Here is a 248,971-nt window from a genome sequence, read left to right as displayed (position 1 = left end):
AAGGTCACTCAACAATGGCAGAGTGAGGAAAAGAACCCAGATCTCCCAGGTGCTAATCCCATGCACTTGCTGTTCTGCTGCCATTCCCAAGTAATATGCAAACCAAATAATAATCTATGGAGAATAAAGTTATATGTTCCCTGGTTAGGAGGTCGCTGAATGTTTAGAATCAGGGAGTATGCAAAATAAATAAGGGATCACAGGCTAAAAGGCTCAAGACTAAACTTGGAAAGTATTGAGATAACATATATTAAAGGTAGATGTTAAACTGATGCAGTTGCTGGTCATGTGTGATGATAACAGATAATCACATCACTACAGAATAATGCAATTCTCTTATAAAGAAGATTTGCACACACTGTTCAAGGAACTAAAGCTCTCTCTCCCTGAGTGATGTGGTGATGACATAGAAATTATTTTCCATGAAGGAATAAAACTGGTAACATTTGATTTAAAGTGATAAGATCATTACCGTGTTTACAGAGATCACAGGGTAGCATGTGCTGTTCATTCGTTATTTTACTATACTTGGTTTTTCTACAGTATATTCTTCTTGCTCCTTTTGGCCAGTTCAATTAACAGCAGCTCAGACAGAAAGATTGCTGCATTTCTTACTTGTGCTAAGCCCTAAAAGCTCAAAGCTAAGAATATGTAAAAACAGGAAGAGAGAACAAGACAGGAACAGAACATTTGCTACCTCACATATTCATAAGAGGGAAGGGAGATACTTCTCCCAAATTAACACGATCACATATTGCTTAGCTGGAGCATCCCTGAAACAGCTGTTTAATTTCCTATTTTCAGCACCATGCATGTTGATTAAGGTCCTGATCTTGCTCCCAGTGGAGTTGAGGTCAAGCGCCTATGAATTTCAATAGGAGCAGGACTGGGCATTTATTCAGGATTTTGCACAGCATAAGTTCCTACACTGTGGCCTGATCCTTTATGAGGTACTCACAACTCCCAAACAGCCTGTTCCTGCTCTCACGGAAGGCAGTGGCAAAACTTCAGTGTGAGTCGGATGAGCTGCACTGAAGCCAAAGTCTTCACCTTGCAGGGGGCACCCCGCACTTTACAAGATCAGAGCTTTGGACTTCACCACATCTTCACAGAGTGGGCCTTCTCCACACAAATACCCGCTGGCTGTGCTCCAAGGAGTAGGGAATCCAGTGCCCAGGAACTGTGAGACTGCAGCTCCATTCTGGATGGGGGTTATGAAAAGGATTAACTCTGCATTCAGTTCCGATGTAATCACAATGGTATCAAGTTGTAACACATCACACAATTTTCACAACTCTAAAAATAAATGTAAGCAGTTTGTTAGAACCAGTTTAGCAGCCAAAGGGCTAATATATGAATAACGTTAGACTAACAATGGCACGGAACAATAACCAGGGAACAATGGCTTAACTCACTCCTGAAAATAGCCAAGTTTAAAAAAAACCACCTAATTTTTACAAGATCCAAGAACCAGCTGTGGCAGCCCTTTTTTGGTATCTCCAGAGATGTTAGCACTCCCCTCTACATTTCAGAGAGGATATGTCAGCCATTCCGAATTACTCCAGATTCACACCAGAGGTCAGAATGTGACTCATGGGCTTGAACGGGAGAATTCTCTGAGTAATAAGGGTTTGGATCCTGACTACAGTATTTTAACTTTCCTTGGCGCCGGATCTCTTTTTTATCTTGCTTCTTCTTTGCTCTGTTGTTATGTTTCACCTTCCCATTTAGTGTGCAGCGCCTCATTCTGCTCTTACTTAGACCCTGGGTGAATCAGGAATAATACCGGTCAGCAGAATGGGTTACACTAATGTGTAACAGGACTGATATCAGGACCAGTATCTTTGACTGTAGGCACACTATGTACCAACTCTTCAGTTAATTTTTAATAAAGCACCTTTCATCTATAGCTCTCAAAGCACTTTACAACGGAGGGCAGTACCATGATCCTCATTCCACAGATAGGGAAACTGAGGTGCAGACAGGTGAAGTGATTTGGTCATAGCTAGCCAGCAGAGACAAGAATATAACCTGAGTCTCCTGAGTCCCACTACAGAACTCTATCCACTGGGCAACACAGTCTCTCAGGTCGCTCATCTGGGGTTGTATCTTTGGACTTGATTCTGCTACCCTTACTCATACTGACTGATACCTCACTTTGAAAGCAGGTCCATTGATTTCTGCTGAACTTCCCAGAGTGTGGTCTTAGAGTGGCAGAAATAAGCCCAAGGAAACAAAGCTGGTTTTTCTCATCTGGTTGATAGTTGGGATTTAGCGTGTTTTACTCCCCAGGGCCACTTTGCCAAATCCCAGCCTATATATGTAAGTGGATAAAACTGAATTCATTCGTTACTGAAAGAGACAAAATTCAGCCGCCAGAGTACCAACCTGCAAAGATATTGTGCTCACGTGAGTGTGACTGAACTTAGTGGTCATTAGATGAAAGTATGAGACCGTAACAGATAGAATCACATTTTTTGTCAGACTAGTACATAATGGCAAATTTAAGACGACAATGCTGAGCCTGCAGACATAGTGACTAGGCCTGGGTGCATTTCACAAAGAACCTCCATTCTGTTTCTATGGTATGAACAGATGTTTCTCCAAAGGGCCAGATTTCCACCTCAATTACACCATGTAAGGCCTCAATTCTATTCCCATTGACCTCAATGGTGCAGGAATGGGCCCTAAATGTGGAGTAAGTCCACTAAAATTCACTGTAGAATAGACCAAAATCTGTCCCCAGACACTATGATTTGGGCCTGATTTTCAGAATCGCTGAGTAATCCCACCAGTCCAGAAGGGAAGGGGAACCAAAGCATTAACTAGCAACGATTAACCTTAGAAATAATGGTTTCCTTTTCAGACACAGAGCTGTGCCTCTCCTTAGTACAACGACCTCTGATCCAATTGCATCTATTAAAGACAATTCCTGGGGGAGACAGCTATATGTAACCAGATGTTTCAGCTGTGGAAACAGCAATCACGGGTACAGCGGTGTCATGGGCAGTTTAAATTCTTACCGTCTGAACAAGAAGTTACGTATATAAATAATGGGTGCGTTTGTGGGAGCAGCTGTCAATGGGGAAATCCCCTTATCCTACCATAATCCTACATTCCATAACCCCTGGCAATTAAACAAATGTTATTTACGCTGCTGCTTCCTCCATGGGGGACCTTCAGTCCGTGCAATCCTTCCTCAGGCTTTTCAAGTTTCAATCTCAAAATATGTTGCAAGTGTTCTCTATTTGGGAACTTGGAAGTGTGATGATGTTAAACCCTGGTTGATGAAGGGCATGAATTAGGGGATTTAACTCAACTAGGGTCTAACAAGAAATCAGCTCAGAGGTAGCAGGTGAGAATTTATTTGCACAGCAGAAATCTTGCATTGGCTCCAAGAGATTTAAGTGTCTGCTGAGAGGGGAGAGGTGTGCACAAGACGATCTTTGTACAATGCTTATTTGGCCTTTGTTACTGTAGTACCTGAGCACCTCATAAACTTTCATGTATTTATTCTCATCACATACACTGGGAGTCAGAAACTGCTATATTCTAAACCTGGCAGGACAATAATTCCCTGTGACCCCTGCCTCAATTTTCTCATCAGTAAAATGGGGATTTGGGCCCCGATCCAATTTCCATTGAAATCAGTGGTGAGAATCCCATTGATTTCAATGGAGTTGGATCGGACCCATAGCCCTTACGTACCAAATAAAGCCGCAATCTCACAGGCCATTCCATGCAATCAGCCCCCTGCGTCTGTTGAAGCCTATGGTGCTGTGCACTGACAGAAGGATTCACCCAGGCAAAACAATTTGCAGGATCGGGGCCAAAGATGAGGAAAAAAAAATAAAAATCTGGGTGCAGCCATGAACAAATGTTAAATGATAAAGGAAATATTATCCGGATCACTCCATCATATTTCACATGCAGATTTATGACGCACATTTCAGAGGCAGTAAGGAGACAGACTGCGTGGTCAGACCCTCCCAGCCTTTTCTCTCCATCTGTAAAAAGGGAGTATCCTACATGCTCAATGCTGCAGTTTAATATCATTGCCCCAAATCAACCAAGATATTAGTACTATTGGGCCAAAGTCACTCCTGGTGTCGCTGTACTGAAATCACTGTTAGTACAGGGATGGATTTGGTCCAGTATCCTTTGGATGGTGGAAAACAATACAAACTCTAAAAGTAAGAAAGTTTGTAGTTTATGCGTTTTTTATACTGCTGATGTGGTGCATCATGGGGAATTCTGAATGCTGGCTTTGTCCTCATAATCTTCATGTTGTTTCAGGGGAGCTGTATTGTTCTGTACTGAACGCAAAGGAAATAGTGCTCCATTCAGACATGAGGACTAATAATTTGGAAGCTGTTAGTCATCCCAGCCCTGATTCTGATCTCATTTACAGCCATACAATTTCATTTTGCAGCCATACAATTTCACTGGCTTCTGTGGAGTTATACCTAATGTACACCTCATGAAAGTAAAAACTATGGTCCTGATCTTGCAAATCCTTACTCACTGGAGTAATCCGTGCTCCCTTACTGGTGTCAACTACTCCTGTGTGCAAAGTTTACAGGACCTGGCCCTGAACCTCTGTTTTTTCCCCTTAATTCTATAGTCACAAAGAGGAGTCGGAAGCTTTAACATCCTCTGCGGTAATTCTAATGCTGGCTGCGACCTACCCTCGGTAACATAGTGGAGTGGAGCCCCTAAAATGTGCAGGCCTGTTGCTGCAGAGGTCAGACGTACTGGTGAGGAGATGAGATTATAAGTAGCCCCTTAGGGAGAACTAAAATATTCAGCATAATTGAAGCTTTGTTACACTCATACCAATTGGAACTTAAACTGGCATCTCGCTGGAGTTCAGGGCAGCAACTGCTGCCATTCAGCATGAAAAAAATATGTCCAAGCCTATGCAAAGCTGAGGAGGTCAAATTCCAGGGGCTCCCATGGCCTCGTGTGGTGCAAAAGCCGGAGAGATTACTTGTTGAATCGGAGGCTTATTTTGCCTCTCCAGCAGTTGCCATTGTGGTAACAGGAAAACAATACTGCTTCTTAGGAGACAGAGTGTTATTCATTTCATCGTTCTTTCCAGCTGCGTCACTGAACCAGAGCAGTTCCCTCCTGCAGAAAAACCCACAGGAAGGGAAACTCAGCAAGGTGAGCCTCAGAGAGGTTTCCTAGACCCATGCCCACTGGTGGGAGGGGTCTGGAGGGCTGAGGATTTGGTGGACCGACGCCCACAGATCTTGAGAGGTAGAGAGAGCAGGGAGCCTACCCCACTTTGTACTGAAATAAGATCTACCCTGCAAGGACAGCTCCCTTATTCCGGGCAACGCAACTCCAGCAGAAACTGTCTGTGCCACCATTGGCCAAGAGAGAGAAGACATTCTTCAGTTTTCATGGCTTGTCATCAGGGCTGGCTCCACAATCTATGCAGCAGCAGCACACTGCACCTTCCTCTTCCTTCTGTCACCTACACACTCCTCTGATCTGCCAGCCGCAGCTCTGTCCCTGAGCCCCTGTCCCGCCCGACTGCAGGGCCAGAAAATGAATCCCCCAACTGCTCTCCCCAGTCCTCATTTGGAAGGTTCCATGCCTGGATTTCCAGCAGATGGTCCAGAGCCTAGGAGTAAGGAAGAGAGGAGCATTCACCACTTCAGGTGAGGACTGCAGAGAAGAGGTAGCAGAAGGGATGGGAATTGTCCAGCCCGAGCCTACTCCTGAGCATTACTCAGATTTATGATGCACATTTCAGAGGCAGTAAGGAGACAGACTGTGTGGTCAGACCCTCCCAGCCTTTTCTCTCCATCTGTAAAAAGGGAGTATCCTACATGCTCAATGCTGCAGGCTCTCCCCAGGCATTACTGTGCATGGGTCCCCCAAATCCTTCTTTGTAGTTTGAGACCAGTCTGCTACCACTGCATTAGTACAATAGGAAACCATTATACTGCTTTAGAACAGTCATGTCAAACCTCTGTTTGTGCTTCATGAACACATCATCTAACAATCACATAGTGCCTTACCTCCAGAAGTATCCCAAAACACATTACAAATGACTGGCTATGGAGAGATCATCTCATTTAGTGAAATGCAGCCACTTCTGGGCCAGAACTCAGCACATAGCAACACTATACAGCAGGTTACCAATGGAATTCCTTTGGTATTTCAGGGAGAATTTGGGTGAGCAAAACATAATTATCCAAATCACAATCCTGCACTGGTATGGAAATGGCTGAGTCGTGCTTTTCTGTCTCTATAGTCTATGTCACTATGACACTGGAGTTTGTTTAGGAGACACCCACACACTGGCAAAACCAGTAAGGGAACCTTAATAAACACAATCATAATAATACCTAGCTAGCATTTTTCATCAGTAGCTCTCAAAGTGCTTTACAAAGGAGATCACTATCAACATTCTCATTTTACAGGGGAAACTAAGGCACAGGAAGATGAAGTGACTTGCCTCAGGTCACCCATCAAGGCAGTGGCAGAACCAGGAACAGAACACAGGTCTCCTAAGACCCTATGAAGTGCTCTGTCCATTAGGCCACACTGCCTCCTTCACAGATGTGATCAGGACCTCAATTTTGCATCTTATCTAAGACTGCCTCCAGCATCACACTGCCCCTAATAGAATGCTAGGCCATTGGCTACTTGCTGACAGAGAGGCACGAGTGCCATGTATTAATATCTATTAAAATGCTAATCCAGTAAGAATTGGGGCCTCATTTTGCTAAGCACTTCACATACCCTGCACAAAAAGATTGTCCCCCAAGAGCTGAATTATCATCATTACTTCCTGCAGCACCTTGGGTTTGTCCTAGGGCTGTCTCTTAGACTCAGTCAATGAAAAAGCAGCTATATCCCCCCCGAATATTTTTCTTTTCAGCAAAAAGTCTTTAACCTGAATTCTGACTTCTTCAATCACCTTTAAAAAAAAATTAAAATAAACCCCAAGCTTCTAAGGAATATTATTCCCAAACACATACTTGCGCCTCCAGCAGAACAAATCAAGTCATTTGAGTTTCTGCTCAGGCCTTCAGCATGCAGACAAAAACATTTTTTATTCATCAGCGGTAAAAGGCTATAGCCATTTGACTTTAAAACACAGACATGCTTAGTTCTGGGCTCTCTTCCAGGAAGTCTGTGTCACCCAGGCTGTAGATCGATATGTTTGTCTGCAAAGTCACCCTTTTGATCTGTAATTTTTCATTTTGACACAAGAAATGCCTCTTGGTCAAACTTCAGTTGGTCTATTAAATTCTAAATTATAATGGAAATGAGAATCACATTGCTGTAACCATGTGATGACTTCACAGTTTGGCATTTACTTATTCTTGTGTTATTTTGCTCGACAGTATATTTATGATTCCAGCAACACTGAAAATACTGTTCCCTGGCTTCATTTTGGACAGTTGCTTTTTGGGGGGGGGCCAGCAGTGGTCTGGCTTTCTCATAAACCAGCTGCTCCACTTTACAGAATAAATCATTCATTGAATTGCTTAAGCGACATGAAATGTTATCACAGTTTTTTATACTGTGCTACCTGGGCGTCACTTCAGCCAAGACCTTCCATTCATTGTTTATAAAGGTAGGTTCGAACCCAGAAGCCCCATGCTCTTTAGTCACCCCCCCTTCTCCTCCATTGGCTCTTACTCATATGAGCAGTCCTATTGGCTCCAGCAGCACTGCTCAAGCCAGGAGTATTGGCACCCATAAGCGTTTTCAGGATCAGACCCATGCATTTATATTTTTCTTCAGTTAATGAGTTCAAGATTTTCTCTAACAAAGACAGCTCGTATTACGTGTAGGGCAGTGCACAATTTGTGCCAGGGCTGAGCTCCGGCACCTCTAGGCTTGGCAATTCATAGCCATGGCACCTCTGGGCTTGTTGCGTAAGTTATGAAAGTAAAAACATTGCTCAAGCCCTGACACCACTTTCATTCAAATTAAGTACTGATGTAGGCAGGAGGCAAAATGGCTGCCTTTATTAACTGCACCAGCAGCGCTGATCAGGCTTTTGGAAACATCATGTTCACACTAGCCATCCACAAAAGCTTAACACAGGTTCTAGTAGTCACGCCACAGAATATTACATCATCAGTCTGACATAGCCACTCCCATGCTAACACAGTGCTTCTCAACTGGTGGGTTGCTACCCCTGGGGGGGCTCATGAAAGGTAATGGCGGGGGTGGTTCCCAAGGCACTGAGAATTTTTTTTACAATCTAAGCAAAGGAAACCTCACTTCCCAAATTCCTCCACACCTTGGCCCTTCAAGGTCAATATTTTCTGCCACCCTCTTGAAACACACTTACACAAATTAGTTACACCGACATCGTTTTTTATTTAAATCAACAATACATTTTTTACACTTACTTTTATAACAAATGTAAAGAGGTCGTGAAAACTGTTGACTGAATAAAAGCTGCCAATCTAAGTGGGATGAGAAACACATGGTCAAGATTTCAAGAGACCAGTAATTTTGAGTGTCTCCATTTTCGGGTGCTCAACCAAGACACCTTAAAGGGGCCATATTTTTGGCGGGTGCTCAGCACTTTCTGAACATCTGGCCCCTTTAAAGCAACTCACTAGGGGAAGGGATAGTTCAGTGGTTTGCACATTGGCCTACTAAACTCAAGAGTTGTGAGTTCAAGGGAGCCATTTAAGGATCAGGGGCAAAATCAATGTTTAGTCCTGCTAGTGAAGGCAAGGGGCTGGACTCAATGACCTTTCAGGGTCCCTTCCAGCTCTATGAGATAGGTATATCTCCATTCATTATTAAGGTCAGGCACTCAGAAAAAGAAATACCCAAAATCATCAGACACTTTTGAAAATCTTGCCTAGCCTTCCTGCTGACAGGATCAAAGCATGAGTCTCTTGATTACTTAAAGGGGAATTAAAAATTAGTTAATTCCTCAGATTTAGCTTGCGAAACAAAATTCAGACTTTAAAATCTAATAGATGAAAATTTCATTTTTTTTTTAATTCAATGAATTTTTGGGGTAGGGGAAAAGATGATGGGAGGGGCAAGGTGGGGGAGGACAGAGGAGCATGTGAATATATCCCAGCAGTGCTGTGAATTCAAAACATAAAAACAAAGTGCTAGTGCACCAGAACTAGAAAATGAAACTGACTAGAAACAAAAATGAAAGTGACCTATGCAGCATCATTCTTTAAAGGGAGTATAATGCAGTATAATGTAAAGAAGCAGCACCCATGATGAAAAGGAAGTGAGCTTGCCCAATCCTTCCAGCTATGTTTATCTGAAGTATTATTAGTAAAAGAAATTGCTTTTTTCTTTAAATGTGGAGCCTGGTCTCAGCTGGCGTAAGTCAAGTGAGCTACACTGATTTAAATGGAACTATATTAATTTACAGCAGTTGAGGACCTGGCCACGATTTTTTACTGCAGTTGTTACTCTAGACCTCTGTAACTTTGGAAATACGTGTTATACAATTCTGCTAATAGATCCACTATGTGTAATGTATCAGAGGGGTAGCCGTGTTAGTCTGGATCTGTAAAAGCAGCAAAGAGTCCTGTGGCACCTTATAGACTAACAGACATTTTGGAGCATGAACTTTCGTGGGTGAATACCCATGCATCCGACTAAGTGGGTATTCACCCACGAAAGCTCATGCTCCAAAACGTCTGTTAGTGTATAAGGTGCCACAGGACCCTTTGCTGCTTATGTGTAATGGTGACACGGTATCCCAGATACCTGCTACTCCTGATGGAAAGATACGTTCAAATACCTTAAACTCACCTTTGCCCCCTCTTCCCCCTGCTGGGGCTGTCAGTGCTACATCTCCTTGCAGGCCCAGCACAGAATCTCACTCCATGAGTCCTGATTCCAAAACCCCTGTGTTAACCACTAGACAAAACTTCATTCCCCAATAACAAGCTTGAGCACAGCATCAATCAAATCCTTTCAGGGTACAACAGATTTTCACTGACTGCTCAGCTGCAGAAACATGCCTACACAATGTTTAAAGCAGAGCCCCCCGGGATTAATCCATTGATAGGATTAAAATGATTTTGTTCAGAATTTGCTTGAGGTTTCATTTTGCCCAGCACGTGACATTGGGAGTTCTGGTTTTCAGTCTTCCTTGTTGTCCCTAGTCATCACACAGACCATGTCTGTGTCCATTCTACCACGCTATAAACACACAGTACACCTCTACTCCCATATAACGCTGTCCTTGGGGGCCAAATCTTACCGCGTTATATCAAACTTGCTTTGATCTGCCGGAGCATGCAGCCCCGCCCCCCTGGAGCACTGCTTTACTGCGTTATATCCGAATTTGTGTTATATCGGGTCATGTTATATTAGAGTAAAGGTGTATTACCAGGCACGTTGTTCACCTATTGTTAGGTTTGCAACAGCGGCTGATAAGAAAGCTTCCCACATTCAACCCACAGAAGGACTCCACAGAACACTGTTCTGTCCTATGTAGTGGGTCTGGAAATCACTTGCTGGAGCTAGCAGGGAGGTGGGCGCTTTCATTCAGTCTGATAGTATCATGCAACACAGCAGAGCTCTTTCATTGCATCTGACCTCCCAACACGAGAGGTGCGGTACCAGGGCTCAGGCCTGGCGCAGCTCCAATGCTAGGAAGAGTACAAGTACTTCCTTTTGCAGAGTCTGTCTGCTCAAAGGTCAGCAGGATGCATAATGAACACATCTACTCTTTTTATACCCTGACAGTCCCATCAGTAGCAAAATGCTAGGGACAAAGGCTCTCCACTGTCTGTCTTAACTGCCCAGTGGGGGAGAAAAATCAGATTCACCATCAATCATTTCTGAGTGGTTTTCTTGGAGAGTAAAAGAGTGTAACACGTAGGATCTGATCCTGTCCCCCTCTACTCATGCTGAGTGGCACTTTTGCAGGCACAGAGTCCTACTGTGTTCAATGTGGGTGAGTAAGTAAGTACTAAGGATGTCAGAATTAGGCCTTTAACAAGCATTTTTAAAAGTCTCTTGCATCGTAATTCAGTGTAGCTGCTCATTCGTTTGTCTTTCACCAATCCTGCTTAGGTTTCCTGACTTATTAAGAAATTGTATTGTTTATTATTTGCATTGTAATAATGTCAAAGGGCCCCCTCGTGGACCAGCGCTCCACTGTGCTAGGTGAGGTACAAACACATAACTAAAAGATGGTCCCTGCACTAAAAGGCTTACAATTGCCGGGGTTCAGGTTTCATAGAAGAGCTCTATGTAAAGAGTGGTGCTGGGAATGTACTTCGGCTCTGTAGGGAAAGTACTGGGATAAGAACCCTAGAGGATTGGCCTGGGGTCAATCAGAGCAGGGGAGTGGGTACAAAGCGCATTGTACATTAGCATTGTAGTAGGGCTTAGAAGACACTAGATTGGTTGGAAGACACTAGATAAGCACAAATATCATTAGTATTAATACTACAGGGGCTAAAAACTTGCATTCCAGTTGGTGTCGTTTCCCATACATACCCTCAAGAAATATAGCATCCCTCGCTCCTTTAACAGGGAACCCTTGTGACATAATCCTTGGAAGAAACGTACGTTTTGTTAATCTCTTAATTAAATTTGTAGGTTTTTAATTTTATCTAGTCCCATGTGCAGGACTGCATTTCTCTCTACCCTTCCCATATTAGAAATGCATTGAATACAGCCCAAGGGTCCAATTGTACGAGTCTGCTTGCAGGATCAGAGCCCAAGATTTTCACCTTACAGGCGAGCTACAAAGAAAACAGCAAATGCCAGGGAGGATCTGGCCAGCTGAGTCTGAACAAACACTGATGAAACTGGACCAGATTAATACAATAATCATAAACCCTCCATATGTGCTGAGTGTTTTCATCTTCCAAATCCCAGGCAAACATTCTGTTCCATTTCCCTGCCTATGCAGCTGTGAGTTAGAATGTATTATCCCCATTTTACAGCTGGTGAAACTAAGCAGCAAGTAATTGGCTTGTTAAGGCCACAGAGAAAGTCAGCCTCAGAGACAGAATTAGTACTGAAAATGCCTGGCTCTCAGTCTTATGGCTATGTCACACTTTTGTGCAAAAGCTGACTAATCCAATGTACAGGAATTGCATCCCCTGCCTTTTACATTGAGATTTAAATGACACTTTCTCTGGTTTGATAATATGGTGTCCTTCCGTAACACCTTTTATCCTAAGATTCTAAAGTGCTTCGAACACACGAATTCTTCCAACACGTATGTGGGGAAGATAAATGGCATAATACCCATTTAACCTGTGAGTAACTGTGAAGCACAAAACAATTAGGGACAGATTTTCCAAGAGCTCAGCTCTCCCCAAGGCACCAGAATAAGTAGCCTTCTCGTTACAAGACGTGACTCAAGTCTTCTGAAGTATCTAACCATTTGTGACTTTGTAATCAAGTAAGGCAGTGGCAGAATCCAGAACAGAGACTCCCAGGCCCAGATCCGCAAAGTTATTTAGGCTGCCTGATTTCCATGGATAGAAATGGAAGTTAGGAGCCTAAATACCTTTGAGGACTGAACCTCACTGCTCTACTCTAACCACTGGACAACAATGCCATAAAGTGGTGACTCTCAATTTCATCCATCTCAGACCCCCCACCTCAGAATTCTGAGTTGCAAATATGTGTGTTACACAAATCTGGTATAACTGCCCTTGCATAAATGTAGATGCAAAGAGTCCAGGGGCCAAATTCAGCACTGGTGTAAGCAGGGGCAACTCCAATGAACTCTATGCTGCCCCAAATTTACACAATTTGGCCTCCCAATACCATTTACAGGTGTTATGTGTCACAACAAACCAAAGCCCTTACACAAGGGTAAAAGCAAGAGGACTTCAGTGCTTCGTGCTTACCAAGCAATCCTCCACCTTTCATGCAGCACCAAATGTTTCTTTTATTGAAATATTTACACTCACATTAAGCAAAACACACTGCCTCTGGCCTCTTCTCAGATACAGTAGTACGACAAAAATCATTGCAATAAGTGGCATAAAGGTTTCCTTTCCATACTCTGCCCATCACAACATACTGCTGTGTATCAGGGAGGGGCCTGAGCTGTAGTTTGGATGAGGAACTGAACTTCCAGTATTTGGGATGTCTTAGATCCAGGGTTTAAATTCAGACCAATCTCTAGCATACATTAGGTGCTTTTGGGTTATAGTTGTTCATTAGCCATAAGGAATGTGCTATCAGCGTCTCTTATCTCTTTATTCAGCCTGGATTTGTGTCCACTGCTAACGGCGTGATGTGGGGCTCTGCAGTTGCCGCTCACCAGGCCTGGATGGCACAAAGGGATTGTTCCCGTTAACAGAAAGGAGTCACTGTTTCCCTGCAGCATCTTCAGTGGTAATCTGGGCTGAGAGCAAAGGAGCTGGAGAATTGGACCCCTAATGTCCTGAAGCTACAGTGAAAATCCCAGACGATCTATACATGCCCAGTGTTAAATAACCATGCTAGAGTTTCACACTTTCTAATCGCACAAACCTAAACACCCTTGCCCCGCCTCCTGCCCCACCACTTCCCTGAGGCCAGACCCCTACCCCACCCCTTCTTTGAGGCCCTGCCCCCGCTCACTCCTTCCCCCTCCCTCTGTCACTTGCTTTCCCCTGCCCTCACTCACTCGCTCATTTTCACTGGGCTGGAGCAGGGGGTTGGGCTGTGAGAGCTCCAGCTAGGGATGGGGCCAGAAATTAAGGGTTCAGGGTGTGGGAGGGGGCTCCAGGCTGGGGGTTGGGGTGAGGGGGGAGGTGAGGGCTCTGGCTGAGGGTGCGGGCTCTGAGGTGGGGCCAGTGATGAGGAATTTGGGGTGCAGCAGGGGGCTCTGGGCTGGGGCCGAGGGGTTCGGAGTGCAGGGGGGTGGGCTGGGAGGGGTGCAGACTCCAGAAAGGAATTTGAGTGCGGGAGGGGGCTCAGGGCTGGGGTGGGTGGGTCGAGGTCAGCAGTGGGTTAGGGTGTGGGCTCTGGGAGGGAGTTTGGGTGTGGGAGGGGGCTCAGGGCTGAGGCAGGAGGTTGGGGTGCGGGACGGGATGAGGGCTCCAGCTGGGGGTGCAGGCTCTGGGGTGGGACTGGGGATGTGAGGTTTGGTGTGCAGGAGGGGGCTCTGGGCTGGGGCCGAAGGTGCGGGAGGGGGCTCCAGACTGAAGCAGGAGATTGGGGTGCAGGAGGAGGTGTGGGCGGCGCTTACCTCAGGCAGCTTCCAGAAACAGCCAGCTTGTCCCTCAGCTTCTAGGCGGAGGCGCAGCCAGGCGGCTCTGCGTGCTGCCTCCACCCGCAGCTCCATGGCCAATGGGAGCTGCAAAGTCGGCACTTTGGGTAGGGGCAGTGCCTGGCACCCCCCAGCCGTCCCTCCGCCTACAGACCACAGGGACATGTTGCCATTTCTGGGGAGCCGTGTGGAGCCAGGTAGGGAGCCTGCCTGCCTTGCACCAACTGGACTTTTAACAGCCTGGTCAGCAGTGCTGACCAGAGCTGCCAGGATCCCTTTTCGACTGGGTGTTCCAGCTGAACACTGGACACCCGGAAACCCTACCACATGCATGTAACTACAATTCTGGTCAATTAGAAAGATTAGTAACTAAGAAAATTGGAGTGGGCACAACAATTTGTTTTAAATACATAGTTATTATTTGTTTAGTACTCAAGTGGTCTAAGGGCTTAAGCAATATCTTGAACTAAACCAGGGCAATGGGTTCTCCAATTTCAGTGGCAACCTGCTTCCCCCAAAGTGTGGTTGACAACCCTCCAGGATTGTCCTGGAGTCTCCAGGAATGATTTTTAATTAAAGATAATATCATGAGATGAAAGCTCCAGGAATACATCCAACCCAAACTAACAACCCTACCCCCAAAACAAAGCAGAAAACTGGCCACCTGCAATTTCCACATGCAATGAAACTGGGACTGCCCAGCTGTAACCCGGAACAATGCATGACAAATCAATGAGCCTGGCTGCATTCCCCGTGCAAAGACAACTGTCATTCCACCCCCGTCACACACAAACCTGTGCAATGCAGGAAAACCGGCTCCCCAGCTGCAATCCCTCCCCCCGTTGCAATGCAGGAAAACGGGCGGCCAGTCCCCTTTTCTTTCTCGCGGTCTCTCTCAAGCGCACCACACGCGAGCAATGCAGGAAAACGGTTTGCCCCCCGCTGCATCCCTCCCCCTTTGCAGCGCTGGAAAGCAGGCTCTTCTGCTGCAATTCTCCCCCCGCCCCTTTGCAATGCAATGCAGGAAAAGAGGCTGCCCGACTGCAGTCCTCCCGGTACAGTCTCGGCTCCGCTTTCATAGCCTAGGCTAGGGCCAGAAGTCGCTGCTCGGAGGGGTCTACAGAGCGCATGCAATCCCACCCCCTTGCAGCGCTCCTCCAGCGGTGGGTGCACGCCCGGCCCCGCAGTCTGCAGGGCCCATGCGGAGCGGTGCACGCTCCTTTGTGCGACGCCGCCAGAAGAAACCGCTGCGTGCAGTAGCACCTCCCCGGGGAGGAGCAGGGGGAGGTTACGTGGTCCCCTCGTCTCTGCAGCTCGGGCCCCCCTTTGTGTGTCTCAATAAACGGAGCAGACGCTGAAAAATAAAAAGAGGCTGTACAAGGCGGAGCCAGGCTCCCCTTCCCAAGCAGCCCGGGCGCTATATTTCCTTTTCAGGCACGGACGGGGTTCGAACCCGCGATCTTCGGTTTACGAGACCGACGCCTTACCACTTGGCCACCGCGCCTGACGGGCTAGCAGCAGGCGGAAGCAGCCAGTGGAAGGCAGCAGCCGGCGATCCCCGGCCTGCGTTCCAGCCGCGTGGCCCAACGTTCTATTTGCCCTGGTCGCGTTCCAGCCGCGTGGCCCAACGTTCTATTTGCCCTGGTCGCGTTCCAGCCAGCGTGGCCCAACGTTCTATCCGCCGCTGCCCGTGCGGAGCACAGCACACAGCTGCCAAACCCCCGCAGCTCCAAAGCAGCCACGGATAAACTTTCCGGCCTTATGCATGTAAAACAGCCTGTCGGAGGGGAGGGGTGGATTGTAATGCAATGCTGCACTCCTCCGCTCCTTCCATGCAGTTCCCCCAAGCACCAGCAGGACTCATGGGTGCAGTGTGTGAGGGAGGGTTGCAATACACCCCCCTTTCTCTCCTACAACTTCTTCCCCCTAGTGTAACTAAAGCAAAAGCCAGCAACTGCAAAGCGGCCACAGATGAACTTTCAGGTCTCCTGTGTGCAAACTGCACACGTCCTCCCGCGATTGCCATCCCAGGCACCTCAAAATCCTTCCAATGGACCCCTCAAATCCCTAGTAGCTATAAAGCTGCGAGGAGCAGTCCCGGCCTCAATGCACCTCGGAATTCATCAAACCAATTCTTGCCTGCTGTGCTTCACTTTGCTTCTCGCAGACAGCGAAAAACTCGCCAGAAGTTGCAAAGCGACCATGGACAAACTTTCAGGTGATATGAAGTCCTCCCCTGTGTGTAAGGGGCGAATGCACCCGTCCCTATCTCCCGTCTGCAGCCCTCGCCAATGAGAAAAGAGCACCGGCTGCAGCAAGATAGCCCCGTTTCCACGTTCATGCAAGTAGCGCTCTGCTCCCTCCAAGACAAGCGGTTGCAACCATGTAAATTAGGCTGCACGCTTCCGAGGCATCCATCGCCCCGTCCCCGAAAGGGGATTTCAAGGTAGCATGTTATATGGATGCACTTCCCCACCAGGATGTAAGACGCTCACTTCTCCCTCTTCCCAAGTAAGGAGTTGCCAAGCCAGGGACAAACTTCCACGACTCATGTAATGCAGCATGCACTTTAGGCCTCTTTCTAGAACGAGCTTTCACCCCTCAGATAAGTAACCGAGACAGGCCGCCCCCCATCTAAACAGAACGAGGGAAGAGGCAGACAGCCCCATCACGGCTTGGCTCTGAGGACATCAGCTGCCCTCAGAGCGGAGCTATCTTTTAGCCTTACCCAACCACCGTTGCCCTTTGCAGGGGCTGCGTTTAAATCTGGAAACTGGAGTAACAAATGCCTTGCTGAGGTCGGCTAGATTTGAACCTGCGACCTCGCGGTACAACGCTTTTTAACCCACAATCAACCCCCTAAGCCACGGAGCGCTTCGTGCAGACTGTTCACTCTGTTTCTATAGCGATGCACACTTTGGCGTAGCGGCAGTAGCCACACCACAAATCTGGCTCCAACGTCGGGCTGTTTCCCCAGCTACCAACTGGGACCTTTCACGAGTGCTAAACGCCCGTACAGCAAAGTGTTCCATGTCGCACACTTCGCATTACTAGCGCTGGTCCAGTCTAAACGTGAAATGCCCCAAGAAAGTGGATTTTCCTCACGTCCTTTGGGAGAACATCCTGCAGTCTAACATGTCTGCTCAGGACGTATTTCCTGACAGCCTGAACGTTCATGTTCGTAGTTTGATCATATTATTATTCATTATGTAATAAAATACAATAAATTCATACCAACATTAATATTAACTACCACTTGAGGAATGTTTTCTCCTTTAGGTTTACAGCCACTAAATCTCCAGTCTTCTGGCCAACGTGGGGTCAGACCCCACAAAGCGACTCAGTTGCGATTTCACCCCACCATATCTTGTTTTTAGGGGAGAATTTGGACTGTGTAGTTTTGACACCTAATGTAGCTTTGCACTAACATAACATTTTTGGCTTCCAGTTTTTAAATTGACATACCTTACTTGGCTTTTAGTGGCTGATGTCTTCCTCCTGAAAACAGTATAATTTGAGTGGTCTTCAAACCACAATTTGCGGGCTTCAATAACTCGGACATAGGTTAGGGGTTTGTTATAGAAGTGGATGGGTAGGGTTCTGTAGTCTGCTTTGTGCAGGAGGTCAGACTAGATGATCACATTGGTCCCTTCTGACCTCAAAGTCTATGAGTCTATGAATACTTATATTATTGAATCTAGCTAGCTTTCTATAATGTATCTGTCAGTTTGCATCCATGCATCTGTTCGGTTTTATTTGATTCATGGCATCCTAAAAAAAAGTACATGTATTCTGTTATCCTGACACTCCCACCACCCCCACTTTGGGTAATTAAGTAAAGACCAAGACTTTGTTTTAGGACTTCAGCCCAACAAATAGCTGGCTTGGAAAGTGAACAGTTGCTTTGCTAAGTACAAAAATTTGCTTTTCAAATTAAAAAAACATCAGAAATCACCTCCCAAGCAACCAACTGTACTTGCATTAGGTGTTCTTGTTTATCTAGCTACAGATGGGCATGTAAGGCGTAACTAATATACTGTCCACCAATTATAACCAAACCTGTAAGGAACAGGGCAGAAATACACAGTTTAGCACTGTTACAAGAGTTCAAAACTTTTCCAGAAAGCTAATAGACTCCACAAGATTTACACATTACAGTCAGGACGACTTTTATTCAGTAGCATTTTCTTTGTATGATTAATCGCCCTTGACATAATACTGTGTGTCACATACCCAAGGAGGTCTGCATCTGTTCAACGAGCGGTGTCACCCACCCTAACAACAAGCGTGTAGAGGCAGAAGTGCATCTTGCGGTGAATATATTAGAGGACTCTCGACAAGTTGCAGTTGGAAGATCAGCCTCAAGATGTTTGCAAACAGATGAGTGACCAGGATGAATCCTGCAGAAGCAGCAGCTCTGGGCCTAGCTGCAGACTTGGGGAAATGATCGCCTGGCAGAGAACAGGCTGAATGCTCCTATTTCCCAGAGCTGGCTGTGTTGCCTGGGAATAGTGCCATGATACCTAGGAGATATCGCCCCCGCCCCCAATATCTCTCACCCTCTGAATCTTCAAATTAATACAGCAACACAAATACAAATCAACCCCTTCAGTATACTGCACCATATCACCATGTGCTTGTAATAAGCAGCTCTCATACCAAGAAAGGTCAAAACCTGCTCAGTGGCAAATGAGCATTGTCTGCAGTAAAGGGACACAGTCCCTGCTCCCCTGCATGACTGTAGCTGGATTATAGGTACTACAGTTACAGTGTAGACATACAGAGAGTGACTATATGGTCCAGGCTACAGTTAGTTGGCTGCCTTGTTTTTCTCCTTTCTCTGACGCATCTGGCACAAGCTTTTGCTGGAGGCAGCAGTGTTTTAACAAGGTGATTGCTACATCCCAATACCAGATTTCAAATTCTCTGCCCCTCTTTCCACTCCTTTGTTCTTCCTCCCCCACTTCTTTTCTCGCTAAGGGGTTTTTTAAATGTACTAAAAAGACCTATAACGCCATCTGCTGGAATAATATTGAACTGCACATTAAAGTTTGATCTATTTTGTCTAACTTTTCCACCAGTGCTTCTGGAGCTCAGTTGCCTGCCTTCGTGACAGCCTTCCTATTTCCGGAGGTGTGGGAGTAAGGCCATGAATTTTAAGGGTAAATATTTAATGCCTGCATTTAAAAAACTTTTGGTGCACAAGGAAAGAAAACTGACCCGTTGGCTCTGACACTGAATAGCACGTTTCTCTGTCACAATTAACTATGTTGAGCCCTTTAAAATGGCTCATGCTTTGTTTGTAATGTGCTGATAGATCTTATCTACAAAAGTGTCACTTGGATAGAATTCAGTCCTAGGGTGTTTCACTGACACACTAGACAATTTCCTGAGGGGGATGTTTTGCTACTGACAGCATTCCAGGGTAGTGACCTTTAATGTCTAATGTTTGACCTTTAATGTTGTTTTTTTAATCACACCACATTTAGGACGGTCAAACAGTTCTAAAGGGATCAAAATATTTCATGACGCACATTGGGCAATTTATTGGCATAACCTACAAATGCAAAATGCAACAGGGTAAACACTGCACATCAATACAGATGTTCCGCTGCTATTGAATAATGTGTACAGAAGCCTAATTAACCACTCTAGCATTCTTAGCAGGGCTTTGGAGCAGAGCGCGGATCAGTAGGTTTTATGCCTGGAGCTGGAGTGGAGCCGGAGCGGAGCAATTCAAAAATTTGGTTGCTCCAAATCCCTGATTCTTAGGATGTTTATTTTGTCATCTGGCCATTGTGCCATTTTTCCCTGCACCAAAAATCTATCCCCAGCTTCATAAAAATGCTGTATCCCTGGGTCATAATGGTTGCAAGCTAAGTGTCATAGTCACATCATTATGGCAAAATTGTAATGCACGATGTCCACATGCCTGCTCATGATAGAACAGACTTTATCATCCCTACGCTTTTTTACAAGTGAGTGTTAACGAGACAGGTTATAGAATAATACATAATGGGCTTAATTCTGAAATACTCAAAACTCATGTTCTAAACCTTCTTTCTGCATCTGTTGATTCTAGGGCCAGCTGGTTCCAAACACAGGTCTACTCTGATTTCTGCTGGCTGGAATGGTACCTTCTGCATTTCTTAGGGCAAATAACATTCAGGGCCACTGAGAGTGGGTTTAGGCCCCGATGAAAAAAAAATTTGGGGGCCCCCCCGGCAAGGGCGGACTGGCTAAACAGGGCCAGGAAAGCAGAGCCCCAGGCCCCCTTCTGGACCACTGGGCCTCGGTAATTTGTACCGGCTTCCCCCCTGACTCGTCGGCCCTGATACATTTAAGGGAGGGATGTTATTAGATGGGCCAGCAAGCACAGAAGACAGCAGATCAAAGCAGCAGAAAGCAATCGCTCTTATGACACAAACACCACAGGGATGAGTGTAATAGGAATGCCAAGATAATACATACAGATTAGAGCCCTTCCTGCCAAACTGCAAGAACTGACCAGTGCGCTCACCTACTGGTACCATGTGTGGTGTATCTCCTTTTGTAAAAGATCTAGTTGCTGCCATCCAGGCTTACAGTCAAGACTCACAAGTTCTTTTCCCAGCTCTGCTACTGAAAGGCCCTTAACCTCTATCTTGCCTCAGTTTCTCGCTCTATGAAATGGAGTTAGATCAGGGGTTCTCACAACAAATTTTTTGGTGGCCTGAAAATGCGGCCACCACCTCTTGCTGGTGGCCACTCTGACAATTTTTCCTAAAATACTTAATTAACTTTAGGAAAAAACCAAATCAATATGGACATACACATGTTCAAATCATTGTAATTTACTTATACAGGGTTTTTTTCAGGCTCAGTAATAAAAATAATGCACAATTGTCTCTATTCTTTACTGGACCTAAACAGAATAGAAACACAAATAAGATGCTTTGCACATTCTTGTCTTTTTTGTTGTGGTTTCTTTTTTTTCTTTCTTTTTTTTTTTCCCAAACGTGCGAGCTAGTAAGCCTTCTGCTGTGAAAAGTTTTACTTGTATGTTAATGTCACTTTTCACAGCTTCCCAGCTAGTTACCAAGTCTGCTGTGAAAAGTGATGTTGACAAATATACAAATATCACTTTTCACAGCAGATTTACTCACTCCCGACAAGACCAGGGACAAATTAAGCTCTGGCTGGGGAGTGGGTAGGGGGGTAGCGGGGGCCAGGGGCAATAGGAGGGGCATGAGCAGAGGGGGTGCAAGGATGTTTCACACCCTAGGCGAAACTTCCACCTTGCACCCCCCCCCCTAGCTCTGTGGCAGCTCTGTGGCAGCTCTCCGCCCCCCCTCCACCCTGAGGCACCTCCCCTCTCCACAGCAGCTCCTCCCTCTGCCCTGAGGTGCCCCCCCCATGGCAGCTCCCCCCACCCCGGGGAGCTGTATGGCAGCTCCCCGTCCCAGCTCACCTCTGCCCTGCCTCCTCCCCGAGCACGCTGTCGCTGCTCCACTTCTCCCACCTCCCAGGCTTGCGGCGCCAATCAGCTGTTTGGCGCCGCAAGCCTGGGAGGGAGAGAAGCAGAGCAGGGCGGTGTGCTTAGGGGAGGAGACAGAGCAGAGATGAGCTGGGGCGGGGAGCGGTTCCCCTGCATGCCGCGTCCCCCCTTACTTGCTGCAGGCCACCCTCCCCGCACCCCCTGCCCCAGGTCCCTCCGCCTAAATGCCGACACCAACCAGGGCAGCCGAAGATCCGGCTGCCGCCGAAGGACCCAAAATGCCGCCCCCCAAATGCTAGTGCCCTAGGCGACCACCTAGGTCGCCTAATGGGTTTCACCGGCCCTGGGCATGAGCCCAGGGGCCAGAGCCTGGGGGCCCATGTCTAGGGGGCGAGAGCCTGCCACCATGCAGCCAGAGCTCAAAGCTCTGCAGCTTGAGCCTGCTGCCTGCCACCCCAGAGCTGAAGTCTGACCCCACCCCCTCCAGGAACTCAGCAGCTGCCTGCTCCTCCATTGCTTCCCCCAGCAATCACCGCCCAGTTTCTAACGTGAACAGAGGGGTTTGGCTTAAAGATCCTGTGCACAGCATAGTGAAGAAGTAGTATTTGTTATTCAAATATTGCAGATGTAGTGACACACTGAACTCACGCAGTTTCCACCAGAAGTAATAGCTGTTTGATTTTCCCAGCAAGTGATGTTTTTATACAGGCAAGTAATTAAGCTGGGAAGTGGGTCTCTGAAGCTTGTTAACCTGACCTGCTGTTGTGTTTTGGTAACAAAATCACCTCCGATCTCTTTTGTGAATTGAGTTTAGCATACACAGATGGGGGAGCAGGGCGTTTTCATTGAGCCTACTGTTATGAAGCTGTATATCCAAAATTTCATAGTACGGTGGACTTGGAAACATGGGAAGCCTCAGAAGATAATAGGTAGCTCGAGAGCTCTATGGGTTATTCATAAGCCAGTTTTGCTCTAGTTCTGAGCATGAATGTACTGGTAAGGAGAAACGCCATCATGCGTTGGAAGGAGCAGTATTATAAAAGGGTGCACGTTGTATTAAGAATCTGCCTGCAGTCTAGGTAGCAACACAAATCTTCAGAAAATAACCGTTTAAGCAACTTCAACCCCCCCAACTCTTGATTTTATGTGATCTGATCATTATAAAAGAGTTTCCTCCCCTCTCTCCCCAACTTGCAGCCATTTGGAGGCCAAGACTCTAGCCAGACAATCTGATACTTGAGAGGTGAATTAAAAGGTTAACGGATAGGTAAGAGGCCTGATTCTCCACTCCCCTGCCTGCCAGGTGGGCGTTTATACTAGAGTAAAGCAGGTGTAAAATGCTACCAAATCAGATCGGTAACATTCAACACCCACGTTGCACAGGTGCCAGTGACAGAAGGCGCAGGGCAGTACCAAATGAGGCCCAATGGCAGATTTTGAAGATGTGATACCCTTATCTGAAGCAAAACTTTGAGCTGCAAAGATTACTGGAGAAGGGCACATGGTGCAGCAGCAGCCTGGCCATCCTCCAGCTACATTAGTTAGTAAAATGCTCGCCGGAGTTAGCTTTTTATATTTATCCCATTGCAAATGTAAGACTAGGACTGTTGGTTTGCCCTGATCAGGTTATACTGCCGGCAATGTAAAATGCATGACAGTGAGTTAGCATGGCAAATGTGCTAACGGCAGGCATTGGTATAACATTGCTGGAGTACTTTTCCAGATAGCCATAGAGGTTTATATAAAGAATGAACTGAAAGTCTTGCTACTGCTTTTCATCACTTTTGGCTTCTCCATGTTTCCCTGGGTGCTGGTAATGTATGCTGTTACTACCCCTTAAATGCTCATATTCACGCAGCCTCATCTCATATGACGTGAATTACAAGTATCTCTGTTTTGGAATCTGTCGCAGTATGGAGGCAGGCCTCTGGGACTGGCTCATGGAAGGGCTAAATGGACAATATCTACTATCTGAATTAGAATTCTTTAAATAGTCCCAGAGAGAGACTGCCAGAACCCATCTGCAAGGGTGGTTTCTCTTTTCCTATTCTGAATCACCCAGCCCCTGACAGATCAGTCTTAAGTATTTTTACCTTTAGGATAATGAGTTGATGGAGTTTTCTTGGCACGGGAAGAGACTCCAGTGTTTGCAGCTAGCTGTGAGATGCCATTTTGGATCAGGTGGAGGGGCTGATGTGTCCAACATATTAGGGGTGGGGCTAAGGGACTATTAAACCTCCTACAGGCTTTATTCCAATGTGGGGGCTCAGGTTAGTGGGAAGTCTGTTCTAGCCTTGAAATGCTCATTTAAGTTTTGGAGTACAGCAAAGCTGAGATGTTCATTCAGGTTTAGAGATCCAATGTGATGCCAACTCCAGAATTTACTGTAGCTTTAGGAGCTTCCTCTAGTGCTCAGAGCTGGTAGATTTCACTTATTGGTAGGAAAGCTTTTCTTAATTACAGTATTTATAATGGCAAGTTTATTTCTTATTAAGCTACTACTAGAATACTGTGAGTTGAATTTCATGCTTCCTCTAAGATCTTAAACTAAAACTCTCTCTTCTGCTCATCTCCCCTTTCCTCTATATGTGAGCGTGACAACTACTATTTGTTGGTTCCTTCTGGGTATTGTAATACAGTCTTTGCAAACTTGAGAAGCTGTACTGAAGTTCTACCATAGTGCTTTTTCCTGCCAAGAGTTTTGCAAGAAGTGAGAATTCCTCTTGCAATGTCTTGGCAGGCTCCATCTCTGTAAAGTACTAAGTGACCTTTACACAGCAGCAAATATCTTCATTTGTATCTGACAGTCTCATTCTTCTACTGATTACAAAGGAGTGTCTACTGCTATCTGGAAGCAAAGATGAACTGCAGAGATAAGCAGAGGAACAGTGCATGGCGAATAAGCAGGCTAACAAATTCCAGTGCAGTAGAAATGACTGGATTCAAATCAGCAGCAGTAACAGAGGGAGATTGAAGGGGTGTTCCTGAGATACTCTGGAAGAGGTTTCTTGTTGCATCTGGTGCATCAGGCTCTGCTTGTGCTAATAACTGGATAAGGAAAATTACTCTCCGGATTGGTTAGGGAAGCGGGTGGTAGTATTGGGCCCTGTCCATACACTGACCATCTAACTGAGACTGTAACTAATTACTGGCACAGTTGGCTCTGTGCATGATTTGTGTCTAGACACCACATGGTTCTACTCAGTATTGGTAACCAGCTCTAAACCTAGGCAGGCACAGAGCTAGGTCAGTGGGCTGGTCTCTGCATAATGGGGAATCTGACTCCCCAGTGGGTCTTGCTTTATATGCTGCTGAGGCTGCTCTGGCTGCATGTCTCTCAGGAACTCCATCCCCTTGGGTCTCCGCTGGACAGAGATGCTCACGTTTCCCCAGAATGCAGTCATACAAACCGTGCTCTGATGGGAAAACAGCTGCTGTGCGGATGCAAGCTAAACATTTAAGAGTAGAAATGTGGCCAGAAGGGCTGACAGCAATAAAGACTTCCATTTGTTGCAAGGTAATGTGGATGGAGGTAAATATGCCTTAGCTGATATAGCCCATACATGTAGTAAACTACTGGCACAGCTAAATGACCTCCAGTTGGTCAATATTGGAGTTGAATAATGTGTCACCGAGTCAGAGAGCTGCCTGTGCAACTATCTAATATATGCACATGGCCCCATTTGAGGCCTTAGTTCTATTGTAATACCCAGAATTCCTAGTTACTGTAATTTGCTACTTATGAATTGTGCAGCTCCCTCCCCCAAATTAAGGAATCAAAACATGCACCAATTAACCACAAATGATCTATACTGGATCCAAATGCAGGAGCTGTGTCCTGATCCTGCAAACTGTCCACAGCTGGAGTTCCCCTGGACTGAAAAGAGGAGTGTTTGGAGGAATTAAAGGATCACTCCCATGAAGTAGTAACATTATGTATACTACAAACTCCTGGAATCTCAACATAAGTGTGTCAGGTAAAGAACATACTGGGCCAAATCTATCCCCCAACACCGGCCATCCAACAGTACTGAGGTTAATGGGGTTGGCATGGACGTAACTGAGGGCTCTTCCCCCCCTCTCTGAACTCAAAGCACAGAGTTAAAGGCTTTGAGTGATCTGAAATACGCAGTGTATAAGTGGGACTTGTGGCAAAGAAAAAGGTTTGGTTAGTCACCCCCAGTAAAGACATTGCCTTTTAGTCATGCAGGAAAAGCCAATAATTTATTTACACATCTATTTGTACAATGTTACAGCTACCTGTAATGATCAGCATTACCGAGAATAGCTTTTTTCCATAAAATATATCACAATACAGAGAAAGTGATCTGGTGACACACTGCAAGAACATTTATTTCACTTGTGTTGTAATTAACAGGATGAAATTAAAAATAATCGTGCTGTTTTCGTAGGCTATCCATTTCAGGTCTGTTTCAGTAACCAGGTGGTGGGTTTTGTTATGGTTCATACCAAGCAATCTTTGAAATTAAAAAATCATCCCCTCAAAGCAGTTTTACAATCCCGTGGTCTGTGAAGTGGGCAACAGATTCATTTCAATTTACTTCTGCTCTACAGGAATTGGAATGAGGTACTCACAAACCATAGCTTCTTGAGTTTTTTTGCAACATGCCATGTTGTGTTTTCACATTGTCTCTGAGAGCCGATGCTGTATACTGGGCACGGACAAACCACTAGAAAATATGGTGTAAGGCACAATTCGGGGGCCTGATCGTTTAAGATGAGCACCCTCAAATTCCAAATGGTCTTCAGCTCCCATCAATTTCATCTGGCGCAGTTCTGGGGACACTAAGCAATTTTCAAGCCAGGTCCCTGGCCGGCCAGAGATAGAGAGGATCCAGCCTCCTACTCTGGTTTCTGATTCCGTGGCTCAATGAGCAGGAACTATACCAAGAAGCCGGAGGCCTTGCTTCAGCTCCTGGCTCTGCTTTAACAGCTCAACATGAGACCTGCACCTTAGCTTCCCCCTCTGTAAAGTGCTTTGAAATCCTTGATGTATTGGTATGACTGTCATGCTTTAATGCAGCGGTTCTCAAACTGTGGGTTGGGGCCCCAAAGTGGGTCACAAGCCCATTTTTATGGGATCGTCAGGGCTGGCGTTAGACTGGCTGAAGCCCAAGCCCCACTGCCTGGGGCCAAAGCCCGAGGGCTCCTGCCCTGGGAGTCAAAAGGGAGTCGTGGTGTAATGAAGTTTGAGAACCCCTGCTCTAGTGTATTTAGGACCTGATCCAAAGCCAACAGGCGTCTGTTCCTTTATATTTTGGATTAAGCCCTCCGCTGAAGTCACTGGGCGTTTTACCATTGACCAAACCCACAGCCAGCACATGGCAGCTTTGTGGGCAACGTGAAAGCTCGGGGCGGGGAGACATTCTTCTGAAGAGGCCATAGAGGGGTTCACCATGCACTGCTCATTAGGACATTTCTGCACAACTTTTGTACCATTTTATCTGTATTGATGTAGAAATCACTATAATCAAATCATGCAACTGCACCTGCAGTGATCCTGGTCAAGGTAGAGCTTATTTCCAAAAACTAACCCAACATAAGCACCTTTTGTTTTTTTATACCAGCACAACTGTCCAGAACAGGGAACTGCTCTGATCAAGTATATAAACTGCCAGTTAAATCGGTACAAAAAGTATGTGTAGATCTTCCCTTCAGACAGCAAGTTACTTATTCCAGCCCCCTGCTGTATCATCACATTTATTTTCAAACTAACACCTTGCATCCCAAAGCCCATTCTTTGGAGGAATTCCCACTCAACATGAGAGAGTAGAGCCAAGAATCCCAGGATGAATTGCAAAGCATTTTAACTCTGGTACAGTGTGGGAATCGGTAGGTCCTCTGATTTCGCTTTTAGTTCAGCTGGCAAAATGAATTGCCAAAAATCTACTCCTTAAACTGAAATTGACCTGAAATGAGCTGCTTGTCTGAAAGAGATTTTTGTCTCCTGGTAATTTGAAGTAAAAGGAAACCGCTCGCTTCTACAGTGAATAAAAACCATACTTGTCAAATCAAGACCTAACTAAATGTAGGGGTTTAGTTATTTTGAACTCACTGATACGGACAAGATACAACTGGCCTTATAATAAATGACACTAGCACAATAGATTAGCACTTGCATGTGTGTGTGTGTGAGAGAGAGACACATCACTTTACAAAAGATACCATGCATCCGATGTGATGCTTCTAAAATAAAACAGAGAACTGCTAATTATTTTTAAATTTAATTTGCTAAGTAGGTTAGGACATGACATAGTGCTTCTAAGAAAAACCTGTACAAAATGAGTATTTTTTTTACATCCCATTGAGGCACATGAAATACAAATCTGGTCTATTTTACATATACACCTTTACAGTACATGAAACGCAGAGATGAAGATCAAATGGAAAAAAAATTATGTATGTGCCCAAAATAGATAAAATGGGGAAAAAAATCTGTAGCTTCATGGCAGACGAGTAAAGGCACAAGGACTAAAAATAATCATGCAATAAACAGAGGTACAGTCTGTGCAACGAAGCAAACTGAATGGCTCCCACGATAGAATTTACAGTAATTCTCAAAATATACCAGTATTTAAACATACTGTAAGTGCAACATTTACTGCTCTGTAGTATACTAAAGTCTTCATGTGGAGTGAAATTCTCCCTGCACCAAGCCCAGGGAAATGGGCTTTGGGCAGGGTAGAAGACAAGATGGGGTATACGTTGGGAAGACCGGGGTTACAGAACAGTCATGCATGGTCTGTTCCAGTCTGTAGGGTGGAATAGCTGCAATCCCTCTACAGGGTGGTTGCTGGACACTGGATCCATTTAAGTGCCAGCCTCCCACAAAGAGATCTCCTCTGTGGTGCATAGAGGGGACCCCTGCCCACACCTTTCTTCATAGGCTTGACCTGCAGCTTAAGTTGTCCAGAGGGCTTTATTCCACCTCCACAGACCACAATGAATTCACTCCACTAAGAATGATGCCAGGAAAGTCGACAGCTCTACTGTTACAGCTGTGACACTAACATCCAGTTAACAAATAAAATTGTGTGCAAGTTCAAAGTGGGTGCAGGAAATGGATCAAGGACGTCCAGTTTTATTAAATACATATTTTCCACTATGCTTCAAGTTTTCACCCAAAAAGAGAAAGAAAAAAAGGAACCTAAGGATTACTTTTACAGTTAAACAGCTGCAAGACTTTTAGTTTATTGTCCCTCCAAAACCCCAACGCCCCCAATTTAAGGAATGCAATGTAATATTTACAGTGGAATTTTTTGTATCACAGACTTGGCTGAAAAGTGCCCTTAACTACAGCAATCCATACATACGTATGATGATCTGCATCTGTCTATGAGGTACAGGGTGCTGGGCTAAGCTACATGGTGAGGCTCTGTCTTGCAAATATAGGTTTGAATCACGGCATTTAACTAGATTGCTATGCAGAGCAGAAGAGAAAAGCTAGAGGAATGTCTTAGTGCAGCCTCACTCTGGACTGGTTTAGGGCTGATCCACACTGCAGATTGAATTTACCAAAGCAACTGGCTGAAACATGGTGCATGTAACACAGAGTGGATCTTAATTGTCTTCAGTAACCATGTTATAGCTGTGGATAGCAATAGCCTGGTTACTGAATGTGATTAAAGTCCCAAGAATTTTAATATCTAAAAATTCCCTGATGTGAAGCATTTCAGGTGTATTCTCCTCCGTTTGTTTAAAATGGGCACCCTAAAACACTCCGATATCATGGTGGTGGGCACGGTATAAGCACCGAGACAGGCAGATGCTCTTCTGTGCAGCAGTGAAAAGGTTAAGTGATGCTCAAGGACATGGGTGTGGTAGAGGATGTGCTCTGGTGAGATCCAGTTAAAAAAAGTTCCTCCCCTGCTTACTGGAGCAACTGCCAGTAAATTATATAGCGCAATGGATTTTATTGACTCAAACTACAGATTAACGGCACATGCGTTGTGAAAGACCCATTAAGGGTTTATCAGTTCTAGGATTTAAAGATGCATTGTCTGATGGTGGTGACCAATTCGTTCTAAAAGCTGAGTGTAGAGAAGGCAGTGAATTCCCTTAACAGCAGCAATGTTGAACAGCTCAGCATGATTTAAGATTATACACGGCCTTGTCTGGACTTTTAGAACAGGTCAGTTAGCTGGCCCCTGCTACCACCATACCTTTAAATCCTAGTCAAGGTAAACCCTTAAAGGGCAACCTGGCTAGTTATTTGTGAGCCAAGTGATGGTAGCCAGCAAGTGTGAATTGGCATTTGGAAGCATGACTCTTCCTGCATGGAATCTTGTTATTTACTCTGAGCTCTGGACATGATCTGAAGTCCATTGAATAGATAAGCGCTGCACCTTATCTTTCCGGTGGCTGCCAAAAGTCACTTTAATATTATCCTCAACAATGCTTTACACTATTTAGCTCTCTCAGTGTGTATTTATATCTCAAAATCATGCAATAAAAGCAACTACCCTCCCAGTCTATTGGTATGAGCTTCTGATAACCAGGATGACTGCTTAATATTTGTTTCCTCTCAGCTCTCTAAAAATTCACATCATGGATCATGCCCAAGACAGGACTGCAGAATTGCACCCCAAATAGATTTGGGCTCTGCTTACATGTACAGCTTTTAGGTTTAGAAACCTTGCAAAGAAGGATTTATGCCTAAGAAATGAGAGGCTAGAGTTCTTGCGATTGAATGATGGGCATCAGCTCTAAGCAAAAGGGAACTAAATGCACAATCCCTAGTCTCTCTTGCATGAGAGCATGTACTACCCAAATCTATTTGGGAGCAAGTATCAAGCGTCTCTTGCTATTCTGGCAGTTCTTCCCATGTGCAACAGCAAGTGCTAAACATCCACATTATACTGATCATCAAAGCTATTAGCCTACATACTTTGTTACAGAGGTCCTCTTCACCCCAGTCAAAGAAATTAGGCTAACACCTCTGTATTAACCCAAAGCACAGTTCACTACAGAGCCACTAACTAGAACTGGTCACATTTCTTGAAACTGGTAAAATTTTGACCTTTGGAAAAATTCAGTAGAAATGTTGGCAAAATTCTGGATCTCCCTCAACACTTTTTTTTTTTTTTTTTTTTAAACCAGCTGTCCAGCGAACACACTTTCCTTGGTCAGTGTAAATAGGCCCATTAAGCCCTTATCTACAATAGGCTTTTTTCTCCTCTAAAACCTCCTCTCCTCTGTTGCTACTGCTGGCTCATCTCCATCAGTGACAGCAGCAGTGGGGCTCTAACAGAGACAAGCTACTGGGGTCAGCTTGTGTTTCAAGCACTGTATCATTTAAACCTGCTCTGAGCCGGGCAGGGCAGCATGATGGTTCAAACTCCAGCATCCAGTCTACATTAGTGTTCCTGTCGGTGCTATCACATGTCGCGCTAAGACAGTGGTAGGAACAGTGGGGGGAAATCCTACCAGATACCTCCAGAGACGTAAGACCCATCACACAAAAACCCACCACTGTATAGACTTGAATATTCAGTCGCCGTACTCTACCTTCTCAGCCCTGGAAACAGGTGCTCCGTATCCTGGCTGAGACAACTGGATAATGCAGGCAGCTTGAAGCACTGCTCCCCTGTAGCTTAAGGACGTAATCATGCATTCCTTGGACAGCCAAACCTCAAGTCAGTGGGAGTTTTGACTGCCCAAGGAATGCAGGATCAGTCCCCAAAGAGCAGATTCAAATCATTCTCATACCTTTCCTAAAATCTGTCATTCAGCACCAAAAAACCTCCTCAAACAGATTGCTATTAACATACTCAAGCTATCAATAATTTGCCTTGTTCTGTAGGTAAACAAATCTGGGCTACGGGCCCTTAACCTTCCATAGACTTGAATTTGCCCCGGTAAGTTTTTGATCAGATCTCTCTGATTTAGAAAATGGAATCACCACCAATTAGAGCTCCACTAGGCAAAACAGCATGATGTAATTCATTAGAGCAGGTAAAAGGGCCAGTTGTTTTTTTATGGGAAATTTGACCAAAAATGTTAATTTTTTAAAATTGCAAATTTAAATAGTTTGCTTCTCTCCTCTTTTTTATCCTTCTTTCCTGGTATCAGAATAGAAACAGGAAAAGGGCGGAGGAGAGAGTGGAAGAAATATTTCAAAACATTTTAAAGAAAAAAATACCATTTTTCTTCAAAGTGTCTGACTTTTTTTTTGACCAGCTCTAATAATCTAAGATAAGAACCCACAAACCCAGTTCAGCCAATGTGTGCGCCAACATTTGCTTAAGTTAAGTTACCAACGTGTTTCATTTGTAGGCGTTCAGTTGACTTCACAAAAGTACAAGAGGAAAAATAAAAGTCCCGCCAAAGAACCTGTAGAGACAGAACAAAACATTGTACCTCAAGGTTACAGAACGCAAACCTAATGCATCCTGTAACCCATATCAACCTCTACACACATACAAAGTTTCATTAACACCCCTCCGCCCTCCCCCAACTTGCTGTGCATCAAGTAACAAGCAGCTGTTGAGATCAATAATCCTCTATTTAAAAGTATTAAAACAATATGTACCACATAACAGGAATGAACCTGAAGCATTAACATTACAGTTTAGTTGTGTTACACTGTGACTGCCATGCCCTTTTGATGACTTTCTGGGAGCAGCTACCGTAATGACACTTGATACACAAATGACCAGTATTACTTACACTGAGCGATCTGCTCACAGAAAGTGTGATCCAACTCCTGCGGAATGCAACAGGCCGTTTTGCCATTGATGCAATGGGAGTTCGAACAGGCCCCCCGATTCAGGTTGTCTTGAAAACACTACACAAATGAGGGTTTCTTTTCCCCCTTGTTTAAAGGATGACAGACAACCTTGTATTTGCTGATATTTAAATCAGATAAGTTAATGTATTAATTTATTTTAAAATTCTAATATGCTTGACACTTATCCCAGGTTACTAGACCTAAGCCAGAGAGGACATTTAATACTGACTTTTCTTATTAATCCACTTCCCCAGCTGGGTCAGTGTGTTATTGCAGGGCACACTCATTTCTACATTAGATTTAGTGCCCTAAACTGCCAACATAAGTATAACAGGCCAAATTCTTTGCTGGTGTTGACTAGACAGGTCCATTAACTTAAACAGTACTACATCATTTTATACCAGCAGAAATTCAAACCTTCATCTCTCATTAGTGTCCTAAGTGGATTAATTAAACTATAGTAATTCTTCTGTAGAGCTGGTTGAAAAAACCTGAATTTACTTCCACCAGAAAAAAAACTGCCTTAGAGAAAGAAGTAAGCTTTTTAGTTGGACTTTTTTTTTCGTTCCCCCTCCTACAGATCTGCTCAGAAAAAAAAAAAAAGAAGTCAGGAGGTGGGCATGTGAAAGTTTGTCAATCAATGTCAATTTTTTAAAGTGAAAATTTCCAACCAGCTCAAGGGTTCTGTTTCAGAACTAATAAAACTGAAAAGATTCAAAATAATATATGAAACATTCTCTCTCCTTCCCTTGTCAGTACAAGTTAAAGTTTCTTGGCCAGAACCTCAGCTGGTATAAATCTGTGGCACTCCACTGAAATTAAAACTAAATATGCATCAGTTGAAGCACTGGCCCTCAACATGTAACTACTGACCGAAAGGATTTGAGGCTTGACTTCAGTGACTCTAAAAGAAATAAACAAACAAACCATGCTTTTCCCACAATAGTCTGTGTTTAGTACTTGAGTGCAACTTCTGGCAAGAAGTAAATTGTCTTTTTCCATTGCACAAAAACACCCCTTTGCATTTAGGTTGACCTCAGTGTTGCTTTAGCTTGAGGATCTGAAGCAGGGAGAACTTGCTTTATGTAAGAAGCAGATAAATACAGATATGGTATCTTGGACAGAATTTAGGCTGTCAGAGTCTAAAAGCTCACTTTCAGTATAGAAATGTTTGTTGTACTGGGGTATTATTAGAATGTGAAGGTACTGTAACATTAACAAACTGGATTGATTAATACTTTAATCTGAGTTTGAAATCATCTACCCAGCAAGATAAATCATTGCTCAGTAAATATGGCACAGATGACTGCACTGGCCCAGTCCTATGGATGCCAACATCAGTGACTTTCCTCTGGTGACGTTCAATGGGAACAGTCATTATCAGTGGTTACACACATGCTTGAATGTTTGCAGGCTCAGGCAGTGTGTGTAAAATACAGACTAGATCCTAGGTTCTGCCCCAGGCAGGCAGCAGAAACTGCTTGCATTTCCCCTGCTATGTGGTTGGGAGGGGAGTCAGAAAGCCAGCACAGCTGGGGGCCTCCTTCCCACTCTGCCAAAGTTGTTCTACAGGGCCAGAGTCTCTGCTGTGTCCAACTTCAGATGTTAATAGCAGGTTGTGTTCCCATAAGTCTCTGTCAAGGCAATGACTCCTCATTACTGATGTGACATTGCATCATATATAGGAAAAACTTCTTTTGTCCCAAGGCTTGTGTGCAACAGACAACTTGGTCTTACCCATGTCACTAGTTACTGCAGATCTAATATTAGACCTAAGTTGTCTGAACTACAGCTTTGTTTTTTAGAATAGTGACTCCTGAGAGAAAATAAATTTCTTCATTCAGAAAAAGGTAACATTAAAAATAAATATACAAACTATCATATCAAGTAATTCCCCTCAGGCATGGAGATGTAATTGCCTTTTATGCAATCAAAACCTATTTAAGGCAACTGTTTTAGAACACTATGGATTGAGGAACAGATTTTCAAGTTCTTAGCACCCAGCAGCTGCCCAGTCACCTGTTAAACACTTCTAAAAATCTAGCCATAAGCATGAAATTGACCTATGTGTACAGGTAGCTCAAATGCTATTGTGAGGATTTAAGTGAAACAGACTATTTACTGCTCAGATAAGTCCTCTGCACAGGGGGTGAGTTTGACCCTAATTATGTATGGCCCAATCCTGCATCCACTGAACTCCAGGGGAGTTTTGCTGTTTAGTTCAATGTGAGCAGGCTTTCAGCTGCTAAAACATCCAATTTAGTAATTTTCCATTAACCAAAACCTGAAACTCTTATTCACTCTTTACTCAAACCACCAATTGACCGGCCCCACCCTCATAAAGGCTTTTAAAGTGTTACATTACAAAATTCTGAATGTTGGATTTTGTTTATTTAAAAGAAAAATGTTTGAAAACCTGAGTATTTCCCCAAATATTTAAAGAAGGGAACAGTTTCCAATCTGAAACAGCAGTAGCTTCATCTACACTGGCAAATTTCATTGCTTTAGAATAGTAAAAATGCACTTTAGCACAGTTACAAACAAGGACCACTGGGTCTAGTATTATGTCTGCTGGTCATAGTTTACCCCAAGGGCCACCTAAACCTAGATCACATCTTAAGGTTAATTATGGACAGCTTACATGATTTTAAACACAGGATAGTCCATGTGTAGGCAGAAGGCCAGATCCATGGCACAGACTCAGAGGCAGCACAAAGCAGGTGGAAACTTCAGTGCTGAAGCACAGCGAAGCAGCACCGTAACAAGGGCGAGGCGAGTGAGATACTTGCCTCAGGCGCGCAAAGCGGAGGGGCGCACCTCTACCGTGATCAGCGGTGCTTTGGCGACAGCTCTACTGCCACTGCTTCTTTGGCAGCAGGTCCCCGAGTCCCTGTCGGAGGGAAGAACCTCCCGCCGAATTGCCACCGCCACTTCATTCATTCTTTGGCAGCAAGTCCCTCTCGGAGAGAAGGACCCGCTGCCAAATTGCAGTCAAAGAATGACTGAAATGGCGGTGGCAATTCGGCGGGAGGTTCTTCCCTCCGACAGGGACTGAGGGACCCTCCGCTGAAATGCCACCGAAGAGCCTGGAGCCGGCCCTTGCGTTGGCGCAAAAATTCCTTGTTACAGCTCTGCAGCGAAGGATCCTTCCACTAGAGGGAAATCCTTGGGTAGGATTAAGCTGGCACAGCCGTTTCAACCTCATCAGTTGCCCCATCAGTCCCCTTATAGGAGAAGCAAGGAGTGGGGGAGGGGATGATGCTCTGCCTGATCTCCTACGGTGGAACCAGTGCAGGACTGCCAGATCCCGTGTAATTTAGCATAGTTACTGTGGACTCAATTTTGCCCTCTGGCTGCTCCAAAATCAGGGGAGCAAAGGGGTGGCTTAGAGAGATCCCTTCTCCCTAATCTCCTCTGCTAAGAATCTATCCTTAAGCGTTTAATGTTAAACACCAAAATGACATTTTTCCAGTAGAGATGAGCCCTTATACAGTTCACCCAGGCCTGAAAGGACAATTAAATTTTCATCATTAGCCTTCTCCAGTCCCATGGCCCTACCTAGAGCTTAACAACTGATAGATTCAAATAAATAACTGAATTGGTTTTATGGTCTTGCCTTCAGGAAAGCCCATTTTCAGTGCTTCCCCACACCTGCCCGTTACTCCAATTAGATATCACTGAAGGCAAGAGTACAGCAGCTGCAGAAAAAAAATATATATATATATATTTACATCGGTAACAACACATGCTCTAAGTATTCAGATTACGGAAAAAATGCATTACATACAGAAACAAAAATACATAAAGACAATGGTAGGTGAGAGACAAACTGCCAACAGCAGCTATATACAGAAAATTAGTCACATCTACTGTAACAGTCCATTTTCAAGGAGTGTGTTAAAACAAACAAGAAAACATCTCTATGCCTGTAGGCAAAAGCCAGATATTTGATTACAGAGAAACAGACCAGAGAGTTTCCCTGCTTGTGCCAATTGGTATGAAACAAAGGGTGGATTTTTTCCTCCCCCACCCGTTTTTTAAGTTTAAAGCATGTAAATTTTTTAAATTTTTTTTTTAAACAGATGTTTAGTGCGTGGAATAAAATTTCACAGCATTTAACTTCTAGCTGATTTTACTTTTAGTTAAAAGGTCTTAATTCTACAGAAATGGACCCAATTCAGGAAGCACATAAATGGTGTTTATACCCATCCCTAGTCAGGACCGCACTTATGCAAGTGCTTAACTTTAAGCATATCCTTAACTCCAGTGGGATGGAAGTACAGTATATGCTCAAAGCTAAGCAAGTGCTTGTGTACTTTCCTGATTCAGAGCATATGAATGTGTGTGTATTCGGACAGGAGATACAGTATCTGGGATGGGAAATTTGGGTAGTGAATGCAGGCTCTTGTGCAGTGTGAAACAGTGGGGTTGGTGGTGGAACACATTACCTGTTACTGGTGTCTTAAGTGTGCTTTCTACTTTTAACCACTCCAAAGGTTAAATTAGTTTACATCAGGGATTAACCAACTGCAAAACTGTAGGAGGACCTCACCATTCTCCCCCACCCCCGCCCACCCCCAGAAGTGGAACCGCGTGCTTCGGTGGTGGGGAAGGGAAATAAGCTAGTTGTTTAAGTTAAAGTTTTTCTTTAAAATAATGAAGTGGATTTGCATGCAGGCCGTAACATTTAAAAGAAATAGAATGTGTTCCCTGGCTGAAGCCTTAAAATGCAGAGGAGTAGGATCCCAGAATTAATTTTAAAATGGCCCAGTGATAAACCCCTGAAAATAAGGGCATGCATTGCAATTCCTCAATGCTATAGAAACCTAGGCACAATATATACACATGCCCACACTAGACAACAGACTGGCAATCATCCTGATGTTGGATATGTGGCCTTCATATTAAAAGCACTTTTTGCTGACAGTGGCACACAAGTGGATGGTGTTTTTACATAGATAGTAACAATTCTGCAGTTTGATCTCCTCCCCCAATACAGATATTCCTCCCTTTTTTTTTTTTTTTTTTTTAAAGATACAGGTTTGACCAAATGTTTATTTTTACCTCTTTGTGGTTTCAGTAGTAAAGCTCTGGCAAAGCTAAATTCAACAGAGAGTGATGTAGTCAGCACCAGTCAGGAATCACACCTGGATATGTCCAATTTTTGGGAGTATCCTCATTCATTTGAAAGAATGAAAGAGTAATTCTTGTTCTTAAAGGGAGGGGTGACATCCATATGTTTCCATTGTATTTCACCCTTACAATCAGAGGTAGAGTCATTATGTCCAGTAGCTAAAACACCGTGATCCAGTTATATTGTTATTACATTAATATACAGTAGCGATCTTGTCAGATATTGAAAGTGCATGAAAAAAAATCAAGCCAATTTGATGACTCACAGATAAGTGTACCAGACATCATATAAAACATACCACACTCACACATAAGATATATATAGAATCATTTACAGTATCAGAGTGATGTTTAGATCCAGTGGCACGTGCAGAAATATCAGGCAATTGCTTTGTGTGTCCTTCAGTTTTTTATTTCCAGGATAGATGGGTTGTGGTCTAGGATGGCCAAAATAATCTTGTCCATATACTGTCGCAATCTGTAGTTTATTTCCTCCTGTTCTTTAAGAGCTTCCATGAGCTGAAACAAAGATTCCCAAGTTAAGTATCTAATGCAAAACGTCACTCCTACCTACAGCCCTGTGTAAACTAAGATTAGATAAGGCTTGGCCTCGGGTCACCTTTGTATGAAAAAAATTACTCATTGCCTCTAATGATTCTCTGCTCTACCCTCACCCCAAGTGATTGCAAAGTGAAGACCCGAAAAGGTAGATAAGTATTCCCATTATGCAGTTAGCTAACACGGGCACTTATGTCTGGGTAACTTATGTTGCTCAGGGGGGTGGTACAGTCATCCCTCTGAATGACATAAACTCTGCCGACATGAGCGCTGGTGTAGACAGTGCTAAGCCGCCGGAAGACCTTCTCTTGCTGACAGCTTCTGCCGCTTGTGGAGGTGGTTTTTTATACCAACAGGAGAGCTCTCTGTCAGCAGAGAGCGTCTTCACCAGATGCGCTGCAGCAGAGCAGTTGCAGCACTGTGTGTGTAGACATGCCTCTAAGTCCCGCTGAGCAAGTCACTTGAGTCAGGGGCAAAGCTGTAAATAGAATCCAGGGCTCCCAACCCAGAGTCCGGTGTTCTATCCACTAGCCCACACTGCCTGCTCCTGCATGAGTACATGTGTCTGTTTCCTCATCTTAGCGTGTATATTAATGAAACCTTTTTAAAGCATTCCTACATCTGTAGAAAAAAAGGTGCTGTAAATACAGAGTGTGAGAATTATAACATATATAATGTTTTGAGGCCACAGTTTTCTGTGGAAATAAAAAAGAATCTATTTGAAATCATCAATAATCCACCTTTGGTGCTATACTAACATGCAGGGAAAATGTATATTTTGTCCTTTCACCAAAGCTCTTAGGATCTGAGAGCATCTTTAGTTCGTTTCAAGACAAGTTGCTTTATATACACAGTATGTTTAGGCTGAGGTTTTCAAAGCTGTCTAAGAGATTTGGATCCCCAGTGCTCACTAAAATTAATGGGTTTGGGGCATCCAGTTCTATTAGATGGCCTTTAAAATCTTAAGCCAAAATTATTACGATAAAACACACTGATGAAATTTTTTTTTAAAACAGGTCTGAAATTTAATAAACATGGTCCACTAAGTTATGGTGACAGCAGGACGTTTGTCAAGCAAAGACACAAGATGCGTCTTTTTTGGGGAGGAAAACCAGAAATAAAGAGAGTTAGTTGGGGAAGCCTACGTGGAGTCTTTTAGTCAGACTAGAAGCAAAATCCCAGGCTGATATTGTGAGTAAGAAGAAGGTCTGAAGGCTCAGCTGTCTCTTTGAGAGATTAGCAGGGCAGGTTGTGATGCTGAGATGACAAAGAGTGGCCAAAGCTGTCCAGTGACAGAGATTCAGTGCCCAATTTAAGGCATGAGTTTTTTAAAAAGTCCTAAGGACCCACCCTCTGAAAAAATCAGTCTCCTGGATATCAGTTTCTGGTGTGTCTCTATTTATATCTAAAAATTGGGGTGCTCCAAAAAAAAAAAAAAAATCACTAGTCACTTTGGAAAATCTTGGCCAGCACCTCCAGGTCTCCAGCTGGATGGGAATGTAGGTTTATCATATATATTTCAACACAACAGTAGTTTGGCATTCCTGTTGAGATACACCTTCTTTATTCTCTCGAGCCAGAGGTTTGTTTTGTTTTTTTTAAAATGTGCTTCTTAGAGCTCATCTCTGTAGAGAATGCGTCTGATTCTTCCCCTCCTCCCCCGATGAAAATTGCATTATTTGAACAAACCATTGCAATTAACAAGGAGACAGGGGAATTGAGCAGGACCACTTTGGCAGCATGCTACACAGTATTATAAAGTGATCCAGAAGTTCTGCGTTAGTCCTGCTAAGATTAAAGACTGGATACAAGACTTATTTTGGTGGCAGCAAAAACGTAGTTTGTCTTACTCTGAGGCCAGGTCTATACCGCCACCTTACTTCGGTATAACTAATGTTGCTGAGGGGTGTGACTATACCACCCACTGACACAGCTATCACCTCTCACCGAGGTGGATTTATTCTGCCGATAGGAGAGCTCTCTCCTGCTGGCATAGAGCATCTTCACTGGACCCACTGCAGCAGCACCGCTGTAGTGCTTCTAGTGTAGACTAGCCCTGAGGAAAATTCCACCAGCTGACATCATACAACCATTCTCCACAAGTCCCTGGTTCAGCAAGGTACGTAAGCACTGGTTAGTTAAAGTATGCAGTATGGTTTAGGGCTTCTTAGCAACTTGGAGGTGTGCCGGGTTTTCACAAGCTGTGCCAGCTGAAAACGAGGAGCCAATGTGTAAACTCAGTTTGAAGCATGAGCAAAATTCTCTCTTGGTTATACAGGAGTAAATCCTAAGTCACACTTCTGAAGTTAATGGAGTTACTCTAGCTTGACAGTGGAATAAATCAGATCAGAAAATTTGGACCTGCACTTGAAGTGAGATACCATACGGCACGTGCTAAACAGGAAACAGTGTCTGTAACAGCGGTCAGTGCCTTAAATAGATAGGCTTTAGATTCAGTGCTGCCAACCTTTGAAACAAACCCCTGTTAAGATGGAATTTCTCTATTATTTTGATTATAATGAAACTAGTTGGATGATGCTAAAATAAGCATCTGAAAATATCACTAGATTTAGCTACACTCCTAATTCCTGGCAAAACAGGAATTATCTTGCTGATTTGTCTGTGTAAGAATTTTCACCTTGACGGTTAATCTGGTCTCACTTTTATATTTTGTGATTAGCATGGTTTTGCTCTCGGTTGCATTACCTCATCTCTTGATGCAGAGTCGATTTCAGCAGCCAGTGATTGGGCTTTTGTCTGTGTTGCAAAGAGATTCTTAGCTTCGTAAAGACTAAGACTTAGGATCTGTCCATTAAGGTCATCATTCTGGTCACGAAGTTTCTGATTCTCCTATTAGAATAGGAAAGAAAATGGAATGGAGTTTTCATGAAAAGAAAGAAAAACTGCTCAGATGACATGAAAGTGAACATCGCTTTTGTTTTGCATGTCACTTTCAACTGTTCTAAGATATGCCCTTTACCAAGATACCTCTAAGAATGGCCAAACACTGAAGGGTTTCAGAGAAAGACCTAAATTCCACACAATAATTCCACCTAATTGTGGAATGTTACAGAACATTCACAGAAGACGTTTCCTACTGATCCCAGCTGTGGATCAGCTTCCGTGCCAAGCATGATAAGCTTAAAAAACCCCACCCATGTGTATCTTCACTTTGTTCAGCCACTTAGTATAGTTTTCCATTTTCTATCATCCCTATCTTCATCTGTGTCTTCAAACATTATATTACTGTAAACCTTCCAATTTTGGGGACAGTCTTCAAGCAACTAGACTCCAGCCAGACTTCTTCTGATGACCCCGAGAACTCAATCATATTGAGGAGAAAAATACAGACACAGACAAAAGTGCCCCAACTTTAATCTCCAATTTGCCTTTATTATTTTGTATGCCCAAGTTGGCAAAACATCCTGTGTGCACAGATACCACGTTTACTTGTGCATGGATTGCTTTTAATGTCTAGTCCATATAGCGCCAGGGTCCCCAAACTGTGGGACACAATCCTGCCCCCACCTCTCAGCCATGACTCCGTTCCTGGCCCCCCACTAGGTCCAGCTGCAGCTTCTGCTCCTGACTCCAGCCTTTACTCCCGGCTACAGCTCTGCTCCCAGCCCCGGCCCCAGCCCCACCCTTGGCCGGGGTTCTGTTCTCGCTCCGGCCCCAGACCTGCCCCCAGCCTTGGCCCCCCTCCCCAGCAGCCGCAGCCCCACTCCTTGTCCCAGGGAAGGACCATGAAAAGTTTGGGGACCACTGATATAAAAGGACAGCAGCCTACTACTGATGCCAGCTAACAGTTACTTCCTTAGTAAAGTGACATGGCCTATGGATCTGAAAGTCTCCAGTTTGGATCTCATGGTCAACCCACGTGAGTCATTGCATAGGAGACACACACAAATGCATGAATATGCCTCCTGCACTATGCAGGCTGCATTTACAATCCTTTCAAAAAGCAAACAGCTTGGGAAGTCTTAAGAAATGCAAACACTATAAAGATCTTCCATTTCAGGTCAATGAACGTCTCTATTGGGAGTTTGTTGATAAAAGTTACAATTCAAGATATTTCTCCAGCATCTCTGCACTATTATCCAAACATCACCCCCATGAACATGAGAGGTCTGGAGGCCCCACCCCTCTCACCTGCTTTAGCCGTTTAATTTCATGCTCCATTTCCACTTCCCTCGTTCTTGCATTGAATTCACTCACACTAGACGAGGAGCTTCTCCCCCGGCCGGGGCGCTCACAGTCTAGTTTGTACAGCTGCAAATGCTCCAGTTCCTTTCGCAAGTCCTCAATGAGCTGCAAGGAGATGGAGAGAATGGTCCATTTCAATAAACAGCAACTGACCACCTGCACAAGAACTGATCAGCTCTTCAGGGCAGGGACTGCCTAGGTGTTTGCAGGATAACTGGTGCAGTGTATCTGTGATCCAGATCGGAACAGCTGGGCACTTCTGCAACACAGCCAGGACCTCAGCACCCGCTTTCGGAAAGTGCTGATCACACAGCCAGTTTATGAACTGCAAGGGTATCTAAGGAAGCTTGAAAGATACCTTCCTAGCTGCACATATTCAGAGGCACGGAGATCGTGAGAGACCAGCTCGAAAGTTTACAATTGTGGCAGGGACTGTCACTATGCGATTGTACAGTGCCTAGCACAATGGGGCTGCCCACCTGCTCAAGGCCTCTAGGCACTCCTGCAATACAAGGGTTAAACAATCGGTGCTCCTAGGGGAATTGCCACATCAACATTATCATTCCCAGGTCCTGCTGTGGCCGCCCTTGCACATGACAGTGCACCTGTTTTACTCACTCTTGCAAGGGAGGGCTGCTGGAGCAGGCTCTGCACCTCTGCTCATACCCACCTCCTGCGTAGCTTCCCTCTCCTTGTTAAACTCTAGTCTATTCTGTCGCAGTTTGTCCATCATCCTTTTGTACAAGTCCATCTCGTCCTTCAGCCGCAAACTGGTGTCTTCTAGCCTATCCGACATGCGTTGCCTCTCCTGAAACAAACCAGGAACTTCACAGCCAAGTTGGACTTCCCCAGCCCATCACGTTTCCATGTCATTGTTCTACGCCATGCTCGTCAGCCAACGCCATTCATCAGCACGGGTGCAGCTACTCTAGTGCCATGCTGCAACTAGAAGCTTAATCTCCCGGAGCTCAAGCCTTTCAGCTGTCTGCATGCAGAGCTGTATTCAATCAATGAAAGTTCTGAGTGTACTCGCACTTAGCTGGGTCGGGGCCACTATATAAACAAGCAGCCTCCAAGGATAACAAAAACAGGTATTTTATCGGTCAGTGACTATTCCAGAACTGTCCCGTCTGGCCATTTCTCTGCAGAGAGCCAGAGAAGTGAGATATTTCTGTATAGTTTAGGGAGATAATTTCTCAAAGCATAAAAGGTTAAACACAAACTTGCCATTTGAAGAAGACAGATAACTCTCTGCCTCATCCCCTGCCATCTTGCAAAACCTTTCAGTTTTCCACTAGTTTAGGAGAACGCAATTTATTTACCATCTGAAAGGAAAACTCATTATGCCCCTGATCTAATGCCTAATGAAGTCAACAGAAAGACACCCATTCATTTCAATGGGCCTTGGACAGGACTATAAAAGTCAGTCACTTTGAAGTTCACCTCAGAAATATTCCTTTAGGTGTGTTAAGTATCTCCCAAATCCATTTACATTATTTCTCTTATTTTGGGAATTGCCAATTAAAAAACCCTATCATTTAGTGACTGATTTTTTTGCCCTCACATCAACCACACAGTTGACTAGCAGTCACTCACTACACAGAAGTTTAATTACCTCATCTAGTTTCTCGGTTTGCGATTTCAGTCGTGTGACCGTGGTTTTGAGTTCACCATTTTCTTCTTCAAGCTGTTGAACCCTGTATAAAGACAGCGAGACCTACAGTAAACACAATCGGCAGGAAAAGTGTGGGGGATTGAGAGAAACATGCTCCCCAGAAAACCCCTTTCATCTTGTCTCTCTATTGAATGTAGGTGTTTAAAGACAAAGAACTTCTCCTAGTGGTTTTCAGCACAATCACTGACTTGGTTTAAGTGGCCAAAGATCCACATGCACATTTGGATGTGAGGGGGATGGACATGGCATAAGACCCCGAACAGAACCTAATAGAAAGGAACCAGGCCACAGAGAAGTTCCCGATACAGTTGGTCCCAGTTCATCCCTTGAATCACTAATTTTAGAAAGCCAAATACCTACTTATTTAAGCCGCTCATATGGACTTCTACATTAAATTGTTGCCGAGATAGCACTGATTCGTGTCAATATATGAAGCTGGTAATAAAAAAGGCAACTGAACTTTTACTGTCTTCTAAGCTTCTACTGGGCATCTCTTGCACAAAGACAGAATATGCAGGGCCTGACTTGCCACCCTGAACCTTCGGCAGTAATTTAACAGCATTCTAGTAGCTTTTTACACCCATTCTGCACAGGTGTAAGTAGCTTCCCAAGGACCAAGACAGCAGAGAATCAGTCTCACATCCTTCCTGTCCTGGTTGAAGATGGGGATAAAATAGACACCTGTATCTATGTAGAGGCAACAAGAATAGAGCCCTTGGCCTGAGTTCTAGTTTTATGGTTGTGCTTTATAGGCTTCTTGGGAATGCCCATAGGAGGCTCTCTCTTACAGATTTTGCTTCCTCACCGTATGCCAGGGCCACAGCTTGGCATCCTTCAGAGCCCAGTGCAAAGCCCTTGGCTGAATGTACATCTGGGAGAACATCTGGCAGCTGACTGCAGTTGGGTGGTTGTGTCAGTGGTGTGAGGGTAATTATTTTCCTCTTTGACTTGAGTGATGGTAGGTGCCCAGAAAGCCATTAGTGACATACATTTACATGCCACATTCATTCTTATGCCATAAAAGAGACACTGCCACAATGCAACTTGAGCAGGGAGTCAACAAATCTCAACTCAAGGGGAAATGCCAAGTGTATCCCATTCTCCCGTCCTTTTGGGGTATGTATAGTGTCTATCAAGTTGTTCTGCATGGGCAGACCTCTGCCAAGGGGGCTCTGAACAGGGATCAGCTGGGAGAATTGGGGTCTTGGTAATCGGTAAGTTCTTCGGGGCAGGGATCCTTTTTACACATGAAGAGCCTAACATGCTTTTGGGTATTAGGCAACTAAGTGTCTCTTCAATTATTTTAAGTATCTAACCCCTAACCATCTGCACACAAGGCAACACACAATCTAGGTTCATACACTATCGAAAAAGTGGATTACAAAAAGAACACATGAGGAAAACAGTCACCATCTGCTTCTATGTGGATCTAGACAACACATCACCCCAACTTGCCAGCCAGTATATTTTTACCTTGTATTTAGCAGTTCAATTTCAGTGCCCTTTTCTTTTTCATACTTGCTGTATGCTTCTCTGTGCCTTTTTATTTCTTCTTCCAGCGTTTGTTCAGCTGATGTCTCCTGGTCTTTCAACAGTTCTTCTAGTTCATTAACTCTAGGAAAGTCAGTCATTGTGGTAACAGTTTCAAACACTTGCCCACACACCACGTTCAAGAGCATCTCTCTCACTCACACACACACACACACACCCCCACCAACCCCTCTTTTATTCTATACTGATTTACCACTTCGATCTTTGTATGCATACTTCTCAGCAGCCAAAGTTAAGGAATATTTATTTCTCTATTATGGCCATTCTCTGTATTTTCTCTCTAGATGTAGGCCAGTTTTCTGCCGCAAGTATGTATACCATAAAAGACACGGGGGCATCCCCTTCATAGCATGATGTGAGATGACTCTCCCTGGACAGCCAGCTGCAAGCAAGTCAGATACTCTGCTTGGCAGGAGCATAACCACTACATTGCTAAGCTTGATTAAAGGACACAATTCACTGCACATGCAGCAAGGCTGTGCAGTTCCATTTTTTGGGCTTCCCAGATTAAAAGCTTTGAGGACACTTGCTCTGTGTATGACAGTGACATGCACAAAATTCAACTGAAAGTTCACACTTCATTCTGTCTGAGCAGCTGGGATCCAATATTGGATTTCCACTTTCCTTTTAGTCTCACTATAGCTCTGCTCCTGAAGGTACTGCAGTGACATGGCACAGAGGAAGCAGGCTGCATGTTTTATTACCTGTGAACTAGCTGTGTGTTCTCCTGTTTCAGTTTGCTCTTCAGGTCTCCATTTGTCATGTTATCATTCTCCAGTTCCGTCACCTTTTTTTCTAAATAAGTGACCTAGAAAGAGAAGAGGATTTGAGTCTCTTTCACACCCACCCAACCTCTTACATCTAAGCCACAACAGGGGGCAAAGCTGCACTGAGGTGCCAAAGGCAAAACTTAATACAAAAGGTCCACACTTCCAAGAGAGCAGGGGTGCTTCTCGTTCTGATCTTCCCTTAAGTTTGTGTCCCCAAAAACTGATCAATGCAAACGAACAATGAATTGACACATAGAAGTGCATATTTACTGGAATTAAATAGAGAGAAATTAAGCTACTTAGCATCACTGTGACAGACAGGCTGTCATTACTTCATTTGCATAAACAACACTCAGCTTCTTGCAACAACATAGTGCAATGAGATTTAGTGCTTATGAGGGTGAATCCTCCAAGGCGCTAGGCAGCCCTGGCTTCTACCAAAGTGACTCTCACAGGACCCCCTTGAAGGATGCTTGTAGGCACAGCCCGTTGGAGGGAAAGTGATGGACTGGGACAGGGTCCCCGGCTGGAAGGAAAAACCTGGGCTCTATACAGAGCTCTGCCATGGACTTGCTGCTGCAGCTTGGGCAGGTCACAGAGGCCAAGAGAGTGTCCTAATTTTAGAAGCCCAATTTGAGATGCCTTGAGCCTGAGTTTGGATTTGGGAGCGCTCACCTCCCAGAAAATCAAGCCCCTGTAAGGTGCCTCAGAAGTTGGGCTCAAAAAATGAGGCACCTAAAGGTTGGGTTTGCTTATGTAAATTCTGGACATCAACCCACTGGGCCTCAGCTTGGGAAACTGAGCTAAGTAGCAGCTACTTTGATAATGGAATTGACAGACTGACATATTGGGCCCAATCTCATTCACATTAAGGCTTCTTTATGCTGCTCTGGCAGCCCAGAGGGGCCATAAGTGGATGTACATGTCCTTCATACTGACCTGATTGGTTTATCAATTTTAAAGGCCCCTTTACACTGCCAGAGCCCGAGCCCGAGCCCCATTAAGGGCTTTGTTTAGACACAGAAGTTGTCCCACTATCACTATACCGGTGTAGTTAAAGCAGTACAACCACTTGGGGTAGACGCAGTTATACTGGCATAGCTATTCTCGGGTGGCGGGGAGAGAGAATAAACTATGCTGGCATAAAACACTTATGTTCTCTATAACTGTACCCATGCAGGAGTTTTACTGGGATAACTATTTTAGTTTTAAAAATCACACACCACACACATCTCATGTGCAACTGAAATACCAATACAAAAGCTACGTTTTGACCAGGCATTTGGTGGAAGTGAGAATCAGACCCATTGTTGCTTTTTCATTTTCTTGCTCAGTGAAAGGCGTACGTATTAATCAAGCTTAGACTTCATCATATTTCAATAAAGAATTCTTAGCTTGTACTTTCGTTCTCTTTTTGGTTAGGTTCTTCTACTTCTTCTGGGAGAGGAAGTGAACATTAACTTTGGGATATTCCATATTACTCACTTTTTGTCAGAGATCCTGACTGAGGTCACTTGCCCATATCTACTAGCCACCTCTGGTGGCTCTTTCTGGTAGACAGACATGTCTCCGGCTGCACCAACAATAGCTCTGCTGAATCTAGCAATCATGATGTGAAGGCTCCTCACCTTTTCAGTGATATCATTATCACACGAGTCTATGCTGTCTCTGAACAAGTCCTCTGTGCTGCCATTGCTGCTGCTGAAGTTACTGTTCTGGAAGAGTTGTCTGGAAGATTAGAAGGGTTATTTTATATTATGGGGGGTGGGGGGGAAGTCTTCCTATTTTGTGGACTGGCTATGCACCTTGAATGTCCCCAGCTAACATCTGTGCAATAGCTTCAATGTAACTTAACTATGTATAAGTCTGATTACACTTAACTTTGTAGTCCAATTTTAACCAATAACATTTGCATCATGGAATAAATGTAAGTCAAAGCTGCATGTAACATCATGTTCCGTAATATGCTAGATGCCAAATCTGGGAGAAGGTGAGACCTAAGTGATGTTGATAGGCATAGTTACACAGAAGCCTATCAGTTTTGCAGAACAAGTGGCACAAAAGTTCTATTTCTTTATGGGGACATGGGGGGGCAGGGTGACAGAAAAAAAACAACCCAAGGAGATTCCACTGTGTGACATTGCAATATGCAAGAATTAAGAATACTTAAAGACAGGTTTGAAACTACCTGTTCGGAAGCTATGTACAAGCTGCATGTTTGCAGATTCTCCTCACCGCATTCTGATACTTTAACTTTGAAAGGGATGATATGTCTATGATATGCCATGTACAAAGTCACTGCTTCCCAAAGAGGGCCAGCATTAAGATATTCTGGACCAGATCCAGGAAGAGTATTGCATTCCTCCCCCCACACGTCCGTGTACCTGGTCTTAACTTGGACCAGAATCTGGTATGACGCCCATTTTTAAACAGCTAGGCAATTCCCTTTGCCCTCTGGCAACAAAACTAGGTCAGGAAGGCAATAATAGTAATGCCTGCTGGGGCATAAGATGCAAACAGGTTAAAATAAATAAGAAAAAAGCAGCGCAGGATGGCATCTTTTCAAACGCCTAACAAGGGAACAACTTGCTGATTCACCTACTGGGCCAGCTTGTCCACTCCAAGAGCCTGGCACTGACTAGAATGGCTCTGATGAGTTTGTTCACCTGTGCAATATTGAAGGCTGCAGCTCTATAATCAGAGAAGTGATATTCTTCCTAAATCCAGCCCCCAAGTGGCTATGTTGATCTCTGGACAGAACAGATTTTATTACAACACTTTCAGCAACATGACGCTAACTTGGAATTCAGTTAGCTTAGCTTCCCACTCATGTGCAATGCCATGCCTAGATAGTCTCTCCTCCACATCGGTGGGTAGTTAATTCATGCCAGGAGGTGCTGGGAGAGTCTGTCCATTGAGACCTTACAGAATTAGACCTTAGTTGCTGACAAAGAACTACATTCAGTTGTAGAGAGCGTGGAATAAGGCTGCATAGAAATAAGTCAGCCAATCCGGTAAACAGGGGTTTGTCTTCTATTTTATAAGCTAACTCAGAAATAAATGTGCTATTTGATTGGGGAGGGAAGAGAGAAGGAGGAATCCTAACCTTAAGTGAGAAAAATCAGGGAGAAGATGTTCCATTTCTTCTGATGCAGCTATTTCCAACTTCAACCATATCAAACCTCCTCCCCTCCCCCACACTTCCTTCCCACCTAAAGCTTCTCTTCTGCATATCCTATGTGGTTTCCTTTGAGTACTTCATTCTTAGCATGAATTCGTGACATCAGCATGAATTCTGGTCACAAATGATTTCAAAGTACACAGAACGAGCTCAAGTGTCTTACCTTCCAAAAGCTGTGCTTGAGATTTTTCGGTTGGGGCTACACGGAGACAGAAGGAATAATGTAGTAAGTAAAACAGTTTATTTGGTTACTGTGCAATTCAGTAACAATCTCAATTTAGTTGCCAATTGAGTTCTGTACAGTATATACAGCTATCTTATTTTAGCTTTTAATTTGCTTCACCAAAAAAAAAAATATGCTCATACAATTTAATCATAAGCTACTCTAATAACTAATGGAACTCCTTGCCAGAGGATGTTGTGAAGACCAAGACTATAACAGGGTTCAAAAAAGGAACTAGATAAGTTCATGGAGAATAGGTCCATCAATAGCTATTAGCCAGGATGGGCAGGGATGATGTCCCTAGCTTCTGTTTTTCAGAAGCTGGGAATGGGCAACAGGGCATGGATCACTTGATCATTACCTGTTTTGTTCATTCCCTCTGGGACACCTGGCATTGGCCACTGTCAGAAGACAGGTTACTGGGCTAGATGGACCTTTGATCTGACCCAGTATGGCCGTTCTTATGTAACCTGAAGTTTGGTGTAGTGCCATAAGCTATTGTGATCACTAATCAAATGAATTTGGGAATACTATATTCAGAACAAAAAGCCTTGTCACATTTACACAGATTTTTGCCAGCTTGAGTCAAAATGAAACTGTAGTACAGCATCTGCTGCAGCTCACACACACCCACCCACTAGCTCTCCCTCCCCCACTATCCGAGATTGATTGCACATCTTTTGTTGAAGCAAAACACTACTCTGAATTCAGGATTGTCTGTTGCAATGACAATTGTTATGAAATTTGATAAAGATGCAACCATCATGTTCTACATTTTAGCAGGTTACCTACTGCTGTGACAGCAGCTGTAACTAACTGTTTCATAACATATACTATGCCATTGTTTTCTTATCAAGACTAGATGAAGTGCATTACGTTCTGGTTCCTGGGAACGTGAAACAAGGCAAGCTTTGTATTCAGTTTCTAGGGGGAGCTAAAGGTTCACAGATGAATTGCCACAATAAGCAAGGGATTTGTAGAAATATTTAGACTCCTTCAGAGTTTAAGGAAAATGCTTTGCAATTGTCTACCTACACATGGGTGGCAATACGGGGAATAGGGGTATAAAGGAAAAAGCTAGAACTCCTGAGGAGATACAAGAAGTCACCGTCATCTTGGTTACTGTTTTCCCAAATCTGGTTTCAGGTGAATAAAATCCTCAAGCCACTTGAATCAAGTGATCCTGGGGCAGATTCTCAGCTGGTGTAAACTGTCATAGCTCCACTGACATCAGTGACCACAGCAATGGAGCTATGACAATTTACACTAGTTGAGGATACATCCCAGAGACTCATTAGATCAACTTATCTCCCTCCGTGATAGAAACATGCTCCGGGAAAAAGTCTCAGCCAAGTAACAGTGTTTTATCCACGGGTGCTGGGCAGTAGGGCTTCCCACTTTCCTGGGGAGGTTGTTCCACAGGCAAATACCACCCACACTCTGCAATTCAAGATCTCATTGTTTAAGTATTTAAAATGAAGAGGACTTTAGTGCTCCAACTGAGAAATAGTTTCTTGATGGTAGGGGGAAGTTCTTGTTAAGATCAGACAAGGTAGCAAGGTTTGAATGTCCTTGTTGCAGAACAGCATAGTAGAACTGCCTGTTGCATTTGATGCTAGCTAGATATGATATATTGGATACAAGTCAACCAGAAAAAGGATGGGGGCATATTACTGCAGTTTCCCCTTCTCATTTAGTAGCTGTTGCTTTGACTGCTGGCTAACGCCATTTCAAAAAGGAACTACTGAGAACAGAGTGCTAGCTACTCACCTGTTTGCTTTCAAGTTTTTCAGCCTCGCTTCCAAGTCATTAAGCAGGTTTATTTTTTTGCAGCACTGTGAGCAGTAGACATCCAATAACTCGCTGTTATAAATGTGCCTCATTTTCCTTGGTGTTTGCCCAGCACTGTTTGTGGGAAAGGAGACATGTTACTGGCTACTGTTACTAATTCAAATTCATTTCCCTCTTGCTGGTATTTCATAAATAGTCATGTTGCAGTAAGTGGACTTGGGAGGCACTGCCACTCTCATCACAGCTGCTCAGTCAAGGCCAGCTACAGGAGCAGAGATGGGGATCCGAATGGGCTCTGTGCTGTTAATTACCACACTACCAAATCCCACTTGGAGGAGGGATTCTAAAAGAGCAAATGATTTCTGCTATGTCTACATCAGTGGTTTTCAAACTTTTTAGGCTGTGTACCCCTTTCTAAATAATGCAGTCTGCTGCATACCCCTATTTGAGATAGGGTCACAATATACCCATTATTAGATTGACAAGTCTAACTAAATAAAATGTGTTATCTGCTATTACACAATTTTTCTTGGGTACCCCCAGTGAGCTTGTGTCCTTCTATAGGGTTGAAAACCACTGGTCTATGCAGGGGCGGCTCTAGGCATTTTGCCGCCCCAAGCACAGCAGGCAGGCTGCCTTCGGCGGCTTGCCTGCGGCAGGTCTGCTGGTTCCGCAGCTTCGGCGGACCTCCAGCAGCCTGCCTGCTGCCCTCGCGGCAACCGGCAGAGGGCTCCCCCCCTGCGGCTTGCTGCCCCAAGCATGCGCTTGGCATGCTGATGCCTGGAGCAGCCCCTGGGTCCATGCTATCAGAACCACTGAGTCCAATTCTCTGATGTTCTGAGCCTAGGGTAATGGGAAAAAGACAGGATCAACTGATTGCAGTTCAGTTTCTCTCTCTCCAAGTACTAAAAGAGTGAGTACTTCCTGAAGAGATTGAACCTGAATGTCTTAAATCTGCTTATTTTTTTCCCAAAACAAGCTCATCCATCCTTACAAGACATGTCTTTTTGTAAGGTAATATTTGATACAAAAAGTGTTTGAATGCTAAAAAGGAAGGAGACTTTCATACTAGTCATCCCCAAACATTGCACAAGCACTAACATTGCTCAAGGTCTAACCGGATTTCCAGCTTTAAGTCAGTCAATTTCTAATAGTTGCAAAATCCAAAGTATTGCAATATATAAAGAAAATCAATCTAGGAGCAAAGCTAGTGGGCTTACTCCAGTGTGACCTGACATTATGGGCACTGGAAACAATGCAGTTGTTGCTATGGCTTTTACAAGACAGACATTTGCCAGTAGTGTTGTGGGCAGAAATTGAAATTCTAGTTTTAAAATAACTAGACAATCCCAAAGTTCTGGTACGGCCCCTGTACATGTGCTCAGAAGGAAACACTATCAAAATAAATAAGAATAAGTAGCAACCTGGAAGACACAGATGAGCCAAGGTCAGAGTAGGCGTTGGTTCTGGTCTCATCATCCGGGCATGGACTGCTGGGAGTATAATCCACATCGTCTCCTTCCCCATAGTCTTCAAATTGTTCCTCGTTACTGATCAGAGAGGCGGTGGAATAGGTGGAGAGGTCAGAGGCTGCAGAGGGGTTGTGAGGACTTGACCTGAAACAAGACATCACAATGGGTAGGCGGCCAGCCCTCCTCCTCAGACTGCCTTTTGCCCAAGGCAGCGTTTCTCAGCTGGCTTGGGTTGGGAACTCCTTATTCAAAGTCAAAAGCTTTCATGATCCACTTCCCATTTACTAAAAAACTATCCCCAATTACAACAATCAACCTGTAACAGTGGGTGTTTGTGTTTTGTGAGTTTGACAGGACAACTGACCTTGAAGGGCAGGGGATGTGGGAATCAGTGAAACAAGATTCTCTACTTTAGATTGTAATAATATTTTCAATGCCTCACGCTCACTTGCTGTTCACGAGCTTCCTCCTCTGGTGCGGAGGGTGTCCTACCACAAAGCTGACCGAAGGGTTCAGGAAGCACTTCAAAAAATTGGGGCGGAGAACAGGCTTAAATAAGGCTGACAGTCACATGACGAGTCAGTGGCAGAGCCGGAATGAAATGGGAGCCTGACTCAAGTGTCCTAGACAACACGGGTGTTTCTGTATCACTGCTGTTTTTACAATAAGCTAGACTCCTCTGCGTGAGAGTTCACAAGCAGGGCCCGTTACTTTGTAGCTGGTCTCTTCTGGAATCTAAAGTTTAAACAAAGCAACATTTTAAAATGAACGGTGGCTGGATGGCACAAGTGTCATTTTCACATCCTGCCCCCTACCAGTATTTCAGATGTAGGCTCTTGTTTTTCCCTCCATTGCTGAGATGCACTTGTAATTCATATGTCTATGGTCAGTAATTTACAATGCCAGAATTTAGGGCAACTCAAGTCTTTCATGGGACAAGAGGACATTTGGGACCATACACATAGGCAGGCTTATATTCTGCTAAAGGAGATTTATCATCAGATTATTACTCCCTGAAGAGGGGACAGATTAGTAACTAGTCAGCGAAGTATTTTAACACTTTCTGTTCTTAAAGGTTGCAGTAAGGATTGTGCATGGAAGGGTTCCGGGGACCAAAATTCGCATAGACACAACAGCTGCAGTTACTGTCTTAGATACTCACCTGGTCCCCCATTACCATAGCTTCTGAGCAGCTCAGTCTTTACCCTCAGATCCCCATTTCAAGGTAGGGCAGGGCTATTATACTCATTTTACAGAGGGGGAACTGAGGCACCAGGAGACTAAGTAACTTGCCAAAGGTCACTCAGGATGTCTATGGTGGATCAGGGATTTGAACCCAGGTGCTCCAAGCTAGCACCCTGGGGTCATCCTACTTCTCCAGGCCCACTGCTCCCCAGAGCCACAATTGACTGGAGTCCTAGACCTCGCTCTTCTTCTGTTATCTAGACCTACAACTCCTGAAATATTTCAGTGGTTGGGACCGTCCAAACCCCATCCCTCCCACAGTCTATGGTTGGCAGATGTGCAGTGAATGAGGTATGGATTACAGGAAGGGAAAGGAGGGTCATGATTAAGGCAGTTGATTGCTGCCCTGGAGAGTTGGATTCTATCCCTGCCTCTGCCACTGAGGTTCTACACTATGCTGGGCAAGTCATTTACCCCAAACGTTTCACAGGTGGTCACTAATTGCCTGATCCTCCTTTTGTGCATGCCTGAAATGACTTTTTAACATCGCAAGCCTGGGCCTGCAACGCCCCAGCTGCCAACAAACTGAACGGTGCCTCCTGACGTCAGTGGGAATCCAGCACACAGGATGGCAACGCAACGCTCCTCACCGACACCTGCAAAGCCTGTTCAGCCCGGCCCTCGCATCCTTTGAGCATGATGGAAGAGTAACTAAGGCTGAAGAAGGACCTGCAAGCTCTGCTGCTCTGTGGTGGATTCACACTGAAGTCCTCATGCAAATGGACTCCAGGAGATAGGAAGGTGAAAAAGGAAAATCCACCCGTTTTTGGCAATTAGTGCAGTGATCAAACTCCATCAGCACTATCACTATAAAACGTGACTCTATCCCATCCGAGGTGCCACGGACACGCGTTAACTCACTGGAGCCAGGCGAACAAGCCAGAAGACACAAGGATAGAGATTCCCATGGCTACGAGGGAAGATGGATGACCAAATCCCATTCATTTTAAATAGAGGGATCTGGACACCTATTTCCAGGTGTCTGAGAACCTCAGCCCAGACAGGCCTCAAACAAGAGCGATCAGCTGGTTTAACCTCCCCTCCCCCGCATAAGACTCATGTCTTGACAAGCACCTCACCACTCACTTGTCTACAGGCAGAAAGAGTCCACTGAGCACGCTGTCCTTCTCTTCACTGCCACACACGTCAGATGCCTCAGAGCTCTGCGCGCTCTCAATGGCACTGTCCATGTCGGACTCATGGTGGACCTCTTGCTGGGCTAGGGTCATCGTGTCTTCATCAGGAAACAGCTCTGACTCACTGTACACACTTTCACCGTCCAAATAGGCACCGTCCTGGATTTCGCTACCCTGCCCATGGAAGGGAAAGACCAGTCAGGAGACATACAAGTTTGTTGCAAGATTTGCAGAGTAAATGGAAGCAGCAGCCATATCCCTCTCCTGGAAACACCATCGGCATGCTGGTATTTGCATCAGAGTTGCATTTAAAGGGTTACTTTTGGGAGGCCCGATCCTGCAGATACTCAATGCACAGAGCTTCTCCTAAAGCATAAAATATTGCACACCTCTAACCAGCGTTACATAGAGTTACAGAGAGCCAGCTGTAGGAACACTTGTCTGGAACCACAACCTGCCTTCGACAGCAAGTGTCAACTAGGGCAGAACTGACTCCTGTTCACAACTGGGCCCCATCTTGCGCAACTGGAAATCTCTAGTCTCCAATATTCATCTATCTGCAATGTTCTTTTCCCATAGTGTCCTTTACCAAGAAAGGTAGGTAAGGAACAGATTTTCAATGGTCAGATAGTAATATAACCTCTCAGTAGAAATGCAGGGCCCAGTAGTAGCTATTTGCTTATTTGTTGAAAGGAAGAAGAATTTTGGGCCCAAATCTCCCCTCCAACATACAAGTCATTAGCCAGATACATTTTTGTATGGTTTCCAGTTTTGTTGTTATCCAGACATCTCTTCCAGCACACAGCAGTGCTGGTATACGCGTTTGCATATACCGGGAGCTGTGGTCTATCCTTGTGGATGCTTAGTTATTTTCTCTATGCTTTGAAAACAAAAGAACCAGTCACATGCCGAAGATTAATCTTCGCTTGTAAAATTAAAGAAGTCCCTTACTAAGAGGACATTATATAGGAGCAGCAAATGTCCCAGATGAGACAAGTGTGGTTTTGACTAACAGCTTTGTCACCCAGCTGAAGCAACAAGGAACTACTCTTGACCAGAAGAAAACTTCAATGTCTTAAAAACAGCCATTTGTAATAATCGTTACTAGAAATTCAGGTCTTATCTACCCTGGAAGACTGACATCGGAGGAACTAGCAGGATTACGATGTTACAGAGACCAAATTTGTGAGCCCTGATTATATGAAAAACAAAACTGATTTTTTATTCAGACTTTCAAACTTAGTGTTTTAAGGAACTATTTAACTCCAATAACTTAAAAACAGTTGGGTGGAAAGCTCAGTGTAAGCTAACACTTCAAACCCCGCCCCCCCACCAATTCACTTAAGGACACCCACTCCAATTCCCTGGGCCCTCCAAAAGTTGTCCAGCCAAAATAGGGGTGCGGGGCCAGCTGTAGTCTGGGACTACAGTACACATGCTCAAATCTTTGCAGGGTAGGGGGCCTAAGTTTGACTTTGAAACTGAACCAAGATGCCAGTTACTTGTATTCATGGAATGCCACCACTGACAGCAAGTGAAGAAATAAATTTATATATAAAATGAAGAACTGCTCTCTGTTATACTTCACTGTTGGGCATGCCATCACTGACCTTCATATCTGTAGACTAAGGGCTTGTCTACATCAGAAAGTTGCAGCGCTGGTGAGGGAGTTACAGCGCTGCAACTTAGGAGGTGTACACATCTGCAGGGCACCACCAGCGCTGCAACTCCCTGCTTGCAGCGCTGGCCGTACTCCCGTTTTGTCTCGGGTGTAGAGGATCCAGCGCTGGTGATCCAGCGCTTGGTAATCAAGTATAGACACTTACCAGCGCTTTTCTTGACCTCCGTGGAATAAGCAGGTATCCCAGCATACCTGAGGAAGCCTCTGGTAATCAAGCTGGTCTCCTTCCCCGGCTTGCTCTCGCGTTCCCCGAACCCCGAGCAAGCAGGTCTCCTTCCCTGAGGTTTGCTGGGTGGTTCCGGGAACGCGAGAGCAAACCGCGGCGAAGCTGGTCTCCTTCCCCGGTTTGCTCTCTCGTACCCCGAACCCCCGTGCAAGCAGGTCTCCTTCCCTGAGGTTTGCTGGGTGGTTCGGGGAACGCGAGAGCAAACCGCAGCGAAGCTGGTCTCCTTCCCCGGTTTGCTCTCGCGTTCCCCGAACCCCGAACAAGCAGGTCTCCTTCCCTGAGGTTTGCTGGGTGGTTCCGGGAACGCGAGAGCAAACCGCGGCGAAGCTGGTCTCCTTTCCCGGTTTGCTCTCTCGTTCCCCGAACCCCCGAACAAGCAGGTTTCCTTCCCTGCGGTTTGCAGGGTGGTTCGGGGAACGCGAGAGCAAACCGCGGCGAAGCTGGTCTCCTTTCCCGGTTTGCTCTCTCGTTCCCCGAACCCCCGAACAAGCAGGTTTCCTTCCCTGCGGTTTGCAGGGTGGTTCGGGGAACGCGAGAGCAAACCGCGGCGAAGCTGGTCTCCTTTCCCGGTTTGCTCTCTCGTTCCCCGAACCCCCGAACAAGCAGGTCTCCTTCCCTGCGGTTTGCAGGGTGGTTCGGGGAACGCGAGAGCAAACCGCAGCGAAGCTGGTCTCCTTTCCCGGTTTGCTCTCTCGTTCCCCGAACCCCCGAACAAGCAGGTCTCCTTCCCTGCGGTTTGCAGGGTGGTTCGGGGAACGCGAGAGCAAACCGCGGCGAAGCTGGTCTCCTTTCCCGGTTTGCTCTCTCGTTCCTCGAACCCCCGAGGAAGCAGGTCTCCTTCCCTGCGGTTTGCAGGGTGGTTCAGGGAACGCGAGAGCAAACCGGGAAAGGAGACCAGCTTCGCCGCGGTTTGCTCTCGCGTTCCCCGAACAAGCAGGTCTCCTTCCCTGCGGTTTGCAGGGTGGTTCGGGGAACGCGAGAGCAAACCGCGGCGAAGCTGGTCTCCTTTCCCGGTTTGCTCTCGCGTTCCCCCAACCCCCCTTGAAGCCGCCCAACAGCGCTGCAGTGTGGCCACATCTAACACCACTTGCAGCGCTGGTTGCTGTAAGTGTGGCCACTCTGCAGCGCTGGCCCTATACAGCTGTACTAATACAGCTGTAACAACCAGCGCTGCAAATTTTTAGATGTAGACATGGCCTAAGACAAGTTGTTTCCACAAGCAGTTAACTCCCTGCTGGTTCCTCTCACAGCTCTACATCAGGTATGCTTTTGCAAAGGAACATCCTTTATGCAAATCACTGTAGAGCCCTACTGATACTGCAGAACTTTGGACTCATCTGTTTCTAGGAAGTGATTTCCTCCTCAACATATACTATGAATGCTCACTGATGTTACATAGGAATTATATACCCAGGCTAAAGGCCAGTGTATTTAAAGGGCACTTTAATACAGATCTTTTCCGTGTTAGTCATATTAAATAGTGACTTTGGTCTAGGGGTACCATTTTCAAAAGTGCCTAAGTGACTTTTGAAAATGGGACTTAACCACTTTTGAAAATTTTACCTGAGATCTACACATCACAACATTAGTCATAGGGGAGGTAGTGCTGCCTAGTGGCTAGATCATTGCACTGGACTCCCAGAGACTTGGGTTCTATTCCTGGTTCTTCTGCTGGATGAACTTGGGCACTTTTTCTGCCTCAGTTTCTTTATCTGTAAAACAAGGATAACCATTCTTCATCTCCTTTATAAGATGCCTTAAAGACATGCGAATATATATTTACATACAAAAATTGTACTGCTTATTTGTAACATCTTTAGATAGCTACAACAATTGGACAGCCACCGGCCCAGAATGGGCATGAGTCACCGTGGATGTTTGTTGCAGCATGGTAACCCACATGGCCTCAGAGTTGCCACATTTCTTAAGAGTTTAATGCAATTAAACACTATCTACCGTTACAGAAACATCCGGAGCTGTTAAAATTCTGCAATCCAAGAGAAGGTGGCACTCTGGAAGTCTTACTGAAAAATGTATTGTTTAAGTAAATCTTTACACAGCAGGTAAATCTCACTAGTATTAAAACAAATTAATATGAGAAACTGAAGGTCAACAGCAGCATAACAGACTCTCATTCCAAATCCTGCAGGTAATAGCTTATGTTTTGTTCTCTAATAATAGGAACCCAGACTCTCTGAAAAGGTCCATTAGCAATTAAATATACAGTCACTCTCTCCAGAGTGCTAGGTGCTCCTTTGCCTTCTCCCTACCAATTTGCGACAGGCTAATAAGCCACATTTGTATTACAATGTATATTTATAATAAGTCACAGCACACACTGTACCTAGCTCTTTTGTGTCAGCATCACGTATTATCGTTCCCAATTATAATTATTCCTCTACTCTTTAAGATCTCCACTTCAAACCCCTTCTACGGTACCGGTGTTGGGAAACCATCACCTTCCAGTCAGAGCTTAAATTCTCAGTATTTTCCAGAGCCCTGGGGCGTTAGCCCGGTGGGACATGCCAGGGCTTGGAGCTTCACAGCCCTGCGGGTTTGAAAATATTTACTGGAACTCTGCTCCGGGCAGTTCCGGCTGAATTTAAGCCCTGCCCCTGGTAGCCAGTTTACTGCTAAAACGTGTGCACAACTCCTCAGAAACTTGCTTTATACCCAGAGGAAGCTAATTGTTATACAGCCAGACATAACAGCCGCTTCCAGAAAAGGAGTCGATTGGCTCACCTGACAAGAGTTGCTTCCCATGAACTATGAGGAACTCCTCCTGTTAGAGACTTGACTTCAGCACAGTGCAGGCCATACATGCAGCCAGCCTATCAAGCAAACTGATGGCTTGTTATGCTCTAGAGCTTTGCCACCAGATGGAAGACAATCTAGCCTTTGTATCAGACAATTTCTCCCCCACCACGGAGCACTATAAAAGTTCTCAGCACAAGCTGAATAACATGCCTGTCGTCCTTATAATAGAAGCACTACCTTCTTAAACAATACAGGGGGGGTGAGGGCAGCTGTGTGAAACTGCTTGGGGTTTTGGAAATGTCAGGAATGCCAGAGGGCAGTCAAAGGTGCATGGTAAAATGAGTTAATCACATCTACATATATAGGGTGCATGAATGCATACAGAGTCAAACTTTAGAAGACTTTTCTAGGAATTCTGTAACTTAAGGCCTATCTTCATTACAAATACAACCCTGCCAGGAGACTTGATGCTAGCACATTTAGTCTTGCTTTGTTGATGGGATTTTGGTGTTTTAACCACATCTCCAAACTGCGGTAAGGCAGCACACCACTTGTGGAAGTCAAGGTTCAAATATGTTAAAGCCAGCTGTATTACTGAAGGCCATACAAGTTCTGTTAGTCAATGGCAAACATGTGAAACAACCCTTCCTAGTGCTTTGAAACAAAACTGCAGATGCTCCAAGCTCAGCTTGGCTTCTTATGATCTTTCAGTGGTCAAGCTCTGAGATCTGTTAGCTGAAGAGTCATTGCTAGAGAACACACACTTTTATCAAAGATTTATCTTTATAAGTGGAAAGAGTATATCTAAATGATGCTTAAGGCATATGAGGTTATAAACTTCCAAGGACTAGTCACAGAATTCAATTTTAATTTTTTTTTGTAATTGACAGAGAATATCAATTTTTTTTTAGCATTTTTCTATTTTTATCTATTTAAATTTTCACAATTGCACAAAATGATAGGGAAGGGCTCAACGTTACATGTGAAAATATACAAAGTAAATATCCTTAAAATCAAATTCTGGTAAGTGCTCAAGCAGCATTTTTCTTACTTTGCCTATCTGTAAGTGTCAATCACTGATGGAAATATTTTTTCAGCAGTTTGTGTACATACACAGTGAAATTGATGTTTACAGATATACATAGAATCCTTCCAAGCCTAAATATTCACAAATGGAGCTGCAATAGGTCACAGGAAATGACAAAGAAAATACCCATGACATGTACAGCGGAAAAAATAAACCGCCACAAAAACCACTACTAGAGAGATTAAAGCTGGAGTTAGTGAATACCATTACTAAGCAACACGCTTTGCAAGTGTACATTACTAGCTAAAGCTATCAAAATATATAAATCTTTAAGCATTAATATCAGTAATCTCAGCTTCATACAATACTGTCAGTGGTGAAAGTACATTTAGCACAAAAAGCTTATATACCCACTTCTACAAGATGACACAAACTTTTTTTTTTAAAATGAGTACATGTTGAAAGTTAAATCTCATGTTTTCCCTACATTGCCTAGAAATAAAGCATTCCTGTACAAAATAAGAGATTGATTGGCACACATGCTTTTCAGCTTTTCTTTTTAAAAAAACCTGGTATTCAGGTAGGGTGTAAGATGCATAGAACATTGCAACCCCAAGTTATTTATTGTTTAAAAAAAATCCACACATAAGCTTACAGAGGGAATAGAAAGGCAACGATACAACCGGAAAATGAATTATATACCTGGATTCTTACTAAAGTCTGCTCCCTATTTTTCTTGGTATAGTCAAGACAATAAAATTGTGACTAGTGGTTTTGGAAGGTTCCTATATAGCAGACAGTACAGCATGTCAAACAATACTAAACAGCTTGGGATTAAGAGAAGCAACGCTCACGTTATTATCTAATCAAGTACTCAAGGTATCCCAAAGTGCTTTACATGCCAGTGAGATAGATAATTCTGCAGCAAGTGCTTAATATACAGCAATATTTTGCTCTGCAGTAACACCTGCTGTCTGTGGATCTCAGAACACTTAGCAAAAATTAATGAATTCCCTTCCTCGAGGGGCAAAAATGGAGGCTTAAGTCTTATCCACATTTAACACAGATGAATAAACTGGGGCACAGTGGTTAGTGACTTTTAGACGATCACAGCAAGTTCGAAGGAGAGCCAAGAACAGAACCCAGAGATCTGTGCTCTATTAGAACTCACTGTCTTCCTTTGAGCCCCATGTAGGCAATCACAGCAGCCATTTTGAAGTTCAATGACTAGATGGTTCGAAGAAATGCAATTTCAGAGGTCTGACCCTAAAGGTTAGTAGGCTGAACTGGCCCCAGGTTGGAAGTGTCAGAGATAGTTATTAAAATGCTTTAATACTTTAACTTTCTAGACACTAAAAAAAATTATGGACTGAAAAGAGACATTGGATTTATGGCTTATTACAACAATCTATAACCTACTAACAACTCACCCTGCTGCTTCCCCCACCTTCCCAGGTGTTAATGCACCGCTCCACCTTGAATGGTCTCATGAAATATGCGTTAACTGCTTATGCAAAACCATCTGCCCTATCTTGTATTTAGCTGTGACACTCTGAGTAAGACTGCGTCTACAATAGCACTTCTGTTTATGTCACTCAGGGGTGTGAAAACAAACCTCACCCCTGTGAGTGACGCAAGTTACACGGTTAGAAGCACCAGTGTGGACACTAACCATGGGAGAGTGTCTCTGCTTGTTGGGGGTGGTTTAATTATGTCGATGGGGAGAGCTCTCGCTCATCAGCATAGAGCGGCTACACGTGTGATCATACTGTGGCACAGCTGCACTGATTCAGCTGTAAGCTAGCTAGTGTAGACATGACCTAAGTTTCCCAGACCTGAAGAAGAGCTCCGTGTAAGCGTGTAACCTTGTCTCTCTCACCAGCAGAAGTTGGTCCAATAGAAGATATTACCTCACCCATCTTGTGTCTTTATATCCTGGGACCAAGATGGCTGCAACGACACTATGTACATTCAAATACTGACAGTTATCATTTGAAAATTGGCATCTATCTGCCAACAAGCAGTTGGAACCAATGGATATGCCCACACGAATCCTTTCAGATCTAAGGGCTTGTTTACACTGGCAATTAACAGCGAAGCAACTTTCTCACTCAGGGGTGTGAAAAAACACCCCCCTGAGCGCAGCAAAGCACCAGTGTAAACCGTGCCCCAGCGCTGAGAGCTATGCTCCTTGTTGAGGTGTTTTTTTTTTTTTTGTTGTTTTTTTTTTTAAGAGCACTGGGAGAGCTCTCTCCCAGCGCTGCGCCACGACCACATAAGACACATTAAAGTGCTGCCCATGTAAACTAGCCCTAAAAGGAGGTACATACAGTTGCTTGCAAGTACTATCCAGCTATCTGGCCTCTATATCCATAGCATCTGATGACCTCACAAGTATTGAAGTTTATCCTACCAACATCCAATAGGGTGTTGTGAAGTATAAAAATCAGAAGCAGATTTCACCCCGAATTACAACAGTTTAACTGTCTTGTTAGTTAAGACTGGGATTTCCGAGCATATAATTGACAATAGTCTTGATCAAGTGACCGCCGCCAGGACGCCTGCACTCAATTCAACCAATTCCCTCAGAGTGGTCTTCCTGCTTTCATTGAATCTGCCAGTCTGATCCTAATTAGTAACAGTATGTCAGAGTTGTCCTTCCATCCCAGTCTAAACACCAGAAAAAGAGTCACCTCAGCACAATGGGAGGGGAACAGGTGCCATAGAGAGATACGCAAGACTTGGCAGCCTCCCATCTAAATACTGTTTAGCATCACAAACCTACTAGAAAAATAGGCTCTTGTCCCAGCTGCAAAAAGCCTATTGAATTTGAAGGCCAACATCTCACACTATTTAGTATGGGGGGAGGTTCTGCTAGAAGACTTCCAGACACCCTGTGCTTTCTGCAAATTAAGTGTATTTAAACCAACAGTTACATCCACGTTTTAAATAGGTATGTAATTTTTCCTTCAGTTCTCAGAAGGATGTAAAGAGCAGGTGATTCACTCACCAGTTGTTTGAATGAAAGTGGCAGAAGTCCTGCATCTGGCGAGACAAGCGCAGAATAAAGTGCTCAGCTAAGCAGTTAATAAATCGTGCTTCTACATTTCAGTTCACTGAGAAGTTTTAGAACTTCCTATCAGCAGGCAAGTCTCACCTACACAGCTGTAGTCGGTAGGCAACCATATGAACAAATGCCTTCAATTAAGCGGTCAGAAACAGGTAGAGGGGAACAGTAGCCTTGCCTAGCCCTCTGGTCTAGCAAGAAGGGACGACAGCAGGAATTCCAAAGCAGCTGGTGTTTAAAATAAATCTTTGAAAAGAGTCAGAGATCAGTATGTGGAGAATTACTATTCTATTGAGCTATTCAAAATGAGAAGCTATTTTAAGGCTACAAATTACAGTTTGTTCAGTGCAGTCACTCTGCGGGACTGTTTAGTTACTTGGGTCTAACATTTAAAGTTCAATTTTAGAGTTAACCTGACACAAAGCTGGAGTGTGCTGAGAAGGGTTTCTAGGAGAGGGTATTCTTTAGAATCAGTCTATCATTAAATGCTGGACAGCATCCCATAAAGCTGGTAAGAATCGAGGTACAGTGCAAGAGCCTGACTAGAGTCTAGCGTGCTGTCAGTCATCTGCATGTAGAAGATAATATTACTGGCTCACACAGTGGTGCAATTCAGGGCCAGTGTGTTGACTAAAGGTACGTCTACACAACGGGATTATTCCGATTTTACAGAAACCGTTTTTTAAAAACAGATTGTATAAAGTCGAGTGCATGCGGCCACACTAAGCACGTTAATTCGGCGGTGTGCATCCATGTACTGAGGGTAGCGTCGATTTCCAGAGCATTGCACTGTGGGTAGTTATCCTGTAGCTATCCCATAATTCCAATGGGTGGGGGAGACTGCGGGAACTCGGGGTTGAGATCCCAGTGCGTTATGGTGCAAAAACAGTGTCGCGGGCGGTTCTGGGTAAATGTCATCACTCAATCCTTCCTCCGTGAAAGCAACAGCAGACAATCATTTCACACCCTTTTTCCCTCTAGATTGCCTGGGCAGACGCCATAGCACGGCAACCATGGAGCATGTTTTGCCTTTTGTCACTGTCATCGTACGCGTACTAGATGCTGCTGACGGAGGCAGTACTGCAGTGCTACACAGCACCATTCATTTGCCTTTGCAAGGTAGCAGAGACGATTACCATCTCTATTGCACCGTCTGCCATTGTAAATTGGTGATGAGATGATGGTTATCAATCATTTTGCACCACTTGCATTTGGAAATTGGCGATGACGGTTATCAATCCTTTTGTACTGTCTGCTGCTGTCATGGGTGCTCCTGGCTGACCTCGCTGAGGTTGACCGGGGACGCACGGACAAAAATGGGAATGACTCCCCGGGTCATTCCCTTCTTTATGTTTTGTCTAAAAATAGAGTCAGTCCTGCCTAGAATATGGGGCAAATGTACTAGAGAGCCAGAGAGCACAGCCACTCCGTGTCAGAGCCCCAGAGATCCCGCAGAAATGATGAGCTGCATGCCATTCTAGGGGGTGCCCCTGCAGCAACCCCACCGTTGCTTCCCTCCTCCCCTAACCCTCCTGGGCTACCGTGGCAGTGTCCCTCCATTTGTGTGATGAAGTAATAAGGAATGCAGGAACAAGAAACACTGACTTTTTAGTGAGATAAAATGAGGGGGAGGCAGCCTCCAGCTGCTATGATAGTGCAGGTAGCACATTAAATGGGGGCGGAGAAGAGGAGCACAGCTTCCCACTGCTATGATAGTCCAGGGAGTACAGAATCTTTTCTTTAGATATAAAAGGGCGGGGGGTGGCTGATGGAGCTCAGACTCCAGCTGCTATGATGAGGACAGTTTTCAATCCTTTTGCACCGTCTACCAGGAATGACCAGGAGTCATTCCCATCGTTGCCCAGGCGCCCCCAGCCGACCTCACTGAGGCCAGCCAGGAGCACTCACAGGATGAGGAGGACGGTTTTCCACCATTTTGTACTGTCTGCCATCAGGAAAGGAAGGGGAGGGGATGCTGCTGTTCAGCGCCGCAGCACCACGTCTGCCAGCAACATGCAATAGACATACGGTGACATTGAAAAATGGCGAGAAACGATTTTTTCCCCTTTTTTTTCATGGGGGGAGGGGGAGTAAACTGACGAGATATACCCTGAACCACCCCAGACAATGCTTTTGACCCTTCAGGCATTGGGAGCTCAGCCAAGAATGTAAATGCTTTTCGGAGACTGCGGGATAGCTGGAGTCCTCAGTCCCCCCTCCCTGAGCGTCCATTTGATTCTTTGGCTTTCCATTATGCTTGTCACGCAGCACTGTGCTGAGTCCCTGCTGTGGCCTCTGTCTATCATAGCCTGGAGATTTTTTCAAATGCTTTGTCATTTCGTCTTCTGTAACGGAGCTCTGATAGAACAGATTTGTCTCCCCATACAGCGATCAGATCCAGTATCTCCCGTATGGTCCGTGCTGGTGCTCATTTTGGATTTGGGACTGCATTGCTACCTGTGCTGATCAGAGCTCCACGCTGGGCAACCAGGAAATGAAATTCAGAAGTTCGTGGGGCTTTTCCTGTTAACCTGGCCAGTGCATCTGAGTTCAGATTACTTTCCAGAGCAGTCACAATGGTGCACTGTGGGACACCGCCCGGAGGCCAATACCGTCAAACTGCGACCACACTAACCCTAATCTGACACAGCAATACCAATTTCAGCGCTACTCCCCTCATCGGGGAGGAGTACAGAAATTGGTTTAAAGAGCCCTTTCTATCGATATAAAGGGCTTCGTTGTATGGACGGGTGCAGGGTTAATTCAGTTTAACGCTGCTAAATTTGGTTTAAACGCGTAGTGTAGACCAGGCCTAAAACACAAAACTTCTACTTCTGTGCCCTTCACACTTAACTATGTGAGCACAAGGCAAAGCCAGGGCTTTTCAACAGTTGCTTTGTGCTCTTTTTTAAGCAAGTGTAAACTAACCCTCAGTTTCCAGTGCTAATGAAAATAATTAAGCAATCAATTTGCAAAGACCTAGAAAATAATAAGGTGATAAGTAACAGTCAGCTTGGATTTGTCAAAAACAAATTAGTGTTAAAGCAACCTCAGAGCTTTCTTTGACAGGGTAACAAGTCTTGTGGATGGGGGAAGCGGTAGACGTGGTGTATTTTGACTTTAGTAAAGCTCTTGAGATGGTCTCGCATGACCTTCTCATAAACAAACTAGGGAAATACAATCTAGATGGAGCTACTATAAGGTGGGTGCAAAACTGGTTGGAAAACCATTTCCAGCGAGTAGTTATCAGTGGTTCACAGTCATGCTGGAAGGGCATAATGAGTTGGGTCCTGCGGGGATTCGTCCTGGGTCTGTTCAATATCTTCAACAATGATTTAGATAGTAGCATAGATAGTACAGTTATAGTTTGTGAAGATACCAAGCTGGGAGGGGTTGCAAGTGCTTTGGAAGGTAGGATTAAAATTAAAAATGATCTGGACAAACGGTCTGAAGTAAATAGGAAGAAATTAAATAAAGGCAAATGCAAAGTACTCCATTTAGGAAGGAACAATCAGTTGCACACATACAAAATTGGAAATAACTGCCTAGAAAGGAGTACTGTGGAAAGGAATCTGGGGGTCATAGTGGACCACAAGCTAAATGAGTCAACAGTGTAACACTGTTGCAAAAAAGTGAACATCATTCTGGGCTGTATTAGCAGCAGTGTTGTAAGAAAGACACGAGAAGTAATACTTCCACTTTGATTAGGCCTCAACTGGAGTATTTTGTCCAGTTCTGGGCACCACATTTCAGGAAGGATGTGAACAAATTGGAGAGAGTCCAGAGAAGAGCAATAAAAATGATTAAAGGTCTAGAAAACATGACCTATGAGGGAAGATTGGAAAAAAATGGGGTTTGTTTAGTCTGGAGAAGAGAAGACTGAGAGGGGACATGACAACAGTTTTCAAGTATGTAAAAAGGTTGGTACAATTAGGAGGAAGAAAAATTGTTGTTCTTAACCTCTGAGGACAGAACAAGAAGCAATGGGTTTAAATTGCAGCAACGGAGATTTAAGTTGAACATAAGGAAAAACTTCCTGTCAGAGTGCTTAAGCACTGGAACAAATTGCCTAGGGAGGTGGTGGAATCTCCATTACTGGAGACTTAAGAGCAGGTTGGACAAACACCTGTCAGGGATGGTCTAGATAATTAGTCCTGCCACAGGTGCAGGGGACTGGACTAGATGACCTCTCGAGCTCCCTTCCAGTTCTATGATTACTATGCCTGAAAATGGTTTGCAGACTGGAGCCAGCCCAGGAATTGCAGGAGTCAGAACTGTTTGCACTACACCACCTGTCACTGTAATTGGTGGTAACAGAAGTGCCAGACTTTTAATATCAGGGTCCAGTTTGAAGCCCTGCTTTTCAATGTGCATTGTTTTTCAGGGAAGTTCTGACATTAGTGATTTTAGCAGAGAACTAATTGGAGCAGCTAAAAAAGTTGCCTTCCTTGTAGAGATTAAAAGATAGCATTGATTGCCAGACTCACTTAGCTGCCACTATTGGTTGAATGCAACACAAGCAATAATGCTCTAAGCTGTAGATAGGGCATGTCTCTGGGAAGGGAGAACAGGCTGGGTTTGTGAAGGTCAGCACCCCAGCATTAGCAACTGTGGAATATTTTCTCCCAGTTTCCACAGTGCAGACAGAACCAGTGGCAGAAAACCTAAGTGCCTGACTCATTCTCTTTCCAGCACTGCACAGCACGTCTTTTCTTTTGAAATGCAAGACATTTTCCATCCTGACTTATATAGCTTATTTAAAAAAAAAAACAACAGCAGCAAAGTGTTACAAATGTCACTTTAAGATTAAGGTGACCATTGTTAGCAGGAGATGGAGGAGCCCAATTAATATTGACATTTTAGATAACGGTTCACCGTGTTTACACAATGTGAAACTCTTCTCATCATGCAAGCTTCTAGATTGCTGACCTGAGCAAAAACAGAGTCACAGCCCTCTTTCAGCATTACAAGTTTATGGCCGATAACCCTCTTTGTTGGCTTATCTTGGAGTCAGGAGGGGGAGGGTGCTCCAACCTGCCTCCACATTCATCTGCAGAGGGAACAGCAATCCTCATGGCTCTTCACTGAAGGTCTCGCCCTCAAGATAGAAGTGTTAAGCACGTGCTGAAAAGCAAGTTAGGGTGAGCTGTGTCCCAGCTGCAGGGTACATGCTAAGAGAGTGTCTCTGCTTTATAAAGCCTGGGTAACACTTAAATACAGTCAGTTTACATATGGCACTTGCCAAAAATAAGTTCTTAGCACCACATGGTAAACTTGGCATAATTAACACTCATGAGTAATCTTTGCTTTAAGTCACAGCAATCTCCTTCCTCTGTACAGCCCAAGAGCAGCTTGAGGATGGGGATGTGGGAGAGAGGCATGTCTGTCAATCTCTCATTTGGGGATCACTTCCTCCGACTTTTCTTCTCTCTGAGCCTTGACTAAATAAACATTTGTACCCTTTCCTTGCAATGGTGCATGAGCATTTATCACCATTGTACCGTAAGCAATTTCACCACGGTGTCATCTTGGTGAGGAGACTGCAAACACCGCTGTGCCCAGGGCTCCATCTAGCTAACCCCAGCCAGCTGTCACATTAGCCACAACAATCCTGATGCACACCAAAGCTAAGTCATGATTCATTTTGTGCTAGTTAACACATGCTCATTCCATAATACAGACAAGCCCTAAGATACCGTTCAGCTAAAAATCTGCTCTGAAATGATATTACTGCTTCCCGAGTGCAATGTTACACCATGCAATGAAGCAGACAGGTGTGTTGGAGAGAAGCACTTACGGTATTTTCTCTCTCTATTCACAAATGGCTTCTCAATCCAATTCTGCAACTAACTCTAGTGTATAAAGTACAAGATGTTCATTCTAACTAGCATTTTCTGCTCAGAAGATCGCTGAGCTCAGGCACACACAAACTGTAGCATTTCTTTTCCTTGAGAAGCCTCAAGGGCAAAGACTTGGATACACAGTAACTGAGAGAGAAGTCTTGCTGGGGGTGCACTAGGCATATGGATAAAGCTACTCTAGCAGTCTTATTGCAAATTTGAGTGGCTGTGGGGGGGAAAAATCTGGGTGCAAGAAGCAGCCAAAAATTCCCTAGAATGAAGGAAATCAGTTCGACTGCATCAGTGATGTGCTTTGTCCGGCAGGAGGGAAAGACGTTCATTGGCATAGTGTTGGAAAAGGGGATGGATGGACGGACATGGAAAACGGAAATCAAAAGCCGTGTACTGTGAAATAAGGGATTGCACAAGAACTGTGGGGAAATCATATTTAAGTAGGAAGTAACGTGTTCCTTGCCTTTGAAAGTGAATTCAGAAGGAAAGGGTACTGTTGGAGCTGAACAAAGAGCAAAAGATATTTTAAAAAATTATCCTATCACTATCCAGTGCCTGGGCAACAGAGAATGGGAAGTTCTTCCAACTCCCTCTGCCACAGAGGGCAGGGTCATTTTTGTTAGGTTCTGCAAAATTCTTCACAGCTGGCCGGGTCCAGGCGTGATTTTTCCATTTATTGTACCCAAAAAGATTTTTATTTTTTTGATCTGGAAGACAAAAACACACCACCACCACCAAAAAGCCCCCCTTCCCCCTCTGGTAAATCCAGAGCAGATTAAGTCAAATTTCCTGAAAACTGCAAAATAAAATAAACTTCTGGGCTAAGCCCAAGGCTGGGAAGTTCCAGCACTGATTAGAAATCTCTCATTCTAATACTCATTTATAGCTCTTCTCATCAGGAAGTCTGAATACACTTTAGAAAGGGGGATAAGGATACAGAAGGGAAAACAGAGGCACAGAAAGGTTAAGGGTTACATCAGTGGTTCTCAAACTGAGGTCGGGACCCCTCGGGTGGGGGGTTGCAAATGGTCAACCTCCACCCCAAACCCCACTTGCCTCCAGCATTTATAATAGTGTTAAATATATTAAAAAGGATGTTTAATTTATTAAGGGGTTCGCATTCAGAGGCTTGCGATGTGAAAGGGGTCACCAGTAAAAAAAAGCTTGAGATTCACTGGGTTACATTTTCAAGCACCTGATTTCCATGTTCAAAAGTGACTTGGCCTATGGGAGTTGGGCACGTAAGTCTCAGGGGCACTTCTAAGTGCCAAGTCACTTTTGAAAATGGGACTCAGGGTAAGAATTTTCAGAAGCGATTAAGTGATTTAGATATGGTCTATACGTAAGACAGCACAGCTAGTGCTGTGAAAAAACTACACCTCTAGCGACACAGCTATTCTGACAAAAACTCCATATAGATGCACCTTTGTTGACAAAAGAGGCTTTCTGTCAGCTGAACTAATGTTCAGGAAAGTTGTGTTCCTACACTGGCAAAAAAAAACCCTTCTGTCGGCCAGGCTGTGCCAACGCAAGCTTAATGTCACACAGCAAGTAAGAGTCAAAGAGATCCAGAACTCTACTGGTTACAAGCCAGTGAAAAGAGGGGATTCATTTTTAGTGGAAGCCTGAACGAAGCCTTAACTAGAACTTTCATTCACAACAAAGCCTGTAACATATACTCCCAAGAAGAAAAATACACTAAGGGGGCTCAACTCATATGTTAGCTATTTAGGTTTCAGTTTAATCACGTTAAGACACTACAGCTTTTTATTAAGCTGAAAACATAGAAAGCAGTGTAAGAATCAATTACAATATGGAATTTGAGCCAGCAAGACCAGTTCAGCTACTCATGTGCCTGAAAATACCATTTGGTGTTTCCCCCAAACTGATCCAATGAGTCAACAGTCTGCATGCAGAGGGCAATGTACCCAAGACCTACATGAGGGTTCACTGTACACATGTGTTTTCTGCAAACAAATATTGGTCAGAGAGCAACTGCAATGAATTTGTGCCCTTGGGAAAGCCAGCTCTCAAAGGCAGCTGAGAGCCCAAGCTGTGTGGAGAAGAGGGTGAGTGTCTGTGTGGGAAGCAGTTATTCTTTTCTGATGTATCTCCAATTATTATAAGTGGAGATCACAGACCAATCTCCTAAAACTGGAAGGGACCTCGAAGGGTCATTGAGTCCAGCCCCCTGCCTTCACTAGCAGGACCAAGTACTGATTTTTGCCCCAGATCCCTAAGTGGCCCCCTCAAGGATTGAACTTACAAACCTGGATTTAGCAGGCCAATGCTCAAACCACTGAGCTATCCCTCCCCCAACTTTCTTTAGTAAGGTGTAAATATGCCTTTGTTGGGGTATTTTGTTGTTGTAGTAGGGGTTTTTTTTGCACACAAAGGAACACAACTACAGCAGAATTCTAAAGCTCAAAGTAGCATTCAATATAAGACAGTTATGCAACTAATAAGCCCTTCTAGGCATTCTATCACAGAATACAGCTATTTTAGCCTCTTACAAGCAGAATCTTTACCTTTCTTGTTACACCACAGTTTGTGTGAACACTTGCAGAGCTGCCTTTAGAAAGAGTAATGGGGGGAAAGGGGGTGTTACTTTTTAAAGTTACGATTACTATTTATTTTATCTTCAGATCATACAACAATACAAAACAAGTCACTACTTCTGTACCGCAGGGCTGAGAACACAGAAGAGAATTTTAAAAACACCAACGTTCTACCTAATATTGCAAAAGAGCAAAACGCGTTCCTAACACAACAAAACGACGCTGCTGTCAGAATGTTGTTCTTCCCCATTTTCTTCTTATGTTTGTTACACCTGCTTATTTTAAGCTTGGCCCCAATCCTGCAAGCTGTTCCATCTAGATGGACCATTACACCCGAGCCTAGGTCATATGCACGATCATGGAGGAGTGGTCTATGTGGCCTGGCATGTAGAATTGGGGACATAGATTACTGGGCTCCTTTATGATAGGGTTTTAACCACCAGGGTTATTACAACAACATAGCGGCTCTACTGTAAAACCTATTGTAGACACTGCTCCAGTATAAGACACAGTTTGCAGGAGGTTAAACTGTGCCAATGCAGCACATCAACACTGGAAATCTGCAGTGGTGCAGCAGCTAAACTGTTAGTTTCACACATGCATTAAGAGTAGATTTATACTACCATGCCCTGTGCAAACATTGTTTAACTGGAGCTTTACCACCATTCATAGCCTGACATAATGCAGCCTTCACTTTTATTTATTATTGATGGTAGTGACTAGAGGCTCTGATAAGGCCCCCATAATTAGAAGATAGTCCCTGCCCTTAAGACCTTGCATTTTATAATAGTTGCCTATTCTCTTCTACACCATTGCTATACTAGGTCATACAGCAAGTCTGCCACGGACTCCAGCAAAGAGGGAAACTGAAGCTGTATACTCCTGAGATGCTGTATACTCCTGGATGGATTATGTGACACTGCACTCACTAAAGAGGAAACAGATCTGGGGAAGATGAACAGTTTCAAATCCAGTGTTTGGTGAGAGAGAATCCCCCCAATTTCCATAGCACAAGGGGAAAATCTTGCCTTGGGAAACAAATAGGCTGCTCACCAATGTTGGTGAGGGCAGGGCAAGCAAGATTAAGGATGCATTTTTGGTTGGGGCTATAGCTTGGGCGTATCTACACATGGACCCTCAGGAAAGTTAATCTGAATGACCTGTTAAAGTGGATTAGTTAAACTACATTAGAAGACTGCATCCAGACAGGGATTTAATCTGGTTTAACTAAATCAGTTTAAATGCACCCTTTTAGTTGATTTGGATTAATTTCCCTTGAGTGTCCTGTGTAGACAAACCTAGTTTACCTCACATTAGAGATCAAAGAGTCCCATCTAAACTCTGATACCTCTTTAAGGAGGGAGTAAACTCTCTGGGTATGTCTACACTGTCTGCTGATCCGGCGGGCAGCAATGGATCCAGCAGGGATCGATTTATCACATCCAGTCTAGATGCAATAAATTGACCCCTGAGCTCTCTCCTGTTGACTCTTGTACTCCAGCACCCCGAGAGGTGCAAACAGAGTTGACAGGGGAGCAGCAGCAGTCGACCTCTCTGTAGGTGTAATTACAACTACTACTTCTTTCAGAAGCTATGCAGAGAAGACAGTGTCTACTTCACCAGCCCACTTATAGAAGGTAAATACAACCATGGCTATGATTGTGCTAATAAAACAGTTTTAAAAAGAAGTTATATGGAAATCCCATTGGTTTGCCAATAACAGGAGATGCCTGTGATACATCCCTGAAATTCAGGCTACAATTCTGATCCAAGTCTGTGGCCTTGATTCTAAATATACACAATGACTTTTTCAGCTTTAAACCTCAGACTCAGCAGCCCATACCCCAAAATGACAGAGATTCACATTATGTTTTGGGGCGCTGTGCGATACTGATATTGACTGTCTAGCAATGCGAAACCCAGGCACATGCCTTCATTGCTGCCCCCAGTTTATCATTTTTGAATGCTGACAGAACGCTCTACTGCTTTATGATTTTCCCAGTTTAAAGTATTCTTGGACTGCAGCAGTAGTAGCCTACTGAAACATTTATATTAGCTAAGGTAGGGTGACCAGATGTCCTGATTTTATAGCGACAGTTCTGATATTTGGGGCTTTTTTAAAATACGGGCTCCTATCACACCCCCCACCTCCTGTCCTGATTTTTCACACTTGCTATCTGCTCATCATAAGTTAAGGTCACCCTCTATTACTGGGGTGGGTTATATGGGTGTGATTATTATTACACTTTCCAAATTCACATATTTAAAGCAGTGGCGGGGAGGGGAACAAGAAAAGTATGTATCTAAGCAGGCTAACAGTTTACATTTTAAAATTTTATTGCCTGGATTACTACCACTTCAAAAGACACGATACAAGCAACAAAACAAATAACAGCAATCAGAAAAAGCATGGAACAGAGAGCTGCTTGCCCGTTGCAAAAATAGTAAGAAGCAGTGATCCTGTGTAGACCAAAAATAAAAATCTGTAGAAATTACATAATCTACTTCCAGGCTGCAACATGCTCATTGGTGTATTTATCACTAGCCACACAGCAGCAAACTGACCAGTCCTGACAGAGCTCAACCCCCTCTCGAATTTCGCTTGCAAGCCCCAGACTCCTAAGAACAGGTAAGTGCACTCCCCTCTGCGCTGAAGGGAGCAAACTCTTCTCCACAGCCCGGGGGGGAGGGCTGCCAGCCTGGCAAGCGGGGAAGGGGACGGACGGAATGAAGAGGAGGCAGGTGAATGAAAGCCCAGCTCCTGCTCTCTCAGTGCCTTGGGGAACCAGCCCAAGTCTTCTCGGTCTCTCTGAGCTGTTGTTCTCTCTGAACAAGAAAGCTCCGCTTAGGCAGCCTTACCCCGGAGCAGATACCCCCCGACTCCAGGCACAGGGAGAGACACAACTTTCGGCGTGTCACTCGCCAAACTTCCGCCTTGGTGTCCCTCCGGAGGGAGGTGACTGACTGCAACAACCTTCTCTCTGGCCCCTGTCGCGCTCTCTGCCCTTCCCGGAGCCCCTTTCTTCCTCTCGCCCCCCGGCTTACCTGGCGGGATTCGCGCCCCACTTCCAGCCGGGGGGAAGGGGCCGGGAGAAGCAGCCGTCGCCCTGAGAGCCCCGGCCAGCAGGGAACACCCGCTCCTGGCTCAGCCGCAGCAGCACTCGCCAGTCTTCTCTCTCCCCACCTTAGGCAACAGTTAGGCAGCACCGAAGCCACGCCCCCGCTGGCGGTTGCTAGGAGAGCCGGGGTTTCATTGTATCCGCTCGGTATCAGTGCCGTGACATCACAATGCTGGGTGTATGAAGATTCCAAAAAGGAGGGGCGGGGGAGGTAATTCACTGCTCAAACTCAAGGCAACAGTTCGGAGCCTGGGGGCAGCTCCCAGGCTGGGCAGGGCGAGTCCGTGGGGAGCTTTCAGTCCAGGATCAAAGGAGATTTCAAACACTCAGCAAAACCCCCTCTCCGGAGAGAGCGACACTGAACCACAGTAAATTAATCCCAGATGGGGCATCTCGCACTGTGTGAGTTAGCCTGAGAACAGGTCTGTGTGTGGGCGTCTCCCACCCTGTGGGGGAGACGCCGAACAGGCTTTTGTGGGGAGTGTTTGGTTCAGCCTTGCAAAGCTAGCAGGACAAGTTAGCAAAGCAGGCGCCAAATTCACTCAGCCTGCCTGACCTTGGTGAACGGATTCATTTGTTAATGGGCCATCATCATTCGAGTTCGGAGTGCAGGGACCAAACAGAACAACCTTACCTCCCCTCCCGTCACACACACACTTTCATCATGGTCTAGGCTCCTAAAGCTGGCAGGTTTGGAGGGAAATGCTTTCATGTCGAGACTACATTTTAGGCAGTTTTTACAGTCTACCACTCTTATGAAAGGACAACAAGGAGTCCAGTGGCACCTTAAAGACTAACAGATTTATTTGGGCATAAGCTTTTATGGGTAAAAAACCACTTCTTCAGATGCACCTTATGAAAGGAACACTTTTTACAATTTGTTTTGATGAAACTTTCAAAAACTCCCTTGTCAATTTTATTTGTAAATCTCCATCGGTGCTTCTCACTTGATCTGAAAATATTTTAAATAAAAATGTTAAAATGTGCAGCTGCTTTGGCTGCCTGAGCATTTAGATTTGGCTTTAAAAATAAAATTTAAAAGCCTGGATCTCTCATGCATTAGTGTGGAGAGTGGCAAGAACTGAAACTTTGCACTGAGGTCCAGGGAAAAGATCTTTAGATCACAGGGCAGAGTGCAATGGAGCAAGTACTGGATGGCTACTGACACCCCACAGAATGGTACAGTGGCTTAGCCAGCCGAATCCAGCCACAGGCCACTCTGTAATTGCCAAAGACAGTGATACCTGTTTCTTCTTTTAGTGGAAGCAATTGCCTTTTCAGAAATCTCTTTTCCATTTTTTTTACCCTGGTTTCTGATTATATTCATTTATTTATGTTCCCAAACAAATCACAGAACACCAATGGATTTAGAAGCAGCCCATGACTGTGGAGTGTGTTCAGACTCCAGAGGCTGGGGAAAATGAAGATCATCTCGTAAACAGAATAGTGGTAAGAAGGGACAAGTCAAGGAACAGCTCTCCTAGATTGGGTAGGAGGCTTAGGTGGAAGGATTTCAATTTACCCTGCTTGTGTCATGTCATGGCATATCTCATCAGTCATTCATCTGAAAACTATTACATTCTTAAAGGGAAACATTTGAAACAAGGAAGGACAAAGGAATGTTTACAGGTGAGTTTCAGGTTCCCCGTGCTGATCAGGAAAACTTGGTAAAATTAATTGGCTACTATGGCCCTAGCCTTACAATATGTACACACATGCTGAACTTCCATGGGAATAGTTCCATTGAAGTCAAGTGCATGTTTGATGGATCAGGGCTAGGGGTGGCATTAGTAGCTCTACTGAAATCAATTGGACCCTTTAGAGGAGCAAGGCTCTGCAGGATCAAGACCCGAATAGAACCTCAAGTGGCACGTTACACATTCATTTTAGATTTATTTGAGAATAAGATGAAACAAAAACTTTCCATTGTGAATGTTATGCAACACTATTCTGTATCATTTTAAAAATTGCCAGTAGGATATAAAGCAAAAGATTTATGGATGTATGGCTTATTACAACAATCTATAACCCACTAACCCCCTCTTTTTGTCCTATGGCTGCCAAGGTGTGAATGGGCCACACTACCTTGAATGGTCCCTTACAATATGTGCTAACTACTTATACTAAACAATCTGTTCCACCTGGCATTTTGCTGTGGCCTGGGGGAGTTCTGGATCGGAAGAAGAGCTCTGTTTGGGTCAAAAGCTTGTCTATCTCACCAGCAGAAGCTGGTCCAATAAAATACATTAACTCACCCACCTTGTCTCACAAATCAAAAGAAATATGCTTAGGACACTTAATGTATTGTGTTCTTCCATTTCATTGTGAGAAATGCGAGCAGCAGGAGAAAAGCAACAATACAAAAAGGGATCAAAACATTACAGAAGTTTTCATCTTGAATTCACTATAGTTTTTTGAAGTTGTGCAACTTCCTTTTTCACAATGTCTCACCACAGTTGCACGCTAGCGAATAATGGGCCAAAATCAAGAAATGAAAACAAAAACATTTAAAAAAACCCTGTTTCTGTGAGTTTGCATTGGATGACTCAAGCCCAGACAATAGTAGCAACTGATCTATAAAATTCCAGTCATCAGACCAAATTCTGTCCTTAGACACATACACACCATGCTGAAGTGTATCATATGGCAGAATGTGGCCCAAAGGAAGTTGAAAACAGCAATAAGAATTAAGAAGTTGAACAAGAAAAGACTGATCCAGTACACAATTATTGCACCTGTACGCTGCCACATTCTGAAACCTGCTGTCAGTCCCCCACCCGCCCCCCAGTTAACTGAGGCCATTTTAAAACAGTTGTGAAGTCTTGCTGCTATTACCACTGAAACAGCCACTACAGTATTTTTAACTCTAGTTCTTTGCTATAGACCCCAATTAAACAAAGCATTAAATGCTTTAGATTTACATGCTAAAGTCCCTATAGTAACACCTAGAGGCCCAACCAAGATCTGGGCCCCATTGTTCTAGGCATGGTACCCACACCATAAGAGGCTGTAAACCCTTTGGGGCAGACTGTCTATGCAGACAAGCCAGACAAAGGGTGGGAGTGAAACAGAAGTACAGAAAAGGGAAGTGACTTGCCTGAGGTCACACAGCAGATTCATGCCAGAGGCAGGAATACAACCCACATCTACAGAGTCCAGTCCATTGGCCAGTTCACTAGATGTATTGAATCAAGGCCATTGGGAATTCTGAAAGATTTCAAGGATTCACACAATGGAGGGTTCTGGTTCAGGGAATCATGCAGGGAATTCTGGTTATTCAGAAATTTCTCTCTTTCCCCTCTTACTTCACCATCTTTTCCAGTTTTTTGTTGTTTGTTTATTTCTAAATTCATGTATGTTTTACTCAAACCATGACATCCTTTCTATTGGTTTTTTTCCCCTCAGTCCATTAAAGCTTCCAAAGCCTCATTCAGGGAAAAGAATGAATGGAAACCCAAAACTTCTAAGAGCTCTTAACACACTACAAATGGAGTTTATAATGGAGTATATCACTGAAGCTGGACTATACTGATGTCTGTTTGCCATGCAAACCCATTCACTGTCTGAAAGTTGCATGCTCCAGATGCTGCCTGAATCTGTCCTTGTTTTCATAATAGAGGATGACTCTTATAAATTAAAAATTATTCTAATTCAAAAGAAAGAAAAGAAATTCATTCGCCTCAATCCTTTTGTGAAAAGCCTAAAGTAATTAGCAGAACTAGCTTCTTCTGAAACTGTGGAACCAGTTTAACAAAAGCCTGAAAATACATCCTTTTCTGATGGGGGATGGGAGACTACTTCAGGCCTAATCTGAAGTTTAATTTAATGAAGGATACTAATATTGCCAGAAGGAAACATGCACATCAAGCCAATATACACGGGATGGTTCACATATATACAACCAAGCTGCCTATTAGGCCCCACTCCTGCACTAAGAACTCCATGCTCAGATCCTTGCATTCACAGTGAGCCCTCACGGGGATGTCTAACACTGCAGCTGGCAGCAAGTGTCCCAGCACAGATTAACAGACTCGTATACGCAAAATAGCAATGTGTGGCTGGTGCTCAGGCTCTCAAGATCACCCGACCCCCTATGCTTGAGAGCCTAAGCTCCAGAGCTGGAACATGCACATTGCAAACCTGCAGAACATAGCCTTTTTCCTTAGAGTGGCATTTCAACACACATGGGCCTTATTCTGATCTCACTTACACTGGTGCAACTGAACTGGCTTTGAGTAATGGAGTTGCTCAGTTTTTAAGGCCCTGGCTGGGATGATTTAGTTGGCGTTGGTCCTGCTTGGAGCAGGGGGTTGGACTAGATGACCTCCTGAGGTCCCTTCCAACCTTGATCTTCTATGATTCTACTCTCAATAAACAATGGTGTAACGAAGAGCAGAAATTTGCCCACATATCTTTTTCCATTTGCTGATCTAAAATAATGGTAGAGCACTTTTTATGTAACAGGTTTGGAAGGAGTTGACACTCTCATTCCTTATTAAACAGAAAACTTCTCAAACCTCTTTGCCTTACAGGGCTCAATTTGAAAGAGATGATTGTATGTTATAGACATTCCAGAATAAATAACAGTCATAAATAAAACAACTACCTGCACCGTGCATTTTTTCTAGCTACCCCACAGATATATGTAGGAAATGTCTTTGTTGTTATTACTGATTATATCCAGTATCACTTTAAGGTACACAGTGCAATGTATTTGTATGTATTTGTAAAATTATTACTAGCTGCAGCTATATTCTTTAATAACTTGTGTTGACTGATGTGCACAAGGAATAAATGTTTAACAGATGATAAGATGAAGCCAATTGAGAAGGGTATTACTTTAAGAGATGAAAGTTAAGACAATGTACACTAATGTTTAACATATGAATTCAATTTACTATGAAGTACGCTACCCAGGGCTGTGTAATGTATTACATAGCAATAATTAAGAATTTATAAGTGTCTTGTTGATATAAAGTGTTACTGAACAAAATTCCTATAAAATATATGACTCTAAACCATTCACTGCATACTAAGGCATGGCTGCATAAAAACATTATTAAGCAATAAATATAACCATCAGATAGGCCCATCTCTCTCTCTTATTAAAGTTAATTCTGATTAAGTGGTGGTTATTATGCTCTGTCTTCCTTCTCCACTGAGATGAAAGTTCAGTTCCTGCCTATTTCACAATTACATAAATATGTAGTGTTAATATTTTGTTGGGTTGTGTTTTTTGTCCCTTAGGGAGAGGAATGCAGTGCAAACAGTACTGGATGAGCACTGCTGCCTTCTCCTGGAAGGAAGCAGAACTCCGTAAGTGTGTGTCATAGACCCTTTATTGCTAACATCTAATAGCAAGATGGCAGCCATGCACCAGGGAGGGAACGGGTAAGAAGCGCCCACTTGCATGGCCTGTGTAAAGCTACCTAGAATAGCAACAGCTGCACTTGGGGAATGCAAGGGCTGCTACCAAATTGTTCTCTGCTTCTACTGGACAGCGAGTAGCAGACGATGGGTCCAGCCCAGTTCCCTAATGTGTTCCTCCCCTAGAAAGAGGTTTCACAACCTACTCTCCCATTGGTGCAACAGGGGAGATCCAGGAGAATGCCTCTCAGTGCCCCCTCCCCCCACGCGGATGGGTGTTGTGTCTCCCTCAGTGCTGCCCCTTACAATGGCCTTACAGGCACAATGGAGCTCTATTGGACTTTCTCCTTTAGCCCAAAAAGTAGGGGTCTGTGTTTCTGATTTCTGTCCCTTGTCACTGTGAAGTTCCAAGTAGCCATTGTATTGTGCAGCTTATTGATGATCATGGGGTCTCAGATAGGCACAGATTTGCAGCAATACGTTGCAAGCTGCATGGTACCAGAATAGCTGGCTCATAGGTCCTTACATTTACTTGTATTGGCAAGTGATTGAATAGTTCCCAGGAGTGAAATCCCACGCATGAAAATTGACAGTTACCAACTCTTTGGCACTCAGGTGACATCCTGGCAAAGGGGCTTGGTTAAAAGCTCTTGAATCAAAGTAGCATTGATGCTCAAAAGTACCGTGCTATTTTATTCTTATCTAGTTACCGACATGGTCCTCACCCACCTAATATCTGAGTGTCGAGGGCAATCTACCCTTCTGCAGAGGGTTGTTGGTATGTAATAAGCCAAGCAGGATGTCCCGATTAGTACTCTATTGACTTACCCTGTAGCTGATGAGGAGGCTGTGTGTGCGCACGCACATGCTTGTGCATATAGACTTTTAGATATATAAATGATACTTTTTTCATTATCATAAGTTGAATCACCTTTTTTCTGCTTTTTAAAACAAGCTGTACAATGACAACGCATGCCTGTGCTGTGCCTAGCTGTAAGGCACTCACTCTCCTCTCTAAAAACACTGCCAACAGGGATAGGTTAGCCTCCCTCTTCACTCCGTTTGGGTCCTTTTCTCAATTCAGCCTGCCAAACGTGCTGCATTCAGAGTGCTGTGTACTTTGAATCCTGTCCAGTACCCATTGCGAGTTGAGCAGAGGAGCCAAGGTTAATTTATGACAATGCCATTTGTCTTGCTGTTCATACACACTGGTCTCCCGGAGCGGCCCGCAGTGGTTTGCATTACTCAGCATTTCATACTCTGCACCAGACATTGTGCTAGAATCTCACTCTATCCTGGGGGGATTCCTGCAACGGCAGGATTTTAGCACTGTTTGGGTGGGCGACTTCACACCATGCCTAGGAGGTGAGAAAATATCATTATCCTTACATCACAGAAAAGAAAAGTGAAGCACCCTCACTCCTGTTGACTTGGATAGGAGTGGAGAGCCCTCAGTACTTCACAGGATGTGCTCATCAGAGTCCTGAGAAATTAAAGGGCAAAACTTTCAAATTTGGGTGCTTAGAATGAGGCAGCTAAATCTAAACGTAGGGGCCTAAATAAACCTGACTTCACTTTTAGAGGCGTTGACCCATTTCATCTCCCACTGACTTCCAGATCTCTTGCCTGGTAAATATTTCACAGAATAAGATTGTTGCAAGGTTTACTGTATGATGCCTTGCAGATCTCATACAAAGCCATGAAACGGCTTTGCTAACCTCTTGCGTTAAGGCTGGTGCCTCCTTCCCTATCACCCCCTTAACAGAGCCCTATACCGGAGTGAGATGGAGAACTGTTTCTCTGAAGTCCACCAGCAAGACTTTCATTATCAGCTAGTTGTGATAATGACAAGAAACCGGAGCTGAAACATGAGGAGCAGAACCTAATTAATAATGAAGATAATGAGATCATTGGATTGTATAGGCCAAAGACATATCTTAATTATCTTCTGAAAACTGGCAACCCCATTCATGCTTCAAGCGCCTTTAATCAATCTCTCTGTGCCTGAATATGTGTGATTACTTAGCACATATACTTATGTAACAATATCCTTTTGTTTTTTAATTTCCCTCACTGCTCTTCAAATCACTAATGTAGATAACTGCCCTGCTTAAAAGAGCATGTAATGTTCCAGACCACTAGTTACACTTGCCCTGAATTCTGATCTTATTTCCACCCATGTAAAGCAGGAGCTACTCCTTTGAAGCAATGGAATGTGATGGTTGTAAATTATTATTGTTGTTAACGTTCTGCATGGTTGTGCCTAAGAACCAGTCAAGAGTGGGGCTCCATTGCGCTAGGCATTGTGTGCACACAGAGTAATTAGTGGTCCCTGCCCCTACGAGCTTGCAATCTAAATAGACAAGACAGACCCAGTGTGGAGGAAAGGGATGTAACACAAGCAGAGTGAACAAGGGGATGGCAGTAAACACCATACTAGTTCCAAAAAAATTTGGGGTGGGAAGGTTAGTTAGGAAGGGACAAGCTAAACAGAAAGAAAAATGCAGGGCAAGGGGACATTGACGGGAAGGGGTGAGGGGAACAGGGCAGGGGAGAAGAGGGTAGGTGAGGAATGAAGAGACTCTGAGGAAGGGATTTCTAAGGGCCAGCATGGCCACTGGCACAGGCTTTGCTGCTAAGGAGGGTGTCACGTTGGTGGTCTGTCACCTCTTGTGGCAGTGAGTTCCACAGCCTCTCATTTCATTCCTGAGCCTCCTTCAATTTCATTGCTCTGATGAAACACAGATGTTAGGTCATGGTCAAAAAGGAAGAGTGGGTCTCTATGGCCCAGATCTTCGAAAGTATTTAGCTGCCTAACTCCCATTGATTTATTTGGGAGTTAGGTGCCTAAATACCTTTGAAGATCTGGGCCTAAGGGTTTGATCCAATGTGTAGTGCAGACAATGGAAAGTCTTCTACTGATTTCAATGGATTTGGGCTCAGGTGCTAAGACAGCGAGGGCCATTCCCATGGAAGGCTTTGAATATGGAGGACAGGGACTTGGACCTGGACTTTGTATTCCATGGCAAGTCAATGTGCAGGTGGGAGCACTGGTGTGGTGGCTAAGCAGACATGCTGCAGCATTTTGTATCAGATGGAGCTTTTCCAGACCTTTCTGCAGTTCTCTCCACTCCCCTACGCCTCTTTGCATCTCCCAGGACACGGTGAGGAGTTCAGCTCTGCAATCCAGTGAGCGACAGTATCATCAAACACGGGAATGTCTCCCATGGAACGCTGAGGCTGTTAAAAAAACAACCACCAAGCATCTGCAGAGAGACTTATTTTAGCAGCTGATGCTCCAATTTAGTTTTTTACCCCGTGGGGGCCTACTCTCCCTTCGATTCCCATTACCATTAATAAGAGCAGAGTGCTTGCTTGCATACTGTCCTTGGGAATAAAGCTGACAATATGGCAAATCAATGAGCATGTTCCAAATAAAAGCTTTTCAATAGACTTTCCCTGTAAAGGCAACAGTAGTGGGGTGGGGAGGGGCATCAGTATCAGGTCCTCAGATCTATATAAAAATTGGCCCAAACTATAGACTGTCCAATTATATTTTACAGCTATTTCAAGGAACTGAGGCCTAACATCTCTAGGAATTAAGGGGTTCACAACCTCTTTGCTGCCAGCAGGTTACATTTTACTTGCCTAATGAGACTGTATTTGGAGAATGTCTGTGTTCCTCTTCAGAAGCTTGGGCAGGCGGGGGTTGGGTCGAGGCATCAATACAAATGATTCCAAAGGCCAGATTATGGAACGAAGACAGTCAGCCCCTTCTGACAAGCAGCTGATTTGTACTTTTCATTGCATCTGCAGACCCGGGTCACAAAGGCTTTTCATTTCAGTGTTTGAAGTGGGACTCTTAACAGTCGCTGTCAGTCCGGGGCTAAAGAGCCTTTTGCAAAATCATCGTGAAAATTCACCAGCTCAAGCAGAAAATCTATTTCATCCACCATTTGCCAAGATGGTAAAGAACTGCCCCAAACAAAAGCAAACAAATGCTGTTTTGTCCATTGCGGGAAAAACCGAAAAACACTCAGACAAACAAACAAAAGTACTTGCCCCGTGTGAACGGGCCAGCAGGATTTTGCAAGGCTGGACTGGAGTATAACTGGGGGGGGGGGGGACTTTAAAAGAAAGGGATCTGATTCTATAGGGATTTTAAAAAAAGCAATTCTTCTTCTTTGTGAACTACAGAGCCAGATTGTGCCTGGGCCTTGTGTGGGTGTGGCAAGGGGAAGGATACAAAGAGCCAAGCTTCACTTGTGCCCACCTCCACCAGGACTAGATATGACTCCAAACACTCTGCTCTCCTGAGCACTGTCACTCCAGGACCTTCACCCCAAAGGGGGCAGAGAGAGGTGGCGCCATGGTTCTACCACTTGCACCAGCTGGTGAGCTGACCAGATGCACCTCTGTACAGGTCGGTGCAGTATGTGCACTTTCCTTGCATGCTGAGGAGCTCCTGGGATAATTGTGTCCCATGATGCCATTTGGGACCCAAGGCAGTAATCCTTAAAGAGGCAAAACCACCACTGACTTGAAAGAGAACTTCGTCAGCCGACGGCGCATGAGATCGGGCCTTTGCTGGAAGTCGCGGGTTTCTGTATGTATTTTTGCAGATGCAACACAAACACACAAGATGAACCCAGGGTGGAAATCTAGCACTGACCCTGAAGCTGGGAAGGGGGTGGGGTTGTGTTTGGGGAGCAGAAGCTGCAACTGAACATCTCAATGGAGGAGGCAAAGCAGCACTGGTTAGACAAGAGATGGAGGCGTAGTCAAGAGTAGTCACGCCAATATGCTGCTTTGTGTCTGGCAGCATTTACCATTAGTGCTCTCTGGCAACTGACACGGTAATCTGAATTAGGGGAGATTTTGCGGCTATCAAGGAGCCCGTTGAAGGCAGTGCATCTGGGCTGTCCCGCTGTCCTGCCCCAGCGAGTGCAGTCAGGCAAGGTGCGTGAGGGCCATAGAGAAGAGGCAGAGACAAAAGTCAGCCTCAGATCTAGTGGTCCCATTGTTTCTCGGGGGACAGGGTCATTATAGGGATAAGCGATTACAATGGAGCACTCACGCTGAGTAATTCACTTTTTGTTTTAAATCAGAGATGACACGGCAGTGCAACGTGCGCTGAGGACCACCTGCAAGAGACAACCCCCATCTTCAAGGACCATTTTAAGCAACTCCAAGACTTCCAGTACAATTTAATTGGAGACAACATACCAGATCAACCCAAACCGGCACCGGGTCTTGCAGAAGCTAGCATGTTCCGGGGGTGATATTCTAAGAGGGACATAGAACGAAGGTTGCAGCTGATGGGGAGTGAGAGATAAGGTGGCTTTAAGATACCTTTGCACCTTCCCCATGGTGGGCTGCAGAGACCTCTGGCATAACTCACGTTGCAGGGCTGTGTAAGTTACAGTAGATCTCTCTAGGCTGCCCTGTGGGCCACAGCACTGCTGCCCTACCACACCACCTATGCCAGGACTTTCTAAGGATCCTTTATGGCTCTCTTCTGCAATGCCTCCCTGGCTGGAAATGAGGCTGTTGGAGCTTTTACCAACCATAAAGGGGCCAGAGAGGGGTGACCCTGGAGTATATCAACTCCTATTTCTAAAGGGCACTTGGTTTTGCTGGTCCCTTGGGTGGTTCACTTAAGCCAGGTTGTGCTGTTCTGTATGTTTCTACATTTCATTTGAACCATAAAGAACAAACTGCCCATTGTAGGATGTATCAATGACACATGTTTATGTGTATATAAAATTGGTGTCAAATTTGTACAACTGTGATCTAACCTATTAGTAATGGAAAGAAAAAAGGAAACAGAGAGTGAGGACAGGAATAATTTACTATCTGTTGATAAGTAATATAACAAACCATCAAAATGGCCAGAGGCCACAGAGTTCTGCAGTCCACCAGTAGCTACAATCAATACGAGGGTAAGATGAAAAGAGCATGGGCCAAATTAATGCCTTGTGTTACTCAGTCAAAGTTATGGTATATCAGGTGTATAAACTAGTCCCTACTGCATGAGGACTTGATCCTGTGAAGTGCTGAGGACCTTTGAGTCCCTCTCGGCACACAATCAGGCCCTGAATTTGTACTCACTGGTTTCGTGAAAGGATTGTGATTGTTCGTGTTCGCTGTATATACAGAAGTCTGTCTGGCATCAACAAAACGGAGGCCACTGCTTTCCAGGGACAATGCTCTGGTGAGCTTTGGTATTGTAAATATGGGGCAGGAGCATGGTGTGGTGGTCTGGAGATTTGGGTCACCTAGTCTAAAGGGATTCTTTCTGCTTCTGCGTGTATCATTATTTCACTGGTGCCTCTGTATACTGCTTTGCTTCAGAGGGAGTGAGCCTGTACCTAGAGAAGCTGGGAGGGTTTTTTTTAAATAGAGAAAAACAAATCTACAGAAGGATCTAAAAAAATACACATTCTCTGAAGGCCACATCTCCATAATGATGCAATAGAATAGCACTATGGGCCAGATCTTGGTGCTGCTGAACCCCCTCAACTCCCATTGATGTCAGTGGGAACTGAGCACACGGCACCGTGATGGAGGTACTTGGAACCTTGTGGGATTGAATCCTAACTCCTTCCATTTGGGGGGACAGTCTGCATTGCTTGCTCAACCAAAACTCGTTGGAATCATTGGAGTTTTGGCTGCATAAGAAATGCGGAATTAGACGCTTGGTTAAGAATGCAGGAATTGGCCCCCTACCATAATTCCATGAGGATCTAGGGCTCTGAGACAGGCATGGGGCTTTTATTTCAGGATTACTGCCAACATCAGGAATAATCCAGCCATGCTGAAACATCCCATGTGAATACAAATAATTTTATGATCCTTTGCTGAGGCAGTAAAATCTAGCTTGAAAAAAAAAATCAAATATGTATTTTTTCCCCATTTTATGGCTGGGGATGGGGGATAAATCCTGGGCACTGCTGAACAATGTCGAAATCAGAGGGCCTTGCAGGTCCTCCACACCTCTCGGATCTGGCCCATTAAGTGTGTAACACCCAAAACGCTTGGAGTTTACAAGACCACCTCGGGAAGCAAGGTTTCCGTTTTATTAATGTGCTAAAAGCATCCATAGATCAAATGTGCAAGCCTCTTTTTAGGCCAGGAAATGCCACCAGGGACTCTCAGGACTCATCTCTTCAGATGCTGATACTTCCTTGTCCGTTTTAATAAAAGGCAGCAACAGAAAAAAAGTGTGCCATGTGGTCTCAATAAAACAGACAGCATAGCAATCAATAACAGAAACAATCTGCACTTACTTGCTTATAGAATTTGCCTTTAGCAGCAGCAGCAGCATCTATAAAACCAAACCACTTGAGACCTCCCTTCACCGCTTTGTTTCTCCTGGGACAATGAACCCACTGTACCCAAGCTCATCTGTGTATTTTGTAATTTCCCCTCTGTTTAGACTGACACCTTGACCATAAATCACACAATGATAATGATCAGATGGTTGATCCTGACTCTATCATTTATTGTAACTGGACTGTCTGCCACGCCGCAGACTAGTTTCTGATGACAATGGGTATTTTGTTGTATGGAACATGGACATTATTTTCTCTCAAGCTCAATGATCTTTCATATATATATATATATATATATATATATATATATATATATATATATATATATATATATATACACATATATGTAATTTGTTCCCATGTTAGCTGATTAAAATAATATTAAAAATACCTGTGAAGACAAATATTTTGAAACCAGAAAGCACCACACATCATGCACAATTCCAAATATATATCAGTACAGTAGTTATTTAAAATATTTCTGTGGAGGACACCCAAAAACTCTTTCTCCCCCACAAAAATGTTATCCCCCTTTGTAAATTTTGAAGAAGGGTGTATTTTCCTCACCCCTTAGTATTTTTCTCAAACAGAACTTTTGTCAATATGGGGAGCTACATCGTATACTGTTAAATACTTGGTTTCTGATGGGCGACCATGTACGTACATTGTGTGGAAACTGAATTGAGGTCAGGGCTTAAGGGAGCAAAAATATGAGTATAGTTCATTCATTCATTATTGCCTCCAGAAAACTGATCCATGTCCAAAGCAAAGTTCTCTCTTCTCTTCAGTTAAATCTCCATATATATATCTCAGAAGCCTGGCAATATGTAATTCTGATCAATTAAATTACACTGTACATCAAAGTTTTATTTCTGTGGAAAGTTGCAGCAGAGATGTAATAAAATATACAATACGTTCCCAGGGTCTATGAGACTTCAGATCATCTAGAAAATGCGTATTATTTTGTTTAAATAATCTTGATAAACAATATATATCCAGGAAAAGAAATATATGAGAAATATGTCACTGATCAATGAACTTATACAACTGTTCACACCACATACCCTGTAAATTCAGACAGAACATACTGATGCTATTACTATCAACCATAGCATCTCTTTTGCACTCTCTTTTAGCACAGACATGCCTGCCGGTAACTCTGTGTGTTTGTGGATCCCTGACTTCTGAGGATAGAGGAAGGTTGGCAGGTAAGGCACAGGACAGGGACTCACTCTGATCTTAGGGGAATCTCTTGATTGCCATGTGCCTTCGTTTCCCATCCCTAGAATAGTGATAATAGTATTTGCTTACCCCAGAGGATTGTTGTGAGGACTAACTGAATGTTTGTGAGGTACAGTGTTCGCATGGCATGTTCAGGCATCTCTCTAAAAATGAACCACCACCAAACTATTAATATATGGAGAAAAAACCTGTTATATCTGAATAGTGTCTGCTAGATATTTCATAATGATTTTCAGGTCCACAGCTATATAGTGGGATAATACTAAACAAGCATAGTTTAAAATTAATATATATACAGTGTTATCATCAGGCACATGAAGAGGATTCTAGCCTGACCTCCTCGAGGCTATGTCTACACTACCGGTAAGTCGAGCTAAGCTACGCAACTCCAGCTAGGTGAATAACGTAACTGGAGTCGACGTAGCTTAGGTCGATTTACCGCGAGGCCCACACTACACTGGGTCAACTTACCTTACTCTTGTTCAGGGTAGAGTACCGGGGTCAACTGGAGAGAGATCTGTGGTCGATTTGGTGGGTCTTCATTAGACCCGCTAAACTGACCCTGGTGCATTGATCCCTGGAGGGTTGATCCGGGGGGTAGTGTAGACATAGCCTCATGTACAAACCACGCATTCTGGATGGTTGTAATCCACAGCGCATTCCCTTACCTCTCAGATTTAGTGGTCCCTATCTCGCAATTTGTATTCTCATTAAAAGCTGGTAAGCTGGCTATTTCCATCAGCTTTACACAGTGCAAGTAAATCAGTCTGCTGCAACTATATACAGGCAGCCATACAGGATGACTAGTCAATACTTTCCATGACACTTCATTTGGCCAAACTCTGATCTCCTGTTCAGAACTTTTGTTTTCATAAGCAGAGAGCAGCTGCCAGTGCATGATGATAAGATTCATGCCAGGCCACAGATGCACAGTAAAAGAAGAAGAGAAAGGAAATAAAAAAGGAAAAAAGAAAACGTAAATACAATTCTTTGCCTGATAATCATAAGAAGGAGCTTTGGCCACCACAATTTCCAGAAAGAAGAGGAAAAAAGGAAAGGAAAAGAGGAGGGTCTCTTGGCTAGATCCTCACTAAATGGAATCATGGCACACCATTCAACAGATTCTTCTTTGTACGTTAGATTCTGACATCTGTCAGTGGCCACAGTGATGTAGAGGCGAGCTAGAATGTATCGCTGCCAGCTGTATGAAAAACCAAAAACTAAGCAGTTTACTGGGGCATGCACAAGGGAGGGAAAGCAGGGGCCTGGGCCCCCCAGTAATCAGCAGTGAAACTCCTCCGGCCCTGGGGCTGTGGCAGGGCACAGAATGTGCCCCTCCAAAAGCGGTCAAATTTAAATTCCTGTGTGCACCCCTCTTCAGTTATTGGCAGGATGAAATAAATGAAAGCCACAACAATGGGATAGAGAATGGAGGGGACGGGACTATACTGGGAAATTATATTGCTTTATTTGTAACATCTCTTAATAAATGGTTCTTTTCCTAACCGTTCCTAGCCATTTTCTGGTTAACCACTTGTTCCAGACATCTGTGAAGCACTTGTGTTAGCCATTTTGTGACATAGTGTTGCACTGAGAATTTTGGGGTTAAAAAGATTTTACTCCTTGTACAGATCTGCCAGGTGTATATGCCCAAACATAACTGTCCCACGTACCATGCCAGTAGAACTGTGGCACTTAAAAGCCATGTTTCTGTGGCCCACAGAGGACTCTAAAGGTCACAGTGGATATCAGCAGCAAAGACCTTATTTGATAAAGCAGGTAATTTAAAAGCCCTATAGAGATCTGTTCTCATCTCTCTCTTCACCCTCCCTCAGTAACAGCATCTTGGAGTTTTGTATAAATGGTGATTTCGTGAAGTCTCTGATTTGACTGATCTCAAATGATACCCTACACAATCAGAGGGCTTCAGTAACTCAGCCAGAGGTTCCAAGCCTATTACAAGAATGGGTGAGTGAGGTTCTGTGGCCTACAATGTGCAGGAGGTCAGACAAAATCTGTGCTTCTCAAGCTATGGGGCGGGCATCCCAAGGGAGGCGTGGGAATGTGTCAAGGGAGGCCCGAGTTGTATGCTTTTTTTCTTTTTTTGTGGGAAGAGCTGTAGCTGTCAGACCCATATGGCTGTGGCTTGTGCAGAAGGGCTGTGCACAACCTGGAAGTGGGGATAAAGGGGACAGCCAGAGCCCCACCACCCAGGCTCTCCCCACCCCCAGTCCCTGACCTGGAGGTGGTGGGGCTCCAGCTGTCAGCCTCAGGGTAGCAGCAGCAGCGCAGAAATACAGGTGGCAATGGGGCACTAAATCTACTGTGAAAAGTGATGACAAATACCACTTTTCACATTGTCTTCTTTACTTCTGTGCTGCTGCTGGTGTGGCGCTGCCTTCAGAGCTGGGTGCCTGGCCAGCAGCCACTGCTCTCTGCTCTGCCTTCGGAGCTGGGTGGCAGGATATGTGTTTGTGTAGGGGTGGGGGTGCGTAAGTGACTACAGACACAAATAAGAAGGGCCTAATCAAATAGATCTGAGAACCTCTGAACTAGATGATCATGATGGTCCCTTCCGGCCTTAATGTATAAGAGTCTATGGATTCTAACCAGAGAATTTAGCGCTTGTGTTTAAAATACAAGCTCTGTTCTGTCAACAGTTAGTGGGAGAGTTTTTATCGCTATCAGTGTTTCAGCTCGTACGCAACATTCTTACACATCTTACCGATGAGAATCTCAAAAAGCAAAGCGAGTCACCTCTTAGTATATAATCTCCCATGAGGATTGCCTCAGCTCCTTGCATCCAATGAATATGGAGGACTGCTTTTATATACGGTATTCTCATTCCCTGTGGTGCATGGTAAATGAGGCAGTGCCAAGTCTATGATTCTTCTGTGCAGAAGTTTATTTTGTGCAAGAAAATGTGTCAAGTCAGACAAAACCAGAAAATGCCTTTAAAAGTCCTCCAAGCCATTATACCAATCCGGGCTCCGTTGTGCAAGGCACTATCCAGAGACTCAAAGACTGTCCCTCTCGCACAGAGCCTGAAAAATAGCCAGGCTTGGAAGGATTCGATTTCTACCAGTAAATGGTGGTAAACATTGATTTCATGCAAACTGACCAAAAAATATCCATCAGGAATCATTAAAATGGACAGCTAGGCAAAGTAAGAAAAATGCTGCCTGAGAACTTATTAGGATTTGATTTAAGGATATTTCATTTGTATATTTTGACATGTGATGTTGACAATTTGTGTTTTAATGACTATAAAGCTTTAATTTTTTGAATCTTGATATCTACTGTCATTAAGTAATTATTGTCTGGACCCTCCTTGATTTCCCATAACTGTGAAAATTCAAATAGATAAAAATAGGAAAAAGTGCCAAAAATAAACACCAATATTTCTGTTGAAATTATTAAAAAAAAGAAAATCGAATTCTGTCAAGCCTGAAAGTAGAAAAGACAAATAAAGCATGGGAAGGAAACACCAGTACAGAGTGTCTTGGATCCTCAGGGGTATTTAAGCGTCTAACTCCTGTTGAAATTAAAGGACAGTTAGGTTCATAAAGGTCGGGGAGGATCGGGGCCAAAGAGACTTGTCCAAGGCCATACAGCAGATCAGTGGCAAAGCCCATAATAAAAATCAGGTCTCGTGAGTCCTTGGCCAGTGCCTTAGGGAAAATGAAACCTAGCAAATGCCTTTCCAGAGAAAACCTTGCTAAATAAAATGCTGCTGCTTCTCTTAAAGCCTCTGCTAGTCGCTTTCTCTTTTGAGAACCCACAGTGAGGCTTTTAGGGTTGCAGAGACAGTCCAGACACCCAAGGAGGAACAACACCTTCCTATTAGTCCAGACCAATTAGATCCCTTATAAAACTGGGCCCCACACTCAGTTCTTGCTACCTCATCCCATTGCCAAAACACAAGATACAGTGACCAGAAGAGAGGAAGAACCCATCCTACAGGCTGGATTGTTGCTCTATCACAGCGATGAGATTCAGTACTTTACTACTGCTCGTTATGATGCGCTGACAACAAGACTGGAGCTGCACAAGATACTAAAAAAGTCCCTGTCCCAAAGAGGTCATGATCTGAAAGACAGTTGCTGAGAAGGCAAAACACACTATGAGACTTGAGGCAGAGAGTTAATTTAAGATTTAATTACTATGGGCCCAATTCAGCCAAGCACGGAAGGGTGTTTTTAAATATAAGCAGGTACTTAAATACATGGTTATCTTTAAACCATTGGCACTTATGTGCTTTGTTGAACTAGTGCCCATGGCCCAGATCCTCAAAGGTAATGATTTCAATGGGACTTAGACCCTAAATACCTTTGAGGATCTGTACCTATGTAGTTAACTTCCTTCATACCCAGTGTAACATGAGGGTGGCGAGGGAGTTTGACATGAGGTAGTGCAGAGTTAGTGACAGCATGGACGGACCGTCCTCTTCCCTGCGGATGGTTCTCCCCCTGCCCCCCGAATCACTTTTCTAAACGGAGCAACATTTTAATATTTGCCTTGGGCAGGCCTAGCTCGAGACAGACCCTCCTGGGACACGAAGAATCCACTCTCCCAGACTAGAAGAAATGAAAAGTAAAAACATTCCTGAGCATTGACTGCCTACTCACAACAACCTCATTATCACAGCTGTCAATCAACAGAGCAAGTCAGTCACTTTCATGAGGAATGATTGATAGGAGGTGCCCATCAGCAAAATGCATTAGTTGCCTGTGACAATACAAGAAGTGATGGCAGCTTTAATATTGCAGCAGATTCTTCTAAAACGGGATGCTCTTCTGGGCTCCTCACTGTAACATGCAAGAAGAGGATAAGCGAGTCAAGTGGAAAGAGAGGTTTGCAATCAATCTGTGTCACACTCCAGGGGTTGTGATGACCCTAAACTCTGCATGGGAATATCACTCTTAAGGAGGTGATTGTTTAACAACCAGATAAATGCACTGTCATCTGGATTTACGTGTCACAATGGTGATATCCTGTGACCAGTGGGAAAAATCCTAGGCCTTTCTATCTTGTAGATTTCCCAGTGCATAAATCTAGTATCCAGCGGCTAGTCCTATTTACAAGTGGCAATCCAAAAATCGAGTATTATTAATCACTCACGTTGTATGCAACCTCTCAATGCTGCATGATGTTGGTGTATATCTGCAATAACTTCACTGGGTGTGATTCTGATCTCATGCTAGCTTTACACTCCTGTAAATCCACTGACTTCAGTGGAGTTACTGCTGATTTACATTGGCTTAACCAACAGGAGAATCTGACCCAGGATTTACTGACCTGAACATTTAAGAGATTTGGAAGTCTAAGCTTCAGAAAAATTCTACAGTCATTTTCAAAGAATTGCTTGAAACATCTTTACAAATAAGGTAGAGATTGTCGCAAACCTCTCAAAAGTCCTGAACATTCAGTACTTGAGTCAGAAATGTTAACAGATGGATTTGGATGGTTCTTTAAAAAATATTAGCTATTAATAAGCATGGGAGTTTGCAATGAAAAATCGAATATATTTTTAGTCTATACTGGAATATTTAGCCACATCTAAACTGAGATTTTTGTCAAATTCTCTCTGGGACAAAAGAGGACTATATTCCAGTCATATTCACAGTATCCTTCTAAATACCCACTCATGCAATTAAAAACTCCCTAATACCTCTTATTTCAGTTTCAAGGTAAAACATTAACATTAAGCCTGATGACTGCATGAAAAATTTGTCTGAAATACACTTAACATTGATCCTTCTTGTTCTATGCCTCACCAAGTATCCATGATTTTGCCTCATCTCCCCTTTTAAACTTTCATTGGAGGAATGAAACAAAAGCCGTGTGGCTGATCTCCGGGGAGCTGTCTGTCCAGCTAATGCTTTTGCAAAGGGCTGAATTAAATTGTTTAGGCATTCTGTAACCTTAATTAAAATATGCACCAGAGCCTCCTACGGTGACTTCAGATTTCAGATTCCACTCTGAAGCATTTTTCTAATGCACACTGTTGGGATGCTAGAGAGCTGCATTCAAGAGTGCAGTTTCTCTGTCATAGCTACAGAACTTCATTTATAAATAAAAAAATTAAAAATCCAATATGATGCTGGCAAACCAGGTGCCAGCTCATGTCAAGGCCCAGGGCCTCACTGGACACTGACAAATGCATAGCTGGACACCAGCCTGGCTTACCTGTGGGTTAGTATAGTTACAATAAATATCTGAGTTGTAAGAACGTGTTTAGTGTCCGGACCTTATGACTAGTGTAGGACACTGCATGCAGTAATCTCAAGTATATCCTCTGTAGCCCATGGTATAAAGTTATACTGAGGGTACGTCTACACTATGGGATTATTCTGATTTTACATAAACCGGTTTTGTAAAACAGATTGTATAAAGTCGAGTGCATGCAGCCACACTAAGCACATTAATTCGGTGGTCTGCGTCCATGGTCCGAGGCTAGCGTCAATTTCTGGAGCATTGCACTGTGGGTAGCTATTCTGTAGCTATCCCATAGTTCCCGCAGTCTCCCCCGCCCCTTGGAATTCTGGGTTGAGATCCCAGTGCCTGATAGGGCAAAAATCATTGTGGCGGGTGGTTCTGGGTAAATGTCGTCACTCAATCCTTCCTCCGGGAAAGCAAGGTCAGACAATCATTTCGCGCCCTTTTTCCCTGGATTGCCCTGGCAGACGCCATAGCACGGCAACCATGGAGCCCGTTCAGCTTTTTTTTTACTATCACCGTATGTGTACTGGATGCCGCTGACAGAGGCAATACTCCAGCGCTACACAGCAGCATTCATTTGCCTTTGCATGACAGCAGAGATGGTTATCAGTCGTTCTGTACCGTCAGCTGTGCCATTGTAAATTGGCAATGAGATGATGGTTATCTGTCATTCTGTACCATCTGCTGCTGTCATGAGTGCCGCTGGCTGAGGTCGGTCAGGGGCGTAAAGACAAAAATGGGAATGACTCCCCGAGTCAATCTCTCCTTTATGGTATCTAAAAATAGAGTCAGTCCTGTCTAGAATATGGGGCAAGTGTACTAGAGAACCAGTGTATCAGAGAGCACAGCCACTCCGTGTCAGATCCCGCAGAAATGATGAGCTGCATGCCATTCTAGGGGGTGTCCCTGCAACAACCCCACCCGTTGCTTCCCTCCTCCCCAAATCTTCCTGGGCTACTGTGGCAGTGTCCCCCCATTTGTGTGATGAAGTAATAAAGAATGCAGGAATAAGAAACACTGACTTGTTAGTGAGATAAAATGAGGGGGAGGCAGCCTCCAGCTGCTATGACAGTCCAGGCAGGACATTAAGCGGTGCGGGGGAGAGGAGCCCAGCATCCCGCTGCTATGATAGTCCAGGCAGTACAGAATCTTTTCTTTACACATGAAAGGGAGGAGCCTGATGGAGCTCAGCTCCCAGTTGCTATGATGAGGACGGTTACCAGCCATTCTGTACCATCTACTGGGAATGACCGGGAATCATTCCTATTTTTACCCAGGCACTCCCGGCCGGCCTCACCTGAGGCCAGCCAAGAGCACTCAGAGGCTCATGACCAGGACGACTGTACCGTCTGCCACCGGGGAGAGGAGGAGAGAGGATGCTACTGTTTACTGCTGCAGCACCGTGTCTACCAGCAGCATGCAGTAGAGATAGGGTGACATATAAAAAAGTCAAGAATGATTTTTTCCCCCTTTTCTATCACGGAGGGGGAGGAGTGGTAAATTGACGAGATAGACCCTGAACCACCCCGGACAATGTGTTTGACCCTACAGGCATTGGGAGCTCAGCCAAGAATGCAAATGATTTTTGGAGACTGCGGGGACTGTGGGATAGCTAGAGTCCTCGGTACCCCCTCCCTCCCTCCATGAGCATCCATTTGATTCTTTGGCTTTCTGTTACGCATGTTACGCAGCACTGTGCTGTGGACTCTGTACCATAGCCTGGAGATTTTTTTCAAATGCTTTGGCATTTCGTCTTCTGGAACGGAGCTGTGATAGAACAGATTTGTCTCCCCATACAGCGATCAGATCCAGTATCTCCCGTACAGTCCATGCTGGAGCTCTTTTTGGATTTGGGACTGCATCGCCACCCGTGCTGATCAGAGCTCCACGCTGGACAAACAGGAAATGAAATTCAAAAGTTCGCGGGGCTTTTCCTGTCTACCTGGTGGCTGCATCCAAGTCCAGATTGCTGTCCAGAGCGGTCACAGTGGAACACTGTGGGATACCACCCGGAGGCCAATACCGTCGATTTGCAGCCACACTAACCCTAATCCGATATGGTAATACCGATTTTAGCACTACACCTCTCGTTGGGGAGGAGTACAGAAACCAATTTAAAGAGCTATAAAGGGCCTCGTTGTGTGGACGGGTACAGCGTTAAATCGGTTTAACACTGCTAAAATCGGTTTAAACGAGTAGTGTAGACCAGGCCAAAGTGTTTGTATGAGTAAACCTCTATAACTGTGTAACTTACCAAACAGGAAGAGAAGCACTAATTAAGATAAAAAGCTTGCCTTGCATACAAGACGGCCCATTGAAAGCAAATGAGGCATTGTGTATAGGGTTGACAACTTTCTAGAACCCTGTTGCCACGCCCTCAGCCCTGCCCCTTCTCCGAGGCCCTGGCTCACTCACTCCATCTCCTCTCCCTCAGTCGTTTACTCTCCCCCACTCTCGCTCATTTTCACTGGGCTGGGACAGGGAGTTGGGGTGCAGGAGGAGGTTAAGGCTCTGGCTGGGGGTGTGGGCTCTGGGGTGGGGCTGTGGATGAAGGATTTGGGGTGCTGGACGGGGCTCCAGGCTGTGGGTTGGGGTATAGGGGGTGAGGGTTCCAGCTGGAGGTGTGGGCTCGGGGTGGGGCTGTGGATGAGGGATTTGGGGTGCTGGAGGGGGCTCCAGGCTGTGGGTTGGGGTATAGGGGGTGAGGGTTCCAGCTGGGGGTGTGGGCTCTGGGGTGGGGCTAGGGATGAAGGGTTTGGGGTGAAGGCTGAGGGGTTCGGAGGGCAAGAGGGGGCTCAGGATTGGGGCAGGGGTTGGGGCATGGGTGGAAGAGAGGGGTGCAAGCTTCAGGCGCCGCCCCTGCAGCTCCCATTGGTCACCGTTCCTGGCCAATGGGAGCTGTAAAGTGGTGCTTGGGGCAGGGGCAGGGCACAGAGCCCTTTGGCTGCCCCTATGCCTAGGACCCTGAGGGGGGGACATGTCGCTGCTTCCGTCTGTGACTCCATGGTAAGACTGTTATAATGCTTTAGGAGTTCACACTTGCTACTGGCTTGGTGAAATCTAATTATAGAACATAGCACCAGTTTGGGGTTTCTGCCCTGCTTTTTGACTGTCTGCCCTAAGACTGGCATTCACGGTTGTGACCCGCTCCAGACAGCGTGTCATCCAACAGCATACTTTATTAGTGGAACACGAGAAATTGTGCCACTGGGGTCTAAATGCTCAGAGACTGATTTCCATGGCACTCCAGGGTTACTGAGAGCATTTACTGATTTTCCCCCCAAAAAAGGTCCAAGAATAGCCACTATCAAGCAGTATAATGAGAATTCTTAATACAGTATTGGAGTTAATTATTATTTATTATTTGAAGCCTAGTCATGGACCCGGGCCCCATTGTGTTAGGTGCTGTACAAACACAGATCAAATAGACAGTCCCTGACCCCAGGAGTTTACAATCTAAGACTATGGACCAGAATCTGGTTTCATTTACACTGGTGTAAATCCACAGTAATGCCATGGAGAACAGAACTGGGCCATAAAAATTAAAACAAACAGGAAACTCGCACATCTTTAGTACAAATGATTCTTCTGAAGTAAATTTCCTGTGGTTAAACATGGGAACTATACAGGGTTAACTGCGGCACTGCATCAGGAGAGCTGGTTTGAGGGTTAGTCCTGTCTCAGGCTTCAGGAACCGGGGAGAGTGGACTGGGAGAATGGCAGCCACGCACAGCACAAAGAAAGAAAAAATATTCTGGCTAAGGTCATAGGCAAAGCCCTCATTCAGGGGCTGCTCTAGACATTTCGCCGCCCCAAGCACAGCGTCATGCCGCAGGGGGCGCTCTGCTGCTTGCTGGTCCCGCGGCTCCGGTGGACCTCCTGCAGGCGTCCCTGCGGAGGGTCCACTGGTCCCACAGCTTCGCTGGAGCCGCAGGACCAGCGGACCCTCCGCAGGCATGCCTGCGGGAGGTCCACTGGAGCCACGGGACCAGCGGACCCTCTGCAGGCATGTCATCGAAGACACCCTGCCTGCCGCCCTTCCGGAGATCGGCAGAGCGCCCCCCACGGCATGCCGCCCAAGCATGCGCTTGGTGTGCTGGGGCCTGGAGCCGCCCCTGCCCTCACTGAAAAGCTCCATGAGATCTTTAATGTCCAGACAGCAGAGAAATCCAGAGCAGAACCCCACCAAACTGGTGCTCCACTGACACTGGTGACAGGAAGGAGGAGACAGATAGACCTCAATGTTTCTACCTTTGACCATTGAAGGCTTGAGCTGACTATGCCATGGTTTGGACCTGTGGTTCCAAGGAATCCAAACAGTTCAAGCCTGCTGCTTCGGCCCATCGTGCCATCTCTTGCATGTATTCTTAATGATTCCAGTGGAATGTTGTGGTAAGTGCAAACCCCGGTAACTCCTCAATAAATGTCAATTGATTACAGATGGGCCTGGTGTCTGTATTTAATTGGCACTGGGCAGGATTTTGTATATCTGCAGTTCATAGGTTCCCTATGGTGTGCTAGTTTCTATGTATCACGCAGGTTTCTTATTCTAAGAAAAGCTTGTTCTTTTATCCATACATTGACACAGAATTTCCATCAAAAAAGTTGCAGGCAACAGCTGCAAGACCCTGCCAGAGCTTTGACAGCACTGGATGTCAATTTTAAAAGCCCCACAGCACTCCCTGCATGATGAGGTTTTTTGGCTAAAAAGCATGATCTGGAAATCTTCTTTTGTTGCTTTAAGGAGACAGTGTAGATTAGACCTGCAGAAGACACTTGTCTTGTCTAGAAATGGATTTAAGGTGCAATAACCTGTGTTGGGCAGCTAACGTGGTTTAACCGGGCACACAGCCTTTAACAGGGGCTAAGTTGGTTAACCAGCTGTTTTTTCCATGTAAAGTGAAGCCGGTTTGGCAGTGAACTCAGAACTAGGAAGCAGTCAGTCCTCAAGGTATCAGATCATAAACAGAGACAGCAATGGGTAAAGACAGACATTCAGTACTACTCACTATTCTACCCTTTAATAACTTTGCAGGAACAACCAATGAAGAAAACTATTTTGTTTTTCACCACCAAGGTCATGTACTTGAAATTCTGGGAGACAGCAGGAGGTTTCTGCACTGCATGCTTAATCCTCCATGCCCACAACTCTTGAGGCTGGAACTTTGGCTGTATCAACAGACACACACAAAGCTAGGTTACAGTTTTACAGCAATTCATTGACGTTATTTACATTTTGACTCAGCGGGCACCAGCATTCAACGCTGCTGACAAAGGTACTAATGTAGGGCCAAAAGGGGAGGAGGGTGCAGTCTGTGCTGTCATTTTGGACAAGGGCCAGGCCACTCAGCCCGTTGAGGGATGAAGCATTAAAGCACACGTGCTCAAATACCTTGCTGAAGCAGGGACCTGCTGAATAGAGATGGACGTACATATATGTTCAAGTGTTTTGCTGAGTGGTGACCTAAGAGTCTAGCTCCAGAGAGGGGAGAGTCATCAAATTCTGTGATATAAGGTGACTGTACATGCTGATGAAGTTGCAAATATTTTAGATGTGTAGGAGATAAGCACCTGCTGTAGGCTGGGTGTAAAAGCCCCCAGAGGAGCAGCCGTTACGTCATCTAAGCTAAACGGAATGTAGGTCAAAGTAAGACAGGTGATATCCGGAAGTAATGTTTGTCCAGTGTTGTGCCTGGGCACTGAACCTGGGATTATCTCGGTTTGCAAATACCGCCAGAGAAGGCAAAGCTACATTTCTACCAGGCTGTCAACAGGACTTTGCACCTTTTCTTAATCACTCCACAACCCATACCTAACTTCTCACCTAAGAAGCTCTTCTACACAAACAGCTGACCAAACTCATGGAATTGCACGTGACAGAAGTTTTGCAAACGGTAGTCAGTAACTGCGAGCCTTCAGGGGAGCTGTTTGTCGTCCCTGAGGAAAATCTGGGGGAACGGGGCAGGGATGCTTTCATGACAACTCACAGGTGCCAAACTTTACTATAATACTTTGCAGTTTAAAAGGGCCATCCAAAGCACTGTACAAACATCAACCCGTTTAACTTCACAACACCCTTCTGACTTTAGAGAGAATCGTTACTGTCATTTCTCTGCTGGTGAAACTGAGGCACAGCGCAGTTCAGTGACTTGTTCATACTCACACAAGAAGACTGTAGCAGAGCTTGGTCTAGAATCCAGATTTCTGGATGCCTAGTCCTGTATTTTAGCTTCCAAAAACAACTTTTCCCCCTTTTCTTCCTATTGAGTTGGTGTTTGCTGTTTAGACTCATGTGACAGCTGCCATCTTGACTGACACCCTGAGGTTTGAGATACAGCTCCCAGCTACTGAGCCTGCCTCACAGACCCATCTGCTCGGTGGACTGGACACAGATGGGGACGTGCAACATGGCTGGCAGTGGTGGGTAACACTCACACAGAGCATCTTTCACCCACGTCTTTGATTAAGTGCTACGCCATGGTGGTTCTTGAACGATCACCCATATTGGCCAAGAAAGGATTTTCCCCACAATGCACTGGCAAAAAACCATGTGTGTTTCCCCTCCTCTCCTAATACCTTCTTAAGGAGCACTGAGCAGGGATCAGCTCTTTAGATAAGGTATCAGAGATGATTAATTTCCTGCTATTGAATGGAGGGTGGATTTGATGAATCTCAGACTCCGGCACTCAGACCAAACAACTGACATATGGGCAGTGATCTGAAGCGACTGAGCACAGCAGTTATTGGGAGCATGGCCAATGGGGGTGTGGCAGGAGGAAAACCCAGATCAATTGTCTTTCCTCCCCAAATGACGTTAGCTTTTTATTATTAAATCATGGCTAACATCAAGGCCTAAATTTTTCTCAGAGCTTGAAGAATATACATTATGGAGCTTCTCAGCTGAAACCAATTTTCATCTCACTGTATGTGGTTTCCTGGAAAAGCCACTGTTCTTTGGATTGCCAATGTGCACTTAACTAAAGCAAGCTGGTTTCCAGATATGTGAATCCCACCGAACAAACTGACGAGCTTTAGCATTCCCACCAGGGCCTGATCAAAAAGCCCCCTGAAGTCAAGGGGAATCCTTCTTTTGACTTCAGTGGACCTTGGATTTGGCCCTAAGGTCCAGAGCCTCAAAGATATTAGGCACCCAACTCATGTTGAATAGTATCTTCGCTCCCTAAGTAGCCCCTTTGGGGCTTACATTCTCACGCTAACCACAGCTGCTGCCCGTATCTGGTGACCAGGGCTGACCTTATGATTTGCAACCCTTTGAGCTTCCAGCGGGTAACTGGAGTGAGATTCTGAATTTGGTCCTGTCCAGTGATAGGTGGGAGGGTATTCCAGGGGGATGACCCCTTTTTATCATTCTTCCACTAAACTCAAGGGATGATGGAATCATTTCCCTGTTTCGATGGAGTTGCCCCCTGCAACCTCCTGGATGTAGCTAATCCTGGCCAGAGATGACTTTTATCCTGTCAAGTATTTCTGAAGGGTATTCTGATGCATTTTTAAATGTATATAATAGCACTCAGGTACCACGGGATGGTGGATGCCTTAGAAATATGTATAATAATTTCGCTAATAGCATTTGCATGCACAATTACCCATATCGCATGCACAAATGCAGAATGTGGGATCTGTAAATATTGTGGATACAGCTTAGGAGGAAGTTTTAAAAATTGGTCCAGAGACTGATATCAAAGCTTATGCAGCTTACTGGACTCATGAGGGTTCATTCAACAGGAGAGTCTCCATTCATTCCAGAGAGGAAACGTCCCTTGCTTTATTTCAGACACAGGGGAGAATACAGTGAAGGCCTTGAGGCCTAACATTTAGACCTCATTTCAAGCCAACTCCATTTATGCCACTGCCAGCTTTGCTGAACTCCCCTGCTGCCCTGCACATATGTCTTCCACACTTTGTCACCGTTCCCACACTTTAAATTGTTTCTGTTTCACATGCGGGTGATCAAAGCTTAAGAGAAACCACTGAAAAGGCTTTGCCAGATCACAGTAATACGGTAGGTGGTCCCTCCTAAAGCAACCGCACTTCCTACAATTAGACAAGAGGAAATGGAAGGAAATAATTGTAAAGTCTATATAAAGCAACTGCTGTCGATTCTCCATGCCGACTGTAGGGTCATGCTCCCTTTCTCGATGCTTGGTACAAAACTTAGGCTAGACAAGGACGCAGACTACTAGCAAAGAAGGGAATACTTTACTGTCAGTCCCTAATACCTGGGGTCCTGCTGTCACTCAGGGACAGATTGGGTCTATTACATACAGGCCCACTTTGGAGGCAGTGGGAGAAATACACTGCCTCAGCGGGCACTATGAAGGGCTCATGAGTGGGCCAACCTCTTAGGCTTGTTCAGTATATGCCCCTCTTCATACCTGGTGAGATGTGCAGGCTGTTGCAGACCAGGGCAGGGCCATGGTCTCACCTTCTACCCCCTTTTAGAGTGACATGCTCCAGGGCACTAGAAAGAAGCAGTTACTGTGCTCAGGAGAATGGAGATGGTAAAAATTGAGACTGATCAATCCCAGTGCAGGGGGTGTGAGTACCCTTCCTCATCTGTACCAGCACAAGGGACAGCTTTCTACCAAAACTCCTCTTTCTACCTCATTGTCTGCTAGGAAGTGTTCTCTTCACACCATGTCTGCTATCCCCACTGCATCCAGTCATGATGCTCACTACCGCCTGCTCCAGGCCACACTTCTCAGTGTCCTTAGGTTGCAGCCTCGTCCTTCAGCCCTTGGCTTCAATGAGTACAGGATGCAGGACTAGGGTCCTTAATTAGGCCCTTCTCCTGGACAGCACAATGCACATAACTCAGCGGGCCAAATTCATCAGTGGAGTTACACTGGGGATGCATTTGGCCTGTTGCCTCCAAGCTCTGTAACAAAATACAGTGTTTGCTAGGATCCTCCTCCACAACTAGGGGTGTCCACGTAGCATTAGTCATATCAACTCACAACGCACATTGTGCCTGAAGGGCAAATATAATTTGTACCCTAGTAGTTAGCAGGAGAAGAGAAGAAGGCAGTGGGGTAGGAAGGCAGAGGGAACCTGAACGGCATGATTGTTCCTCTGCTACGATGGCAGCTTCTGATGCAAATACAGCGTAAACCTGGCTTGAAATGAGTGTCTCCTTTGTTCATCCTGAGACAGTCAGAACGCAAATGGGATGCAATGAGCTGGTTTTGCCTCACTTAGGGTGAAATTCACACTTGTGCAGGGGGCCAGGGCAAGAGCTGAAAGCTTGAGACCGAAGGGATGCAGAGACAATAGGCCTTGTGCTGGCTTTCTGCACAGGAGTGATGTCCACCATTAGGGCCTGATCCTGCCATTGCTGCAGTGTAGGTTAACACTCCCATTTACTTCAGTGGTGCAGGATCAAGCCCCAACAGCCAGATCCTAAGTTTTCACTCAGACCCTCCTCGGGGAAACTGCCACTGAAGTCAATGGGAGTTTAGATGAGGGATTTTAGATGATTTTAGACTGCTTGGGCATTTGGCCAGAAAGCAGGACATTGTAGATTTCAGAGCCTCCCAAGTGGTCTCCACAGATTAGCCAAATCCCTGTATTTCTCCCTCAGCCACCAGGACCACTGTAGTTTATGCAGGAGTTACAAAACAGGCTTGCTTTGGCCCTTCTCTCTATTTCTGCAATGGGCTGTCATGCTGGATGAGTCAGAGGAGAATCAGGCCACGGGGCTCTTCATTTCTAGATATTACCGCCCTTTCTCCTTTAGGTTCCTCTAGGCCAGAGTCTGCCATTCCCAGCTGATGGGAACTCACTCCCCGTGGAAAGTGAACCGCATGCTGCTCCGATTAAAGATTTCACTTCAGCAGCTTCACATCAGTTTCAGGTCTGAAAGAGTCTGTTTAATCAGCTGGTAATCTGACACTTTCTCATGTAAAGATCTGGGGTCTGCTCCTGCTGATCTTGGTGCTTCCACAGGAACAGAGTGGGCCTCTGATGGACTGCGGAATCACTAAGGATGTGGCAACTAATTAAAAAACAGGATGGCTGTTATTTCTAGCGGAGTTCAACATTATGCAGAACCTCTGGAATGGCACCAGTGTTGCAAGCTGACCAAAGCTCAAAATAAGGGCTGATCCTACAATCCTTGACTTGCTCAAACTCCCATTGTGTTTAATAGGAGTTTTGGCTAATTAAGGAGGGAGGGTTAAATTTCTATTTTTTTTTTTAAAAGAACCTCACAAAATATGAACCAAACATGAGTCCAAGGTGAAATTCACCCCTATGCAAAGCCTTGGCATAAGGCCTACGGACCACTGATGTTTCGAGGATTTCTGTGGCATATAAGTGGGTGGCCCCTCTGGATGGGGCTGATCAGCTCCCTCCTCTCAACTTGCCTTGCTCCACTTTCTGGGCTTGCTTTGATTTTCTCATTCATTTTTCATTTCTCTGGGGGCTTTAAATTCTCCACAGAGCCACAGGTTTAGCAAGTTACAGAGAAAAATAAAATAAAAAAGCAAGGTAGCTCCCCAGTTGCCCAAGGAGATTTCTCAAGTTGCGGAGTGCCACAGAGCACCCTGGCCTGTGCTTCTGATCCCTGCGTACCATGCTTAACACTTATCCCCTCATGATTAAAGCTAGGAACTCACTTATGCATTGTAGCAGCTGGATGCTTTGATACCATGCCTGCCGCTAAGATCAAACACCACAGGTCAGCATCTTGTTGAACAAATCCAAAGCCCAGCCTGCCCTGTCATTTGTACACAGCTGATCCAAAAATAAATAAAACAAACAAGTATCAGAGGGGTAGCCGTGTTAGTCTGGATCTGTAAAAGCAGCAAAGAATCCTGTGGCACCTTATAGACTAACAGACGTTTTGGAGCATGAGCTTTCGTGGGTGAATACCCACTTCGTCAGATGCATGTAGTGGAAATTTCCAGGGGCAGGTATATATATGCAGGCAAGCTAGAGATAATGAGGTAGTTCAATCACGGAGGATGAGGCCCTGTTCTAGCAGTTGAGGTGTGAAAACCAAGGGAGGAGAAACTGGTTTTGTAGTTGGCAAGCCATTCACAGTCTTTGTTTAATCCTGAGCTGATGGTGTCAAATTTGCAGATGAACTGAAGCTCAGCAGTTTCTCTTTGAAGTCTGGTCCTGAAGTTTTTTTGCTGCAGGATGGCCACCTTAAGGTCTGCTATAGTGTGGCCAGGGAGGTTGAAGTGTTCTCCTACAGGTTTTTGTATATTGCCATTCCTAATATCTGATTTGTGTCCATTTATCCTTTTTCGTAACGACTGTCCAGTTTGGCCGATGTACATAGCAGAGGGGCATTGCTGGCATATGCTGTGGGCAAGGACAGGCAACCTGCCAACCTGAAACATATTCTCACCAGCAACTGCACACTGCACCATACTAACTCTAGCTCAGGAACCAATCCATGCAACAAACCTCGATGCCAACTCTGCCCACATATCTACACCAGCGACACCATCACAGGACCCAACCAGATCAGCCACACCATCACCGGTTCATTCACCTGCACCTCCACCAATGTAATATACGCCATCTCCACACCGGGGGGGGGGAAATCGATCTTAGATACGCAACTTCAGCTACATGAATAACGTAGCTGAAGTCGAATATCTAAGATCGGATTATTCACCCGTCCAGACGGCGCGGGATCGATGTTCGCGGCTCTCTGTGTCGATTCCGGAACTCCGTTGGGGTTGATGGAGTTCCGGAATCGATATAAGCGCGCTCGGGGATCGATATATCGCGTCTAGATTAGACGCGATATATCGATCCCCGAGCAATCGATTTTAACCTGCCGATACGGCGGGTAGTCTGGACGTACCCTCAGAAAGGATTCTGGCTTCAGGTGACGAACAATAGCAGCAGCTTTTAGAATGCTGAGCCACAGAATCCTCATCTCCCGCACATATTCCTGCTAATGAACAGCTAGGAAAGGCAGAATCAGAAAAGCAGAATTCTCTCTAAGTACAGTGTTTCTCTGGGATCTCCCTGAGGAGTCAGTAGCAGCTTGCTATGGAGCTAACATTTCTTTGACAACCTCAACCACGTGAATAAGTAATATTTCAGTGTTCAAAACCAACAAGAGAACCATATATCAGCAAAGCCAGAGAAGCAGAACAAGTGACTTGAGTAACAAAAACAGCTCCTGAAAAACCTCCTGAAAGGTTTTCAGTCTGAAACAATCAGTGACCTAATTAGGTGGCACTCTCGCTGGAGAATAGGAGGAAGAAAAGAAGAAAGGAAGAAAGACAGCAGGGTAGGAAGAGAGAGGCCTAAATATTCAGCAGACTGGTCCAAGCTGGAGCTGACCAAGGGGGGATGCTTTATTTCAGAAGCATGAGCATGTTCACTGAGGCATGACGTTAACAACAGAAAGTCAGAGGTGCCGAGTGCCTTGTGCACATTCTTCTCGGAGAGCCCTTTTAAATATTAAAGGGAAGGGGGAAAAATAAAAATGAAACACTAAAGCAGCCTACAGTTAGTACATGCTTGAAACAAACAAGCCAGCACCCCCCATCCCCCCGCCACCTCCCTTTTTGCTAAAGAGGCATCATGTTATTCCCTAAACAGACTTGCAGGAAGCTGAGATTTGGAACAATTGTGCCCGGATGGAAGAGGGAGGCAGTTTATTCTTCTGAGGGTTTTCCAGAGCTAGTCACTATTAATCACCACAGGGGGACAATTCATCAGTGACCAACATCTATCAGCCATAAACAACACAGTTTACATCTACAGATTACTTGGGTTAAACTTCATATACCCCGCCAATGGGAAATGGATCATGGCCACTGAGCTGTTCTGCAGCCTTCCAGGCTGCTCCTTGGATTGAGAATTGTAATTGACTTGAGGTGTGAGCATGCTGGACTTGATGGAGGACATAAGGCAAGTTGGGCTGTTAGAGAAGTTGCCCCCAGGGAATGACAAAAAGTGGAAGATGATAAACATGCAATAGGTTTGTGCTCCTTGAGTCTGTGTGCTAGTTGCCGGCTGTCAGCCTGTCTCATGGGAGTTGTCCTCTGCCGGTTGACATTCAGATGAGAGTCCTGTGGATGCTGGTGCCAAGCAACTCAGCAGGATGGCTCAAAAGAACAATTTTAACTTGGGTGTTAAGAAAAAAAGGAAACCTTGCCTAAGTGCCCATCCTAAAAGCCACTGACATCAAAGGACAGAGTCCCAGGGACTGAAGGTTTTGGATCAGGCCCTAACAGCATGAGAATAAGTGGGCAGTGGAAGTTTGCCTGTTGGAGTAGCTAGAGGAAATGCAGAGGCACTCAAATGGACGCGAGATAAGGCTATGAAGAGCAGAGCACAGAACTCTTTCTCCTTGATGAGAGCTTGGATCAGAAGGCCCAGATGGTCCCATCTCATACAATCATCTGTGTGTGTCACTCAAGGAATCCCCCTGAACTAGGGATACAGAACTCAGCTCACTACTTACGGGAACAAATTAAAACAGCTGTTATTAGGCAAAGGTGTTCTGCGCTCTGTTTAAAAAAGAAAGGGCCCAGTCCTCAGCTGCTATACACAGGCCCAGCACAACTGCCTTCACTGGAGCTGTGCAGACTTACACCAGCGAAACACCGGGCCCAAAATGGCATCAACAGTGGACATGTGTGTGGTCAGTTTGTGTCCTTGTCACCTCTTGACGGGAAAGATTATAGAGTGCTCGGTACTGGGAATACACAACTCTGCAAAGGGGCCATCCACAGAAGGCATCACTAATCAATGGGTCTCATTTCCTTGTGCTCTAGCAGTTATTCAGGGACTATAGATCCCAGCAGGCACTACAGATCCATTAGACCAGTAACAAAAAAAGCCAGAGTCTGAGCCAGCAATATCTCTATCCCCTTTTATAACCTTCTACTAGAATCAGAGGTTTATTCTTCTCTGGATTCATGTGCATAAGTCTCTTTAATACAAATGGGAAAGATGACCTACCCCTCTCTCCTCCTTCCCCTGCCCAAAAGGCATTTTAAGACCTACAGATCAAAGTGCCAGGCTGCACCAATACAGCGAGTCCCAACTTCACTCTCTTCTAATGCAATGTTGGACACAGCCTAATGGCCGGATTCTGACTCCCTTAATCACACTCAATAGTCTTTCACCGGGCGAGTAACTCCATTTATTCCAACACGTCTAGTTGCAGAATAAAGTATGATTCACCATGCGTAAGGGTGGCATTAAATGGCCCCCGCACATCAGAGAATCCAAAGTAAATAGACTTGTCTTTCAGAGAGCTGAATGAGCATAATCCCATATGAAACCCGAGCAACACTCTCTTTCTGCCTTGTGGCACAGCTGCCCCGATAAGGAGGCAGTTTTGGGCAACCGAACTGTAAAAGAACCACAGCACATACAACACAAATCACCGACTGATAATGCTAATGCATTCAGTGTTCAAATGGAGTGCGATTAACTCGCCGATGGAAGCTAGTGGGCACAGATCGTTACTATGTCTTCGCTTCAAATACCCAGTTTAACATCAATACATGTCAGATACAAGTATATTACTTTACAGAATATGCCATGCGTGCTCCACGTGTCTCATGCATGCATCGTTTAAAATTAGCACTAATTACAACTAATAGTTTGTATTATCGCAGCAGCTGGAGATCCCAACAGAACTCAGGTCCCCATTTTACTAGGCACTGTAAAGACCTATAGTAAGAAACAGTCTGTAGATCAGAAAATCTCTATAGACAGGACAGACAAATGGTGGGAGAAAGGATGTGTTATACTTACTGTGCAGATAGAGGACTGAGGCATAGAGATTAGATGCCCTGCTCGTGATCACAGAGGAAGGCTGTGGCAGAGCCAGGAATTAAACCCAGATCTCCTGAATCTTAGCCCAGATCCTAAGCTATGCTAGCACCCTTCCACTCTTTTCCGTGAGCAGGGGCAGCTCCAGGCACCAGCACGCCAAGCTGGGAGGGGGGTGGCTCCAGGCACCGGGGGCAGCAAGCCACAGGGGGAGCTCTGCCGGTTGCTGCGAGGGCAGTAGGCAGGTTGCCTTCGGCGGCATGCCTGCGGAGGGTCCACTGGTCCCGCGGCTTTGGCGGATCTCCCGCAGGCATGCCGAGGAATCCACGGGACCGGGGACCTCCTGCAGGCAAGCCGCTGAAGGCAGCCTGCCTGCCGCGCTTGGGGCAGCAAAATACCTAGAGCTGCCCCTGTCTGTGAGTACTATACATCGCTTACATTAAAACAATCACTTTTTACTCTATGAAAAGGGTTAGAAAAGCAAAGAATGTAGAAAATCATTGAAGTTTTCAGAGATTGCTGTGTATATCCTGTTTCCTCATTATTTTACGGTCAGAAAACATGAACACTTTTGCTATAAAATAAACACCCCCCTAAATCAGTATCCCAGATTCATAACACACTTCTTTATTATGCCTTCCATATTTGGCACACATGCAATGGAAATGTCTCATTGGCTGTCTCAGTGCTAAGCCACCCTGTTGCTTCAGAAGTACAAGGAGCAGATTCTTCACAAGCAACTCACAAAGGGAGTTCAAAACTTCACGGAGATTGTTCAGGTCCCAATCACGCTTATGCTGAAACGCTTTGATGGAGGTGGCACTGAATCTACAATGCAACTAGCTCCATTTTCTTTGAAAGGGAAAGGTTGACAAACTCTGTGTGTGTGTGTTGGAGGAGAGAACAGAGAGAAAGAGAGACAGATCTGCGCTTTTTGTTGTAGAAAGGTTTTTTGTAAGATTCATCCATTTCAGTCTGGGTGGTTCTGCAAAGCTCACACACAGATAAACACTGAAAACCATGCTTCTTGTGTTTAAATCATCACACACAGCACTGATTTAAAGTAGACCTGATCTACAATTTATACAAACACAACACAACAGAGTTTCTGGGGAAGAAAATATGCCCCATCTTAACTTAAACCTTAAAAGTTGCACTTACCTAGTAAAGAATGCACAGGGTTCTTTAATGAACTGCAAATTCCCTGAAAGGTGTCGTCCTTCTTATTAGCAGATAAGTTTTCTTTCTTGGCTAACAACAAATAGGGTCTGAAATCTGACCTGGGACATGCTCTGTATCTATCTGTGCTGATGAGGGCTCTCAACTGTGCATTGTTGCCAAGAAACCAAGGGCAGAATCTAAGTGTTCAGATTCTTAGCCTGGTCAAGGCATTCTTAATCAAATGCCCTTTCGAACAGGACGACAGGATGAGTTCTAAACCTCAGAAAAGGTATCACATGGAGAGTTATCAACTGGGTAACTTTCTTTGATTCAGGTAAAGCAAACTCGTGCATTGCTTTTGCCAGTTTGAAGCATTTATGCAGCGCTTTTTCTCTGGAATTATATCATGGTCTCCACTTTCTGTTCTTCAGTGTTTACATATGAAACAAGTGGATTTTATCTATGTACCCTCTATCCATCACTGCTTAGGGATAGATCACAAAGGTGGTGGTATCAGGGTCTGAATCCACATTAGGTTTCATGGCTCAGGTCTGAGATAGAATCAGGTCTAGGCTAAGAATCAACGGTGCCAACATTTCATGAGCTGTTCTTATTTGTTGCATCACAGTTTCTGAAGGTTGGTGCATTTCCAGCACTGGAAAGAGAAATCATCTGTTTTGCCATAAGGTAGTTAACATTCAGCCAACAGCCTGTAGCAGTGTAAGCTCCCCACTGGTGCACATGCCATTAGGCAAATGAGGCACACAGTTCAGACCTAGCTAATCCAGGGGCTCAACAGAAACACATTTTTCATGCAGCTGACTTGTATTTCACTGATCTTCCAGGGTGCTGATGGGGAAAGTTGCTTCAAAATACTTCAACAACAGTGGATGCTTGGCTTTTATCAGTGCTGCAGAGAGTTTCATTTATATGCATATCAGCAAATAATATTCCATAGTGAAGCCTTTGCTTATAGTCCCAATTAGCTATGTACATCAGTGTCTGCTGAAACTCACCCTTACTGGCCAAATGATGTGGATAGAGGAGGCTTGAACACCTGAATCTTGTCTATGCTAGGAAAAGTAAGATCTATAATTCACCAGGTGTGCAGCTTACCCCATAATAGCAATGGTGGGGACACAAGGGTTAAAGGGTAGAGAGGGATCACTCATTTTTACCACCCTATTATTTAGATCTGCTCCGAACAGGTTATGACATGATGGTAAACATATCCAAGCCTACACTACAGCCTCCGATGTTGCTACTGCTTGTAGAGTTACCACAATGGTGAATTACGGGTCTTAATTTTGCCAGTGAAGGTGTTGCCCAGAAACTGGACGGAGGCAGGTCATCAAACACAAACACATTTATTTGGGCATAAGCTTTCGTGGGCTAAAACCCACTTCATCAGATGCTTGCCTTCAGAGTGGTAAATTCTCAGAATGGAGAGGGGTAACTAGTGGTGTTCCCCAAGGGTCAGTCCTAGGATCAATCCTATTCAACTTATTCATAAATGATCTGGAGAAAGGGGTAAACAGTGAGGTGGCAAAGTTTGCAGATGATACTAAACTGCTCAAGATAGTTAAGACCAAATCAGACTGTGAAGAACTTCAAAAAGACCTCACAAAACTAAGTGATTGGGCAACAAAATGGCAAATGAAATTTAATGTGGATAAATGTAAACTGGAAAAAATAACCCCATCTATACATATAATACGATGGGGGCTAATTTAGCTACAACAAACCAGGAAAAAGATCTCGGAGCCATCATGGATAGTTCTCTGAAGATGTCCACGCAGTGTGGAGAGACAGTCAAAAAAGCAAACAGGGTGTTAGGAATCATTAAAAAGGGGATAGAGAATAAGAAGGAGAATATCTTATTGACCTTTTATAAATCGATGGTACGCCCACATCTTGAATACTGCGTACAGATGTGGTCTTCTCATCTCAAAAAAGATACACTGGCACTAGAAAAGGTTCAGAGAAGGGCAACTAAAATGATTAGGGGTTTGGAACGGGTCCCATATGAGGAGAGATTAAAGAGGCTAGGACTTTTCAGCTTGGAAAAGAGGAGACTAAGGGGGGATATGATAGAGGTATATAAAATCATGAGTGATGAGAAGTAGATAAGGAACAGTTATTTACTTATTCCCATAATACAAGAACTAGGGGTCACCAAATGAAATTAATGGGCAGCAGGTTTAAAACAAATAAAAGGAAGTTCTTCTTCACACAGCGCACAGCCAACTTGTGGAACTCCTTACCTGAGGAGGTTGTGAAGGCTAGGACTATAACAGCGTTTAAAAGAGAACTGGATAAATTCATGGAGGTTAAGTCCATTAATGGCTATTAGCCAGGATGGGTAAGGAATGGTGTCCCTAGACTCTGTTTGTCAGAGGGTGGAGATGGATGGCAGGAGAGAGATCACTTGATCATTACCTGTTAGGTTCACTCCCTCTGGGGAACCAGGCATTGGCCACTGTCGATAGACAGGATACTGGGCTAGATGGACCTTTGGTCTGACCCAGTATGGCTGTTCTCATGTTCTTATGGTAGCTGTGTCAGTCTGTATCACCAAAAAGAATGAGGAGTACTTGTGCCACCTTAGAGACTAACAAATTTATTTGGGCATAAGCTTTTGTGGGCTAAAACTCACAGCCCACGAAAGCTTATACCCAAATAAATTAGTTAGTCTCTAAGGTGCCACAAGTACTCCTTGTTCTTTTTGCTGATACAGACTAACAGGGCTACCACTCCGAAACATTTCACAGATTAGTGTTTTCATGGCAGATATTCATCTGATTCTCTTGTTAGTGCTAGAGTGATCTCTACGACGCAGGATACAGCAGCAGATATTTTAAAATGAATTCCTGGAGTAAGGCTTAAATACCAAAGAGTATGAACATGCTTTTTCTCTCCATGTCATTTAAAGGGAGCACAAAATCTAGGATCTAAACACTTTTTCCCAGCAGAGACTCAATTCCTGAGTTTTTAATAAAAGTATTATTCATTTAATACTTGAGTTCGGAAAAAAAATGATGCACTCCCTTAAGGAGTGATATAGAAGGCCATCGGTTCCAGGAAACGCAGGGCATAAGGGTGTGATCCCACCAGTTTTGTAGTGCTGATTTTTACAAATTTCATACGCTTCCTGTAGAATCTTTACAGAAACAAGGGAGTACTCCACTTTTCTCGGCCTGTTTTGAGTACTGTTCACTGAATACTATGTAATTTATTGCATTTACAGTGAGGTTGAGCCCTTGGTTGATTAAAGTTTAATCAGCCTCATAACTTACACCAAAATACATTAAGTGCACGAATACCTCTCAAAACCAACTTCATTCATTATTTTTCCGTCCCTTACCCTCTATTATCAAGGAAGTCCCGATCCTGTAAACACTTACACATGTACTCAACTTTACTCCCATGAGTAGTTCCATTGACTTTAGTGGACTACTTATGATCAAGGATCCTAAGTTTTCCATGATAACGCCCCCAAAATTCGCTGATATCCCCCCTCATAAAAATCTGTTTTTCTGTGATTAAAATGAAACACTGAACTTCAGTTTCCTAACCAGAATATAAATAGGTATCAGTTGAACACAATGCTTTACTGATACACAGTAGAACCCTCACAGAATCATAGAATATCAGGGTTGGAAGGGACCTCAGGAGGTCATCTAGTCCAACCCCCTGCACAAAACAGGACCAATTCCCAACTAAATCATCCCAGCCAGGGCTTTGTCCAGCCTGACCTTAAAAGCCTCTAAGGAAGGAGATTCCACCACCTCTCTAGATAACCCATTCCAGTGCTTCACCACCTTCCTAGTGAAAAAGCTTTTCCTAATATCCAACCTAAACCTCACCCACTGAAACTGGAGACCATTACTCCTTGTTCTGTCATCTGGTCTGTTTATCCAAGCCTCTATTATCTGGCTCTCCGTATTAACTGAACCATCAGCCCTGACGGTGGCAGGGCATGGGCTGTCAGCCCCTGGAGCGGCTGGGGCTCGGGCTGTCAGCTCCAGGTCCTCTCCTACAGGAGGTCTCTCTGGTTATTCATCCCCTTTCCCTCGCACAGGAGTTCTATCATCAGAGGACTCACTCTCTGGTGGGGCAGGTGGAATGAATGACTTTTGCCAACACTGTTGTTCATGCCACCCGAGTTCATTTTACTGGTGGGAAGATAATCATGCTGTCTTCCAGCTGGCACTTCCTCAATCAAGTCGAAGAGTGCCATCTTCAAGAGCCAAGTCTCTCTCCGCCATCCTGATGACCTGCTCTGTTCTAAATTTCTCACAGCGGCACGCCAAAACATGATCGCGTAGTAGGGAAATGTCCTGCACCACAGAAGTGTGCATGTTAAGTGAGTCAAGAGTAGAGCTGGCCAAGAAACAGAATTTCTGCCCTGTGAAAACACTTGAGATTTCTGGAATTTTTTTCATTCCAAATGGGAATACACAGCCAAAACGTGGACATTTTTCACCAAACTGAAATCCTGCAGTATTTCATTTGAGAAACACTGAACCAGTCCCGGGAACGTTTTGGTGTTTCCAAAATGAAATGTGTCCCCTGGACTTCCAGGCAGGTTGGGGGCAACCAGAGAGGCTGACAGCCTGGGTAAAGCCTGGGAGCCTAGTAGTCCCCCAGATGGGCTTCTGTCAAAAGTTTCAACCAAGTAGAGATGTTCTCCCAGAACATTTCAAATTAGTTGAATCAGCTTTTTCTGGAGGAAAACTGTTCCACTAGAAAAATTTTGATCAGTCCTCCTTAAAAACTTCCTTAGCATCTATTGTCCCTTCCCAATTCTGCAATTTTCTTATTATTAAAAAATTTATTTTGTAGTAATGCCTAAAGGCCACAACCAGTTCAAGTCCCTGTTGTGCTAGGCCCTGTACAAACACATAATGAATGACAGTCCCTGTCCCAAAGAGCTTGTAGTGCAGTTGTGGTTACGGCATTGACTGCCTTGTGTGTCTCAGGAGATAGAGTCAACTCCCAGCTCTGTCACAGACTTCCTGTACGACCTTCGGCAAATCACCGAATCCCTCTGTGCCTCAGTTCATCGTCTGTAAAATGGGGACTGTAGCAGGGCGGTCACCTGCTCCTGGCCTGAAAGAGTTAAAAACAGCCCTGGGAGAGGGCTGTGGCAGGAGGTTAAAAATCAGCCCTTGGAGAGGGCCGGGGCTGAGAGAGAAAACCCTAGGCTGATTGAGGAAACAGCGCAGCTGGGCCACACCTCAATCAGGCTGCAGCTGGCCCTATAAAGGGGCTGCTAGGCTGAAGCTCAGCCAGTCTCCTCTAGCTGTAGAGAGAGACAGGCCTGGCTGCAGGGAGCTAGAGAGGGTACCTGGAGTGGTGCAGGGCTGGGGGAAGGCGAAGGGAACTGGGGAGCTCCGGCCTGGAAACCCCCCAGGCTGCAGCCTAGCAGAAAGCCAAACAGGTCCTGGGGTTGCTGGGGACAGCCCAAGGCTAGGCAGAGGCAGCAGGTCTAAACCCAGCCTTGCCTGTGATGAGTGGCTTATACTGCAGTCTGCCCCAGGGAGCGGGGACTAGTTGGTGACAGTCAGTAGCCTGTGAATGAGGTGAAGTGGGGATAAGGGGTGGGGGTTCCCTGGAGAGGGGAGACCCTGAGAGTGAGGGGTTACTGTCAGGGGGCAGCACCTCAGATAATGGGGCACCAAGTCCAGGGAGGGACACGGGGGGCCAGTGGCAGTGGGACACTGGCCTGCAGAGGGTGCTCCAGAGCCTGGAAAAGAGCTAATTCCCCGAGAGACCAGCAGGAGGTGCCACAGGAGTGATTCCCGCACCATTACAGGGACCATAATTCTTCCTTAATCTATATAGATTGTAAACTCTTGGAGACAAGGAGTGCTCTGACTATGCTGTTGTATGGAGAGGGCACAATGGGACCCCGATCTCAGCTGGGGATTCTAGGTGGTACTCCAATATAAGTAAATATTACAGCTTAATAACTCAGTAATCTGGAAGCTTGCTACAGAGGCAGGATCAGACTGAGATTATACTTTTATAAACTGAGCTTGATTGAAAATGTAACTCTCAAAGTCATAATTTTCATGAATCTTTCAGAAGCTCTGAGAAGGTAAACTAGCTCCTCATCTCCTCTTTTTTTTTAAAAAAAACCCCTGAATCTTTGGAATAGCATCAACATGCAGCAATCTTTTAGCCTTGCACAGGGAAATTTGCCTAACAAAACAGTATGGTTTTATCAAGCCATTTCCTTCTGTTTCCTTGCTGGCAGATAATGGCAGCTACAACCACCTCTTAGCTGTGACATTTCTAACCTAAAAAAAGAATAACTGTAGTTGGCGGTAACATTTCCAAATGATGTGCCTGTATGATTTGAAATGTTATGGCTTTTTCACGTTTCCCTAAATAATACCTAACTCTTACAAAGCTCTTTTCTCTGTCGCTCTCAAAGTGCTTTACAAAGGAGGGTAGTATCATTATCCCCATTTTACAGATGGGAAAACTGAGGCATCGGAAGGTGAAGTGACTTCCCCAAGGTTGCCCAGCAGCAGAGCTGGGAATAGAACTCAGGTCTCCAGCATCCCCGAACAGAGTGCTATCCTTGACCACCTAAATAGCTAGCAGAGAAGCCTCATCATTGGTTTTTCATCACCATCCTGCATGTGCCTGTAGAATGAGAGGAGAGAGGGGATTCTAAACATTTTACTAATTATTGCGCACGTTATATTACTAAAAAAGCTGTTTGCTCAAGAGCTGCCCATCCTCCAGCCTATCTCAGCACCTCCATCCTTTCCATTAAGCAGAGGTGCTACCACGTTAAAAAAAGAAAGAAAAGGCTGGAGGGTTCCTGGTGTACAAATGTGAGTGCTGAGCTGGACCTCAACAGGGATAGTAAAGAGACCATAATAAGGGTCTGACATACAGGAGTGTTGGAATGAAGCAGATTCCCCTCCCGCAGTCACAAGACCGGAGTCTAGGTTCCAAAGCAAAATATCCCATCACTTGACAGGGGCAGTATCCCCTGACTCCAGGGGTTAATGTTACAAAGTGGTACCATCTAGCCCTTAGATGTTTTGGGGAATATGCAGGGGCCAGACCTTATAATTTGTTGCAACCTAAACTGTTTGTGAGACAGGATCAGTTTCAACACATTTCCTAATTCACACATTTTTGAATAAAATGCTTTGAACTTGTCAGAACATCCCTTTTTGACACTTTCAAATCAATGTTTTGTTTTTCAATTCAAAACAAGTTTTTGTTTTTGAAATTTTAGTTAAACTTACACTTTAGGAAGTTAAAAAATAAAGTTTGAAATTGCAAACATACATACATTTTACAATGACCAAAACAAAATATTTTGATCTAATTTTTTTTTCTTTAGATGATCAGTTGGAGAAAATTTTCAAGTTTTTGAATTTCCATGCTGGTTCAGGACAGGAAAAATTTTGAATTCTCACAAACTTTTGTAGGAAGGGAAAACCATTTCCCACTCAACTCTACTTCCAGCTACTTTCACTTGGAATATTTCTGCAGAAAGCCACACTAGCGACACTAGCCACACCCAGAAAGGAGAGATGTGTGAGGATTTCTTGGGGATCCAAATGGGAATCTTAAAGCAAACTTGTTGGTGCTGGTTCTCTTTCAGTCATTACAAACAGAACTGCAAGAGTCAGTTTGCAAATTCTCATACATGCCCCAGGACTAGCAGCGCAAAGGGGCCTTACAATGGATGAAAATGTCATTTGCTTTTACGTGGCAGTGTATAAGAGGGATAGCATAAATGAGAATGAAACCCTGCAGGGTTTGCAGAGTTAGCCTAACTGGGCTAGCGAGGTCTTGAATTTGCATAATTGGTGTCTGAGGTAGCGTTGCCAACTCTGTGATTTTACTGAGTCTCATTTTGTGTTTTTTATAAAGCTCCAGCTCTTGGAAGCTTGTGATTAAATGAGAAACTCACTTTAAACAAACAAATTAGACAAACAAAACTAAGTTTCTAGTCTTCATGGTTGCAGACAAAAGCTTGAAACTGTTCATTCTACAGGCTCAAAAAGCAGAGGTAATTAAGAAGAACCTAACATGTATTTCTTTATTTTTTTGTAATCTCTCATGATTTTTTAAGCCAATCTCATGATTTTTGGGGGCAGGACTCTTGCTTTTTGAATGCTTGAGGTTGCAATATTGCTGATGGACCTTAGTGTATGTTTTTTAATCCCTGCACAATTCCCTAATGCTATTTCTACATATTCTTGTTTGTACATAGTATTATATAGGCACGCATTGCTTTGATACGATTTCAGTAACAACAAAAAACTAGTGAGTTTGCTATGTACTACCGAGTCACTGTGAACCATCTGCAATCAGCTACTTTAGTCTAGCAGGGCCAATTCAGTGTAATGCTCCTTTTGTAGACTTACATTGTATTGCAAAAAGACTTCAATCTGGCTACTCAATGGCTGTCAGAAAGCACTATAGCTGTTTCTTCTAGTGCTACATTAAAGCCATGCTATTTAACAGGATATCTTACTCCCAGAGTTTACTCCTTCCCAGTCTGAGATATAAAGGCACACAAAAGGCAATTAAATCAAACACAATAGATTGCGTTAACTACTTGTAAATAAAAAGCCATCTTGATCTCTTTGCACATCTAAGTTAGTGGGCCACATGAAACTGAGGTCTCAGCTCACAAAGAGTTTTCAATTTGCGATTAAACATGGTGCATTGCAAATAGCTAAAACAACCCATAGCAGCGGATTATAGTTTACAAATAGGGGGAAATGAATAGCATAAAGACGACAGTGAATACCACTAGGACAAAGATTTAGGGGTAAAATATTATTGTATAAAGAGATTTAAAAAAAAAAAAAGCATTAGCCAACTTTTCAAAAATGTCTGTGCAGCCTGGTTCCATCCTGGACTGGGAGCAGAATGGCTGTTCTCGTAAGGTCTGGTTCTGTTCTCAATGAAGCCCCCCACAAAACGAGGACTGAACCTGCAGTGTTGGAAGTCCAGGTGAAACTTCGAAGAAATCTTGTCCTTGTGTCTGATCCAACACCTAGTGAAATCAACTGGGATCTTCCAATTGACTCTGATGATTTTGGACTGGGCTCTTACGTTGGTTTGCAACCCCACTCATTGCTGAAGAAGTCTGGATAGGCAAATATGGGGAACCTTTTGAAGTCTGCCCGTCACTGCAAATTAGCACTGGTCTGAGTCTGCAGATTTTCAAATGAAGATTATCTTTGTCTCCCATGTGTGCGGATTCAGAGACTCCAAATCTTGCTTTGAAGTTAGACTCCACTCAACCCTGATGAGTCACACCTGTACATTTTGACAGCTTTTGACACAGACCCATAAACTGGCCACAGTTCCCTCATAAAAGGACCCATGTTTGCTTTACAAGCTTGTGAATCCCAACAACCTCTGCAATGAACCTGTGTGAGTTTTGCAATGAAACCCAAACCCAGAAGAGATTTGCACGTACTTCACGTTGGCTTTAAAAATTACCGTAGTGTCCAATATATCACAAATCATGGCTTCTTATTTTCAGCACTTATTAGCAGAAACTATTGCTGGGTCTTTTCCTGCCAATTAAAGTTTATCCAGAATTAGGCTGATTTTCTTTTTCTCACTGCATGCTCTTGATGGCCCTTCATAATTTGTACCACCTCCATCTCACTGCTCCTCACTTCTAGGCGCAGAAACACTGCAAAGCTAACTGCTGACAGTGGAAGTTGAAAAATATTTCTTCCTTTTGTGGCTTAAACACAAAGAAGCCACTCAGAACACTTTCCCAGTCAATAGTTTGAGCCCTTTATCACTTCAGAGATGGATAATGGAGACAGGCAAGTTGAGGAAAGCCAAATACACTCCAGCTCCTTTTACTGTTTACAAGGTCATGCTAGTCCTGTATTGTGGTGGAGGGTCTGAACTGTGGGAGCCAGACATGTATTCTGAGCCAGATTCAGAGACCTGTAGACCGGGTCTACACAGTTTTTATACCAGGTGATCTTTTTTACTAATGTAGTTATACTGATAGAGCCCCCAGCATGGATTTCTACTACTATAAAGCTGTGTTATACTGGTATAGCTATTCCCTTTCCCATACGGGAAAAGCCCATCTGTTGTAAAGAACCTTTATACGGAATCATTGCATCCAGCCTTGGAGGTTGTATCGTTTTAACTATGCCGGAGTAGTTAAAGCAATACAACTTTCTAGGGTAGACAAGGCTTAATCCTATGCTAATTTGGCCCTGTTTAAGTAGTGCTCTCCCAGAAAACAACATGGTGGTGGAGGAGGTGCTGGGTGGAAAATTTTCTAATTCATTCGGGAAAAAATAGAAGCAAAATCAGCCAGATGAAGGAATGAAAATGGACTTGCATTTGGGACCAGCTCTTCAGTGGCTGTCCCGGCTGCCGATGGAGAATCTTTACTCATGTCGTTTTTGTTAATTGCTATTGTTGCAGCCTCTGAGGTTACAAACAAAAGACTCAACATGCTCTGATATATAACTTTGACTGCTAGGAGCATCTCGTAGACTGATCTGCTAAGTGTAGCCCATGATTGTTAAATCTCACAATCTCTTAGTGAAGAATCCTCAAAGGGCTCATTGGCCTTGGCTACATTGGCGCTTTACAGCGCTGCAACTTTCTGGCTCAGGGGTGTGAAAAACACCCTCCCCCCAAGCACTGCAAGATACAGCGCTGTAAAGCTGCAAGCTAAACCCCATGAAGATGTGGAGTACGCGCAGCTGCAACCACACTCGCACTTCAAAGCGCTGCCACGGCAGCGCTTTGAGGTTTCAAGTGTAGCCATACCCACTAAGATGGCTTTCTGGGATTTGCCTTGTGTATTCATCTTATACACTATTTCCCCACTGCTAGTGGAAAGTACCATTAGCACGTCTTACAGCCGCTTCCTCTCTTAGGGCCTGATCCTGTGACGCTCTAAAGGCCTCCCACAGGATGCTGGGCGTTCATCATCTCTCAGGGTATGCTCAGCACTTTGCAGGATCAAGTCCTTAACGTATGGTGTTGAACTTTGCCCCTGCAGTCATCCATTAGCGAGATGACTTTCCAATTAGCAATTGCATCTCTAACTGGCCACCTTGAGAAAGTATTTTCAAATACAACTGCTGTGGAAAAAAATATATAAGTAGGTCACAAGGATTATGCAGGAAGACTAACACTAGTACACACAGGGATGAGACAAGAAGTTTCAGAGATGCATAATAATCTGTCCTCGTCTGACCTCTACTTCTGTTTACACTTTCAGAATTGATGAGTGCCACAACTTGCCCATTAGCCAGAAAGCTTGGATGCCTGCCATTATCAATTTCACTGGAGCAATCAAAACTTTGCAGAGTTCACAATTACATTTCACTTAGTTCCTCAAAAGGTGAGCAACAGTGACGCAGTTTCATTCCTTGTTTTACCACTGAGCACTTTACCTCATTTCAGGGTAGATTCAAGATGGGACATAAGTATTTTTATTTGTCTGAGGGTAGCATCGAGGCTCCATCAACAGAGATCTGCTGGGTACTATACAAACACACGGTAAGGCTGGGTCTACACTACAAAGCTTTGTTGGCACAGCTAAGTCGATCAAGGGTGTGAAAAGACCACACCCTCCTCACCAGCATCACTCTGCTGGCAAAACTCCTGGTGTAGACATAACTATGTTGACAGAAGCGTGCTGCTATGTGCCTAAATAGTGTTGTTCAGGGTGGTGGTTTAGCTAAAAACTTCTTGATGCCAGACAGAGCGTCTACACTAGGAGTCTTTGCTGGTATAGCTATACCAGCAAAGCATTTGTAGGGTAGCCAAGGCCTAAGAGAAAACCCCTGCGCTGGAGAGCTTAAAATCTAAAGAGGCGAGACAAAGGAAGTATTACCAACCCCATTTTACAGAGGGGGGACTAAGGTACAGACTAAATGACCTGCCCAGAGTCACATGGGAAGTCTGTGACAACAAGGAATTAAATTCAGCTCCCCTGACTCCTACTGCCCTTACTTATCCACAAACCTGTCATTCCTCTCTAAGTGCATCTGATTCTCTTACATTAGTGTAACAGACTGAATTTTTTCCACCAGTCGATCAATAATCGTCTGCAATTCAGTTATTTTCAGTTGCTGTTTCTTGACTCAGAAATACAGTCACTTTGACTGCTATGGAAAGCAGCAGCGTAAATAAACTAGCAATGGCCGATGCCCATTATTAGAGGAATTTCATGAACAGGCAGAGTTGCAGGGAACAGGGTACCATTCATTATACTCATACGGACACAATAATATAAAAACCCTTGACATGTGCAGATATCGCGAGCCAAATCTCTGGTTCAGTTTCGAAGTGAACGAAGTTTGGAAGAGTAGTTTAGTACTGAATGGCCGGAGGCCAGCAAGAATATATGGACAGCTGGCAACTTGTCAAGGCCCAGATGCGTAAACGTTAGAATGAATGTCAAGGCCCCCAAATGAGGAGGCAGCAAAGAAGAGCAGATGAGGATGTTTGAAAAGACGTGGGACAGATGAGGATGTTTGAAAAGACGTGGGATTCACTTGAAGTTGCACAACATTTTTAGGCGACTCATTTTCAAGATGCAGCCTCCCAGGTGCCATGATCTACAGGCACAGATAGACGACACCAGCTTTATGAGACTCAGGTAAGTCTGAGTCTACAATAAATGACATGCTTACTAATGATAGAGCCTATAAACATGAAGATTAGTAAGAATCACAATTATTGGTTGATTTTCTTACTGCTTTAAGGGTGAAATTTACCCCTGTGAAGAGGGTCAGCAGAAGGCCCACTTCAGTGTCATGCAGCCCTCAAAATAAGGATGAATTTCACCATTAGAGAATTTAGCCTATGTCTATGCTTAAAACGCCACAGTGGCAGAGCTGTAGCATTCCTCCATCCACCCAGCGCTGTCTACACGGAGATTTAGGTCAGTTTAACCATGTCAGACCCCTGAGCAACGTAGCTGGGTTGATCTAATTTTCTAGCGCAGACCAGCCCTTAGCGTAGCTGAAAGGAGCTAGATTGAGAGCCACAGGAAATGAAGTCCTCTGTGGGTATGTGTACACTGCAGCTGCAAGCAAGCCAGCCTCCCAGGCCCCAGATAGACTCACGCTACCAGGACTTGAAGTACTGTGCTACAAATAGTGCAGTTGAGGCTTTCAAGCCTAGCGGGTTGGGTGGGCTGGAGAGCCTGAGCCACCATGTCCACAGCGCTATTTTTAACGTGCTAGCCAGCCTGATCCCCGCTAGCACAAGTCTCTCCACCCAGGCTGGGAAACTCGCTCTCAGCTGCGCTGTAGAGACTTACCCGATGTGGCTCACGACACAGGGAACATTTTCCAGCATTGCCCCACCGATGTACCTGAACCCTGGCCTATTGGGGGAAAGGGGTCCAGGTTCCGTAGCTTATTCAGTAAGACACTACACAGAATTTAACTGAGAAGAGATTTTGCCCTGTGTTTGTTCTCTGAAATCAAGCGCAGAGAAGAGAATTTTTGCACAAACTGCTTGATTTAGCAAAACAGGCTAGAACGTCTCTTAAAAAAAAAAATCTGCCTGAGCCAGCAGATTGATTACTTTATAAATCAATTCCTTCCCTGCGTGCAAAATCTTTGATTGCTCTCCCTCTTTGTCTTTCATTCTAATTAAAATAGTGATGTCGCGTAATCAGCCATATTGTCAATGGCCCTGTTGCTGCCCGGACATTTCTGAATGTACATTATTAGACGAAAATGAAGCCAATGAAGGATCTCTCTCCTCTCCCCTCAGCAGCTGCAGAAAGATTAGTGGCAGCAGGTCTGAAACACTGATAGGGAAGAAAAGGCTGGGAGCTGCACAGACCCTGGCTGAGCCAACACAGCAGGGTACGTTCATGACTCGAATCTCGATGAGCCTCAATTTGAAGAAAGAAAGAAAAATAAAACTGGTTTAAAGAGTAACACTGGCAGCAAAAAGAGGAGAGCATTGTTCCATGGGTCTTTTATGGTAGGAATTTCAAAGCCTAAAGGATCTGGATGCCCAATTCCCATTAATTCCTAATGGGAAGTGGGCATCCCAGTCCCCACGGTGACTTTGTAAATGGCCACAGAGATGTGAGCAGACATAGGTTCAGATTCTGCAAGCCTTGTTCACATGGAGTAGGACTGTACTTCACTGGGGTGACTCCTGGAGCACTGTGCTACTCAATGGGAGTACGGGGAGAAGACATCAGTCCAGTTGTTAAGGCATCAGGAGACCCAGGTTCAATTCCTGGCTCTGCCTTGTGTGAACTTGGGCAAGTCACTTAGGGTCAAATTTTTAAAGGTATTTAGGTGCCTAAAGATGCAGATAGGCACCTATTGGGAGTTTCAAAACACTTAGGCCCATAACTCCCATTGAAATCAATAGCATTTAGGTATCCAGGTGCTTCTGAAATCCCAGTAGGCACCTACCTGCATCTTTAGGTGCCTAAATACCTTCAGAAGACTGGCTCTTAGCCTCTCTGTGCCTCAGTTCCCCATCTGTAAAATGGGCATAACATTACCTTATCTCACAGGCGGTGAGGATAAATACATTACGGGCTGTGAGGCGCTCAGAGGCTGTGATAACGGCCATATAAGAGCACTAGATAGATATGGTGGCAGAATATGGTCCACAAACTACTTCCATGCTCTCTAATGGGAAATTATACTACAGCCACACACAAGAACAGCAGCAGCACTTTCACCTGAGGGTCTCAAAGAGCTTCCCAAAAAGCACAGTGAAATTCAGCACGAGGCCTAGGCCCTCCTGCTCGGGCGCGGGCTCCACTCTGAGCTAGGGGTATGCTTCCCAGCTCTCTCAGACACACTCATGCTAGCTCTCGTGGAGCCAGCACGCTAAGAATAGCAGTGTAGCTGTGGTAGTGCAGCAGTGGTGAGCGGCAGCGTGGGCTACCCATGATGAGTACAAACCCGCCTGAACCCCAAGGGGATGTACTTGGCATGAGTAGCCTGTGCTGCTGCCCAGCTATGCTACTCATTTTAGCGCACAAGCTTGATGAGAGCTAGCATGAGTGTGTCTGTGTGAGCCAGGAACCACATCCTCAGCTCCAAATGTAGACATGCCCTTTAACTGGTACACAGAAAGGATTTTTACTCTCGAACAAACACACACAGCATCCAGGGGAGTATTGATATTCTCATGTTGTGACAGGGAGGCCAAGGCCCACATTTTGAGTCATGGATGCCTAACCTTAGACCTTTAAATCCATCTTTAGGCATCTAAATATGGCTTCCTTTGCAGAGGTGCGGCACACCCTCAGCTCCCATTAGCCTCTGGGGAGTTTCTGACGCTTTACGTCAAATTCTGAGAGCAGAATTTGGCCCTTGATGCTCATTCTCCTCCCACACTTATTTTACACCCAGGTAATTTCACGGAGTCACTTCTGACTTGATTGGTTTATTACGATAACATACATATTAAGTGCGCATACTGCCATGCGCTGGGAACCCCTGACAATATTTAAAGCCACACAATAATCAGCAGATGAACTGATCTGCTAAATCTGCCTGCCTTTCACCTGTGTAATCACCTCTTTCTCACTTCAGATCTTCCTTGTACCTCAATTACCAAATCTCCCCAGGACAGCCTCACCTTTATGGGAAAGGGTCCCCATCTTGTGAGGCACTGAACAAACTTAGCATCCGAGACAGTCTCTGCCCTAGAGAACTTCCAATCTCAATAGACAAGACAGACACAAGGGAGAGGCACCGGAGAGAACTTACAAGCAGAGTGAATGATGCTATGGCTGCAAACTAATACGCCATGTTAGTGCTGTAATATTTTTAGTTTTGTCTTGTTATTTAATTCCTCTCAGTGGGGTTATTTTAGGAGGAGATTAGCTACATAGAAAGACAAAGGAAGGAAAGAGGAGGGGCGGGGGCTGCACATTGTGAAGCTAGAGGTGGGAAGGGTCAAAGTAAACAGCCAATCAGCACAGGAGAGTGAATGCTCACAGCGAAAGCAACTTGAATGAAGCAACTTGCTTTTCTGATAGAGAATTGTTTTTAAATGGAAATTTCCACAGGAAATATCTATTTTCAACCTAATTTTTTTTGGGAGGGGGGGTCATTAGAAAGAAATGAAACTGGGCACATTTTGAGGTTTTCAGCCAAAATGTGCTATTTTCAGCCTTTTTGATGAAAACAAGAAAAAAGTGTCGACAAATATTAACTTCTTCAAAACCAAACCCATTTCTGACCAGCTGTAATAATGATGCTAAAGGGAGTGGTCCAGGATTATCCTACTTTAAGAATTTTGATTGAGAAATCACATAAATTCAGTCAATACTGGTACATTCCAATGGCAGAATATTGCTTGCAGACAGGTTTTTGTGAGTCAAGGATACAAGTCATCCCATAGGGCAGGTTCTGTGGTGCTCTGCAGATGAACTCTACATCCTTCACCATTTCCTACAAGATGGGATGACCTTGTCTTCTTATAAATGTCTCCTGATAACACAGGCTTGTATCAGTATGTATCAGTGCAGAGATTTGAACTGGCATTACTCAGGATCCCTTGACAGGCAGGGAAATACAGCAGTCAACAGGTGAAAACCCTTTTGAATTCAGTGCCAAGGAGCTGAACGCACATGACAAAGCTTCCTGCTCAGAATAATTTCCAAAAACCTCTTACAATTGGTTTTGCAATTCAAATATCTGCAATGAAAGAAATGTCAAGAACAAGATATTTGAAAATATTGGTGAAATAAAACCACGTTGATTTACTTGTCTGCCCACCCATTGACAGGTTCACAAGCAACGAAAGCCCTGGGAATTCCTAGAGAAGCTTTATAAGCTCTGTAAAGACTGCATCGTAAAGTAACTTGTCATTGATCTGCACTTATCTTTGTGTTCAACTGAGCTGAGGCAAACAAATATTTTATGGAAAGCAATAGTTATTCTTAGAAACTACTGTGAGTTACTCACCCGCTAGGAATTGATCTCAGCAAAGACATGTTGAGATACAAGCTTTGTTAATTATTTAGCTCTCTTCCCTAAATTTTCACAGAATTCTCGTATAATTAATAGTTAGTTAAGTTAGTATTGAGTTATAATTCTCTCTCTGTAAGCATTTGCCCAACTGTGAAAGCTCATTTTTTAAAAAGGCAAGAATTTAAAGGGACAAACACTGAAATACTCTAAGGTGAGATTTTCAAAGAAATTTAAGAGTTAGGTGACATAATCCCACTAAAGTTCAGTAGAAGCTGAGTGCCTTATTTCCATCGGATCTTTGGAAACTCTAGCCTTAGGTGTGCATATAAAACAAGTGCCCTGTCTTAAAACTGCTGGCATCTGAGCGTCTGAGGCAGAATATTAATAAGATTCTAAATGGCTATTTCTTGAAAAGAAGCCTTGACACACTCATAGAAATAACAAGCAAACACAAGCAATGGCCACTGTATACAACTTAGATAGTACATGAATACTTGTTGTACACATAGTTTTGCACACACAATCAAGTCGGCCATCAGGCAGAAACTGCATGCACAAAATTGTAAGTGCATTGTGATGCTTGTAGATCAGATGCCAGTTCACGTCAAGTCCCCTGGGCCTCGCTGAACACTGACATATGCACAGCTGGACACCAGACTGTTCACCTGTGTGTTAGTATTGTTAAAAAAGACATTAGAATGATAAGAATGTGTTCAGTGTTAAGACTTTATGAAATGCTTGTAGGATGCTGCATATATTAATCTTACGTACAATGTCTGCATCTCACGTTATAAGGTAATATTTAAGGGTTTGCTCTATAAAACTATATAACTATAAAAATGTTTGCTAAGGCTGTAAGCCCCCACAGTCAGGGGAGAAGCATTACCAAGTGTGAAATACTACTTTCTCCAACAAAAGAAGGTCTATAGACACCAGACAAGCCACTGTGGAATATCAGTGGACAAAAGACTTTTTTGATTGCTTCCCCCATATCCTAGAAGAGGGTATGTGCACAAATCTGCTTGAACACTACGGGGTAGGAAATAAAAGTCACTGTTAAGGAGAAACTGTATCCCTATCCTGCTTGAACTCTGAGGGGTGAAGATTTCTAAGCATAAATAAAGGGTCCCCAGCTGTTTATCATGGGTTAACCCTAAAGCTTGCCCATTATAGTAGATACTGTCGTCTTTTGAAACCTAAGACTTTTTTGTGTGTGTATGTTTACCTGCTTTAAAAGTGTAAATAATTATAATTTCTTTTTCTTAAATTATACATCTTTAGTTAGTTTATTACAGAATTGGCTACAAGTGTGGCCTTTAGTTTGAAATCTAAGGTACAACTGATCTGGAGTAAGTGACTGATCCTTTGGGACTAGGAGTAACTTGAATATTGGTGCAAGGGATCATCTATCACAAATGTAGGCTTGCCTGGTTGGCAAGACAGGCTGGAATGCCCACCAGGACTATCTCTGGCTCCATGTGAAGGGCATTACAGTGCTTGAGGAGTTCACGCCTTTTTCTTGGTTGGTGAAATCTAATTTTAGAACACCCAACCAATTTGGGGTTTGTGCCCTGGTTTGTGGCAGTCTGCTCTGAGCTTGACACCTCTGTTCGTGAGTGACTCTAGACAGCATGGCAGGCATAACTGTAGAGACAGGATTGAGGCCCACAGTTTTTCAAAACAACGAAGTGACCGGAAGAAGCAGAAGTTAGATGTCAAAATTCTACACTGTTCAGGATCATCAGTTCACAAACAGGAAGTAAACGATCCAGGCTCATTGTGGCGTCTGCTGTGTAAAAACAGGTGAGACTATCAGTGTCTGTTACAGGTCACATTATTTCGGGGCGCAGACCATCGCAACCAAGAGCAGAATGTGAACACTGATTTTCCACTATAGCCGCTGGCTTCATACACATTGGATCAAATTCTGAAGTTCTCAGTCTTTATTGGAGTTTTGCCAGAGTGAGAACTTTACAAATTGTGGGCCAAATTCTGAAGTGCTTTGGGATATGTGTTACCACTGATAATAAATTTAAACACGTGCCAGGCAAGGGTGAGGCCATCTGCAGAACACAGCACCAACACAACCCACACCCATTTATCCACATACAGCAGGCCAGGAAAGGAAGATCCATCCTAATTAAGATGCAGGTTTCTCTTAACTGCTCATCCTTTTATCTCACACTCTCTTTTCATTTATACTTTTTTCCCCTCTGTGCCCTGTTTTCCTTGCTTTTAATAATTTTTGGTGACCTTAAATTTTCTTTCCTGAGGTTTTGGAGACTTTTCCCCAATACCATTATCTCTGTGTATATATTTTAAAATGAGCTTCCTCCTGTAGATGATTTCAACACTCAGGACTTTGAATATACACTAAGTACAGGCACAACTGTCTACTATAAAAGGACAAAGGACATTATGTGCATAAGGGAAAGTAGGTCATTAGTTCTCAGTTCAGTCTCTGGATGAATACTTGATGTCAGCTCTCTGTGTGATGCACTGAGATGAAATTCAGTTGAACACGTTGCAAGAATTATGAGCCAGCAGGCCAAAGAGCAGAAGAAAAATATCCAAAAACCCTGATGAACATTATCTACAAAATATTTTGCGCAACACAAAGACTCTTGAAGAGCTAATCCCATGAGACAAGCTTGTCTAAAATGCAGATTATGGCAATAGGCCGTTTTTGGAGATCTAAATAGCGCAGGCCATTTTGCTTTAGAAATTAATTTTTAGTTGTACAAGGCAATGAATCTCTTGCAGGGGATGAAGCTATAAGGTTTAAAATTAGGGATCATGGGAAAAACAATGGTTAACAATTACAGAGGCTTATAAAGTGGAAACGAAAGTTAAACAGAAACACAGGTTCAGCTCCTTACTGAAACTAGTCTGATTTAGGCTGGTTGAGGATCTGACCCACAGTTCTTAATGGATCCTTAAAAATGTTCACTCTCAAGGTTCACCTCTTCCATCTATTAGACTCGTCCAGAATGCTGGAGGGTCTCTTACCATATCTTTCTCCTCCTGATGATACAGCTCATGTCCCACTCACCTCACAGGATCTTCCTTATTGACCTCAGCCTTCAAGGACACAGCAATGAAATACTCAAGTGGAGTGGCAAGAAGCAATAATTTCTGAAGGCATGCACACTGCCAATAAATAGTTAAATACAACAACCAATAACCAGCTAATACTAATACAACCTCCCTCTGGTCAAGGATATATAAAAATACACAGAGGTTCTATTTACTCCTCTGCATGCCTAGAACATCTACACACATACCTTCCATTAATGCTAATGAGAGCAGAAAGCGTACACTAAATTCCACATGTATCAGTGGAATAATTCCTCCGGGTTACCTTAAATGAGCCTATTTTTGCACAGTCAGAGGAACAGACCCCCCCACCACATGGATAGGAAAGCTTACCTAAATATTACATCTTTATTTAAAATGTCCTGATCCTTAGAGAGTGTAGGGAAAGATTACTCCTAAGTTTGTATTATCATTTCTACTGAAGAAGAATCTGGAGCCTCAAGTCAGTCTGAAGGCTCCATTGTTCTAGGTGCTGTACAAACGCATACTGAGAGAAATTTTCTGCCCTGAGGCGCTTGCAGTCTGAACAGTGATTTCTGCAGCAAGGCATTGAACTAGAATGATTTGAAACAGGACAGGTCTCCTTGCTGGCTGGCTCCACTCTAGGCATCTGCTTGATTTTATTTCAGAAGTGTCTAAGCGATTTGGGCATTAAAATTAATGGGAACTGGCCAACTCTGAAAGTTTCGGCCTATATATTTCTGTGTGGATACAGATATTTGCCAGTGCTATCACCTACACTAGCCGAGGGCTAGCTTTCCCTTTGCTGTTACAGGGTTACTCAGGACAGCAAAGCTTTCCCTGAGCTCAACTGCCACCACATAGGACCTTCCTTGAAGTATAAGCTTGGGGAACAAGTAGAGGCAGCTTGTCTGATACTGCTCCCTGGAAGCATGCGGGCAAGGAGTAGGTGGTGTCATGGCTCAGACACCCCCGGCACTGGCCAGAATCGGAAGGGACTATGCTGTGTCTTGTAAGAGGCTGCCACAGCATACTCACCACCCCAATGGAAAAGGGGGCTCTCTACAGGAATGGTGCCTTGAAGGTGCCTTGAAGGTGCCTTGAGTGGTGTCTGTGGCCGCAGGGCTGAGGTTGAATGCTTAATCTAGCCCTGAACACGTATGTTGTTAAATACAGTGATGTGATGGAATGGTTCACTGTTCAACGTGTAGCATTACATGTCAAGACAACAAATGACAGGTTATATTGTAAATAATGCCTTGCTAACCATCGCCAAACCCGTCACAAATTTACAGACACACAAACACACCCATAATGCAGTCAATATCACAAAGAGTCAGCTCTTTTACGGAGAAAAACAATTTAAGAGAAGTGAGGGGAGTTGTTCTAACCTTTGCTTATTAGCAGACACCCTCGTACTGGCTTGATCTGTGATAGCGCTGTTGTAGGCAGTTTAAATAAACACTCTTCTAAGGCAGCAGGTCAGGATTCAGTGGCTGGGAGCACAGTGTGCTATCTGCACAATGGAATGATTGCATGAGCTGGCTTTTGGTTGAGGTTGGTGCTGCTGGTCTCACTGTTAAAAACAGCTGATCATTCTTTTCAAGAATATACAGGCCTCTCCTTTTGGCTCAGGTGCCATTAGAAACACAACCATTTGAGTGACAGCTGGGCCATAATTCTATGCAATCCGCCCGTGCTCACTTATGGCAATGTACACAAATACTACGTAATGATAAAAAATGGTCAGAAAGAGGAGGCGATGTCTGTTGATCATACACTAAGCCTCACAAGAGCAAGTAACTCGAGGGACCCACTTGGGACCAATCCAATACCCACGGAAGTCAATGGAAAGATCTCCATGGATTTCAATCGGAGTTACTAAATCTGTAAAGATCATTGGGCAGTATCTTGAAAGCGAAGACTGGGATTTGCGAGTGGCTTATTATTGCCTCTAATTAAAAGCCTCATTTTAATTATAGGACTTTTTGTTACGATGAATATGAAAAGGCTATGGCAAGTTATACTCATTTATTTTCAATGGTTAATATAACACTACCTAAGCCGTCAGGAGAGATCTAGCTTCTGACTGACACACTTCCAAGTATCCTTCTTGGCTAGTTCTTCCTTGTCCCAGGAATGTTGCTGACATACTGGAATAAAAAAGGGAGGAATAATCCAGACTATGAACTAGGACTTTAAGATCAGACTTGGCCTGGGACTGGAGCTCAGCTTTCTCAGGCTGGGGATCCTGAGTTTTGCTTCAGGGCCTTCTCTAAATGAGAACAGGGTTTGAATCAGGGTAGGAGAGCAGTGAAATGGATTTAGAACCTGGGTGGTCTAATGGCTGGAGCACTAGAGTGGGACTGAGGAGATCTGGATTCCATTCCCAGCTCTGCCAATGACCTGCTGAGTGCCCTTGGGCAAGTCACTTTGCCATCTCATCTTCTACCCCTTGTCTATAGACTGTAAGCAGATTGTCTCTCACTATGCATTTGAACAGAGCCTACCACAATGCCCCCCCTCCATCTCACTTGGGGCTTCTGGGCACTACCAACATAACTCAAAAACAATAGCCATTCTTGGCTCATTTCTGCCAGTCAGTCAGGGTTCTGAAAGTGACCCATGCTACACAGAAGAAAAGCAGCTTCCTTCCTTCAGTCAGCTGAGTTTAAAACCAGCTTTTCCAAAAAAGCCATTCATTGGCACTAAAAGTCCTGGCAGAGGAAGAAACATTTCTCTCGTGCTCTTACTTCTAGGCAGGGTTTTTCTCCATCTCTGATTAAAAGAAGGTCAAATAACCTGTATCTCTTTAATTTTTAATAGCAATTTCATGCTGTTATTTCAGCCGCTGCACCACACAAATCCCTCAAGACTGCTTCCTAAATCTTCCCTTCGACGCTGGCCTATTTTTTTTTCCAGTTAGAAATTGGTTGGCTTAGCCAAAGTGTGTGCTGGAATTGGAGGAGTTCTCCTCCTAACAAGCTGAGCACCTCTCCTTGCTCTCCATTTCATTGTCTCTTCAAGATTTCTAATAATAGAACAGATAATCAAGGTCTGATTTACAGCTCTGCTGAGCCAGCTGAATATTATATCTAATTTAAAACTGAGTGTCATTTGCTTTAATATTAAAACAGGATAACAGAACAACACTTTGCTTTTCATCTGTACATCTCTAGGCTCTTCCCAATGGAAGGTAAGTATCATTATCCCTATTTTACAGACATGAGAAACTGAGGCATAGGGCTGTGAAGTGACTTGCCAAAGGTCACACAGTGCTCCGCAGAAGATCTAGGAATAGAACTCGGGTCTCCTGACTCCCACTCTGATGCTCCACCCTCCCATATAAGTCACTTAAGCATCTAGCATAGCCATTTCAGTTAGGTGCTGGGAGGACTATAGAAAAGGAAATCAAATTACATCGGGATGTGATGGGCATGGGGTCATGCAGCTGGAATAGAAACCGTTTTGGCTCCCTTATTGGGAAGGGTGCTGCATAGCGAATGGAGATGTGGAACTCATAATGCAACCCCCGCAGAAGTAACCTTTCATAGAAAAGGGAAAGGCACGGCACATGCTCTCTCCTCAGTAGGATGATCACAACTGTGTTATTAAACTAAGGGCCGGGGGACTGCAGCCAGCAAAGGGTGAGTAGCCTTATTCAGCACCCTTTGAAATCAATGGGAGTCTTTCCATTAACTGCAGTGGGGGGTGGACTGGGCCCTTCAAAGGCTGGGACTAGAACATGACAAATGGGACATGTGAGAAGTTCACAGCTGAACTGAAACTCTCTGGATCAGGAGGCAGGTGGGGCGATGAGTTGGTTAACCTGAGAACATTGTGTGGATAACTTTGGTGGGACCCGCAGAAGGCTATTGTATTTGACTATTTCTGACCCAAAGCATTTCAGTGAGTATCTAGGTGGCTGTATAATAAACTCATCCCCATCAGATTCAGCAGCATCTCAGGATGAATTGGCTTATCCAAGTGGGAAGTCTCCCTGCACTATACACAGGGTTTTTTTCTTTCTAAGACAGAGATAAGCTTCCCTTGATAACATCTATTTCTTTCTCAGTTTGATCAGGGAAGGTAAAAGGGAACAAAGAGGCAGCAAATTCATTCCTGTGGGTGTGCAATGAGGGATTTAGAGTTTTGTTCAGCTAGAGCATCTTTTCTCAGTTATCTTCCTTTGCAGTTTTTTTTTAAATAACCTGAATTCTTGGCTTTATCAAGCAGCTTTTGAATTGTCTGTACAGAGCTATTTTCCCCGTTAAAAAGGATAAGCCTGCTTAAACCCAGGTTTTTTCTCCAGAAAGCCTATATTTCAGTTTTGCATCCTTTCCAATGAATACCCTTTGAAAAAATGATGTTCTGGCATTGATAACTAAGGAAATGAACAACATATGAATTAAAGGAGAGAAAAAGACGGGAAAAAGCCAAGATCTCGGCTCTACAAGACTACAGGACACAAAGAAATCCCAGTGTAGTGACATATAAACATGTACAGACATGCATATAAATTGCCTATTATTCTGCTTCTTTTATTATTGGTATTTTGGTAGCATCTAAAGCAGTGGTGGGCAATCTGCAGCCTGTCAGGGTAATCTGCTGGCGGTCTGCGAGACAGTTTGTTTTCATTGACCATTCGCAGGCACGGCCATACACAGCCCCCAGTGGCCGTGGTTTGCTGTTCCTGGCCAATGGGAGCTGCGGGAAGTGGCGCTGGCCACAGGGACATTTCTGGAAATAACCTAGCCCACTGGGGGTGCTCCCACAATATTACTAATTATTTGCATGAATATTATTAATAAATGTCATTTGCAAGGCATCTTGGATTTGATTTATAAATATTTTTATTTTTAAGCAGAGGACTTTGTCTCAATACAGAAGATAGAAACTTGAAAGCAAAACAGAGTGAAAAAGTGATTTAGACACAAAACAGCACTTACCTGAAGGATTACGAAATCAATATGTTGTCGCTTCCTTAATTAAAAGCAATCAATTGCCAGTTCTTGCTCATTTCAGCCTCCTTCCAAAAAGCGATCCACAGCACTTTGACTGTTCTAAATTGGTTTATCTATGGGGAAATAAGGAGTGAAGGATTGCTTCACCATGGCAACAAACACCTCCATCTTCTTCAAAAAACGCCAAACGCTGAGCACCAACCAAAATCAGCCCAGATTCTGAGATCTTAAATTCTTCAGAAAGGAAAAATAGGGATGAAGCAGAGAATGTCCCTTGAAAATGGAGGCTCTGACTTCCTTATGCTAAAGAAAAATAATGACATCTTGTGTGACGTCCAAGGAACTAGCTGTGAAGAAAACCATAATGAACATCCACAAGATAACAGCCAAAGGAGAAAAACAATGAAAAAAAGCCCAACTAGATTTCTGAGCATGCTCTTGTGGTGAACAACAGGAAAGATGTTTGGGTTATAGTTTCATCTTAAGTAATGGGCACCCACTAAGGATGGGTCAACAGAGCGGAACCACAGGTGGAAAGCTGAGTTGGCCAAAAAGTGGTCTGCCAAACTCAGCCCCGACATTAAGAGCTCACCAGGCTGAGTGATCGTGGTTTAGACTTGTCTACCAAGCAGGGACTTAGTGACATTGCTGGCTGACACCGTGATTTTCAAAAGAGTTGAATGGGAGTTTACTGCTACTGAGTCAGTGGCAAGAGTTAGGCCAGTACTGAGTGCTTTGGAAAACCCCACTCATGCTTCCCGGGGATGGACCCTCCCAATTCCTGATCACAGCTTTGGAATAACCATAGAGGCGGCTGTTCCAAAAGAGTCCATTCTGCTTGATGTGCTGAGCCCTGTTCAGGCCTGCGCAGGGTTCAGTTAGTAATGAGCAGATACCCTGGCAGGGTAGACATGTTCAGTAAAGCTTTTAGTTGCTCACTTCAGTACTGAGACTGAATAGCTTAATTCAAGCAACTCCCAAGAACGTGGGATCCTGCAGAGCTGCGTACTAGACATCCCCATCCTTGAGGTGTGAGTGGTCCATCAGCAAGGGGAAGCAGCCAGCCAAGAAGAGCTTGTGCTCTAGCAACCTACGCCCAGTGCCGGGGGAGGAGCAGAGGGTTGGTCACATCCTCACAACTGGCCTAGAAGAAAGAGTACTCCAGATGCCTGGCCGTAAGAAAATGTTTGGATTTGTGTTCACCAGACACTCTGGTCAACAGCAGATCCAGAAGGCAAAGCTCCCCTGGTTCAATGCACCCTGAGATGTATGCGTGTGACTTCTATTAGCAATGGGTCAGATATATTGGTGTAAAAAACACCCAGACTAGATCCTAAAGAGGGAAACAAGTCAAAATCTCAGAAGCAAAGACCTTCTAAAAAACATTAAAATGTATTACTGGCATTAAAGTGAATAAATGAAGACTTGGCACACCACTTCTGAAAGGTTGTCAACCCCTGAGCTAATGCATCTTTCGTTCAGCTGCTCCAGAAAACTGGTAAAAATAAAAAGAGGTTTAAAAATGACAGGTATGCTGATCAATTTCACCCCTTCCAAAAGCCACTTTGGCCCCTGTTGATGGTTTTGATGTAACGAAAACTCCCAAAACAATGGATCACAGCAATTTTCTCTTCTGCACGATACATGTGACATTGATGAGGATTTTTTTTCCATCCTCATAAAATAAAACCATATAAAAATTCAGTGGCCTCATAAGACGTCCTTACAGCCATCTCCCTCCTGGGCTGGATCATTAAAGTAATGCGAACATTAAGTAAAGTACTAATGCTTACTTATGTCAGAACGTTCACTTTCCAGCAGCAACACCATGACTTACTGCACTGCTCCTCTATGCCATTGCTCAGTCCTGGGGCTGAGCCAGACGCAGCAGGAGACGGGGTACAACCTGTCAAGGAAGGCATGCTACAAGTTTCTCCTTAATTGCTCCTGCCATTGTCTTGTTTCCTGACTTCTCTGTCCTCCCCCCTCGCTTGTTTAGTTTTTACCTGTCTTTATTTGTTGTTTCCATCGTTTGCTTTCATTTTGTAGGGGTTAATTTAGTTGTGATTGGTTTTATTCTATTCCAGTGTGAGTACTTCATTTGGCCAAGAAACTATGTTAGTAGAGATATTGGATCTCAGTTCAGAGTGGACTTTCTCCAGATTCAGTGTGTGTTCAAATCGAGTATTTTGGTTCAGTCCATGATAGAGATAAGGGTCCGTTGGGAACAGGGGCGTCAGGGTGCCTCCTGAGGCTTGCTGCCCCAGGCACACACTTGGAGCACTGGTGCCTGGAGCTGCCGCTGGTTGGAAAGGCAGATCCAGATCTAGATTCAAAGGGCTAGATCCTGGCACTCCTACTCCTGTTGAGTGGCACCTTACTCACTAGGTAACCACACTGAAGTTAGGGTGACCAGACAGCAAATGTGAAAAATCAGGACAGAGGGTGGGAGGTAATAGGACTCTATATAAGAAAAAGACCCAAAAACTGGAACTGTCCCTATAAAATCAGAACATCTGGTCACTCGAACTGAACTCAACATGACTATTCGCAGAGTACCATACTGCTCAACCTGGGTCAGATGCCAGGATCTGCACCAGAGTTTCCCAACTTTCTGAGGGAATGGGAGAGGTGGGGTAGAGTTTGGGTGCAAGGGTCTGGCTTGGGCTCATGCTGTGATTTCACCTTTTGTTTTCTGGCTTCCATTTAAGGTTGTGCTGTGCTGGGAAGCCAGGCGGCTGAATCACTTTACAAATAAAGCTCTGTTACAAGTCATTTCTCCCCTTGCATGTGGCTCTGAAAAGGCTTGTCATTTCGCACACTCCTGCACATCTCTCCACCCCCTCTCCCCCACAGCCACAGAACAACAAACACCGCAGAACAGCGCTTGCTTTCCCAGGCTGGTTTTCTGGACTCCCTTAATCAGTGATACTGAATGTAATACAAAGTGCTCATCAAGGCACCATCTATTTATAGCAGCTGTTACTGACTCCTTTCCCTTGTCTCCTTCCCCGAGATCGCCTGTTGAAGGCAATGAGCAATGCAGATTGGAAAGAGGTGATGTAGCAATGAGAATTCAAGGAACCACAAGCTTCCCTTCATCCCCATCTTGTGCACGGGCTTGTTTCACTTTCATTATGCAAAGCACTGTTTCTCATGAACAAGAAGAGCTTTATGTTTATGGCAAAATAGCACCACAGGAGATGCAAAAACTTTAAAAAATGCAAATCCCCCACAGAGGCATGGGTAGGAGTGAGAGAGGGCAGGGGAAGAGAGACTGGTTTGCATCTTCTTCTTCTCATGGAACAACCTGGCCGGGCCATCCACAAGTTGGTCCTTAATATTCATGCTCAGTAATCAATGCTAGGATTTGGTCTGGACAAGTCTTGAGTGGAGAGAAAACCTCCTATTTTCCCCACCTCCACTGACATAAGCCTTCGCTACAAGAGGCCGGCAGGTCACCTGTTGTTGCAGGTAGAAATGCATGGAATCAAGTGTTTAGTCATCTCAGTGGTATGACTTGTGCTCACAATTAATTGGTGATGCAAAAAAATGCAGGCATAAAAAAGGAAGCTCAGCTGAGTCCTGGCTGAAAATGAGGCCCTCATGTTTGGGAAAAATATAACAGCTCCCCTGCATCTTGGGCCCAATCCTGCTGCCATTGAAGGCAATAGGATCAAATTCTACAGCAGCAGGATCAGCTCTCCAATATGTACTGGATAGAGCTAGATGGGAAATGATTTTCTTGCCCTGTGAAAATTTTGGCGATTTAAAATCTCCCATCCCGAATCAGGACGAAAAGTCAACCTCGTCCATTTCCGTGAATCAAAAATCTGAAAAAAGAAAAAATTGGATAAGGTCAAAATGTTTCGTGTTTAGATGATTTCAAAACATTTTAACTGACCCCTTTTTTAAGCAATACATTTAATTTATTTTTACACCAAAACCCATTTCTGCCCCCAAATGGAGCCTTTTCATTTTGAAAATATCAAAACAGGGTGTTTTGACAAGTTCTAAACTTACTTTTATTTTGAAATGGGACATTCGTCAAAACTGACCCTGTCCCACAGTTTCAATTTTAACAAACTGGAATTTACTCACGACAGACGGTTTTGTTGGAAAATTCCCAGCCCACTGCAATTGTTGTTTTGAGCAAGTTCTTTGTGGAAGCTTCTCCCTCCCTTCCCCTTTATGTAAGCAGCAAGGGAGCCGGATTATTTTTTATGCAGGTGTTTTATACAAAGGACATGGATTCCTGTATGTAGCCACAAACATTAAAAATATAATTCAGAATGTTGTCAGGTGAAAGTAGGCAATTTCCATGGAAATTAGCCCTGAATGGCGGGCACGCTGCGCTCCCTGCTGCTCTGGGTAATTGTTCACCAGAGGCTTCTTGGTAGTTGTCATCAATGCGCTTTCGGAAGCTTGGGAAAAATAGGCGCGATAAATTGCTGAAAGCGTTGCCTTCAGAGGGTGCCATAAACGTCTAGTTGGGGGAGAAAGTGGACTGTATGCCTGTTGGCACCGCCGTACGAGTGTAAATAAGATTATGGCTGAGCTTTATGAGCTTCCCGACGATGCTCAGGCTATGAATCCCTGTGAGGAGAGTCAGGTAACAAGCAGGTGTAGCAGGAAAGTCTGGTGACCAGCTGGCCTCGTGGTCAGCTCATGGCCTTACAGGTTCTGCTGGTCTAGTTGTCCCAGAGGAGGGGCCCGGCTGCAGCCTCAGTCACCCCCTGAAGCTCCCATTTCTCTCCCAGAGCTCATCATTACAAAGGAGCAGGGAGGTCAGGCAGGGAGATCTGGGCCATCCACTTCACTGGGTCCCGACCCAGAGCCCTAGGGAGTCTCTCCACATAGCCAGCCCAGTTACTGAGCACCCCAAATTATGTTACCCCCTTGGTCATTTCCTATTAGCCTGCAGCTCCTCCGTTTGGGCTGTGGCGACTGGCTTAGCAGAGACCCTCCTCAGTCTCTTAGCGCCTGGGTCAGTCGATCAATCTCTCCCCAAGCTTTCAACTCCCAAAGGAGTGGGGGGGGACCCCAAGTTCCGGATGCTAGAGCAGCCTTCACCAAGTGGTTGTCATTCCCTGCATAGCTCTCAGCACCTGCCTGGCTTCCTGGCACCACATGGAGCTCATGCCCCCTCCCCTAGACTACCTGTGTCCTTTAATATGCTTTGCACCTGTTGAGGCTGGGGGCCTCCCTAGCCCGGTATTGTTCCCTGCTTCAGTGTGGGGCCTGTAGACCCCATCGCACCTCGTCTGAAACAAACCAAAAGCAACTGAGGGCCAAACCTAACTCCCACAGTCAATGGAGTCTGTCTATCACCTTCGCCAGGAGTTGGAATGAGCCCCAAGGGCTCAATCCTGCAAGATGCTGAACAGTCCTGTGAGGTGCTGAGTACCCTCAAATCCCTTTAAAGTCAGTGGGCGTTGAGGGCAATGAACATCTTGCAGGCCTGGGCCCCTAAGGGTACATCTACACTGGGATAAAAGACCAGTCGCATAGCTACGGCTTGCCCAGGTCAGCTGACTGAGGCTGCGGGGCTATAAAACTGCAGTGAAGAGATGCTCTAAGAGAGCAGCAGTAATAGTAATACAGAGCAGAATCACAGGAGTCGCCTGCCTCCTCTTGAAATATACCGAGCAACGGCGAGAAGGGCCCAGTCCGGATCTGATCTTCAGCAAACTTTGGGAGCATTCAGATCCCAGATTTTGCCACAGCCTATAGCAAGAAATCAAGTCAACAAAGATGAGCCCTTCCCCATCACCCTAGTGTCTTTGGACAGAGGTTTGATTCACTGTAGGTTTCCTCCTAGGGCCAACCAGCCCTGGTCTCCGGAATCCTCACTCTCATGGGGTTGCAGGCTGTGACTGTGTATTACTCCTGCAAAAGTCACATGAGGACATCCTCACCTCTCTTGCACACCCACTCAGGGGCACAGCACAATCCAGCCCAGAGTGAATGAGTCAGGCAGGCCGTTGATGTTGCATCAAGTGGATTATATATTCCAACCTTCATTTCTCTACCCACCCACCTGCGAGCAACTGAATGTGTCAGATGCTACATGCTTCATTTTCACTGGCAAATCTGCAGACCTTGCATTGCAGCGAGGTGTCATTTAAGTCCATGGAGAGAAGGGGCTCACACCCCTGTGCATTACTAGAGGCAGTGTGCTTAACTTCAGCTGTAGGCAGGGATGGAGAAATGCCTGGAATTCAAGGGATGGCAGTAAAACACAGAGGGTGTTGGATCAGTTCCTATGTGTCCACATCACAGGAGCCAACACCGGAGTTGGCACCCTGCCTTCCTGAGTAACAGTCTGAAAGGCAATGATGCATTACTCCTTATTATAGGCTAGATCACAAACTGACATTCTATCCCTAACTCTCCTCCAAGCTCCACAGTATGAAGGTGACATGCATCTGACGAAGCAGGTATTCACCTACGAAAGCTCATGCTCCAAAACCTCTGTTAGTCTATAAGGTGCCACAGGATTCTTTGCTGCTTTTAGTATGAAGGTGGACGGACATATGAGCAGGCTGGTAGGAAAGCAATTGTCTTTGGGCTCAAAAACATATGCCGCATGGATTGCAGTGTACTGTAAACACTGTGAGAATCTTGGGCCAAGGAAGGAACAGGGGACTTCAGATGTGATGCTTAAATGCCGTACATCTGCTAAGCTGGAAACATAATCTAAGCTAAAAAACAAACCAGCAAAGGAAAGAGTGGGGGTGGTGGAAAAGTGGAGCCTGATCAGGACAGACAGGACTAGAAAAAATAAATCTCTGACTTGTTATGTTTAATGTAGCTTCTCTATTTCTTATCTCCGGTGTTTTTCTCCCAGTTCCTTGGAAAGGTATTTCCACTGATAGCAGAGGCAGAGCAACTAAAATGGTACAAGATGGGGTGTCTCTGGCAGTACATTCCAGGAAGGCAGGAGATAGGAGCGGTCTCAAATTAAGAGCTGGGCAACAACTGGGCTTAATGTAAAACAACAATAGGTTAAGTAGTTTTGCCTATAAACCCAGTAGCTCAATGGCCTAAACTAGCCAAGATGGTAAAGACGTTTCTTATCAGAGGGCACATCTACTCTGCAATGGGGCCGTGTGGCTGCAGCATGCATAGACATACCCAAGCTAGCTTTAATCTAGCTAGCAGTACAGGCTATATAAGCCCAGGACATGGGGTACTTGGGCAGCTAGCACACATTGCTGTGGCTTCATTGCTATTGCTACCCGTGCTGCAATCAGACCTCCAAGCATAGACACATCTGTAGAAAGTAAGGGGTTGAGTGCAAGATAGCCGATAACCAATGGATCAGATCCGATATCCTTTGACTTCAACTGGCTTTGAATCAGGCCTGTCAGAAGGAAGAGGAGTTTAATATGGCTAGGACAAAGGAGGTCCAGTACAACTGTTATCAGTAGCTACTGTAACTGTGTGAGAAAAAGCCCAGATATTATTAGACGCATAGCCCTGTTAAGCCAGATCTATTAAGGTAAAATGTAGTAATGGACAAGTCTCAAAGGTACACGAGCTTTGTGAAAGCATCCAGGGTTTGGAAGCATGTGTCCTTTGGACAAGATTTCAGGGCTGATTTCTCGTGCAAATAGGACTTGCTAAAGATTTGCTGTACTCCCTGATTTCAGTTTGGTCACACATTAGTCACGAGTTACCTTCCTCACGGCAGGCTGGCTCCTGCCAAAACCAGGAGAGCAGAGATCTATGAAATAGTAAGTGAAGTTACCGGTGATTTTTCCGAAGTGCAGGAGGACTCAATTTGAGCTTTGGGTAGTAATAAATGTCTCTCTTAGCTGACCTCTCTCTATTAAAATGATCCACTGATATTTTCAGATCATGCACGACTTGGTATTTCCCCTATTCTGGACCTGTCTCTGAAGTAGTGATGGGCCATTGCTGGGCCATTCAGAATAGGGGCTCCAGGTGGTGGAGGCTGCCAGACGGTTGCTTTGGATTCAGCTCTGGATTTAGTTTAGGACAAAGCATTTGAAAAAGGAAATAGGAAGGATTTGGAGTGGTACTGACCCCTGTGCAGACACTGTGCTGTCTCTTTGCACTGTTTAAGTTCCACGTCTGAGTGCAGCTGGGTGAGATTTTTCTGATGGATAGTTTACTTGCCCCAAAATGTAGTTTTGGGTCAACCAAAATTATTTTCATATTCAGGTCAAACTCGGCAAATAGGTTCAGTAAAAGGAAAACAATCTGAAAAAGTCAAACAACACATTTTGCCTTTTCATTTCAGGAGGACATTTCGTTTTGAAACTTAGCTAGATTTAAATTGTAAAAAAATTTTAAAAAACCCACCTGAAAATGAAACGAAACATTTTATTGGACCGAAAACATTCGCTTTGTTCTTTTCTTTCAGGTGAGAAAAACAAAAACAAATATTCCATTTTGGTTTGACCTGAAACAAAAGGTTTTTTTCCACCAAACCAAAAAAAAAAAAAAAATCAATTATTTACTCAGCTCTACTTCTGTGGGCGTATGGGGGATTTTAGTACTGTACAGATTTCTGTACAGGAGTGAATTTCCCCCCTTACTGAGTAAGATCTGCATAACAATTCAATTAACATGTAGCCAAAAACAAGCACTCTGGATTCCAGAGTGAGCCTCAGATGAGCTGGGAGGTGAAGCCTTTGCCAATCAGAGATGGGATGTTGGGTTCCAACATCCTGGCTGACCAACAACAGACCAGAGGTAGAACTAATGGCAACACTTCCAGGCCTGGTTCCCTGTCCAAGAGAAAGGTGCTGGAAACCCCAAGCGAAATGCAAATAGGAAGGGACATGAAAACGTCCTGGCAAGGGACTCAAGACATCAAAAGATGATGATTTTACCCACTTTCCAAAGCTGGCAGATATTTAAAACATCCAACTTGGCAGCACACCTCGTGATTACTGGGATAAACTGCTAGTGTAGACACCCCCTGAAGAAGAAAGAGCTTCACTCAAGAAAGGCGGAGGATAATAAAAACGGAAGGACATGTTGGATACACTGGAAGCCTGAAGAGTGAGTCCAATAGAATATTCAACTCTTTCCCGTTTCCCCCTTTTCAATAAATAGAGAAAGGCAGCCCAGTCTGTGCAAATGGACACCCACACTCTTCTCATTCCAGCTGTGCCTCAAAGTGCTACATTTGTTCCCCCTATGGACCACTGGAAAAAAAAAAAACCATCTAGACCCTAATCTCTTTCCAGCACATATGGTTCCTCTCTCTCTCGAGCTGGGTGTCAGCAAATGCCCATCAGGCAGCCATTTCCAGCTTCAGAAATCAGTGGGGAACCTCTAATTGCTACTGAAAATATTTTCCAAGAAGCAAATCAACTGGTATGCCAAGCTCCATCCCAGAGGCAAACACAATTTACTTGTCATGTTTCAACAATTTTTCTACTGTTCGTACTGTATAATTAGTCACTTGGCAAGCTGGTGATTACACTCTGGACTGAAAAGACGGCTCATTCTTTGGACACACAACAATCAGCCCATACCTTGTTAAGAGGCGGATTGACTATTGTATTTACAGACTAGAGCAGTAAGGAAATAGCCAACACATTAAATCCAGCACTGTAAATAATAGAACAAATAGAGCCCACCGCACTGCCCCATTTAATAGTATTTAAAATAGAAACGGTATTGCTGCCATATCTTGCCTTTCCCCAAGAAAGTATAGGTTCAGATACAGTATGTATGTATTGATTCTGGATGAGACGACAACTGCTCACTTATTTTCATATTGAGTCTTCTCTCTCTTCTCAAGAAGCTTTTCAGATGTTTCCACCAAAGCCTGATGTCAGTGGTAACTAGACATAGAACCTTCTATCCAACTCCTTCTCCTGCTAGGAATGTTGGTTACCTGGATAATATGGAAGCTGGAGCCAAACCCCCTCTGTTTTTCAAAACCCAAATATGACTGTCAATATTTTGCAAAAATCAAAAACACTTTGGTTTTTCCATTGCAAGGACATGACAAAGCCCAAGACTTGTATCTCAACACCTCTCCCCCAAAGGTTTGGTGGGTTTGATAAAATGGATCCAAGTCATCCCCCGTTTGGATTTGAAAAACTTGGCCAATGAGTTTCTACAAAACAAAAGCTAAACCACAGCTCTCTTGTTGCATTTTTAGCAGTGGGCTCTCCCTTTTCAAATGTCCACCAATGAAAAGAGGACCTATGGCTTTGAGCCCCTAGTGGATGCTCACCATGGCCAAATTCTGCAGTCCTTACTCAAGACATTTCTCACTGACTTCAAATTTGAATAAGGATGGCAGGTTCTGAACCCACAGCCACACATAAACACTGGGAAAGAAACTGAAGGACAGATGACCTAAATTCTAGCAAACTCTCAGAGCATTTACATTCTGTTCTTATATGCAGATTTCTGCTAATAATAATACTTAACACTTCTAGTGCTTCAGATGTTCACAGCACAGTACAAACTTCAATTAAGCTAATGCACTCCTAATTCACACACCACTGTATCAAGGGCATAGTTTTACCTGAAAGCCCTGGAGCTGCTTGGGGAAGAGAGGGTCTCTATTATTTTTGAATGGAGTGGTGTACCAAAAATCAATACCTACTGACTTCCTGTTTTCCTTCTGGGTTAAAAATATGTAGACTTGAATTCTCAGTTACACTAAGACCTCAACACACAGTCAACCTGTGGAACTCATTGCCAGGGGATATTGTAAGGCCCAAGAGTATAACTGGGTTCAAAAAGAATTAGAAAAGTTCCTGGAAGATAGGTCCATCAATGGCTATTAGCCAAGATGTCAAAGCTTCTGATTGCCAGAAGCTGGGACTGGGCGACAGGGAATGGATCACTTGATGACTGCCTGTTCTGTTCATTTTCTTTGAAGCATCTGTCATTGGCCACTGCCAGAAGACAGGATACTGGGCTAGATGGACCACTGGTCTGACCCAACAGGGCTGTTCTTATGCTCTCTACATCTCTCTGGCAGTGTAAATAGACTTTAAAGTGGGTGTCAATGTAAATGTAATGGGGTCTTAGCATATGTGAGAATCAGACTCATAGTACTTCACTCCAGCACATACAAAAAGCTCAGTTTCCTTATCTATGCATCTAATTTTCTTAGGTACTTACATGACCCCTAACACCATCGGATCTGAGCGCCACACCATCTAACGTATTTATTCTCAACATCCCTGTGAGGCAGGACTGTGCTATTATCTCCATTTTACAGATGGGGAACTAAAGCACAGAGACACTATGGCCTGGTCTACACGGTGTGTGTGTGTGTGTGCGGGGGTCGATCTAAGGCACGCAACTTTGGCTACGAGAATAGCGTAGCTGAAGTTGACGTATCATAGGTCAACTTACCTCACGTCCTGACGACATGGGGTCGACTGCTGCTGCTCCCCCATCAACTCCGCTTCCGCCTCTCATCGTGGTGGAGTACAGAGGTCGACAGCAGAGCAATCAGAGATCGATTTATCGTGTTTACACTAGACGCGATAAATCGATCCCCAATAGATCGATCACTACCAGCTGATCTGGCGGGTAGTGTAGACGTACCCTAAGTTACTTGCCCAAGGTCCCACAGGAAGTATGTGGTGCAGTAGGGAACTGAACTCTGCACTTTCCAGTCTAGTATTCTAAGCACTGGCCCGCCCTTTCTCTCTCTTCCTTGGAAAAGCTTCATCTACAACAGCTAACAACAGGAAACCACTGTATCTTCATGGGAATAACTCACTCCTTCAGGGCCTGACCCAAAGCTCTCTGAAGTCAATGGGACCAAGCTCTTAGGGTGGAGTACAATAGCTAGTTGTAACCCATCATAACTCTACTGCAGACAATACACCATCCTGGAATCAGATATTGCTTAATTGTATTTAGTCAAAAGAAACCTCTTGTGTTATGGTAACCGCAACATAACCTACCCCAAATCTCCAACACCAGGACAAGTACCAACACCAATCACTGTTCTCTGAACTCCTCCTCTTCCCTTACATAGAGACTTCAGTGGTTCTGTCCTTATGACAATCAAATGTTGTTAATGGCTAATGAGTGAGACATAGAAAACAGGACTGGGTCTACTACCGGAAGACAGAGGTTTTTTTGCATGAAATGTCACACATCCTCCCAATCAAGGCCATTTCATGACTACATGGTGAAAAAGTCCCATGAAATGGTCATTTGTACTTTGAAAGATGCTATGTCTAAAATTGCACATTTGCACATGAAACACAATTTGTAAAAGTTCTAAAATTTCACATATTTTGTTTTGTTTTCACTCAAAAAAATGACCCGGTTTCCTCAGGCAAATCCTGTTAAAGTTGTCATTGTTAATGTAAAAAGGGACCATTTTAGAAGGTGTAAAATGAACAGCAATAAAACCCTTGCTATCTGGAGATTTTAAGTATCAGGTCACATTAATTGCACCCGATTGACTGAGATTAAAGGCTGGATGCTCAGCAGTTTCTTCCACCCTGTCTGTCTCAACCTGTGCACACAGCTGGTTCAGTGCATATCTCAAGCTCCTGCATATGCCACCCTACTTAGCGCTGCCTCTAATTCGTCTCATATGTCCTCCTTTGCGCTGAAGCTGAGCATCTCTGTGCAGAGTGGGCACTTGGGAGGAGAGGGCAAGGCAACACCCTAGTAGCATTTGAGAAGGGAACTTGTGAAACAAGGGTATTATTTTTCCTCCTTCCTCCCCCAAACTAGACCTTTAAACACCTGAGTCAGTATCACAACAAAGAAGCAAGTTGAACACCAGGGTTAGCGTACGTGCAACTCTCTGGGCGGAATAAAGGGGACATGTCTCATGCCCCAACTTCTTACTATCCTGTTTCTGGTCCCCCTCAATGCAGCGGCAGAGCTCATGCATCCTGCCTCTTGGCACCTTTCCCTAGCTGCACCCCTGAGTGTTAGAAGTGGGATGCAAATAGGAGGGTGCAAAGAAAATGAGATGGGCAACTCTCAACTGAAGCAGTGAGAGGTACTTGTATAATAGCCTGCGTCACCGAGATTTTGCATTTACTAAGGAACCCAGGAAACCTGTCAGGAGCCAGAACATTTTCCTAGGGAGCTGGGCATGAAACTCTTGCTATTGCTGATAGGCCTGGATCTCTGTGCACATCAAAAGTAACTTGTTTTCTCTTCTCTTCTTTGGGGGACTGAAAGCCCCAATAGCAGCAGCTGGGTGTCATGACAGGAGTGGAGGAAGCAGAGGTGCTTGCTCACTGGCCTTTCTTCAGCTTTATGCTGACATCTAGTGAATATTTTCAAAACTGCACTTACAAAGCGCAGTTCCAAGAGTGCTTCAAACTAATCTCTCTTCTTCTGCCCCGCTGGACAGGGCTCTGCCAGCGGAGTCCTCTGACAGATTGGGGGTGACAAGCAGCTTGTGTCATGATGTCCTTTTCCCATATGGACTTTCCATCATGTGGGGTTAGGGGGGAGAGGCAGGCACTTGGATTCTGCTGAAGGTGAATCTAGCCCACTGCCTATGCAACAGGTGTTTGGGAACCACTCTGGGCTCTCCCAGTACTGCCAGCAAAGTATCCGTAACAGTATTACAAAAAACAGCCCACTTTGAACCTGGTGAGTGCTTTTTTTCCCAGTCCAGGTGCAGCCTGTCCACACTAAGGTCTGAATCAAGGCTCTAAGTACAGCATCTTTGCCACTTGAGCTCCAAGAAGACTTCTCAGTTGCTACCAGTGTTAGCAGCAAAGATAACTTTCTTCCCGGGTCTCTTCCAGTTGCTAGGTTGGAGGAATGTTACATTTTGCAGCTGATCCTGAGTATCAGGACTGCAGTCTTCTAGAAGGCTGAGAAATCCCTTTTCACCAGTGCTCTGAATGGAGTACGTCACAGTAGCCCTCTGGCAGTCCTAAGGCTGAGAATGCAATGCTGAAAGAGCACTTCACTTGCCTTTAGATGTCCCCATGGCAGTGGTAGAGGTCTGAGGAAGCCCCCTGCTTTTCATTTCTGAGTTGTCCTTTCATAGTGTTTACCCAGCATCTGTCTCAACACAAGGAATCTGGCTTAGGATACCAGATCAGGTCACCATCAATCTCATCAGTTACAAAACCAAGGAGCTTGAGAAGCAAGGAAATTAAGAGGTAAGGACGTCCTCACTCTTACGCTGCCCACATAGGAAATGAACCGTTGTTCTTATTCGGCATAAAGAAACAATAACACAAATAAGTCCCAACAACTCCACCCTATTCTAACCAACATTATGGCTCAAATCCTGCCCCCATGTCCGCAGTCGTGGGGGGGCCCTGGGCAAATGACTCAGGACAGTTCCCCTGCACAAGGGAAGATGGAGGTGGGGTCAATCCCTTCTTCACAAACAGCAGAGGTGGTCTGTGCAGCACCGCAAACGGGGTGGCCCATGCATTCATCTCTCCAAGGAAGGACGCAGCCTTTGTGACCCAGCATCAGGTGATGGCAACCAAGTGGAGGATTTGGGCCCAACAGTGTAGGGGTTGTCTCTGGTTTAGATAAAACTCAGAAGTGCTATGATTAAGCTTGTACTCGGCTTTGCACTGCGAGCCCCTGAGCCCTGCAGTGTCCTCCCATTCTTCAGAGCCCTGTGCAGATGCTGCTTTGGGCTGTTACACGAACCACCAAGGGAAAATTCCTGCATAATGAAAATCCTTGCTAATCAACCAACCTCAACAGCTCATTAAACGGAAGAAAACAATCTCATCTCGGTCAGCCTGGGACGTATTGATTTCTGCTGTAGAAAAGATGAAAGCAAGGGAACCTTGGAACTAGGCTCTTCGCAGAAGCAATGCAGATTACTAACGGGGAGGGAAACACACTGTGCTCTGCCTTCTCTGTCCAGATAGGAACGGATCCCAAACCTGCAGAAGGCAGTGAAAAGACTCCCAGGGTGAGATTTTGTGCTGTATCTCTAAGAACTTCCTACAGGCTCCAATCCTAACCCTAACAAAGAACCTTTTACCAACCCCTGCCCTAGCCCAGGGCCACCTGGCTGCTCTAACCCTAATCCCAGCTCCAGGCCTAACACTAGCCCAAGGCCACCTGATTGCTCTAACCCTAATCCTAGCTTGGCTCCACCTACTGGCTCCAGCCCTAACACTAGCCCAAGGCCACGTACCACAGTAATGCTAACTGTAGACCAGAGTCACCTTCAGCCTCTAAGCCCAGCCTGCTGCAACCCTAAGTGACTGAAACTAGTATCTGGTACGTTTAATGGCTCCAACTCTAACCTAACCCCAGTACCTTCCAATGGCCCCAACCTTAAACATAGCCTTGGTGCTCCCTATGTGACTAAACCCTAATCCATCCACCTACAGGCTCTAGTGTAACCAGCTTAGGGATCACCCTAACCTTACCCTGTTCCAGCCCCAGCCCTAACCTAGGGAAACTAACCAGCCTGAACCCTAACCCTTGCTAGGGCTGTCAACTCCCTCCAATCCTAACCCTCCTAGTACTAGTCACCCCAATTCACAAGAATATTGCAGAATAAGATGGTGTTGAGAGAAGGGTAATGAGAATGATTAAGGGCATGCAAACCTCACATATATAGAACAATTGAAAAGACTGGGAATGTTTACTTTAGAGATGAGATGAATTAGAGGGGACATGAATTAGAGTGTACAAAATAATGCACGCTACAGAGAAGGTAAATCAGGGCTTTCTATTATCCGTGTCTCATAACACAAGAGCAAGGGGATAGTCAATGAAATTGAAAAGCGGCAACTTCAAAACTGACAAAACAAAGAACGTTTTCATACAATGCTTAATTAGACTGTGAAACTCATTGCAACCGGATGTCCTTGACGCCAAGAACTTGGTAAGTGGCAAAGAGGGATGGGCTATTTATATGGATAACAAACATGTCTAGAGTTATAATGATAAATACTAAAAAAAGAAAAATGTAAAGAAAAGAGTTTTGGAAGGGATACAAAACCTCATAGTTCAGGGTTTAAGCCCACCGCTAAGTAACATGGTTAGGATGATATTCCTCCGAGGGGGGGGGCAGATCATCCTATGCCTGCCCACTGAGAATTTCTCTGCACCTTCTTCTGAAGCATCAGGTGCTGGCCACTGTCAGAGACAGGATACTGGACTAGACGGATCATAGGTCTGGTCCACGCTCGCTGTTAAGCACACAAGGACAGAAGAGATCACTTAACAGATGTGTCATAGTCACAGCAATTAGGGTTGCCAATTTTGGTTGGACATATTCCTGGAGGCTTCATCACATATTAATCTTTAATTAAAGATTAGGTCCTTTAATTCCTGGTAACTCCAGGAGGGTTGGCAACCCTAACAGCAACAGGTCTCATCTCTGCCATGGGGAAATTATATTGTTCTCATGGGAACAAAGGTAATCAGGGTGATTTCAACAATTACACCTTACAGACCCCCGTGCACAACATGTTTGCCTATTTCTTATCAACATACCCCATGCCTAAGTTGCGAGTCTTTCACAGAGGTCATGGATTCCTCTGTAACTTCTGCAGCTCTGCCATGGGCTGCCCCCTGTCTGGAGGAGCGGTGGTGGGGCCACAGGCTGCCCCTTGCTCGGAGTGGTGGCAGCAGGACCATGGGCTGTCCCCCTGCCCGGAGCATTTCCGACACATGCTAAAAATTACAGGAGTACTATAGAGATAATATGATCCCACAGAGCACTGTATATCTAGGGGAGTGTGGCCCCACTGGCAAACAGATGATGCTCACTGATAACAGCACTGATGGCAATTGCTTCTCGGCAGCTGAGAAATCCTGGTGTAGCACCTGAAATGAGCTCTACCAAGGACCTGTGAGCACACAGAATTCAGCTGCTTTAACTAACTCAGTTACCTGTAACCGAGTCAGTTATTTAGGTGCAAGTCTGCATGTGGACCAGGTTTTATGCCCAGATCCATTCCTCCCTCACACTTCTGTAGTTCAGCAGCGCTTGCACGGCACAGCTTTTTCGCTACTAGCTCCTTTCCACAAGTCACTTGCTGCACACATGGTGTGCCAGCTGGTTTATATATGGCACCCTCTAGTGTGCAAGGGAGCACTGACATTAGAAACCGGTTACGGGTGAGAACAGAGCTAGATGAAGCTGCACACCACAAAACTGAGGGCTACCCTGGATTTAGATCACTAATCCTCAGGCATGGCTAAAGCAGTATCAAAGATGAAATTCTCCTCGTTTTTATTCTGTAAAGGAAAAGGCAACAGGCCAGGTGTAAAGCAAGAGGACTTACTGTGACCCTTCTATAAATCATCCAGAAAGCTCCCTCAGTCCACCAGCATCAGTCAGAATCAATGAATCTCTTACCTGGTAGTAGTAATCCACGTACTGTGGCTCATAGTGCTGACACCCTGGGTTTTCGACAGCCAGCACATCCTTCAGTAACTCTTCACAGCCTGGCAACAGAAGCAAAAACAAACATTCAGCTCATTCCACGTCCGTTCCCATTACAGTATTCACACAGGCATGTGCAAGCCTCAGACAGCGGGGAGACTGAGGGCCTGTCCATAGAGGGGATATTTGTTTCAGTGTTGAAGCAACTTGCATGACACTTGGAGGAAGGAGCACAGTTTGCAGGATGGTAGAGTGTGAAGGAAGCACCAGAAAGTCAGTCTGTGTGCACATGGCTTGAATGCTAGCTGCAGTTGCAGCACTTCTGTAAATAGTTCTTTTAATAAAGAGCCAGTTTCATTTTATAAGCACAGAGTCCTCTTGCATTCTTAGCCAGCACGCTGTTCATGAAACAGGCGTAGCTAACACCAGTTGAAACCCTCAGCATAGATAGACTTACCATATGTCGGGTTTTCCTGGACATTTCCTCTCTTTTGATCCTCTGCCCTTTGTCTGGGTGAATTTTTCAAAGAAGAGGCAATGTCTGGGATTTTTGTGGTGCAGATGTTGCAGCTCAGAATCACATGGCTCTGCATCCCAATTGATCCCTCCGCTGCAGCCACCAGATCCCAGTCCTGGGGAGGTGGCGAGGCAGGAGGAGGTGCTGACGGATGACTGGAACTATGTCTCGGGCCTGCCCCAGCTGCCCTGCCACCTTGACAGGGAGTGATGCTGCCTCCCACTTCAAGAGTGAGGACCACAGCTCCTTCTAGGTACTCCCCCCAGTACACACACCTCTCCTGCACCCCCCAATTGTACCTCCTCCCAGTTCCCCCTCCCCCCAGCAGTGTCCTGCTTTTGAGAAGTTGAAGGATGGTAACCCTACAATAGATGCCCTACACTGCTGTGCAATGGGGCTTGCCCAAGTGTGGATTGCTTCAGTCCCAAACCAAAATGCGGCCTGGTCCAGTCAATCTAGCGCTAGACCCACCCCACTAAGCACGAGGGGGAAAAGAGATGGACCAAACTCCAAACCCCTATACTCAAACTCTGGATACAGTTCGGTATTTCACGGGTCTGCATCAGACTTTATGCCGGTTTTACACTAGTTTAACTCCACTGATGCCACCAGAGTCACTCCTGATTTACACTGAAGTAAGTTAGAGACGATGAAGCAACCTAGTGGTCACATCAGAGGAGTCTGAATTCACCTGGTTCCAGTACGAACTTTTTGCCTGGCTATTGTCCGTGATTCTCCTGGCATGGCACCGTACCACGCAGAAATGGATTTTTTCCTGGGGGTAACTAGATGTTACACAGAGCTTTCTGCAGGAAACTCCAACATCTTCTTAAAATACGTCTCACACTAGGAGCATATGGTCCTATGTGAGCAAACACCTACATGCTTACTTCACATTCAGAACTACTGCTGCATTTGCTTTGTTCTTAATAAACATGTTAGTGGCTGGAAAATCAAGGTCTGCATTTCTTTTAATCTCTCTCATCTGAGAGCCCAAGACAAATATAGAAAGCCTTTGGAGCTGCCAAATTCCTCAGTCCCCATTAAATACCAATGATTGTTCTCTGTGTATTGAGCTGTAGAAAGAGGTAACAACAGGCCAGGTTGTTCTAACCAGCTCATTACAGATGGGCAGCCTAAAATGTGTTGTCACATTTTATATGGTATTTTACTGGGAGGCTCCAATTATCCAATGGTATTTCTCTTTCTACCTCATCACTAATGTGGTATGTCTGGCTGTGACATAACACATTGCTATTCACCCACAAGGCAGGTGAGCCAGAAGAAGAACGTCACGAAGGGTGAATCATATGAAATTAGGCTGCTAGCAGAATATTCACTCCTATTATCAAAAGGAAGGAATAATAGCTTTAGGGGAGAATTACAGGAAGAAGACATCCTCTGCTTATGGAGATAGAATCCCTTAACAAAGGAAAGGCACGCTCAGAAAGAGCAGGACAGCACCACCAAATTGTAAGGGATCTAATATGTGGGATCAATATCTCCACCTCCTCCCCACACACCGGCATATGATGAGAGTGACACACGGACATGGCAGATAAAGAAGCTGTCAAGTGAATTATGATCCAAAGAGCAGCGCATGGACGACAGGTAGCCTCATTTCTCCTCTGCCATAAGAGATGATCAGGAGAAAGGGAGGACAACTGGTATTTTTAAAAGACGAAGTGGAAATTCTAGCTGCACAGGAAAAGAAGAAATTCAAGATAATGAAAGAAAACGCAGCATAGCTCAATGAACTGTGGAAGAAAGGCCTCTATAAGGACTTGAACTTTAGTCATTGCTAAGAATCACTAGCACTAAGTCACAGCTGCAATGAAGGAAAGTGCTTAATAGAATGAAGGGAGTTTGGCAATAATGAACATGATCCTCAGCAAACTAGAGGGCACTAAGAAGGTGGCATGAAGACACATATTGACAGCTGCACTAATTGAAATTCTAGTTCTACACGTGGCCAATGTCCAGGTGAAAATATGCCTGTGTATAAGGAAGGGAAGGTATGCAGCCACAACACTGAATAACAGCAGAGGAGGCCAGAAAACCAATATTTTCCCGTGTGAAATTTTGAATGAAAAATTATCTCTTGAAATTTTTCAACCAAACATGTGGGTTTTCCCAGGGGAAATTCTGAATCAATTCAGAATAAAAATGTTTGACTCGACATTGCCAGAGGACTCTGGGATATGCCTCCTGAAGTCCTAGCAGCGCACACAGGTGAGTGCAGCACCAAAGAGGATGCAGCATCTCAAGGGTGGCTTTACAGTGTGGTCACGCGCACACAGCTGAGGCTAATTCAGGTGCTGATCACCTGAGTTAACTCTGCAGTGAAGACATACCCTCAGGCTTTGTTTACACTGGGGTCATAGCCATCTTTGTAGCTAAAATCCCTACTGTATATGCAGTGCATGGGGTAAACCATGAGTTGCAATGGTGCACCAGGGATCTTACTCCCTGGTGTACCAGGTATATGGTAGGGATTTGCACCTGTGACTAACACCAGTGTTAGCTAATACATACTAATTAACATGTTGTTAAACACCACATTGTACCTAGTACAGACAAATTCAGCAGTGTTGTATTAGCCAGTCATGGTTAACCCTAGATATTGACCAATGGGAGCAGAATCCCTAGAATTGGCTATGACTAGCCAACATGTTTTTAAAAAATACTTTCTTTGTCCACAACAGGTCCTAAGTGGTGTTTAAAAACATGTTAAGCGACACATTTACTAAATACCCCTCTTTTTCTCAGTACAAAGAAGGTCAAAGGTGTTTCACAGAGTCACTTCCAGAGTAGAACCACCTGTAAAGTGCTTATCTTATGTGGACCATCTGACCATTACTGAGTTTATTAGCTCTACCTTATTCCTATCTTAACATGTATTTTTACCTCTCATTTTAGCCTTTTAAGTCACATTACACATACACAGACATAGCTAAAATACTGCTGGTCATTAACTGGAGCCTGTCCCTTTGTTGTATTGCTTGGGAACATTTAAAACTTATTAAAAATCTTCATTAACACAAAGGAATATGATCCCGAGTATTAAGTCCCTGAGATTGCCTTGCTAATGTGATTCCTGTGGGACCAGCACTCCAAAAAGCAGTTTCTTGTATGATGTACGTAAAGATAAACTTTGTTTACCCCGTGAGGAAATTTCCTTCTGTAGATCGCTCTGTCTTGGATCATCACCCATCAATATCCCTTTGTTCCCAGTGGCTGTGACCACAACATGTGCTGGTCTGTGCTCTGCGTAGGTTCCTCCATAGTCCTGTTCCAGGGGATAATTTAATTGTCTATTTGCCCCTTTTGCCATTAATAACGAAAGCTTATTAGTCACGGAGCTGTCTACTGCCCATGTGTGTCATGGGAGTCATTAAGGCACAACCGAACTGCTTGCACTGCCAAGCTCTCTGTGTGAGACACTGGGCACATATTCATTAGAGTGAGTTATCTGCAGAAACCAGGCACCATTCTGTAATGCATGCAGGCAGAGGTAATGGAGGAGATGTGTTTACACAGCTGTAAAACTTCCCCTCAACAATATCGCCAGTCATAATTTCAACCCACGTTTCCCTCCTGCATTAATAACCACCACAGCACTGGGCTAATAGCACAGCAATTCCAGCCAAGGGCCTATAAATGATCCAACACATTAATTAAAACCTCACAACATTCCTGTGAGGCAAGGTCAAGATTTTTACCTCCCATTTCTCTGACGGGGAAACTGAGGCACGGAGGCTGGTGATTTCAGTGGCGCCTTAGGGAATTAGATGCTCAAATTAAGGGGAGTTTGATATCTGATTCCCTTGGGCCCCTCTGAAACTAACCTGTGAGGTTAGTCTATGACAGCGCTGAGGACAGAACCCAGCTCCTCCAGGTCCCAATCCTGTGTTTTACCCACAAGAACATCTTTCCCCTCTTGGCATTTTGGCTTTCATCACACTCTTAGGTTTTTCCAGCAGGTGACTCTATACTGAGGACACCATGTCATGGCCAAACCCATTTAAACTCAGGATGATGATGCCACACCAGGACAAAAATATGGGAAAAGTAATTGCCCCACTCTGGACCTAAACTCCCTGGGGGCTGCCCTGGTCACTGTATTAATGGTAGGTGGATGGGGCCTTTCCAGATTGGGACTCTTGTGTCCCACCTGCCCAATCCAGAACCCAAAGAAACCCATGTGGCATTTGATACTGACTTCAATGGAAGCAGAATTAGACATCATCTAGCATCATATATTAAAAAATTCAAAATGAGTCAAATCTTGGTCCCATGGGAGTCCATGGCAAAATGCCCACTGGCTTCAATGGGATCAGGATTTGACCCCATAGAAAACACAGTCTCCTTCTGCAAAGGTGACACCTTGCCTGCCTGAACATCACTGAATAGTGAGAGTCTCCGTATCCAGCAGCCAGCATTGCCCATGGTAACAGCTCCACTGTCACGCAGGTTGGCACAGCGACATTCATGCTGCTCATCATGCTGGGAAGAAATTGCATGCCACACTGCACTGACACTAAAAAGTCAGAGGGGCAGGAAATGCTGCCACTGAGAGGGGATTTCCCCTATGTGATTGCTTAAAGACAACACTGCAGCCATCTAGGGCCTGATCCAAAGTCCAATAAATAAATGGAAAGGTTCCGATTAACGGGCTTTGGTTTGCTTCTTGGTAAGACACATATTTCAGTAACAAAATCTCTGTCAGTGATTCATCACACTGATCACCTCCCGGTACAAACCAGATCTTCTTCCCAACACAGCGTTCTCCCTATGCATGGTCACTTTGGAAGATCAGCTACTACTGGTCCCTATATCATCTCTGAATATAATTCCAAGCCATGTGTTTAAAGAGCTGATCATTGCTTTCCCCTCTCTGGGCCCATACCCATGAGGGGTACGGCTGCACTGCAGCAGAGAACATGCTTCCCAAACAGACTTGGGCTCACTCTGCTCCAGCTAGTATGCTAAAAAGGGCAGTGTAGCTGTTATGGCCTGGACAGCTGCTCATGTTAGTCACCTGAACTTGGACCCTGGGGTGGCTAGCCCATGTCGCCAAGTCCACATTGCTACTTTTAGCTCGCTAGCTCACGTGGAGCTAGTGAGAGCCTGTTAGGGTGACCAGACGTTCCGATTTTATAGGGACAGTCCCAATTTTGGGGGCTTTTTCTTATATAGGCACCTATTACCCCCACCCCATCCCGATTTTTCACACTTGCTGTCTGGTCACCCTAGTGCCTGTCTGCCTGGGTTGGGAGGCACGTATTTAGACATCTAGACATACCCTTAGTGAGTGTCTGTTAGCTTCTCTGGGCCTTGCATCAGGCCCTTTCTTTTCAGAGAGGAAAGTCCCTGACATGTTTACATGGAAACCGATTAGCTGTTGTATCCAGTATTGTTCTCCTTATGACGAATGCTTATGCACGAAAATCATGTCTTTTATTTATTTTATTTTAGTGCTAATTTGAATTTTACAGGTGCCCTGGGAGGGCACATTACAAATGGATGACTGAGTTAACACATGGCTCTGCAGACACGTATACCTGTGTCATCCTACCACAAGCATCCATTTTGGCTGGCAGCCTAGAAAAAGCCAGCGTGCTAAATTGAAATATCACAATCCACACAGGATGTAATGAAAAATCAAGGTTTATTCTGGCGTATCTCCTTACTGATTAGGGCAAACATTATGGCTTCTGATGGGGATTTTTACAATGCTGCATTCTGATCTGGCATGCCTGGGACTTATTGCCACTGGTACCCTGTCTTGAGGAAAAAGTACCCTCTCGTCCATGCTTGCTAACCTGCCATTACCAGTTTTTCAAGTTGTGCAGCAATGCACACTCAAGGCCAGAACCTGTCCTTAAAACACTATCACAAGAGAGCTAACAAACATCTCCTGGCTACTTTAAGATCCTCCTGCATTAAGACATTTCATTATTTCTATAATTTCATTTTCCAGAAAGCAGCACCACTGAAAGCCACTTATACGGCTGATTGGAGCCATTTCATTTGGACATCTAATTGTATAACAAGGCCTAACCATGGTCGGAGCTATGGAAAGAAAGACAAATTGAGATTGACTTAGACAACTATTTGTTTTTCTAAGCATGGGCAATACATTTCCTGCTAGCTGCCAGTGATTATTTCCCCCCCCTCCCTGGCTGAGGTTAGAAATCTACAATCATATTCATTTTAGGATACCATTTTTGGCAAGTGAGACTTATTGCATTTGGAACATGTAGTGCAACAGGGGACAGGAAGGAAGGATTTTAATCATGGATTGTTGCCAGCCCTTGGGTACTCCAGAGCCAGAAGCTAAAGAGCAATGCATGAGGTAAACCTGCTCCTTCCTGGGTAACGGAGCCTCACAAATAAAAGTCCAGTGTCCTTATATTAAGTCTCTGGGCCTAACTCTTGGCCTTCTGCTCCTTGCACCCCCTTGCCCAACGGCTTCCACTCACTTCATCCCCGTATATTAGATGGCTTCATGACACCTTCTCTGGAGGCTGGTAAGGGGGTACCCAGGCCCTCCTACTACACCTGGTTCCAGCCTGGGGACCCTGTAACTGGCAGCAAAGGTCTGCTCCATACAACTCCTTGCTGCCACCTCCCTGAGCTACTTCCTACCCTGCCTTTCTCAGGCCTTCTCTCCACACAATCTCTCTAGGTTAACCCTTCTTGCAGAGCCAGGACTCTCAGGGTCCTCGCCTGGAAGCCCCTAACAAAATTCCAAATGTAATGAGTAAACTTAACCTAACTTCTGTCGTCCTCAGGCTTGCCCTTTAAGGGCTCTTACATTCCTCCTGCTTCGTTCCTTAACTGAACACCTCCCAGGGCTCGCTCCCCTTCTGGAAGTCTAGAACCTGCCCTTCTGTCAGGTCTTAGCAATAAAGCCTGTTCCACTCTCAGTAACCATTTGTCTCCTTCTCTACTCAGACTACGATCTCAGGGCATAATCTCCCCATGAGCTTCCTCCTCACACCCTCCCTATTCCCACAGAGTGACTGCAGCCTCTCGCTCCACGGCTTCTTTCTTGACTGAATAGTTGCTAGTCGCCACCAGCTAAATACTTAGCGGTTTATATTCTCTCACTCTGCTGTGTCCTTCAGGTAATGTAACAACTCCTTTTTAATACTACCCTATTTCCATTAATAATGTAATGTAACTTTTGATATCTTAAGGTATTTGAACTCCTCAGAAAGCTTTTCCCTTTCATTATCGAAGCCCTCACAGACCCCATACAAGGTGATCAGTTGTTTCTTCCACCTTACAGAGCACAGATAGGCCATCTTTGTGTCTGTCTATTTAAAAAAGTTAATTGGTTAAGCCACAATGGCCAATTAGTTCTCTGAACAAAATCATTTTATTTTTCCTATCCAGGCTCTGAAGTATGCCATTATCCTCAGCTCTAGGGCACAATTCAAAAAATCTTCCTCTTTTTTCATTAATCCAATTTTGTTACTATTCCTCTTACATTTCCCTATACTGGGATTTTAACTTCCTGTTTACTCAAGGGTATTTCTATGTCAATCTTTCCATTTCTTACAGTCTTTTTAGCTGCTTTGTCCACCATTTCTTTCCTTGTTATCCTGAAAAAGCCTTCCTTCTATAGCATATTATACACCTTTTCAATATCTAGAAAGGCAGTTATCATGAAACCTTTGTGCCTCATGCTTTTTTGTATTTCAGTTTCTAATTTAAAAATGTGATCAGCTCCTTTCTGCTACAAATCTCCTCTCTTTATATTAACAAGCCTGCTCTTCATACTAGCCTGGAACGTTATTTGGCCACTGAGGCCCACATTAGCCCATTCACGGCCTGTGTGGGGTACACACCCCACTACAGATCCCCATTACAATAGTAGCCCAGCACCTCACAATCTTTAATGTGTTTGTCCTCTCAATACGTCTATATGGTAGGCAATATAGTTTAAGAAAGTTATTTATTTACCTGCAGTTATCAAGAAATGGAGGCATCAAATCAATCCTGAGCCAGAGGACCCAATTCTGATCTCTTTTAGGCCACTGACATCAGTTGGGATCTTCACCCATCTAACAGAGATCAGAATCTGTCCTCTACATTCTTTCATATGCATGCATCACAAAGCCAAAGTGAAATCTATTCTCTCCTAGTGTCTATGCAGGTCCTGCAGTATCTGAGCGCCTTCTAGCAGTGCACTGAGCAACGTGACTACACATCTGGCCCATGTTTGTTCTCTCCCCCTCTCCTCAGAGGGAGAAGAGTGTGTAGTAGGGTGTCTTTTTTCTTTTATTTTTTAAATATACATATTACTATGTATTTATGTTGGAGAAGGCAAGAGAAACTCAGTGCAGCAGGGAGGTAAACTTCCTTGGAGTTAGTACTTTCCACACTACAATCCCCAGCACAGCAACCCCCACTCGGCACTCCTCTCCACAGTCGCAACCCCAAACCCCTGTCATTAGCAACAATCCCCACATCCCACCCAACGATCCCCACACCACCACCAGCATTCCCATCTCCCCCACACCCTGTAGCATACATCCTACACCCTCCCAGCCAGTACTTCCCCACATACTAGCACTCAATCTATGTATTTATTTTTATTGTAGCTTCTGAACTGTATGTAACTGAGAGGAGCCCTTCCATTGCTGAAGGTTAATTTTAATTGTAGCTGTTACCATGGTACCTATAAGATTGTGTGTTCCTACTTATACACTATTTTATTCTTATTCACTTGTAATTTCATAAAGGCATATACCATGTTGGTTTTGTGTTAATGGTTCTATGGGAAGAGTAATACTTTCATCCAGAATGAGTGTGGAAAAGGGCACTGGGTAAGCTTTGTGGTAAAGTCCAAAGCACTCTTTGACATGACCAGCATTAGAGTCTAACAAGTAGTTTTATGCCTCTGCACAGGGATTGATACAGCCATATTGATTATGGGCTGGATCCTCAGTGGAGGCAGATTTGTGCAGCTCCGTTGACTTCAGTGATGTAAAAGAGCTGCGCAATCTGTACCATCTGAGGATGTGGCTTCAAAACGAGAGGAATTGTATATTGGAGTAAAATAACACCCACAAAAACAAGAACATTAAAAATTGAGGCTAAAATTGTGAGCCTGACTCTGATCTGGTGTAATTGTGTTGACTTCAGTTTATTTACTCCTGATTTACATCAGGGTAAGTGCCTTTAATCCAGTTTGCCCTGGAGGCCACAGATCTCTCTCAATTCTCAATGATTTTGTGTGCTCAACAGTTCTGTAGAGCAAAGGTGCAGTGCTTTTCAAACCCTACTGAATGATCAACTGCAAACAGCCGCTTTAAAGGAAAGTAAACACAATCACAAAGCAATTTCCTACAAATGCTCCAAGAAGGAAATTTAATCCATCCTGAGTCATGTAATTTTCATGGGCAATTAAGCAGTTTTAATACTATAGGAAATCAAATCCGGTTACTTAATTGGATGTACTTGGTTCTTGGCACATGTCCTAGGAGCAGTAGCTTTTCTCTTATCTACTCTTGGATCTTTAATGGTGTATTAGGCTCATTTATGGCTTCTGGCTATATTAAGCAAAAATTTAGTTGAGCCTTAAAGTAGTTTGAAGAGGAATTAACCCCACTTCATTAAATAGCTAGAGTGTTACTTATTAGCTAAGGCCCCAGTCCTACTCAAGCAATTTGTTCCACTGAAGTCCAAAGGAGTAAGAAGCACTCTGAGAGCAAGAATTTGCTGGGTCAAACCTACCGTGTAAGTGACACAGCTAATACTAGTTTGAAAAGGTTCATACCAGATTTTTAGTTTTTCTTTGGTGCCCTATTGCGGTTCTTGCACTCACATGGCTCAGTCCTGATCTTGGGTATAAGGGCACGAGCCACAGACATTGATTTTAAGTCCATCACGGCACACATCTGTAACCCTCTCTTCCAGCTGTGCAGTCTACATCTCCCATTCTGTGGCTGATCCACAGCGAGAGTTGTCTCATACTTCTCCCAGCTAACGGATTTGGAGTTGGATTTCTCAAAGTGCCTATGCACCTAATTCCCAGGCACCTAAACACCTGTGAGGATCAAGGCCTAGGCACCTACCTGCATCTTTAGGCACCTATGTAACTTTAAAGGCAACTTCAAAAGTCATGCCCAGGACTTCAGTGGGACCACATAAAGAATAAACAACTGCTCCAGGTGAAAGCAGCAAAGAATCCTGTGGCACCTTATAGACTAACAGACGTTTTGGAGCATGAGCTTTCGTGGGTGAATACCCACTTCGTCAGATGCATGTAGTCCAGATGAGAAGAGGGATTAGAATCTGGTTCTCAAGAGGCAGTGTTTGTAATTTGGCATTATTATAGCTTGATTGTTTCATCACAATACCATCTATGTAACCCTGATCAATATATCTCACATGAAAGACATTATACAGTAATTACTATACAGTTGGTGGTGTTGTTTCCATGGTGTAATAGCCTCTTGAAAGTCTGAATGTATTTTTCCCTGTTACTTTCTACTTCAAAATATGAATATATATTCGTGTTTCCAATGCAAGAGAATCTATGACAACTGTCGTTTCCTGTTCCTTTAATGTAATCTGAAGTCATACTTTTTAGTTACTGCAGCTACAGGGCCGGTAGGGGGAGCTCACCCTTTATTTGTTTGGTGGTTTTGTTTTTTTTATATAGAATAGGTTTTTTGTCAAAAAAAGAAGAGAAAACACTACCAGAACAGAAATAGAGGTACTTAAATAGAACAAACAGGTCAAATGTACTTACTTAAACCTTACTAACCAGACTAAGGGCATCATTGTGCAAACACTCGGAGCATAATGCTTACTACCCTGACTAACTCACTGTCATCAATACGACTTCTTAAGCCAGTATGCACTACGATTGGTAGCAACCGTTGGCAGGATCAGGCCCTCAATCAGTACAATCACAATGATCACAGTGGACAAATGTAACAGATGAAATCCTGGCCCCACTGAAGTCAATGAGAATTCTGCCACTGATGTAACCGGGGCCACGATTTCAAAGGTGTATTTGCACCGAGCCAATACCTGATGGCAGTAACTCTCCTGACTGGTGATCGTTAATTGAACGGATGGCATGAAGCGAGCAGCTGGAAAGTGCAGATACACCAGGAGCTAAACTTTGTTCTTTTGATGTTCCAGCAAAAAAGCTTTACAGCCTTTATCTTGATGATAAACCAGTCCCGGTTTGCAGCAGAGCCTAATTATGCTAGGAAAGTGGCCCCAACAGCAGAGTTACTCCTCAAGTTCTGAAGCAAGACATTTACTGGATAACCCACCTCTACAAAGAAGAAAGAACAGAGGCTTTCCTTAAAGAGATAGGTTGCCCTCCAGCCTAGAGTTTCATCAGAATGATACACAACGGGTATGTCTAAACTGCAATAAAACACCCACGGTTGGCCCACGTCAGCTGAGTCGGGCTCACGGGGCTCAGGCTGCAGCGCTAATAGATTGCAGTGTAGACGTTCGGGTTCCAGGTTCTACAGCCTGGGCACCAGCATAAGCCCAAACATCTACACTGCAATTTGATAGCCCCACACAGCCTAAGCCATGGGAGCCCAAGTCAGCTGACATGGGCCAGCCATGGCGATTTATTTCAGTGTAGACAAATCCAATGAGACTAATCTCCTCCAACCCATTATATCCCCCATTGCTGCTCCTTCAGATTGTCTAAATCCTCCATCCCAGGGAATCAGGGGCATACTGTCAATGCACACCAAAGAGCAGACTGCTAGAGGCTTGAGAAAGCTTAATTTTGTTTCTACTTGCAATCTCAGAAGCAGCTGCAGAAGTGTATGAATCACAGGTCAAGGGCCATGTGGCCATGTCCAGCTCACAGATGCTGGGAATGGGGGGAAACCTTTGCAAACAACAAGGTCTTCCTTCATAAAGAGCCAGGAGATTTTTCACACACACGCAGAGCAGGCAGTGCCTTGGATTCAGCAGAGGTAGGACCACGCCACTGATTTTAGATCCCAAAGTTGAAAAGTGTTTTAATTCAGCTCTTTATGGATACAGGAGCTATTTGCAAACTAAAGATCTGGATTTCAAACATGCCAATGTTTGGGGAGTGTTTAGTTCTGGAGTTTTGGACCAGATCTAAATCTGGTTTCAAGACCTCATCTAAGAGATTCAATCAAAATTCTAAACTTCATAGAACTCAATTTTTCTCCCTCCAGGTTGATTCTCTGCTGCTGAGATGTGAATCCAGGATTCCAGAGAACTCAGATGTTTTAAGCCCAATGTTTAAACACAAATTCACGACACAGGCAACTCCCAGATAGGAACACAGAAGTATTTCACTTCTGCTAGGCAAAAAGTTATCCTTCATCCCGGACTATCAAGGGAACTATCCCAAAGAGCTCAGCTCTGTGATGAGACAATTTAATCTGAAGTCTCATAAATAAGAAATATGGCAAGGAATTAGGGTAGCACATTTTTTAATGTAAATGTTTGGCTTCAGTCACTAAAAAGAACACAGATTCATACTCAGTTAGAACAAAGCCTCGGGATTTATCAGAGTGTCTCATTTTGCTAAATTAATCTGATTATTATACACAATCCAACTAGGGTGGGATGTCGAAGGGCCATATTTAAAATCGGCTGCAGCCTAGTTGGATTGATTGCTTTTGTCGGAGAATGAGACCACTGCTATTCTTGGGACATGAAGCTCTGTTGAAAAATGAGAGATAATAACATGGTGGAGTCTAGATTTTTGGAAGGTGAGCATACATTTTCTCAACTTTAAGAGGACCAATTCGTTTTAAAGAAAGAAAAATGTCTCTGCTGGCTGAAGACCAATAAAACCTTCATCGGGTGAGGCAAGTGATGGATCTAGTTCCTTATTAAGAGCTGCAGTAAAATATATACATAATGGGATGTCTTTTATTAAAATAGCTATAAATACTCTTTGATTTGAGAAAGGTCTTTCTAGTATATATCCTTGTTACTGATTTAATTGTATTTGCTATAAAGATTTACATAATGCAGGAAAATGTTGGCACTATTGGTGGTTTATAATATAACCTGTGCGTGTGTGTGGATAAATACATATACAGATCTCCATAAATACATTTAGGGAGCCAATCCACAAGATACACCTCATGAATCCTTTGAAGCCTTAGGCCCCAATCTTGCAAAAAAACCTTACCTTTAAGCACATTGTTATTATTATTATTTGTATTACTGCAGCGCCTAGGAGTCTTAGCCCTGGATCAAGACCTCATTGTGTTACATAATAGTATATGGAGATATACCCAGTTCAGAGAACAGGAAGGGACCCTGAAAGGTCATCAAGCCCAGCCCCCTGCCTTCACTAACAGGACCAAGTACTGATTTTGCCCCAGATCCCTAAGTGACCCCCTCAAGGAATGAACTCACAACTCTGGGTTTGGCAGGCCAATGCTCAAACCACGGAGCTATGTCTCCCCCTACATTCAATGGAAACACTATGTTAAGCACATGTGCAGGACTGGGGGTTTAGCCTGTAACCCATTCAGGACAAAGACTGTGTCTTAGCCTTCAACTAGAACCCAGGAATCCAAACCACTGGCGCAATCACTAGATAACTTCATCTCTTAGGTTCTTATTGTGCTCACACCAATCTCTTGTACTAGCTTCCCCTACTAGCTTCCCATTTTCCCCATGTCAAGTCACCTTGTAGATGCACTCTAAAGGTTTAATCGAGAGCATTTTCCCAGTGCAATCTCATATTGCTACACTGCTGTCCTTTGCTGCCACAAACTTTAAATTAAAACCACTGTGGCACTGCAGTCTTGCCACCTGCTGGCTTCATAATAGTCTCATTGTAAGAGACTCTCCATAGGCACCTCCTGGAATCACGCTGAGATCCGTCTGAGAGTCACCCTGTGTCTAGGCCATGCCAGAATACTGGTGCGTCAGTAAGGACCAGGTGCTCAGAGAAGCACAGGTGGAATGTTTTGCCCTAAGAACCTGATAGACTGATCAGCAGTGACGATGTTGAGCTGTCTCCTTGTTGATTTTGCTTTGCCTTTGGCAAAGCTCAAATGTAACGTAATAGTTTCTGCCTTTTAGCAGAGGACTCTATCCTTCCCTGGAAAGGAAATGGGCTTGATGGTATGCATTTGATTCCTTTCTAGCTACCAAGACCCCTGTCACGCACATCACATAATTAACCCTTTCATAGCTCTGGCACTTTCCATCCAAAGGGCTCACAGTGCTTTACGAACATGAATTGACTAAACCCTGCAGCATCCTTGAGAAAAGTAAAATTATCCTAATTTTACAAGTAGGGAACCTGAGACCCAGAGCAGCTCCAGCTCACCTAAGGGTCTACCAGCAAGTCAGGAGCAGAACTGGGTCTAGAAATCTCAGGCCCCAATACCTATCTCTGCACCTAAAACATTACTCAGTGCTTCCTTCCGTTTCTTTTTCCCCCCTTAGTCCACTACTTTTTTCGGCCAGGAAATAATATGAAAAGCTACAGCCTCTCTGAATGCAGCTGTATCATTTCTGCTCCATTGCCAGGCAATACCAGAAACAAAAGTTAACTAACCAGTCATATTCCCTCAACGAGGCTAATGCAGTTGAAAATAATAAAGGAAGTAAACCCAGTATGGCCATGTTGTTTTATAACCCATAAAACCACATTGAGCTAAACTTAGATCAGGTGTAAACAGCTGCTGCACCACTGATTTCAGCAGAGTGAGACTCAGTTATCCCAGATCTGTATTTGGCCCGTTTTTTGCAAGGCCCTGATCCCACAGAGATTTAGGCACATTTGGCTTTGGGCATGGGAATAGTCCCATTGATTTCAAAGGAACTTTTCCTGTGTGTAATGTGGAGCAAGTGCATAAGGTGGAGCATCTCCATAAATCTTTACAAGATCAGGCCCTGAGTTTTTATCACAGCCAGTAATAATGTTCCCTGGGATTAGGCCTGCTGAAATCAATTCTACTTGCATAGTAAAGTATCCACTCATTGTCAGTGAGGCAATGAGAATCTGGCTCGAAGTATTAAAAAGTATGTGACAGGAAGGCAGTGTGGCGTAGTGGTTCCATCACTGGATGAGAATTCAGGAGATCTGGGTTGTAGTCCCAGCTCAGTCACTGACCTGCTGGATGAACTTGGGTAAGTCACTTTGCTTTTCTGTGCCTCAGTTTCCCTATCTATAAAATGGGATATTTTGCTCCTTTGCAAAGTGCTTTGAGATCTATGGGTGATCAGAGCTAGATATTATTATTAATAATAATCTGCCCCTGAGTTCAAATGCTAAGATCAATGAAAAGACCAGAGGACTAGATTCCAGAGTTATTTCAGAGCTACTCAAAGGGCTGAGCAGTCACTAGTACTGGACATCGAAAGAATACTCCTGCATACTCCAACTACTCAACCCTTGATTGATTTTGTGTATCGAGCACTCAAATGACTTTCAGATCAGGGTAACACTTCTGTTAGATACAAAGGATTTGACCCCTGATGGATTTTGAAGTAAAGGGAACACTTTATGCAAAAGTGTTGTAGAACATTTGTTTTTTAACGGTGTGCTAAGGAAACACACTTTCTGTTGAAGTCTACATGGAATTACTGCGCTTAGCATAGCCACTTTTCCTAGTCACCAGCCATATTTGCAATATATTTTTCTTTATTAATGAAATGAAGGGCAGTAGCTATATAGGGGCGTGCACGGTACAGTATGTTCTCCTAAGTACATGGAGAACTAATGAGGTAAATCAAAAGCAGCTCCCTTTTTAACAGGGACATTTCGTACAGCTCCCTGTTGCTCAGGTGTATCACAGGCATAATAAAAAAGGCCCAGATAAGCAACAACACTTCAGGGTTGATGGTGATGCCAGGGATCCATATATGAAAGATAATGGGCAGGTCAAGACAATGGACATTTTCCTCCTCTGCTGTATCCCTTTTGCACGCTCCTAAATCAACAGAATTTTAAGCTGCATCCGGGACATGCAGCAGCAGGGACGCCCCCAAAATAGGAGGAGCCCTACACTACAGCTAGCATTCCATGCCATCGGAGTAATGAAGATAGATCCGAAGATAAGACAGAGAGTTTTTAACAGAGATTCACATCACAACAAAGAGAAAAAATAGGCAAAATGTGATTTCTCCTTTTTATGTGTTGCTCTGAATGCTCAAATGAGCCCATTTTACTTAAACAAACAAAACCACAAAACAAAATACCAGTTCTCCCCAAAACCAATTTTTGTCTGTGCTAAAAATGTCTCCTTTTTCATTACAACAATGGGATCACTTTGAACAAAAAGGTGGCTCTGGAATTCAAAATTCAACCTAAGAAATGTCTATGTTTGCTGATTTTGAATTTTGCAGATTTTCTGTTCATTTAAAAAAATTATATAAAAGTGAAATCTATGGATTAGCACAAAATCACCCCAAATAGCATCAAACATTCTGTAAAATTTCACAGAAAAGTGTTCACTCCCTTCACACAGATCTATGAATTTTTCCCAAAGCCTCCACACCTCTTTTGCCTGGGAAAACTGTCTGTGGAATGTAGAGAACTTAAATATAATTCGAATATAAGTATCTATAGATGTTAGTTGAGAACATGTCTCTTACGCTGGAGAAACTGTATAGGAAAAGTCCATTCATGAATAACGGTTATTAACCCAGTGTAGACTGAAGGGAAAATTCCCAGTGACCTTGATAACCCGATACTTTTCGGGTATAGTCAAAATTTTCCACATATGCATTCATTCATGTTTAGACCAACCCCTTTATCCCATGTCCTGTCTAAATATACAGGTGGTTTAAAGAAATAAGGTCCCAGTCTTACGAAGATTCATGCACATAATTTGATGTGAGCAATCTGGTTGACTTTAATGGGACTAGTCACATGCTTTAAGTTAAGCATGTGCCTAACTCTTTGCAGGATCAGCATCTTATTGATTATACTACAGTGAGACAGAAGAGCAAAGTAGAATTCATCAGCATCTATTCTCGTGAATATCAAATCTTCTGATGGCCCATGCCCTAAGAAAACATGCTTGAATTAAACTTTTATATTATATTTTATAATTCTATAATTTTTATAAAAGCTGCATTACTTACCTTTGATAGCAAAAACTCCATGACAGAAATCCTTGAAGTTGATTCTTCCCAGGTCATTTGGGTCCAAGTATTTAGCCAATTTTTCCACCTAGAAAAGAATATGCAAAGATTACTATGTGATGCTTCTACCTTGGTCAAGCTTTTATGGAGAAAACACCAGTTTAAAAAATATCTGCAGTATACATCTGAAATTAACACAAGGTAAAAATACTTATCTACATAGATAGAAAACCAAAACTTTGTAACTTTCCATGGCATAAAATATAGGAGAGACTGTATATGAGAGATCCAAGAACATTAAAAGTGAAAGACGCTTAATATGACATGAGATTAATTTGTTTAGTGCAGTATTATTTTCTATAATCTCAGTTTCGTGGTTTAGCATTTCTGATGTAAATTATCACCCACCAAAGGGGATCACACGGGGCATATTGCAGTAAATTTGCATCTATATTGAGGGAGATATTTCACATTAAGGAAGAGCTGAAGGATTTTTCAGGAGAGATTTGCAGAAGAAGCGGGAGGGAATTTGGTGAATCTTCGTGGTGAAACGAAAGAAGGCACAAAACCAAGAGTGGGAAAAGAAAGCAAAGAAGCAGTTAAGTGGGGGGAGGGGAAGAGAGCAAAGCAGAGGTGTTGGAACAATTTGTATAGTGAGGGTCCTCAGAATCATTGAGCCAAACTATAAACTCTGTATATGATGGAAACTGCTTCAAGCTAGGGGGCGCTGCGTGCCCTTAGTTCTAGCACCTATGGACCAAAGGCAGAGACAGTGTTGTCCAGTGGATAAAGCACTGGAGTGGGAGTCAGAGGACTCTTCTATTCTATTCTTGGCTCTGCCACTGACCTGGTTAGTGACCGTAGGCAAAAGTCACTTCACCTCTCTGTGCCTGTTTACCCTTTGCCTGTCTTGTCTATTTAGACTGTAAACTCTGTGGGGCAAGAGCTGTATCTCATTATGTGCAGGCACACAGTGCCTAATACAATGGGGGTCTGGCTTTGGTGTGATCCTCTAGGTGCTACTACAATATAAATATGACCAATTATTACATCAGCATATACCGGTGGTTCCCAAACTGGGGTTCGTGAACCCCTGGGGGTTCACGATATGTTACAGGGGGTTCTTGGGGAAAAAATCCCTAATGGTGGACAGAGCTGTCCCTAGGGACCCTGGGACTTCCAAGAGCTAAGCAGATCAAAGCAAGCATATCTATCATACTGAGGAGATTTAAACTTCAAGACTCCTTATAAGAAATGGAAAGGGAGGTGAACATTTTTCGCTATTTTTAAAATTAAATTATTATGAAGAACAAGTTTAAGTTTTGTTGTAACATGCGTTGTTTGCCTGGACTGCTCGAGACCTGAATGCCTGTGTAGGAGGAACTCTTTGAGTTGGCTTCTTAAATACCTTCATGATGTTTCAAATCTGATACTCCTTCATGAAACACAGGAGCCTTGTCTTATAACAGGCTTACTCAAAGTGATACAAGCTACGAAAGTGAGATTTTGGAAGAGTGTTGCAGTTTTCATAATGTAATTAAAAAACTGTAATGATAAATAATAATTAATAATAAACAGTGGGTAATAAGCATGTCATAAAAACAAATTTTATATTTCCAAGATCACTGCTTTTATAATTTATATTCGGGTAAAGGAGAAAATCCCTGGAAATATTCATTTTTAGGAGGGGGTTCACAAGACTTGACATTTTAGTGACAGGGGTTCACAGGTTGTTAAAGTTTGGGAATCACTGATATATACTATATTTTATATTAAGATTTATGATAACATTGTAAGGAGCAGTGAGAGCAGGAATTCAGCATATTACAATATTTGGAAGGACGGAATGCAAGCTTAAACATGCTAGTCTGAACAGCAATCAAAGCCCAGCTGAAAATATACACAGCGAATGAATGAATCCTGGTGACCCAGTTTCTTGATTTTCTGGTTTCTCACGTGCTAGTGAAACCCTACTGAATGCTTAAAGGCCCTCTAGAGATTGAACTAACATCCTTACTTCTATTCTATCCATCCAATACACCCAGACCATTTGGTTTAGATGGGTTATGATCAATGGGAATATTCTCTATCCTAATGAAAGCCTGGCAATGCTGCAAAACCAACAGGGTCTCAGCATTTCAATCCCCTGCTGAAGCTGTCCAGTTTGCCAGTGTATCCTATACACAAAATATAGTTTTTGAAATCATAATGCCGGGGTGCACATGCTGTTAGTTTCCAAGGACCACTGGAACAGCACAATAAAACATAAGGAAGAAGTAGCCTGTGGAAGTGTGTGTACAGGGCAATGTTCTCATGAACCACACATCCAGCTGGGACCCAGATGGATCAGCTAGAGCCGAAACACCAGCTGACAGCTCAAGATGATTTCTCCACTCAGCATCCTTGTAATAAATGCGACGGGTTCCTCCAATAATGTCTTATTTAGAATAGTGAAATCTAATTAAGGTGCTTAGATAAGCAATAGGTAAAACTTTGATGAATCGCCCCTTTCCGCTCCGAGAACTCAGTCTTATGCCCTGGCATTCACTATGCACTTCCAATCAGCCTGAAGACTCAGCAGCGGTGCATACAACAGCACCTAGGCCCTAGTTCAGTGAAGTGCAAAAGCACTTGTTTAATTTTAAGCAGGTGCTTAAGAACTTGGCTGACTCAGACCCTTAGATACTACCCTGAATCGTGCAAAATTTCTTGGCTTGACAGATTAAGTTAGATGTTAGACAGACAGTTAGGTGAACAGGTTTTGTACTGTTTTAAACAAACTTGAGTAAAAATGTAGTAATGATAGATGTGTTAGACCTGTTCTGTGTACTATATCTATACAAGCCATACAGTCTCAGTTAATTGCATTTAAAGAAACCCTGCAATTATATCAAATATATAAACACCTTTTACACACATTATTTAAAATCTTTAAACCCACCCCCTCAGAACTCTATTTATATCTGCTGCATATTTGCTATAACAATACTTAGCACACATACAATCCCCAGTCACCACGTGCTTTACAAAGCATTATCCCCATTCTGCAGATGGTGAATATGAGGCACAGAGAGGTTAAGTGACTTGCCCATAGTTTCACTGCAAATCTGTTGCAGAACGTGGAACAAAAACCAGAACTTCCTGCTGGCTTATGGAGAAAAGGTACATAAGATACTGTGGTGATGCATGCCATAGAATTGCTTATTACTGTATAAAATACTGACTTAACTGGGGTAAGGGTATTTTCCTATGGATTAGATACATTATTTTGAGAAGGTCAAATGGATCAACCATGAATGAATCTGGGAAAACAGCAATGTGGATTTAAGAATCTATTCATGGTGCAAAATGCTTGGTGTTGACTAGGGGAGAATGGAGCAATTTGATCTATAGGTTAAATCCTTCCCGTCCCCCTCCCTCTTTTTTAAAAAAAAATCACCTGCAGCTCCCCTCATGCAGACATGGCAGGTAAAGAGCTGTAGGATGAATTCTGCAGCATGTAGTGATTTTAGGGAGAAATCTTACAGCAGTTCTCTTATTGTGAAACCCTTTGCAGAGCTGTTAAGGATGTGCTGTCAGTCTGATGGCAAAATGCAACATTTGGCCAGAACCATGGACAGCACACATTAAGGGTGATGCTGCTAGAGGAATTCATCTTTACACAAACCTCTTTGATATTACATTACAGGAGGCAGAGTAGCCTTGTGGTTACAACTGCTCTCTGGGATTCAGGACTCCTGGATGCTGGTCCCAGTGGATGATCTCTATGTAACCTCACTAACCTTTTCATGCCTCATTTTACGCCCCCACCCCCCTGTAAAAGGGGGACACATAATAACAATCTCCTACCTCAGTGCGATGGTGCAGGGATTAACTAACTGAGGGTATGAACTGCTCTGAGATTACCAGATAAAAAGTGCTACAGAAAAACAAAGACTGCATGGGCTAATGGACAGGTTGCCCAACTGGCACTCAGAAGACCTGGGCTCTATTTCCAGCTCTGACTTGCTGTGTGAACTCATTTACTCTCCCTGTGCCTTGGTTTCCCTGTCAAATGGAAATCGTAACGATACATCCACACTTTGAGATCAAGGGATAGAAAACACGATCCAAGAGCTAAGTAACAGTAGCATTCCAAAAGCAAATAATTAAACAAAGAACAATAAGATTACAACGAAGTCAAAATGAATGTTACTTACAAACAAGGCCCAATAGAAACACCAAGGAACTCAAATAAATGCATGGAAGTAAACTTTCCCGATGTCCTAATTTCTCTGTATTCTGATTGCGTATGCTAGTGATTTATGGGGACAGAGCCACCAATGCAGTTACTCTCCGGTGTGTGTGGGATGGCAGTAAACTGAGGTGGAAAACAGCATTCCTTCCAAATCTCTGCACGAGTGATTTTACTCAACCCCCTGATGTGTGACTTTGATTTCTCTTCAGATACAGATTTCAGGTATCATCCATTCCCACCTGTGATCTCTCCTCATGTTTTATTCTGGACCGTTGAAAGACAGGACTCATGTTGTATATTCTAAGAGCTGTGGGACTTCTTCCCCCCAGAACTGCTGGTTAATACATAGCTGGCTGCTCAGATTATATATCCATCCAAGACAAAGAACAAATCCTGTGTGGCTGGCCCAGGTTGTCCAATGGCTCTAGCTGGGAATGGGGATTTATGTGTAGTAGTTCACAGAAATCACATACCATACGTGTATGAAATACAGCTCTTGGCGCACGAGACATATAAACAAGAGGCAATATTTTGTTCAACCTCCTATGGCTACATACTGTCGAGCAGGAGACACATCCGTCCCTTTGTAATTGGCATCACGCACACATCTCTGCTCTAACGAGCTTGTCACAGATCAGCTTGTCGAAGGAAACCATATGCATTATGCTGACATAAATCAGATCAGATTTACTGCTGAATGGCATGAAGCTGCCTGATACGACGGAATGTTCTGTCCCCAGACCGATATAATTTACAGCTTTGGTGTGCCTCCTTCACAGCCAGTGAGGCTAAGTTTTATCTATGAAAAGAAGAGGGGGCACCATGAGGAACACAAGCAACAGAATGTTTTTACATTACCAGGTACTTTGGTAGCATAGATCCAGCAAGATATAAACCCATCATGCACTCGCACGCAAAGGAAATAGAATGCTACACACTGCAGGCCTGACCAGCAGGACAGTCAATGTATAATCGTGCACAGAGCACTGTGGCAAGAGGTAGATGCAGATAAGGAGTAAAATTTTCAAAAACACTCCACTGACTCAGGAGCAAACGTCTCATTTGCAAAAGAGGCTTGGGGACTTCGGTACTTTTAAAATTTTTATCATTCGTCTTAATCGCTGATGGCAAGCAGGGTCTTTTGCTTGAGGCAAAGGATGGGAGTCAGCAGACCTGGGCTCTGTTATTCCACAGATGTCCTCCATGACCATGGGACCTAGTCTCTTTAGTGAATGGCCTAGGTTCCAACCAATTAAATAGCAGGAAAGCTGCAAACCCCTTCTCCTTTCTTGACTCAGCATGGGATCTGGAGCATGGTGGCTTCTGGCTAGCTGAGAAATTCTGTTCCACGTCCAAATCATTTTAAAACATGGATGTGTTTTAGAGGTTGGGCAGGCAGAAGTCTGAATGTGTGGGGTGTCACTCAAAGTACATGTGAATGTACAATCCCCTGTGAAGATGACTTCAAAGGGGCTGCCCTTGCTGATGGCCTGTGCCAAATTAGCACATTCTGTTTCAGCACCATTCCATTTTCAGTGGAGTGATGGAGAAGCTAGCATTTATGAACCAGTGAGCCTCCCAAAGACAGTGGAGACTCCTTCAAGAGCAATGATAGCCCCTGGGCATGCCACTGTCATATTATCTATACTCTGGACTCAGAGAACAGCCTTTTCATTGCTCCACTGGTCTACTGAGACTTGTCAGCTATGACTGCATCCCTATCAATGAGTATCTCAAGAGAAGTCTTGGAAATTTTTACCTTGTGCTTCCCATATCATTTCTACTAATGCATGTTCCATTGCTCAGATCCACTCCAGTCCATAGGTCAGATCCTCAGCTGGTGTCAGTCAGTGGCAGCAACATTGCAGTGCACTATTCCAAACCCTACATGGTCAGAACTCACAAGTCAGGTCCCCCAGAATAAGGAGATTGTCCTAAAAATCACAAGAGTTCTCAAAAACAATCAATTTTGAGGGTTTTTTTTTAACATCTGGATTTTGGTTTATGTTTTCATGCTTTCTCCCACAACCATGAGGACTAGAAACATTTTTTAATGAAAGCAAAGATTTGCACAGAGCAATGAGACTCTGGGAGTGAGCCTTTAAGAAAATGATCAAATACTGTAAGATTCACAATAAAATCACTAGAGCTGGGAACACTGGAAGTCAACGTAGCTATGCTGATTTACACCCGCTAAGAATCTGACCCTATAGCCACAAAACATATGCCTACTTTCAATGGAAATACAGCTTTAATAAAGTAGGAGACTGGTTAGAATTCCTTCCTGAGACTTATTAAATACAAACTACCATCAACAGAAGAAAACAACTGGGTCATGGTCAGAGAATGTCATAGACGTTACAGAAAGCTAAAGAAAATGGAGCATCAAACCTATTCTTCAGGCTCTGTTTCTGGATATATTTAAAGCGATGTAATCAGACTCAACTAGGCCATCAGGGGTCATGGCATCAAAACTGTAATGCCTCCTGTTCAATGAAGTAGTACAAATCTGCGGTTGGATCTTCAACTGATGTCAATCAGCATAGCTCCATTGACTTCAAGGGAATTACACTGATGTACACCCACTGAGCATCTGGCCTGATGCATACAGGAGACAAATATCTAGTCAGACATTAGGCTTTAAGGTTATAAGACTGGTATATGGCTTTCCCTGACAAACAGCAAACCCACAGCATTGCAATATAAGTAAACACTATTTCAAATGCACACAGGGTCAGTTAGGCAAATTCCATTTCCTTTTGGGTGTCTTGCTAAAAGGAAGGAAATCGTGTTCTTGGTTTTAACTTACCAATTCCTACAACCAGATGGGATGCTTGTGCCCAGTTTAATAATAACAATAATCTGATTGTGGTCCCTGAATAACACTAGCAACACTAGCACCATATGTTTATTCCTGAAAGCCTCTCAATGATCCAATGGTTTTAATTGCCACTCTGTTGACAACATCTTATTACATTTCTGAATCAAATCACGTATGAATGTGTTAAGCCCAGGTGTGTGCATTGTGACTGGCTACAAAAGTGCATTTACTATGAAGCAACGCTTTAACAGGAAATGGAATTATCCCCAAGCTCTGGGACACGGAGGATCTGGTCGAACTCCTGATCCTATAAACCTCACCCACCCCATGTGACTTTGGACAAGCCAGTTCATATCTCTCTGCCTCAGTCTCCCAACTATAAAATAGGGATAATGCCACACTTTCATTTGCCCACCATTTCTATATGGGGTCTATTTAGATTAGAAGCTCTCTGGTGCAGAGACTGTCCCCTCCTGTGAGTTTTTAGAGTGCCTTGCACCTCTGTGCGCTGCTGCATAATACACTCATGGATGGATGATTGAGGGGGGAGGGCCTCGGTGTGCATTAGTTTTTAATGAATACAATTCATATTCCTATTACTTTCAGACTGAAAAAAGGTTGGTGTTACTGAGATTGTAGCTGAACAGCGAGCCAGTACCATCAAAATGAATTGTGCTACCAAAACTAACCCAGCTGCTCTCTGCTGTGTAAACCATGTTAAACTTTCTCCTGCCTAGCTTTGTAGAGAAACAGTCTCCTAGCCCCTTTCTCCTCTGAGAGCATACTGCCAGCAATTAATCAGTCTCTCTGAAACCGCAAAAGGTTGTTGAGGCTACAATAATTATTTATTACCCTTGAAAAGGTTAAGGGCCTGTCAGCCCAATAACCAGGCTGCATAACGTTGTATCGCTTTTGTTCCTGACTACACTCTCTATTCGTTCCAATGCCTGGCCACACTGATAACTCATACCTGGGCTTTAAGGCTCTGCTGCCCCTGAGACTGCAGCTGTGTGTCAGAAAGTGAACTATCCCCCGGAGGATGGAGGAACAAACACATCCCTCTTGGATTCCCAGGCAGAGCAGCAGATTGTGATTAATTCCCTCCTCCCCATACAAGCTGGAATCTGCCTTTGATCGGTGACCTGCTGTGTTTCTAATGCTGTCTGGGTTCCGGTTAGTCACAGGTTCCCTCAGATCAGATTTAGGAGCTCTGGTGGGGAATCTGGTTTAGGGCCAGACTTTGCCACAGGCACATTCATGGAGCCCTCTGTGCTCAGTCTGGGCTTCACTGCTGCAGAGACCACTCAGAATGAGGAGTGTGGCTGTGACAGGCAGCATTTACCAGAGGTATTGTGTAGTGGTTAGGTACCTGGGTCACAACTCTCCCTCTGTCTCCAGCACCCTGACGGTGGTCCCAAGAGAGAAAGCTCCCCGCTATCTCTCACGAGGGTCTCCTCCCTGCTCCTTCATCTGGGGCCTGTGTAGCTGTCCTTTGCAAGCCCCTTCCTTGCAGTAAGGACTTCTGCTGTGCCCTTGCTCAGGAGCTCTTAAGGCAGGTCTGTCCTCCTATCCGGTCTGGCTCTCTTTTAAGCTCCTTCTCCAGCTGGAGTAGGTGCTGCAGGTGTGGCATCCCCTGGGCCCAGATCTGCTTCTTAACCCCGTGTATCCCAGTGTGAGGCTTATATTCTCATCACAGGGGCCTACCATTAGTAGCAGCTATGTTGTGCCTATGTGGTGGGACTCGGAGTCTGCCTCAGCTGCTGTGTGTGGCAGCCCCAGGACTGGGGATGGTGTGAGCTCAGGGGGAACTTCTCTGATGGCCCAGGGAGTGCCTGCCCTGCTTGCTGACAGACAGGGAGACTGAATGGACCTGGGCCGGGGAGGGAGGCAGAGATAGCTCTTGGCTAGTAGATACCTCTGAAGCATGCCTGTAAGCCAGCCTGTAAGATGTAAAGAACCCATCCATCGTCAGGACAGCTGAAGTGGGGGAGGGAGAGGAGAACGAGCCCCTAAGACCTCCCCTCGGTTTAAATATGTGCTTAAGGACTCACAGCATCCCCTCTTTCCCCCTAGCAGGAGTTGTGCAAGGGATGCCATTCACTCTTCAGATCTGCAGTCATTTCTGTCGCCCAAGCCATGGGAGGGTGAGGCTCCGTATTGCATACCTCGGGGAGGCAAGGAGCTGATCTGTGGGAGAACCAGCTCTGTGGCTCCCTGCTGAAGAACAGGAACTGAGCCCCTCACTTCTTCAACAGACCCAGCAAAGAGCCTGCTTACTGCAGTGTCAACACCGATCAGGGCTTGGCTTTGAGGGTGAGGGAGGAGGTTTTGTTAAATCAATGTCCTAGGCCATGATGCTTGCTAGCAAAAGCTGCACAACTCCAGAACATCTGTCTATTTGTGTTAACATCCTGCCTCCCCCTGCAGGTCAAGGTTAAGTGCCAGTGTTACAGCCACCATTTTAGCTAACATTGGGGATTGAACTGAGGATCTCCAGGGCTAAAATCACGAGCTGGCATGGTCTGTGCTAAAGAGCCAGCCCCCTCTTGCTGGGGCTGCAACAGACTTGTACTTTCTGTGAATTGCGCGCACGCTCACCAGTCTAGCACCAGGAAGAGAAGGAAGAGAGCAGAAAAATTCAGCCCCAGGTTTTGTAGTCCACGCTAGTCCACGAGTTGCAAGGATCTATCTGGTGAATAAACTCTACAGTAGAGGCCCATGTTCTCAGACAAAGGACATCAATCTTTTCCACTTTGAAACAACTGGAGAAAATGAAAGTTCTTTCCTTAATGCTTCACTTACTTGGGTGGATGGGTGATTATCCTCCCAATACAAATTTTGTACTCGGTTGTAATAATATTTCACCTTAGCCAACACATGCTACTTTATTGTGCATCTTAGCAAGACTGATGGCTCTATAGACACAAAGTGATATTTGCCACATGCTGCTTTTTGAAATGTAAGAGCAGCATGGAAGCATACGGAGGGGTACTTACAGCAATGGAAAGGCTGTAACGAAAGAAAAGATGAAGAAGAAAAAAAAACATCCCAACTCAGTGCACAGGAGAGGTGTTCTGCGATGAAAAACAACACATACAGTGAGGTATGTTACTGAGCAGAGATTAGTAACAAAACTAGTGCAACCTACAATGAGTCTGCATATCTTTATAGAACATAATGCTCTGGGTCAAACTGAGGTTGATGCGGGAATCAGTGGATACAGTTCTCCGGCTTGTGCTATGCAGGAGATCAGACTAGATCATCACAATGGTTCCGTCTTGCCTTAAAACATATGAGACTAAAGCCAAGAATTCTCAACCCCTTATTCACTGTAGTGGGGAAAACTCACAAGAGTACTCATATGAAAAGTCACGATTGTTAGTACAGGCTTCACAATCCAGCCCTGCATATGAATTTAATGTATGAGAAATCTCCTAACTAAATCCCCCCACCTATAGAAAGCAGCAGCAAATAACAGAATGGGGAATGGATGACTCAAAAGACTTGATATTTGGAGCCTTTTGCCTCGAGGTTGCTGCTCATGTTAATACTGACCAAAAGTTGTTTCCATCAGAAGGCTGATGGCTTATGTGGATTGAATTGTTTCATTCCATTGTTCATGTTCCAACCCCTCCACCATAGTTGGAACCTTTTGGCATCCTTGTTGACCGCCTTCGCAGAAAAGCATGGGTGAAATCCAGGCCCCACTGAATTGAGTGGAGAAACTCCCAATGACATCAGTGGGACCAGGATTTCACCCGTGCATTTACATTGTTCTTAAACCTAATAAACATTTGGCCACTTTTAAATATGGTTAAAATTGTTCTCCCTTGTCCCTTTGCATCAGCTGTTAAGTCACCCTGAATTCTCAGGCTGTCTTCAGAACCACTAGACCTTGTACTGCAATTCAAGGTAGCCTCAAAAAATTGGGAAGGCAGAAGCCATTTTGGTTTTGGACTAGCCCGTGTCATTTTAACTTTTCCAAATAGGTTTTCTAGCAAAGCAGGAAAAAATGCCACCGACATCGTAGAGACTTCTTGAAAAGGGATGAACTTTTTGTTCTCTTACGCATCTATTTTAGGTATTCTATATGGTGCTAGACAAAGGTCTGACCTCTAACAAAGACATACAAAATGGCATCTGTGGAATTTGTCTGTTCCATATAGGTAGCCTACAGTTTCTGGGCCAGGTCCTCAACTAGCAAGGTGAGTCTTTATCTCCATGGTGGCTTTGTAGAAGATCTTGTGTTTAAGGAATTGGACTGGGAGAAGTGAGTTTTCTTCCCACCTCTGCTACAGACTTTCTATGTGAGGTTGATAAGACCTTTGATCTTTCTTTGCCTCAGTTTTCCCAGCTGTAAAATGGGGATGATATGACTTCACATTAATATTTATAAAGAGCTTTGAGAGGTGTCTTGGGTACTGAGTGACCTTGTCCACTCTGAATGGAAGGACCTCTAGGAGATCAAAGTGTTACCACTTCTCTCATTGTACTGACTTTTATCCTGACACTGAAGAAAAAATTCAACATGTTTAATGATGACACCTCAGCATAATTGCTTAATGACCCACAAGAATCAACATCCCATTGATTCAACAAGGGCTTGACTCAGCTTTTTCAGTGCTAATGTGTCCCTGCCAGGGGACTGGTGCGGGAGGCTCAACTCAGTATTGCCCAGAGATGCTGGGCAATAGGGAAAGCTTTCACTCGCCGACTCTGGGTCCAGGGCCAGCACAGTCTGCTCATTTCACCTATGCACAAACAGGCTGTCTCACTCACTCTCACTCTGCCTGGGAATCCAAGAGGAATGTGTTTGTTCCTCCATCCTCCAGGGGATAGTTCACTTTCTGGCACACGGCTTCAGTCTCAGAGGCAGCAGAGCCTTAAAGCCCAGCTATGAGTTATCAGTGTGGCCAGGCATTGGAACAAATAGATGGTGTGGTCGGGAACAAAAAGACTACAACGTTATGCAGCCTGGTTATTGCACTGACAGGGGAGCCTGTGACTGAGCTGCATGGATCTCAGGCCGTGGAGGTGGCCACCAAACACAGACTGCTAAATAAGGGCCAGATCACGGGCTTCTGATTTCCAATGCAGAGCACGTACGCAAGTAAACTCAGTGAAGTCAATGGAACTACTCCTGGGAGCAACTTCTCCCCCATATGAGGAAAGTGTTCATTATCTGCCCCCAGATAAATCAATAAACATTACTTGCATTGTGGTCACACCTAGAGATGCCTGCCTTTTAGTTATGAGTTTGTGCAGCGCCTACCGCAAAGAAGGCTGCTGCCTTGACTAACTTGATTAGTAGCTCCTCCAGGTACAACTCAAGCTGACGGACCTGCTCTCTCAGTCCACTGTCTCCTCTTGTTGTTGTCGTCATGTCCCTCTGACAGCCCCTGCTGTATGTTCCCCAGAGCAGAGCTACAGTGGGGAGAGAACCTCGGTTCTGGAAGCTGGCTCTCTCCTGTGGCTTCAGAGTCTTCCTTTTGAGATGTTTATGAAGTAAGATGCTTGTTCCCTCTGGCTGCCTCTTCTCACAGCCTTAGGGCCCAGAGGTATTTGTCCCGGCAGTGGCTGGGATGGTACCATTTCTCTGATCGTTGCCTGTACAACAAGATAGGTCACCACTTTGAAATTGAAAGCACAGAGCAGTTCAATTACCAGCTTAAGCCACACATAGCGTCTACTGCCCAGCCACAAGCCCATCCTTCTGTATCCGCTTCCTGTTTATCTCCAAAGTCAGATTTGCACATTTTAATCACCAAATAGGATTTTCTCTTGTCAATACTGCACATCCAATACAGCCCGGTGCATGGGAAAACGATACGCTATCTTGCAGGCAGCAAAATCACCAGCGGGGCTCAGATCCCTGAGCTGTTGTTACTGCTGGTTGTTGTGAAGGTGGACAGTAGGAAGCAGAAAGGACATAGCTTGGTTTCCAGACAACAGATGCTGGCCTGGTGGTAATCAGAAAAGTCTCCTTTGAGGCCTGTATAAAACTGATCCTATTTGAAATGGGAAACACTGAAGATGCTATTTTAACAGTCCCCGTCCTGATCATAAGAGCCCTGTAACAAGGCAGAGCCTGTTCCCAGCTTGCAAAGGATCCACGACCAGGCCCACAGTCTTTTAGGCAGTTTTATTTCTCAAACAGAGGCAAAACATACACCCCCCTCTTCCCCTGCCGCAGTTCTTAACTCTTCGGCCCTGGGCCATAACTCCCAGGGCTTTTTTTCCCCTTTTGCATCTCAGGCTCTCACTGCCTTTCCTCCCAGGGGATTCTAGTCCTTCTTTCTGGCTTGACTCACCAAGTCTTCCTCACTGGGTCTCACTTTCTTTCCCTGACCCTGACCCTCTTTTTAAGCCTAATATGGGTCAGCTGATGTGGCATAAGTGCACTGGCCCTGCTCCCTCTTAAAGGGCCAGTGTCACCCTGTGACATATCTTTATAGCCTCACTTGCCCTTCCAGTAGAATGATCTAAAGAGAATTCTTGACCTCCTTTCATTTAATGAAAAAATATCACCATCGGATATTGACCCACCAAGGTTACAGTGTTTAATTCAGTGATGATTTTCTGACTGAGGCCCTGATCTTGCAATTGTATCCAGGGAAACAAACTCCCAGAGCCCCACGCACAGCAAATGATCGCCTTAAAAACAGGGCATGGGAGGTTTTGTTAAGAAGGTCTGTTAGATTTGGCAGCAACTGATTTGACTTCCATTAGCGAAGTTCCATGCAGGCTCAGGAATCCATCTGCTCACCAGCAGTTGTAGGATCTGGGCTGTAGTCACAAGATGCTACCCAAAATAAGTCATTAAAACCTTGGCAATGTCACCCTCTATGCAGCAGGCATCTGTGAATGTGTCTCACTCCTATAATGTTGACTGAGAACACTTATGAGCCACAAGAAAGGAAAACAAACCTTCCCACTAAAGGTCAAGCTATTCCACAGGTGATTCCATGAACATGCGGACAGGATCTCCGGCATCTGGAGTATTTGTGACCAAGTCTAAAAATGCTATGAAATAACATTAAATGTGTAAATACTGTGGGATAGAGTTAGAATAGTCTTGCATTATTTATAAAAGAGAATTTCAGAATTATGTTCTCTTAAATTTGAACAGACTGGCCTTTCTCTCTATTGGTGCAAAGCCCATAGATTACTTAAAACATTAGCTGTTTGAAATGCAGTAACAAAATTTGGATGAGATTAGAATCCAGGCTGTGCAAAGCCAGATAAAATGGCTGCTTAGATATAATTTGTGTCAATAAGTTATCTGATTAAATTAGAATTTCTTGTACCTTTCACTTTTTTCCCCTCGTTTCAAAGCCACAAGGCAGGAAAATTGAATGCACTGTTGATTATGATTTTGCTACCTGAAAATAACCTTGTTCTCTAGAGTTTGTCTACCTAAAGCAGTGGAGCTGTCAGCTAACATTCTGTCTATAGAAGCTCTACCTTTGTTTTGCTATAGGGATCCTGCCAGGTTGTATTTTTAACTCATTTTCTCTAACTGCCTCCAACTTTTTCCTCTAAACTAAACACTCACGAATATTTCGCCCAAAGCCAGTTCAAAACAATCAGGGGTTTCTACCAAGCTGTTTGGTTGCAAGGCCCAAGATTCAGTGTGTGACCTCTGGTTCCCCACCACCACTCTCCACAATCCTCTCCCAGTCTTGGGAAGAAGAGTTTGAGGGGTGACAGCGTGTGTGCATATGATCATATGGTGAACGCAAAGCGCATATCTTTGGAGAACATTAAGGAAGAATAGACAGAAGGTTTCCAAGAGAAGGGAAAACTGGTGACATGCCCCAATCACAACTGAAGAAAAAAAGAATAAATGATCTAAAGCACAAGCTATGGAAATCTGGGGAACAAGTGTAGCATTAGGTCTCAACACAGGTGCTTGTGAAGAGGTATAAGATGCCCAGATGATATAACCAGGCCCCCAGATCTTCACTGCATGTGTGCACTCGCAATGCCACACTGTGTTTGGCATCATAAGGCCTGGGCACACTTCCACATCCCAGCAATAAGCGCCAGGGATGCTACTGGAATCTCCAATATCCACTTGCACTCTTGAGAGCCGGAGGAATCAGGATGAATCTGCAGGTGAGACCTTGACATTTTGCCCACATTGGAAACTGTGTACTGTAAATGATGTGATTTTTGTCACTGCAAACTGTATCATGAATTTGTCACCTGCTAAGGTCAGGCATATAGCACCACTGATAACTAGTAGGTTGCTTTGAATTTCAAATTCAAGCATCGGTATTCTCTCAGCACTGTAGCAGCAGGCTTTACACTTCAAAGTTGGCTTGTTTGTAGGAGCTCTGCGACGGAAAACTACTATGTTAATTTCAATCTTAATGGGATACTGACACACTATACCCCGTATTCTTCATAAATATTGCTATGAGATGAGTATGGCATAAGTATGATGTATTTTGTGCAAGATAAGGCATGTGGGATATCACTGGAAAGGTTATGATTTACTGAATATGATTATCATATTTGTAATGCATGTATAATTTTCACATCTGAAGTTAGGAATATTGACTATGTATCAATTACAAGTGTGTTTACACCTGGGGAATGCCCACCAGACAGAATGCAATCAATCTAGATGGCTCGCTGTGAGGAAGAAACATTAGAGAGAACAATAGGTCTCAGAAGATGTTTATCACCCACAGAGAAGTCTTCCTGGGGATGCTGCAAACAAGCTCTGAGTTATGGCCACAGAGGCATGTGACTAAATCACCTGGTACTGGACTCCATCTGGGAATACCAGTGCTTTTCCACTGACTGGCTGGGAACTAGGTTTGGAAACAAAAGGTTCTTGTCATATGCAAAAGCTATTTAAGGCAGGGGAGTGACATTTTCTAGGTTCCTTCATTCTTCACTGGATCCCTGACCAAGACGACTGCTATAAGCAGCTAAGAAACAAAGACTGAACGAGGGGAGAAAGACTGAGCCCAGGCTGGAAAGTTGTCTAGCCTGTGAATGAAATATCTGAAGTTTTAAGCTGCAGGCAAGTGCAGTTGGCCTTCAAGAATCTCTGCAATCTGCCTAAGACAACATTTAGGGTGAGAAATTACTACTTGTAACCAGTTTCTTTAGTATCTGAAGCTTAGATTGCATGTTTGTTTTATTTGCTTGGTAATCTGCTTTGATCTGTTTGCTATCCCTTATAATAACTTAAAATCTATCTCCTGCAGTTAATAAACTTGGTTTTGTTTGGTCTAAAACCCAGTGTGCGGAATTCATAACTGGGGGGGTAAAACGCTGTTGCATCTCTCTCTCCACATTGAGGGAGGGGGCATATTTAATAAGCTTACGTTGTACAGTTCTCTGTGCAGCGCAAGACAGTACAATTTTGGGTTTATCCTCTGGAGAGGGGTATGCACTTTGAATACTGGGCAATTCCTTAGTTGAATCATCCCAGACAGAGCTGATCGCAGCATGCGTGTGTAAAGCTGCGGCTGGGTGTGTCCCTACCTGTATGTGTGCTGGTAACGTCAGTGTGAAGCCCGAGGGAGGGCCTGGCTGGCTTGCCTCAGCAGTACAATGTGAAGGGAGCCCAGGCTGGTGGGTCAGGCAAGCTCAGTGGTACCCCAGATCCAAGTGGCACCCCGGGAGAAACCCAACACAGAGACATTCTGAATAACCTGCTGGAAGCCAAACCTTGGTACTGGGTTCTAATACAGTTAAGCTACTTGACCTCCACAGACCAACTTCATTGCTGGTGTAAGTGACAATCCATTAAGGGCCTCACCCAAAACCCCATGCAGGCAATGAGAATTCTTTCCTTGACTCCAGTGGGCTTTGGATCAAGTCCTGACAGCAAATGGAGATGCAGCTGCTTAAAATAATGGCAAAATTGACCCTCTGTGCCTCAATCCAGATGGGGGAAAAGCCCAAAGGAAAAGCAGACTTTGCTGCATTAGAGCTGAGCTAATGAAATGTACCAGTGAAATACGTAGCTACAGAAATGAAGAAGTGGGTTCGGAGGTATGGTAGATGGTAAATGCATCTGAAAGAAAGGGGAAGCTGTTGGTGCTCATGTGTTATTGATGCCCTGTGAAAATATGACCTGATCTCAGCTGGGCAACAGATGGAGAATGCAGCTGAATTGTGGAAACAGGAATTAGGAAGCACTGTAGAAATTCAGCACACCAGGCACAAGGTCAGTTGCTAACCTTCTGAAATGCAATGATAGTCAAGTGCTTTAAGTATTCTGAGTCGCTCTGTATCCCATTCAGAGAGCAACTCTCTGCAGCACTTTCTAGTTGGAATCTGAGAGACTGCAGACTATTTTTTTTTTTTTTTTAAACACACACCAAAGGAGAAGGCAGGGTCTGGAACTACTGAATACACGTTTCAGAGTAGCAGCTGTGTTAGACTGTATCCGCAAAAAGAACAGGAGTACTTGTGGCACCTTAGAGAACATGTTTAAGGCTCATAACATGAATACATGTTATGACTTCTGATATGGAGAGTGGGGAACAAAACTAACCCCACTAGGGGGAGAGAGCACCCGTGCTGCTAGGGAGCTAGAGTTGTCCAAGGACTAGAGCCAGGGATTGGGAGTTAGAACTTCAAGAATTCCAGCTTTTACCAGTCACTCACAGGGACCTGATACAAATAACTTTACTTCTGTGAGCCTCAGTTTTCCCTTCCGTAAAATGGGTAGGACAATATTTAGCTACCTCCCAGGGCTAACAGGAGACTTATTCTATATTATATAGGTTCTTATACAATGCTCATCGCAGTAGCATCTGAACCCCTATCAGCAGTTCATTAAGCAGCGTGACTACTCATTTGTCATGTGTTGTTTGTTCATTCATCCTCTCCACAGAGGGGGAAGCATATGCTTAGTTAACTCTTGACTGGGAAATGCTCTGAGATTGGTCAGTCAGAGGTGCCATAACTGCAAACTAGTGTTATTCCTCTGGTCTCCTGTGAAGGGAGATAGTGATTTAACTAGTGCTTATCCACCTAGGCTGAATTCCCCTTCCACACTAGGAAGGTAGCATTTAGCACAGGAAGAGGAATGCTCATGAAAGGGGTACTGCTAAAAAGGGCATTTTCTGGTCCTAAAATGACATATCTTGTTATTAATTTAGGTGAAAGTTAATGTTGTTTCATGCAATCTGTAAGTGCCACTCAGAAGCAAAGAATTGCTCCACAGACTAGAGCCTGTGGTTCCTCACTTAGAATTTAAAAGCTTTTTATTGACACCTTAGAGTCTGACGACAGCCCAAAGATGCCGAAAAACAAAATGACACCCACAGTTCCTTCACAGATACCATCCCTGGACTTGCTTACAACAGGTGTCTGGGGAACGGGATAACAAGCAAACAAAGAGGCAGATCTCAGCATTTCTCTGGAGGGTTCTGTTACTGAGAAGTTGTGTGGAGTCTCCTGTGCTTGCTGACGCTCTAGTATTTCTGGTAGGGATGACATTAGGGGGTGGGATCTCCTTCACTCACATACTCAAAGGGATATGCCAAGGTGACTTTTACTTCCCCAAGGAAATGATTCATGATATTGAGGAGGGTCACTGGGTCTGATTCTTCTTTCTCTCCAATTTGACACTACTGAAGCTCCATCGAATCTAGTGAAGTTACGCCTGAAGCTCTCATGTGAGAGTAAAATCAGGCTCTTTTGTTTTCATCCACCCATCTACTGTGTTTATCCATTGATCCCTTGCCTTGATCATGGCTATATCTGCCCATATCAGCTCCTGGCAGCTGTTTTTCGCCCAGGCCATCCAACCAACAGCCTCAGCACAGTGATGTTCTGTGCAGTTGTATCCTCACAATGCTTCCGTCTTCCTATGCAGTAGCCAGCTGTTTGAGCAGCTGAGCCTCCAAGCCAGCCTGTACTGACTGGCTATGAGCTATGCCCAGAGCCAGTCTGGGCTAGAATGTGTGATTTTTTTACCCTGCCCACTTGTTTATCTCACTTTGTGTCTTGTCCTTTAGATCGTAAAGACTTTGGGACACCAACAGTCACGTACTATGAGTCTGTGTTAAGCTCCTAGCCGGTTGCAGCCTCCAGGTGCAAACACAATATAAATGTTAAATAAAACACAGTGGTATTTTTAATTTCAGGTGTATCACAAGCAAACTCTTCCCTCTAGGGGATTCTTAGCATCATCTTGTTTTATTATTCAGTCAAATAGTTATTTGTTAGCTCCTGACAGTAAGAGATCAGCCAGATGGCTCTGTGCAAAGAGAAGAGATTAGGGATGGATTTGCTTAAATATGGAAATAGGTTATTAAGAGAACATAATACTGCCTCGTGAACTTTGGTAAATGTGCAGAACTCCAAATAGCTCCGTGGAAATGCATACAAAGTCATATACTCTTCATCAAGAAATCACTCCTGCCTTTTACAACATACGGCTCAAAAGACAGCGAAGACAGAGTGACAAACGGAATTCTTGAGCATATCATATTACCCAGGTTTTGTGATTAACATCCTCACAGTTCAGTTTTCTAATCCAGGAGGATACGAAAAGTGAATAATCCTAGAAAATCACTTCTCATTTACTGCATATCCTACTGGGGGTGCTATCTCCTTCCTGATATATAAAACTGATATGTCCTCCTAACACCTTGCCCTCACACTACACCATGCACAGACTTGGAAATAAAATGCATGTTACGGGACCTGATTCTACCCTCATGTAGAGAAGTGTAAAGACAACCTTTAGTCTTGTAAGAAACTTGGCTGACAAGTTATCAGAATGCTGCTTCCTTTAGGCATCCTACACCTTTTCGAGGTCTAAAAGCAGGGGGTTCTCTGAACATTTTTATTGTTATTTATAATTTTTAATTAATTTTTCCAAATACAACAAATATGCCACATTCATCACAAAACACAAAATAAATAAAGTGGGTTAGGATAAAGGCAGGGAGGGGAAGCAACATCTCTCTTTTCAGCATCTACGTTAACCATAGACCTCTAAAAAGTCAGCCCAAATTGCTGGGGCATGCAGTTGTTGGTTAGCTGTGAGGTCAGTCTTATCTCTGAGCCAGGCATCGAGTGGGGATCAATTTTTCCATTTTTGCAGGATTACGTTTTTAGGAACCAAAGCTGCACATTAGAACCACACTGCCTTGTTACCAGGTACCAGGAATATATCTAAGAATGAAACTGAAGGGGGAGGGCTTCAGCTTAGCATCTATTGGTCCTTCGACCCAGCCCACAGCAGAAATTCTTGATACAGGAGCACTCCCAAAACATACGAGCTAATGTAGCAACAAGAGAGTTACATTTCCAACAGCCTGAACTTCTACATAGGGTGGATCAGATCTTAATAGAGAGAATGTTCAAAGTACACAATTCACCTCCCATTCCATTTACAATCCCAAAGGGTACTGGATCCAGCCCTGAAATCAACAGAAGTTTTTCCACTGACCTCTATATGTATCTGACCCCATGCCATACCTGTGGCAACCACATCTAAATGAGGAGGAGCCATCATCTCGTGACCAGACAGCTCTTCAAGACCACTGGAGATCCATGGTTCAGTGTGTGAGAATGTCTGGTCTAAAGTAGCTTGAAACAAACATGATCTGAACTGGATTCAGTTTTCCCATTATCCCCAGTTTTGGGGTCCAGAATGAGACCCTGCATAGCACAGAAGAAAACCATAGGAACAGAAAGCAAAGCTAAAAATAAACCATGAGCCATCTGTATGTCCTGTACAGAGACTTCTGTATCTGCTCCAGGAACAATGGGTTAACCTGCTGAACTCTTTCCTTAAAGGGCTGATTCATTCCCATGCTAAAATAAGAAGCATTGCTACATTAACACCTTCGCCCCCTCGGCCCTCTTGCTGAAACCAAGCTTTACAGAGTGCGAGGCCGTTAGCAAAAGTTGTGACAAGCTGAAATAGAGCAGATCTCATTATCACACTTCTTCAGCTTACTTGCTACGTAAAAACAGACATTAAATATTGCATAGATAATAAGATCAAGATCAAAAGCTCATCTCCCTTCCCAACAGAAGTTGGTCCAATAAAAGATATTACCTCACCCACCTTGTCTCCTTAACGTCCTAGGACTCACACGGCTATTACAACACTGCACACAAGATCAAGAGGCACATTCAGCAAGTTCAGTACATTGGTGCAACACCCTTGTCTTCAAAGGAAAAGAGAAAAATGTTTGGGTGACATAGGGTTAATTTTGAAGGGAATACAACATGGATTCATTAGAAAAAATTCTCACCATGCATGGGGTGTATGCATGAGGGAGGGTGCAGGTGTGACCACTCTGTTGGATATATGAAGTGAACCTGCACCCACCATACCTGGTTTCATGCCTTCTGTTCTGGAGGCATCAGCCAAGTGGGATTTAATCCATGGAGTAATTATCAGTATTAAAGGAGAAGTGAAGGGTGTGTTAGGGCACAGATCACCAGATCATAGGTCCATACTTTCACAGCCATTTTGCTGGCAGGCCTGCAACAACACTTTAGCTCAGTGGTCCCCAACCTTTTCGTCTGGCAGGCACCAGACGAAGGACCGTGGCGGCGGTGGAGCACCCACCGAAATGCCTCTGAATTTCTGCGGCGTTTCGGTGGCGACACCTCTCGATGACGTCACTTGTCTCCGACAAGTGACGTCATCGAGAGGTGTCGCCACTGAAACACCGCAGAAATTCAGCGGCATTTCGGCAGATGCTCCACTGCCGGCCAGGATGCAAGTGCGTTGGGGACCCCTGCTTTAGCTGATAGGTCCTTTACAAATGACCACACTATGCAATGAAATTAAAATAAATAAGTTTGAGAGACCTGACCAGCATGAGGAGATGGGAACAGGTGGGCAAGAGGATACTGGGAGAAATGGGCTCAAACCACACTATCTGGATTACGATCCAGACTTCAAACACATCAAAGTCGGGAAGTGTTCAGATCCATTAGCCTGCACAAAAACTAGATCACTCAAAACCACATGTGCAAAACCTTGGGATAACATGCAATTTAGGGTACAATGCAGAATTAAAATCTAAGCTAGCATTACTGGTGCACTCCAAACTCACACTGAAATCAAGAGAGTTAATCCTGATTTACACTGTGTAAGTAAGATCAGAAATAGGTCCTATTCAGGTAATCGTGGTTTATTTGCCCTAGTTGTTCATCTCTTCAGATAACGTATCATATTATACTTTACATCAAAATAAAAGGTCTGGGACTCTGAATTTGGGATATTGCAATTTCTGGGAGCCAACCTGAGACATGCTAAAGGTGCCTGACATTTAGATGACATGAGAAAAAATCAGGCCCTTTTGAGGCATCCCAAGTTGGGCACCTAACATCATGAGTCACTTTTGAAATATAAGCTCTAGTCCTTACATCTTCAGTCAGATGGAGCTCACACCCCAATGAACCATGTCGTTCTCAGGACTGCATTCTCCAGATATAAAACTAGAGATGAAATATGAGTGCACACAAACAGGGAACAGAAGAACCACCCTGGACTTACACTGTCACAAATGCAGAAGATGAATTCTAGGACTGAATATCTGATTTCAACTGTAAAAGCCTGAAAACATCCCGGAAATTAATGAATGAAAGAAAATTCATCTTTGGCAGATCAACACCTTGAGAGAAGTCCTAGGAGGCATGAATCTAGGATGAATCCTACATGGAAAGATGTCTCACATTAGTTAAGATGACAGACATCATACAGAAAGGTATCATTAAAGGAGCAATCTTCCACTTAGCTGTAGAGGAAGATGCTTAACCTTTCAGAGAATTGTAGCTCAGAGATAAGTCCTCCCCCAAGGAAACGGAGGAGAAATCATGCTGTAACCACTGCCGGCTATGATGGGAATAACTGACGGGTATGAAATGAGGCTGGCAGATCTGAACGACAACTGTTGACACCACTGAGCTCAGGAGAAGGAGAGAGCAGATCCCGTTAGCCTGCTGGCAGACAGGGAAGAAGGATGACTAGTGTAGAGAATGGATGGCTAAAACGGGAGACTGGCACTATCAGGAGCAAAGCAGAGAAATGAAATAACATCCCATTTGTGAGACAGTGAAGCTAGAAATCCGGCAGCTCAGTAATGGAATAAAGGATTTGGGAGTTACACAGGGCTTTATATATTAAAAGTGCTGTGGCAAAGCTTAATCAATCTTCACACCAGACCTGTAAGGTTTGAAGGTGCACACCATGCGCCCTACTTCACAGATCAGAACACTGAGGCACACAAAGGACTAGTGACTTGCTCAAGGCTGAAGAAGTCAGTGCCAGGACTGGCATTAGCCCACAGGAATTCCTGACTCAGGGTGGGGCTCAGAGCACACCACTCTCAAAACACAGCAACTTTACCTGTGAATCCAGTTGGTTACAAAGGAGGCATGGTGGGTTAAGGGCAAGGTTTGAAGGGTTAGATTTTTAATCCGTAAATGTCAGTAAACGTCAATTTCATACACATAAAACCAACTGACAAAATATTTCCATTGATGGTGACAGAAATTTACAGATAGTCAAAGTAAGAAAAATGCTGCCTGAGAACTTATTAGAGTTTGATTTAAGGATATTTGACATGTGATGTTGACCCCTCCCACCACCATTTCAAGCAACTGTGAAAATTTAAATCAATAAAAATAGAAAAAAAATAAACAAACTTCAAGATTATCTGTAGAAATTATGACCAAATAAAAGCTGAGCCCAGTTAAGGGCCACATTTCCAAAAATGGCCTTACGTTCTGAGTACCTCAATTTTTACCCAAACTTTATATACACAGATCTCACCCAGAACTAGGAGCCGCTTTTGAAAATGTGCCCCATTGTAACTAGCCCTAGGTTACAAAGCAAGACAGAGACAGATTAGATGAGAACTCAGGAGTCCATAACTGCGGAAGTGACTCACTGGAGACAATGTGATTGTTCCAAGAGTAAGTGGTGACTCAGCCTGAGCAGGGGTAGCAGAATCTGCCTCCGGGATGGTTCTTCGAAAGCACTTTGCCACTCAAGGCCCGATTCTCCAAGATAGTGAGCACCTTCTGTGAGTGCTCAGGCGTGGCAGATGTGCACAGCGATAAGCACAGGCTAAAGGCCTAGACAGACATATCAGACTAGAGACACTCAGAGCCACATGAGAGCAGAGCCTTATGGAGCAAACTGCCATTGCATTAGTCACGGCAATGTGACAAAATGTAAACTGATAACAGGACAAAAACGTTGTATGATGTCATTATGGGAAAACCTCTCCTGCCTTTTCCATCTTATGTGTATCAGAAAATCGACTTTTATGTTTGTGAATAAAATCTGGCACGTATGCCTCTTAATATGTGCACAGAGGGCAACACCTCTGGATGGTGAGGAAGGTACATTAGAAAGGGGCTGAGAAAGTGCAAGATGCATAATACAGTATATTTGTCATGCTGTGCACAGGGGTGAAACTCACCCCTATGCAGAGGACCAGTAAAAGGCCTATGCACCACTTAGGTCCCGTAAAACCCTCACAATAGGGCTTCAGGGCTTGGCCCTTCATGGTGCTGAGCACTCTGGCCTGACTGGGCCAAGCACATAAGCATGTGCTTTAACTTTAAGCATACGAATATTCCCACTGAAACCAATGATTTCCAAACGATTGATTTCAACAGCAATCCATGTGTGCTTAACATTACACACACGCTGAAGGGCTTTGCTGGATCAGGCTCACTACTTGCTGCCTTGCAAGACTGTGCCCTGAGTCATACTTCAGTGATGCATGGCCCTTACTTACGCTGGCACTCTGTACAGTGAATTTCAATGCCAGTTGAAGGCAATGGGCATTGTGGCTGCAAAGTAAAAATCCTCCTAGAGTTTTGCTTGGGAAGCAGCTATTCTGCGGGCTCAAGCAGCCATGGTTTGAAATGAAGGACAGGAGCAATCCACTTTGGTTTAGATGCTTAGGGGACATCAAAGAAATTCAGACAGGTAGGGAAGCAACTAACTGATGCATATCAGAAGGCATAACTAAGATGTAAATAAAAGCACACTGATTTAGTAGGTTTTTATTCAAGGATCTCAAAGTGCCTTACCCATGTTTAATGAACACTTGCTATGCCAATATTTCAGATGGAAGGGTGGAAAGATGAGGTGACACACCGAAGGTCACACAGGAAGGCTCTGGTCCTGAAAACACTGACGGTGCTTACCACAGTGAGTATTCCCACTGAAATCAGTGGGCCCAACTGTGCCCTGCTGCTCCCCGTGAGTGCTGGGCGGAGTTCACCCTTGCCCCGTGCCCCTCCCTAGCAACTGGGTACAGATGCAGCTCTTGGAGCACAAGGAATATTTAATGCAGGACACCGCAGAGATGCCAGAGATTAAATCATACCCCATTCCCTCCTCTTGGCACCCTCCAAGCAGGTAGCGTGCTGCCCTCCAGCTGAGCAACAAGTGCATGCCAGGGAGCACCAGACAGCGTTCTCAAGACAGAACTCCTCAAGAGAGCTTCTCGAGGAGGTGCACCCCAGCCTGCTCCAGTGGCTACAAGGTAAAACAGAGCAGCCTCTTCGTAAGCACTAGGGCTCACATCCAGCAATGCACTCAAGCACATGTCTAACTTGAAGCACATGACTAGTCCCACGGAGCCAGTGTGGCTCCTCTCATGCTTAAAATTCCACATGTGGATCAGCACCTGGGCTTTGCAGGATGTGTTAGCAGAATCAAGCCACAAGTCAGTAGCAGAGAACCACCCACTTCATTCAAACAGAGGTTGTTAAAGGGAATTCTGACTTTTAAACAGTGGTTGAACAGGAGGGGGACTCTCACTAGCACTAGCTTCTTCCCCCTTGCTATCCCTCAGTGTAAATCCTGCTGTTGAGTACACAAAGGTCTGTGCGTAGGATTTTCAAAAGTAGGGTTACCATATTTGAACATTCAAGAGGACACTCCATTGGGGTGTCGGCCCTGCCCACAGTCCACCCCTGCTAAAAGCCACTTCATCGGATGCAAACAGTAGAAAATACAAATCAGTGGGATTTGTGTTCCTAAGTCGCTTAGGTGCTTTTGAAAATGGCTAAAACTGCAGGGTTTTTTTTTTAAAGCTGGAAGCTGCTTTTAAGTTGCAGAAGCACCTTCAGACACATCAAATTCCAGCCCACTTTGCCCTCCTGTAACTTCAAAATGACTTAAAAGATTTTTCACACTCAGAGGCAGCTAGAAAATAGCAATTTATAAAGAGATGTGCTGACACACAGACCCTTAGCTATAGCAGCTCTTGGGCAGAAATCAGCCCCTTCTCATGCTATGAATACTGTCAACAATGTTCATCTCTCTTATTTCCCCCAAGCCTTTTGTTTATGTCAGAGCTATGTATTGTAATTGTTCAAAACAGAGGAAAAAAACCACAAAAACCTCCTCACCAATCCCACAGAGAAATGTCTCATTAAAATAGCAAAGAAAGAAATTCTCCTTAGATAAGATGACATGCAGGAATTCATGATACCCTTTGATTTCTACTAGATAATGATAATGAGCCAGAATTTTTGCACAAAGATGGATAAATACACAGGCTGAATGCGTGAAAAATATATTCTTTGTCCAGCTTTGTGAGTTACACAAGTAGGTTTAATAATGTAGCACTGATTCTACATGTCCTCCTTATTAGAAATAGCATTGTTGCTTGCATTGTCATGTTTAATTGGTTTTAAAGGGGCTGAATGGAACTGGGAGCCAAAGTATAGAGACCTTATAACAAGAGAGAAAATGTGGCTACAGAGGAGTAATTTAAATGTATTCTTAGATTTCTAAAATGCGCCCATTAATTATTGTTGTATTGCAGATTTCAGAGTAGCAGCCGCGTTAGTCTGTATCCGCAAAAAGAACAGGAGTACTTGTGGCACTTTAGAGACTAACAAATTTATTTCAGCATGAGCTTTTGTGAGCTTCAGCTCACTTCTTCAGATGCACAGAATGGAACACACAGACAGGAGATGTTTATACATACAGAGAACATGAAAAGGTGGAAGTATGCATACCAACAGGAAGAGTCTAATCAATTGAGATGAGCTATCCTCAGCAGGGGAAAAAAACTTTTGAAGTGATAATTAAGATGACCCATAGAAGGTGTGAGGAGAACTTAACATAGGGAAACAGATTCAATTAGTGTAATGACTCAGCCATTCCCAGTCTCTGTTAAGGCCTGAGTTAATTGTGTCTAATTTGCATATTAATTCGAGTTCAGCAGCCTCTCTTTGGAGTCTGTTTTTGAAGTTTTTTTGTTGCAAAACTGCCACCTTCAAGTCTGTCACTGAGTGGTTAGAGAGGTTGAAGTGTTCTCCCACCGGTTTTTGAATGTTATGATTCCTGATGTCAGATTTGTGTCCATTTATTCTTTTGCGAAGAGACTGTCCGGTTTGGCCAATGTACGTGGCAGAGGGGCATTGCTGGCACATGATGGCATATATCACGTTGGTAGATGTGCAGGTGAACGAACCCCTGATGGCGTGGCTGATGTGATTAGGTCCTATGGTGGTGTAACTTGAATCGATATGTGGACAGAGCTGGCATCGGGCTTTGTTGCAAGGATAGGTTCCTGGATTGTATTGCAGTAACACCCAAGGCCCCAGTCACTGATCAGGGGCTTATTGTTCTATGCATATAATGACAGGATGGTATTTGGTCCAAAGAACAATCTCTCTGATGGCACATATCTGAGTTAACCAAAATACCCTCTTTGTGACCACAAATCAGCTATAAACCTCTATGAGACTGTCACAGTCATATAAAGAACCACTAGCCTCATGCATAAAATAAGGCACATCCTCAATGTCACCTCCTTGGCCAAAAACCTGAGACAGCAGCTGGAGGTTATTTTGTGATTTGTAAGTCAATAAGGTTGGGCTCTGTGGAACTAACTGGGCAAAGTGGATTCCAGCCCAGAGATTCCTCTAATGAGAGCATCCTGCCAGCCATCCACATGAGATTCATGTCTGGAAGTATTAGTAGAAGCACCCCAAATGAGCTTGACTGTTGTAACAGTGCACAAAGAAAGAGCCATGCATGTGGAGGGGAGGCAGGGTAGTCTAGTGGATAGAGTACTGGGGTGGGATTCAAGAGACCTCGATTCTATTCCTGGCTCTGCCACTGGCCGGCTGAGTGACCTCAGGCAAGTTACTTCACCTCCCTTTGCTTCAGTCTCCCCATCTGTAAAATGGGGATAATGGTATTGGCCTTCCTTGTAAAGGGCATTGAGATCTACTGATGATAAGAGTTAGGTATCATCATTAGATATGTATTGTATGTACATGTGCATGTGTAACTCACTAGTCAGCATGTGCTACATGTCTCACCTCTGTGCCCAATCCACGTAGGATGCAAGCTTGCTACTGCACCTGGCTCTTTAGCTCAAGCTGTAGAAAATCACAGACCAGATTTTTAGCAGGTGCAGATTGTCATAGGACCAATGCAGTCAATGGAACTATAATGATTTACACCAGCTGAGGAGCTAGTCCCACATATTTAGCTCTGGAGGTCCCCAGTCCAGATCTCAGTGTCAGCTATGATAATAGCTGTCACACACACATACGTGGGGTTACACATGTTCATGCCTTCATGTGTGCGCATGGCTTTTGCAGGTGCGTGTGTGTGCAAACATGTGCTGTAACAAAGAGTTTTAAAAGGAAAGTGCTGTGGTCTTGCACATTTCCCCTGCTGCCTTCCACACTGGCTTACCCCAAGGATGTTTCATTATAACTCCATTTTGCTTTTCTGATTTTCTGCTTAGGAACCTTATCAAATTTGCCATCTCTGTTAACACCATTTATGTTGTTTCACTTAACTTTAAAATCAGACAGAATCACAATGAAAATATCTATTTTGTTTTTCTAACAATTACACATTCCCTGCAGCCCTTATAGCACTGTGCCAGGGTAAGTGAGCCCAGCCATGAAATTGTCTAGAAACTGACCATAAGGGAATGTGAAACTGACTACCCCATTTTCATTGCCCACACAGAGAAAAGCAAGCAGACTGCATTAATGGTAACTCAGTGGAGTTACTCCTGATTTACACCACTGCAAATGAGAAGAGAATCAGGCCCTTGGAGCCTAATAAGTAATATCCTGGGTGTAGGGGCCAACTACATCATAGCCTCTTCATGTGTCAATTTATAATACTTTCCTTGAGCACCTATGCAAGAGGAGGAGGAAGCTAAACTGAGGTTACCATGAACCAATAGCATCCTTATACCATATGTTCTTATCTGTTGTAACAGAGGTAACATGATTTTTAACTTGGCCCCGTCCTTTTAAGAATTAAAATAGCTAATTACAGTCCGTTTGACATTTCAATTCACTGTGTATCTTCCTCTTCACAGTTATCAATTTAAAAGCATCTGACATTTTATTGATCCCCTGTGAAATTTCTAAACAGACAAAAGCTGATTGCTGTGTATTCACCAGACCCTTCAGTGGCATCTCTTAAGCATTCAGAGCTGTTGACTTTCTTCTTACTGTTACAAACTGAGGACACATCTATCTTCCTCCACCATAAAAATGTCTTGTGGAAATGATAACCTAAATCTAGAGGGTGCAAATATCACTCACAGGGGATTACAAGGCTCCAGCTGTATCTCACAATACCGCACAGGACTTGAGATGTGTGGGCAGCAAAAACACCTCTTCTGCCCACAAGAAAAGGTTACCTGTTACGCTAATTACCAGCAATACAGTAGCTAACGTGAGTTATCTACATGGCTCTCTGGAGACAATACAATAATAGGGATGTAAGTTACTCTGCAATTACCATAATTTTCAGGGGAGTTATTGTACCATGTAGTTACACGAATAGTAACACAAAATTAGGTAAATGCATTTGTAGTACATATTTAGTTAGCTCATGTCACCAGTTTAATCTAGCGTTTAGTTCCTGAATTAAATACTCTAATGTAATAATAGGTTTGCTTTTGGATCGGAGTGAAAAGGATAAAAGACATCAGCATCATCTAGTACCCAACTGACCCCAAATTTCAGGCATCTGGATTGGGATTTTTCAAGCTTATTTGGTTCCTTTAAAAATGTCAGCCCTAGCCAGCATCACAACAGGTCACCTGCCACTTGCACTGCCTATGAGAAGGCTGATGACGTAATATACATCTCCCCACCTCAGACCTTATTTGGTTGACAGCTCAATTTTATCTGTGTGAGCAGATTCAGTTACACACCCCGTTATCGTCTGCAAACGCACAGCACAGAAGACGGGAGCTGAATTCAATACTAGTGAGCAAGAGAGAAACCTAAAGAGAAGGGAGACTCATTTCATTTCACATTTCACTACACAGCACAGCAGGGAGCTTCTCATTAGGTGGCTGTGATGGAATGCGCCCCAGTATTCACACCCTACACACTACTGTATTAATCTCTGCACAGAATATGCCTTGTGAGGGATCATGTGAAAACTCATTGTTCAATAATATCCTGGTGAAATGTATTTAGCAACATTGTGTGTAAAATTATACCCCTTCCCTGCCCCCGTATGATGTTAAAGGCACATGATCAAACTCACGTAGCCTGAGTTAGGCAGAACTGGTCAAGCAAACTGGTCTTAAACGAAGGGCTGTGTGTTTACCTCTATTTGCACATGAGATGTAACCGAGTCCTCACACGGCTAGAGGAGGAAGACAAAGAAAATCTGCTTCTCAGCAAATAGAGGGGAGAGAAGGAACAGCATGAAATATCTCCCCCTCCTCTAGACTCAGTGCCTCATTGCTCTCCACTAAAAAGAACGATATGAGGGCAACTGAACTATTAAAGGGAGGAGCAAATACTCCAAGTTACCTCTCCTGGTCCATCTCTCTCTTTTCACCTAAGGTGACAAAACCACCAGCTATTTGGATCTTGGAAGCAGATTCTGACCTATTACGTGGTCTGCAATGACACTGGGGACTGTGGTAACAACTTCACCTTAAATAGTCTAGTTTGCTAAGGTTAGTACGAGGAAGCATTTTATCTTTATTTTTCTTGTAACCATTTCTGACTTTAATGTCATATACTTGAACTCACTTAAAACCCTTCTCTTTGTAGCACAAGGCTAAAACAAGCTTATTTATCAAAACTAATCCACTGCTGTGAACTGTACAGGTAACTCCATTTAAGGTGGCTAGCTGTTGTACCTAGATCCTCTTAGAGGGGCAATGGACCTAATATATCTGGACTGTCCAGGAAAGGGCTAGACAGTGCCAAACACACATTTTTGGGGAAAATCCAGGCCTGGGTGTGTGTTGGGGATCACCCTGCATGTGGTAGCTGAGGCTGGTGGAAGCCACAGTGTGACAGGCGTGCGCTGGCAGGCTGTCGCTACACACAGACACTCAGGGTGCTACCTGCATGCGGGCAGGCTGTTTGTGAGTGAAGCATTGTGAGTAGGGTTGCCAACATTGTATTTCAGAAATAAGGGACTGTTTTCTTAGCACCTCCATCCCTCCTCCCATATTATCATCATTGACTAGTAATTAGTAAATACTAATAATGATTAATAATAAGGCGCACTCACCTACATTTGCCAGGGGTATTTCTTGCTGCTTTTGCAGCACTTGGCAACTCCCGATCTTGTTGCACAGAGATGAAAAAATAAGGTATTCTTGGCAAAGGTGCAGGGCAGGGGTGACAAGGCCCCTCACTGGTCTGGATTGCACCCCGAAATTTCACAGTGGCTCATTGTGTGAAGCATCAAGGGGCCTATTAGGGATTAATTACATGGCCTTGTGATTTATCACTCCTGAGAGTAAACTGGGGCACCCTTCTTACAACGTGTATTCTGTATTGCTGGTTTCAGGGCTGGCATCTCTTTCGGGGTCTCTAAATTTCACTCTGTTTGGATTAAGTTTGGGTTCTCTCCAGTGCCATCATTTTTTCTGAACTTAGATGGATTTTACCTTTGCTGTCTCCTCTGTCATTCAGAGAAGGGCATATGCTGCACTGGAAGGAAGCTCTGGCCTCTGACACATCCTACCGTACAGTACAGTACATGCTGTATTTTTATTTGTTTTAGAACTAATTCCTTCAAGGCCAGCCATGGGAGCACGTGAGTAAGCAGAACAGCTGCCTAGTACAGAATAGGAGAGCTTAGAAATTAGTTGCAGACCTGTCTTTGGGATAATCCAAGGGGCTCAGTAAACTATTCAACATTAGCCTGGTTGTAGGGTTTCTGGGGAAACTATGATAGTATAGCTCCAATGGAACCTCACAGGTAGAGTCTGAGGGAGAAGGGCAGCATTAGGGTTGCCGAGCCAGCACAAGGCCTCCATGCACATGGCCCTTACCTCCTGCTGATCCACTAGATTTGTGGATTGGTCCCACAGGGGACAAACTCTCCCCTCCATGGAACAACGTAAGAGAAGCTTCACGAAGGGACCTTGCCAAGATTCCCTTCCCATAGGGCCTCTCCAGTAGATTTTATCATTGGAAGGAGGGTGCGGTCCCACATTGGGAAGTTAAATGGATATAACTTGGTTTTAGATAGCACTGTCCCCCTCAGAGCAGACACTGCCTGGCTGGCCTGTGGGTAAGTGGGGCTGTGAACATGTGTCATCTCAGTTTGGGTCCAGCAACATGATCTGAGTAACCATGGAGGTCTCGGAGGGGGGGCCATGGGAGTGAGGGGTGCTTATGCTGCTCATTTAACATCCCTTCTGGCCAGTGCTTTGAGTGATGCTGGCTAGCAAACAAAATAATTCCCCCGGATCTGGTGTGGTTTGCATTTTGATTACTGACTTGTGTATCTAAACTGCTCCCAGCTCACTCCACGTATGCCCCCCATCACTGTTTATTCACTAGGCTGGACTGTAGCAAATCAGAGAAGGCTGAAAGAATTGAATTACTGCCACATTTACAGATGTTGATGGCAAGGTTATAGTCTTCCAAATGTTTTTGTCCAAGTTGTTATTTTAGCTATATATTTAAAAAAACCAAACAAACAGGAAGAAAAGAAATCCAGCCCAGCAGCAACCTGGTGAATGATTTTTTTTTCATACTACAGCCTAGGATGCCAAAAGGTAATTTTTCATGAGAATAAACCAGGAAAAACATCATTAGAAAACATTAGGAAGGAATATTTACATCCCAGCCAACACGAACGCTACAGCCACTCACATAAATGGAGGGTTCAGGGAAGGGACTCCTGAGATTCGAGAATGAACACAGCCGGAGAAAAGCTGGAGAGCTCTAATCAGAAAGGCTGGATAGTTTCTTTCAATACTAAAATCAAAGGCTAAACAGTAAACAAGGGAGTGTGGTTTTGGGGTTAAGAAGCTCAGAGGCTCCAAGGAACCGGATTCAACTCCCAGCTTTGCTACAGAGTGATGTATGTGGCTGTGGGTGAGTCAATGTACAGGTAGGCTCTCTATCCTTGCTCCCATGAAGCGGTATTCATCGAACTCAACAGAGTGGCTCGTGTATTGAGGCACCACTCGCCTTGAGTAAAGGGGGAGGGTCCTTGCCTCTTACTTCTTAATCTTTCAAGATACAGCAAACCCACAAGGAATTTATAATGGAAAGCAAACACTGGCCGAGTTGCATAATGCCAGAAAGCTTCATGTATTGGAGTCAAAGTCTCAAGATTGCAGCGTGGGGGGTTTTTTCTGACAGCTGCAGTAATGTAAAGCAAACTGAAAACTCACCTACACTAGCAAAGGCTCAGCAGATAAGCGTCTATGTATCTGGATCCCTATTTGAAATAGCCAGACCTCCTGAATTTGTAACAATGGGCTGGAAATCGCTCAGGAACAGGATTTCTAGTAACATTTCTGGCGTTTTTCTTCCTAGACCCCCCCTGGAAATACCAAAACAAACAGGCTTTGTGGGGAGCGTATTGGCACGGTGGATGAGGATACTGGTCAGAAAGGTGAGGAAAAATGGGGAGGGGAGGGAGATCCTTATTTCAGTATTTCATAACCTTAAAAATTATTTATTTGACTTTGGATCTAGGACCAAAGAAAGGATCAGGGGAGGTGATAGGTAGGTGGAGGATTATCGGTCAAAAATCTGTTTGCCCACCCTTGTGCAGGACATTCACTTTTGAGCTGACACACTCATCCCTCCATTCTCATGCAAACAAAACCTCTAAACTGTGTAGCAGCACACAGAACATCCACTAAAAATCTGGTTTCCGAGACAACAGGCCATAGTTCACCCAGACTGGAATTACTGATCATGCCATGGAGTCAATGTTACTGACGTAAAAGAGACTAGAGAGCTGCAGGATCAGGCTCCAAACTCTTAGCCAGGTTAAGATATTTTGAACGTGAACAGCATGGATTTGCTAAAGCAAGTCAAACATCAAGCCTGTCGGCCTTGCAAGTGCTCAGTTAAGAAAGGACAAATGGTGATTCACATAGCCACCAACAAGGGGAAAAAATGGTGGGTGCTAACCACCCACTGGCAGCCCTCCATCAGCTCCCCCACCCCTACCGCCCACCGCGATCAGCCGTTTTATGGTGTGCACAAGGGTCTGGGGGGAGAGGGGAGGGGCGGGGATGGGGCGCGCTCGGGCGAGGGGGCGGAACTGGGTGAGAACAGGCAGGACCCTGGCAGAAGGGGTAGAGTGGGGGTAAGGTCTGTGGCAGAGCCAGGGGTCGAGCACTCCCCAGCACATTGGAAAGTCGGTGCTTGTGATGATTCAGATTCTAGCTTGGGACTCAGGAGATGTGGGTTCAATTCCTTGCTCTGACACAGATTTCCTATGTGACCTCGGGCAAGCACTTTGTCTCTCTGTACCCCAGCTCTCCATCCGTGCAATGGGGATAACAGTCTTGCCCTATCATGGCTGTTGTGAGGATGCTGCATTGAAGAGAGGGAGGCACTCGTATTCTACAGTAAAGGGGACCACACATGTACCTAAAACAGATTTAGTATCCATGGCAAATGCTGTATTCCAGGAATGTCCCAAAATCAAGCAAATGTTTTCTGTTCCTGGTTCTCTCTTACAATGAACTCAGTTTAATCACCAGAAAAAAAAAAAAGAGTCTCATCCTAAAGAATCTCATTCCACATTAGGCAGCAAAACAACATCAGGCTTTTGGCTTGTATACTGACTTGTAAAAAGAACTGGGTGTATTACGCAGTGTTACATAAAAGCTATTAGAAATGCCACGCCTGGCTGATTTGTCCCTGGTTGGCATGCTCTCCAGTCTTCTGCAACAATGACAGCTTTAACAACCGACACACAGTGAGAAAGCTTCTAAAAATATACAGTGCAGGAAAAAGGAGGGAAAGGAACAGAAAAAAACATTAATTTTTTCTTCTGACTGACCAAATGCCTGGTTAGTGGCTCAGGATTTTCAAGGAGGGGATTGGTAACAACCTTACTTCATCAACAACCCACACTTAATTAACAGCTAATTGGAGGCAGCCCATTGCCATGGAAACCCCACATGGCCCCTTTCCACACTCACTGCATTCAAAGGGGGTAGGAGGATTGGTGCAACATGAGGACGGACCAGGAGGAGGCAGGGATCATCCAAAATGGGATATTTACCCAAGACAAAATCTGCTCCTCCAACAATGAATTGACCATGGTTGTCACCTACGCACCATGGTACCCGAAACAAATACAAACAAAACCAAACCCTCTGTTCAGATGGAACTTGCGCAGCTGCTAATTTAACAACACATAACCAGTCTAGAGATCCTGAGTTTGGAAACTCTTTATCCAAAAAAAATTATTTTACATGTTCTACAAAATCAAAGGAAAAAAACCCACATGCCATCTCCCTCTGCTTCTCTTCTCTCTGCTTCTCCAGGGCAAACATTTCTACTGAAGCAAATGCAAAAAATCACACTTTTCTCTTGTGTATAAGTTTCTCCTTGTACTGGGTATCTTAGGGCTCAGATTTGAGCAACTATATCTTGTCATCTATCCATGTTGTGTTGAGAGAAATGCCCCACTCAACACCTACTTCCAGGGACTCTCTCATGAGCCCTACCCCTGACAGAGCTAAGGGACGTTAGGGTATCAGCAGTCCCATCTCTGGGCTTTCTCTTCTGAGCATGTGGCATCCCCAGAGAAATGACGATCAACACCTCAAAATATTAACACCAGCCAGTGCATGATTTTAAGACAGCCAAAATTCAGAATGAGAAAGAACATGGGTCAAGGTAAAAGGGAAGGCGAGATGCCACTGAATTGCTCCTGGAAATTATGTGCAGAGAAGCTATTGCCATAGAATCACAGAATATCAGGAGTGGAAGGGACCTCAGGAGATCATCTAGTCCAACCCCCTGCTCAAAGAAGGACCAATTCCCAACGAAATCATCCCAGCCAGGGCTTTGTCAAGCCTGACCTTAAAAACCATGTCGATGAACACAGCATAATTAGGCATGAGAACCTGTGCTCTGATCAAAGTCGATGTTACCCTGTGCCTAATATGTATGAACTCCTCATGCCATATAGCCAGGCAAATCTGACCACATCCTAATGTCTGATTTGGATTTTTTTGAGGATGAACCTTGCAGGTTATGTCGCCATCTAACCCTGAGAGAATAAAGTCCTATGACCTGTACTGGATGCAAAACTGTTGTGGAACTTACATATCCATTGTAGACAGGAGTTGCTTCCCCCTCCCCCCAACAATAGTGGCAAATGAAACCACCTCTCTGCTAGAGGGATTGCTTCCCTAGGTGATTCATTGCGCAGGTTCACAACATATGTCACCCTGTTTAGTGTGGATACTTCCAAGTGCATTAAGCTGTATCCATGTTTGAAAACCCATTCAGAACATGATTACAGGTCCTAATGTGAACAGGATCTGAGTGAAAAATGAAATGTACCTCCAGGAGTGCTGTGGAGTGGATCTCCATGAGAGCTTGTCTTGAAGCCACCAAGGACCTTGGCTCTCCTAATATCACTCTTACTTTTGGTTCTTAGATATTGGTTGAACTAATTCTTTGGGGTGGAATTTTCCAAAGCGCCTAGGTGACTTAGGTGCTTATCCCATACCCCTAACTGTCATTGGTACCTTTGACAATCCACCTTACAAGTCCCATTGACTTTCAAATGTGCTCCCAAGTCACCTGAATAATTGTGAAAATTCTACTCTAGAGTCATATTCATGGCTGATTTTCCATGCTCAATATCCTGGACCAAGGTGCAAAGGGAGAAGAGTGCCCAGTGTTTCAGGACACCTCAGACACCACCATAGTCACGATTATCAGAAGTGGCTAGAGATTTAGAGTCCTTCAATTCTGAGAGGGACCTAGCTAGAGGTACATTAAGGTGGCCCAATTCCCAGGGGACGCATGCTCAGCCCTTTCTCAAAATGATGCCCCTTTAAGGGATTTCAGCTCTGGCACTCCAAATGACTAGTCACTTCTGAAAATCTTAGCTGATTTGTAGGGCCTGATTTTCAGCTGTAGGGAGCAGCACTTCTCTCTTTGACTTTAACAGCTGCCCAAAGCTGCGATCCTAAAACCTGAAGTACTCAAAAGTAATAGCCACTTTTCAAAATAAGGACCGATATGTTTATAATTACGGCATGCTGTATAACAGTGGAAAAAACAATGGTTTCTTCTGAGGATCTTAACATGTTCCTTAACCTTCACTACCCCTGTGTGAGGTAGAAAAGTATTTTATGCCCATCTAACAGAGAGGGAAATTGAGGTCCAGAAAGGTGAACACAGAATCCAGTGGCAACCATGGAACTATAACTCATAATTTTCGATGTTTACTTCTGTCCTGTCTGATTCCTTCCCATTCCTTCCACAACAGCACTTTCAGATCCTTGGATGAAAGGCACTGTACGAGAGCACATCTGTGTTATTGTACAGCACCAGCAAAAGTGATATACTTAGCCTGTGATGAATGCTTTCACCTGCAGCAGGTGGGTCACGTAGTTAAGTTACAAAAACAAGTTTATAAGGTACATGTGAACCCCCTGCAACAGCACTCAAGTTGAGTATGGCTTGAAGTCCAAAAAAAAAAAAAATAGATTTAAACTCTGATGCTTTAGACCAGTGGTTTTCAAACTGCGGGTTGCAACTCAGGACTGGGTTGCAGAATGGCAGGCACTGGGTCAGGGCGGCTCTGGTCAGCACCACCAACCAGGCTGTTCAAAGTCCTGTCGGCGGTGCTGTCCAGCTAAGGCAGGCTAGTCCCTTCCTGTTCAGACATCGCGCTGCACCTTGGAAGAAGCCAACAGCAGGTTCGGTTCCTAGGCAGGGGGCTATGGGGCTCTCCCCCCAAACCCAGAGCTCCCTCCTGCACCCCAAACCCCTCATCCCTGGCTCCACCACAAAGCCTGCAGCCCCAGCCCAGAGCCCTGACCCCCTCCCATGCCCAACCCCCCACCCCAGCCCACAACCTCCTCCCACACCCTGGACCCCTCATTCCTGGTCCCACCCTGCAGCCCTCACCCCCGCACCTCAACCCTCTGCCCCAGCCCACAGCCCCCTTCCACACCCTGAACCCCTCATTCCCAGCTCCGTTGGGTCACAGGGGTCAACAATTTTCTTCAACTGGGTCGCCAGAAAAAAAGAAAGGTTTGAAAACCACTGCTTTAGACTACCTAATAAAGCATAGCAGAGACTTTGACTTCAGTTTACTCGAGAGATCTGTGCAGAGATACTTCAGAGACAGGCAGATCAGAGAGAACAGAGATGGATGAGGCGCCCAAATCCTCTCCTTGCAAATGCAGGGTCTCCTGTTGTAGATATACAATGCGGATAGATCAGCTTAGATGTGTAGATAAAGATATCTTCCCAAATCCTTCCCTTGAACACTACAGCATAATTCACAACATTGGGTCAAACGCAGGCGTTAACAAGTAGCAAGTTAAGGGGGGCGGGGACCCTCTTTCATTCCTATAATCAAAGCCTTTTGCTAGCACTCTGTGTCGTTTTCCCACTAGTAGTAGCACTGTATGTGCTGTGGTGGGATAATACAGGTAGACACGCTGTAGCTCTTTCATATAATTATTAGCCATCGTCTCATCTGAAAGGCACCTCAGAAAACCCCTGCTGTGCCTGAGGCCCAACAAGACACATTATAAAGGAAAAGTGTTATCTTATTATTCCAACCAAAACGCTAAAATCTTTGCTCTCATCTCCACTCCAAGAAATTCCTTGCCTCGTTCTTGCTTTTGGTCTTTAGATACTGATTTAATCACTGATCAGATTCACGGTCATGGCTGATTTTCAATGCTCAGTGTAGCAGACCAAATTCAGCACTGGAGTAAACCAGCACATCTCCCTGTGAAGTCAAAAGGAGATGCACCCACTGAAGTCGGGGCTGCACTTGGCGAACTGGGCCACATTAAGGTCTGTGCAGGATACGCTGCAGAACTACATAGCCGACCTCTAACTTGAGGTCTGAGTGACAGGACTGTTCAGCTTTGCATGTCTCCAGTCCATTTCCCACTCCTAAGAAAACCTGTTGTACCCTAGGAGGCAGTCATTTCTGTTGTGGCCTAGGAGTGTTGGCAAGGCAGAAGACTGGTCCTATTTCATACAGATATGACATGCTAACACCCTCATAGTAACAGGGGGCTGACATAATATAGTATTCTATCGCTCTAACCAGATCACATCAGTGCTACTATCAGGCTCACGGAACAATCCCTGAGGGTCTGATCCTGTGAGGTGCTGGGCATGCTCAAATCCCGTTGCCTTCAGATGCCTCTCGGTACCTTGCAGGCTCAGGCCCCATGGTGGAGTTAATCCCACATTCCTAAACATAAAGGTCCAGATCCTTGGGTCAGCATCAACAGAGATGAGGAGCACCTGCACTGTGCTATACAAGTGGTATGTCTTCTGCAGATGCTCTGTGTTGATCTGGATTTAGCCTCTTACAATGTCTGGAAATAAGATAGGCATACAAATGTTCGGATTTGGAATGGGAAGCAAATTCCCCCAGTTCAGACTTGCTGCGAATTTGGGTTTCTTTTTGTCTTCCTCTGAAGCATGGAGTCAGTTTCAACTGCTGGGGTCATCTGGGCATATTTCATCTAACCAGCTCCCTGGGGCCTCAGGCCTTGCCCTCCTGTTCTCTGTCTATAGCAGTTTAGTCTCCTGAAGGCTGAAATGCTCTAGTCTAGCTAAAGTCTCGGGGTGTAATATAGGAGTATCTGGGTAGAGCTGAGTGAATAATTGATTTTTTGGTTTGGCAGCCGAACTGAAAAATAAACTAAAATAAAAAAAAAAGTTTCTATTAGTTTTTTCCCAAATTTGCAAATGGTTTCAGTCACCCCAAAACAGCATCTTCCAGCAAATTTACCATAAACATTTTACTAAACTCTTTATCTGGGTGAAAACTGATGGCCTGTGATAGGCAAGAGGTCAGATCAGATAATCTAAAGGCACCTTCTGGCCTTAAACTATGAAACTATGAAATATGCAGGACCCAGCTTATCCACATAACACAATGATGGGCGCAGCATAGGACCTCAAAGAGAAGGAAAGATTCAGTGGCACCACGAGATAGTAATAAATAATGCTTTGCACTCAGATTGTATAATGCCTCTCATCAGAGAATTTCAGCATATAATAATCCACACTCTGCTTTACCACCCAGGATGTAAACATTTCCAATTGTAGACACACAATCTCTGTGCTGATATATACCTGAAGCTACTGTAACCCAAGCAATAAAGCCACAGTATGTCTATTACTCCTTCTCTTTGAAAGGGCAAAATTTACGCTCGAGAACATAGAGATAAAGTATTGATTACGGAAACACTGCAAATGCTGCTTATCTTAGCAGCAACGTTTAATGTACCTGTATTTTCACTTCATAAATAAAATGCACAGCACTCTCCAGCCAGGCTCACTCCCACTTCTGAAACACTCCTTATGCCAGGGTGTGGGGAGGGATATGGCACAGGAGCTGGATGCAAAAGATCTGCGTTCACTGGGGATTCCCCCCACACCACGGTAATCTTTGGCAGAGGAGAGGAGACACAACTTTCCATCTTCTTCCACTGGGTTCAGAGCAGGGAGGAGAATCTTTGGATGAGCAGAGAATTTCGGCAGATTCTTGCTGTTCTGATGGTTTACGTAAGAGCCTTTATGAAGCGAGTTTAATCATCTCCTCATTTCTTCTGTATTGACATTATGTAACTGTTTTGGGAATACAGCTTTGGAATTTAAGCATTACTGGCATAGCTATTTAAATTTTAGCAGAGATGGTCCGAGCCTGATTCGGATCTCACTTACATTGGTGGAAATCAGGAGTGACTTCACTGAAGCCAATGAAGTTACACCAACATTATACCAATGTGAGATCAGAGCCAGCCCTTCAAGGAAAAAATCTAAGGGAATAAAAAATCCCAAATGGAATTTGCTCAGCTAATAACATTCACAAGGGAAAACACTTATTTTTCCACTGGGTCATTAAATCCCCTCTTCCCTTATTTAAGTTCCCAATGTTTTTCAGAATGCCAGCACACACAGTCAGATCCCCCTAATCTGTTTTATACCAACAGGAACCAAATGTGCAGCTTCTGGGATTTCAGCAGATAGGACTGAGGCTAGTTTTCAGCCTAAGATTTTTTTAAAAAACAAACACCACCACCATCCCCCACACACCACCTCTTGTTTTTTTATTTGAAAACGTCAGGGAAATCAGAACTTAAAGGGCAGGGATGGTGAGCAGATTTATAGAAACACACTGCCTGCACTTGGGTTCGGAGTTTTGGATAAGCCTATTGCAGACATGAGCCTTCAGCTAGATCCAGATCAGAACTTCTTCAAATTTCTGGAGTGGTGACCGGGGTCACATTAGGATACCGTGTTCTGGATTCGGGTCCACCTCTATTTTTTTTCCATGTGACAACACTGCTGAATTTTCTAGTTATAGATGGTGTATGGCAGCTTTAGGATGAAATAGATCAATAGTTCCCCATTATTTTATTCTCTGGCCCACATGACAACAGACGGATGCTCCCATGGACCACCTGGTCTCCCAGACTCCCCTGCACAGTTTTCAAAAGGATTAATTCTGCAGACAAAGGCCTACAGACCACGGATGCCTAGAGCTCACAACCTGAGAACCAATTAATTAGATCTAACTTGTGAGGGAAATAGACACAATGCCAATGTAACATGTGGATTTTCTTTTAAATGTTCTCCTTCCCAGGCGTGTCATAACCATGGCTTCTTTAGCTTTTAGCATTTAAAATTCCACAGGACACTGCATCTCTGCCCATTTTCTTTTACCTGATATGGTGACCTTACCCTGGCTGTGTAGTAGTTACACATCTCATACTCAAATATATTCATCTTCACTAATATAAAATCCTCCTCCCACAATGCACTTGGGCAGTGCTTGCTTATAGACTTCCTCCTCTTTTTGGCCAATATTTAAGGATTTCCTCTTTAAGAAAAAAAAAAAAGAATTTTCAGAAGCACTCGTCATTGGTCTAACCTTGCTCCCACTGAAGCCAAAGGCGGTGGCGTTGATAGGAGTGGAGTTAGCCAATGCTGTGTGCTTTTGAAAACCTTACCCTAAACACTGAAAAGTTAGAGTTAGAGACCCAAATCTTGCAGCTATGACTCAGGCAGTTTTCATTCCTCCTGACTTACCTGAGTCAGGAATGAGTAAAGACAACAAGATCTGGCCATAGTGGACTGCTGGATAGAGGTAAAAAGTCATGCTGACCACCAGAAAAAAGTAATTGACTGTTGCAAAAAGGAATTGACGTTGAATGCATTGATCACTTGAGTGCTGAGCCACTGGGCCATTAGACTTTTCTGTTTCCTCCTGCAGAGAAGCATGCTGACGTTGTCTGAGAAAATCTTTCCATCTCTTTCCACAGCCGCAGCCTCTCAGCGATCACTCTAACCATCTACCAGCATTTCTGCTGGCTGCTCCTTAGCTGACTTTACAGTGTCCGGGCCGCTTGTGTTCGGAGTCAGTCCCAGTCTCTTAAAGTCAAACCCACCTCTTCGTACACTGAACTCATTGTCAATATGAGTTTATGAGCTCTCTTCAAGCCTGACACTGTGATTCCAAGCTGTATTCATTCACCTTGTGCATCTGTTTAGTTCTGTTTTGCCCACCATGGAACCTCCTTGCATGCCCTTGGTAAGGAATTGTCTTGTGACCAACTTCTAAACAGATGATTGAGATAGTTCACCTTCTCTCCCTTCCTGGGGTGAAAGTAACTTAAATGACGTACTAGTACGCAGGGAGGTCAGGGTCCTGGACAAGATGGAGGGACGCGGGGTGGCTCTGGACCCCTGGAAGGGGCGGGGCCTCAGGCAGAAGGGATGGGTCTGGGGCCAAAATCCCCCAGCCAGCCCTTCAGCACTGCCCGGCCCACGCAGCCTGGGGCTTCGTTAGGGATTTAAAAGGCCCAGGCTCCAGCTGCTGGCACAGTAGACAGCAGTGGCTGGGAGCCATAGGTCATTTAAATTGCCTCCAGAGCCCTGGGGTAGGCAGCAGCCGCTGGGAGCTCCGGGACGTTTACATCGCTGGAGCTCCAGGGCAGCTCTCCCTTTCTCCTCGCACCATCAGCGGCCCAGATTGTACAGTCGGCATTTTCTTGCTGGTACATCGGACCGGACCAGCTTGCTTTTATCTCTGCTCCCCTCTCAAGAAGGGAGTGACCAATCAGGCTCCAATTCTGCAACAAGTGCTGCATAGCTTTCTGCTCCCAAACAAAGCCCCACTGAAGTCAATGGGCTCCACGAAGGTGCACAGCTGACTGCAGGATTGGGACCAGAGTCTGCAACCTCAACAGATGTTTTGCAAATTCAGATCTGGCTTTCAGTTTTGCCTGAGGAAATCTCCCGTTGGTCACAGCAAGGAACCAAGTGCGTGTTTCAATCCCTGGGAGAAGAGTCCTATCCAAAGGGAGAAGATACCCAGAATATGGGCCATTCAGAACGTAAGAACAGAAGATGGGATTTTGGAGAGCACTTAAGGGAATTACTCAGATTGTAAAGGCAGGGACAATCTCTGTGTTCTGTCTTTGTACTACATCCAGCACAATGGGATCCTGGTCCATGACTGATGCTCCTAGGTGCTACCACAGACCATATAATAATAATCATTATCTTCATCATGAAGGAGAAGATGTAGCCATAGCAGGAGTGAGCCCATGTCAATGGAACCTGCTCCTAAATCCCTTTGACATTTTGAAAATCCCACCCAGAAACCTTTTATTCCCTTTCTTGCCCCCCACAATAATTGTAACTCTTTTCCAAAACCCTCTCTCGTAGAGGAACTGCAAGCAAATCCAGCTCCAAAGGGGCGTTAATACATTGGAGATCTTAGTTCCATCTCCAGAGGATTACAAACAAGAGAATAAAAAGAAACTGGTCGTCTTTTCCTTCTCTGAACTGGCAGTGTTCTGAAGGGTTGCAGCATTTAGCCTCCAGGAGCTCGATTCTCCTCCCTACAGCAACGAAAATGAAGAGTAACTCCACTGTAGTCAGCGGAGTTAAACCAGTGTGAAACCAGGGTGAGTCTATTCACTGACAAATTGAGAACAGAAAGTGAAGTGAAAAGTCATCAGACAAACTAACCATGGTGAATTATTCACCCAGCTTCAGTGACAGGAATGGGGGAGTCAATTTACATCTGCTGAGGATCTGGCCCATTCATGTCTTTTAAGGGACTCAGGCCGAGATTCTCAAAGGTATTTAGGCTCCTAAGTTGCACTGATTTCAGGCGGTCCATCTGGGCATCAGATGCCGTGACACTGTAGGCCCTCTAAGTGCCTAGACAGACACTGATTAGGGACCGCAGGATGTAGCCATTTAATCGTCACAAATAATATGAGTCTTTATTAAAAAAATACCGTTCAAAGCTTTGTTTTCTAAAAATCACAAAAGTATCTGAAAACTCCCGTCTTTTGAACAGCCCCATTGATGTGTAAATTAGCTGCACATCACAAGCCGTTGCTTTGGCAATGTCTGAGTCTTGTCATAAAAAGCAGGCAACGAGACGCAACACCTCAAACACTAGGTTCAAAAACACCCTATTTTTGGTTTGGAAACAAGTAAAAAAAAAGTGCATATTGGAAAAACTATTAAAAAAGACAGCAAGGGTCATGAGATTACTGCTGAATGTTTGTAGGTAACTAGGCAGATCTCGTGACAAATATAGATCTGACATTTCTCATAACACCTGCTGTGTTGTACTGAGTAATGAATGCGTCATTGCAATAAATTGTCACAATATATTGGTAGACTTCTGTTTACTGTTAATGCATCCTCGTTTAACCCACTTTTCAGAGCGTGTGTTATCTGTGCCCCTCTGTCCCTGATCTACAGAAGATATGTAAGATGTATTCAAGTTGTCAGGGCCTGATGAAATTCATCCGAGAGTACTTAACTAGCTGAAGCTATTTCAGAAATGTTAGCAATTCTCTTTGAGAACTCATGGAGGAAGTCCCAGAAGACTTAAGAAGGGCAAACCTTTTCTTGAAAAGGGGAACAAAGAGATCTGGTACATTATAGACCATTCAACCTAACTTTGATCCCTTGAAAAGTACTAGAACAAATTATTAAACAATCTGTTTGTAAGCACCTCATGGATAATAGGGTTGTAAGGAATAGCCAGCATGGATTTGTCAAGAACAAATCATAGCAAATCAGCCTAATTTCCTTGTCTCTCTCACCAACAGAAGTTTGTCCAATAAAAGGCATTAGCTCACACACCTTGCTTCTCTAATTTCCTTCTTTGACAGGTGACAAGCGGATGGGTGAAAAAAGATGTGATATATCTTGGTTTTAGTAAGATTTTTCATAGAACAACAGAAAGGTTGTCTGGAAGGGACCTCGAGAGGCTATCACGTCCAACCCCTGGTGCTGAGGCAGGATCAAGTAAACCTAGATCATCCCTGACAGGTGTTTGTTCAACTTGTTCTTAAAACCTCCAATGATGGGGATTTCACAGCCACCCTTGGAAGCCTATTCCAGAGCTTAATTACTCTTATAGTTTGAAAGGTTTTCCTAATATCTAACCTAATGATAAGAATCCCCATCATTGGAGGTTTATAAGAACCAGGCTGGACAAACACCAGTCAGGAATGATCTAGGTATATCTTGTTCTGCCTCTGCTGAGGGGGCTGGACTTGACTTCCAAAGGTCCTTTCCAGCACTACATTTCTGTGATTCTACAAATTCTACTTGAATGTCAATGGGTCCAATTCAGCTGGCTTTAATGAAGTGATGCCCATTTACATCAGAGCTCAATTTAGCCCTGTACAGTATATTACATGGTTATCCATTATTCTCATTGGGTGACCTTCTGGCTCCATTGAAGTAATGGGAGTTTTGCAAATGACTTCAGTGGGGCAAGGATTTCACTCATTAAAACAAGAGTCGGAATTTACATTCACAAGAATTGCAACAATAAGGCGCACACATACCTCCGTAGGACTTCTGCTATTGCAGAGTCAAACATTTGCCTAGCAGGAACATTTGAAAAGTACAGGGGTGATCTAAGACTCTGAGTTTATTTCTCCAAACTCACTAAGTCTGCTCCAGCCACCCCTGCAAAATGACTGAGTAAACTGTGTCATTATACCGGTAGTTAAAATGCTGCTAGAGAAACAAAGTTCATCCTATTTGTGGATTTAGGTGAACAACAGTCATCAGACAATTGCATACCATTCTCAGGGTAAATCATTTGCATGGTTATTTTGATTGCACAGATTGCTCATTGACTTATAAGAACATAGATATTAAGAAATCAGAAAGTATATCTGAAAGTTATCTTAGATGCTGTGTGTACTCAAAGTACGATATTAGGGACAGACAAACATCTTTTCTATGAGAGTGTTATTTTAATAGATCAGATTTAATTCCAGTATGTAAATGGAGGGACTTGCATCAAAGGTTGTTTCGTTTTTTTACATCTTTTGTTTTGCAGTGTGTGCAGCCCAGAGCTCTCAGATTTTAAAAGGCCCTTATTTATTAAAAGTAAAAAGGCAATTTAGCCTTTCAAAGTAATCCAACGAAGACAACTTTCTTCTCTTCACTCTGCACTTCCATTTATTTTACGCATATACTTGAAAGCCCTTTGCCAATAGGAACAGTTTAAGGTTTGGGATCAGAGTGACAAAAGGTGGCCCTTTGGCAATAAGATCAGCTGTTGCATCAAAAGTCATTGCCAAAGAACAGGTAACATTTGTGCCAAGAGCAGATATGTCATCTGAACACTCTGTTTGAATGTTGGATGTATCTGATCTTGCAGTGTTGACTGAAACCCTGCTGGGAAATATATGGTCCACTTTATTTGAGAACAGTGGGATCTGCAGCTTCCCAACGTTGTTCTGTGCTTTAAAGGCTCAGTCCTCCAAGGTGCTGAGCAGTCTGGCCCTAATCCAGCAAAGCACGCAAGCATCTGCTCAAAGTTAAGCATGTGCTTAAGTGATCTGCTGAACGGGGATGAGTTTCTGACATCAGGGCGATGAGAAGTCCCGTTGAAGGCGGTGGAGCTACTCATGCGCTTACTGTTAAGTGGCTTGCTGGCTCAGGACTAGAGCGATCAGCACTTTGCAGCAACAAATCCCATGTTCCCAGCGACAGCAGTTTCTGGTTCTCCTTACTCTATTTCCTAGCCTGGCTTATTCTTAGAATCACCCCTAGAAACAACTATTTCTGGGTTATTTAGTCTCCTCTGCTACATCACGAGAAGACTGATATAATCTCTACACCATCCCTGACAGACAGCATCTAGTCTAGTCCTGAACCTCTTTAATGAAGATGATTTCATAACCTCCTTCTATTGCTTTGTTCTTACAGATCATAAAATTGAATCAAGTAATAAATTAACCTCCCTTACGGAAAAGTACTATGGCACTGAACAGAAATGGTAAGTTTTTTTAATGCATCAGCTTATAGAATTTAATAAAGAAGTCTATTCCTACTGTGGAATCCTGTATGGTGATTAAAATAGTGAAAAGTTGCAATTTTCTATTAAATTCTGTAGGGTTTTAAAGTATTTTCTATAGAATCCTATTAAAACCATACAGGATGCTATTTAATCATATAGGTCTTTTCCATGAGGGTTAAGACTCCAGCTCAGCAAAACACTTAAGAGCATGTTTAGCTGTAAACATTTAAGGCCATCCCTATTTAGCAAAGAACTTACATGTTTACCTTTAAGCATGTGCCTTGGTCCCACTGACTTCAATGGGATTTAAGCATGTGCTCAAGTGTTTTGTGGAACATTTTCCCCATTCATTGCCTTTTTCAGCTGGACACATTCTGACCATGGTCCAAATTATCCATCAATGGCTGGTGATACTTGTATGAAGCAGGTACAGTTTTGCATGCAGCATTTGATTTCGGTGAAATGGGCTGTTGTAAATGAGCTGTTCCCCCTCCCCCTTTAGAAACTATCTTGCCACAAATTTTTTTTATAACTGATTTCAGCACAAAGAAACAGGGCTCCATAAACTGCTGTCTGGCATCAGGGTTTCTGGGATTACAGCACGGATATATTGGTGAAAAGTCTGAAACATCTGTCTGTGCATTAATCATCTGTTCAGCTTTGATAACAAATCATGTACTTATTTTTTTTTCCAGACTAGGAAATGTGGATCAGCAGCAGCTTTCTGAGGGTCACGTATTGGGCCTGTCACTGCAACTCGATACCTTTACAGCTCACCCAGATACATTCTGGTTTATCCCGGTCACCTCTGACTTTATCATCAGCTGGAACTCAGGCCCGAAAGCAGCTCATCAAGGAGAACTTTGCCTGGGTGTTCTAGGCTTTTTTCCTTCTCATTTAAGAGTTCCCTAATGGAGCCAAGTCCCTTTCTCTTGTCCAGCAACCTTGATGTCAGATCGTTCAAGATGATTGGCCAAGGAGTTCTGGGAAGGAGTCCCTTTGCTTCAAGCAAAAAACAAAAACACAAAACAAGCCCCCCTCCAACAAATCCATTGTCAGCTTTTCTAAGTTCAGGTATCCGTATGCCAGTAAAGAGCATGACTGAAATCCAGGCCCGGTTGAAATTAATGGCAAAACTCTCATTGGACTTCACCCCATGTTTACACGGCTCGTTCAAAGTGAAACATATTTGATCATCTGAAGCCAGCTGAGTTGTGCCCATTGCTATGCGGGATGAATTTAGCCTATAAATATTCCATCAGTGGGTTCTAGTGAGAGCACAGATTTCCAGATCTGAAAACCACCACACAGGGAGCCAGAATTGGCCTTTTAAGGTAATGTCTTCTTAAAAAAAACCCAAAGACTAAGCTTTGATGGAAAGTGCAAAATATACATAGCAGTCCCTTGCCATATGCTAGCATCACTCAGTCAATATGATTTCATGAGCAGGAAGATTTGTTCAGATATGAATTTTATAGTAAATTAATTATCTGAGTTTGCTTAGGAAGAAAGGGAAACAGAAGCATGAGGTGTAGAGGGGTGAAAGGAGAGACACTGGGATGTGTCCAGAAGCAAGATATTAATTAGATTTATTGTTTGTTTTGTGGTAATGCTTACAGGCCCCAGTCACGAAGGAGAACCTCACTGTGCAAGATGCTGAACAAACAGAACAAAAAAATATTCCCCACCCAACGAGCTTACGATCCTGATCGCCCCAAAGGATGATGAACAGTGTTTATACCACACCAGATTTTCAAAAGCCGTGAGTCATCTTGGGCACCCAGCCTGAGACACCTCATTGAGGTCTGGTTTTCAGAAAGAGCTGAGAAGCAGCTGCCCTGTTAAGCAGTAGATTGCTCCTGTGTTGCCTCTGCCCAGGGACTGAATTTCACCCCTAAACGTCTGCAAAATATAGGATCAAATTCCTCTGTGTTACACCCATGCAACGCCATTTAAAGTCAAATAGAGTGGTGCTGAGAGGAGAATTTGTCCTACAGCATTAATTCAGCAGGATGTAACCTCGCTTTAGGGTTGCCAACTTTCTAATCACACAAAATCAAACACTCCTGCCCTGCCCCTGCCCCACCCCTTCCCTGAGGCCCCACCCCTTCTCACTCCATCCCCCCTTCCTCCCTCGCTCGCTGTCCCTCACCCTCACTCCCTTTCACTGGACTGGGGCAGGGCATTGGGGCGCGGGGGGTGAGGACTCTGGAGTTGGGCCAGGGTTAAGGGGTTTTGGGTGCAGGAAGGGGCTGGAGCAGGGTGTTGGGGAAGGTGCGGGCTCCGGGAGGGAGTTTGGGTGCAGGAGGGGACTCAGAGTTGGGGCAGGGGACAGGGGTTGGGAGAGGGTTCGGCGTGCAGGGTCTCAGCTGCACTTACTGCAGTCCCAGGAAGCGGCCGCCAGGACCCTGCAACCCCTAGACACATGGGTGGCCAGAGAGGCTCCATGCGCTGCCTTTGTGCTCACAGGCACCACCCCCACAGCTCCCATTTGTCGTGGTTCCCAGCCAATGGGAGCTGCAGAGTCGGCCCGCGGGGCGGTGGCAGCACGCGGAGCCTCCATGGCTGCTCATGTGTCTAGGGGCTGCAGGGACCCTGGTGGTTGCTTCTGGGAGCAGCATAGAGCTAGGGGAGGCAGGGAGCCTGCCTTAGTGCCAAGCCCCCACTGCACTGCCGATCAGAGCTCCCAGGGTCCCTTTCTGAGCAGGCATTGCAGTCGAAAACCAGATGCCTGGCAACCCTACCTGGCTTTCAAAGGCTGCAGTTACACTCTTTTGCATTCCCACTAGTGACATTTCAAAAAAAAAAAAAGATTATTACCAATGCCATCCTCCAGCATCCTGAGACGGCACTGCTGTAACAATGTGTGCAAAGACAGATCCAGGTCTGCGAGAAGCTAAGCCTCCATTTCAGATCTCCTAGCATGCGGCAGACCGTGAATATTCATTACCTCTTAAGCCGCTTGGAAGTGTAAATTCAAACCACAATCAAGTGTGCTCATTTATTCACATAGCTGAGTCACGTTAATTGACAGGCTGTGACCTAAATCTATTAGTCCAGCACTAAAAGACTGGTGAGTTTTAAAAAAATATTAGTTGAATAGATCTGAACATTTAGGAGTTGTGCAGGGGGTCTCTTTCAAACAGCCATTCACACACGGATAGGCATCATGATAAGCCTTTTTTCTTACCACTTCCAAGAAGCAGCACTGAACTTGTTTATGTTGTCTGATGCATAGTGGCCCATTTAACAGCGATTTCACAAACCTTCCTGGGAATCACAGCAGCTTGTTATAAAGTCTCTGATATGCTAGGCAATAAATATCACTGAAAACTCACCTAAAGGGAGCTATAGCTCTTTCATTAATAGCAGAAAGCACAACCAGCCTCAACCACCAGGGGGAAAATAGCTGTGTTTGAACAGTTCAGAGAGGTACAGTCCAGTGGCCAAGGAACTAGAAACTCCTAGGCTCAAATCTAGGCCAGGGGTAACATCTTCAAAAGCACTTAAATTACTTGGGAGCCTAAGTCCCCTTTTAAAAAGTTACTTGGGCCCACAGGAGCCTAAGTTCCACTGACTTAAGTTTGTAAGTGCCCAAGTCACTTTTAAAAAGCAGAGTTAGGGCTCGTCTAAACAACCTGTTGGTACATGGCCAGCTGGGATGGAAATCTACAGCGTCCCAGCCTGCCACACACTGTCCGTCTGGAGCCTGCACTAAAAGTTCCCTGGTGGGTTTTGATCTACTCCACTTTGAAACGGAAGTAGGTCAACACGCATTAGTGCATGGCAGCAGGGTCCACGTGGATGGCTACCATGTGGCGGGCTAGGATGCTGTCGGTTTATGTCCTGTTTGTCTAGACAAGCCCAAAGACTTTCATATCATTAAGGGTCAAATTTGTTAAGGTATTTAGGTAGCCAAAGATGCAGAGAGATACAGAGCCACTTCTGAAAATCCCACTAGGCAACTACTTTAATCTGTAGGTGTTTAAATACTTTTAAAAATCAGGCACATTTTAAATGTTACCTCTTGTCAATGATTCCCCCTGTGGACTTGACCAAGCCATCGAAACCTCTGCCTCAGTTATACCAGTGAAATGAGGATCAGAGTATTTATGTTCCTACTCACAGGGCTGCTATAAGGTTAAGTTACATGTGCCTGTGGGCACTGTCTCTTTATCTGTGTTTGTACAACACTCAGCACATGGTGCCTTGATCCTGATCGGGGCCTTTGAGCACTACCATCACATGAATATTTCAAAATTATAATAGCAACATAATTTGCTCCTCTATAGCAGTTACTATCAGAGGATTATACAAGCTTTACAAATATTCATTAATTTTTCTTCACAATCACCTCTTTGAAGTAGATAAATGCTATTGACAAACAGAACGTCACGCAGGATGCAGCTGTGGTAATTTTGTTGGGAGCCTGCTCACGTCTGTGAGGTTCGCCTGTTAAATAATATTTGGTGTGTTTCTTGAAGCCCAGCTCCCCGAGTCCTGTGATTACGTGAGAACCTCAGTTTTTATTTTAAAAAGAAGTTTTTATCCTTCATGGTTGAAAAGGAAAACTGGTAAGCATAAACCCTAAACGCTTAAAAAAAAACCCACATCAATGCACACATTACGGATTCACATTTCAGAAGAAAGTCTATGGCAGAACCAGGAATAAAACCTGTCGACTCCCATTCTTATATTTTAATAATGAGAGCATCCTTCCCACCTAAGGCACTGGATGTCTAACTAGGTCCTTGTGGAGTGGTCCCTTGCTGAATGAAATTCCACGGACATCAACGGGACTACTAGCGGAAAATATGCCCAATGGCTTGTGATGGGATGTTAGATGGGGTGGGATCTGAGTTACTACATAGAATTCTTTCCTGGATATCTGGCTGGTGTGTCTTGCCCACATGCTCAGGGTTTAGCTGATCGCCATATTTGGGGTCAGGAAGGAATTTTCCTCCAGGGCAGATTGGCAGAAGCCCTGGGGGTTTTTCGCCTTCCTCTGCCGCCCTGGGCACGTGTCACTTGCTGGAAGGTTCTCTGCACCTTGAAGTCTTTAAACCATGATTTGAGGACTTCAATGGCTCAGACACAGGTATGATACAGGAGTGGGTGGGTAAGATTCTGTGGCCTGCATTGTGCAGGAGGTCAGACTAGATGATCATAATGGTCCCTTCAGACCTTAAAGTCTATGATTCTATGACTACGCTCAGGCATAGTGTCCACCCTACACAGATCCCATTGCAGGTTTAGGACCTAATCTTTGTGGATATTAAGTGCTCCTATAGCCTGGGGAAAAGAAAAATTCCAGACTAGACAAAACGTTATTTGCAGGTAAACTACAAATTTAGTAATGAATTGCCGGTCCTGGCAATTCATATCAAGACACTGGGATTTAAAAGGTCAGTTGCAAAACCAACGCTACAGTGAAAACTGAACTAAGCCAGAAATGCGCCAAAAGCACTAACCGGGTCTGGAGGGAATTCAGTTTAAATTTATCTTTGTATGCATTTTCCCCCTCTTGAAATCCCTCAGCATTCCCTGGTTTGCAACTGCATCACTGGTATTAAGAACCCCATGAAATCCATGGGGAAGAATGTAAAAGCAGCAAAGAATCCTGTGGCACCTTATAGACTAACAGACGTTTTGGAGCATGAGCTTTCGTGGGTGAATACCCACTTCCTCAGATGCATGGGTATTCACCCACGAAAGCTCATGCTCCAAAACGTCTGTTAGTCTATAAGGTGCCACAGGATTCTTTGCTGCTTTTACAGATCCAGACTAACACGGCTACCCCTCTGATACTTGACACCATGAGGAAGAATGGATTTTTAAAAGGTTAGTTAAAACTCATTCCTGTGCTGAACTGCCAACAGAATCTGCTTACTGGGGATATTGAACTCATATTTTGATCTTAAATTAATTTCCATTCCAGCGTGGCAGCTTCTCTTTAAAGGGCAGACCCTGCATTCTGGCAATGTTGTTTTAAAAAAATACTGTACCTATGCTAAAGTGATTGTTCTTGGTATACGTATCTCCCCGTACTTCCTTTGTTTTTACTGTTGACTATCAAAATATTTGTCTGCAGAGAGATTTTCCTTCCCTTTACTCTTAGCCTGCTCCATCTGCCTGATTCAGTCAGTGAAGCCGCAGATCAGTGTTGGTGACAACACATAATGGATGTTATCGATTACAGTGCTGCTGCAGCTGAACTGAATCAGGCACAATGAGCAAAAGGCTGCACATAAAAGGCAAAAGTTTCTATCTATAGCAAGAGTGAGAGAGTAAATAAAGAATTGGAAGTTTAAGGGGGTTTCTGTAATTATAGTAATACCTCCCATTGCTCCAAACACCTGCTTGCTGAGGACTGGATTATGCTTCTCAAACACTCTGCACTTCATAATACCTCTTGGAAACAGGTAAATGGATTATTATCATCCCCATTTGACAGATGGGAAAACTGAGGCACACACTATTTTAAGGCCTAATTTTCAGACATGCTGAACACTTCTCTCTCCCACTGAAATCAGCAGGAGTTGCAAGTGCTCAGCCTCTCTTAAAATCAATCTCTAAGACCTGATTTCTGATTCTCTGCTCTATTCTGCTCTTTGCCGGGCGTCAGTGCCAGCAGAGGAATGGGAATATTATACAGGACATTTACTGCCCATTAGTTATGGCCTGCAGGGCACTCTGACTCTTCCCTTACCTCATTCTCAAGACCGAAGTCCGCCTAGAACATGTGCTTGGTCAGTTGCCACCCCCTCAACTTTTGAGATGAACTTGAGGGCCCAGCACCCCTGCCCCCAACTCCTACTAGCTGCTAGCATTCTTACTGCTCAAACCACTAACAACAACTGACAAGTTTCCCTGCCCTACCCACAAAATGCGCTACACGATTGACAGAGTTCTCACTGGGGCCCCAAATATCTCACATAGGGTTTCTCAAAATCTAGAGCTGGTTTTGCCCCAGAGCTGCTGTGTCTCTGCCTCTGCATTTGGAGCTTCCTGGAATGATTAACTGGGTAGCCTGCATCCTCCTGGCTGAGGAGATTTATGCTTCAGGACCAGGAATAGCCTCCGGGGAAGCCACCCATGGAATTGCTTCCATGAGCTAGAGAGGTCGAAGATCAGGTGGACTGGATCTACCATAGCATGGATGATGGGCCTGGTTTTCACCTCACACCAATGAATAGAGTTGCCTCAGGGTAAACAAGAGGCAAATTAGGCCGAATGACTTCGTAAGTACCACAGAAGTAAGGCAGAATGTGAAACCGATCCCCTTGGCATCCAAAACCAGACACTATAGAAAATGCCCTATGGTGAGAGGCCAGTCTAAAATCCTTCTCCTCCCCCTCGACACCATGGGAATCCAGGGTAATGAGGCTAGAAAACAGAGCGGCATCTTCTAAAAAAATGCAAACAATGGTAAGCTCTGAATTAAGAGATGTGCCACTGAACAACATATATTGCTAAAAAGCCAGTGGCATTAATAAAGAGGGGTGAAAAGCAGCAGCCTGCTGTAATAATCCCAGAGGTAATTTATAGTCACATTATTCTACCAAGTCCACTCTGTCAAGCCGGGCTTCCACCTGAAATGTTGTGTAAATCATTCGTGTTTATATCTACTTTGACTCCTCCAAAGCTACACATTTACCTCTTGAAAGGAGCTAATTTGCTGTACAATTACTGTAGCTAGGTGGTAGAAAGAACTGACCGTGACAGTTTCAATCAACTTTAGCCACCTATCACAACACACTGAGATACAGTTAGCCCAAAGAAATACCAGCAAGGGATTGCAGACCCTCTGAGTAGGGACGAACTAAACTGGGCTGGAAAAGAAAATGGCAGTACCTCCTAAGAGGGGCTCAGAGATCAATGGGCCAACTTCTGCGCTCAGCTCTACCAGTCACTTATACTCAGTTAGACTGGTGGTGTTGCATAATTCGAAGGAATAAGTCGAACTCAGTATGTTTATTGTGGGCTCCAGCCAACTGATCTCCTGAGACTGAAAGAGAAGACGACTATATAACAATTCAGTGTCCTTCTTTTCTTTGTTTCTCTTTGTGTATTGTTAATTTCTGGGTATAGTGGGCTTTCTGGCTTGATCTCTGTGTGGGTTGAGTGCTGGGTAACCAGAGTACACAGCAGAGGGGCTATTGGCATTTCTCCACAGGAAGGGATTCATATTTCATGTCACCATTTACACAAAATGGCCAATTTAATTCTCATCTCCATCTTTTATATTTGCCATCACATGTTTAATAGACTCATGTGTTATTCTGTTTGTAGGGAACATTGGCTGTGTGCTGAAAGCAAATGTGATGGCTGGAAGGAGGCTTTTCCAGCTGTCTTCCAGACTCTGGATCAATGGAGTGGAATATCATAGTGTCTACATGGGAGGGGGAGGAAGAGAAGTGGATCACTAAACACCAACATATAGTGATGGGCAAGCATACTGTGAGACCCAAATAATGTGCACAGGTAGCCCTTTGAATAATATCTAGCAACATGGGGCACCCCATATAGGGCGAACAAACTGTTTGAGATCATAAAACAGAGCTGGTGATCTGCACTGGTACAGTCTGTCCAAACTGATTCCCCTGAGGCTGTCATCATTTCTGATACTCTATATGCTATTACTGTTTGGTTCCTCCGTCCTCTGCTCCTGGTAGTACTGTACACCCTTAGGCAATGAAATGCGTGATGCAATCTAGATTCACATGTGCCAATGTGCAGAAAATCAATTTAACTGCCTCAAAGGAACTGCTGACATGGAAGATCACTAAGCAGTACCAGCTGTTCCTTGGTACTTCGAGTGAGGCCACAGAACAGGATTCCTCTGCACTCAGCATGAGCCATCAGTGTTAAACACGACGTCTCTGCAGAACACGATCTGCAGGTGTTCTGGTACAGCCTCAGAGGACCAGAGAGCGACTGAAATAGACCTGTGACCAACAGGATACCATTGCAATGGTTATAATTACTATGTTTGTTCAATGACAAAAATATGTCGGAAGAAAGAGAAGTCACCTGAATCTGGTTTTGAAGGAAGGAAAACATATTTGTGCCCAATACTTTGGACTGAAGATTCTTCACCAAGATTCTACTTTCCACTAAGATTATCTGTGTGACTGCCTAAAATCAGGGAGAACTTAAATCACTTATCATGCCTGCATAAAGCTCATTTCAAGAAGCTCATAAAGCTCATTTCCCACCTAGCCCAGCCATCACCAATTAGCTGATTTCTTAAAGGCATCACAATAGAGGGATTTGGGGGAGGGCATTGGCTTTATGGATCAGAACATGATTCGTTTAGATTGACAAAACTGCCATTGACTTCACTGAGGGCAAAGCTCAGTTATTTTATCACCCATGGTTTTTTTCAGGTGAGGAGGAGTATTGTTTCCTTTCTAAAGTTGGTACTTCCTATGAGAGAATTTAATATCAATTTGTCATTCATGAATGGTTTTCCTGGCCACATCCACCTCTTTGGCCCCAAGAGGTGGTTTTCATATTTCAGCCCTTTGACATGCAGAATTTATGACAGACACCATATCTGCCTCACACATAGTTGCCAGGAGTAGACAGAAAGCAAGTTTAGATTTTTTTTTAATATGATGGCTGCTGGCAACAACCCATGCAAACCAGTTTCATTTTCTAAACTAGGCATGTTAGACCATCTGGCTGGGAGCCAATGAAACATCTCCTTTCCAGTAAATCTAGCAAACTGGACACAAGAGCTTTGAACGGGCCATAGAGACCTAAGTTGGAAGTGAAAAGGCATCATCTTTTCAGAGTGCAATTTTCCTCCAAGGAAATTTTCAGCACTAGTAATTATCCAATGAGAAGAGCAAAACTGAGTGGATTAAAAGGATTTATTAGTTCGAATTAATAAAGATCAAGCTGCCAATCCTCACAATGTATCCAGCTCCTTCCAGATGCCTCCTGACTCGCTATCTGATTCTTTGCTTTCAAACTGATTGTTGTGTTTTCCAGCAAGATTGCCATCCTGAAGATCTGGGGCTTTTCCTCTACTCACTGGTCACCCAGCCGCCAAAAGGCTAAGATCTTTTCCACTCCTGCTTGAGATCCATGGCAGCCATGCCAGCTTTAAACAGACCAGGGTAGCTTTAAGGTCACTTGGCACTTCTCTGACAGTGCAAAGTGGCCTTAGCTGAGCCAAGGATCTGGTCCTGGGACTCTTCCCTAAAATCAGACTGGGAAGCGCTGGATACCTGGTTACTCTCTGAATGCTGCACACTCAGCTCTAGCTCTCAGTCTCACCAATCTTTTACCACGTGTTCCTCCATGTGCGTTTCTCCAGGAAACCCCACTCACAAATAACAGGATTTGTCCGTATGTGCAGGCTCTAATTGTTCAGAGATACTCTCCCTTTATCATCTGAGCTGAAAATTCTGAGATGGAAGAGAAAGATGATGAAAAGTAAGAGAAGGAAGACCATTTTGCCAGTAAGACCCCCCATTTTTTCCCCAGATAAAATCAGCACCAGCTATGCTCAGTTTAACAGCAAGCATGGCTGGGAGCGGCTTTAATACACACCTGGGCCATTCTTAACCACTTCTGAAGTTTGAGAATATAAAACTCCAAACCAGAAAATGACAGGAGAGAAAAACTATGAGGAAAAGCTACTAACCAATCAGCCCTACCTGCAGGTGACCAGTTATATACCAGCTCATGGAGTTCACAGGAATAGGAATATAGTTACTCACCATTTGCCTGACATCTACTTCCTTAAGAACTCTTGGGTCTTTCTCAGTGAAGAAAAACATAACTGCTCTTCTCAGTGTATTTCTGCATTTTTTTAAAAGGGGGCTTTCAGATCTGCTCACTCAAAAGGTTGATTTAAGGCATCAGTGAGAATTCCTTCTGAAAGCACCCCAACAGCTATTACTGTTTCTACAGTGGTAGCGCCACTGTGCAAGGTGCTGTCCATACAACGTTATGCAGGTACAATGAAATCTTTTACTAGTGTTGAAAAGATTAAAAGCAGGAGCAAATAAATACTCTTTCCTTGCAGAAAGTTCTCAGCACCTTAGTTTTTATCAGCCTCTCCCAGTGCGCTGGCCCAGACACACTCCCTCAGCTCCCCTGACATTCCTGCTTAGTGCAAAGTGATGGAATGAACCTGTGATTAGTTCTTCAGAGCACAGTCTCACACTCAAGACAGGCCACAGCAAATGCTGCACCCAGCCAGAAACTCATGAGCTCAAGACCACAGTCTGAACTTACACCAAAGTACTGTGAAATGAAGGGAACCATAAGGCAACCACGACCCAGACCTATGGCAAGCTACAACCAAGGAAATGATGATAATATTGGGCGAATCCTCCAGTGCTTACTCTGGCACAACTCCCACTGACACACAGGAGGGGCTGGAAGTGACCCAAGTATCTGTCAAATTAGGCCGAAAGTGCAGGGAGATGCACTGAAATGGGATCACTCCTCTTCTCCCTAAAACCCACAAGTGTATATGTGTCAGACAATAAGTAGAGGCTATTTTGTCCATCATCTTGTCATCAGATTTTCTGACTGAAATTGCTCTAAACTCATAGCTGTTGCAGAGATTAGCTACCATGAACTACTGGCTGTCATATGGTTTAATTAGGTAAAATATATTCTTCGAGTGAGCATTTAGTCACTTGATATGTAAACAATGAAAACAACAATATTTTGTTACAGAGATCCTGAAATCTATTAATAACACGCAAACATTAAGAAAGCTGTTTGTGTACGCTTTTTATTTTTTTAAATCAGAACAGAAGTGGAGTAGGAAAGAAAATCGTATGTTCCAAAGGCTGTCTGGATTGTGTCAGGAAGGGTCATTTCACTGTGATACATGGAGCTGCAGCAGAAACTGGAAAGAAAATGATTTGTGTATTTCCACTTCCTCATTGCAAAAAATAAAATCCACAACAACCCAGTGATTGCTGATACTCAGAACAACCCAGAGGGAGTGGAGAAAATATGCAGCAGTAGGTGTCACAGCAACAGAAGACAAATAGTGGTGGGTTTCCAGGGCTGGGAAATTATGAAGAATATTATTGGTGAATATAAATCCTAAAAATAAATAAGCTATTTGTGGCTTGGTGCATAAATAAACAGAAATTTTCAGAATTTTTGATAAGTTTTTCCAAAACCCACCAGTTCTTTTATGGCAAAGAAGCCAAAAGCAAGGAACAAATGAACGTGTGGTGATGGGCTGAGATATGTAGCTGGAACAGACATACATAACTAAGGAAATAGAACCATGTCTTAGACACCAAAAAGGCAGCAATAGAATAGTAATTATAGATGATTAACATGGCACCCTATTAGGACTACAGTATGCATACAGAGCAGCATGCATTTAATCGTACTGTCATATTGAGTCCAAAACACCATCCAAAGTTGTACGGCTAAAGCAAAAGGAATATTCAAGATAAATTAGTATGGTGGTTAGGAAGCATAATCATGTAGCTAATACTAAAATATGATATCTTGATTCCCAGCCCAGTGCCCTATCCATTAGATCATGCTGTCTCACAGGTATTTTGGATAAGTATTTTGTCTGTGTATTTAATTGCTGTCACTCATTAGGAGGCAGAGAGTGCTGCAGAACTAAACTAAAAATCAGGAGGTAGGAAGGACTCTTGATATTTTTGTTTTTAATCGCACTCATTTATAATCACAGGGAAACGCTCTCTTTCCCTTCAAGTGAGGCCCTTTAATTACGTTTTGAATGGCAAGTAATTGAGATGTATTATACAGTACTTTTCTTTTATAGTCACGCTGCTCTTATAAATCCAAATTCTATATGACCAGCAATTGTGTCTGCCACTTCCTATTATCTACTTACTCACACCCTGGTCTGAGTTAGCTATGTTGCCACACACAAATGGGTATTTATTAGCAACATCTGCAGGTATCGAGGCCTGAGAACATACGTCTCTCAAAATGCACTGCAGTTTAAACACTACTGTGATTTCATTTGTAGTTCCTGTATAGATGAACAAAGTTAAAATAGTCTTATGAAGCTAGCCTACCTTACAAAGTAAAAATCCAAGTTTCTAACGTGCTCATTAATGTTTGGCTTTGGAATCAGATGCCATTAATGGGAAACATGGCATTGTTGATTGCACAAGGAATAATGAAAACATTTTACTTCAATGAACATTGTAAGGGAGTTAAATGTGTGTCCGCTTTGTTAGCCTGAAAGGCTTTCTGCAGGTTATCAATGGGTTGTGCTAAACTGCAGATGACAATGGAGCCTTGAGACCATATTTGCTTCTTCTAGCATCCAACTGGAAATTCTCCATGCAGTTTTTTTGTTACATAACTGCACTCAAAAATAAAACAAATGTAAAACTTCAGAGGCTACAAGTCCACTCAGTCCTACTTCTTGTTCAGCCAATTGCTAAGACAAACAAGTTTGTTTACATTTACAGGAGATAATGCTGCCCTCTTCTTATTTACAATGTCACCAGAAAGTGACAACATGCATTTGTCTGGTACTTTTGTAGCTGGCATTGCAAGGTATTTACGTGCCAGATATGCTAAACATTTGTATGCCCCTTCATGCTTTAACCACCATTCCACAGGACAGGCTTCCATGCTGATGATGCTCGTTAAAAAAAAATGTGTTAATTAAATTTATAACTGAACTCTGTGGGGGAGAATCGTACATCCCCTGCTCTGTTTTACTTGCATTCTGCCATATATTTCATGATATGGCAGTCTCCAGGGCCGGCTTTAGGCCAATTCCACCAATTCCCCCAAATTGGGCCCCGCGCCCAAGAGGGCCCCGCACCCAGTGGAGGGGCAAGTGATCGAGAATCCCTTCCCTGATGAAAGGCTCCTTTTTAATTTTTACTCACCCAGCACTGCTCTGGGTCTTCGGCAGCACTTTGGCAGCGGGTCCTTCACTCGCTCCGGGTCTTCGGCAGCACTTCAGCGGTAGGTCCTTCAGTGCCGCTGAAGATCCAGAGTGAGTGAAGGACCCACTGCCGAAAACTAGGAGCCCTGCCTAGAGAGTACAAGCCCCACGTTTTTTTACGAGTTTTTGGGTTTTTTTTAGTCATCCCTACCGGGGCCCCATCAGAACTGTTCGAATTGGGCCCCGCACTTGCTAAAGCCGGCCCTGGCAGTCTCAGATGATGACCCAGCACATATTCATTTTAAGAACACTTTCACTACAGATCTGACAAAAATGCAAAGAAGGTACCAACGCGAGATTTCTAAAGATAGCTACAGCACTCGACCCAAGGTTTAAGAATCTGCAGTGGCTTCCAAAATCTGAGAGGGACAAGGTGAGCATGCTTTCAAAAGTCTTAAAAGAGCACACTCTGATGCAGAAACTACAGAACCCAAACCACCAAAAAAAGAAAATCGGCCTTCTGCTGGTGGCCTCTGACTCAAATAATTAAAATGAACATGCGTCAGTCTGCACTGCTTTGGATTGTTATCAAGCAGAACCCGTCATCAGCATGTATGCATGCCTCATGGAATGGTGGTTGAAGCATGAAGGGACATATGAATCTTTAGTGCATCTGGCATATAAATATCTTGCGACGCCGGCTACAACAGTGCCATGAGAACACACCTGTTTTCACTTTCAGGTGAGGTTGTAAACAAGAAGCAGGCAGCATTATCTCCTAGCAAACTTATCTGTCTGAGCGAATGGCTAAACAAGAAGTAGGACTGAGTGGATTTGCAGGCGCTAAAATTTTACATTGTTTTATTTTTAATGCAATTTTTATACATAAATCTACATTTGTAAGTTCAACATTCATGATAAAGAGATTGCACTACAGTATTTGTATTAGGTGAATTGAAAAATACTATTTCTTTTCTTTTTTACTGTGCAAATACTTGAAGTAAAAATAAATATAAAGTGAGCACTGTACACTTCGTATTCTGTGTTGTAATTGAAATCAATATATTTGAAAATGTAGAAAACATCCAAAAATATTTAAATAAATGGTATTCTATTATTGTTTAACAGTGCAATGAATTTAAACATGATTAATTTTTTTAATTGCTTACTAGTTTTACATTTTAACAGCATAGACTGAATCTAGCATGGAGAGAGAGAGAAAATCTACATAGAAAATAGCCAGTCTTGCCAAGCAGCTGGGTAATTAACTTCCCTAATTTCAAGCTGTACCTCCAACAATATATAAAATGGAAGCAGCATTGGATTGTATTTGCAGGATCTACATGTTGAGGTTTTTCTCAAGTAGATTTTGCATTTGATCATATGACAACACAATGCCACTATAGCTACACTTCTACCCGGATATAACGCGACACGATATAACACGAGTTCGGATATAACATAGTAAAGCAGCGCTCCGGGGGCGTGGGGCTGCGCACTCTGGTGGATCAAAGCAAGTTCAATATAATGCGGTTTCACCCATAAAACAGTAAGATTTTTTGGCTCCCGAGGACAGTGTTATATCGGAGTAGAGGTGTACATCAAAGATAATCTCTCAAGGTAGCTCTAAAGCAGAGTTATTTAAATAAAAAATTCAAGAATGACTATTAAAAATGTGTCTTTTCCCTGGTTTTTAACAAAAGCCTACTCGTTGTGATCACTGGCATGTATTTCAGAACACAGCAGTAGCTAATTCTTAAGTGTGTGTGTGTAACCCACCCTCAGTGCTTGTATCTCTGAAATTCATTCATATTACATAACAAATTAGACTTGTAAGTGCACAGCAAACCTTACAGCAGTTCTCCTCATTACAGTGCTGTAGCAAACATATGATTAACAATAAGGACTAAGCCTACTTTATGTTACCTGGTTGGAAATACATGCTTGATTGTAGGATGTACCAGTAGGTTTGTTTAAAGCACACTGCAGTACTGGCTTGCATTGAATTAGGAAAGCTATAGCAACTGTACCTTGACTAATCCAAAATCCCATAAGCATCCCAGCGTTCCATTTTCAGAGTAGAAATTTTTCCCTACCCAGTCAAAATGATATTAAATAACTGGTCATTAACAAATTACTTTAGTGCATCAAAATGTGCACCAGCCTAGGTATTTACAAGAGAACGCTGTTGCATGGGAACTGCCCTTCTGTCCTCAGCATGGCTGGGTGACCATTTATTTGTTCTTTCAAGAAGTATTTCTCTGAAAAAGCAGTGCACGAGGAACGTGGTAATTCTTTTCTGCTTCTATTATCAGAATAATACCACCCTATGGTCATGCTCTAATACTTTTCCTTTGAAGGCTCAATGTTACAAGTCTTATTTTCCATATTGGGAGGTGCTTAGTTTAATGTATGCTGTAGCCTTATAATATTGAAAGACATGGCTGGATTCTGCTTTCAGTTACACTAGTGTAAATTAGGAGGAATTTCATATACCTCAGTGGTTTAATTTTAGATTGTCACTAGCATAGCTGAGAGAAGTCTCTAGGGCAGTGGTCCCCAGCCTTTCAGTGTGGCGGGCGCCAGACGACTAGTTACTATCAATTAACAACAGTATAATTGATAACACCCTATAGGTTTTTATCCACTGCTGAAGTTCCCTCTTAAGTGCAATACCATTTCTATCCTGGCAAGTATTTGTTGATCTTAATATTATGCATACTGCTATCTAAGCATGAACACCTGTGCTTTTTTTTTTAAAATGCTCCAAAAAGTGATTACTTCTCTGAAAATAAATAGTCAACATGTTTATCGTATTTCACTTGTTGCTGAAATCTGAACGTACAGTTTAAATAGAATCTAGCATTATGAAACATTAACTGACAACAGACTTGTAAAATACACACGTTCACATAACCCTTTGCCAGAAACCTGAACACATTTAACATGTAATTTGCAAGCCCTCTGGACACATCAGCTGCAAGTGCAACTATTTTCTAAGTAACAAGAAATCAGATGGCAATCAACTCCTGGCTTTTTCAGTGCTACAAGTGTTTCCCCAACTTGTGACTACACATGATCCAGCCATGGTATTTAAAATGCAGTGCGTATTCCACATCTTTCTTCACAATCCCTGGTGAGTGGGCATACATAAACTGCTCAGCAACATGGAAGTTTCAATAACAGATATCTGCAGGGTGGGTTTTGCATGCAGTCGCCAAGAACAGAGCCAGTGTTGTCTACTGGATAGACAGGGCGCTGCACCAATATTCTAGAGACCTCAGTTCTGCCACTGACCTGCTGCCTGACCTTGGTCAAGTCATTTCACCACGGCTTTCCCCTTTACTTAGATCTTTGGGGCATGGACTATCATTATATGTGTGACTGGGGCCTCCACATGCTATTGGAGCATAAATAATAAGAATTCACTAGTAAAAGGGTTACATTGTTTCTCTTTTAAACTATTCTGCATTGTAGCTCTCAGGTGTAAAAGAGACAGTGTTACTTCAAGTCGGGCCATCATGTATGTGTTGCAAAACCAAGCTTGTATTAAACCAAAGCTCAGTAGAAATGTTTCCATAATAAAAAGCAATCCAATGAAAACGGTTGTTTTTAAACCAACAAATATTGCCTTGCAGCATTTGAAACTTCAAGCGCGTTATCAAGGAGAAAAAAGAAAGTGGCACTGACTATAAACAAAAGTGAAACTGATGTCACAGACTTCCAGCATCCATAACTAAAGGAAAAGGCAAGCTCAGTAGTGGAAAAGTGACAAGCAAATTGGAACTTTAAACGTCTTTTATTTGTAATAATCTAAGGGGGACATTTTCAAAAGGCACAACTGGGCACTGAATTCTCATCAGTGCTTTTGAAAAGTCTGCCACTCTCCACTGTTCTTGGTCTCGTAGACAATGAATGTGTCTGTTTGCAACATATGGTTTTCAGTTGACAATACTTCCTTAAAAGCAACAACTATATGTAATCTTCCTGCTCTCACTTCCTGCAGCGTTTGGACCATATGTTGTAAAGTACTTGGGGAGCCTTTGGGCTAAAAGCACCATGTAAATTTAAGATAATTAGTATTATTTGGCCCTTGACGTTTAATATGAATTGCTCCATCCTGTATGTATTAATATCTGTATTACAGCTGCAGCCCCTATGGGCCTCATCACACCAGGTGCTAAAAACAAAACCCCTGATCACGCGAACACTTATGCACATGCTTAACCGTGAGTATGAAAGTAATTAAATTGACTTCAGTGAACTACAAGAAGGCCCCAATCCTGTACTGAGCCCTGCCTGGGAGCAGAGGTCCACTCGCATGGAATTCATTGCTAGATCAGGGTCCAGTAATAAAACGACAGACCCTGCCTCTATAGCGCTCAGAGCCTAATTTAAGACAGTGTATGAAATCAAGGCAATATCTCCAAAGACTTCAGTGAAGCCAAGATTTCATTTAGGGTATATAGCAAAGAAGGAATGGAGTAAAAGTTGCTGCAATAGAGAGTTTTAAATAGGGCAACAGAAAAACAATTTCATCGTCAGTGACAGGAGCCACAAAAAAACCCCAACGTTTAATCATATAAAAGCTAAAAATTTTCAAGTTTCACCTCTGTTATTTTGACTGTGCACATGAACAAGAGGACTGCTTATTCCAGGCAAAAACCTGCTGTTTTGCTTCAAAATTTTGCCTTGGAGCAAATTTTCAGAAAGTTCCAGATCTCTTTTGAATGATAAACTTCATCATGTTGACAACAAACCAACCAAACTACCAACCACAGAAAGGGTAAAAACTTCATACTATGTTAAATTCTCACAAACTTCGGCAAATAACTCCAATTTTTTTCCACAAAAATTTGTAATATCAAAATTTTGCTTGGCCCTGGCTACAAATATATGAAGCCAAGGAGGAGGACTGTTAGATTAAGTAGGGCAGGACTGAATTAACCAAGCCAAATTTCACTCTCATTACACTACTGCAACCTCATGACTATTTGTGCTGAGAGTGTTATAGATAGTGGGGATGCAACAGTGCAAAATCTGGTCCTTCACATGTGAGGTATAAGATACACTGAACTGAAAGGCTAAAATCATTAATCCTCTGTTAAAGCCAATGGAAAGATTCCCATTGATTTTAATGGGACTGGATTGGGCCCAGAAAATGTAGAACGAAAACCAGAAGTACATTTCATCAATGAATTATCATGTGTTAGAATATGTTAAAGAGGACAAGGCAGCTCTCTGGCAGTGTTTCTTAGGTTTAATTTAATCTGACACATAGCAGATTTTCCTGCGCAATCGTTATTAGCCCCCTATGGAAGCGAGTTTGGGATGGCTGTACTGTTTTGGGGAACTGATTCTTTCCGTCTCCTGAGGTCACCAGTGATATATAGTAAACAAAGTTCATTTTGAATGACACTTTTTTAAACAGAATGGCAAAGTCATTATCCCCCCACGCTAAGGTATTTACAGTATATCTGCACTAGGATCATTGCCTCTGTCTGCAGTTCCACAGCAAATCTCTCCTAGTGGTTTGCATATCAAATTGGCTCAGCTGACAAGTCCAGAGATGATTTTTCAAACTGCCCATTCTGCAAAATCTGCTCCTGGGCTCTGAAAGCCAGCTGGACTTTCCCTGCCTCTTATGTTACTGCCAGCAGTGAAGATTCTGCAGTCAGAAAGGAGCAGACATGTTTATCGATGATGCATGGAACAGAATAGCGTCCAGCTTGCTGTCTCCTAGCTAACCTGTCCGTGCCAGGAATAATCTTGTCTTTGTCAGTGAAATGAACAGACCTGACTCAGCCATCGCTAAATAGCACAGGGCAGTTTGTATATCACCACTTTTCTCAGTCAGGGTCCTAATGCTTTTTCTGATTTTGGACATCCCTGCCCTCCTTCCCTTTCCCTCCCTTCTCCATATTTCTCTGCCCGCAAACTTCTTCCTCCCTCCACATGCCTTACAGGTTCCACTAAATTCTCCCCCTCACTGATCACCCTACACACCCTTCATGTTGTTTCCTGCCATGCATGCTCCATATTTCCCTGCTGCTGTTCCCTGCACTGACTCATGGCACACCTATCTGGCTGAACTCCACTGGGAAATCAATAACTTGACTGGGAGTGGACGAGGCCATCATTCTTAGAGCACTCAATGTGCTCCTCTGATGACCATGACAGCATCACTGCATCTGAAATACATCCTCTTGAAGCATCATGTCAAAGAACCACGATTACTTAACGTGGGTACTGAAAAAGCTTGGTGCTGTCTATAAAGTAAGGATCCTGTGAAGTTGGAACAACTTCAAAACGTACCACAACTCACTCAGCCCTCCTTATTTTTCTCCTTCTTGCAAACTCTCAGCGCCCCCCCCTCACATTTTATTTGGTGATATCCCGCAAGAATTAGAGATGAATCCGAGAATGCAGTATTATGATCAGGATCAGGCTTAGGTTGCGGTTGAGACCGAATCGGGGTTAAGGTCTGGCAGCAGATTCAACAGCACTGAAATCACATAAGCGAGTCTCGAGATTTTGGCCACAAATGGTAATATTTTAGCTGCAGCAACCAAAGCTAGAAAATAGCACCAACCCTTCTGGATTAGGAGCTGTCCCAGAACCAAAACTGTAGAAGCAGGGGACATGAATCCACATGCACATAACACTAAAATTAAAGGAGTTCAGATGTGAAGTTCTGGTTTGGTCCATCCAAATCCAGCAACACTGTAGCATACCAACTACTGAGGGCTTGATCCAAAGCCCAGAGAAGTCAATGAGAGCCCTTCCAATGACTTCAACAGGCTTCAGATCAGACTACATATACAAAGAGAAATTAAGACAAATTGTAATATGCATGCTACTAAAGACATAGAGGTAAATTCCATTCGTCTCATCTTTGTAAGTATATTTTTCAAACATTGTTGGTTACAATAAACAAGAATGCAGTGCTGATTACAGGGCATTTCTCATTACCATTCACTCTGTTTAGCTAGACATATGCTGCAGCCTATAATTTAATCTCTTATTTGCATATTATTTATTTTTCTGGCACCTGTTCAGTAATCTAGGCCCCTCCCAAAATTCAGAATACACCATTCATGGTTTATAATTTTCCAATACAATACTTTAGTTCATCAGTCTCCCCCTTTACATATTTCTAATACATTCATGTACAGAAAACAAAGACATCTTAAAGACATCTGATTCAACCTTATATCTCCAGTTTATTCTCCCTGCTCCCCTTCTAATAACCTGATAGATTTCCATAAATTCTAAAGACAGAAGGAACCTGATCATCTCGGCTAATCTCCGGCAAAACAAAGGCCAGAGAATTTCACCAACCTTCCTAACTGCCAGCAAGAAAAGGTTATTGATCTAGGAATGAAATAAATACAGTAATACAAAACCCACCCACAGTACAATGCTTCTTGCAACATGGATTTAAGAATTTAGGTCCTTAGTTTATATCGAAATGTATAACTTTTCAAGGGACAAATAAAAACAGAGAGATCAATAGAGCTCATTCCTGTCAGTCCTTTCTTCTCCGAATATTACTGAATAATAACTCTAGTCTCTCATGAAAGAAATATTCAACAACAGGTCTATGACTAGATACAAGAGATGGAGCCTCCTGTATCCTCTTTCTTTAATTTAATTAACAACCCTTGTTCCATTACCAGTGCTGATCCAAAAATTAGTAACTTGATTTGACAATAACTATGAATTCATTATGATTTTTTCCTATAGTGCTTCCTTGGAACCCTTTTATAAACTTCTCTCTCTTTACAATCCCCACAGATTAATTTATTTTACCGCATTTTAAAAGGTCAGAACTTTTCATCCTGACACCAGTTTTGTTTTGTTGTGCTGCCTTCTTTTTTCAAGTGCCAGAGCATTTTGTTATGTGGAGACCCGGAGATGAGGTACCATATTCTGAAGCGGGGACTCTTCTCATGAAATACAGATTTCATATCTGGTTAATTTTGTTTGAGATTTCTCTCCTTACTAAATACATTTAGGAGGAACTGTTTCAACTGAAATTTATGCAATTATTCTAATGAATATTGGGCCAAATTCTGTTCTTTCTTACACTACTGTAATGCAGGGATAATGGTTCCATGAAAGTAATAGCTCCACTGAAGCCAGTGGAGTGACTCCAGATTTATGCCTGTGTCAACGATAGACTGACTTTGGTCCCTAATTCTAACTCACACAGCTTTTCCGTGAGTGTCATTGCAGATTAATACGATGCTGCTAAATGGCTCCTCGGACATTCCAGAACACACTGTGTGTTCTTTAAACACCAAGAAGGCCAAACAGGACTTACTTGTATAAGGAATTATGACAGACCCAGGGCAGAGTAACAGATCTTGCAATAAAAGCACTCACTTCAAAAGAGAGTCTTGTTTGTGTAATCTATGGAGCCTATTTTCAGATTGTCCACATAGCTAAGGAGGAAATGTTACCATGCCAGAGAAACCTTTGCTTTCACCAGAACAGTCATGCCTGGCAAAATAACCAAAAAGAACAACAACAACAACAAAAACAAAACAACCAAACAGCTGAACCATCACATCGGTTTGCTAGCCCAGGTGTATTTCTGCTTAGAAAGTCAATGCTGCCATTGAAAGAAAGCCCAGTTTTGTAAACAAGGTCAAACCCAGGTGTTTCTTGGAGTCAGGTGGCTATCTGCATCAGGACAAAAGAGCACAGCAGGAAATAAACTAAAGAAAATATGAGTTTGTCCCTGCAGTCTGATTCAGACCAAAAAAAATGGGCTGAATTCGGAGTTGCCTTACCCCAACTGTTTATTCGCATGGAAGGCAATGCAGGGTTTGGCCTGTTTACCTGACTGGCAGCGGGGTGGTATGTTCAAAGACACAGACAGAAATCCAAAATATTGACTTCAGTGAAGTTACTCTCCCCACGGACAAGAGAAAGAGAATTTAGAAAACTGGTGCAAATGTGGTTCCCTGTATAAACATAATAACCGTCCCCCTTGGCAAGTGAGGTCTGGAGTCAGATGAGCGGAGAAGTAGCCCCACGCTCCCTGACTGTCTCTCTTCCTCCTCTAGGCTGCAGGGGAAAGTGCATTTCCACGCAACCACCTCGGACGTGATGTGCCCGGAGCAGCCTTGCCCTGCAGTACTGAGCGCCTCGGGGGCAGCCCCTGCTCAGAGGCGAAGCGCTAGTGACAAGCGGCGGTAGCAGGGGAAAGTGGCTGCAAACGGGCAGCGATGCTGGCGCCCCAGGCGGGGGGGCGGGCTGGAGGAGCCTGCAGGTGCAAAGGGAGTGGATGCAGGACGGGGAGGGGAGCTGCAGGGTGAACCGGGGGAGGCAGGAGCAGGGAGCCGGGGATGGGGCTGGAGGAATCGGAGCCCCGGGGGCAGCTCCCCGCGCCCCCAGCCCCTCTCACCTCATCCCCTTGGCCGAACTGCAGCCCCAGGGCGACGAAATGCTGCACCCGGATGAAGCCGTCCGCGTCCTCGTCGCACACGTCGAAGACCTCCTTGAGCTTCCGCAGGAACCGCATCCAGTCGGCCTGTTCCCCCGGCCCGCCGGGCTCCATCCCGGGCACCTAGCGGCGGCCCCGCGCCAGGCGCCAGCCGGCAGCAGCCATGATCGCCCGGCTGCCTCCAGCCGGCGTGTGACATCAGCCAGCCGGGGGAGGGACCACGGAACCGGGGGGGGGGGGGAACAGGGTGTGTGTGAGAGGGGAGGGGGAGAACCGGGAGAGTGAGGGGGAGAACCAGGGGAAGTGATGGGGGGGATGTGAGAGGGGAGGGGGAGAACCGGGGGATGGGGGGGTAATGTGAGAGGGGCGTGGGAGAACCAGGGGATGGGGGGGTAATGTGAGAGGGGCGTGGGAGAACCAGGGGAAGTGATGGGGGGGGGATGTGAGAGGGGAGGGGGAGAACCGGGAGAGGGGAGGGGGAGAACCAGGGGAAGTGATGGGGGGGATGTGAGAGGGGAGGGGGAGAACCAGGGGATGTGAGGGGGGGAGAACCAGGGGGATATGAGAGGGGAGGGGGAGAACCAGGGAATGTGACAGGGGAGAGGATTGAGAGGGGAGGGGGAGAACCAGGGGAAGGGAGAGGGGATGGGGAGAACCGGGAGAATGTGAGCGGGGAAGGGGAGAACCAGGGGAAGGGAGGGGGGATGTGAGAGGGGATGGAAGGACCCGGGGAAGGGGAGGGCGGAGGGGGAGAACCAGGGGAGGGGGGATGTGAGGGTGGAGGGGGAGAACCAGGGGTAGGGAGAAGGGGAAATGTGAGGGGGGAGAACCAGGGGATGTGAGGGGGGAGGAGGAGAACCAGAGGAAAGGAGGGGAGGATGTGAAAGGGGATGGAAGAACTGGGGGAGGGGGGATGTGAGGGGGGAGGGGGAGAACCAGGGGTAGGGAGAAGGGGAAGTGTGAGGGGGGAGAACCAGGGGATGTGAGGGGGGAGGAGGAGAACCAGAGGAAAGGAGGGGAGGATGTGAAAGGGGATGGAAGAACTGGGGGAGGGGGGATGTGAGGGGGGAGGGGGAGAACCAGGGGTAGGGAGAAGGGGAAATGGGAAGGGAAGGGGAGGGGAGAGGAGCAATGTGAGAGGAGAGGGAGAGAACCAGGGGAGGGGAGAAGGGGGATGTGAGGGCAGAGGGGGAGAACAAAAGGGGGGAGAGGAGAACCAAGGAAGAGCGGGATGGGGGAGAAGGAATGTGAAAAGGGAGGGAGGAGCGTTATTGCGAATATGGGGGAAGGAGTCAGGTGAGACCATTCCTTAGAGCTAAAGGCAAATAGGTATCAGCAGGAGACACAGCCACCTCCCCAGGGGTTTCTGGCTCTGCTTGTGCCCCTAGGCACAGGGCTGCATTTTGCAACCAGATCAGCAGAGAGATGCTGCTGCAGCTGTTAATGGGAGCCAGAGCCAGAGCCAGAGCCAGCAGGCCTAAGCAAAGCCCTCAGTTACCCTGGATCCGGTAAAGGAAAAAAGGGGAACTCACATTGCTAGGGGGTGAGGGAGAGACGGGAGCATGCAAAATGCGGAGGAAGAAAGAGAAAAGCAAAGAAAAAGTGTGGGAGGAATTAAATAACCTGTGAGGACAGCAGCCAAAGGATGTTTTTGTGAAAGAAAAATGGTAGGGACCGCTCACCAGGTACAAAGTGCATGAATGGTAACAGCCCAAAGGGGTTAGAGGAAAAACTGGGAGTAGGAAGAGAGAGAGGCTGGGGAAAGAACAAGGAGACAGGCTGGGGTGGAATGAGAGCCTGAGCAGAAAACTAACAGCAAAGTTGGCAGCAGGCTTTAGTAGTTAGAGCATGGAATTGAGGCTCAGAGAACCTGGCTTCTATTTCTGGCTCTGCACTGGCCCACTGAGTCACCCTTTGTGCCTCAGTTTTCCCATCTGCAAAATGGGGTAATACTTGCCCTCCTTTATAAAATGCTTTGAGCTCCACAGCTGAAAAGTATCAGGTAACAGCTCAGTATTAGAAGTCAGTGGAATATAAAATAAAGAAGAATCAGATTAAATTGAGGAGGGCTGGAGATGAAACAAAAATGCGTGACTAAGATAAAGAGAAGGCAACCACCCATCTGGTCCAGATAAAGTGAATAGTTGCATCTTACTTTGTGCTACTCAGAAAACATCCCGCAGCAGTGTTGGTTTGTAAGAAGGGACATTGCATGGTGATATAAGTCTGACATGACTAAGTCATTTAATGACTCACCTGCCATTGCAAGTTAGGCCTTCCTGTTATTCAGTGTAAATTTAGCCTTTCTTAATTTAAACCCTTGTTACTTTCCCTGGCCTCCCCCCGCCCCCCGCCAGTTTAAAATAACCTTTCTAAGCTATATCCATGAGCATTCTGAGGAGTGGGTCAAAGGAATGGACAGAGAATGGGTCCCTCTTTCTGAACCATGCCTTCGGGCCTGTGAATCTTGGGGGCAGCCTTTGGAGCAGGTACTGTGAGTTCATTTAGGCTCAGGTACTTGATGGCTTAGAATCTGGCCAGACACACTCTTGCAAAAAGCACCACGGTCGTTAATTAGCACAAGTGGCCATTACTTCAGTTTCACATTGTGGGTGATTTTATGAGTGATGTTTTGCAGGCTGTCAATAAGGCTGATCACTTAAAATGCTCTGTGCTAAAGATTTTACAGTTAGTGCTGGACTTTGAATTCAAACACTATCTCATTAATTTCTTGCTTTAACAAAGCAAAATAACAAAGGCCTCACATTCCACCTAATGTCTCTGGAAATGCCATGATGGAAGGAAGCCAGCCAAAATGCGTTCCTCCCCTGGGAGGCAGGAGGCATATACCCACCAAGAAGATTTGGTTCTCCAACTGTGCACTTCATCCTAAATGTATGTAAATGTAATGTTCATGAAGAGAGCTGGCTTGACAGCCCTGTGGGCTGATGTCTTCTGTTGATCCATAGAACAGTGACAACGCAAGGAACAGAAGCAGTGCAAGCTTCCCACAGCCTGCCACCTTAATTTGAAGGGGTCACATATAGAGGGCAGGGGTTAAGTGACCTATTTTAAAAATTCCAGTTTCTGTAAAACAGCCTTTAAATAAATACTCTGTCCTGACATTTTAAAAAAATGTATAAGTTTTTTCTGCTCCTGTACCAATGTTTACCAGGGTCTTCCATCATGGAAGAAACTGACTTTGAAGTCAGTGGGTGTCAGGGCCAGGATATAAGTGGCCAGGGCTAGTGGTTAGCATAGGTCAGGGTGCTGGGTTCCCATGCCAGTGGGAGTTCAGAACCAGGAGGTCAGGAGCCAGGAATCAGGCTGAGTCAGGGTCAGATAGCGCTCGGTGAGCAGCCCAAAGCATGGTGGAGCCCAGCACTTTCTTCTCCTGTCTTCTGACCCTGACCTCCTGATTCCTAGTATCTGACTGTCAGTTCATGACCTCCTGGTTGGCATGGGGAGATGGTCCTTCCTACCCTATCCTACATTAATCACTGGCCAACTTCGTCCCAGTGTAAACAGTTTGTATGTTCCTCCTTCTGGCTTAAGTAGGGGGAGTGGGCCAACCAGAAGTTCCAGTGTTCCAGCACTTGGGGCTCAGGGGTGATGCCCTCTATTTGAGCTGGTCTTCAACGAGTTTTGATTCTAGTTCCTGCCAGTAAGTTGTTGGCTGCAGTGTGTAAGAACCCTGTCGACCTGGATTCAAGTTCCATGGATTTCAGGGATCTTCCCAGTAGGCAATTGTATTTGTACAATCTTTAATTCTCCTTTTAATTTTGTTTTAAACACTCAAAGATACTTTAGCCAGCCAGGGAATAGGCGTCCTTTTTATTCCCCTTTCTCCCAAATCTGCAGAATTAATTTGCCAAACCTTATGGAAAAACATAACCCACTGAGTTCAACTGGCCCTTTGCTGATAAGAGAAAACGGGCATCTCTTCTAGGAGCAGAAAACAAGGAGCAGAGATCTCAGAAGCGAGATTTTGATAGTTGATGCAAGAAGATGGGAACAGTCAGCTGTGAAGCAAGGGATAAAAGAGGAGATTTGAGGCCAGAGAATTGGTGAGAACTAAGAGAAGAGAAGCAAAGTGTTTGATCAGAGAGTGGCTGGGAACTAAGAGGTTGTGAAGTCAGAGCATCACCCTGAGATTTCAGGACTATTGTGCTGGACTTGTACTTGTAAGCTCCAAGTTCAAAACTGGCTACAGGGAGAATGGATTTGGCAATCTGCTCCTCAGTGTTGTCAACCTCCAGCATTCAAAAACATTGAATAGGGCCTCAAAAATCTAGAGAGTCTCTCTCAACTCATGGCCTGTGAAAGAAATAATACATCTCAGGTTCTTTTATCTGGTTTTCGAGCCTTTAGGGCCACTTTTCAAGCTTTTCTCCACAACCCTGATATCTAGAACATAAGAACAGACACACTGGGTCAGACCAATGATCTATCTAGCCCAATACCCTGTCTTCCAACAGTGGCCAATGCCAGGTGCTTCCAAGGGAATGAACAGAACAAGGCAATTATCAAGCCATCCATCCCTTGTTGTTCAGTCCCAGCTTCTGGAGGTCAAAGGTTTGGGGAAACCCAGAGCATGGAGTTGCGCCCTGACCATCTTGGATAATAGCCACTGATGGATCTATCCTGCATTCACTTATCTAACCCTTTTTTGACCTGCTATACTTTTGGCCTTCACATCATTCCCTGGCAATGAGTTTCACAGGTTGCCTGGGTTGTGTGAGGAAGTACTTCCTTTACGTTTGTTTTAAACCCACTGTCTATTCATTTCATTGGGTGACCCCTGGTCCTTGTGTTATGTGAAAGGGTATATAACACCTCCAGATCTAGTCACTTTCTCCACGCCATTCATGATTTTATAGAGGTCTATCATCTTCTTAGTCACCTCTTTTCTAAGATGAACAGTCCCTGTCGTTTTAGTCTCTCATATGGAAGCTGTTCCATACCCCTGGTCATTCTTGTTGACGTTCTCTGTGACTTTTCCAATTCTAATATATCTTTTTTGAGATGAAGTGACTAGAACTGCATGCAGTATTCAAGGTGTGTGCATACCATGGATTTATATAATAGCATTATGATATTTTTCTGTCTTCTTATCTATCCCTTTCTTAATGGTTTCTAACATTCTGTTAGGTTTTTGACTGCCATTTTACAATGAGCAGATGTTTGCAGAGAATTATCCACGATGACTCCAAAATATTTCTTGAGTGGTAACAGCTTATTTTGGTCCCATCAGTTTGTGTATATAGAAATTTTCTTGTGGTTTTATAGGAAAGCTGAGATTTTCTTGTAATCAATTGACTCCAGGAGCTGGAGCTTAAGGAAAAATCACCAAATTGCATAAGAACTGTGTTACAATCATGAGTTTGCAACATGGCAGATCTTAGCCTGCACTGGTATGCATTATATACTGCACTATAGATCTGGGCATGACTGGTTGTGCCTGGTGAGTACAAAGGAACACATTCTCCAGTGACAGAATAGAAATAACTTCCACTGACATCAGTGGGAGTTCCTCCTGTCCTGTGATGAGGGAGCAGTGGCCCTGGGCTGGAGCTGCAAGTCAGGGTGGTTATGCGCTGGTAAATATGGGGAAGCTTGTACAAAATCTGCCTGCTGAATGTCTGGATCACTTTGTCTCATATTTGTCCCTAACTGTAGATACATTTACAAAGAAGCACTGGGAGCTAAGGCAGTAAATTGAAGAACTGGTGCTGAAGTTTGAAAACTGAATCGCAAAACTGGTGTGCCGGTGAGATCTGCAAGAAGGCCGATATCAGAGAGCTGCAAAATACAGTAAAGAAACTGTCACTGCAGACAGCTGAGTTTAGAGCTGAGATCCGGGAGCAGATATGACTGCGCTGGGAGCTGAGATGTGAGAGATAGGAACTGGATGCTGGGAGTTGAGGCCTGAGATCTGAAAGCTGGGAGTAGCCCAGCCACACTGAGGCAGGGACAGTGAGCTGAATGTGTGCTGTACTCACTTGCCTTGCAACTGCAATAGGAAGACACAGCATGAAAGGCTGAACTGAGTGGAAGTTCCCTTTTATTGTCAATGGACCGTATGTAGTAGGCTTAATTTCTTG

General features: G+C 44.2%; 1 protein-coding gene and 1 non-coding gene across 7 annotated transcripts; both read right to left on the bottom strand.

Annotated features, from left to right (window-relative positions):
* Positions 1-15,629: 15,629 nt before the first annotated feature.
* On the bottom strand, positions 15,630-15,701 carry TRNAT-CGU (transfer RNA threonine (anticodon CGU)). The gene has a single exon. It is a non-coding gene; the product is annotated as a tRNA-Thr (tRNA).
* A 12,205-nt stretch (positions 15,702-27,906) lies between these two features.
* Positions 27,907-243,031, bottom strand: RAB11FIP4 (RAB11 family interacting protein 4). Of its 6 annotated transcripts, XM_050920715.1 has the most exons (15): positions 242,829-243,031; positions 171,682-171,769; positions 154,041-154,129; positions 55,316-55,539; positions 52,937-53,128; positions 51,492-51,626; positions 49,662-49,697; positions 47,946-48,045; positions 46,252-46,355; positions 45,470-45,610; positions 43,937-44,018; positions 42,992-43,129; positions 42,268-42,426; positions 40,822-40,965; positions 27,907-38,076 (listed from the first exon to the last, which is right to left on the bottom strand). In XM_050920715.1, the coding sequence occupies exons 1-15, from the start codon at positions 242,979-242,981 to the stop codon at positions 37,960-37,962; spliced, it is 1,902 nt and encodes a 633-aa protein (XP_050776672.1). In that variant the 5' UTR covers positions 242,982-243,031; the 3' UTR covers positions 27,907-37,959. The 6 variants fall into 6 exon arrangements, with proteins under 6 accessions (XP_050776672.1, XP_050776673.1, XP_050776676.1 ...); XM_050920716.1 differs by lacking the exons at positions 171,682-171,769; positions 242,829-243,031 and adding an exon at positions 157,747-157,924; XM_050920719.1 differs by lacking the exons at positions 154,041-154,129; positions 171,682-171,769; positions 242,829-243,031 and adding an exon at positions 136,727-136,793.
* Positions 243,032-248,971: the final 5,940 nt, after the last annotated feature.

The sequence above is a fragment of the Gopherus flavomarginatus genome, chromosome 12 (genome assembly GCF_025201925.1).
Source record: "Gopherus flavomarginatus isolate rGopFla2 chromosome 12, rGopFla2.mat.asm, whole genome shotgun sequence".
NCBI lineage: Eukaryota > Metazoa > Chordata > Testudines > Testudinidae > Gopherus > Gopherus flavomarginatus.
The sequence above is the reverse complement of the archived record's forward strand: the minus strand, read 5'-3'. Positions and strand labels throughout refer to the sequence as shown.

What these genes read in the sequence shown, in the direction of transcription:
- RAB11FIP4 (XM_050920715.1), bottom strand. Translation starts at nt 242,981, where the DNA reads ATGGAGCCCGGCGGGCCGGGGGAACAGGCCGACTGGATGCGGTTCCTG. An exon ending in TGGAGTTTTTGCTATCAAAG is followed by an intron (nt 154,130 to 171,681) that starts GTAAGTAATGCA and finishes TTCTGTTGCCAG; the next exon opens with GCTGTGAAGAGTTACTGAAG. An exon ending in AAAAACTTGAAAGCAAACAG is followed by an intron (nt 49,698 to 51,491) that starts GTGAGTAGCTAG and finishes GTCTCCGTGTAG; the next exon opens with CCCCAACCGAAAAATCTCAA.